This window comes from Excalfactoria chinensis, chromosome 4, assembly GCF_039878825.1.
Source record: "Excalfactoria chinensis isolate bCotChi1 chromosome 4, bCotChi1.hap2, whole genome shotgun sequence".
Lineage (NCBI taxonomy): Eukaryota > Metazoa > Chordata > Aves > Galliformes > Phasianidae > Excalfactoria > Excalfactoria chinensis.
In genome coordinates this window covers 82,049,544-82,278,523 of record NC_092828.1, presented here as the reverse complement: position 1 = coordinate 82,278,523, position 228,980 = coordinate 82,049,544, and the positions used below count along the sequence as shown (strand labels likewise).

Here is a 228,980-nt window from a genome sequence, read left to right as displayed (position 1 = left end):
GAGCCTGCAGCATGAGGGGATCCCAAAGGCCAAAATGCAGAAGGAAGGGATGAAATCAGACTGTGGAGCATCCCTGCAGCATGGGCAGCCCTGGGGGTGGAAGGGCACACGGGAGGGAGATGCTAACGAGCAGTAACCAATTACTGAGATTTTTGAAGGCATTTGGTGCATAAATCGCAGCCCCGCTTCGTTGCTCACATTATCCCGGATGGCATAAAGCTGATGCTTCCCCCCGGGGTGTTGAAATAAAATGCAAGATCTTGAATTTCTGCAGAAAGAGAAAGAAGGGCTCATCATTTTTTTCCCCTAACATCATTTTTCCCTATGGAGCCTGGCTCCATCCAGGCAATGCAGTCCCTTATCAGTGAGCATCAGCAGCCCCGCAGATGTGGTTTCTGCAGAGCACTGGGGGCACTGTGTTGTGCCCTGGGGACCCCCAGCCCAGCAGTGTTCCCAGCCCTGGGGACAGCCAGGCCCTGCCACAGCACAGCCTGGCACAAAGCAGGGCATTGAGGGACACAGCGGGGCTTTGTCTGCCTGCTGAGAAGGGCCCTGTTGCCCTCTGCAGGCGTCCCCAGCCCCGTGCTGATCTCCCATGGGGGGCACCCATGGGAGATGGGCACCCCAAGGAGCTGACCTCCTCTGCTTCCCCATCCCTGGATGTGTAGCCATCCCTTGAGGACCCCATGGAGGACTCCCCCTGGGGACTGTGCCCATTGGAGCTCTGTCTCTTGTCCCATGTAGAGCCCAAAAGGATGGGGACAGTGAGAGAAGAACTGCCGTGAAAGCAGGGAGAGCAGAATCCCCATCAGAACAGCTACTCTGGAGCACTGAATGCAGGTGTCTGACACTTAGGGGACAAGGAGGCAACAGAGGGGCATCACTATGTCCCATCGATCCCACATTGCTACAACACACACCCACAGGCATTCACACCCCAGCCAGGCCTGGGGGTCCCCATCCCACTGCAGAGTGGGTGCCCTGTGACCCCTCAGCCTCTTTATTCCTTTTAGAAAAGCTTTCCCCCCCCCTCCCCACCCCAAGCCCTGAAGTTCTCTGCTTTGCCCACACGCAGAGCGGCTGGCAGCCAAGGGGTGCAGCTGGGGGGGGCTGGGGCGGGGAGGGACGGGGGCTTGTCCCTTTAAGGGGGGTGGCTGTCACTCAGAGAGCCCTTTTCTTTGCTGGCGAGTGGGACAGGCACCCAGAGGGGACAATACAGGGCGAGGGACTGCCAGGGAAGGCGAGGGCTGCAGACAGAGCCGAGCGCACGGGGAGCTGAGCGAGTCGGGTGCCATGGGTGAGTATGGGGACTTGGGACAGCTGTCACAGCTGTGGGGACCTGGAGCAGAGATCCCGAGCATTTCCCCTGGTGCTGGCGGGCTATGCAGGTGAAGTTCCCATGGGTGGCAGGGGAGGAAGCAGGGATGGCGTTTTCCTTTCCCATGTGGCTTTCTGTCCCCTCCTGGGACAGACCCCATCCCTCCGGAAGGGTAGAGGGGCATGAGCTCAACCCAGGGCTGCAGGGAGAGTGGGGTGCTGAGACCCATCACAGCTTGTGCCACTTGTGTGCCTGCAGTTCCGTGCCTCAGTTTCCCCATTGATACAATGACAGCATCCTGCTGGGTGCTCTGCTGGGGGTCTCACGGCTGCCACCCTCCTCCTGCCCGCAGCTCTTTGTGCAACAAGGCCCAGGATGGTGCTGCACAAGGGCTCTTTTTTCTCTCCCCCCTTCTCCTCTTGCACTTTTCCATCTCTTTCCCAAAGCTGGAGGGCACACCAGGCCCTGCTGCATCCGGTTCCCCCCCCTGCCATCTGCCACCAACTGCCCCCATGTTCCCAGCTGGGAGAGAAGAAATACTAAAAGCCTCAAGTCTGCTTGTTGCCATCATCGTGCTGCAACATGCACAGCCATCCATCCCTGTAGGACCTGCAGGGATCAGGGTGCACTGCTGGGAGGGGGAGGCATAGGGACCCCTCCCCGGCCCCGTTGTGTCCAAGGCAAACAGGCGGGGGGGTCCCTGTGCTCCCCACAGCGCTGCCTTTGTTCCCTGTTTGCTCTTTGGACAATCCCCCATTGTCCTCGGTGCCACCACGCGCCCTTGCTCTGTGCGGGGAGGGGGGGACGTTGCTGGCCAGGACCCCAAGGCTGCCTTGTCCTTGCAAGGAGGAGATGATAGGCTCTGTGGGGTCTGTGGGGGGTGCGTGGGTTTGGGACTGCTTCCAGCAATCTGAGCGCTTTAGGAACTCAGTGCACACCCGCTGGGGAGGGGGCGGAGCTGCCCCCAAGCTGTGCTCACTCTCTGCACCCCAACCCCAGCTCAGGCTCCGTAAGCACGGCACTATGGCAGCCCAAATAGAAAACCCCAGCACTGCGGCAGCGGGGAGCCCATTAGCAGCTTGTTGGTTTGCTCCCACTGGCATCACGCTGCATCGCCCTGCATCTTCATCTCACTCGGCTGCCAGCTCCCCACCACCCCACACTGCTGCTCTTTCAGCACCACGACAAACAGATTCAGCATTTTTCCTTTTATCTCCCTAAAATCCCCCCTTTCCGCCCGCAGGTCTGTTGGAGTGCTGTGCGCGCTGCCTCATCGGGGCACCCTTCGCCTCGCTGGTCGCCACCGGGCTCTGCTTCTTTGGGGTGGCACTGTTCTGTGGCTGTGGGCACGAAGCCCTCACCGGCACCGAGCAGCTCATTGAGACCTACTTCTCCAAAAACTACCAGGACTACGAGTATCTCATCGATGTGTAAGTAACAGCGCGGGGCTCCTCACGTCTCCGTTGCGCATGATGCGCCGCTGTCACCCGGCTCTGCTGCCACCCACTGGGGCCGACACCACGCAGGCTGCGCTCAGCCCTGGGCAGCCTCACACCGGCTCCGTGGCCCCGTTGCAGCTGCTCCTTTGCTTTTCACCCTGTTCTTATTTGACCCACATCAGGTGCCGTGGGGTGCACAGGACAGCTGCACCGGGTAGGTATGGGGGCAGCGAGATGTCCTGCTTAGCAAGGTGCTGCTCCCCCTCATCAGCTCCACCTGGGGGCAGCAGCTTTGTCCCCGCAGGAGGTGACTCCCCCCTCCAGCTCCCCCAGGGCTGTGTTGGGCTTTGGGAGGGTAAGTGGATCTGCACACGGGGCTGTGTGCCGCATCACTGCCTGAGCATCCCCATCGCTCATCTCCCCGTAGCATCCACGCTTTTCAGTACGTCATCTATGGCACAGCCTCCTTCTTCTTCCTCTATGGAGCCCTGCTGCTGGCCGAAGGCTTCTACACCACCGGCGCCGTCCGGCAAATCTTCGGGGACTACCGGACCACCATCTGCGGCAAGGGCCTCAGCGCAACGGTAACTGGGGGCCCGAAAGGGAGGGGAGCGCGAGGCCCCCAGCGAGCTCACTCTTTGCAGCGGGTGTGTCAGTGTTTGGGAAAGTGGCTAGGACATCCTGACAAGGTGATCTTAACCGGGGTTTGGCACCCCATCGCGCGCCTGCAGTGGGTTTGGCATTGGCTGAAGGGCAGGAGATGGCGACCGCCTGGGGGTCGGGGCGTACCAAGGGGAAGCGCAGCCTGACAGCCCTCCCCAAGGCCAACCGTGTGCCCAAAGCAACCAATTTGGCCATGGCATTTGCCCCCAAACAAATTGCTCTGTGCTTAGGGTTAGCCTGGCAGAGCCACAAGCACCCCTGCAAGGGCAGTGCATGCTGCCCCTATGGCTGTCCTGTGTGGTGCCCAAGTGCTGGGAATGGCCTCAGGGAGCAGAAGGGAACGGCTGCGGTTCCCTTTGGGTTCGGTTGGGGTGGCACCATGGAGGGAGGGCAGCAGAGCGGCGTTGCTCAGCTCAGGGGTTTTGCAGCTGCTCTCCCGCAGAAGTCAAACCCCGCTGGCCGCAGAAATCCCCCTGGATGGGAAGGGGCACCATTGTGCCACAGCTGGTCAGTCCCACATGTGTGTGGTCGGCCCCAGTGCCACCCAGCTCGGGCTGGTGGTCCGTTGGGTGTGTGGGGCTGTGTTGGGCACAGCGGGTGGTGCATCCCGGCCCTTCACCTGCCCCGTGCCCCGCCCGCCTGGGGACCCTCGCGCTCCCCTGTCCCCATTCCCAGCCACGCTGTAACCCCCTCCGTGCCCTCGGCTTGTGCTGCCCCTTGCAGTTTGTGGGCATTACGTACGTCCTGACCATCGTCTGGCTCCTGGTCTTCGCCTGCTCCGCCGTGCCTGTCTACATCTACTTTAACACTTGGACCACCTGCCAGTCCATCGCCAACCCCACCAAGACCACTGCCAGCATCGGCACGCTGTGCGCGGATGCCAGGATGTACGGTGAGCACTGCATTTCCATGCGGGGTTACAGCTGCTGAGAGGGGTCCGGACTGAAGAGGGGATGAAGAGGGTCTTGTGGGGGACATGGCTGGGCCAGGAGGGTCCTCCCTGTCACCTCTCTGTCCTCCCTCTTTGCCTTCCTCCTGGTGGGGGTCCCCAGCCAAGCACACAAAGCACATCCCACAAGCCAGCATTGCAGTGGGGCTGAACGATGGGACCAGTGGCCATGCCCCAGCTCACCCTGATCTGTGTCCCCAGGTGTCCTGCCCTGGAACGCATTTCCTGGGAAGGTGTGTGGCTCTAACCTGCTCTCCATCTGCAAGACCAGCGAGGTGAGCCCCTTCCAGTGCTCTCTGCAGCCCCGATGGGACTGAGCAGAGACCTTTGGGAGCTCAACCCCCCTCTTCCCTTGCAGTTCCAAATGACTTTCCACCTCTTCATCGCGGCCTTTGTGGGGGCTGCCGCCACGCTGGTCTCACTGGTGAGTCGCTGCACCCGCTGCCCAGCCATCCTCCTCCACCTGGCAAGGAGATGGGGGCAGAGGACAATGGAGGTGGTGGGCACAGAAGTGGCAGAGCCCGAGCTTGTCTCATTTTCTGACAATAAGGAGGTGGTGGGGGAGGCGGCCACTGGAGGGGATTTGGAGGGGCTTTAGTTGACCACCGGGGACCAAACCCACATTGGCACTGCGGTGTCCTACCTTGGCCGTGGGGCTTTCCTCTGGCCAGGTTCTGGGATGAAGGGTGCTGGAGCACCGTCATCCTCCTCCTCCTCCCCTGGCTCATTCTCTTCCTGCCCGCAGCTCACCTTCATGATCGCCGCCACTTACAACTTCGCCGTCCTCAAGCTGATGGGCCGGGGCACCAAGTTCTAGCCGGCGAGGTGGAGCCCAGCCAGACACGCACCCTCCTTTCCTCTAACCCCGAGGCTTTAACACTGCAGCCACCCGACACCAGGTCTCCTGCCTTAACGCTGCCTTCGCCGCTGACTCCCCTCCTCTTCCTCCCTCGTATCCATCGTGCTGAGCGTGGCCAGGAAGAGCTTCCCACCAATGGACGCCTCTTCATGCACTTTTCTCTCTGTGCTCACCCATAACCGGTTCGCTCTAGGGCCAAAACCAGCAAAGGAAGAGGAGGGACTCACTCCGGTGTCCCAACGTTGCCTATAGGGATGAGCAAAAGCCTTCATGCTCCTGGGAGGCAGAAATCCATGCGTAGGTTGCTCCAGGAGTAGCGTGAAGGAGGCTCCCTAGAGAGAAAAGGAAGTTGGCTGGGTCTGTTGGAGCTGGAGCCTCTCCTGGCACTGACTGCCGGCACCTCTCCTGGATGGAGGATGAGATGGATTTTTTTTCCCCTAGTAAAGAAAGATGAATTTACCCCAAAGTGCCTGCTGCAGCCAAGGCAAAGGGAGTTTAGGGCAAGGATCTTCCCGTTGCGGAGAAGAGAGCGCTGACCCCGATGCTGATAAAGCCCATGTCCCTAACCCAGCTGCCCCTATAAAAGCCTGGAGGAGTTTGGTGTCTGTGCGCAAAGGGCACCCTCGGCTTTAGGCTCCAGCACCGCAGTGCCGGCTGAGGGGACCGCCTGCGCTGTGCTGCAGAGCAGAGCTGGAGCAGCCCCTTTGTAGCGCAGGATAACCCACGGACGGCCCATCTGCTCCAAACTCAGCCATTCCTTCACAATGGTGCTCTTCTCTCGGGGTGACATTTGCTTCTGTAACGTTTGCTGCGCCCGCGGTCTCCGTTTTCGTTCCACATTCGCCCTCCCCACCAACGGGTGCCCCGCTCTGCTCTTCCTTCCCCCCCCCCCCCCCCCCCCACCTCGTGCTAACGCTTTGTGTTTATTTATTGGAGAAACTACTCTTACTGGCAGACCATCGCTCCATCCTGCATGGATATTTTATTTTATTATTGTTTTCTTTTTTTTAATGTCTGCATTAAGATGATTCTTTCGGCTGGGGGGGGCAGGGATAACGGGTCGGTCTGCTGAGCAGAGCGCACCGAGGATCCTTGCTGCCCAGCACTGAGCTCGGCCATGCTACCAACGCACACGGGCTGGGGAGGGGGAGATGGGGGGAAACCAAGCAAGATCTGGGGGATCCATTCACATCGCCACCACCGCTCTTGGGAGGGTTTGCTGGTGGGTTTTTGGTATCCATTTAACAACAAATAACTGGGTCCTCCTTCCCACCCTTGTCCCCAGACCCCCAAGCACACACACACACACACACACACACACACACGCACACAGAGAGTTAATCGACTGAAAGCGTTTTCTTCACCTCTGATCTAGAAGTTCAACTCGTTAACAAGCAATAAAAAGGAGCAGGTTTTTAGAGACTTATCTTACAAGATGTATTTTATAAAGATTAAAGGAAATAAATTAAAATTAAGAACATTCCGAATGAGATCTTTGTCTGGCTGTTGGTTTGTTGTGCTGCTCTCCCTTTTCCCCTTGTCCCAGCGAGGGAAGGGCAGCACTGCCCACCCCATCAGTCCCCTTTGGGCTCCATCCCTCCTTGTCCCCACCCCAGCAGGGGGGCTCATGGACCCAGCCCTTTGATTGCAGCTGGACAGCCCCAAATGTCCCTGTTTGTCCTTCAGATCCCAGAGTGAAGCAGGATGGTCCCATTTGGGCACACAGGCAGTCATGGCTAGGCCAGAGTCCTACAGCTTTTTTCTCTGTGGGCAGCTGGTGGGCTGCTTGCTAACAACACACGGGTAGATGGCACAGGGCTGGTGGCACAGGGAGGTGATGCTGTGGGATGGGGTCTTTCATTCTCCCCCATTTAAAACCAGCTCAAACCCCCATACTCTCCTCTCCCCCAGTTACTCCAGGCAGCACTGATGCTTCTCCATAACTCAGCTGGGGGTTGCTCAGCTGTTCTCCCAGCTCAGCAGTGGGGCTGTGTTGCATCAATGGGGCCCTTTGTTCCCCACGCTCCCAGATGCCACCACCCTCCTCCCCCCACGCTGAAAGGGCCCCTGTGTGTGGGTGCCATCAGGCAGGAGCGAGATGGGGAACAAAACAGCATCTCTGTCTATTGAAAGAGAGCAGTGCTCCTCCCGGGAGGGGTGAGGGTTGGTGACAGTGAGTGAAAGTGGCCAAGGCATGGATCTGAGGGCTGAAGGGCACGCGTGGCCCCTTCTGTGTGCTGTTGCCCCTATATATGGTGACACGGGACCTGATCTCACTGCCCCTTCCCTGAGCACCCTGATTCCCCCAGGGTGGCTGAGAACAGCCGGAGAACAAACCGTGCCTGGTAGCAAAACTCATTTCTGCAAACAATAGATGGCTACAAACACTTACCCCCCATGCAGCAGTGGCAACAAGGCTGCAGTTTGCTCCCACAAAGGCTGGAGCAAAGCAAGAAGTCCTGGAGCAGATCCCAAGGCTCCTCGCTGCTCACCTCTGCAGGGCTGAGGCCAGTCCCAGCCTTCAGCGTCCTGCACCCACGGAGCACAGAGCCAGCAGCTCCCGGCCGTGAGAGAGCAAAGACGAACCGGGTCCCTCCCCGTGCGAGGACAGGAGAAGGAAGGGGAGCTCCGCACCCAGGAATGCTCGTGTCGGGACGGCCCGGGGGGTTCCCAGCCCCTCACAGGGTCACCTCCGAGGGCAGAGCCACAGCGCCCGGCCCTGAGGATGCCGGCTCCCATCCGCAGCCCTCCGGCTCCTCCTGGCGGCCTCGCACCTCTTCTCGGCTCGAGTGCGATGGGCTGAAACCGTGAGCTGGAGGCGCTGCGGCCCATCTGCCTTCCCTGAAGGTCTCACCCGCAGCCTCTCGGGCACCCACCTGCTCTCAGTCTGGTTTCGCACACAGTTTGGCTCTGCTAGCAAGATATCCGGGACCTAAGAAGCAATAGCACGCGGAAGGGAGTGATAGTAGCACAAGCAGATGCTGCGCTTGGCTGCCAGCAAAGCTGGAGACGTGTGTTAAGTGCGGCCACGTGTCCCCCAGGACCCCCTGAAGCCACTGGGGAAGAGCTGCCCCACCAGCCCTGTGTTTTTAGGCCCTCCCTTTTTACCCATCCTCAGGCACTGGCAGGAATACGCAGCCCCTCAGGAGAGCACGATCCCATCCAGCTCACAGCTGCTCACAAAGAGCCACAGAGCCCTCTGCCGCTGCTCACAGCACTCACATCCTCACGAGGACTTCCAAGGACTTGAAAACCCATCACTGACTGATAAGCAAGAAGACATCACAGGAGAAAAAAAAAGAACAACAAAAATCCATTAAGTGAAAGGCTCTGCCAACAGCAACAGTAGGCAAAGGCTCTGCAAACACAAGGAAAGCATCACAGAACGAGTGCCCACCCGGCAGGGCAGCAGGAGGAACAGCCCCATATGCCCACTTGTTTCAGCCTCGCATGGCATTCGGGCCTGGTTGCAGCCCCCTGCAGCCTGAGGGGCTGCGTCCAAGAGCACGGGAAGGAGGGGAAGGAAAGCACGGCTTGCTGCTGAGAGCCCAGGCTGACAATTAAAGCGTAGTGACAGGAGGAAGCGGGGCGAAACGTTCCCATTCCAGAAGTGTTTTCTGCTGTACTCTTGGAAAAGACAAAACTGCTCAGTGGGAGCAGCTTGTAAATAAGTTACACTCAAGCAAATCTCTAGATGGAGGCACTCAGGAACAGCCTTAGTCTAAATAAAACGATGCCACCCCTCGCTGACTGTCCCTCTGCCAGAACTGGCCCCTCAGAACTGACCCCCCAAGAACGCAGCACTTCCCAAACCTCGAACACATCCATACTTTATTTGCTTAAAGAAAGGTAGAATCTCAGTGTTACAATTCCAGTTCTGTAGCAATAGCGACAACTGCAGCAGCATGAGTGGATGCAGGGAAAGGAGGGCGGTCGGTGCCCAGCTTTGCAGTAGAGAGCTCGAGATCCGGGCTCCTTCAGGAACTGTGCGTACCTCTCAGAATAAATTAAACAGCTTCAATAGATAATGCTACGCCTCTGAATGGAGCTGTAAAAACACATAAGCCTGATGCTTACGTTCAGCTGAGTTGAGCTGAAGGAAAACCTAGACAGAGGCCTACGGAGGTCAGATACTGTTAAATCAATAGTACTAACTCCTAAATGTACATCACAGCCATGGAGGCAGAGCAAGGGGCCTGATTTTCTAGGAGCTGCAAGCATTTCCTACCTGTTTGTGTGAATGTGAGTATTCAGCCCTGTTTCTAAATCAGATCCATCCCCCCCACTCCCCCCACAGGGCTCTGTATTAAAGCCTCAGCCCTTCCCACGTGTGGCTGCCCCACAGAGAAGAGCAGGGTCACCCTGAGCTCCCAGAGGAGACATCCTGCAAGCTCACAGACTGCCATGGGATGGGGTTTAGCTGCCACCAGCCAGTGTGAGAGCAGAGACTGCCCTGCTCTAAAGCACTGAGTACACGAGGCTGCTCTATTTGAGCTACACGATCAGCTATCCAGTAGCTCATCACAGTGGGTGCTGCACTCGGCAGCCAGCAGTGCACAGGAAGCTCTCCCTGTGCCAGGCTCCTACGTGCAAAGTCATCACATTGGACAAACACTTGCACAGGAAGTCTCAGAACATGAGGTTACAACGGCAAGCCAGCAAGCACTGACCTCTTTGCTACACACAAATAGCTCAGGACTAACACCTAGCAGGGAGCAGGAGCTGGGAACAGCAAAGCTTGGCATCCTTTCCTTGAGGGCTCCCTGCCCTCTCAGCACCATTCTTCAGCCCCTTGAGTAATCAGTCCAAGCCTCTCCCCAGTGCAATGAGCACAGCTGCTCGCTGACAGGGCTCAGTTAACTGGGTGGACATTCTCTAGTAGTAGTATGCCAGCTGAGTGACAGATAAATCATACTGGATTCCCTGTTAGGGAATAAGGGTCAGGGCAATGGTGGGAGTAAACCGTGCAGAGCAGCACAGGCCCTGACACAACAGGTGAGTGGTTTTATGTTGCAGCATTCATAGAATCAGGGACACACAGAATCACTCGGACACAGAGATCACTTCTGACAGGGACCAGCCGAAGGTTCACGCTTCAGATCTCCTGAACTCCCAACTAACTCAAACCCTTCGCCATGACCTGCTGAGTGGCCACGCTGGAACCTTCCATCCAGGTCCACTCAAGGTGTGGGAAGCAAGATCTGGTGTTGAGCCTCCAGAAGGGGTGAGGAAACAAGCAGCAGCTGGTCTCTCCTTTAAACAACACCCAAAAAAGGCAAAGTTAGAAGGCGGGGAAAAACAGACCAGAAACAGACTGCTAGGAAGAAACCATGCTGCAGCATTCAGTTTCTTCTCTCCTTCATCATGTTGCTTTGTATCAGAGTTCTAGCATTACTCAGCACAGAACGCATGGATCCCAAGCAGCAGATACACACATCCCAGCCACTCCAGGATCTGGCACTCCCACAGTGGCGTGGGCTACAGCCTTCCCAACAGGTTTCGCTCGCAGTGCTGAGCAGCCTTTGCTTTGGCAGTAAGGCCATGAGTTTAGTGGGTCTAGCAGTTTTTGAACTCAGAACTAAAATGCTTCAGAGCATCCGGAGTGCCCCCAGCTCTGTTCTGCACGCAGTTCCTGCTACAGATCCAAATTCACTCTCTTTAGTTCAAGCCAGACCTTTAAACCTGCTGTAACAGGCATGGAGAGGAGCAGGCCTGCATTCACGTGCTCTTCGACAGCGCTCTCCCGTAGATTCATCTTCCACATCTGAAACCTACAGTCAGAATTCAGACGGTAAAGCTGCAAACCCCCCAGTGAACAAAGCACCCACTGTCCTTGTGGCCACCCTCCTCAGAGCGCTCCCCTCGCAATCCAACCATCGGTTCCAGCAACGTTCCCAAAGCAGCAGCCGCCTTTAACAACAGGAGGACCCTGACTTGGAGCTGGAGTGCAGGTCGATGGTGTGGCCAAGCATGCAGTGCTCCAACTGCTCCTCCACAGCCAGCACCTGTCGCACAGCTTCCTCAAAGGCCACGGCCACGTTGGTGTCATCCTTGGCGCTGGTCTCCAGGTAAGGATAGTTGCCGTTTTCCATGCACCAAGCCTGGGCTTCCTCTGTGCTCACCTGCCTTTCCAGTTTGTCAATCTTGTTGCCCAGAACTACGAAGGGGAAGCGCTCGGGGTCCTTCACATCAGCGTAATAGACAAACTCCTTCTGCCAGTTGCTGAGGTTCTCAAAGCTTTGCCGGTCATCCACGCTGAAGGTCAGCAGGCAGCAGTCGGCTCCCCTGTAAAAGGGGGTCCGCAGGCTCTTGAATCTCTCCTGTCCCGCAGTGTCCCAGATCTGGAGGGTCACAAAACGTCCATCTACCTCCAGGTCCCGGTTTAAGAACTCCACACCAATTGTGTGGAAAGCCTGCGAGTCAAACTTGTTGGTGACGTACCGGTTCATGAGGGAACTCTTCCCAACTCCACCATCTCCGAGCAGGATGACCTTTAAGAGCAAGGATTTCCCACTCATTGCAGCGGGACGGACGGCCACAGGACCAAGGCGACCTATAGAGATTGGAAACAGTGCAAAAGAGCTCTTTGAATTATGAATTCTGCAGCAAGTCACACAGTTGATGACCCAAAACTCCTGGCTCTTGCGCTGAGAAACTGGCTTTGTCTCCACACGTATTTAGTGAGACTGAAGGAAGCAAACCCACAGCCCTGGAATCTGCCCCAAGATGCCTTCCCACCCCCCCTTCAGAAACTGAGCAGCACAGTGCTACGATGATGGAGCACAGTGGAATAAAGAACACAATTCTTGTGGCCCTCGTATGCGGCCCTCTGGTGTTTCCAAGATGAAAGAATTGGAAGTCCACTTCAGATTTCAAGCAGAGCACATGTAATAACATTCTCTGATTTCAGGGGAAGAACAGAGCAAAACTCCTGGATTCTGATGAGGGTGCACAGCAATAAATAGGACACAGAACTGCTATCTTTGTTTCTGAACGAGCTCGTGAAAGAAAAGGTGATCTCTCTTGTTAGAGCACCTGGCAGAGCTGGCAGTTAGGCAAGCTGTCTGGCACACAACTCCTCCATCAGGTCTGAAACGGAAGCAGCAGCTTCCTGCATGAAGCACGAGGTGACAGCAGCTATTGTGATAGTTAAGTACCGATTACATCACCTCTGTCAAACACTTGGTGTACCTGGAAGCTTATCTCGTTCTGTCAAACATGCCAATGTCAGGTAAACACCTCCCACTGCCCGTGTCCTCAGCCTGGCACAGCAACAGCTAACCGGCAACAGGAATCACCACTGCCAGGCCTTCCTTCTCACTGTGCAATCGCTGCCTAACTCATTCCTCCCGTTTGACTGGGGGGATGTAAGAAGCGTGCAGGCCTAACATCAATATAAGTCACCCAGCAAACCCGTCCTTAATCACCCCAAGCACGCTGACTCACCTCACACGTAAAGCTGTGCTTGTTTTCTGGGCACGAACCCTACAGCTCGGAAGGAGTTTTCCATATGCAGAGACCTGGCTCCTCTGCTGCTCTTTTTTGGCTCTGCTTTTTGCAAGGCACAGGTGCAAGTTCACATTGCAACAACCCCAATATCACCTGTGCCTTAGTCAGCAGGCACAAGAGAAAAGACCAAACGTCAACCAACCCTCCCACGGCCAGGGACTGAAGGTAGAGCCCTGACAAGGAACAAGAGATTCGTTTTGCTGCTGTCTGTACTATACCTGCTCTAGAAATACAGCACTTCTGTCTCCAGGACAGGCCAGGGAACGCCTTCCTCCAGCATGACAGTCACTACAAAACAAACAGCAGTCAGTGAGGATGCTGCAGATGGACTCAGTGCGCTGCCTTTGAAGCTGTAACATTGAGCCAGGCTGGACAAACAACAGATGAGTTCTGGGGTGCCAAAAGGACAGCACTGGTAACCAAAGCAGCCAGGAACAAGGTGTGAGGGCACAGTTTCCTTTGCCTTAGGTGTAACAGAACACAGACCATTTCTGACCAGGGCAAAGATGTTAAACCCCAAGTAAGAGAAGAAGGAAAGGAAGGAACGCTGGCACGAGCGCACAGCCTGTGCAACCCATGCCTTACCTTAATCCAGGAAACAGCTTTGATCTGCCTGGCCTGCCTGCCCTCACACTGGCATCTGACCTGAGGATGGAACACGTACCTGGATCCTCTGCCCCTCAGCGTGAGCCAGCTGGCAGCAGCCTGCGATGGAAGGAAGCACAATCTGCTCCCTTACACCACAGCCCACATTCCTGGGCAGGGTGAGGAGATGCGGTGCTGCTGAGTGATGCCACCAGCTGGTACAGGGCTGCTATGGGGGGTCTGACGTTGCTCACAGCAGCACTTCTATTCCTTCCAAGCCCCAAAGCTCTCCCCACCAACCACAGAAGGCCCTGCTCAACTTTATTTCCTCTCTTTTCGCAGCTCTTTCAACCGACGCCTGCCACAAAATCAGAAACTTCTGCTTTTGCTTTGCAGAGATGCAAAGGCTCCCGATTTCACTTCCCCCTGCACAGAAATACCCCCAGCCACACACAGCCGAACAGACCGAGGACACCTGAGCGGCATCCGTGCAACACAGCGGGACCAAAGCAAAGCGTCAGCATCCCGAGAGCAGAACAGGAACCGCAGCACAGCTCCTCCCGGCCTGAGGCTTTAAGGAACACGCCGTGCCACGGCTCCAGCACAGCCCACGTCCTTCCCCAGACCCCTGCTGGGGGACGGGACGGCTCACTCACAGCCCCCCTGGGACCCGGCGCTGGGGGACGCGGTCTGAGGGAGAAGGGCGGGGGATGCGCGGGGACAGAGAGGGATGCTCGGGGCTGAGGAGGGATGCGTGAGGCCAGGGAGGGATGCTCGGGGTACCACCGCCCACCGCCCGCCCTTACCGCCCTCCAGCCGCCGCCGCCCACCGACCCGACCCACCGGGGGCAGATGCCGGCCCGTCCCGCGCATGCGCGGTGCATGCGCACCTCCGTCGAGCCGCAAATGGGGCGTGGTCATTTATAGCCACGCCCACTGGCACGAGGAGGCCACGCCCAGTCTGTGCCGGCCGTGCTGAGCATCCCCTGCTGTCCCGAGCATCCCCTGCTGTCCCGAGCATCCCCTGTTGTGCTGAGCATCCCCTGCTGTCCCCAGCTTGTGGCACCGTGCCTCAGTTTCCCCACTCTGAGGGGTCCCCACTCCTGCCCTCCGCTGGGCTCGGAGCGTGGGGTCTGTGTGAGGAGCTGGAGCCCTTTTCCTTTAGAGCTGGGGTTGTTTAGCATCACCTGCTGCCAAACGTGCACCCAAGAGTGCGTTTTGCACGGAAAGGATCAGATTTGGGGTGTGGGCAATAGGGTGTGGTACCGCAGGGAGCTCCTGCGGTGGCTGCTTGAGCCCCGAGGAACTCATTGCATGCCCCGCACTGCAGCTGGACCTCCAGCCTCCTCCTGCTTTTTCTGGACCCAGCAACCAGCTCTGCAGCTGCTCCCCCAATGCCCGGCAGCTCCCAGGCACAACAACTGCTCCGGACATCCCGGTAACACGAGGAGCTACAGGAGTTGGTGGGGAGGGGGCTGGGAGGGGGTTTGCCTGCTGGGAGCAGCTGACTGCGCTCTGGCAGCTGAGCATTGCCCGGCTCATTGCAGCACATCCTCCCACTGCCCGTGCTGGGATGCTGGAGGTGCATTTGGGAGCAGCAAGAAGAAACATGCCTGGGTGGCTGAGCTGCCTCTCTGAGACACAGCACTGCAAGAGTGAGCTCGTCCCTGCACCGCTCAGGCCCTGGGGTGTGGGAGCACGTGCTGCCTGCAAGCTGGGTGCTGGGGATGCGCCCTTGGGGTGCTGGGTGCTGCAATGGGAGGGCAGGCAAAGCCAGAGGTGAGGGGCTTGTGCCTCACTTCCCAACCACAGCTCACCCCGGGAGTCCCTCAGGTGGTTCTGGGGGATGGGAAGGCAGAGGTGAGGTTCTTACAGAGCCCACCATTCCAACCCGGGGATAGCAGTGCTGCTGCAGCCTTTGTGCTCACCTGATGGCTTTTCCTAGAGCTGTGTTGATTCGGCCCAGTGCTGCCCTGCTCACCCTGCGTGTGTCCATTCCATCACCCCTGAGCAATTCCTCCTGCAATGCCCCATGCTCTGGGCTCACTGCCAGCCAGCCTGCGGGCACCGCCAACACCCGGCTGCTTCCCTCCTGCCTCTGAGCCCTCTGCCAGCCCCTCATGCTCTACTGCTTGCACCAAATCTCCCCTTCTCTCTGCACCACTCACATACCAGCTCCCTGCACCGTGCGTGGCATCCAGCCATGCCTTTCCATGCAGCGCAGCAGCGATACAGGGAACAAAGCCATGGATAGCATCGAGCAGAGCAGTTGGAAATGCAGAGGGCAGCACAGCAGCACTATGGGAGGAGGCAGCAGCCTGAGCTGTACCTGGAGGTAGGTGCATAAGCACGGCTGTTGTTTGGAAGATGCAGCACAGGGGAAGCTGTTGCTGCACGTTTATCTGCTGCCCGTCAGTCCTGTGCTGGTTCCTGGAAAGCTGTGGGGGTGGCTGGCATGCATCAGATCACTGCTTCACACTGGGACATGGCCCTGCACTGGAGATAGGTGGAGTCACCACAATGTGGGCATGGGATGGTGATGGAGGTGGCTGCAGCGTCCTGGCAGTGGGAAGGAAGTGCCCTGGAGCAATGCTGGAGGGGAGCTTTGGGGGCATGTCCACCCTGCCCTCATTCCTTGTTCTTTTCCCACCTCAAAGCCCACTGCTGCTGCACGGCTCTGTGTCTGGCTACCACCTGTCCCTTTGCCTGGTGATAGAGGTAACTTCAGGTGATCAGCTGCAATCCCTGCCCGGCCCTACACCTTCCTGCTGGGCATTGCTCTGTGCAGGTCAGAACCTCCACCTCACTCTCACATCCTCAGGGTGCTGCAGCTGCTGCCCAAAATGGGGATAAATCACAGAGAGGGGCCGGGCAGGGGGAGCACAGGAACAAAACCACTTTTCACGCCATAATCCTTTGTAATAAAGCACTGAGGAAAGGGGAGAAAGACCATAAACAATGTCTCCTGTGTGAGGCAGCTGCTTCCCTAAATACAGCACAGCTCCTCACCGTCAGCTGCCCCTACCCAGCCACAACTGCCACGTGACACCAGAGCTGCCTTCCCCATCACAGCACTCCCCTCTGCTCATGGCACGCTGTGGGAATGCCTGCAATGTGGTGAGGGGCCCCGAGGAGCAATTCTGGCCACTCTCTGGAGCTGGCTGTTGGTCACTGCTGCATGTGTGGACGCAGCAGAGCAGCTTCCTCATGCTCAGAGCAATGTGAGGTGCAGCACAAAGCTCCCCACGCTGAATGTGCGCCTCCAGAGCCTCTGAAGGGCTCTGCTGCCAGGGCTGTGGCCAAGAGGGCAGGGAGCTGGGAGTGCACCAGCTTCATATTATTATGGGCTAAGCCTTACTCAGTGGGGATGAGCAAGCTGCTGCTCATAAAGCTGACCTCCCGGGCATTATTTTGAGAGCAGTAATAACTTCTCGGCTTCTTGGGGAGGTGTTGGTGCATGCTGAGCACTGCGCTCAGTGCTGCTGGCAGCTGCTGGCTTGCTCATTGCTTTCACCTACTGCTGCATCCCCTCTGCTTTCCCTTCCTACCGAGCTCACACCTGCACTGTGCACACACCGTGCGTGCATGCATGGCTGCTTCCAAACACCTCCTGTGCACGCCGGTTTTCCCTTGCAGCTCATGTTTGCTCGCTCTCCCCTCTCTGCAGCTGTGCTTGCACAGCAAGGGGAAGCGGCCCCACGCCACCCTGCTGGGTGACAGCTCTGCCCTGCACATGGAGGAGCTGCAGATTTGCATGGCTGTGAAGCCCAGAGCACGGCTTCGCCTTATCGCAACGCCTGGAGATTATCTCCTTGCAAACCCATGGGGCCAAATCCCCTCCCGGCTGAGTCAGTCCCAGGGGAGGGAGGGCAGGCACCCATCCCAGCCACGAGCCCTGAGCCGAATCGGCCCCGTGCTGCTGCTCACCAGGTATTTGTCCCGCAGAGCCCAAATTCCTCCCGCCGGTGACTCAGCCGCCTCCTCCCTCCTTCACAGCCGATAAAGCCATGGGAGGAAACCGCCCCAGAGCAGCCGGACGGGGCCCCAGTGGGGAGGCAGGGATACTCCCAGGACACGAGGGACTGTGGCACTCAGCCCCTCGGGGATGGTGACCACACGGCACGGCAACGCCTGCACCCACGCTGCCAAAGCCATCATAGTTTGGGGCCACCAGCCTGGCAGGCACCGCAGCTGCCCACACAGCCAGCTGGTGCTGGGGTGAAAAAGAGAAGGTCCAGGATAGGGAACGGGGGCAGTGTTGGTGGAAAGAGCTTTTCTGTAATGGACTTCCCATTACCGGCCAGCCCTCCTCCAGCAATGGGGACATCTGGGGTTCTTTGCCCTCAGAGCTGATGATAACAGGGTTTGGGTGAGGCAGCTGCTACCTCCCTCCCACCACTCTGGTGGGGACAGCCCCTGTTGGTCGGTCTGCTCCCGTCTCTGCAGGTGACCCTGGAGAAGGTGAAGAAATGTTGGGAAACCACAGCAAAGCCCTGGGAATGCCCACAGAACCTCACTGCGCCGGGCTAGGAACAGCTGAGAGGGCACCAAACCCAGCCCTGGGGCTGCTAAAAGCTCCTTCTGCCAAGGGCAAGGGCTGAAGCAGGTGAGGAAAGGGCTGCACCAGGCAGCAAGGGGATGGACCCAGCGCCAGTGGGACCTGGGCCAGCACAGGAACTTCCAGCCCAGCCCCGCAGCAATGCTTGGGGCAGAGGACACCAACTGCTCAGAGCAGGAGGTTCAGTCCCCACCCTGAGCTGGGTTGCTGCTGTAAGGATCCCTCTGAGCAATGCCAACCCTCCAACCCTGCCCTTCCCACACCCAGGGCTACACCTGAATAATCCCCAGGGAAGAAGCCACAAAGCAGAAGAAGGTCGTTATACTTTTGTTTTTATTTTATAATAAACTTCTCATTTTTTTTTCCCCCAAGGAAGACAAATTGTGAGTGAGGCTACAGAACACCATCAGTGAAAAGGATGCGAGACACACCGAGGCCACGGGCTGGCCAGAAAGGATCCTGCTTCCCCCCAGTGCAGAGCTCTGTCCCCACGAGCCTCCGCAGCCCCCGCTCACCTCCCCATGCACCAGAGCAAGGTCAGCACGGTCAGCTGGGCAGCACCCACAGGGTTGGGTTGGGCTGATGGACTGGGGCTGGGGGGAGGCACGTTTTGTGTCCCCCATTCACCAAAGCTGCCAGCGAGGTGGGGCAGTGGGTTAGGAGATACGGCTGGTCTTTAGACGTGCACATGATGGAAGTGAAAGCAATAAAAACCCAACAAAAAAACCCGGATGATTTAATTCATAGAAAAGGAAAACAACCTAACAAAAAGCAATCAATCAAGTGGTGGCTCTTCCTGCCAGACCATCGCCCTAGGAAGACTTCACACATTCCTTCTCCTGCTCGATGGCTGGAAGAGAAGAGACGGGTCCATTAATCCCCACTGCTGCTCCGTAGGAGCTCCCATTGGAGACGGCTGCAGAGCAGAGCCCGGCGATGGGGTTTATTGTCTGAAGCCAAGAGCAGCAGGCAGAGGGCACCGAGCATCTCCTGCAGCTTCACACCGGGATACCCCAACCCAGGGCGGGGCTGCGACCCACGGCAGCGCTTTGTCCCAATGGCGGTACGGCACAGGGAGCGCCCCGACCCCCCCCCCCATCCCCCCCTTCCGCCCTCGGGTGCGTTTTTCTCAGCTGCCCCGTCCGCCTCTCCCCACGGATTCCTCAGCAGTGAGATCAGCGCTCGGGATACCCGCTCCTGGGATACCCGCTCCTGGGATACCCGCTCCTGGGACACCCGCTCCTCCGGCCGTGTCCGCGGCCGGTCGGCCCCCCAAGCCCCGGCTCCTTCCCCTCCGCACTCACTCTCCTTGGAGGGCAGCGTGTTCTTCTCCTCCGTGTTGGTCTTTTTCAGCTTCTTCTTATCGAATTTCTCCACCTCCGACAGGTCCGGTTTGTCGCACATTTTGCCTGCGGGAACCCCCCGGCTGCTATCAGAGGGGCACCGTGCTGGATGGGGGGGGGGTACGGTAGCACCAGGCAAACAAAGGCCGCCCGCCGGTACCCGGGGCGCCGCCCCACCGCCCGCTTCACCGCGGACAATAGCGCAGGGCGGGGCCCTCCGCCTCCCCGCACCCACCGGGGGGACCCCCGCGTGACGGCCCCGAAGGGAACGTGGGGCAGCCGCTGAGCTCCAAGGCTGAGCGCAGACAGAGCCGCCCGCCCGCCCGCACAGCGCCCCGCTCCACACCGCTCCGCACCGCTCTCGGCCGTTCTCCGCTCCCGCCGCTGCTCCGCTCCGCGCTCCCCAGGTGAGGCTGAAGCGCGCCGCGTGGGGCGGCGCTTTATATACCCCGGCCGCCGCCCATCCCGCTCTCCCATTGGCTGCTCTGCCGCCCGCGGTGCACGCTGGGAAATGCAGTCCGCGTTCTGCTTGCCGCCGCCGCCGCTTGGAGCGCTCTGGAACTACAACTCCCGTGATGCCCCGCGGCGCCGAAGGAGGGTGCGGCTGTGTGCGCCGAGCGCCGTGGGAAGGACGGACCCCCGGGGGCTGCGATGCGGCAGCGGCCCCGCAGCAGGGCTGGGCGGGGGGCGGGCACGGAGAAGCCCCCTCCGCTCGCAGCGCCCGCGGCCACCAGCACAAGGCCGGGCCGGGAGCGGCGCTCGGCCCCTTGCGGCTCTTTGTCTGGGCACAAAGCGGGGACACGCCGCCCCCCCAGCACACTGCGTTACACCGGGACACGGCCCGCTCCTCACAGCCATTGCGCTTCGCCTTGCTCCGAGCACAGGCGGCTTTGTTCAGCTTCCTGCTTCCCCCATTACAGCAAGGCGGGCTGCTCGCCCTCCATGCTGCTGCAGCACCCCATCTAACAGATACGGTTCTCGCACAAGGAGATGCTGGTGAGAACTATTTGGGACGTGCCTTGTCTTGCTTTGCAGCAGTCCTGCTGCCTGCAAGGTGCACACGGCCAGCCCGGCCCTTTGGTCATCCCCAGCCGGAGCATTAACTGCAGAGCTGAGCTGACACGGTTATGATTGATACATTCCTTCGTGCTGCTGCTGCCCACTTTGAATCCACAATTCAGGTATTCACTGATCAGCCCTGAGATCTTTTACAGAGGAATCCTAGCGATGGTCTTCAGCAAAGTCCACTCGAGGCCACAGCCTCACGATGGTCCAGTTCGGGGCACAAAGACCACTCTGAAGTCAAAGACCTTTCCCTAGAGCTGCCATCTCATCCCTTCCATTTCACTTACACTTTCTGGGCCTACAATGTGCATTAAGAGAAACAAGACTGTCGTTTAGGTGAACAGGTGCTTCTCAGAACAATCCTGCTGTCTCAGATCATTAGCTTGATGCACAATTCTTCGCTCATGCTCGCTCAACGATTCAGGTTTTACCGCAGCTGAACACTGATGCGAACAGATCTGCTCAGATATGTGACCAAATAGAACAAGAGAAACTGCACAGCCACAGCCTAAGTCCACAACATGAGACACAGACAAAAGCCACCACTCCCAGCAGCTCGGGCCTAAGCGTGCTCTCCTGTGCAGTGTGGGCACAGCAAACAGAACCTTGCAGTCAGCCCTGCTGCTAAGCCAGGCGACCCACCAAGGTCCCTTCCAAACCACGTCCCTACATCACAAGTGACCTAACTTGGAGGATGCACACCATTTCTGCAGGGGTTTTAAAGGCACTTACAGGCAGAGGCCACGTGTTGTTGGGTTGGTTGGTTGTTTTTTAAATAAAAGTTTAATTCCTTCATCAGGTCACATATTTAAACACAAATGCTGCTGAAAATCCTCACGCTGCTGCTCTGACGTCCTGGCTCTCAGCTCTCGAGGCGTTGGCAGTGCAGCAGCAGGGCTCCAAAGCAGGAGGCAGGAATTGGGCTCTCGGCACAGCTCAGTGCAGGATGCAAAGCAAAGCAAAGGACACACTTTCCAGACAAACATCAATTGTTATACAAAAGAAGAGAAACCACAAGAACAACAACCCTACGCTGTAATAGAAGTGTTAACATTGCCACAGGACAGGGATTCCAGGAAGGGAGAGGGGAGAAGTTTTCATTAAAAGGCACAGCTGAAGTAGTTACTTCCCCAGATCTCAACCCACCTTCTTCTCAGTCGGTTCCACTTACGCCCTTCCCAATGCTGGTTACCCCAGCAAGTCATCTCGAGTTCCTTCTTTTCCCTTTTCCCTTCCCCATCTCACAAACAAATCAAGGAGGAGTGCTTATAAAAAAAACAGAGCATAAAACAGCTTGGCCTGTAACACCGTAAGTCCAGGAGAGACTTATATATAAGATTGTCTGGTACAGCTACTATGTGTTCAAGTTTTGGATGATACTTATTTTTACACCCCAGAGCCTCAGCCTACTCTAGTTTTGGTATTTTCCTTTCGGGCATTGCCCAGCAGATTGGTTTTGGATCTGCAGTTTTCCCAGTGCTGTGTAACAAGAGTCCCTTCAACCCATTGCCAGAAGCCAAGCTTTTGTGGGGTGGAGAGGCTTAGTGACCAGAGTACTGGTGCAAACAGACCAAGGTACACGTGCACAGCATGTCCGGGTGCAGCTACAGTACATGACAGCAGTCCTCCAGTCAGCAGCAAAGCTAATGGGAGCTTGTGAAAGGAGGAACTGGTTTTAACCTATCCTAAAACCTACAGCCCACAACCAGGTGTCCTCTGCATAAGAGGGAGTAGAATACGTGCCCAGGGAACACCTTCAACACTCAGTTAACACAACAGCAAGGCAGTACTGCAGACCATGCTCTCAGCATTCTGTTGTACGGCACATTAAAGGACATTACTTCAGAAATTAAGGGGAATTTAAGTCTCCAAACTACACCAACCTCCCTTCATAGGAGGAAGGTGTAGCTGAACCACCCCCAGGTGTGAAACATTCCTAGGCGTCCCCAGAGCTTCAGCTATGGTCACAGCTTGGCCAAGACACAGCCTTCCTCATCCCTCTTCAAGAGCTGGCACGTGTAGAGTAATAGGACAACAGTCTCTTGGGCTCTTGTTGTACATGTGGACCCACATGTCCTAGGGCGATCTACTTCCCAAACAATTCAGGGTGTGCACACCAGGTCACCTAACCCTGCCCACAGACAAACCCTCTCCTCACCCCCCCCTCCCTCCCTCCAAAGCCAATTGTGGCAATGTGCCGTGTGTCAGTCCTGCTCTCCACAGATCTGCAGTATTGAGCCAATCCTACTGATGAGCCCCCACATACTGGGCTGCTGGCAGAACTGGAGCGTTACAGAGATGAGCTTTACGGCCCAGCCTCCCAGTGCTGGGGTCAGAGGCAGTAAGCCTGGCTTAAAGCAGGAGGAGCTGTGGAGAACTGCACTGGAACAAGCAGAGTCTTCTACTGGACTTTAACAACAAGCTGAACAAGTTTTGGTTTTTTAAAAATAAAATAAAAAAAAAAAAAGCCATACAAGCAGAAGCTGGCATCGGTTGTTATAAAGGGACATGGCTGAATAGGTAGGAGACTGATTCCCCATTATGAGTCCTCCTGATGGCTTCCGCAAGGATCATTGAGATGTCGATCACCTGGAGGGGAAAGAGACATCAAACCTGTGAGAACGGTTGATAAGTCAAGAAAAAAAAACCTCAAGAGCAAACTCACTGCCCCAAACTTGTCATGGATCAGATGGAGACAAACTACAGCTCCACACGACGTAGGGATTTACTTCTCTGTCCCTCTGAAGATCCTGTACATACAGCACTACAAGAAATATTTCAGTGTTGACCTTCCCCAGGATGACAGTCTGTTGCCTTCCTCTGCTGAGAGACTCCTTAGACTTTTACCCTATTCCACGTAGCCTGGGACTATCTTATTTGGTCTGTAGGTTGCAGAGAAGTTCAGGGAGTTTACAGCAAGTCCAAGACTACTTCCCTTGAGTCACGAGGCTTCATCATTGCCACTACGAGGTATTATCACAGATGAAGCTACAATGCTTCAGTTCAGTGCCAAGTCACTGTGCTGGCTCCACCTGGTGGGGTAAACCAGTTAACAGCAGAGAAGAAAAATCAAGTCTCGCACTCCAGCTCTGAACCCCAGCATCAAACACTTCAGTACACTGCAGTCTCTAAGCAGCACTACTGATGTGGTGCATGAATTAAGTGAAATTTATATCTAGCATCCTTTCTTCTGGATAATTTGCCTGGGAAGGAAGGAGGGAAAAAAAACCCTTAAGAGCTGCAGCAGCAGGCACAACATGGGACTTACAACTGCTACAGTTCCTTATGTCCAAACACTGAACAGCAGAGTTTACTGTAAAAGAGTGACATGTGACAGCCTGTAGAACTACTCCACTAATCTCACATGCCTTCATCCTATAGATCTGTGCTGGGACTCAGTGTTGAGGACATCTTTGATTGTGAGCACTACAGCAGTATCTTCACAGCTGCCTATTTTCATGTGGACAGCAAAGTGGTTTCCTTTTATCTTTTCTAAGTACCTGAGCACTGTGTTGTGGAGCTGCTACCTGCCCTCAGCCTAACCAGCACAGCATGGAATGAGGCTGAGCTCCCTTCTTAGGTCACTTTTAGCTGTTCCACTCATACATACGGTTTCCCCATACCTTTCCCCCCTTCACAACACCTTCTCAAAAAAGAGCCATCTGGATAAAGAAATCCACATAAAGGGTTGGTTGTAGGCCTAGAAGTACAAGGCAGTGTTTGAAGTAGACACAGCCTTTTGAATCATGCTTCCCCCCCCCACACACACACACTTGTTGTTATGAACTCAGTAGCTTCTCTGATCTCCCAAGGGCATCAGGAGAGGCAGCAAGAGCAAAGCTTTTCCCACAGAGACCAGAAATCCTTCCAGACAGCTTCTTCTGTCCTTTCTTTTGTGGGAAAACAAGGCTTGTACCTTCCCCTACTGTGGTGAGGTTATCATCATTAGCAACTGGAGAACTTCCTACCTCCTGCTTTCTGCTTGAGTACATGCCCTTTGCATGCAGTACCCACCCTCTGCAGGAGTGACAACTGCTTGCATACACTGTGCCCCCCATGTGATCAGTGTGATCTGCTCTAGGTAAGGCAAGAGCTGAAATAATGACTTAAAAGTAGAAGTCTAAGTGGATAAGCAGGTGTCTTTCATCGGTGTAACAGGTCTGCTAACCCTCAGCAATTAGAAAGCAACACTGGTCAGTGCTGGGAAGCTACAGTCTGGTGATACTGCAGTAAATATTACACAGTATTGGTGTATACACACACTATTGGTGTACACAGACATTCCCAAGAAGAAACAGGAGGAGATGCTCACCTGGATTTTAGGGCACTGCTTCATCTTGTCCTCCTGGGGTATCGTGTTTGTGACCACCACTGCCTCAAAACAGGCGTTGTTGATCCGAGAAATCGCCGGCCCAGAAAAGATCCCATGAGTTAAGATGGCATAAACTTTGGTGGCTCCAGCTGACACGAGCCTATGAGCAGGGGAAGGGGAAGAGAGGGATGAGGAACTACTAACCAGCATTAAAATGACATGGGTACAGGGCAAGGGGTAAGCAAGGCCATGTGGGGAAGCAAACAGTCAAACAAGTACCAGAGAATCCACCAGAAACAAGTTACACATTGCAACAACAATCATCAGCCCTGGGATATCTGGGTTGTAACACACAGATCCACCTTCTGTGGCTTCTGTCAACACAAGGGGCAAGTGTTTTACCAAGTGCTGGCTCTCCTAGCATAGACAGCTGATAAAGCCTGGAAAACTTACTGCTAATACAGATGTGTGATATTAAGGTGATGGTTGAGACAGCATTTAATTATATCAGAATCAATGATGGCAACCTACCTACATTAAACTCAAGTGCAAGAAATCAAACATCACTACACTCACCATCAAGAGAAATACCCACCAGCCATACTGTGATACAAACTGCTTTCAAATAAGAGAGAACACCCAGCTACTCATACAGCTAGAAGTTCAGCTACACTTTCCATTATTTTCTTATGAGGGCTGGAGCAGCTCTCCTATGGAGAAAGGCTGAGGGAACTGGGCTTGTTTAGCCTGGAGAAGGCTCCAGGGAGACCTCACTGTGGCCTTCCAGTACTTGAAGGGAGTGTATAAACAGGAGGGGGAATGGCTGTTTGAGAGGGTGGGCAGTGATAGAACAAGGGGGAATGGTTTTAAACTGAGACAGGGGAGGTTTAGGTTGGATCTTAGGAGGAAGTTTTTCCCCCAGAGGGTGGTGACGCACTGGAACAGGTTGCCCAAGGAGGCTGTGGATGCCCCATCCCTGCAGGCATTCAAGGCCAGGCTGGATGTGGCTCTGGGCAGCCTGGGCTGGTGGCTGGCAACCCTGCACACAGCAGGGGGTTGGAACTGGATGAGCACTGTGGTCCTTTTGAACCCAGGCCATTCTATGATTCCATGATCCTACCTTGTGAAATGTCACATGCAAATCAGTGAATTCATTAGCCATCCCTAACAGCAGTTGTTTCTTTCAACTGAGAAAAGCATCAGGCAGCCCTACTCACTTGTCTGCAGCATGACAGATGGTGCCACACGTGTCTGCCATATCGTCCACCAGAATGGCCACCCTGTCCTTCACATCACCCACCAGCACCATACGATCCACCTCGTTGGCTTTCTTGCGCTCCTTGTGAATGAGGGCAAAGTCTACATTCAACCGATCTGCAATGGAGGTCACTCTGAAGAGAGAACAGTTTCCAAACCACACTTAACTCCACAGTAGCTTCAGTCAGATCTTTTCTAGAACTGAAAAAGATGCTAAGACTGCAGTAAAAGAAGCTGTCACTGCATCTGCTCACTGCTCCCCATTGCTAAAAGTGACCACAGAAAATCTTTCCTGGAGGGACTCAGACTTTATGTACTGCTACTGACAAACAGTGATGTAAGAGCATTGCTGGTCAGAAGTCAGGTGATGCCAGCTGACTTGGCACTTCGTGGCCTGCATTACGCAACAAGGAGCTGAACACACAGAAGGCCCTGACCAGCCCACCTGGACCACAACACTGCTGCAGGAAGGCACCAGGTTTGGCTCTTTGTAGCAGATGGTTGCAGTCATTCCATAGCGTGTGGCTCAGGTCAGCACACATCAACATTTTAGACTACGAGTCTCCTGGATTCAAGAATACACCTGCTCTACTTTGCTGTTCACATGTAACCGCTACATAGAAGCATCCTAATCTGACACCATTCCAAACTGCCCACAAACTGCTGTTCATCTGCAGAAAGATGGGAGACTGGCAGACTATCTAAGCACAAATGTGCTGCGACATATGCTGCTGCTCTTAAGAAAGGAACAGTCTATCATCTTTGCTCTCAGAGAAGAGGACGAACAGCAGCAGGCTGAAATCATAGCAAGCAATTAAAATTAAGAGCAATAAAGCAAGAAAATGCCTCAGTAGACTAAATACCATAGAGAGAACAGCCTAGATGGAAATGCAATATTCACCAGCAGGAGTTACCCTGTCTTGGCATAGGAACATGAGCTACATGCTCCTCTCCTTCAGCATGCATAATTCCCTTCCTAGAAGGATCAGTTTTAGTCCACAGGATGTAGTAATTGGCTGACTCCTACCTATGCAGCTGTGATTCTAGAATCTATTTCATTCTCCATGTAGCTCAAGAAACCTTCTAAGCATTCCCTAGGAAGAGTAATGGACTGCTCTTCCCAAGCTGTAGCAAGCTGGCAGATGGGGAATGTCTTCAGAGCAGGGTCACAGCCGGCTACAAGCATGCTCAGGAGTTCAGGTAGATGAAGCGGCATCTCTCCTTGCTCTGACAGCTTACCTCTTGGCTCCACCAGCGTCTGGTGAAACAATGGTGCAGTTCTTCCACTCAGGAATATTCTCTTTGATCCATTTCAGCACAGCAGGTTCAGCATACAAGTTATCAACAGGGATGTCAAAAAAACCCTGCAAGAAAGATGACAGGAACAGATGCAGCTGAAGGTCACATACCAAGACCAGAGATTGGAAGAAGACTGCTATGTTATCAGGCACACAGCCACGGCATTTTCTGCCTCCCTTTCTACTTCTCTCAACAGAATGGCAGTGGCCTTCGGGATATACAGAACAGTGGTAAGACTGGAACCAGTTTAGCAGTGTAAGTAACACTTAACAGCTAACACTTTTACAACATGGAATTAGTTCTGTCTCAAGTGGTATAGAAAACTAACATCAAAACAGCAATGCACCTGGTTGCACAACTGTGCGCCGATCCAGCAGACTGCTCCAGGTAAACCTCAAAGGTCACTAAAAGCTGCAGGTTAATGCCGGACAGGGAGCAATGGATAGGAGTGAGGAGGAGTACCCAGCACAACAGGCCTTACATTCAAGGTACAGGGAAACAGATCCTTCCTATCATCATTTCTGGGCACAGCAACCCCATACATCCTTTCCTGGTAACGAAGAACCAGGCTGAAACCAGACATGCTGGACAATGATCTTCACAAAACCAATTATTCAGCTCAATCTTATCAGTGTTGCTGCTGAAAGGTGATCACCACAGCAGGCATTGCTGCTCCAAGATGCCCACTGCTGGGCTCTGGGATCTTGTGAAAGTCTCAGCTGCACTCTCACATATTTTCTATCTGAAATGAAGCATTTCTTGGCAGCCACCACCAGAATTTACACTGACATACGAGTGGCTGCATTTTCAATGATTAAAATGACAGCAAGGCCCACCTACTTCACCAGGAAGCACAGAGCCCACCTCTCAGGATTCAAAACGCTTACATCAGATGTGCTACAAGCGTCCAGGTGTAAACTGTTTTCTTGGCCTCACAGCTTGTTCAAGGTGGAAAGAGGCCAGACTAACACCACCTCGCTGTCCCTCCTCTCCCTGCTAAACAGCTCCTGCTGTTTCAAAGCAAGCCCTGGTCAAAATTCCAAATGTTCTGTTGAGATGGCTCATTTCCAGCAAACCCATTGTTTTCTGTTCACCAGCAGCTTGGGAAGGGATCAAAGCCAGCCGCAGAGGAAGGGTGGAATGAACACAAGCAGAGTTGCCCATCTCGTCAGCAGCACGCTTTCATATAACTGTCCTGGTCAAATGAATGCTCATAAGCAGCTGTGCCAGCAACACCTGGAGGGTGTGCTAACCTCAGGGCAGCAGCACTGTTACCCACACTGTGACAGCGCTGCTCGCTCCTCCCTGACTTCCCTGCGTCAGGAAACTCTGCTCAATATTTAAGAGCACTAAATAAAACCATCCTCCCTCTGAAACTCCTCACAGGACCAATTAAGAACACAGAGTGCCCCCATAAGGTGACCAAGTTGCACGGATCATTTACTAAGCCAACATTCATTTATACATGGCTTGTTACGCTCGGTCTAATCGAGAGCAGCTACGATCTTATTTACAGAGGAACCTACTGCCCACCTCCCCACCCCCTTCCAACTGACCCTACAACTCCCTTCCAGCCCTGTGCTCTTAACTGCTGACTGCTGCTGTAGCTAAAAAAAGCAGATGACAGGAAAGCCTGCAAGGCAGTAAACAGGCTGAGATGGGAGCAGCTAAGTGCTTCCTGATTTCAGTTCCTACCTGAATCTGAGATGCATGCAGGTCCATTGTGATGATGTGATCTGCTCCTGCCACAGACAGCATGTTTGCAACCAGCTTGGCAGAGATCGGGGCTCGGCTCTGGGACGGGAAAACAGAAAACAACACTATTTAAGACAAGTTTAACTCCTTCATCAAGATGTGCGCCCTCCACCTCTAGGCAATGATTCACAAGCAGCTACTAAAAGAAGTACTCATTAACAACCGCATCTTTTCATCAGCTGCTGATTACAGGTTGGTGTATTTCCAAGCAGAGCTACAGCTTTGTGGAGATGAATCTGCAGCTCGATGCCCTCGGGTTTAAGTTAAATTAAGTTTTTATCTCTTCCTCCACATATCCAATTTCAGCTGAACCCTGGCAGGCAGGCCTGCCGGCCTCTCCAAGCGTGCACACATCTTCCCCCAGCAGAACCCCTTCCTGAATCCCTTACCTTGTCCTTTTTGTCCTGCCGAGCGTAAGGGAAGCAAGGGATGACAGCTGTGACTCTGCTGGCTGAGGCAATCTTGCACGCATTTATCATGATAAGGAGCTCCATCAGATTGTCATTGATTTCCCCACAGCCACTCTGCACAATGTAGACGTCCTCCCCACGTACGCTCTCGCCTATTTCCACACTGGGAACAGATGGGGAAAGAAGAGTTGGATCCAAACAGAAATTAAAGCTGCAGTTGTTACATATGCCTGCAGAGAGACCAAGGGGCTGCAATCCTGAGGGTCTGTGGGTGACAGCACCGTGTAATCACGGGTGTTTGGCACCAACACTGTTGCTTGTTTGCTCAGTAGCTATTTCATAGTGCTCACTGCTCACATTTAATGGTTCAATAAGGCTGAAAGCGCTCAGCCTCTGCTTTTAATCTCAATGCAAGCTAAGCATGTAAACCACCCCCCCCCCTTAAACAGTTCCTGTGCCCCTACAAAGCAGCCGTGTATAAGAGAAGCAGGGATGATGGCCAGTCAGCAGGGAAAGCCAAGCCAAGCTTCCAACAGAAGCCATGCTGCAGCAGATTATTCTATTAGAGCCCTAACAGCTTTTCACTGCCTTCAACAGAGAAGCCCTCCAGCTTTTCACTCTGGAAAGGCTTTTGGGGTTAATTTCCTCCTAGATGTAATGCACGCTAATCCCTGCTGATGAAGGCACTGAACACAAGCCAAAGGTCCTGTTTGCCAGCAGCACGCCGCCAGCTCCAACGTGTGTTGGGACACCTACACCCAAAGCAGGGCTGGAAGGCATGCAGCCACCTCAGGTTTTCTCAGCTTTGAGGTTCTTGTAGAAATGCTGTACAAGCTGAAGCCCTGAGCGCTGCAACAGTGAAGTTTAGACAAGCTTGTCACAGATGTGGAAGGAACCCAGAGTCACTCGAGGGAGGACAAATCCTCCCCCAGCTTCTTCCAGTGCTGGGGATGCCTGCAGGAAGGTGATTACGACCCCCACCAGCTTTGTGCTCAGAGTACCTGGAGACAGACCTTTAATGTTACTCATTGACCACCTCATCTTCCCCCTTCAGCTTGTTTTTGCTGAACACCTGGCCTTGCTGCTCCACCTCCACCAGCAAACTGCTAACTTGAGACATCTTGCCGTGCTTATTGCTCAAAGCCTTCCCAGCGGGCTAAACTGGGCTAAACTAACAGCACACGGTGCTATCTCCCACTGTACTTTAATACCAGAGCTTAACATTAGAGCTCATTCAAGAGTGTAAGAACACAACTGAACCGCTCTGCTCTTGTTTTTCAGCATGGGCCTTGAGCTGATGGAGGTAAATAAGATCTGGAGGTAAATAAGATCTGCTGGACATTCAGAACCCACATCGGTGCTCACACAGGGACCTGCTGGGAGGGACATGGACACAAGGACACCAACATCCACCACACAGAGCCTTATCACACCTATGTGCACAGCGTCATGGCAGCAGTTACAGCACCACGTAATGGAAACAACTCGTGTCTCAGACTGTTCTGGGCAATCACTCCGGATTCCTCCCATCACCCCGGATACGGCACACGGCTGTTTTCCTCGAGATATTTCCTATCTTGGCACGCATCTTACCCTCTCCTTTCTCCTTAACTCCACAGACACAGCGAGGCCGCCGCTTCCAGGGCCCGTGGGGAGGCCCGGAGCCGTGTGTGTGTGTGTGTGTGTGTGAGTGTCACTCCCCGCACACCTGCACCGCACCTCCAGCCCCGCCCCGGCCCCCATAATGTCAGTCCCGCTCTGAGCCGCCAGAGGGCGGGCAGGGGGCGCCCCCAGCCCCGGGCCCACCGCCTCAGTGCGCCTATGGCAGCCCCGCGCCGGTCCCGGCCCGTATCCCTCAGCCGCCGGCCCGTCAGAGAGGCCCGCGAGGCGCGGCCGCCCCCCGCCCCGCCGTGGCAGGCCGCCACCCGCCGCGCACTACAATTCCCAGCAGCCCCCGCGCGGTGGGCTCCGCGGAACCCTGTCGGTGGCCGCCGCGCTGCCCGCCGGGAGCTGTAGTGCGGCCCCGCCTCACCATGTCTCCTGGTTGCTGAACTTCTTGGTCACCACCTTGCCCAGCTCCAGGCCCAGGCGGTCGGCGATCTTCTGCGACAGGTCCTGGTGGGAGCTCCCGCTGAAGATCTTGATGTTGGGCATGGCGGCGGCTGCGGCGGCGGGAGCGCTGCCCTCCTCCTTCCCCTCCTCCTCCTCCTGCCGCTCCCCGCTCCGCCTCGCACCGCGGCCCGCAGCGGCGCTGGGATCCACCCGCCTCCTGCCCGGGGACGCGGCAAGGAGAGCGCAAGCCACGCCGGCCCGCGGCTACTCCGCCATCTTACCCCTTCCCGCCAGCCGCGCGGGCCCTTTATAGACTCCTCGCGCCCCAACGGACACGCCTTGGCGCTCTCTCATTGGCTACGCTGCCGTCGGGGGCGGGTCCTACCCCGACGCTCCAATGGCGTGAAGGGCGCGGTGGGCGGGGCTTGGCCCGCTCTGCCGAACGCCCAAACAACGGCGCTCGCTGGGGAGCGGCGAGGTGTGCGCGCGTGCTCCCCGGGTGGGCGGGGCGGAGGGCAGGAGGAGGCGTGTGATTGGTCGCTTCCTGCCCGCCTGCCCGGCGATTGGCCAGAGGGGCCGCGGGGATGTGAGGGGGGGTTGGGGGGGTAGAGTTGGCCACGCGCTTGGCGCCCCCCCACCCCCCTCCGGCCGCCATGATGGATCCCCCGCCTCAGGGTTGGGAAGCGGCCGTGAAGGAGAACGGGAAGGGCGGGCCGTGGGCCTTTGCCTCCAGTTTGTTGCTAAAAACGCCTCATTTCGTTAATAAAGTCAGAAAACATCAGTCAGATGCTGCCCGGCCGCTCACATGAGGTGGGTGGGCGTTGCTGACAGCCCTGCTCCAAAAGCACATGGCTGCCATTACCCGTATTAACAACTCCTGCACTTCAGCCCTTCTGCTTTCTTACCATATGGGTGCTTTGCATTACACAGCAACTGGGGTTAATGGCCGGAGGAGCCCCCTTGGCTGTGTGGAACTGGTTCAGGTTTCTCGCTACAACCTCTGGTTATCCTGTGGGATAATAATGGATTTCCGCCCCTATATTTCAGTGATAAAGCTCTATATTGCAACAACAGCCTGGAGGCCTCTCCTCCTTACACACAGCCTGCAGAGGGTTTGCTGCCTCTTGGAGGATCTGGGGATGGATAACTTCCAGGCCTGGACATATTTGATTCCGAGCCGTTTCCTTCAGCCTTGGCTCAGACGGAGGGTTGGACAGCAAGGTGGTTACCAGGACAAAAGTCCATCCATCTTAACCATTTATTGCTCTCAGAACAGGATAACGAGGGGGTTTTCTTTATGGAGGAGAAGCTTTTAAGCAGCCTGCAGCTAAGGCCAAGTTAAACAAAGCCAAGGAGCTCGCTCGGGAGGTTCCCCTACTTCAGCTTTGAAGAGGGGTTTGCCTGGATCTGCCTTCGGCTGGATGCAGGCAGGGGTTGGGTGGCTGAAATCCATTGGCTCCAGTTTGGCTGTCAAAGGGGCACTCTGGAAAAGGACTGGATGTGAAGGTGGATGGGAGTGTTTTTAAAGTGCCCGATCCAACATGGCTTGCTTCGGTTCGAAAGGCAAATGTAATCAATCAATTGAATTACCCACTTACAGCCTAAGGAACTGTATTTAATTGCCATTTGCTTTACCTTACAGAGTGGTACTGGTTGGCTTTGGTGTTGGGAGGAACCATCCGGGAGCCTGAGCTGCTGTGTTCCCCTTTGGAAATGCATTGGTGTTCAGCTGCAGAGATGCTGAAAGCACAGGAATGGCACTGCTCCCCTTTTATTTACCCGACAGCCTGGAGGTTCACTGAATCAGAAATGGTGTTGTGTTCCATGGCTTAGGAATATATGTTCCAGGAAGCTTTAAGCAGCTCATTCACACCATGGGATTTCATGGCCTTGCCAATCAAGACAAGCCATCCCTTTTCCCTCTCTTGGCACATTCCTGCATACAATTGCTGCTCAATCACCACCAGTTCCCCCAGGACCCATTTCCATGCTCAAAGCCTTTGGCTGAGAGTTTTGTTTTCCTTCTGTCTGCCTTGCGGGCTATCCAGTTAATGAATGACACTGGGTAGGAGCAGCACAAGTCTGCCCTTTGGTGCTGGAATTCACCACGTCCAACGCATTCACTGCTATGAGCTATGGCCCACCTCCACTCTTAGGGCATTCAGATGTCAGTCTGCTTTCCAGTGCTCTCACTTAACAACTCAGAAATCTTCTGCTGCTTCTCTGCCTCTGTCGTCTTTCTTTTCCACAGGGATTATTTTCACATAAATCCCCTTTCTGCTACTATCAAACCCTATAGGATCAAATGAGAACTGTCTTGTTTCCAGATCCTTACTGACTCTATTAGAACACTCTATTCTTTCCTTTGAAGGGGGTAAATCGCTTAATCTTAGGTATCCCATTGGTTCCAGATGGGTTGTGTTTAGGATTGGAGGTCACCCATACCACACAGCTACACACAGCATCACCGAACCCATGTTCTGTTGTCAGGAAAAGGACTATACCATAGGAAGCAGTGTTTCAGGCTGAATGTGGCTCTGGGCAGCCTGGGCTGCTGGTTGGTGACCCCGCATATAGCAGGGGGTTGGAACTGGGTGAGCATTGTGGGCCTTTTCAACCCAGGCTATTCTGTGATAAGAAGCAGTGCAGACTTGGAATTAGAAGCTCATGGAAAGTGGTCACAGAACACAGCAGCATGTAAGCAACCATTGCTTTCCATTGCCATGCTGATTGCCCACTAGATGGTACTGAGAGCTCAGCACCGGCTCCAGAGCTGCTGGTAGAAGTGCCTGCTGTCAGTGACGTTCTGGGGCTCTCTGTGGTGTTAAAAAACCTCTTGGCTTTCCCAAGGTTTCGATCCATCCCCAGCTTTATAAATAGCTGTCCCAGTCAGTGTCAAGCACCATTTGTTATGTCAGCATGGGGAATGGTGTGATGTGTATTAAAATAACCAGCCCCGGGGGAATGGAGAAGTGTGTGTGCACCAAGGCTGCTGCTGTCTACACTTTAGACAACACATTCAGCCCCCGTACAGAAAGCGGCCCAGTTCCTGAGCCTGTGTGTGCCCGATCCACATCAGACCTGTATGGTCCCTGCAGGCTGTAGGGTTTGCAGGGGGCACCATCAGCACCTTCCTGCTGCTGTCATGCCAGGCAAACCACGTCCCCACTGCAACCTCACCTGTAGCTAGGAGACTGTTTGCACTGCTTTGGCATCAAACCTGCTGCTCTGTGCCCTCCTTTCCTAGCCCAGCACCGTCCATACGTGCATTTCTATAGCAACAAAAGGACGTGTGTTTGCTTGTGAACAGTGCTTTGCACAGAACAGCCCTACTTCAAAAACACAAAGCAAAGACCCCACGTGCTCGTTTGGATATTAAGATGAATATATTTAATCTTTCTTGTTTGTAAAACAAGACATAAATTTGTGTATATATATATATATATATAATTTGTATATATATATATTTAATATATATATACTATATACAGACCATAAAAAAACTTTTTTTTTTTCCCCTCTGTATGAGACTATTGGAGGAGGAATGGAGTCGGCGTCACGGGGAGCTCGAGGAAACGTGGAGCTTTGTAATAGATAATTCAGGGGGAAAAGAAAACCACAGCTCCCTGTCAGCCTTCAGCATCACTACAGGCTCTGCCCAACGTGGACTGCAATCTGAATCGGCTCTTCCACTCTTTGTTTGCTACATGGTTCTGGAAAGCAGGAGGCAGGAGGATCCCCTCTGCCTCGCTGATAGCAATGGCCGAAGCCCGGCACAGCTGCGGGCTGGGGGATGTTATTGCACTCAGTAGAGGATGCGCACGTTAAAAAGCACACTGTGCACTTCCATAAGTCTTATGGAAGAACGAGAGATCTCAAATGTGCATATTTATTAAAAAATAATCATAATAAACAGGGATGGGAAATGATAGATTCTATGGAGATCCCTGACCATGTGCTCAGCCAGCTGTGGGGCAAGCTTGTGGGCTTTGGCAGCCCTTTCCCCTCCTGCTGTGATCTCCCTTTCAGTCTGAGATGGGTGCAGGGGGCACAGGGAGCCCCGACCCCCCTGTGCATGAGGTGTGTTGGGTGCACGGTGAGGTCCATGCGATGCTTAACCTTGCATTTACTCCTCCTGGCTGCTGTGTTTTGGAGGGTGGGTGAGTGCACTGGAGCACCAGTTAAGGCGGACTGATTGATCAGGTCTAGAAGCTAGACTGGGAGGAAGAGGGCAGCCACCGGGGTGTGAAGGAAAGCAATTAGGAACCATTTTTACTACTCATCCAGAAGTAAAAAATAAAGAAAAATCAAACAAACCAGCAAAAAAACAAAAACAAAAACAACCCAACTCTGAATAAATAACCATTATGTGGTACTAAGTAACGCTCCTCATGGCAGTCAGTCCAGTGAAGACAGAAGAAGGCTCCCAGCCCGTGGCGAGGAGGGCAGGAGCAGCACTGCCTGGCTCAGGAGGAAGCCATGCCTCAGACCAACCCGACCTGGGCTCCTCTCCCATGGGCAATGTGAAAGGAAGCGGCAGGAGAGGGGATGGGCTGAGCCTTCAAGGCACAGACCTGCTCTGGACAATAGCATGGAAGAGGTCTCCTCTCAGCTGCTAGCCCAGCTGCTGGCTTGCACTGGTCATGGAGCTATTTGGGTCTCTGCAGGCTTTCTAGCATGAACACGGCCATCCAGCAGAGGATGGAGAACAACTCCCTGCTCACACAGCATTGAGCTGCTGCCTTACTCAGGCAGTGCTTGTGTGCAGGACTGGGACATCAGTGCCTAAGCTGTGGGAGTAGAGCCTGCAGGGGGAACCTAACCCTGTCCTAAGAACGTGGCATCCTCCCCATGCTAACATTTCCCAAGCCCTAGCACAGCAGCGGGGAGCTGCATCTCAGCGATGCCTTCTGCTGCTAATTACATTGCATCTGTGGGCCAGGAAGACCCCGGAGGCAGAAGAGCTGCTTACGTGGCAAGACACTGGTCTGGCTCCAACCGGACCACTGCCCAGGTGAAGCCGAGCGGCATCAGCTCAGTCCCTGCTCACTGCTGGTCACCATGCACAGTGACAGAGGGGGATGGTGCCAGCTCTTGGTGTGAGGGAGGCCCAGAACCACTCAAAACCCAACGAGCGTGGCAGTGGGATGACTGTGCCTCCCGAGTGCCGGACAACAAGCCGTGCAGCTGCTTGAGACCCCTGACAAGCCGTCTGCACGGCCTGCAACAAGGCATGGATTTCCCCTTCTAAACACCTCCAACGTTACCATCCCTTCTGTCAAGAATCAACGTCTTTTTTGCTGCGGACCTCAGCAGGTGTGGCTTTCCCTGCGGACAGACAGACAGACATCCTCACCAGACCTAGGCGATACGAGAACCACTGACACACAGCCCGGCACACGCTGGCCTGTTGGCTTTAGCAGCTGGTTTACTTATTGATCAGTGTCTTTAGGGAGCGCGTGAGCGTGCTCATCACGGTGGCTACCGTGGCGGACTGGCGGGCGAGCTGCTCCACCGTCTGCTGGTGGCTCAGTGTTCTGGCCGTGGACTCCTCCGCCGCCCGCAGGAGGAAGGTGTAATTTCTCACCACTTCCTCCACCTTTGTCAGCAGCTCTTGGCGCTGGGACTCCGAGCGCACGATGTACACCAACCTCACGAACGTCTCGATGAGGCTGCTTAGCACCTGGAAGCTGCTCGTGATGGCGGACAACATGTGGGTAGGGCTTTTGTCAACGGCTGCCACGCGGCGGCAGGACGCCCGGAACTCCTTGAACTTGAGGGCCAGCTCTTGCTTGTACTCAGCCAGTTGGGAGATGTAGAGCTTGCAGTCCCGGACGTCGGGGCTCGCCACGCACTGCCGCAGGATGGTCAGGAGCTCGTTGGTGTCCAGCTGCACTTGCAGAAACCCATTGGGCAGGCTGTAGGTGTGGCCTCGAAGGATGTTGATCTTTGCCAAGCTTCCCTCAAAAGTGGAGGTCCTTAAATCTATTTCCTGGGTTTGACTGTCGTTGGGACTGCTGCAGGCTGTTGCGTCCAGGACCTGAAGCGTCCTGCTCATCACTGGGACCATCTGGTTGTCCAGTTTCATTCCCGGCAGTATCTGCATGGGGATGGAATAGGACAGCTCATCCTTCTCACTCCCATCATCAGCAACATCGCATTTCCTGTAGTAGAAGCAGTACCGGATGGAGCAGCACTTCTCATCCTCCATGTCTTCATCCCGCAGCTCCGCAGGACTTGGATACAGCTCCTCCTGGACAGAGAACACCGCCGAACCTTTCTGGTTCTTTTTCTCCTGTGCTATTTGGACATAGGATGGATCAGCCGCCCCAGCGGCTTCCTGGATTTTGCTCTTCAGAACAGGACAAAGGATGCTGGGCTCACACTCCTTCTGAGGGCCCTTCTGCCTGGCCGGGTAGATGTTCTGGTAGATGTCAGAGGACAGTGATGTCCTGTCAGCCTTATCTAACTCACTGACGCTGTAACGACGCAAGAGCTTCTTGTACTGTGGAGCACCAATGCATTCCCCTCGGGAAGCACACGTTGTCAAACACGACACATCGTTTTCTGGATCTGACCGGTAGTCCCTGGACTCTAAGCTCGTCGATCGTATCCTCTTGCCTTTGGAAGGGCTGCTCATGCCTGTCAACCTAATCGCTTCTGTCTGCTGCTGGTCCTCGGTGACCTTATCCCTGCCGTGCCTCTCCAGTTCTGGCATCACCAGCTGGCTGGGGGGTGGTCTCACCCCCCTGCAGATCCGCTTGCAGTCACAGCTGCGCCTTTGCTCCCTGGACATCCCTGGGACCTTTTGCACAGGGCTGCTCCTTAGCTGGCAGCTGCAGCGCCCCGGTGCAGGAGGGTGCAGGTACTCCTGTGGCGGGAGGTCACCTTTGCTCTTTGGCTTGAGCAGCTCTTCCAGGAACTCCAGTTCATACTGTTTCACTTTCTGCAGCTGGGCCTGCCGCTCATCCGTCTCCTTCTTCAGCCGGGTAGGAAACGTAGCAGAAAACAGGTTCCTCAACCTGAAGGGAGCTTTTGGAGCTTTGGGTTTAGCTGGGACATCAGCATCCACCTGGGTGGCCTCCAGGATCTTGTCTACTTTTTTAGAAGGCACGGTGCTGATCTGCAGGCTCTCAGACCTGGGCACCAGCTGGATGGGACCCTTGGAATCCTCACTGGTGCTCCTGAAAATGCCAGCAGGTGATGCAGAGTGCAGATTGCTGCTCTCAGCTTTTAAGCTTTTGGCCGAACTTTCCTGTTGTGTTTTGTCTCCTTGGTTTGAAGGAGCCACGTGTTTTTGGAAGATGAGATTCACGGCTTCCCCCCCTGCCTTCTGGCTGGGCTCTCCGCTCACTGCTTTTCCCGGGGCATCTCTACTCACCTTTTGCTGGAAGCTTTTAGAGGCAAAAGTCTTACCAGGCATCATTTCTTCACCTCCTGAGGTGGGATGCAAAGCTTCAGCCTTACTGCTATGAGCTTCTACAGGACTCGGAGAAGCTTCACTATACTGCTGCTGAGGGAGTTGCTGTTGCTGCTGACAGTGGCACAATGGCTCTGTAGTTAGCTGACCTCCTTTGAGTTTCAAAGGCTTGTTGCTGGCTGATACACAGCCACCGGTCCCATTCATGGTCTTCTCTTCTTTGGATGCTGCTCCCACTTGAGGGGCTGAGCCTTTTGCATTTGCCACCTGCTGCAGAGCAGCCGAAATGATGGCTGGAGTTACAACACTTTTCTGATCCAGGAGGAGTTTGGGGCTCGGCAGAACCTCTTTGGGCATCTTCTCTTGTAGATCCTGTGACTGCTCTCTGTTCGGTGCAGCTGTGGTATGCAGAGGTCCCTCAAAGGCAGCTTTTGTGTGGCCTGCACCTTTACATTCAGAGCCTGGCACTGCAGCCCCTCTGTTCTGCTCGCTATGCTGGGAGGTGAGCACTGGCTGGGCAGCCACGGTGTAACTCTGCCCAACATTCTGCTGCTCCTGTTTGCTCTTGCAGTTGGTAAGGCTGGGGGTTGGGTGAGAGAAAGCTGGCTTCACTGAGGGGCTCGTCTCCTGGCGGGTGAGGGTGTATGGAGAGGTGAGGACAGCCTGGGCAGCACAGCTCTGGATTCGGAAAGGCAAGTCCTTTCTGGCCAGGAGGTTCTCTTTGTTGATGTGTTGAGCGAGGAAGTAGGCTGCGTTCTGGTGCTGCTTCATAGCAGAGACCATCTCTGAGACATCGGTGAGCTCTGAGGAGTTGGTCTCATGGCCAGAATCCAAGGATGACTCAGGTGTGATGGCGGCCAGAACGATGAGACCTGGGGAGGGACACAAAGAAAGTCCCACAACAGTGCCTGTGCCACACCACTGTGGGGAGGAGAGAGGAACCCATTGCAGCAGGAAGGCCCCGGTGCGGCAAGAAGCAGGATCCCATTGGAGACCATTTAGTCACTTCCCCCAAGTAAGAGTTAATTCATTTAAGAGATCACTTGTCAGCACGGAGCTGGCTTGCTAGCTCCATTCAGCTTCTGGCCCAGGAAGAGGCCTTGGGAAGGGTTCCAGTGTGAGTGAGAGCAGGGCTGGGCTGCAGGGAGGTCTGTGGAGCAGGAAGGGAAACTCAGCAGCAGCTGCTGAGCCACAGTGAGCGGGCAGCAGAGGGAGGGGAGAGCTGTGCTGCGGTGCTGCAGGGCTGCCCGGCCCCAGAGACTGCAGCATGCCCTGGGAGGGCTCACCCTGCAGGAGCTGGGTGCCAGCTGGCAAAGGCTGAGGGATGAATGGGAGAAGAACAAAGGGAAGGATGGAAGGAAGGACGTGCTGTAGGAAAGAAAGGTTAAAAGGGAAAAAGAAAGACACGGCCGCTCCGCTACCTGCTGTCTGCTGCGGCGGGGGATGCGGGCAATCCTCAGAAGCGGCCAGGGCTTCCAGCGCCTGCAGGGTGGACACCAGGGCATCGTCCAGCTCCTGGGCATGGTCCCGCACCGTCCGCGTCTGCACGCTGTCTATCAGCGTGACGGGGATCTCATCGTACAGGATGCTGCAGAGGTGTCGGCCCTGCTCCTGGCCCTGTGCGGCCGCCCGGCGTTTGGGGTCGTCCTCATCCGAGCTGTTGTCTCGGAAGCCGGGCGGCGGGGCGGCGATGGCGGGGAGCAGAGCCGTCGCCTCGTCCTCTTCCTCATCACTGCCAGGAGGGGGGAGCGACATCAGGTCCACCATGTTGTCGCGGGTGCCGCCAGCTTTGCGTGAGGCCAGCCGGCTCCGGAGCTTGGCCTTGCAGGACTCGCAGTAGAAGTGGGCAGCATCGCTCCGTGGGTGCGTGTCGATGGTATGTGCCCGGGCACGGCTGGCGTGCCGCTCACGCTGCAGGCCGTCGGGGTCACGCTCGTTGGCCGCCCCGTCGTAGCCTTGGCCAGAGCTCTTGGATGTGGGGTCAGATTTGGTCCTGGGACGTGTTTCCTCGAAGAAGATCAGGTTTTCGTTGATATCCGTCCTGCTCTCTCTCTCCTTCCTCTGCTCTCGCATGTGCAGGTAGCAAAAGCTGACGAGCTCCGGGTCCGAGGCGCGGGCTGCCCGAGGCCTGCCAGGGGGGGGGCTGCCGGTATGGCCCCCCATGAACCCACCCTCCTTCTTTCCAGCGTGCCCCGCCGCCGTGGGCCGGGGGAGGTGGTGTGCGTCCATGTAATCTAAAGCCAAACCACAGCAGAGCGTCAGGAGCGGCAGCGGGCGGAGGGGAGATGAGGACGGGAGAGCTGCTGCCTGCCCGGTGGGTTCTGCCTGCTCTCTGCCCTCTGTCCTCCATAAACATGGTGGTGATGGAGGCATTGGCCTCCCCACCGAGTGTGGGTTATGAACGCGGAGCTGTTGGGTGTGTTTTAGAATGGCTTTTACACGAGTCTGGCCAAGGCTGGTGCAGCTTGATGGATGCAGGAGCAGCTGAGCCTCAGCCAGCAAAAGCCCAGGGCACGCCGACAGAATGTGCTGCTTCCCGGGGCTCTGCAGCAACCACACTGCTAAATCACAGCCATTTCATGGAGTTACATATGATGGCGTTTCAGATGGGAAAGTCTCAAACCCTAAAGCTGCTTTTTCCTGTTTTCTTTCCGCTGGGAATCGATCGGTGACATCACAGACCTGCAGCACAGCCCATCGCTGCCCTTTTTGGAACCTCCTTCAGACGCTGCAAGATCTCCGTGTTCCTCCCTCCCCACCTCCCCACACGGCTCTGCCTTAGACAAGCCACAGTGAATTCCTTTAACCTTCCCTGACAGATCTGTTCCCTAAGTGCATCAGCCTGCTCTCAGCTCACAGCTGGGCTCAGTCCAGGCTGGCCAGCTGAGCAAACAGCTTCTTTCTGTGCAGTACCAAAGCAAGAGAGAGCAAGCTCCTTCGCAGGGAGGCAGGAGCGGAGCTGCCCAGCACAGCCAGCACCCCAACCTGGAGCTGCTTCTCCCAGCCACCACTGGGACTCAGAGGGCAATGGGAACAGTGTGTCTGCATGTGTGAATGAGGACCTTCGGCCTCACCCTGATGCTTCAGGAGTGAGATGGCAACAAGGAATTACCCTCCCTATTTCTGCGTCACATTGGCCTCGCCGAGCTCTCACACTCAGCCACTTCTGCAGTGAGCCCAGCAGCAAGCTGCTAAATGTGATGTGGTATTGCTCTGCTCCCTACTGAGCGTTTGGCTGTGATGGGCTCCTATCACTCCTCTCTATGCAGCTGAAACACCGCCCCAGCTGGCCAGTGGTCCAACCCCCCGGAGGGGCATCTGTGTGCAGGGCTGAATTGTGCAGCTGTGCTGAGAGAGGCTGCCAAGGGGGAGCAGGCTCCGTCTTAGCAAGTGTGAATTAAATCAAATAAATCCTAATTAAATTCATTAGCTCAACAAATTGGACCATTTGTCTCCCCAAACACACGTTTGTATTACACTGTTCATCACCTGCAACGCTAGAATTTGAATCAAAACAATCTCACACTCGTTTACGGCCGTGCTGGTGCTCAAGGAAAGCAGTTGGATGATAGAATGCAATGCTGCTGCTGGTGGGCACTGTTAGCAGCGGGTGATGTGGATCAAGGCAGAGAAGAAAGGAGCACCCGTGCAGACCTGCAGTGCGCCAGAGCTCACCAACACCAGCCTCACCCTGCTGAATGGGGCTTTTGCTGGCTGCCCACCCCCGAGCAAAGCCAGAACGTGTAAAATCTGTAATCCAGCTGCTTTCTATGGGATAGAGAGTCCTGGTAAAGAGCTGGGATAGCAGCCGGCTGCTGCTCTCATGATGTGTGCTGGGGGACTGCGGGGGGAGGAAGGGGCAGGAGGGTGAATTGCCACAGTGGGGGGGGGCAGGGGTCTGCGTGGCTCTGCAGGGAAATGCTGAGAGTGGGATTTAAGTAACAGCATCCAGAGCCAGCACGCATTTCTAAGCAGGACTGCAGTTCAGCAGGAGGGTTTAATGTTCCTCTGGGAAGATGGATGTACTCTGCTCCAAGGCAAGAGCACAGAGCAGGGCTTTATGTGGAGCTTCAGATTCTGGCAAAGCCTGCCTGCAGCCTGGGAAGTCAAAGCCTGGGCAAACTTGATTTATCCCAGTGGGGCTTTCTTACCATTCCTGCAGAGACGTGCTAATGACCAGCAGTCCATGCTCCTAGGAGCTCAGTCTGCAGCCAGACCAGGACCAGGACTGCCAGCAGACTTTATTTTCTCAGTGCTAACTAATTCACCTCTCCAAAATGATGCCTGAGTGCCTGGCCTGAGTGTACTGGGCGTACAGGGAGAGGGGGCCAGAACAAAGAGCAGGGACCCCTTGGCTCCATCCCTGCCCTGCCATGCTGTCACTCCCTTTCACGCTCCTCCAGCCCCCACACAGTGCCACACTGCTTTCAAGAAAAGGGCAGGACCTGCTGCATCTCCTGGCTCGGGTTGTGCTCTGTATCACCAGGCAAAATCTCACTGAGGGCAGACACTGGCTGTTATCACCGTCACTGGAAAGTGGAAAAGCACCTCCTGGATGTTCTGAGACATCCCCCAGGCAAGCTGTGACTGCGGCAGCCTTTGGGCTTCTGCGATGCTCTCCACTTCCCACTGTGTTCCCCGAGCCCCACAGCCTGCTGAGGACCACCCCCAGCTGACATAACCCAGGGAGGGAGCGCTCTGATGGCAGCACGTTCATTTGGAAGCACCCTTCACTCCTACCGAAGAGGCCTGGGTTTATGTAGGTTTATGTAGGACACAGAGCAGAGAGCACAGTGGCAGCTGTTAACAAGAGGTGCAGGTTGAAGGCAAGAAAGGAAGACATGCTCACATACTCACACCGACATCAGCGCCAGGTCTGTCCCTGGATGTGCTGGGGTTGCTGGAGGTGCCTTTCTGGTTCCTCCTGGTGTGTCCTCCTCTGGTGCCCACTCTGCATCCAGGTGCCCTCCTCACACCTCAGGGCACTGGCTCCGTTCCCCAGGGACCCTGCTAGTTCTCAGCACCTCCCTTGGCTATATCCACCTCCAGGAAACACCCCGGCCAGACTGCAGCTCTTGGCATTCACAGAGGGAGGGCACCTCCTGTCTCCCCACAGATGGCAGTGGGGAGCATTTCCAGCCACCGAGGCCATCTTTTATGTTTCCTTACACCCAATGGAGTAACAGCATGTAACTCCTGGCTGCCTCCCATTTCAAATCCTTCTTGACAATAACTGCGGGTGGTTGACAGCTGAGATCTGTCCTCAAGGAACAGAGCATCAGTGCCTGGTGGGACACACAACCTGTGTCCCTGCAGCAGGCTGGGACCACCAAATTCCCTTCCTGCTGTATGAATTCAGCAGCACAACTGGGTCACCTGGGTGTGCTCTAGGAGCCACCAGAGTGACACTCACAGGAGCAGCGATGCTGGAGGAGCCCATCTCCTCCCTGCCCAGAGGGAGGGGTGGAGGAGGTGGCAGGGAAGGGGCTCGCACGGAAAGCAGAGGCTGAACCGTACCTGCCTTGATAATCTGAGGTGGTGGGGGCTGGCTGGGCGGCCTGGAGAATATCATCTTCTTGGAGTCCACCAGGAGCCGGCAGTAACCTGCGATCAGGCAGGCGAAGTTGGTGGCTTCGGGCCACTCCATCAGCAGCACCAGCGGCTGGAAGGCAAGAGAGGCAGGGAGTGAGGCTGGAGGGCTGTCACTGGTGTCACGGGGAGCTGGGGGGGGGGGACAGCAAAGTGCACACCTGTGCTCTGATCACAGAACCACAGAATGGCCCGGGTTGGAAGGGACCTCAAGGATCATGAATCTCCAACCCCCACCATGAATCTCCAGCACCTCCCCACAGTGCTGTGCTGCAGATTAAAGAGGTGACAGCTGCTGTGTGCTCCCTGTGGGGTCCGTGGCAGGACCCTGATATGCTGTGTGCCAATGCTCTGAGCCCACCCGCAAGCACCAGCATTAACCCCCCAGGCCCTGGGGGTTCTGTGCAGTCTCCAGGTGCCAGAACCCCAGGTTCGCTGCAGGCACCACACTGCTCTCCCATACACCAACACATCTGCATCCACTGAGCTGCAGAAGGGGCAAAACTCCACTTCAGGCCCCCCCCAGCCTCTGCTTTGAGCCTGTGGATCTTTACTTAAACGTAACCCTTCAGAAAATTCAATTTGTGCCTAGGAGCAGATGGTGTCTGTTTGAGGAGAGCACTGATTTGCACGCCAAAAAAAGGTCTTTGCTTTCGAGAGAGTAAAAAACCAAAACAGATGCAATGCCACAATGCTGTGCAGCCGGGCACGAGGCTGCCAGCCCCACACCACATCCCCATGGGGCAGGAGGAAAGGAGTCCCTGCCCAGCTGCTGTGTGAAGTGAGGATGAGAAACAAAACGAGTGGCACTGAGCTGTGCCATCACAGAGAGCAAACCTGGGGTGACACGGGTCAGAGGGAGGGGACTGAGGCAGAAGGGAGGAATGGGGAGGCAGCATCCAGTGGTGGGGAGGGGGATGCCAGCTCTGAGCCCAGCTTTGGGCTTGACATAAGTGATGAAAGGTAACCATGTGTTCCAGTTCCGCCATATGAAACCTTCCTTAAAACAAGCGCTTCCTACCCAGGGCTAAGCCTCCTCAGTTGTTTTCAAGCCATCTGTTGAATGAGGAGACATTTGCACATTTTTCCCCCTCTGTTATGCAGCAGTGCGAGAAATGAGATTGAAGCGAACAGAGCTGAGAGCAGCAGAGGCTGACATCCTGCACCTGGGGCTTTGCTGGGGCTCCTGTGACACCCCTTGGGATGGTCCCGCAGGGCAGGCTGGGTGCTGGGACCCTGCCCCATCCTACTGAGCCCTTGGGATGAAGATGGGTCCACAATCCTGAGCATCCACGATTCAGAACACCAAGGAGCAGATCCACAGTGGGACACACAAGGAATGGCTCACCCCAGTCCAATAACAGGCCACGAAAAGGAATGTGATTTAGAAAGAAAGCTCCTTCTACCTCTCCATCCGTAACGGCAGCCTGCAGTTATTCACGTTTTGATCTTTCACTCACCCTCACATTCTGGATTATCCAGTCTTAATGAGCAAAGGGTGTTTTTTGCGCTGAGTTTCCTGCTTGGCAACCAATCTCTCCACAAAGTAAAACCAAACAAATTTATCCTGGATAGCAGGGACAAGTTCTACATTAGCTTGTTAAGGATATGGCATTTCTCCTATTACACACTGCCTTTAAATCAGCATGCAGTGTCCTAAAGGGTACCCTCTCGTTCAGACAAAGGTGAAGGTTTTGTAGAAGAATGCTCACATGGAATTTTATGGCCAGGTTTGTGCTGGAGGACCATCACAGCCCTGACATTCCAATTAATTTACGAGCCGATCTCCACATCCTATAATAACCCTTAAGCTGATGTATGTTTCCTGCTCATCTCCCCCTTTTATCCACACACTGGGTCTTACGCTACTTCCCCCCGTGTGGCACAGGAGAAAGTTGGGATGTGAATGTATATAATTGATGTTCCCTGCTCACCCTCGGTGTTCTGCCAGCTTTGTGTTTAATAACACAGCACTGGGGCCTAACGAGACAGCAGTCAATTTCTCACTTGCACACGACCTTCCCTCCCCTCTCCCCTTACACGTTATTAACTCAGCTCTATCGATACGGGGCTTGCTGTGATTAGCACCATTATTTCTCATTTGCTGATCAATACAGCTGCACGTGCATCACACGAGTTGCTCAGTGCTGCCCTGAGCACTTCTGCATTGCCCTTTTGTAATTGCTTCCCCCAGTGCCTGAGGTCGGTCTGTCTGCTCTTCTTTATTTTACCAAACAACTCAAGTTTGGCTTTGCAGCCCCTGTGCAGCCATCCCCTGCCTGTAGCTCCCAGCCCCCCCAACCCAGGCTGATGCTGCAGGCTGCTGCAGGTTGCTGAGTGCTCACCATTCAGTGGTGCCCAAAGGGCTCTGCGTGCAAAAAGCTTCGCGTTCACAGCTCCCCACCCCAGCACTGAGACAAAGGAGATCTCAGCCTTGCGGCTTTCCAGAATGCTTTAACAAATGAGAACTAATCAGATTAATTTAGCTTTGGGAAGCAGAGCCTTTAGGTCTGGCATCACTCTAAAGCTTCGCTCTTTGCATGGATGAAATCTGATGGCTCCGCTCGCTGTTTGCAGAGAGCAATGGGGTTCTCCTTGGATTTCACACCAGCAAATGCCCAGCCACCCCCACCAGCCCCAGCACTCCCCTTTATTGGAGGGCAGAGCGGGGCCGTGCAGGAGGGCAGGAGCTGCCCTGCTGTGTGGGAAGCCAGGCAGGCTGCAGCTGGACATGCGCGGTGATCTTTTGTCTCTATCACAGCCTGGAAGCATGCCTGGTGCCCCTGGGATGCTGAAATCAATAGCCAGATTCCAGGCACGGCAGCAGCTGGGGGACACTTCTGAATTAATTTTTCCTTTGTTTTCCTCTGCCGAGCCTTGATCCTGGCTAAACTGGTGGTTGGTCCTGCTGGGAGATGTGAAGCCAATTACCCAACGTGCCCATAATTAAACGGCGTGGGCCAGCAGCCAGACACCACGCAGCTCCAGCTCTGTTCTTGAGGGGTTTGTCCTCATCAGTATCAATCCTGCAATGGCTGGAGCTGTGTGGGCAGGGCTGGATGTGGGGAGATGGCTCTGATGCCCCCAGCTGTCCCTGTGCCCCATCACAGAAGGGCTGGGAGATGCGTGGGGAACCCCATGTCCCTGCCTTTCCCAGGGAGAGGACTTGGCCATCCCAAGAAATGCAGTGCCCAGCCCACCAAGCCAAGCATTAAATGCACAGAGATCACAGGAGGCCCCCAGTGCCACCACCCTGTCCCCAGCAAATCTACAAGTGTCGGAACCAAGGCTCAAACCCAGCAAGTCTGCACAAAAACCCTTCCCGGGCCCTGCAGCACAGACCCTGGGGCTTTCCACCTGCACCTCTGCTCCTGCCAGCATCCGGTTCCCCTTTGCCACTCCTTTGCCACCGCTGCAGGTGCGAGCAGTGAAAGAGAGCAGAGCAGAAACACTGTTGGGCTTTGCGTCCATAACAGACTGTCTGAAGCACCGACTGAAGCCCAGGATGGAAAAGCTCCAAAGCAAAGCTATTACTACCCAGTGCATTATTTATAAGACAAACACATTTCCTCCTGAAGTAAACACAAATGGTTTGTGATCTCGAGCTCACTTGTTGCCTGGAAATCTTCCCCAGCTCATTCCTGGCCAGTGGTTCTGGGCTGGGGATGTGGATGAGGGCATTTGGCTGGCAGTGGCTGCGGGCTGCTCCTTGTCCGGGCCTCTTTTTTAACCCATTGGATCAGCAGCACAATACCAAAACCCAGCAAGAAGCTGCGGTGGATGCAGTACAGACCCAGGCTGCCCTTATCCTGCCTATGGGGTGTCCCTCTGTGATACACAGAGCTCCCACACCTCAGGGACGTGGGGCAGATTCCACTGCGGGTCCCCAGAGGAGTGGGGCCCTGACTCACAGCACAGCCCTCTGACAGCCTGTGGATGGTGGAGGAAACAGATTTATTTGCAGCCCCATGTTTTAGCCAGTGACACGTTCTGTACAATAGAGTAATTGCAGTAAGCACATTAGTGCTTCAAGGTAATGATCTTTTTGCCAACTTTTCTTAGCCCGCCTCATCCATCTCTGTCCCCAGTAGGATTAGCATATGCCTCATTTCGGAGCAGACATTCTGGCTTTAAAACCCAGCCCTTTGCATAGTGCTGAAATGAAGACAGATAGCAGCAGACCGTGCCCTGTTGGGTGCTGCGAGCCTCACCCACAGCATGCTCTGCCCTGCAGACACAGGCGGGGGGGGTTGGAGGCTGTGGGCAGTCGGCTGTGCTTTCTCAGGGAGATAAAGCATCGTGTGTACGTGCCCATGGGAAGGTGCATGGGAGAGCTGCCATCTCCCAAGTGGAGAGGGGACATGGAGAAAGGCTGCTCCTCCAGCAGGCACAGACCCATATCTCCTCAGTTCTTGCCCCTGTGGCACAGGCAGGGCCAGGAACCCTTTTTATCTCTGCAATAGGAAAGGGCTCTTTGAGACCCCAGAAATCCCCAAGCAGCTGCTGCAGCAACCAACCCTCACTGATGTTCCCGGCCCTTATCTCTCACTGCTGGTCCCCATGATGCCCCATCGCCCACCTTGGCATCCAGGATGCTGGTCTCCACCCGGGCCACCCCCTGGTTCTCCCGGAACAGCTGGATCTTGCTGACCTTGCTGAACTCTGACAGCACAGTGGTGAGGTTGGTCTTCAGGTCGATGACGTGGCTGATGCCGTGCCGGGGGCCCACCAGCAGCGTGGTGGCTGGCTGCTTCTCGTCCTGGGTGCATGGAAAGTGAGACAGACAGACAGACAGATGTGAATAAATGCATCTCTGGGCCAGGGCTCGGGGCAGAGCTGGCCCTGAGGGAGCAGCAGCACCAGGACCCCTCCCTGAGCCTCTCTGCAGGGCTGGCAGCAGCACACATGGTGCCAGGGCCATTTCAGACTCAAGCACTGCACCGACTGTCCGCATGAAATATTCAGGACTGCTGGTGTCACTACAGCAAAGTGAAGAGCATGTTACAAATCTGCCTGATCTGACACCGCCACCGAGGGAGGGGAGCAGAGGAGGGAGTGAGGGACTGAATGCATTTAGAGGAGAAGAAAGACTGAAGGCTTGGTCGGAAATAGAGATCTTTCTTGTTCTGCTCTTCTCAGCAAAGATGCTCTATGGGGACCTGGAGGTGAGGAGAAGCTGGGCAGGCTGGTGCAGAAGAGAATAAGGGAATATATTTTTTACTGCTCAGGTTGCAGTTCATGTGGTTGAATACATGGTTCAGCTCCCAGCCTGGTTCGCTCAACAGGCTCAGAGGTACAGCTTTGGTGTCAGAGAGGAAAGAAAAACCTAGGCACTTCCACCAGGGGCAGTTTTTCCAATGCTCTGCCCTCAGGCAGGGTTGGAATTATGGCTCCAGCCACACAACGAGATACAGTGTGGTTGTTAACCAACACAATATGGTGTGTCCTTATTTCTTAGGAGCTCTGAGGCATGGTGGAATAAACATCCATCAAAGGCTGCAAGAAATCAAAGCTGGGGGAGCAAAGCCAGGGAAACCAGGGAGCAGCTGAGCCTTTGGGTGGGGGTGGGAGGGGAGGATGGCAGAGATGGCACTTACATGGAGTCCCCTGGATGGGAGGTGGAGCGAGAGATGGAGATGGAGAGGTGAGGCAGGCAGCGAGGAGCCTATGCAGGTCCTCTGTTCTCCTGTTTGGCTTGGTGTCTTTCCTCCTGCCATGGAGAAAGTGAGGTGGCTTGGGTGAGGGGTGGGGATGCCTCTGATGGAGATGAAGGAGGAGTGAGGTGACAGTCTGAAGAGCCACCAGGCAACAGTGGGGCTGGGCTCAAGGGGGTGGTGAGGCTGGATGAGATATTTCCTGCTTGGACAAGCAAGGGATGGGTGGCCTTTGCCAAGGGTCACTCTTATCCCAGTGAGAAACCAGCCAGACCAGTGCCAGAGTGCTGCGAAGAGCGTCCCAGCCAGATGGTGTGGATGGGGAACTGGAGGGATGTGAGTATGGCACTACTGCAGCTGCACTGAGTGCCAGCACCTCCCAGCCCAAGCTACCGTACCAGTCCCACGGTGCTGAAGAGGACCCCGGCGAAGGTGGGCAGCTCGTTCAGGATCCTCAGGTACTGCAGCTTTGCCTGGGCAGTGGAGACCTGGCCAAACACATCACACCAGCCATCACCACCAGTTCCATGGCCACCTCATCCCCCCACCAGCAACAAGGGCTCACCTTGGTGCCACCAGGCTGGTTCTGGTGGGCTTTGAGCTGCTGGGAGAGCGATTTGCGGAGACTCTTTTCCTTGACAAGCTGCAGCAGGGAGGGAGGCAGGAAGGGCTCCAGACCCCACTCCTTCCTGTGGGAAGATGCGGGGATGGAGACTCAGGGCTGCTCAAATGGGGCACCCCCATGCACTGAGGGGACAAGGATGGGGTCCCCCCACATGCAATCTCCCTCCATTTGCACCCAAGGTGCTCTGTGTGGACTAAAGGCCACTGGGCAGTTGTGGCAGGACTGAGCCACGGCTGCAAGGCTGGGGCTGCGCAGCCACAGTGGTTTCTCCTTGCAGCTGATGCCAACTGGGAAATCAGCCCAGGTTCCCATGGAGATGCTCCTGGCACGCATCTCCCCCAGCCCTGGCAAGGCAGAGTGTGTGGGCCCTGCGTGCTGCGGAGAGTGGGACTCACTCCACGTTCTTGAGGGAGACCTTCTGGCTGGGCCGCGTGGCCGCCACGGTGATGTAGATGTGGAGGGCAGCCAGCCCCAGCAGCATCTCCGGCTTGGGGTCCATGCCAAAGCGCTCTCTGATCACATCGTTGCGGCTCTGTGGTGAGGAGAAGCGTCCTCAGAGACCCATGGGGATGGGGCACCTGCCACCCTCCGCTCATGGGGAAGGAGCATGTTGAGTGCGTTGAGGGGAAGCACCGTGAGGGCATCCCTGTCCCTACCTGGATGTAAAGGTACTCGAAGGCTGCCGGATCTCTGCGCAGCAGTTCCACCGGGTCTTTGGGGAAGAAGCTGACACGGAAGAGGCACCTCATGCCGTGGTAGTGCGTCCTCTGCACAACCTGGAGCAGATTGGGCAGTGAGCCCACAGCGCAAACCCTGAGCTCCATCCTTTGGGAGAGGAGCAACACCGTGGGCTGAACCACCCTGACACCCTCCAGCCCCCAGGGACTTACATGGGCCAGAGGCTGCTTGTCCTGGAGCAACAGGAAGCGGTGGCTTTGCTCTGGGCTCGAGTACTCCAGGACCAGGGCAAAGTGCTCGATGTGCCTCAGGGACAGGCGGTCCTGCAACGTCACCATCACATCCTGCAAATGCCACAGACAGGCTTGGGTGAGAGGCTGCAGCTCCCTCCTTGCAGGGGGCTGCAGTATGCATTGCCCCAGGATGGCTGCTGCATGGTGGCAGCCTGCAGGCAGCTGAGTGCTACCACCATGCTTGTGCAAGGAAGCAAAAGGCTGAGAAAAATGGAGAAAAATGGAGAAAAATGGAGAAAAATGGAGAAGGGAGGCAGTGATGTGGTGCTGGGGGAAGGCAAGGGGGACCCACCTTCACGGTGGTTCGGCCATCGAACGTGAAGGACTTGATCTGCCCGTTCTCCAGGAAAACCTTCAGCACATTGGGAATGAGGAGGAGAGCTTCCTTCTTCAGCATGTCCTGGAGGCAGGGGAGCGGGAGGAGGCAGAGGGAACGACTGTCAGTGATGAAGCAGTGACGCCATTCTCTGCTTCCCTGAGTTTCTATGCTCAGAGGCACATTTCCCTTGAAAACCCATTGTCTCTGCGGAGTGTTTAGCAGCACAGAGCTCGAGTGATTCAGCACTGCCTGATGGAGTCACCTGCCTGCTGCCAGCAGCAGCGGGTACCCAGCAGTATGTTGGCCAGGCACGTCCCAGCAGATGCCAGAGCTGCCCGGCAGGAGGGAGTGCTGGGGGAGCTCAGGGCCAACCCCCCTTCCCCACCCATTTTCCCAGCCCTCACCCCTGCACAAGCACAGGCAGAAATGCTCTGGCCAGCTCACCCCTCAAGGAAGCTCCTTCAAAGCCTTTCACCTTAGGCTTGGAGCCACAACCCTTCCTTGGGTAGGTGCTGGCACTGCCCAGTGCCACTGATGGGTGCCCAGGGGACCTCAAATGGGAGCAGCTTTCTGGGGCTGCCTCTGGGGCTTCATCACAGAGGAGGTGGAGAACAGCAGGCAGCACTTACTGGGTCTGTCTCGCCGACCGTCACCTGCTCTGAAAAGCGGACCTTTGCTGGGTTGGACCTCAGCTTTGCTTTCTTGGCTGCGCTGATGAAAGCAGATTTGGGGGACTGGAAAGAGAGTGACATGGTAAACGGGTGTAAATGGTCCCTGCTCCCCTGATGGGCTCGTGGGGCTCCCGCTGCCCATTCTCACCTGGTGGGTGTGCAGGACCGTGAGGATGATGTAGTCTTTGGCCTTCCTGTGACAGAAAGGAGAAGTGAAGGAGGACGGCTTTGCTCAACATTCGGCCATGGCGAGCGCTCAGCCCTCCCGGGGAGGACGATGGACAAGGTGCTGCCCTCACCTGACGAGCTCGATGAACCTCTCTCTGGGGGCTTCGCTCACGTCCTCATTGTTGATGGCCAAAATCTGGTCTCCTGGCAGCAGTTTGTCCTCAGAGGGGCCGCCTGCCGGGAGAGAGGGTCAGCACTGGTCTGGCCAGGGGTGGGCTATTGCCAGCCAGAATGGCGGAGGTCCCAACCACCTGCAGAGTGTTCGCCCCCATACATGGCAATGGAGAGACTCTACGGACCCACAAGAGGGGGCAGGAGCATGTGAAGGGGGCACTCCCCACACACCCTACCTGCTGCCACCGAGCGCACCACCACGGGCCTTTCACTGCCAGCCACGAAGCCGAATCCGTAGCGGGGATGGCGCTGGACCGTCACCTGTCGGAGCGTGTCTGAAGGCAGCTGCCCACATTCCATATCATCGCCGCACTCCTCCGGCATCACATGGCTGCAGAGCACAGGGCAGAGGGTAGGATGTAACACACACCTGCTGTCCCTCCTCGCCCCGAGCCCCTCACCACCCAGAGGATCCTGCCAATGGCAGCCCGGTGGGTGGCACCCTGAAGGTTGATTACATCAACCTGCCCCATCCCAGCATCTCATCCCAGCAACTCTTTCTGTCCCTAATCTCAGATGCCCTCATACAGACCCTTGCAACCATTTGTCCAGGTGGAATCTAATCCTAAAACATCAGGATTAGGGCAGGTTCAGCCCTGGCTTCTCACAGAGCCAGGTCTCCATCACCAACCCTCATCCAGCAGCAAGCAGGGAGCAGAGCTGGCACGGGGCAGAAAACCAAAGAGATAAGCATGCTGCCGCATCTGTGCTGCTCGCTGCTCGCTCCTGTCCAGACTATTTAGCCTGCTTAAAAAAAGATCCTTCCCAGTCCTTTTTGGCAACACGTCAATTGTTCCATCTCTTATCAGTTTAGGGTTTGACGCATCACCCGTCTAATCCAATCTGTCTGCGTTTCTGACAGCCCCCTCCTGCCGCCAGTGATGAGCGTGGGACCAGGGGGCACAGAGCAGCACCAGGGCACACGCGGGTGGCCGAGCACCCCGAGAGGCTCTGAGGGAGCAGCCAAGGCTCCATCCCGGGGTAGGAACCGCAGAGAGGACACGGTGCTCCTGCGGGAGGTCCCAATGGGATGCAGCATCCCAGCTCCCCCGCTGCGGGCTCTGCGCTGCCTCGTTAACTGCTCTGCTGTTCCCCGTGAGCATTTCAAAAGAGGGGGAAAAAAAACCACAACCAAACAACAACCAATAATTGCGTGAATCGAACAATTCCGCCAATTTTCTTAAATGGACGTTATCCAAAGCCATTGTCTGCTGCTGAAAAGGCGGCTGAACGTAACGCCGCAGCTCCGGCACGCCTGGCAGAACCAGGGAGGGCGCCTGCTGTTTGCAGGGAGGGAGCAGGCTGCAGGAGACAGCAGAGCCGCTGAGCTGCTGGGCTGAGCAAAGCCGTCCCTGTGCTGCCATAAACCTCCCCCAGCAGCACCCAGCCTCACCCTAAGGACTCCCAGCAGCACGAGGGCCTGAGGATGATGACACAGCAGCGGGCTGGAAACACTGGGATGCTCAGCACAACTGGAAACTGAGGCAGGGGTGTGCAAAGCCATAGGCAGGTCCTGCAGCCACAGCTGTGCTGCTAAAGCTGCTGGGTCCCCAGATCCATCGCTGTCTGGCTTCAAAGTGGGCACTCTGCATCACCTCGTGTGTGCAGTGCCCACATCAGCCCCACAGAGCCTGCAGCTCCCAGAGGAACAGCCACCGAATTACCATCAGAAAAAGGTGAGCAGGGAAATCTCTGCAGCTTAAAAGGACAAAAAGAGAAAAGCGCGCCTCATTCCAGCCATAACCGGGTCTGCCATCCGGTGCTCGAGGACAGAGGAGAATAAAGCTCTGATACTGACAATAAAACTCCTTTCCCAAGCTCTTAAGCTGCTCCTCTTCTGATAAGACTTTGATGCCGCAGAAGCATTACCAGGAAATTAAATAAAAGAGAACCGGTGCCCTCGTGAGCACGACTTACCCACCCAGGCAGAGCAGTAGGCACAACATGCCAGTCCAGGACCCCAGCACTAAGCCCCCTTCCCATGCTGGGCTGAGGGCACAGCACTTGCTTGCCCTACACCACAGTGGTTGCACATCACCATGGGACCTGCCTTTGGCTGCCAACACACCCGCCAGCACCGCTTATTTCCCCCACAGACACAGACAGAGGTGATGTGTGCATTTCTCATTTACTACTACAATAAATCTCAGCTCCCTTCAAGGACTTTCTGCCTCTGTTTTTAGTGCTGACCAGCAGGACAAGGCACCAGAACAAAGCAGTGCCTGGTTTGAAGCAGGAGCAATGCTCTGCATCTGCACTCACACCGCATGCCCACAGGATGAAAACTGCATGCCCACGGGATGGAAACTGCATGCCATGTGGGAAACACAGCCTGCAGCTCAAGGAACAGTTCCTACTCACCGCTACTGAGGAAAAAGAAAAACAACCAACAAAGCTCTTAAAACAGGCTGGGAGCACTCAGATAGTTGTTCACACCAATTTGGTTCAAGTATTCTTGTGGAAGGTTAAATTAAACAAATGCTGAAGTGTTTGGCTGGCTCCAGCCCAGTGCGCAGAGCAGGGGAGCAATTCCCCCTCCCATGCCCGACTGTGCTCTGCTGGCAGATCCCTCTTGTCCCAGCTGGAGGGGACGGAAGCATCACAGCACACAGCAGGGTGAGCAGGCACAGCTGCTCTGGGTAGGGCAGCAAGAAAAAGGTGGGAGGGAGAGGTTCCAAGCCCCTCACTAGTGGCTGGGTGGGTGCACGCTGCACAGACGGAGCTCCAGGCCTGGATGCCAGCTCTCCTCCCCCTTCCTGTGCTGCCACAAACACCCGAGAACAAACAGAGCCTTTGGATTCCCGTCCCTCCTGCTGCAGAGCTCTGCCCGGCTCCTCCATCTGCTGGGCTGCAGTTGGTGAACGGCTTGCGAGGCATGTGGGATTCTGAGCGTGTGTGGAAGAGGCAGGAAATGCCATGGAATGGGCCAAGAGCTGTTTTACGGGGAGCATATGGCAGCTCCAGCCCTGGTCACCAACCCAGGGGGAGCCCACAGAACTCCTGCAGCCGGGGACCAGCAGTGGGACAGGCAGGGCTGGATGGGGACAGCTCAAGAAGGCAGCAAACCCAGGCTTCACATCTGAGTCGTACAAGGACCCTGCATGTGGCCTTGCCAAACGTGGCTGTAAGTAAGGAAGCAGCAGACGTAACTCTCTGCTGCTCAGCCTGCAGCTTTATAAATGATACTGGCATCTGGGCAAGAGGCAGAGGGCAGGAGGGAGCTCTGCCAGGTAGGAACTGCAGGAGTTGTGAAAGCATTGAAGGTGGCAGAGGGGGAAAGGAGATGGGTTCAGACACCCCCCCGAGAACGGAGGTTTTGCCTGCAGCTGCCTGGGTGCAGAAGGGAAGGGGGAGAGGAGCCATTCCCAGAGAAACAGTGGGAATTAGCACAAAATACAGCCAACAGAGATGGCTGCACCCAACCTCCGGAGAGGCACAGGTCAATAGAAAAAACAGCTTCTGCACAGGGAGAGGCTGCACCAACACATGCCCTGTGAAGTCCTTTGAAATTATACAGAAGCGTTACTGACAATGAGGAGAGCAGCCCCCATGGCACCTTGCAAAGGCAGATGCCCACAGACAGCATTTTCCTCCTCTAAGTGAAAGGCTAGGAGAGGAGATGCAGGAGAGGGAAAAGAAAGGAGGCTGTAAAGCCAGCCTGAGCCCAGGCAGGGAGCCAGCACTGCTCAGGGATGAGAGGGCATCAGCACAATAAGGTTTAAAACATGCAAAAGGAAGGGCTTTGCCACCCAGCCTGGAACTCACAGCCGTGAGATGCTGGGGGGAGGAGGGAGGGGGGGCTGTCATTTCAAGTGGGTGTGAAAAGCAATTTCCAGCAACTAAAGCCCTGAGGTTCAACATCTGCTTCTGGAGCTGCAGCGCTTACTGCGTGCCAAAACCTGGGGGGATTTTCCAGCAGGATGAGCCAGCAGGGATGACCCCCTCCCCATGCCTGCACACCAGGCCTGCACTCACCTGCGCGTGTCTGGCCGCTGCCGTGGTGTCCCCGAGGCGCATGTGAGCGTGGCAGGGATGTGACCCCACGTGCACCAGTCCCAGAGCCTTCACCAGGCAGCTGTGCCCCAAGGGCAGGTGCTGGCTGGTGGCACCGCGGGGCAGATGGACCCTGCAAGGGCAAAGAACATGTGTGTGAGATGGAGATGCGTGGGGACAAGCCGGCATCCTGTGCCACCTGCCTGAGTGCCTCCCATAGGCATCAAAGTGCCTCATCACTGTGTGGGTTTCCACACTGAAGCAGACCTTGTTTTCCTATATACTCAAATTGCTTTTATCTGGGGGCTCCCAACGTTTTCTCCTCCCATTCTCCTTACGATTTTTGGCTATTTAAGAGATTTTGTTCTCCTCAGCCTCAGAAGTACAGAAACACCTTGCCGAGAAGAGGATCAAAGCAAAATCTTTCTGAAACACTATCGGGAGGGAGCTGCTACCACCAGGCTGCCAGCAAAACCCTGCCAGTATTTAAAAAGAGATTATGAACAGGAGGGGGATAAACTTTTCACAAGGGTAGATGGTGATGGGACAAGGGGGGATGGTTTTAAGCTGAAGGAGAGAAGGTTCAGATTGAATGTCAGGGGGGAAATTCTTCACAGAGAGAGTAGTGAGGTGCTGGAACAGCTGCCCAGAGAGGCTGTGGATGCCCCATCCCTGGAGGTGTTCAAGACCAGGATGGATGGGATCCTTGGCAGCCTGGTCTGGTATTAAATGGGGAGGTTGGTGGCCCTGCCTGTGGCAGGAGGGTTGGAACTTGATCCTTGAGGTCCCTTCCAACCTAAGCCATTCTATGATTCAGTGAAAACCCACTGAACAGATCCCAGCTGTCTGTGTGGGGCCGGCCTGTCCTGACTGGGGCTGAGATGCTACGTTGGCCCCAGGGATGAAGGCAGCACTCCTCCCTGCCAGGCAAAGGCATCGCCCTCGCCAACCCCACTGATACCCCAATTTCCAGGTTCCCACCTGCAGACTGGTTGCCCAAAGGGTACCCCACACATCCCCTTGTTGTGGCATTGGTTTTCCTTCTCCCTTTTCACCCGGGTCTCACCCACTCACAAGTTGGTGTGGATGAGCGGCGCTTGGTGCTCCAGGGGCTGCAGCGGTCAGCGGGAGGCTCAGACGTGGCACCTCTCTTGGTGGCTCAGGCAGCAGCGTCTACAAAGAGGGGAGATGGCCCTGTGTCACCAGCAGTGCTGCTGGCAGCCAGCTCCAAGCAGTGGCGACCAGACCTGCCAGCTGCCAGCCATGTGCAGGTGCCTGAGACAATCAAAGGGACAACCTGGAACAAACTTTTAAAAGTAGGTTTTGTTCCCTTCTAAAGACAGAAGGGAGAAGTTGGTTTCCAGCCCTGCCACTGTGACTCTGAGCACAGCATTTTCTCCTCCCCTCTGTGATCCTCCACTGGTGGCAGTGCAGGAGCACCCCGGGGTGCTAAAGGCTCAGAGGCATTTTTCTCTCTGCGATGACTGTGGGAACACAGCAAACAGGAAACACCGGGCTAAAAACCAACACAAGGGGATTAATCAGAGATAAGAAGCAATGAAATAGAATTTGCATTGCTTTTCTCCTTCACTCCCTCAGCTGGGTAACGTGTGCTTTGGGTGAGACACAGAGCTGTGCAGTTAATGCCAATTTCAACCTCGTCGACCTTCATGTTGTACAGAGTTGGCTTTCTGGAGTGGCTGCAAACAAACAGCAAGGCAGCCTGCCCCACACAGGGCACCATCAGGGTACGTCAGCACCCTTTTCCCTCTCTTCTCATTTTCCTCCCCCACACGTGCCTGGATGTGAGGCAAACAACCCACAGAGGAGCTGGCCTGGAGAAGGATTTGCAGGAGGAGCAATTTATGACTGCGTATGAAGTCCAGGGGGGAGTTAAATAAAGGACGGAGAGTTATGGATCGCTTCTATCCCATTATCGAGAGGGCACAATCTGTCTGACCGGGAAGATTCAGGAGGCTGTCAGCCCGTCTCTCCTGGCGTGGCAGAAAGCAGCTTGAAAATCCAATCACCCACTTTCCTTCAGGCCTTCCCGAATCCCAGGACTTTCACTCGGGATTTACAGAGAGCAATTTGCTCAGCTGACAGCTTGCCAGGGCTTTGGAGGACCGTTGTTTCCCTCTGGCATGGTGCAGCACAGAGAGGGGAGGGCTGCAGGATGAGCACTGTTCCCATCCCCATGTCAGTGTGGGGCTGAATGCAGAAGCCCCTGGGATGGGATCCACCTCTTTGCCTCTGCCAACACCGTCCCTTGAAAGGAGAATCTGCTCCTTGCAGAGCCAGCCTTGCCCTGTGCAGGGATGAACAGCAGCCATTGCTGAGCGTCCCATCCCAGAGTAGGGCTGAGGCGACACCACCACGAGCAATGCCAAGCTGATGGGTGGCTGTCATCAGCCCCAGCCAGCACTACAGTGACAATCACAGCACACGAGCTCCCTGCCCGTCCTTGCTGGGAGACCTTCTGATGCTCCAAGCCTCGGTAAAACCCTTGAGCTGATAGGAGATAAAGGCAACATCACCAAAAAGCGCTAAAAGAGGGAAGGGGCTGGGGGAGCTTTGAGCACGACGCTTTCTGCCTGGGGCTGCCGGCGTTCCTAGCAGAAAGGCTTACCATAGACTTGCTTATAATCTCTTTACAACCTACAATGAAGCCGTCCCTGGAGCAAGCTCACTAACACGGCGTATGTCCCAGGTAGCCAGCTCTATATTTAGAGGCACGGTCACCCACGCACACTGTGTTCCACACGTGGTGTGTACAAACGTTGCACCGAAATGCAGCCTCGGGAGACGGCGTCTCTCTGTTTGTCAACAGGAGGCACTCACAGCTCACCGGCAGCACGGCTCCTCACCCACCTGTCACCTGAAGGTGGGAACAACACGGGCACACGGAGCTGCTCCTGCAGTGGCATGTATGCCCACGGTCCCCAAGGGATGAAGGAAGACGTGGTCCCCCAGGGGGATGCAGGCATCCAGGGGGACGCAGGGGCATGTGGTCCCCCAATGGGATACAAGGCTCCATGGGATGCAGGCACACCCAGTCTGTGTGTGGGACACGTGCCTGTGGTGCCCATGAGATGCAGGCACAGTCCCCTGTGGGACATACACGGTCCTTTCCCAGCAGAGCTGCTCCCTGTCACACACCACATCCAATCCAACTCCAGGCAGGGGGACCCAAGACAAGTGCAGGAGTGGGAAATGCAACCTTGCTTCCAAACCCACAGCAACCCCCAGAAGCCTCCAGGCACCCAGAGGCCATCACCAGCCTGCAGCACACATCCCTGACCCAGCAACCAGAAAGAGCCACGACTTATAGCAGGGCTGTGCTGCCCTGCTGGCCACCATACAGCACCATCCCCACCCACAGCTCCTAATGGAGATGGCAGCGTGGCTTCTGCAATGCTTGCAGCTCCGTTGTGGCGGATCGCAGCCTTCCTGCTGCACGGGGATCTGGTGACGCTCTGCGTTCCTGCAGACGCTGTAGCAATTAGCTTGATCAGCCCATGCAAATCAGTTGCTATTTGAAACCAGCCGTATTTAACCTGACACGCACGGGATCTGCCTCGCCAAGTTTTCACACAGATCAATCTCTGTGGTTTCAGGTGTGAGAGGCGATGGGGAGCGGGTCCCCCCCCCATGCACGCTCCTTGGCTGTGCCAGGGGACAGCGGCTGCTGCAGGCGGTGACAGTTCCTCAACGTCGCAGCTCCTGAGCGAGGTGACGTACATTCCAGAAACAAAGGGGCTCGGGCTCTGAAAAACCATCTCCTGTGGCAATGGATTATGTAATTAGATCATTCCAGTCATTTAGACGAGTGTTTGGAGAGCTGAATTTACACGATTTAGCCTCCGGTATCACCCAGTTCAGAAGGAGAGCCCCTCCGAGGCAGCCTGGTTTGAATATGCAAATCCACCATGCACAAGAACATTCATTTTTGTAAAATGCGAGCCCTAAAAGCAATGCCAGCTTTCATCCATTTCTGGCTGACGTTTCGTTTAATAGGCAATTAATTTGCCCCAGCATCCCCAGCAGTGTTAACAACTGCCTCTTCGACCTCCCGTAATGCAGCGCCAACACCTTCCCCCCATGGGACCGAACCCACGTCCTCATTATCCATCCTGTAGCTAACAAGCTCCATGGGGCAGGGACTGTCCCAATGGCTGTGCCCTGGAGCAGCCTGCTGGCCCTACCAGCAGTGACCACGCTGCTTCAGCTGTGTCCCCAGTACTGACACCAGCAACAGTTGCCTATGGCGTGTGAGGGAGAGCCAGGTCTTCCAGCACACACCAATAGCCCCAAACGGATGGATGACCCCCACACTTCAACCCTTGGGCCCGATCCTTCCAAGGAACAGCATCAGGAACGCCTGAATGCTCCTCAAAGAGAACAGGAGCACCTGAGCACCCAGGAGAGCCTGGCTGAAGGGAGAGGGTGCCCCAGGGGAGCCCAGTCCGTGCCGCTCTCCCCTCCAACCACTCCTCTCGCCTCGGTTTTTTTCCCCTCTTCTCTCCAATTCATCTTTTTGACATGTTCAATGATGCTCCCGCAGACTGCAAACAATAGAGACAGAGTTTCAGCCAAGGCAATTTCGGAGCTGATTCAAAGCTCAAATCACCTAGGCATGGAGCAGCCAAGGGCAGACAGCTCAGTGAGGGGGGGGGGGGGGGGCACTGAGATGCCCCATTCCCCCTGCACAGAGAGGAGATCAGAGCCTCCAGCCCTCCCCTGCTTGCCACATGATGTTCCCCAGACCTTGCTGGCACCGTTTCCCCCCTGTGCAGCCCCCTGTCCCGCTGGGTGCTGCGGTGCAGCGGTCTCTCACATCTGCAGCTCTAAGTCACTGCCCGCCAGCTCTGTGCTCTGCATACCAAGCACTTGCTTTTGCTTCCCAGACCTTCCAGCCCTGAAAAGCAACCCGAGCCTTCCAGGCAAAGATTTTCATTTTTTCCCCCACAGACACTACGTGAAAGAGCCAGGACGGATGGGCAGACAGGTGGGGAGAGGCGGGTGATGAACGGATTTCTGCTGAGCGAATATATCATATCCGAAACTCCTAACAACAGGCACAATCCTCAGCATGACTCAGCCCGGGCACACGTGCTGCTTCCCCTCCCCACATCCTCAAGGCTCAGCCACCATCCCAGGAGGAGCAGACAATGGCTGCTACCTTGCTGCCCACCCAGTGGGCAGGTAGAGCCGAGGTGCTGAGTGCCAACGCACAGTGCACATGGAGCAGGGCTTGGAGCTGTGCAGGAGAAGCAGCGCATGCTGACACCTTGCTTGCCTCGTGGAAGCAGCTGTCAGAGCCCATCTCGTTCCAGCTCCCTGCCCCGGTAATGTTGCTTACCGTTTGCAGGGCTGCTTTGTGTCTATTTGGAGCTGATGGGGTTTGAGCAGTGGGAGCTTGATGCCAGAGGAAAGCAGAGCCCAGCTGGGCAGAGCAGAGGGAAGCGTGGCACCAGTGACCCCTCACGTGCCCACCTCCTCGTGGGGGCTCTGCTCACATGGCCATCTTGTCCCCCAGCCAGCTGATCTCTCTCAACAATACAGACACAGGGCTGAGCATCACCATGAGAGAACGCCCTCAAACCCACAGCCCTTCCTGCTCCTGGGAATGAGGTACCCACGCTGCCTGTTTACAATACACACTGTGGTGCGGGCGCCAGTGACTGACAGCTCTGATGATGGCTCGTCAGCTCTGGCTGTCCCAGGAGGACCCATCAGGCTGTCACACAGCATTAGCTGCAACACGGCCCCGTACGAAGCGCTGCAATCTGTACCACAGAGCCGCCCCGTGCCCTGGGATGTCCCCATTCCCATCACGACGTCTGCTGCCACTTATGCCCCCAAGCCCTGCAGCATGAAGTACATGGATCTGCTTGCAGCACCACTAATGCAATTTCACCGAGGGCGATTGAAGCAAACCCATTTTGCTGCACACCGCTGGAGGCTGCAGTGGCAGCACCTCGGAGGGGGGGTGGTGAGGCACAGCACAGCATGGCAGCTCCCCGGAGCGTGGTGCCCATCTGCAGCACCCATGTAAGCACTGGGGAACATCGCAGAGCTGTGCCTCGCTCCTCATCTGCAAGCAAAAGCGCTGCTGGGGTGACACAGCTGTCACCTCGGTGCTTTTGGTGAATGACAATTCACGCCTGCTCACAGAAACATATCAGATGTCTCTGTATGTCCTGAGCTGTACGCAGGAGGAAAGCATGAAGTGTGGCCTCGGGAGCTCACCGCCCCTCTGCCTGCCTGCTCACATCAGTGAGGTTAAACACTGCTGGCTGTGTGGGCACCTGCTGGGCCAGGGCCAGCAAAGGGACAGCTACAGCCCTGTGAGGCCATGCACAGCTCTGCCTGATGCTCCCAGTTTGACCGAGAGCACCAAAATCACCCTCAGAGACTCAGACCCATGGAGGTGCCGGTACACAAGAGCAGCCGTGGGCACAGCAAAATATGTGCAAAGCCCCTCCTGCTTCTCACCTCACTGCCCAGATCAAAATCCTTCTGCTAGCCTGCAAAAACAAAACAAAACAAAAAGAAGGAATCAAAACAAGAAGAAAAATGGAGCGTTCTCTGCAGATGAGCCAGTTGGTCCTTAATGTATCCTGGCTGTCAGCAGAGTGTTGTCACAGGGAGATGGGAGCTGTGAATCACAGCACAGCGTGAGGACTGGGACTGGATGTGTCTTGGGGGGCTGAGGGGCTCTCGATCTGGTTGCCAAGGTGGGGAAGGGTAGGAAGGGAGGTGGCACCCCTCTGCTGCAGTCAGAGCATCCTCCACCATGCAACACAGGGACAGGAGCCTTGGGTCACAGCTGACTGCAGGGGGAACAGACTGGTGCCTGGGAGGACAGACAGCTCATCTGAGTCACGTGCTATCGTTCTTCCACTTGCCACAAAACCAATTATCCTCTTTGCAATTAATAAGGAGGAGAGACAGAACTCTCCAACTTGGAGCATCTGCAAATCCTAGTCCTGCTGGTTCCACTGCCTGGCCACCCACAGCGTGTTTGGCCGCTGTGAGAGGGTTTGGCTTTGCACAGCACGATGTTGGGTCAGGGGGTACCTGAGGCTATGGGCAGTGTGAGAGGTTGAGGTCTGGGGGCAGAGAACACAACAGGAGGCAGAGAGGACACAACGTTACTGACAGAGATGCTCCCACATCTCCTCAGAGCTGTGCCTGGGGCCACCTTTTCCTCCCTGTACTGGACTGGGAGATGGGTCAGAACCCTCACAGTCATGAGCAGGGCTGTGCAACCAAACTGTGCATGGATAGCAAGACACCAAGCCCATGGTGTTACTCAGTGCCTCCTTGGGAAGCAGCTTATGCTGGAGCTTAAGTAGCAAACCACATTTTCCTTAACAGCAGGGCCAGCAGAGGCACCTGAGCCACAAAAGGCATTTCCACCAGCATCCCCTGTAAACAAACGTCAGGTGAAGGAGCGAGTAATGAAGTGCTGCCATCCCAAACGGATCGCTGAGACAGACTGGATGCCAGCACAACACCTCCTAGCCACGCGTCCTAACATTGCTTTATTGGTTTTGTAAAACCCACACACAGTGCGTCGCATTCGCCAGCATCCCTGCTGACACCTCATTTGCAAGAATATTGCTGGGGGCAGGTAAAAATAGCCAAGTTATTAGTGTCAGCATTATCTGAGACAGTCTAGCTGGGACCTCATCCTGTGTGAGCAGGTAGTAAGAGAAGGCATTGCCACAGAGATAGCATCCCCTAAAGGGCTGAGAGGAGGCGAACACCAGCATCCTCCTCTGACAACAGCACGGCACTGGAGCTGGCACCAAAGCATGCAGCTCCTGCCCCTGCATTGACAGGTCTTCTCCTCCCAGCCCACACAGACCACAGGCTGAAGGAGCAAACAGACCGAGCACCAAGCCACTTATCTTCAAAGTGCCCAAGTAGCCAGAGCCTGAGAGCCAGAGCATTCTGCGGGGAGAAGCAGCAAAGCAGCAAGAAGGGAACCACTGGGTCATTAGAAGTGCATCCTGCTAGTGGGAAAGGGAATTGAGTGTTTCCCAGGGTGCTTGGTGCTGGGATCTGGACTTAGCAGCGTATTATCCCTGGGGATTGCAAAGACAATGTGAACTCCAGAAGGATTAAATCGAAAGAGAATACTGGGGAGCGAGGAGAAGCCAGCACCATAGCAGGAACTGCTCACAGAACTACCTGCCAGGGTTTAGGAAGATAAATGATTGAGATTTCACAGAGACAAAGCAAGACTTAAGGCATCCAGGGAGATAGTGTAGAGACTGGCAGCCTCTGCTCCCTGCGGGTGGTTGTGCAGGAGCAAGGCTGGAGGTTGGAACAGGTTAACAAATGGGTGCTGAGCTGCACAGCAAAGGTACTGTGCGAGCAATGCCAGAGCAGGACAGTGGGACAAACTGCTCCTGCTGGCAAGAGGACAGGGAAACAGCACAGCTCTGGAGCCCTCAGTCCCTGCTTAGCAGTTAGGTCAGCCAGCGCCAGCCTGCTGCCTGCACGAGGACACAATGTTTTTCTCTTGCAGTCACAAAGCACAGTGGCTTTGCTGCCTGTCCCCTGCCCACAGGGATCCCAGGACCGGCTAGAAGCATGTGTGGGCTTCCTGGGAACAAGCAGCAGAAATAACTCAGGGCCAGAACAAGCTGCAAGTCCCTACACTTAATGGGCAGAAACAGCTTGTGAGCCTGCAGAGAGTTAGCTGCCCATCAGCCCTATGCCCATAGTCTGGATACCGCCAGGTACTGCCAGGACCCACACTTGCTGCTGTTCTCCTGGAAACATGGCTGTGTGAAAGCTGCCTCTGGGATGAGTCATGCTGCAGGTGGCAGGCAGGCACACAGAGTGGCCGTCACCCTGACACCAACCCCAGGTGCCAGGAAGTCCCTCACAGAGTGGAAAGAGAGGCATGGGTGAAGAAAGGCCGTGGTGCATAAGCCAGGTCTGCTCATTCAGGATGAACATGCTGTGCAGAAGCAGAGTGCTAAGGCTGCCTTGTGCCCCCTTACCTCAGGGTTGGCATTCCCCGAGGCAGCAGGCAGCCACCCCTCAGGGACTACCTACTAACCTGGTGTTAAAGACAGAATAAGCCACAGTGATGGGATGATAAGCGCCTCTTCAGAAGGGGAGCAATTACAACACAACTCAGCTTATGCAAATACCTTGGTTACTAAACAGTGCTCCCTGAATACTGAGTAGGAAAGGAAAGAGCCACAGTGAAGGCAAATTTGTTTAGCCATGAAATGCATGACATGCCTTCAAAGCACTGGGATGGGATACAGGCCCTCCTTGGGCAGCAGGGCTCTAAGAGGACATCCCAACACACCTGATGTGACAACAGGGAGAAGACAGTGCTTGGCATTTCGTTTTCCTCCCAGAGTCTTTCAGAGAAGTAAGCATTGCTCCTGTATGAAAACTGGGGAAACAGAAGCACAGCAGGACAGATGTTTGTCCAGGAGACCCAGTGGCACAGAGATGGAGAAATGCTGCTTCCTGGATGGCCAGACTGCAGCTCAAACACCTGCACCACACTGCTTCCTACCTGCACAAACCACTCCTGAACCGGTGAATGCTGATGACCCAACTTGAGAGGATAGAGTTGCTGGGGCCAACTGTGTTTGCAGAGGAGGTTCCAAGAGAAGCAAGATCAAGGAGCTGGGCAAAACTTCACGGTCTTCTGCAGATCAGTGGGGACAGTGGAAGCCAGTGGAGGCCAGTTAGTGCTGGGGTTTCTTCCAAGAAACCCACCACGCAATGCCTCAGCTTCTCACTGCCTGCCTGGATCCGTCAGACCCCATCAGCCTGTGCTGCCAGCACGCCGGTCCTCATCCTGCCTGCAGGGAGTCACTCACCAAGTCCCACTGACGTTGCATGGGGAGAAAGGCAATGCAAGGCTTGCCAGCAGAGCCAGCTGCTCACTACTCTTTCCTACCCCCATCAAGCAGAGAAGCCGTAAGTCAGCAGGAATGCTCTTCACATCATCCCCGTGCTGCTGTTGTACGCTCTGACGCCAGGCAGATTTATGGGCACTGCTGAGCCAGACCGGCAGCCCGGCGTCACGTCCTGCAGCACACGGCGGATGGCAGGCAGCAGCAATTTCCACCAGCAAATGCCTCTGAGCGCAGTGCTGGCAGCCCCTTCCCATCAGAAGCACAGCCCCTTTGCAAGCACTGCAACCATCCCATCTGTGGCCCAGTCCCACCCATGAGGCCTGCTCCCAACTGGGGCCTAGTCTCAGGTGTGAGGCCTGGTCCTACATGTGAGGCCTGGTCCCAGCTGAGGCCTAGTCCCACCCACAAGGCCTGCTCCACCATATGGCCAGCTCTTCCTCACGCCCTGCCCTGTCCTGAGCTCACACTAACTCAGGAGGGACAGAGAGATAAATTTGCAGACAAGGTGAAAAAAGCGAGATGTTTCCTGCTAGGCATAAACAAAGAGCGCAAGCACTTACAGGTCTCCCGTGGCACCAGCAATCCCATCTGTTACTGATACAACTCCTGTTCCCTCTAACTGCCACGGAGGACTTCTCTCAATTACCTCTAACTCTCTTATCTCCGTCATTCCAAAATCAAGCACGCTCTGCAGCTGCAGCAATCCCGTCCCAGCCGCCAGCTTCCAGACACCGTGGGGGGATTTGGGGATTTTTTTCCTGCCAGCCCACTTAGAGCCATCCGTCACTGATGCAACAAGGAGCTGCTAGACACTGCACAGCCCCTGGCTGCAGCACGCTGCTGGGACCTCTGTTTGCCCCTAGGACAAACCCGAGGCTGGAGAACTGCATTCACAGCACAAGCGATGGACAGCAGGGGGGTATCAGCTCCACCACACCAGCTGCCCTTCCTGCCTCTTTTTTAGCGCAGTTCCTTTTAATAACTCCACTTAATATTAACGTGCCGTTACCCGGAGTCCTTTTAGACCAGCAGCCTTGGAGTTGCTTGGAAACTGCTCGCTGCAATGTCTGCAAGGCTCTGCCGAGAGGGCTCGCAGCCAGCCCGCGTCCCGGGAACCTGGCGGAACAACGCTTGTACTCTGCTGACAGCACTTAAGAACAGGGGCAGTGAGGGGGGAGCAGCTGCAGGATGGCCCCATCGCACCCCGATGCTGCAGCCGTCCCAGCGAGCACAGAAGAGCTGCACACAGGGACGTAGAGACCCAAGGTCTCAAGGCTGCATTTGAAAGCACACCCAGAGACAGGGGAAGGGTGAGGTGCTGGAGTAGGACACAAGCAAAACCTGCTTGGCCACGTCAGATTGGTTTGACCAAATCTGGAAACTGAATTCAGTCACAAGGAGAGAGGGCTTTGCTGTACATGCAAGTCTCAGTGTGGCCTTAATGGAGAAGTCACTTACTGACACCTCCGTAATACCCTATGAATAATCAGGTATCTCATCCAATTTATAGCTTACCATAAAACGCTGCCACGTTTTGGGAGGCAGTACTTTTGTGATACTGTAGCAATGACAAAGAGCATATTTTATTGCAAGAATGGCAGCATATTTATCTGTTGGCTAAGATTCTTCGGTGTACTTCCCTCTCTAATAGTTGTACAAACATATATACATCCCTGATTTATTCCGTAGGATTTTCTATGCTTTGCTTTTTAATTTACATAATATGTGAAATTTTCTGTATAAAATGGAGAAAGCAATGAGCCACCAACACACCCGCACGCATCGACAGCTCCCCCGTCTCGCACTGCTCCCATTTCCCAGTGGTGCCAGCACTCTGGGGCTCCTACAGCCACGCATGGTACCTGGGCTTGGAGCTCTGCAACACACCAGCGTGGCTGAAGAGAGAAAGACAGCAAGAAGGAACAGCTCTTCATCCAGCCCTCTGCATCCTCCGTGCGGGTGGAGGTCTGCCCACAGCCTGACAGCCTAGTGCTGCTGCACCTCGCCCTTGTACACAGATGGAGAGCTGGGCTCATCTCGGCTGCCTCTGACAAAGCAGAGCAAAGAAAACGCTGCCCAGGTGTTGGGATGCAAGAGGTGTCAGGGCAACAAACAGCTCAGGGCAGGGATCCCAAGGGGCAGAAATGTGAGCAGAGCGCTGTCAGCGCTGGTGAAATGAGCCTCAAACGCCATCCTGCCTGGCACCGTCCTCCATCGCCCTCTGAAACGCTGCCTTCTTCTTTATGGTGGTTGTGGGTTTTATTTTTTGTATTGTGGAATTAGAAGTCTGATTGATATGAATATGTAACAACACGGCTTTATTAATAGCAGCTGCATTATCAGTTAGCTCCCTGCTATTGGCAGGAGATCTGGGACAATCTGTGGTCTGAAAACTAAAGAGAAATGCAACCCGCAAAGGCAGCAGCAGCGAGATAATTTCATTCCTTTTCACGGTGAGCTGGCCAGGACATCACAAGCACGACGCTCACCAACACACTGCAATAGCTCTCCCTGCCCAGCTGCAGGAACGGGCATTGGAGCTGCTCCACATGGTGGGGTTGGCAGCCCCTGTGCAGGCAGGAGATACCCCTTCGTGCCAGGGAGCCCCACAGCCAGCTGCAACCTTTGCAAATTGAGGTCACTCAGTGCGGAGCACCGCACAAATCTCACTGACACGGGTAATAAACTCCCTTCGCAGTTTGCTTTCCTTACTACCCCCTCCACCAGCCTGCAGGCTTAAATGAAAACAAGATTACAAAGGAGATTGGATTGGACATATTTCTGGTGTGCTATTTTAGCTGTAAATTATGCCAGCTTCATAAAACCCCAACTGTTCTTTCCCAAGATCCCCACGTAGATTGGCTTGCTGCTATCAGGCGGACCGGGCGCTCGCTGCGGGCAGACGTTGTCTGGAAAACTGCTGAAGGGGTCTAAGCGTTATCAAGATGCCGTAGCACTGCACATCCATATGCATCTACACACACACACACAGGCACAGCAGCACCCGAGAACTTGTCACGGATGCTGATGGCACACACATACAGGTTTTGCTATACCCGAGCCGACTCTACAGACCTCCTGTGACATCTCCACTAACACTCAGCCCAGTGTCTGCTCCCAGGAGAGCACAGTATAGGGCAGCACTGTGCTCTGTCTGGATGTGAGGTATGAGGCGAGGGGCCCTGAATACATAGTGGGGTGAGCCTGGCTTGCTGTGGGCAGCCCCAGGCATGGCTCAGGAGCAGGCACTGCAGCACCAAAGGCAAAAACAGCCACACCACGAAGTTTGCTACAGCAAAACTGGCAAGAGCTTTTGCAATTCCTTTCACGAGCAGCACTGCACCTTGGCTGCGCTCCATGACACTGGAGGACAGCAGTGCTGCCCAAGCACATGGTGCTGCTTTGGGGTAAACCAAGCAGCAGTGCCCAGAGCTAAAAGGAGAGCAGCCCACCCCACCCCACGGCTCCAGCCCCTGGACCTGATCCTACCAGAACCAGCCTCCCCGAGGGTGCTGCAGCCACCAGGATGAGTTCCCAAGCCTTTGTGCAGCTGCTGGGCCACTGTGAAGCAGGGCTCTCTAGTGAGGCTGTAGGGATTTACACAAGGCCAGGAGCACAACGAACACCCCCTATTTCCTGCTCCCTCCCAACCCCAAGATTGTCTGCTGGCAACCCAGCTCCATGCCTTTTGCTCCTTCCCCTCTGTAGCACGGCCAGGGCTTCCCCTCTGCGGTCACAACCCTGTGCTGGTAGCGAAGCAACAGTGACCTGGAGCTGAGTACCACCACTCTGCAGCTGTGAGCATTCTGCCTCCTTCCAGCGACAACAGCCACAGTGGGGATGCTGCCAGCAAAGCCCATGCAGCCCAGAGGAGCCCTCTTCACCCAGTTCCCATTACCTGGAGGAAGGAGCACCAGCAGGCTGTGCCTTTCCCAGCAACACGTCTGTAACCCTTCAGTGGCTCCACCAGCTCAGAGCCCAGCCAGGTCCCACCGTGCTTTCCGCACGCGGCAGCTTGCAGCCTCACCGCCAGCACAATAGGAGCAGCACAAACCAAAACCCTCTCTGGAACATCAAGCGCACCCTGTCTCAGCCGTCCTCCTCTCACCAGCCCTTCCACGTGTTGCTACAGCCTCAGCCTTGCACATCTACAGCGGCTTCCTCACCTGAAGAACCCCTCCCTGCAGAGTCAGCAACCACGTGGGAGACCACACGATTCCTTGCAAGGCCCCCACACACCTTTTGCTAAGGAAGGACACAGCACCCTACCCAGGCACTGCACGCTGGCAGCATCATTAGCTCTGCAACAGCACACTGCAGAAAAATGAACAGGGTGGAAGCCTCAGATTGGGTAAGATGGTGGATGGATATAAAGGAGTTTGTGCCCAAAGACCCCCGGGTGCCTCACTGTGCTCTCCAGCAGGGATCTGCATCCCCATCACGCGGGCACACACGCGACCCAGCCCATGATGAGCAGTCTCTGCACGGTACACTCCGTACCGCTCACCGCCGGGACTTGGCAGAGGGCTTGTCTGCACGTGTACATATCTATCAATACAAAAGCAGGCTTCCCGGGCAATCAATAATGCTATTTAAGAGATAAATCTCAGTATCGACTGACTGCTGAGGCCAGCTCCTGATTAATTTAAAAGAGAGGCAAGGCAGGGAGAACGATGAGGAGCTCAGAAGTGTTCCCAGCCTCACTGAGCAACCATCCTGCGTGCTGAGGCTGTGCTGGGCTGACACCTTGGAGCTGGGGCTGTGCAAGATGTGGGGCTGCCCCTTGTTACCACTAACAGAGCTGTCAGGGTGCTGCTGGCTGCCCAGCCCTAGAGCTGTACCATATGGGGATGGACAGGGCTGCATCCTGGTGCACCCGTACCTCTGTCCCTTAGTTTTGAAGCTGGAAGAACCCAGTGGCACAGACACTATGGATGGGTGATGTCTCTGCTCCCACAGGCAGGGTGCTGGAAGCGTGCAGCACAGCTTCAGCCATTTCAGGGAGAGAGAGGGACCATTACTGCAGCTCAGCTGCCCTTCTCTTACTGCAAGCTCTGAGACATCACCAGCACGAGGGTCCTCTTTGGTGCCAGCTCTCCCCATGCCATTGCTGGTGGCCGCACCCCAGCAGTGCTCTGCCCCTATGGGATCCATGCCCTGCTCTGAGCAGCCTTGGGGGCTCTGCAAGGCAGCTGCCTTCCTTGTCCTTACATAAATGCTTTCTCATTTCTGGCATGTGGTGTCTGTGTGTTGGTGCTGCCCTGCTGGATGGCACTCAGCTCACAGCGGTGAACTGAGAGTTTTGAAAGGGAAATCAGTGGAAGGACCACCACTGGTGGGCTCTACAAGCGTGGGGCTGAGCTGAGGGGCAGCAGCTTTGTCCTTCAGTGCCAGGGAACAGCTGCTGAGAAGGTGGTGGAAGCATCCTCCAAGTGGCACGGGGCTGTGATTTGAGTCAAGATCTGATCTCTGCAGAGCCATGAACAAGTCCCAGAGCCCAGCTCACTGCTCCCCAGCACACGGGTTGGTCAGTATGGTCACAGGGGACAAAGCAACACGCTGAAATGCATGTGCAAACAGTGCCTTATCACCAGCTTGCTTTCTGCTCTGGGAGTCCCATGCTAGACAGGACCTGATGCTAGGAGCTGATGTTCAAAGCAAGGTCTGGCTTATCTCAGCTTACAGAGGTGAGCTCCAGCACTCACTGAGAGCATCGTGCCTCTCTCCTGCCTTGGAAACCTTGAGGCCAGTGGGCCCCTGCCCGGGCAACCTCCCACTGTGAGCTTTATTGCTAGCTAATAGAGACAGTCTGAGCCTGATCCGCACCCCAGGAGGTCCTCCCACAGCCACCAGCACACAAAACAGCTGTGGCTTTGCACCTGTTCCATAGGCTTTTCCTTCTCAAATGGTCCCAGTCCCCCTCGCAGGCAGCAAGCTGCTTGCTCAGCTCAGAGTTGCAGCTGCAGGCAGAGCTCCAGCAGGGCAGAGGCAGCTGATGGCAGCCAGCAGCACCTGCCCACGACACTGGGCAGCTCAGCCCTTCCTGATACCCTGGGACAGTCCAGGACCCACAGTCAGCTCTGTGCCCTTATAATGGAGCTCTGCAGCCAGCAGCATCCCACACAAGTAAGCTTTGCAGTGGCTGCACTCCAGGCTGCTGCTGTGCTAACCAAGCGTGCATCCAATGCATTTCCCTGCCAGCCACTCAAACAGCCCAGCTACCTGAGATAGATTTATGCTAGGGCACCCCAGGTGGTGGCAAACACACCAACCTCGGTGCTGGGGTAGTGGGACTTGCTTCCTCCCTGGGCTTCTCAACCAAGGAGCCCCACTGCCTGCCAAGTGCTGCTCCATGCCCCGACTCCATGCACACCACTAAAACCACCCCAAACTCTTTGACCAGGGAGCTGAGCCCCAGCGAGCAGTGAGTGCACGAGGCAGCAGCTCAGCTACACGCCGATGCTCAGAGGGCAGGAGATGGCCCAAAGCACAGCAGGGCTCTCTGACCCGGATGGGGGTTATTCCTGCTTTCCTCATCAAATAAATAAATAAAGAAATCACGTTTCCTTTCATTTCTTAACACAATTTTTGTGTTGCTGCTCAGGCGCAGTGTGGAACTCCTTGCCGCAGGATGGCAGCTCAGCATCCCTTGGGCCTGATCCAGAGCTGTTCTTGGCCCCTGGGGCAGCCTTGTGCCCAGTGAGGCTCTGACACACAACAAACTGCATCTGAGCCCTTGCTGGTGAGAGCCAGTTTGTCTCCCCTCTTCCCTTGCAGAGATGGGGAAACTGAGGCATGGGTAGGTGAAAGGTGGCACAGAGCTGTCTGGTTGTTGTATGAAAGGAGAAAGCTGCAAATGTTTTCACATTGCTCCCACTCTGCAGATCCCTTAAGGAGGGAACCACATCTCTCCACCAGTCCCACTGCCAGCAAGGAAGAAAACTCACCCCATCCCAATTGTCCTACAGCAGGGAAAAAGGGAAAGAACACCAACAAGCTCAAGCCAGAAGCCAAGAGCCTTCCTCACTGTTCTTTCAGCTCAGCTGGGTGCAATCCACATCAATAAACACCACAACACTGAGAGAACACGGAGGGCATCACTGCCTGGGAGTGTGCCAAGGTGACCCAGCAGCAACGGCACAGCTCCCGGCTGGGGAAAGTGGGGCTGGGGGGAGCAGCACGGATCCCATTCAGCCCCTCCGGAGCCCTAAGAGCAGATTCCTCCTTCTGTGCCTCTGGGCTGGGCGGGTACCACCTGCAGATGCACCATCCATGAGCTACGACCGCAGCAGGATGGATGGAAAGGATGCACCCTAGGCTGCAATCTCCTGTGCCCGCACAACATCACGTCTACCGCCGCCCCACGGTGCGTAGCAGGGTCTTGCTTCAGAACCCTCGGAGCACCGAAACCTGGGGGGAGCACGGGAACCCCGCAGCAAGGCAGGAGGAGGCAAACCTCCCGCATAACCTTGGCGCGGGCAGCAAGCAGCGCACCGCTCGGGGAGCGGAACGAACTCCTGCAAACTGCTTGAGACGGCAGCGGGCAGCGCGCATCTCCAACCTCGGCCCCCCCCTCCGGGCGCACAGCGCTCACCTCGGCTCCGGCTCCGCTCCCTCCGTCGCTGCCGGTGGCTCAGGCGGGCGGCGCGGCGGGCGGGCACGGCCGGGCCCCTCCGGGCCGCCGCCCCCATGGCTCTGCCGCCGCCGCAGCGCCCGCACCGCGCACCGCGCCCCGCTCAGCGCGCAGCCGGCGCCCGCCGCCCCCGCCCCGCCATGCCGCCGGGCTGCCCGCTCCCTCCGGCCGGCGGCGGCGGGCGGCTGCGGCACCGGGCGCTGTGCGCGGCTCTGCGGGGCTGCGAGCGGCTGTGGATACGCGGGGCGGGGCCCGGGGAGAAAGGGGGGAGGGGGCGGGGGGCGGCGGGAGGACCCCGCGCTGCCCCGTCGGGACGAGGGCGCAATCGGCTGCGGTGTGCGCGGTGCGCATCCCCGGGCCCCCATCCCGTCGGAGGTTCCACGCCCGGTGCTCTGTCATCAGAGGAATGCCCCTCTCCGCCGCCCTTTCCGAGCTGGAGCATCTCCCCGCTGCCCACCCGCCCCCCGAGCCCCCATCCCGGGCTCTGACCACGATCCCGCATCAAGGCCACCTCGGTGCCCCCTCGCAGCTCTGGCGCTGCCTCGCCAGCACCCAGCCCCGCTTGCCATCCCTGCCATCCTCTCGCTCGACACCACGGGATCCTTCTGCTGTTCCCCGTCACCTTCATTTTGAGCACCTTCAGAACTTCTGTGCGACGTGCCAGGTTTGCACCTCTCACTCTTCACCCTCCTCCCCGAGCACAAATGCGCTTCCTGCGCTCCCATCCATAGGTAACTCCATGGTAACCTCCTCCATTAAAACAAAAAACCACAACAAAAAAACCAACAAAAGCTCTTAAAGAAACCCTTATCTCGGCACAGGAGGCGGCTGGTGCGTGTTTCTCATTAAATGACGGGGAAATGAGGGCTGGGGGGGTGGGAAGTTACCATGGATCAGTGGAATTCAGGTGCACAATTAGCTGGACAGCACCCACAGGAAAGAATGCCTCCCATGCCACCGTTTCTCCTCGTCTTGGCCAGGGCTCCAACAACACCCAGAAGTCAGACCTGCCTGCAGCTTCCCCGGCTCTGAGCTCCTACCACGAGCGCTTCTGCTGCCTTCCTTGCATTCCCCGTCCCGCTCTGTGCCCTGAGCCGCTGCAGAAATCCCACCCAAACCCTCGGCCACCCCGTGCTCCCCATTTCAGCAGCACTCCCCCAGGCCTCCCCACAGCCACAGCGTCGCCAGCAGAGCAGCACCCAGAGCACATCATTCCTCTCTCTCCATCTCCCACCTGACAACAAACCCACGCCGGGGGGTCCGTGTGCCCCTTCCTCCTTCTGCCCCCCCCCCCCCCCCCCGTCCAGCACAGCACACCCCAGGAAGCTCCCTGCTCCCATCTCAGCATCTCCTGCACTATTTTTAAACAGGTGGCAGTTTTGGTCTCTTTACAGATCCAACCGTGTGAAAATAACTGGGAGAAAACAAATATCTTTTCAGGATGGAGATTAAAAGGAAGATCCAACGAAGCTGGTCGGCTTGCCTAGCTTTTAATATCAAAGTTTGCTCCATAAATACACGTTCATCCCTCTGCCTCGCCTGTGTGCACAGACAGCCCTCCCATTGCAGAGCATCAGGCCGTGCTCACACGCACCTTTTGGCTGCTGCTGTAAAGCTGTTAGAAGCACGAGCTCAGAGAGGGGGAAACGTCCCCTGCTGTATGGGATCGCTGCTCCAGCAGCACGCGTGGCGGATGGGATGAGGATGGGAGGTGCACACCTGGGCTTCCTCCCTCCTACAAGAGGAGCAAAGCGGCCCCCTCCTACTCCATCTCTCCAGATGGCTCCGAGCCAAAGCGAGTAGGAGAAATCACGACTACCCGATGGCTGCTTGGCAGTTGTCATGAAACAACCCAGCAGTTGTCAAGCCGGATCGCTGTCACCTGCTGGGAGCTGCTCTGCCACGGCGTGGCAGGACTCAGGACTGTCCCATCCCCGGCTGCTCCATACAGAGCCCTGAGACCTCAGCTGGGCTGACCGAGACCACCGGGCTGGGTTTGAGGAGCAGAGCTGAACCTCCAGCACTGGGAGCGCTCGGTTGAAGCGGTGCTGGGCTGAGGGCACAGCATCCCTCCTGCCGGGCGCCGTGGGAAGGCTGTTGTGGAATAAACATCCCATTAAGCCCAGGAAAAATAAAATTAGCTCGCCGAGCCCAGTGGGATGGGAAGCAAACAGCTCCATCGGCACTCGAGAGCAAGCGGTTTATGTAAGCAACAGGCTCAGCAGCTGGGGGAGCAGCAGCGTGAGGGAGTGGGGCTGGGAGCGGGCGGACACCGGCACCTTTCCCAGGCGGTTGTCACCTGCGGGGCACAGCGGTGCCCTCGGGTATCGCAGGGGGCCTTTGGTGATGCTCCTCCTCGCGGAGCAGCGAGCCCAGGGGGCACAGTGCAAGGCAAGGAGGCTTCTCCCTGTGCCAGGGGTGCCCAGGTGCAGTGAAGGTGAGAGGGTGTTGGGGTTCTGGGGGCCTGAGTTGGACCGCAGGGACTCGTGAGGGCAGCACTGTGAGCATGGGGTGCCTGGAGGCGGCTTGTACCCTGCAGTGGTGGGGTCTGGGGTGGGGAGTGGAATAGCTGCTGGGCTCCATTCTGCTGCCTCTCCCCTACTGCCCTCTGTGTGCCTAAAGCCCATCTTCCACGGCACCTGCTTCAGCCTCCTCAGTCCCCAAAGGCCTCAATTAAACATGCAATTAGGAACGTGTTGCAGTAACAACAAAACAAGCCTTCAAACTGGAAAAAGAGCATTCTTCACACAGCAAGATTCACATGAGCCCGACAGAGTGCACTGGAGGCAGAGCACCACGTTTCTGGTGCAGACAGACTGGGGCAGCTCCGGGTTCACACCACACATGGGGATGCTCTGTACTGGGAATAGTGGGGTTCAGTGGGGAGCAGAATGCCAGCAGCTTGCAGGTTCCAAGGAAACCCATTCATTCTGTTATGGATCTGCCTCTCAGCCCTGAGAGGTGCCATCCTCCAGTGGAGCTTATCCAGGAGGAAGCACTCAAGATCTCTCACCCTGTGCCATTAAGGAGTCATTAAACTCACCCAGAAGATCTTCCCATTGCGGAGTGCAGGAAGAGAGCTTTTTCCCTTGTGCCCAGTTGTTAGCTAACAAGGAACCTGATTCCACCCCTAGGGGATCTTCAGGTCCATCCTGGGCTCCAGTTTCACCCCACAGCTGGGAGGACAAGCAGGCACCAGGAGCACAGCCCTGCGGGTTTGCAGCACCCAGGGACCACAGTGCCCTGTGGATGCCATCCCAGCAGCAGAGCCAGCGGGGTGATGGATGGCAGTTGTCTGTATGGCTGCAGCACAATTACAGAGCGGAGCAGTGCCGGAGCCGGTCGGGGAGATGGCAGCACTCCAGCTCTGCGGCTCCTTCCTTACCTGGCTAAATTGGTCCATCTGCACAGAGCAGCCTGGCTGCCAGACAGCTCAGCCCCCTCCGAAAGCCGGAGGCATCAATGCCTCTGCTAATTAGACCTGTTGCCGTGGCTGTTTTTCGCTTTGTTTTCCTCTCAGGCAGCGGTCGGGACGTGCTGAGGGTATCACTGCCCCTCCAGGCGCTCCCACCTGTGCCAGGAGGGCAGGACCTGAAACCAGCTGGAGGAGGCGAATCCCTCAGCCCATCCCTTCCCCGTGTGTAGCTGTGGGAGTTGAGCAGGGACGCATCCCTCGGCACAGAGGTAGGCAGCACCCGTCCCCTCCATGCCAAGCGCGGGGCCGTCACCGCAGACGGACTGCGGCCATTCAAGGAGGGCTTGAAGCGGCTGTGGCCACCTCATTGCATCCGTATCAACGCGAGCTCCCCCAGCACACACCTCCCCACGGAGCAGCGCCCACGCATCCTCACCCCTCCTTCCTCCCCTGCCCCTCTCCCCAGCTGACAGCCGAGCGCCGGGTCCGAAGGAGAGAATAAACAGAGATTTGGCTACGATAAGGAGATGGAGGCATCCACGGGAGAGCATCTGACAGCTTGGAGCGAGCGGAGAGCTGGCTGTGGAGGGGCGATGGTAATTACAGCCTGTTTGCACTCACTCCCTCATTTAGCAGCACAGCTCTCCATCCTCGCACGCAGCCCGGATCCCACTACTCGCAGCACACAGCTCTCCCCCCGCCCCGCTTCCACCTTCCCAGCTCTGCCCCATCACCCCCCGGCTCTGCCCCCTGCACCCGTGGGGCCGCACAGCGTTTACCTCGGCGATGGCTGCCTCGGTTCATCCCCTTCTCCCTCGCCCTGTTGCTGAAGGAGCAGCAGTGAAATTACACCTCCTGCTCCACACCCCCGCGTTCCCGTACTGTCTCCTGGCCAAACCCCGTTCGTTGCCTGCTGTTATTTTTAGCTTCTGGGAGCACTGATCTTTTTTTCTTAATGGCACACGTGTGCTATGAGAGGAGCACAGACAGAGCTGCTGGTCCCAGCACGGCGAGCACCCCGTGGGTACTCTTTGCTTCTCCCCCCTCTTTGCAGCACAGCCTGCAGACCCTCATAGGCTGCCATCCCCTCTGCAGGTGGGGAACGACCACGATTCCTCCGTGGTGGGGATAAATCAGGAGTGCAGCAGAGATAGGGCAGCACGTGGGCTCCTTGCACCTGGTGCTGCCTCCACGCACCTGAGCACAGAGCAGCTCCCCACCGAAGGGGTGTGTGTGTGGGGTACATGGAAGAGGATAAACAGCCTTTTTCTCTACACACCTCTATTAGGAGGTGGGGGTCTGATTTGAGTCACTTGGTGATGCCCCTCACAGGGATGAATTAAAGACTGTAAGAGTATGATGCTTCTCCTCAATGCCACACAAATGAGAGGACTTATATCTGGGACCATCTCCGGCACCCCCTGCTCCAGGATGTGCGCCCATCACACCAGCCCTTATTGCCAGCCAGGACCCCAGTGTTACCTGCAGCTCCCCCCGGGCAGCACAAGGAGCTCAAAGCCATCCTGCAGCTCAGCAGGAGGATAAATCAGGAGCAAAGCACAGGGCTGGCAGCTTGCTGCTGGGCGATGGCCCCTTTGAGGGCACCTCTGCTGCTCTCCATTAGGATTTTCCAGTCGTCGTAATAAAGTGAAAGCTGATTTAATGCCCTCGCCCTGCAGTTCTGGGCACACTGAGGATCTCACCTTCAGTGCTAACAAGAGTGTCTAAAAGGGCTTTTTAGCCACAGCACCAATCAACCCCAAAAAACAGCAGGAGCTGGGGAAGGCTGGGAGAATGCTTAGGATACAGAGGATGATCCCAGACTGTACTGGAAATGCTTGCACGATAGTTGGAGATTCAATGCAAACAGTGCCCTGAAGGCCAAGGGCTTTTGTAGCACAGAGGAGAGCTTTTTGGAAAGCAGGAGATGATTCATAGCAGCAGAGATGGCCGATTGCTGAGGGAAGCCTCAAACCTCAGCGACTTCCAACTCCTGTTGCATCTAATGAGGCCGCAAGCTGTCCTTCCCTCAGCAATAACCTCTTGGTGACCGTTCTCTTCTGTACTGCTGTCCGAACAGCCGCAGATCCACGGCTGGAGGAAGCAGGGTGGTTACATGGAATAGGATACAGGCACATCCTGAGCTCGGGTGGGCTCTGAGGAGAGGACAAGCAGTCCTGCTGCAAGGCAGGCAGCGCAGCAACCAAACTCCCAAACACTCCCGGCGTCCATCCATGGCCTCCCATATTTTAATCTACATTGCGATGAATTCAGCATGCTTTAATATCAAAGATGGAAGATCAAGGGCCCATCAGTCATAAATCCTTCTGCGCTCGTTTTCCCGTATGAAGCCTGTGTGTATGCAGGGCAAGCACGGTAATTAGAGTCCCGCAGTGAATTATTTGGAGGAAGGACCTGAAGGCATTCAGACATCGAATTCTCATTCTCAGCATGTTCCTGCCTGGCGGGGATGCTGGAGGGGTGGAAGGGCTGCATGGCACACAGTTGGGGTTCCACATCCAGTGCTGGGGACAGCAGCACCCAGGAAGGCTCCTTCACTGCAGATGGGGATGCTGGGGCTGAAGTTGGGGATCACTCGTGGCCATCGCAGCCCAAACTGAGCTCTGCTCCAACCCCTGAGCACCACCCCCAGCCTGGGGCCCCATCGCATTCCTGCTCCCTTTTTGCAGCTGCCAGCTTCGGCCCAGCAGAGCCAGTAGCAGACATCTGCATTTCAGGCACGCAGCACAGAGCTGAAGCCATGGTTACACACCTCTTTCTATTCTAAGCAGCCGCTTCCTCGAGTTGTTTCTAGCTGTCCTCTGCCTTTCCACCTTTGTGCCTGGGAGCTGGCAGGTGTTACCCCGGCACGAGCGCAGCTCTGTGGGCAGCCACAGCTGACATACAGGCTGGAGGTGGACGCTCCAGCTGGGGCAGTGCGAAGGCTGTGTGTCCTAAAGCAGTCCGGCCCAGCAGCAATGTCTCTGTGGGACAGCAGATCCTTTGGGGTAGGTGCTGGAAACCAGCACGGTGGGGACATGGAGGGAGAAGGGACCTCTGGCTGTGCCTCCAGAGCCGCAGTTTGGTGCTGGTTGTACTGAGCTCAGGGCTGCCCCATTCCTTGGCAGCCACAGCAGCACACCAGGGGCTTGTGGATGTCTTTGAACATTCCCCAGGAGGCACAAATCCCTCCAGAAATGCACCCCACGCACGTACAGGCTTTCAACTCGATCTCTGGTTCCTTCCCCCAAGCGGGAATCCCTGGGCGCACAGAGCGCTTTGCCCCGAAGGAAACAGAGGGTTTTGCCTTTGCTTAATAGTGATAAAAAGGAGGAAAACAAGCAGCAGATCCCCAGCTTTGTGAGCACCGGGTGGTCCCTTTCCCAGCTGGGTGACCCCACCTGCATGCCATGCCATGCCGTGCCATGCCATGCCATGCTGTGCCACACCGTGCCATGCTGTGCCACCACATGCTCCCCATGTTTGCTTTTTCCTCCAAACCTCAGCCTCCAAAATCACAGAGCTACACACAAAGGGCTGAATTTTGAACGTGTTCTTTAAGGATTAAATTTCAAGGCCTCACAAATACCCGGAGAGGCTTGGGGATGCACGCCTAGCAGCAGAGGATAAGCATCTAAGAACTGCTATTTAAAAAGGAATGAGTCGCGGTGTTCAGATCAATCCTGTGATATTTAGAAGCCCAATTCCTGAAGTCTCAGCCTTGGAGAGGGACTTGGATGAAGCTGGGTGAGACCTCCTGGGTTTGTCCAAGGCAAAAGCCAGGCTTTCATAGAGTCACAGAAGCATTAAGGTGCTACAGTCCAACCACAGTCCCATTGTGTCCACTGACCACATGGAGCAAACCACGTCAGCCACCATCAGCAGGGCCAGAGCGCTGCTGGAGCCCCAAACACCACCTGCAGCAGCACAGGGAAAGCAGAGGAAGGCATTTATTTTTAGATGCAAAGCATTTGTGTTTCCCTCTTTTATGGAGATGGGCTGAAAGGAGTGAGAACAGACGATGGCATCGAATTCCTGATCCAACACTTCAGCTGTGTGCCATCAAAATAGCATTGCAAACAGACCCTATGGGAACCCACAGCTCCGGGTGCCACTCAAGAAGCCCCCAATGGGAGCTGCTGTGCTGCAGGGCTGGGAGCATCGCCCTGCCTGCATGGCATGCACAGAAGTGCATTTTGATGTTCCCTTTGAATCACTCCTCTCTCCTCCTTCTCATCCCCCTAAGGCGCTCTTAACGAAGCCAGAGGGGGAAAAGCTCTTTGAGTGGATTGTAGATGAGCAGGATCTTATCATCCATCTTGGATTTACTCTGTAATCCTGTTTAGAAGTGGAATCCCAAATGCTAGAGCCATCAGTCTGTGACCCATAGCTGAGAGAGGCCCCTTCTGCTCTGCCACCATCCCTCATCAGCCTGCTCACGTGCTGAAGCCGCCTGTTGGGTGGGAAGGTGCTGTGGTGGAAGCTCAGCCTTGTCCCCTCCATGTGTGTGGGATTGGGACTAAGGATGGGAAGCAGCCCCATGTGTACCCCCCACCTGGTCACCTCCTCTCCTGCTCAGTCCAGTCCAGCTGCGCTCCCCAACCCCATGTGCAGAGCAGGGAGCAAATCCCTGTTCCAGCCAGGCAGTTGCTGATCCCTGCTGTTAATTGGCGTGGCTGCTCCTTCCTGGGACTGCAAGGTTTCCCACTGCCCTTTTGCATTTTGCATTGTCTTCTGTTCAGCTGAGGATGCTGGCAGCCCCTGGGGCACTTTTAATTTAAAAGAAGAAACAAACGTGCAGACCTCTTGCAATTTCCAGCCTGGCACAAAGCTGCCTGCAGCCCGTAGGGTTCCGTGCTGCACTCTGTGCATCCTCGGGTTCCCCAAGCACCGCTCCAGAGCACAGAGCCCAGTGGCACAAAGGGCAGCACAGCCGTCCCCTCTCCCTTCCCCTTACTCAGCAGCATCACACTCCCTCCCCTCCAGCAGCAGCCAGGCATCAGCCCGAACTGCGTGGTGACATGACAGTAAGTGCCCCCACTGTACGGCAGCACAGACCTCCAAACTGCTCACTGAAAGAGCACAACCGGCCCCCAACAGAGCCGGTAATTAAAGGTAACCGCAGCCCTGCATGGTTACGGCTCTAATAAAGTGATGAATGGAGACGACACTCCCCCTGTTGCAGCTGGAGCACCTGGCCGAGCTGCATTCACACTGTAAGCACTAATTGGAGAGGTCAGCTTCTTCCCATCATCGCTGTGCGGATGCTGAAGGCACAAGGGGAGAAGCATGCGGGTGGGAGCAGGAGCTTTGGCACTGAGAGCAGCCCCGGTGCCTCCCCAGGAGCTGGAGCCCTCCTTGAGGACATCTCCAACCCATTCAGCCTCACCAGGCCTGCAGTGCTTCAGTGGAAAGTGGAAAGATTTAAGAGGCAGCGGGAGGATTCTCTCATTGACAATGAAAGGAATCCCCCGCAGCGACAAAGAAAAGAGCCGGTGCTGGGAGCACAGCAGGGAGGAGAGGTGTGAGGAGGAGGAGATCTGGGGAGGAAGAAGCATGGCAATGCCTGAGCGCACGCACACGGGGCACACGCTGGGGTTGTGCTGGCAGTGTCAGGGCTGCTACGAAGGTAACGTGCTCAGTGCAGTGTCAGCACCCTCCAGAGGGGATCCCCCAGCACAGCCGTGAGCTGCGCAGCTCAGGGAGCAGAGCAGAGGCACGTGTGTCACCTCAGCCCCTCTGAGCCCAGTGCACAATGAGGCTGAAGGCAGCAGCACGGACAGCACGCAGGTACCTCCATAGGCAGCTCAGTCCCTTAAAAAACTCACAGCTGGAGCAGGATTCCAACTCTTGAGTGCAGAAGCAGCTTGAACAAGTGGGAAATGAACAACCAGGGTGCAGCCGGAGGTGCTCAGCCCACCCAGGTGCAGGCATAGGCTGGGGAATCCATGCAATGTGCTTCTATTTCCCCCTTCCCCTCCCCTGTGTGCTCTCCCAGCAGCGAGCGCCTGGCCGGGGAAGAGAAGATGGATTTGACTGCAAATGCTGCCAAGTGCAGCGAGTCAATATGCTGGGAAAACTAAGGAGACAATTTGATGCTGCTCCTTTAGTGATGCTGGGTGTGATTTGATAAAAAGGAAGAGTCAGTATTTCCAAGCTGAAAGGCGACTGTTTAAACTGGTGTCTGCAGGGCTCACAGCTTTCTTGATGCTTTCGCCTCAGCCTGGATTTCCACTGACAGAAAACCTTCCTGAAGCAGTGCCGAGATGTGCTGACTGGAGATGAGGTGCTCTGGTGAGGCCGTGTTTCCAGGCAGAGGGAAGGAATGGTCCCATTTCTGAGTGTGAGCTCTGGGTCTGCACCCTAACAGCACAAAAGTCAATAGCAGAGCCCCCAGCTGCCCTCTGTGGGGCTCCTGGCTCAGCAGCACAGCATCAAGATGGTGAGCTATTAAGCATGCAGCTGGAGTCTAAAGATCAAAGTAAAGCACCCCTTTGCCCTTCAGGTTTGGCTCCAAACACCTGTGATGTAAGTGGGGTTGGATTGGTGACAAACCTGCCCCACTGCTGGCACCGGCAGAGGACAGCAGGGGACTCCTTGGTCCCTGTGAGCCCCTGCCTGCTCTATTTTGCCACAGGCACAGCCAACAAACTGCAGCACAGCCCCACAAAGCCCCAGTCAGTGCCTTGTGCACCCACTGGCACTGAAGGGGTTGAGCTCTGAGCTCAGGGGTTGAGCTCAGAGGGTTGAGCTCTGCAGACCTGAACTGCCCAAAATGAAATAAGGAAGCACTGCTAGAATGGAGGAGACATCCTGAAGAGAGCACAGGGAAACGGGGCGGGTGCAGAGGGAGAGATGCTGAGATACTGCAGCCACAGCAATCCAATTCCCTGTTCAATTCAATGCTCCAAAGATCGTGCTGATAGAGGAACATCTTTCAAATGGGGATGAGGCTGCAGGTTGGAAATGCAGAGAGGCACTCGTGTGTGTACACATGGGCGTGGGGGTGGAGATGACTGAGAGAGCCCGTAAGAGCCATGGTGGACGATATGGAAGTGAACACCAAAGTCAGACTGGGAAACTCAAATAACTGCTGCGACGTAATGGGCTGAATGCATGCGAGTGCTCAGCAGCGACACGGGGGAGATGGCAGAGCCCAAGACGTCAGGAGCAGCCATTAGGATGGCTCCGCTTCAGAGGCTTTTAAGGAGCTATTTTTGCCATTCTGCAGTTATTCTGCAGGATACTCAGCCCCCACCATCCTCCAGAGAGCTCATCCTCCTCTCTCAGCGTTCCCCACCACCGGAGGTAGAAGAGGGGCCTGGATCACACAGCCACAGGCAGCACAGAGTTCCTGCTCCAGCACCACCCCGTTGGCCCCATCCCATAATACCACCCCTCTGCCACACTGTCACGATGGGAGCGCAGAGCTGTCACCCATCAGCATCCAACAGAGAGCCATGGTGTGGAATTAGCAGCTGCTCTGGGAGCGCCATGTCCTTTGGTTGGGTGTGGGTGCCCCCGAGTAGTGTGTGAAGGCACAGGGGGTGCCAACAGCCTGCTGGGTGCCACCTTCCAGTTGGAGATGCCATCCCCCGCCTTCCAGCTCTACCAGTTTCCCCCTGATCACCCCCGGGGTCCCAGTGCCAACGCCTCAGTTCTTTTTAATGAGGAGCAGGGCAGGGGAAGATGGTGTTTGCAAAAGACGCGTAAGGTACAGCTTACCAAGGGCAGGAGAGAAACGCAAGGTCACGACAGGAAGAGCCCTTTCTCGTTTGCCCACAGAAGGAAGTTGAGCTGTTGTGATCCTGCTGCCTCCAGAAGTCTGAACGTGGTAACAGGAACAGAAGAGGCTCTGAGGTTGCAGCGGGCAGCTCTCCAGCCATTACTTTTGATGGAGAGCTCCCAGTTGGCACTGCAGCCTGCTCCCATGCACACCACTGACACTCCCCTCCAGGCCTCCCATAGCCAGTTTCAGTGCCTACATCACTGCATGTGGTCCATCCCCAGCCAAGTTCCACCCCCCACAATGAATATCTGCTTCCACAGGACAAAATGTCACAGCAGACCATCAGGGTAGGGCTGTTATTTAACAGATTCAGATGTAAGTGGGGTTTGAGCAGCTCAGCAATGCTTTGAGGGGGAACAGCCCCAGCAGAGAAGCGGAGCTGCGTAAGCACTGCCCAGGGCCATCCTTCTGCTGTACTGCATGGCCCTGTTAGCTCACCCATACACTCCCCTCACAGCTTGTGGGTTATTATTCCCGCCTCCAAGGACATAAACAGTTCCCTTGATTTAAGGAACGAGGCTGAGCACCCGGAGCATTTCTCGCCTTGTCAGAGCCTCCCACGTTCGGTCACCCCGCTACTCCTCCAGCCCCCCAGGCACACTACATACCCTAGCACAAATCACACCTCTCCCAGCCACCTCACCAAGATCATCACCCAGGGCCTGTGACAAACACTGGACAGCAGCTCCTCATGCCTGGGCACACGTGGAGCCCACCCAATGCTCAGAGCACTGCTGACCTCAGCCACGGCCGCCCACATCTGTTAGAGGTCCCAAATATGCAGGAAACATCTGGCTTGCCTACATCATCGCCTTCAAATTTAACAAATTCAGCTCTGTTCATTCCTATCCTTCCTGTTTTATGCAGCTTTCCAAGAGGAAAAGAATGTTCCAGAAGGCATTTCTTTCCCTCCCCCGTTGCAGCTGCAGGAGATAGGTGGCCAAATGCAGCCTGTCTGCCTGGGCAGCCCTTGCTGGGTGCTGGAACCACCGAGTCCAAACGGCATGGATTGGAGTGCTGGTCAGCAGCAGGACAGCAGCTGCTGGAGCTACAATGGAGACCTATGATTAAAGAGAGTTGATCCCCAAGGAGTGTGGGTGGACAGCATCAGCATACCTGCAAACCCCTGAGATCTTCTCTCCACAAATGAGAGCACAAAGAGGTGACTTTGAGCTGAGAAAGGCCAAAGCAGTCCAACACCGCATCAGGCTGAGAGAAAACTTGCAAAGCTAAAGGTGCTCCTGTGCTGTCTGTGCCACTGTTCCAGGGCTGGGATCTCCAAGGTGACCAAGGAGACTATGGGAAGAGAAACACGGAGCAAGCTGGGATGAACACTTCAGTGCAACACAGCGGCACAGGCACAGGAGCAAGTCCCAATGGGAGCAATGGCTCTGCCAGCACCACCGAAAGACATGAGGTGCCCACAAGGCGATGCCACATGTTGCTTATCAGGGTACTTCTATAAACAGCCTCCATCTCACTTCCACAGCTACACTACCCTCTATTAGACTGCAGTACATTTAATCAAGACGTTTCTTAGGGAACCAAATAAAGCTTGATGATGCTTAATGGCTGGGGCTTAATGGCAGGGTTGTTTAACTGGGCTCATAATTTTGATTAATTAAGATGCCTGCAGGTGTTGGAGTGGTACTTAGGCAATAGCTTTGATGTTCAGAGGCAGAGGGGGTTTTTGTATCCCCTTCAAAAGATGTTCTGCCAACGCTGGTTCAGCAAAGCAGAATTGCCTCCAAGCATTTGCAAAACAAGTTAACTGTGTTGTAGCTGGCCCTCAGACCAGCTGCTTCTTGGGACAACCCACAGGAAAACACCACCACAAAAACCCAAAGCAAACAAACCACAGCCGCCAAAGGCCCACCAAAAACCCACCAAAACCAAGGCCTGTTCTAGGGCAGCTCCAGTCTCCTTGAGAGGAGAAAAGTAACACAAGGGGATCTCCAGAGGGTGATGGCAAGAGGCCCGATCAGAACAGCAACGCGCACATCCTGGGACTGATTTGTATTTCTATTTCCTATTCAGCAGCCAACATTGTTACAAAACTTACTTACCTCTGAGATTTTTTGCCTCTTGAATGCAAATGAAATGTACACAGGTTTAAAAATGCATGGGCAGAAAATAGGACATGGATACCAGTGTGGCACACGCTCATTTCCATTTGAAATCCGACTGAAGCACCGGAGAGAAACAAAATGAGCCAAACTCACCTCTGTCGCCAGTATCAAACATTAACGTCACATTAAACAGCTTGATTTAAGGCTAAGGAAATTACTGCAGTCAAATATAAGGGCAATGCTACCTCGTGGACTGAGGTCTGGGACAAGGCTTGGAAGAGCAAAGCTTTGCTCTCTCCTTTGCTGTGGACTTATGGGATGCCCTTGGGTATAACAACAGGGCCAAGCCCCCATTTCTTGTCACTGACATCACAGACAGAAGAGCGCAGCAGCGCATTGCCCATGGACCACAAGGCAAACCTATTCCAAGAACAGCCTCAGTGTCACTTCTTGGCAATCACACGCAGTACTGACTGAGTCAGGAGGAATGAGCTCAGCCTTTCATCCATCTGCATTGCTCCCCTCCCCGTGGCTTTGTGCAGTTGGAATAAGAGACGTTCAAATGCAACGTACAGAAACTTCCAACAACAGATTGGAGTTGCCCCTGACTGTTGTCAGCGTGCCCAATGGCTTAAGATGAGTCATAACTGTTTTCCAGTCCACTAACAACAAAGCAGAGATCAGGCATTATTGCTGTGATCCAAGGAATGGAACCACTTTAAGGTAAGTGGTTGAAGCACACAAACACCATCAGGTTTATCCGAGAGGCACAAGGAAGTATAGCACAAACTAACTCTGAAAACTCCAACTGACAGAGATACATCTGAAAGATCACCACCAATGTCTTCAACCCATCTGAGAGAACCCACCTCGCCTATCCCAAGTTTAGCTGCACGGATACCATCTGCAGCCTAGCTGGCCAAGTTTGTTTTCTTTTTATTGCCAGACAAATGCAGGACTCAAAGCCATTTTATTTCTGCAGCTATTAAAAGATTTGATGAAGACCCATCAAAGTACCAGCCCTGTTTGTCCTCTCCCTCTTTGATTGCTGAGTGGATCTCTTTGCTTCCTGCAGGATTAACAGCACTAAGTGAATGTATTTGCCCAGAAGGTGGTGAGAGAAATCTCTTGGTTACCCATCTCTGTCGCTCCAGATTAGACCTGAAGGCCAAAACAAAAGCTCCTGCTGCACTTCAGCCCTTTAAGAAAATGGCACTTTGTAATGCAAAATTGCTCTCCTTTCACTTTTAGGAAGTCTCTGAGGTATCAGGTGGAGGAGGAAGAGCAAAAAGTAACCGGAATGGTTCATTAGAGCATACTCTTTTATTAATAAAGATCAGAAGAATAGCTGAAGGGACAGCAGGTGAATGGATGACACTGAAATTGTCAAAAACTGTTCAAAAGAGCTGAGCTGTTCAGCAATCCAGCAGTAGCTGCTTGTCTTGTTCTGCCAGGGTAAAGAAACCATCCGTGGCTACGGATCCCCAAAGAGTTTTGGAGCGGGATCTGAAGTGGACTCAGTGCCAGCATTGGAGGCCAAATAAACCTCACCTGCAAGTCTTCCAGCAGTAACCAGGAACCAGAGCTGCTGGTCAGAGCCTCACCGCGCTACTTACAGACACTAACCACAGAAAGACTTTGCGATCTCCTATTTTCCGATTCAGAGCCCATATTGGGCTGAAGGAAGCAGAATGTTAACCAGAGCCAGACAAGGGCCACACAGCCCCAGCTTACAGGATCTGTGGGTGAGATGAACTGACCTCCTTTTGGTCCTGACATACTGAATTTTTTCCATTCTGACCCCCCCCCCCCTCGGATGGATAAAGGGGAACAATCTCACGACCACTCAGATTTTGAAAAGACTTCAGATTTACAGAGATGACTTTCTGTGAAGTTCCTCCATTTCTCCATCAGGCAAAATTGATGAAATCAAACTCCCTTCTCATCCTCAAGGTAACTTCCAAGAGCTCTTCTTCTGAGAGAAAACGAGCTTTCCCCTTCTTGCTGTCCACAGGGCAAGGGAGATGCAGCAGCAGCTTCCTGTCAAGGAGGACACAGTGAGTTCTAATGGCCCAAACCACGTGAGCCATTGAGATAGCACTGAAAGCAACTCTTGTGCTTCAAGAATCAGTATATCAAGGAAAGTCCATCCTGTTTATCCTTCCCATGACTAGTTACACAGTTCTGCAATACCTGGTAACACAACTATTTAGGCCCTGGAGCATTCCCAACATTTCCTTTCTTTTGGCTGTGGCTACAACAGCTTCCAGTGATGGACTGAGAGTTCTCTCCACTGCTTCTACACAATGCAGAGGAAGGAGAAGCTGCACTGATAATGCTTCTCCTAGCAGTAAAAATCTGAAATATGCCTAAAGTGTCTGGGGTAGCTTCTATTCTATAGCAAGAAGAAATAACCAATACAGCTGGATTAGAGATTCTGGACAGTCTGATTTCACAAAAGACCCACCTGCCCTACAAGACAACACAGTAGCGTGGATACAGGGGTTACTCCAAACCAGGGTTCCAGACCTTTTCAACTGTGTTGTAGGAGCCACAGCCAAGGTACAGTCACAACACACTCACACCTCACCTACAGAAGGTAACCAGCTGACAGCGTGTGGAGAAGTCCACAGAATCAGTTGGGCTGAGAGTCAGCCACAGGACTACACAGTGCAAAACAATTCCTCTGAGCCCTCCCATACATCTGTGAGAACACAGTGTTTGTCTGTCCGTAGGACTTGAAATCTTATTTGTTTCTTTCATATGGAGCAGATTTGCACTTACATTTGCAAACCAGCACTGGCTCAGGCTGTACCCAAGCAACCATCAGATTTACAGCAAACTTTTTATTTGCAAGGCTTGTGACTTGAGACAGCTGGATACTAAGATAATGGCAGATCTGAGTCACCAAAAAGACAAAATTGCAGAAGAAAATGGAAGCGGAGGATTTGCTACACCTGCAGCATTGCGTTAAGCTACCTCTTGTTCTAACTTCACATTACACAAGTCATAATCTGGACAGTAACTCTTCTTGGCATTCCTGTTTCACAGCCAGCACTCCCAAACGTTCTGCCAGCACTATTGCATCTTCAGGTTAAATTTGTGCAAGGGGTAACTGGTTCAGACTCTTTTTGTCTGTGAGAAAGGCGACATTTCTGCAGTTAAGCCTCTAGGGAGGGAACTGATTTTGGCTTTCATCCAGCATGCATCTTGAACTGACTGATGCTAGCAGAAGGCTATTCACATGTGAAGTCTTCCCACACCCCACTTGGTGCAAGAAGTCAGTCTGGGGCAGACAGTTAAGCTTTCCTATGGAAGCACTGCACTGTATCACTTACTTTTGGGGAGTTCTGAGGTCAAGAACCTTGTCCTGGATATCCAGTGTGATGTCTGAGAACTTTGTCTCTGGCAGCTTGATTTTAACCTGAAATGGTGGGCAGAGGTAAAGCTGTGATTAGATATGTAGATCTGTAAAAGACAGCTCCAAAGATCACACAGCAATTGTACCAAGAGAGCAGGAATGTCACTGATTGGATCATAACAGGACAGGATGTGTTAGGCTGTCAATACTGTGGCATCCTGCTAACTCACACACTTTATAACAAATGCAGACAGATGAAAATCATCTCCTTCCCAGACCCTCCCCATCCCAAAACTGTGTCCAAGGTGAAACTTTGTTTTAGAGCTACATTCACTTCCCTCTGTGACACACATTGCAGTTTCCCTTCAGTACACAAGATCCTTGAGGAGATGTACACGAGTTCCTCAGGTTAGAAAGAGCAGATGAAGCTACAAACACTTGGCTAACTACACATTAAAATCCCACAGGAGGCTGAAGGCAGCCATGCAGCTTGGTGCTTACGTTCTGTCTCAAGTGTGAGACAAGCATGCAGAAGAAGGGCACAGAGAAGGGATGGGAAACACAGGCTCAGCTTACCACCATATCTTCACAGCAGGCTGTGGAAGGGTCTTTCCTGCTCATCCCAAAGAAGACATCCTCTGTTCCCACGTGCTGCTTGAATAAAATCTCATACCTGGAAAAGGAGAGCAGTTGGCTAATAGCAGAAATAGGCCAGGAGGCTGAAAAAAATTGTATTTCTCAAAGGACCATCAATCTTTGTATGAGTTTTCATGTCCTTATCACATTCTCTCCTATTTCCCAGTTTCCCTTCAAGTCTTCAAGCCAGCTGCACTGGATTTCTGTCCAGAGCTGTGACAGTTTGCTTCAACACGAGCATTCATTCCACCTTCCTAGGTAACTGCTGTGCTGCTTCTACTTCACCAACCAGCATTTGCAGGATTGTTGAGCAAAAGAGGCATCCTGAGTGACCACGAACCTCAGCAAGTAGCAAAGCACAGACTCTTGGGAAAAGGCATGGAAAAGGGTGCTGTCAATTAGGTGTTCTGTCACGCAGCCTATTCTTGCAGCCTAGAAGTGCCTCTGTCACCTTGCCTAATTTTAATTGTTTTGCATTTGGCCAACATTAACTTTATTCCGCTCCAAATCAATTTGTTTAATTTAGAACCCTACGAAATCTAGAATCACACATCCCTTTGCTCTTGATATTTAATGAATGAGGGAATGCAGACTGAAAGATTGCATTTAGAACATATTACTCCTGCTAAATTGAGCAAAATAAATGGAGCCTCTTCTCAAAGCTGTTGGAAAAAAAAAAAAAGTCTATGAAAAGTATTTTTCACATCTCCAGCACTCGTGTGCATATGCAATAATTCCTAAGTCAATGAGAAATCTGTCTAGCAGCTCTGGATGCACCTCTAACCATCTGTTTTCCTTTTGGGCCTTTTCCTACGATTTAATTTGATGAACTATTACAAAGATTTATAATCTTGCCTCATCTGTGCAACACAGGACGTAATTGCTGGAGGCTGGAGAAAGGCTGCATCACACCCAGCAGGGAGGGAAGGGTCAAAAATAGAGAGAAATAAAGCGCCTGTTGTGCCCACAGTGCAAAGGAAGTGCATTCTGTACCTCAGCAGCCATAGTTTCAGGAACAACCACACCACAGTATGGGTGCAGCTTCATGGATTTCGGCCCATCTGTTCCAGCATCCAGTGCTCCAGGGCAGTGCATCAGATCACAATGATGATCAATTCAAAATGCTGCTTTGCAAATTACTCGACCCTGAAGGCTTTCTGACCTCTACAAACTACAACATAACTAACATGCTTGCCTATTTCTAAAACACTGGACTTCTACAAGGAAGGGAAGAGACTGTTTAAGGCTGCCCCCTTTAAGGCTTTCCCATGGGAAGCTATGATTGAATAAAAAGATTTAGAACTGCCAGCATAAAGCCTTCCTTCCTTCCTATGGCAGTAGTTGTCTCTGAAGAGTTTAATTCTTTGAAATAAACATAAGTTTGAGTGCTTTATGAATCTGAGTGTGAAAAGTGAATGCACTTCAGCTGCACCAGGAAGAACCAGGTACCTCCCACCAATGTGGCATGTTTCAGAGACACTACATCATTTTGCTCGTCTGCTTCTCTTCCTCATTTCATACAAGCATGTGACACGGCAAAGAGTCTTGTGACAAGAAAAATCAACTCTACCTTTCTGATATGAGATCAGAAGGTTTCCAAGGGAGAAGTTACAATCCTTCCTGGTTTGTTGCTGTACTTACAACACCACTGTCCTTCCATCAACTTTTCTTGACGTGCTCTTGTGCTGTGTTTTACTCACATGGAAGCTGTGCAACCCACCTTTGCACTATGACCACATCAAACCCAAGCACACCATCTCAGACCACTTACTCTGGCTGCTCTCTAGGATCCCAGGTGTCGTCAAATTCGGATCCTTCTGGCACCTCTTCCGTGCTCCAAATAGATTTGTTGTGTTCATGTTTCAGCTGTAAGGTATCTGTAAGCGATAAGGAAAACCCCTGTTTTTATAGAACGCCTCTTTCTCTTGGCTTGCTGAAAATTTCCAGTTTTCTAGACTTTAGGAAAAAAAAACCCAAACCTTTGTTATCAAAATAAATTGTAGTTAATGATCCCATTCACTTCAATATCATAAGGATCAGAATTTGAAGAGGGAGGACGTTTTCTATTCCTTTCCCTTAAATCTCCAATGTCTATGCCAAGGAAATTGTCCTTTCAGGCATAAAACAACCAGTGCTTCAAAATGATTAAAGTGGAGGACAATGAAATATTAATCCTCCCCCATGTCCCTGACACGAGATTTTAAGTGAGCAGAGTCGCTTACAAAAGCGATCTCTCCCTCCCATATAAAGTCATCAGTGACTGAGCACAGCCCAGATGAGCTACTGACAACTCAGTAAAGTCCATAGCAGAAGAACGTGGGCTGTCCCAAACCTACAGTGAAGACGGTCACTTTGACCAGGGTTTGCAGACAAAGAGCAAGATGTGGTAAGAAGAAAACAGAACAGCCATTCCCAGTCTGCTGAGGGTAGTCCTGAGCTAAGCTCATTTCTCATGCCATGTGCTCTCAACGTTCTGGGGATAACGGCACACACCTGTGCTTCACAGCATACCTCCTAACCCCCGCCTTTCACCCAGACTCAGTTCTGGGCAGCTTACTCCATGAAGAACCCTCCAGATGCCCCATTGGAAGCCCAGCCCTCTTGCTTGCTCTAGGCTGTAACAATCCCCCAAGAGTATCTCTATTTGCTGCCGGCTTATGACTCCAGCCAGCCCACGTTCTGTGCTCTGTTTATCATCACCACTTGAAGTGCTGCCCTCCACAGTTACCATTTCTGCTCCTCTTTCTATATTCTGCAGTTAAGTTTCCAGAACAGAAGGATTTTAGTGTAACTGTAACAATGTAATGCTGCTTCCATCTCAAAGGTCCACTCACTTATTGAAGTAAACCACCTGTGATAACTTGGAACAGCTGTTGCAGTCTGTTAACACACAACTGAATGCTAAGATATGCAAACCCTCCTTACCTGCGGTCTCTTTCTTTACCGGTCCAATGCTACCAGGAGTCATGGCACTGACAGAACAGCACGGCTGCAAAAACCCAAATGGGACTCCAATTAATTATCACAGACCACAGCTCAGTAACAATCCCACCAGTAATTACAACCTATTAGCAGAGGTGACTGCTAGAGCCAAAAGTTCCCCCACCATTTCATGACTGAAGCATGGAATCTCTCTCCCTCCCACCAAGCACAGCACCCCAGCGCACTGGGTGCAGGCAGGACTCCCAGAAGCAGTCTATACTACAGCCAGAAGTGCTTCTCAAAGGTTCGTTTCCATGGCATCTTGAGGAAATTGTCGTGCTTTGCCTGCCCTGAAAATATTGCAGGAATCCAAGGGTGCTACGTGCAAATTCCTTTTAACACTAGAGATCATATGAGGCAACAGCGTTTTCCTCTAATCATGAATCAATTTAGTGCTAATAGGCCAATGTGAGGCATTTCTATCTATGTGCGAAGATGCCTCGGTTTGATAGAAGTGCCTCATGTGCAAAGAACATTAAATTAAATCCAAACAAAGATTTCAAATTGCCCAGCTTGACTCAGGCTTAATTGACAGAACTCGCAGCAATTTTCCCTTTTTGCTTCTGAAGTGTCATTCATTTTATTATTAAGATGTAAACAAATTCTTTTGAAAATCGGGATGTTTACTGCAAAGATGTACAGCAGTAACTCCAGCTTCAGAAAGCCAGCACTCAAGAGCTGAGGGGCAGCTGGAGTGTGAAGAAGCACATCTACCAGCTACTGAAAGGCACTTTCAGAAGATATCTCTTCCCCAGATGCCCCCACAGCCACTGCTTGCACTTGCTTTGTTATCTGGGTCATAATGCAACTTGTTTGACGCCCTAAGAGACTTGCCAACGTTCTGAGCAATCTCTCTGGCCTCGTGCATCATGACTGGTAGCACCTGTGGCCCTTCCTGAGCAGAGCACAGCAGGCTGTTTCTCCCTAGCACCCATATGTGCCTACATAACTCTGCAATTCCATGTCACAGGAGCAAGAGAAGTTCTTCTGTGACTTGCCTCAAGTCCCGAGATGAACTGATATCAAAGAACATAGAGCTATTTCTCTCATTAATCCTTCAGATTGTTCATTTTAGAATGATTACTCATCCTTCCCCATTCTACAGTCTCCAATATACCTATTGTACTTCTGTGATCAATTGTGCTTCTTTAATGCCCGGTACAGAATTAACACGTTCCACTGCTGCTGGATGTTTCAGTCCTTACTCAGAAGCTGCATATGTTTGTAATTGCCCCCACCTCTAAAAGACTTCAGGGATAAGCAGGAGGAAATCTAAGCACCCAGGGCTCTCTCAGCCATATACTCTCATTTCCTTTGGGCTAAAAAAATAAGCATCCCTCTCACTCTGTTTATGAAGGTGGGCAGTGATAGGACAAGGGGGAATGGTTTTAAACTGAGACAGGGGAGGTTTAGGTTGGATCTTAGGAGGAAGTTTTTCACCCATGAGGGTGGTGACACACTGGAACAGGTTGCCCAAGGAGGCTGTGGATGCCCCATCCCTGCAGGCATTCAAGGCCAGGCTGGATGTGGCTCTGGGCAGCCTGGGCTGCTGGTTGGTGACCCTGCACGTAGCAGGGGGTTGGAACTGGGTGAGCACTGTGGGCCTTTGCAACCCAGGCCATTCCATGATATGATAAAGCGTATTCCCAGGGCACCCAAAAATATCTCCTAGTTCAGCTAGTCCAAAACCTTCCAAGGTTTGAATCCCTTTATTTGCACTGGGAAAAGTGAGGTTTGTATCCCCTTAGTTAACGAGGACGGGCAGTGATACACTGTGAAGAAGGCACACAAAAGACTCACACCAAAGTCATCGTCGTCCTCTTCCTCGCGTGCATCACTGAGCAGCTTGGCAAGGGACTGCAAAGAGACGACTGAAGACACATCCACATCCATCCTCGCTCCTCACCTACACGGCAAAGCAAGCGCCACATCAGGAACAACAGAGCCTTCCTACCACACTACCCTTCTCCAAGCACCTTGTGCTCCTTAAGCACCGAATCGGATCCAACCCTTATGTACCTTGCCTTTCCCTTGCAGTCTGGGTATCGGAAGACAACACCTCACGTCACACAGAGCAACACGGGGCCGTGAAGGCCCGGCCCGACCCCGCTCGTCTCCCCCTCGGGCCCCAGCACCGCCACGTCCCGCGTCCGCCGTCGCTGAGGTAACGACAGCCCGCTCCTTTTCCCGCCTCCTACAGCCCTCGCAGCCAACGCCGCCGAGCGACGAGTGGCGGGCAGGTGAACCAATCGCTAATGAGGACGGCGAACGCGCGGCCGGCGGTTGGGCAGCCGTGGAGAGCGAGGGCGGGCATAGAGAGCGGCGTTGGGCGCATGCGCCAAGTGCGTTAGCTGCGTACGTCATCTGCGTGCGCGGCTGTTGGCGGCCGCGGGGGGTTCGGAGCGTGGGTCCGCTTGGGGGTTCGCGGCCTGCCGGGCCGCGTGCGCCGTTCCGGGCAGGGCTCGGTTCTCTCGCGCTTCTCCTCTCGCTCGGCTCTGCACCATGAGCCAATTCAACTTCGGTTCGGCCCCGGCGGGAGGCGGCTTCTCCTTCAGCACGCCGAAAACGGCCGCCAGCACCACCGCGGCCACCGGCTTCTCCTTCACGCCCGCTCCCTCCTCGGGGTTCACGTTCGGCAGCTCCACGTCGACGCCCGCCAGCAGCCAGCCCGTCACGCCCTTCTCGTTCAGCACGCCGACCAGCAGCGCCGTGCCCACCGCATTCAGCTTCGGGACGTCCGCGACGGCCTCCACCGCCGCCCCGGCTGCCAGCGTGTTCCCGTTGGGGTGAGGGCCGCGGGGCGGGCGGCTGTGGGGAGCTCGTGGTACCGGTGTTCCGGGATGGGGGTGTGGTTGTGTGCTTTTAACGACGCCTTAGAGTGCGGTTCATCCAATCCTGTGTTCTGAATTGGGAGGGATCTGCAACTCCTGGCTCCACACAGCACCATCCCCAGATCAGACCTTGTGTTTAGCAGGGTTGTCTCAGCACTCATAGAATGGGTTGGAACCCACAAAGATCACAAAGTTGCATCCCCAGGGCTGCCAACCTCCACGCTGAATACCAGCCCAGGCTGCCCAGGGTCCCATCCAACCTGGCCTTGAACACCTCCAGGGATGGATGAGGCACCCACAGCCTGTCTGGGCAGCTGCTCCAGCACCTCACTGCTCTCATAGTGAAGAACTTCCCCCTGACATCCAACCTAAATCTTCCCTTTCTCAACTTTAAACCGTTTCCCCTTGTCCTGCATTATCTACTCCTTGAGGAGCAGTGGCTCAGGGCAATGCCCACAGCCCTCTGGTGAAGACCCTTTTCCTGAGGTCTATAACAACTCATTGCCTAAACGTACAATTCCATGGCACTATCGCAGCGCTTGTTGGCACATCATCATTCTGAATCAGCTTAAACCTGAAACAGGCTCCATACATTAGGGGAAGAGCTGTGTACAAAATCACAGTGCAGCAGCCTCAGTGACATCAGTCTGGTCTGCGTGAGAGCAGCAGGGAGGGAGCTGAAGTTGGTGGTGAGTGGTGAAAGAAACAGAAAGAACAGCCTCAGGTGGAGGAAATGAAAAGGGCACCTTGGGGCTGAGAGAGTCAGTGGCTTCATTGATAGTACTGCAGATGTCTTATAATGCATCCATGTGTGGAAACAATGGAGTGTGAACGGAAGGAGGCAGTTTTACAGGTGGCAGGACTTGTAATGCAGTCTGTCACAACAGGAATGCAATTCTGGCCAAGCCAATCTTTCTGAAAGGTTTTCTGCTGTTCTGTCAGCATGTGGTCAGTAAGAAAGCCATGTCGGTGTTTCTCTGGATGCATGACTTCAATGGGCTGGCTCACTGCTCTTCCTTATTTTTTTTCTCTTTTATAGGGGAAATGCACCAAAACTCAACTTTGGAGGCACTAACACAACTCAAGCTACTGGAATCACAGGAGGTTTTGGGTTTGGTACCTCCGCACCCACCAGCGTGCCCTCAAGTCAAGCAGCAGCCCCTTCTGGCTTCGTGTTTGGAGCTGCTGCCACCACCAGCACCGCCACCACCGCAGCTCAGCCCGGCACAACTGGAGGGTTCACATTTTCCAGTGGCACCACAACTCAGGCAGGAACAACCGGCTTTAACATTGGTGCCACGAGCACTGCAGCCCCACAGGCAGCACCCACGGGATTGACCTTTGGAGCAGCACCAGCTGCTGCCGCCACCACCACCACTGCCAGCTTAGGGAGCACAGCCCAGCCTGCAGCAGCCCCCTTCAGCCTGGGGGGACAGTCCTCTGGTGAGTGCCTGAGCTTGGAGCGGGGGCTGTCACCAGGAGCGCTCCTGAAATCTCCTTCTGCTTGTGTAAAATAAAGCTGTGGCTGTGATGAGTATTTCTTATACACAGAAGGAAGGTCGCTGGCTCGCTGGTCAGGATGATGTTCATCAGTGTTGAATCATTTGTTTAAAGCCTTTTAAGTCCTGAGCTTGTTATCCCTAGATAATGCAGGGCCTTTGTTACATTAAATATTAATGTTTTGCTTATGCTCTTCTACTAACTTTAGATCTCCCTGTAATAAAAGGTTAATCTTTCCTTTTTACTCCTGCTGCTTTTATCTCAGGTCTGAACTTCGGATCGTTGATTTCAACAGCAGCTACTGGTACACCCACAGCAACACTGACTGCGAGCACCAGCCAGGGACCCACTCTGTCCTTTGGAAGCAAACTGGGAGGTAGGGGAAAGAAACAGTAGGGAAATAATTACACACGACTTGGTGAGTCTTTTGTCCTGGCTATAGTTTTTTTAAACCAGAATCTGAAGTGTATGAAAGCCTGGTGGGCTCTGCATGCACGTCATCTAAGCTTCTCTTTGCAGTGACAACCACAGCATCTACAACGACAGCTGCCAGCACAGCTCCCCTTCTTGGTTCCACAGGCCCTGTGCTGTTCGCATCTATAGCGAGTTCTTCAGCACCAGCCTCATCCACCAGCACAGGCCTCTCACGTAAGTCACAGCACACAGATCTTCTGTACAGGAGAGGACAAACAAGCAGCATGATTGATGCTGTCTGTCAGCAGCAGATGCTGTAGTAACAGGGATGATTGGAAGGGCAGCTGCTCTTTTTGTTTGCCAATTTCCTGAAGACTTCTGTAGCTGCTAGAAATTCTGATTTATCAGCAGGGAGCTGTGTTTAATGGCACATACAAACTGCAATGTTGTGTTCTGGTTGCAGTCGGTGCCCCTTCTACTGGGACAACTGGACTTGGAACGTCTGGATTTGGGTTAAAGCCTCCTGGAACAACAGCTGCAGCAACCACCACTGCCACTAGTAAGAACCAGATGCTGATGAAGATAAGGAAGCCTGTCTTCCTTCTAGTGATTGTGCAAAGGGCTACGCTAGTGTAGCAGCACAGCAGTGCTGACGTAACTGAAAATAGCACAGTATTTCTATGTCATTCTCCTTTTCTATCTCCTCACCTTCACAGTTACTTATGGCTTAAGAGTTTGTCCACAGCAAAGAGCCTTTGGGTGAAAGCCTGCAGGGCTTTGAAGTTCTGGCCTGCAGTGAGCAAAGTAAAGAGATGAGCTGCTGTGTCTGTGGCTTGTTTGTGTAGACTCAGGATCCCTGTGAGAGCCTAGGGAGAGACTTATGTGGAGATATGAGGAAAGGGAAAGGCCAGGGATTGCAGGGCTGGTTGGTGAGAGAGAAGTTACTTTTTGATTCTACCCCATGAAGCTGTTTCTTCCATGATGTAAGTTACCAAGTGTTGAGTTTCACAAACCTTTCCCAATCCAGCTACTCAGTGCTGTATTGAAGTGGCAACTCGGGTATGAAAATCTGTGGTAGAATTTGCTGCTGCGGTGTTCACATTCAGGATGGAGCATCCCTTTCTGGATGCAGTGAGCTGTCAGTGTTCAGTGTAACAGCGTGGCTGCTGCTCAGCTCTCGGGGTATTCCTAAAGCTCGTTTCTGAAGGCACTGAAGGGTTTAAATCAGTGATGGAAGTGCTGTATGTCTGAGTGATGGCAGAACCTGATAGGTGCTCCTTTACTTTGTGGGAATGTGGGAGTCTCTTCTATGAAGTACCCTGCTGCAGCAGTGTTGTGGTGCAGCACCTGGATGTGCTGTCAGAAGTGTTAGCTCTGATAGCAAAGCACGAGGAGTTGGAAGGAGGGATATGGGCTGTGTGAAGTGCAGACTGCCAGGTCCTCGTTTTGTTCGAGCTAATAGTCAAGTATTTCCAGTCCACTTCTGTTAGTTGTGCCAAGGAGTGCATCGTGCCCTTCTCAACACACGTGGGATTTTCTCTTTGTTAAGGGGATGTGGTTGAGCTGTATATTGAGCCTGTTCTTGATGTGTTACGCAGCCAATGTCCTCTTCTGTTGTTGGATCTGAATTTCTTCTTTCAGGCACTGCTGCTTCAGGCTTTGCTTTGAACCTTAAGCCATTAACTACCACTGGTACTATCGGAGCTGTGACTTCTACAGCTGCTATAACCACAACAACGACCAGGTGAATGTTCTGTTATAGCTGTCTCCTGACTAGGGCAAGAGGCAGTATTAGTGCTGGTAACTGGTGGAGGGAAGGGGACATGAGGTTGTCAAGGTTACGCTTTGAGTTTTGACCTGGTGTTGTGTACTGTCCCCCGTTTCCTCTCAGTGCACCTCCTGTGATGACATACGCCCAGCTGGAGAGTCTGATAAACAAGTGGAGCCTGGAGCTGGAGGATCAAGAGAAACACTTCCTCCATCAGGCTACACAAGTGAACGCCTGGGATCGGACACTGATAGAGAACGGAGAGAAGGTCAGGTGGCAGCCAGCTTGGTTCTGCTCGCTGAGTTTGTTAGAGATATCAGTTATATCTGGATGATATCTGCATTCTGTTTCTTTTCAATGTTCCTGGTTTGATTGTCTATTTCCAGATTACTTCCCTGCACAGAGAAGTAGAGAAAGTGAAGCTTGATCAGAAGAGGTGAGAAACTATGAACATGAGATGACCTTTTTTTATTGTTTGTTCTTATTCTCCACCATCTTCCACTGTATGGAAATTCTACATCAGCCTGATCGAAATTGTGTGGAGTCATTCACGTTGTCCTTTTCAGACTAGATCAGGAGCTGGACTTCATTTTGTCCCAGCAAAAGGAGCTTGAAGACTTGCTGACCCCTCTGGAGGAGTCTGTGAAGGAGCAGAGTGGGACCATTTACTTGCAGCATGCGGATGAAGAACGAGAGAGGACGTAAGAGAGATCTGTTTTGAACATGTGATAAACAGGCCAATGTGGTGATGGTCAGTCAGGAACGGGGATACAGAGCAATACGTGGCTGTCAGTGACGTATCTTCAAATATGTAATCCTGTTTCATGTCATATTTTATGCATTAGAAATACAGGAATTGCAATTGGAAGCTCTTAAATCAGCTTCGGTCACTTCAGCTGTCTAGGAAGGTGTTGTTATTTAGGCATCATCTCTCAATAAGAAATAATCAGTGGTAGAAGCAACGAGAGCAGGGAATGTATTACATGCAGCTCAAGCATCCTTGCAGATGTTGAATTCTAGTGGGGTAATTAAAGAATAATTAGGTTCAAGAGGTGCAAATCTTGAAGAGTCTGGACCAGCTGGTCACTTCACTTCTGATAAAGCCTTCCAGAAAGACTTCAGCAGCGTTATTTGTCTGTCTCCAAGTATCTGACCGAGTGACTGAGGAGTTGCCTCCTCTGTGCCATTTCAGTGTCTGCCATGCCCTGGTTGAAAGGCATGAACGCTCATTTGGATTGTCTGCAGTTGGTGTGATTGGGAGCAGGTTGTCTCCAGCTTGCTTTGAGTGCTCGGACACGTTTTGTCCCTTGTATTTTGCAGCTACAAGTTGGCTGAGAACATTGATGCTCAGCTGAAGCGAATGGCACAAGATCTCAAGGACATCATTGAGCACCTGAACTCATCGGGACGCCCGGCAGACACCAGCGACCCGGTAAATCCAAACTGATTTTGTGTGTTGTAAAAGAGACCCAGGCTATAAAACAGTGCTGACACTCCATTTGTCTGCCGCTGGGTGCTCTGCTTTTAGTCTCAACCTAGGAAAAGCTTTTTGTTTTCATCGTTCATTGATTCTCTGGTAACCCAATGCAAGCCAACCTGGCCGTGTAGTTACTCTGAGATGAACTCTGCTTCTGGTGTAATTCTTGAGTAGATAACTTGATTCAGAGCTGCTGCTTAACTTTGATCCTGCGTTCTGTTTGGGCATTTAGTGCTGTCAGTACTTTTTCTGTACTACTTTTGTGTCCTTGTGGAAGCAAGATCTAAATTATGAGCTTTTGGATCCGTATTGCATTGATCTCAGTGCTCCTTGTACCTCTTCACTCTTTACTGAGAGGCTTTTTCCAGTCGAAATGGCACTTTGGTGTTTCAGGCTGAGGTTTTTACCTTGTTCCTTTTTCCTTTTCTCACCTCAAGGCTCAGATTCACGTTGTGGTGCATCTTAGGCCCGAGTCTGATTAAAACTGAGCCACGGGCAAACTCTGAATCAATTTCTTTCCTTGATGGCAAAGAGAAGCAAAGCAACGCAGCTGCTTTGCTTCTCTAGAGCTGTACATGTGAGAAGTCTGACTGCTTTGCATTCCAGAGTCCTGCACCGTCCTGTACTGCTGGTGGTTGTAACGTGCTGTTACAGTAACTCACACCCTGTATTTCTGTTCAGCTTCAGCAGATCTGTAAGATTTTGAACGCACACATGGACTCATTGCAATGGATTGACCAGAACTCAGGTGAGAGTCATCCTGCAGCTTTTAGGTTATACAGATATAAAGCGTGTACCTGCTTAGAAACGAGTTCCTCACGGTCACTGAGGGATCTTCTCCTTGGATTTCCCTGATGGTGGTTTTTTGTCTGGCTGAGGTCAGTATTAAATTTGCCTTTTCTCTAGAAGATAAATGCAGACGCCCACGTTCCAGACGTGCCTTCATTGTGAGGCCTGGCATAGCTCCTCTAGAATGCTGACTGTACAGAACCTTAGAGAATATCAAGCAGTTTCTTTCAGTTTCATTTCCATGAGGCGCCCTCAGGGGTGTCCTACAGCAGCGGGTTGATAACGATCTGTTCTAGGAACAGGCAAAGTGGTGCTTAACTTGTCTGACTTGTTCAAGCATTACCTGGAACTGGGGGGACTTCAGTTAAACGAATGCTGCTTGTTCAGCTTTGCTTACACTGACACGAATAGGCTTGCTGAGCACACGCTGCTGATATTCCATCCCCACGGTGGCCTCCCTGGCAGGAGAGCCAGGATAACGCCTTGTTCCCAACGCCTTGTTCCCAGCTGCTTTCTCCTCCTGAGTGAAGCAGGAGTGAGTTTCTTTGTTCCAGCAGAGCTCTGAGTTGAGCTGTGGGAGGCAGCAGAAGCAGGCTGTTGTTTTATGTCACTTCTGCACGGTGGCTCTTTGCAAGCTGACAAACTGAAACGTGCTGCTGAATGTGTTACTGGAAGGTTCTGGGTTTGGCGCGCTTTGCAGGATTGAAACTTCAGCTGGAGTATCTCCAAACCACGGCGTGACATCACGCATCTATCATGTGACTGGGAGTCATCTGTAGCTCCTCCGTCTCGTTGCACTTTTTACTGTACTTGCGGTTAAAAGCTTGTTGTGGCTGTTATCCTGCAGGAAAACACTCCCAACAGATGGGCGAACCTGTAAGCTGCCTAATTCCCAACTGCTGTAGTGCGAGGCGGGCAGGGAAACGCCTCTAGAAGGCGGCTGCTTTCTGTCGGGCTGCAACTCCGGTGCAGGGAGGCTTCGCTCTGCTCTCTGCTGTCGTGCCTGGGAACTGCACTGAGTGCCTGCAGAGCTGCGCTGTGCTGCCTGCCCGTCCCTGGGAGCCACGAGCTGCTGCTGCTATGCACGGTGCCGCCTGTGAGGCCGGCAGGGCTCTCTGCCTTGGATTCTATCTGTGTTGGAACGGGGGAGGTGTTTGCCCGCAGGCTGGGGCTGAGTGTGACCGCTGTTCTCCATCCCTCAGCCTTGCTGCAGAGGAAGGTGGAGGAGGTGACGAAGGTTTGCGAGAGCCGCCGCAAGGAGCAGGAGCGCAGCTTTCGGATCACCTTTGATTGAAGGACTCCGAGTTCACAACGCCCACATCCCCATAGAGGAGAGGTTGGTGGGGACCTGCTCAGCATCTGCCTTGTTTGTGTGTGTCAAGTTCCTTCTTTAATTGCAATAAATGTCTTTTTGTTTTAAGTTCTGAATTACTCTTTGCAGTGGCGGAGGGTCCTCCTGCTGCACACACACAACTGCTGCCTTCACAGCCGGGCCCCCAGGCTCAGCACTTTGATGCAAGCTGGATATTGGCAATCACAGCTCCATGTTAGTTGGGTCCTTACAGAAAAGGGTTGGCAGAGCTGTTGTGAGGAGTCTGATAGCCTGGGCTTCCCACCATGACCACGTGGACTTCAATGAGGGGTTAATGAGGTGTGCCTTTGCTGAATGGGACCTCGTTACCTTTTGGCTTAGACTGCTTTTGTGTTTGTACCTTGGAGTGTTCCCAGAGCACCTGGAGGTGGGATCTGTGTCTGATTAAAAACAGCAGCTGTGTTAGTGAAAAAGGGGGAGGGTCCTTCTGCTGTGATTCTGGGCGTGTTGCGCAGCGAGGGCAGAAGAAAACGTGGAGCAAACGTGCTGCGAAGCGGTGAGACGCGGCGTTGTACTGCTCCAACAACCCGCTATAGCGCCGCCCGAGTACTGCGGCACTTCGTCCTCCCCGCCGCCAGGGGGCGCTCGCTCCGGCCCGCCGCCATTCCCGCGGGTGCTGCTGAGAGTTGGAGTCCCGGGCGGAGGCAGCGGCCATGCGGAGGTGAGCGGGGGGCGGCGGGGGGCTGCGCGGCCGCGTGCTGAGCCGTGTGCTGAGCCGTGCTTTGTCCTGAGCAGGGTGAGCAGCAGCGTGTGCAGCGATGAGGTGCTGCTGGAGGAGCTGGAGACGGAGGGGGAGAGGCAGCTGAAGAGCCTCCTGCAGCAGCAGCTCGACACTTCCGCCTCCATCGAGCGGTGGGTCCCGGCCGGGGGGATGCAGGGGGGGCGGTGACGGTGCGGCTCGTCCCGGCCGGCCCCGCTCAGCTCCCGGCCGTTGTTCCGCTCTCGGTCCCAGGTGTAAGTCGAAGCGGAGGTGCTTCGCTCCGGCGGCGTTCTATAGGCCCTTCGGGGAGGCGGCGGCGGGGGCTCTGAGCCTGTCCCAGTTCCGAGAGCTGCAGGAAAGCGACAAAGAGACCGCAGCGCTGCGGGAGTTGGGGCTGTCGGACCCCGAGATCGAGCTATGGAGGAACCGCGCTGCGGGGAAGGTGAGCCCGCTCCGCTTTGTAACAGCCCTGTGAACACCGGCCGGCTGCAGAGCCGCCTCCTCCCCGCGCCGAACTCCTCCGGCTGCCGGCTGCCCCGCGCGGCGGTGCTCCAGGCTGAGCGCGGTGCTGCCCGTGTGACAGCGGCCCCTTTCCTGCAGCACTCCGGGCTGGGAGCGGCCCCCGAAGCCATGCAGGAGCGTCTCAATGCCATCCAGCAGAAGATGGACGAGCGGCAGCGCATCCTGGAGCTGCCCCAGCGGTTTGCGGGCAGCAAGCAGCTGAGCAGGAGGGAGATGGAGATCGAGAACGCTCTCTTCCAGGGGACGGACCGGCACTCCTTCCTGCGGGCGCTGTACCACCAAGGTGCGCCCCCGTCCCTCCCGCCCTCGTGGCCGTTTAGCAGAGCAGAGATGGCCTCACTGGGAATTGCGTGGGATGGAGTTGAGCCCTGAGGTGCAGAGCGGCCCCTCTGCTCCTTACTGCAGGGGTAGGGAGCCCAGGTGAGGCTGGATCTGCTCGCGGCCCCAGGCTCCGTCAGTGGTTTATGCCCAAGAAGAAATGAAGGGATGAAGTGCTGGTGGGGGAGAAGTGCACCCACACACCGTGTTTCTCCGTTGTGGATTAGGTGACGCTCCGAGGATAACAGACGAGAAGGACCCCATGGGTCACCTGGAGAGCGTTTACCAAGAGGTGCTGGGCAAGCAGCCGCCTGGAGGGGACCGACCAACCACGAGTGCTGCGTGCTCCCTGCCTGCCACAACCCTGCAGGGCTCCGACACTGAGGAGTCATCACCTCCTGACCAGGCAGGAAGCCCCAGCCCTCCTCCAGCAAAGCCCCAGCAGTCCCCTCCAGGGCCTGTGACTATAAAGGAGCCTGTAGAGTTCATCCCAGAGGAGGAGATCTGCAAGAACCGGCTCTCTGAGGAGGAACTCCGCAATATACCTCGGTTTTCTTCCTACCATCCTGGGGAGCCCAACAAGGTACGTGGAAATGAACCACGCTTTATCCATCTTCCTAGCCAGGAAAGGCTCTTTGCTCCTGCCTGGCTGCTGCTTGGAGGTGCCAATTCCTGCACGCGTGGGGGCCTCTGTGCTGGCAGCAGAGCTGAACTGGCTCCTATCTGCGAGGTGTAAGGGCTGGCAGTGGGTTTAATTACGCCCTTTAGCACAGCATGGGCCAGCTGACCCCACTACTTCCACAACAGGTGCTGTATGTGAAGAACTTGGGCCCTCGTGTGACCATGAAGGACCTGGTGTCGCTGTTTGCCCGCTTCCAGCAGGACAGCACGCCCATCCAGTTCCGCCTGCTGAGCGGCCGCATGCAGGGTCAGGCCTTCATCACCTTCCCTGGTGAGCTCAGCCTCCTGCCTGTCCCTTCCTCCTGTCTCCCCCAGGGTGCTGCTGAGCCCCCTCCATGCTGCAGGAGCCCATTTTGCTCCCTCTCCCCTTCATCTCCAGTCACGTTCTTTTCGTTGTGCTGGGAGAGGACTCATCCAAATGGGCTGCTGGGGCTGCTGCATGCTGGGTTTCTTGGGCTGGGGACTGCAGCGCTGCGCTGGGTCATGGTGTGGGTTGAGAACCGTTCTGCTCTCTCCTTGCAGACGTTCAGTCGGCCCAGGATGCGATGCTGTTGGTGAATGGGTACAAACTGCAGGGAAAGCCAATGGTGATTGAATTTGGGAAAAGCAAGGCGCCGTCAACAGAGGCTGAGGCTGCTGCTCCCTCCTGCTCTGCTGCAGCACTGCCCGCTGCCACATAAGGGCTGGAGGACCTCGTGGACTTGAACAGGCCCTGAGCTGGCCTTGCTCAGGACTGGTGGGAGCTGAGTGCAGCTCTGTGCACCTGCAGGGGCAGGGTGAGGGCTGACTTCAAGGCTGGTGCTGAGGAAGCACGGCTCTCCTCTGCCCTGCTGGCACACGTGGGTCTTCAGGGGGGCTGGTGGTGCTGTGTGCTCCTCCTGCACTGTTCTGACACTGCTGTTGGGGTGGCTCCACCTGTCTGTGTTCTCAGCCCTTTGTGGTGAGGAAGAGGAGGGGAAGGTGTGTAAACAGACGTGTTGATATTGTGTATTTCTGGATCTTTATTTGCACGTCAGCGTGCTCCTTGGAGAGAAAAGGGACTCGTGTGCAAGAGGGCACCATTTTTCACACTTGATGTTTGATAGGAACAGCACTGTGTGCCTGAAGGTGGTGCTTTGGGTGCAGAAGTTACTGAGGTTGTCAGCTCTCACTGGCTGACACTGTTCAGCACAGGAGCTCCGTGTCCAGCCAAAATAACCCAAGATTCTATTGATGTATAAGATTCTATTTATGTATATCATCAGTTATTTCTTGCATGCTTCCTTCCCTCCCATTTTACGTTTTCCCCCAGAACAACTTGCAGGACTAAAATCCCTTCCCCCTGCCCCAACCCACTGCAGAGATGCAGATAAAGCAGAGAAGAGACGGGGGGGGAGGAGAAGGGGTTAGAGAGGTCAAGCAGAAACCTCTCCCCTTTACCCAGTCCCACCTTGTCCAGCAGTGCTGAGGCTTGGAAAGAGCTTATAATGTTCTGCAATAAGCAGCCCAGCCAGGGTCTGCGTGGATGTGAGAGCCCTGAGGTGTCACAGTGGGGTGCAGGTTCTCCTGGTCCCCCAGCTCCCCAGCACTGCCACCCCCATCCTGGCAGTGTGCTCTGCCCCCATACCTTGTGTCTGGACCACACTGTGAGCCACTAATTTGGTAATAAAATTTAATTGGACATACTTTCAGGACCACAGCTGGCCCAAGCTGCAGTTTACCCGCTGCTCTGTTTAGCTGCCAGTCTCTTATCTCTCTCTTCAGCAATGGTCAGGCGGATGCCCTTTCCACGGGGCAGGGAGATCCATGGCTTGTTGCCCTGAAGTGAGGAAGGAGAAACCAAGTCACACCGAGGAACTCAGAGGGAAATAAAGTCCTTCCTTTCAGTAAGGAAAAGCAGCAAGGCCAGCCCTTGCCTAAGCAGGGCAACAAGCAGTTTGGTGTCCTTCACTCAGCAGCAGGCCCTGAGGAAGCTGTGGTACATAGGCCTCCTATTGGCCTTTGTTCATGTCCTTGGGGAAGGCATTCAGCCAAAGCCATCAGGTCCTTTTCCAACCTGGACTAAAGAATCCAGAGATGGCAATACTTGAGGCTTCTGGGAGAGGACACTCCTATGGAGCACCTGCACAGATCATTTTGTGACCTCAACTGCTCAGCTCCAAACTGCCCAAGGAGGCTGTGGATGCCCCATCCCTGCAGGCATTCAAGGCCAGGCTGGATGTGGCTCTGAACAGCCTGGTCTGCTGGTTGGTGACCCTGCACATAGCAGGGGGTTGGAACTGGATGAGCATTGTGGGCCTTTTCTACCCAGGCCATTCTACAATTTGATTTAAGAAAAAAAACAAACATCATGGGGTTTTCTCTTCTAAACATCCCATCTTTCTGGGAAGGTGGCTATGAATTCAGGGCAGTCAGCTTCACTCAGTGGGCATACAGGGGAGCAGAAGCTGCTCACAGAAGACACCCATAACTCCTGGCTTCAACAGGAGGGGACACGCTCTCCTTCACTTACACCAGCTTACCTTGCCAATAACGAAGATGTTGGAGAGCCTGGTGGCAAAGCTGTTGCCATTTGCATCCTTCACATGAACCACGTCAAAGGAGCCAGGGTGTCTCTCCCGGTTGGTGATCACCCCAATCCGGCCCAAGTTGGCACCACCAGTCACCATGCACAGGTTCCCTAAGGCAAAGGAGAGAGGGCTGTAACAAGAGCTTGCGGTGCTCCTCAAAGAGCCTGGCAGAAGGGCAGGGAGAGGCAAAGCAGTGGAGCATCCAGACACGTGAAGAACACCAAAATCCCACAGGAACCATGCGACACAGCTCTCTGGTCCCAACATCCACACAATGCGTTCCCCATCACCTTCTTGCTATACCGCTCAGTGGCAGCTGAAAGCTTCTTCCACAGTTTGCCCCTAAAGCAAAGAGCAGGGAATCTTCCTCCTGCTGCCCAGACACAGGAGGAATCTGTGCTCCACATGCACCAGGGAAATGCCACTCCCTGCACGAGGGTGCTGCTTCTCTATTTACATCAGTGGTGCATGGTAGTTGTTCTCAGCTTCTGCACTGCTCACCAGTCTCCCAAGAGAGCAGCACGCTGCAGGGGATGCTTGACCTACCTGTGTCAAACTTGATGAAGTCTGTGATCTTGCCGGTCTCCAGGTCAATCTGGATCGTATCGTTCACCTTGATGAGGGGATCCGGATAGCGGATGGTGCGAGCATCGTGGGTGACCAGGTGAGGGATTCCTTTGGTGGCCACGAAGATCTTCCTCACCTTGCACAGCTTGTACTGCAAGCAAAGCACAGCCCTGCTCAAACAAGGCTCCCCAGCCTCTGCACAACCACCCCCTACATCCTCCTACTGAAGCACCCACACCACACTGTTTCTCTCACTCTGCCCTGAAGCCTGTGGCCATGCAGTAGAGGCTGCCATCCTCCAGGCACACCACAGCCCTGCAGCCCTCCCCAGTGCACTCCAACTTCCAGCTAGCTTGGGACTCACAGCTCAACACAAAGCAGCAGCAAGAAACGAGAGCACTGCTGGGGATGGAAAGGCCCTGAATGCACAGCAGCTCTCCCCTCAGCATCACCACACAGCAGAGGTGCCAAGGTGCCTGGCTTAAGGCAGGGTGCACAGGAGCCCTTCCTTGACATTCCATTTGGTGAGCAACTCTCTTCTGGGAAGGGCCCAAAAGTGCTGCACACTGCAGCTCTGGCTGGGACCTGCACAGCAGCCTTGCTTGTGGTGGCTCAGAGTCTGCAACATTCTGACCATTCAACCACCACAAGCAAAGCTCCACGTAAAGGCAACCCAGCCACACCAAGAACAAAGGCCACACACCTGTAGGTACATCTGGGAGCTGCCCTCACATCATCAACACGTTTTCCTCCACAAAAGGCTCCATGCCCCAACCCAGAAGGCCCCAGACCAGTCCTCTCAAGGGTGGCATGGTCTCTGCATTCAGAGCCACCAGTTCAGGATATGTCAAGGGGCAAACGCTGCCCTAGGAACACCTGCCATCTGGCAACAAGCTGCAGCTCCTCACCTTGGCTTCTTCACCTGTGATGCGGTGAACAGCAAACCGGCCCTTGGTGTCGTACACCAAGCGGAAATGCTCGCCTGTCTTCTCGATGCTGATGACATCTGAATTCAGAGAGAAATAAAACAGCAGCAGTTAATGACTACGCTACCCAATGCTAACTCAGCGCAGAGCTCATCTTTAAATGGGACACAAAGGCTGCTGAATGATGCTTTCACCCTCATCATCACTAAAGCAACATCCCCCCCACAGCCTCACAACGCTACCCCCCCAGCAGCACGACATACCCTTCCTCACTCCCCCCGGCCCTCACCCATGAAGCCCGCAGGGTAGGTGATGTCGGTGCGAACTTTGCCGTCGATCTTGATGAATCTCTGCATACAAATCTTCTTCACCTCATCTCCGGTCAGGGCGTACTTCAGCCTGTTCCGCAGGAAGATGATCAGCGGGAGGCATTCCCTCAGCTTGTGAGGGCCTGTGGAGGGACGGGGCGCCTGCGGGAGGACAGAAGCCTTCGGATGGGCGCACAAAGCAACGCGGGGCCCGCAGCAGCGCCCGGGGATGGCTGCGTGGAGCCCGAGCGCCCAGCTGGCACTTCTATGCTGTGGAAGGCACTGCTCCGCCCGCAAAACAGCAATTCCGCCTTAAGAAGCATTGGGAGTTTACAAACCCACCCCCGAAGAGCGCAGCTGAGCTCCCAGCCCCACACGGCCCCGACCGCCCCCGGCCCGCACTCACGAAGACGCCCGTCAGCTTGTCCAGCATCCAGTGCTTCGGCGCCGCCACGCGCTTCAGGTGCTTCTTCGGGCCGCGGGCCTGCGAGGACGGGACGCGTTAGGGTGCGGGGCCGCCGCTAGGCCCGCCGCCCCCATCGCCGGTTCCCCGGCCACCCCCGGGCTCCCGCCCCTCCCACAGCCTCTCGGTGGGTTCCCTCGTGCCCGGCGCCGCGGCGGAGGCGGCGTCGGCCCACAGGGGGCGGCGGATGGCGGTGGATGGCGGAGGGGAGCGGCGGCGCCGCGCACTCACCATGGCTGCGCTCCTGCGGGAAAGGGAGGCCGCTTCCGGTACGAGGCTGATATGGGCGGGATAGGCCGCGGCGGCACCACCTCCCTGCAGCGCGCCCCCTGGCGGCCGGAGGTCCTGAGAGCGCTGCGAGCGGCGCCCCCTCCCACACCACACCTCCCACACGGGCCGCGTTCAGTGCTGCCTACGGGGGATCCCGGGCAGCCTCGGGCACTCCTTTCCCTTGTCCTCCACGTGCCTCCCAACCAGGCTAGGGCCACCCCAAGTCACCCTCTATCCAGGCTGGGACCCCTCCGTGACCCCTCCATCCAGACTGGGACCCTTCCACTGTTCCCTCCTCCACCCCCAATGGTTCCTCATCCAAGTTGGGGTCCCTTCATCAAAGCCGGGACATCCCCATCTCCCCGCTATGCCCCAAGCTGGGATCTCTCCACATGCACCCCTACCCAAAATGGGGCCAGCCCACATTCCCCCCACTAACCATATCGGGTACACCTCCCATCTCCTCCCTGCACAGGGCAGGGGGCAAGAAGGGGTCAGCTGCAGTGGGTGACATTGCTAAGGTGGGCTGGAGGGAGAACGCATGTATGGGGACACCTTGGGAAGGACAACCCAGCTGCTCCTGACCTAAACCCCACTGAGCCCCAGGGGCTCTTCCCCTGAAGGGATGGTTACCAACACAGCTGAGTGCAGGCAAGGCAGGGCAGATGCAGGGTGAAAGAAAAAGGGCTGGAGTATTTCAAATAGTTTATGTGTGTGGGGGGGGGGGGGTGAAAAAAAACCACCCATCAGTTTAAAACACAGCGTGCAGCCTCTCTCTTCAAAACCATTTAAAACCAGTGGTGAGAATAAACTTTAACCATGTTAAAAAAGTGAAACGAACAAGAGAGGCTCTGCTGGCACAGGAAAGCTGTGGCTGGAGGGCTCACTCTCCCACCCATGGAGCTCCGTGGCACACAGCAGGCTTTGCTTTTTTAAAGAGAAACAGATTCACCAACGAACCAACAGTAACCTCTTCATATTCCTCCTGCAGCCACAAATGTCATCAGCTGCTCTGGAAACGTCTCTCCAACAGGGAAACGCTGTTGCAGGAACCTGAGCCTTCCCTTCTCCACTAAACCACGTGCTTCAGATTGCCTGTAATAGAAGAGGAAAAAGAGTTGAGCCCAACCTCAGCCCCATGCCACAGCCCAGCCTAGGACATCCCAGAGCACTCAGAGCTGTTTAGCAGACTCCTCCTCTGCCCAGCAGGAGGAAAGGCAACAGCACCCTTTGCTAACAGAGACCACAGCTCTGAACTAAACGTGCTCCTGACACTGAGAATCCCAAGAGAAGAGAGAAATGTGTAAGATGAGCAAACAAAGAAATGGGGTTCATCTTTCCAGCTAGCAAGGAAGACTCCAGTGAGCCAGAAGTCCTCCCTCAAAAGGCCAAAATAAGGCCAAAGCAGGAGTGCCAGCTCGACCTGACTGCTCACCTTTGATCAAGTTGAGAATTTCTTGAATCCTCTGTGGCTCATTGCGGTCTGGTCTGCAGCTGGGTGTGATCTCCAGCACGTAGTCAGGACCATACTCTGTGAAGAACTACATGGAGGGGAGAGGAGTAAGCGACACAACAAGGCCAACGAGACTCCACAATCCCTCTATGGTCTCATCCAGCATCCCCACCAAGATGGAGCATGGCCATACACAAACACCACAGATATGCTCCACCTAACTCAGCAGATTTTCAGACTCCTTCTCCCTGGCACATCCCAAGGAGCAATCTGAGCAAGCAGGTGACTCCATCTCCTCATCCTCTGTAATGAATTACCTGAGGCTGGAGCTTACTGGTTTCTTAGAACCTTTCAAAAAAGGATGAGGACAGCCTCAGTTACTGGGAACAAGCACCCACTATCCTGCTAGGGAAGCGCATTATTGCTATAGGAGAGTCTCAACAAAACAGCTCTGAGCTGAGGGTGCCTCCTGGATTAGGTGGGACGACTGTTCTTGCACAAGAAGGGAGGGCATGGAAAACTTTACCTCGTGATCAGGGATCTCAGAGGACAGCGTTCTGCCAAGGATGACCCCAGTCAAGTACGTCCAGCAGCGGGCTGTGTTGGCAAGGTTGTAGCCTCCTGTCTCCAGCAAGAATTGTGATTTTGGATGGGAAAAGATTGGGGAAAAGGGAAGAGAGAGATTTTACTGAAGGGAACAAGCTGCAGAAGCTCCTGCAGACACCTCTGTAGACCCAGAATGATCTCTCTTGTCAACAAGGACATGCTGTCATCAGTAATAGGGATAGAAGTGCAAGGGTAGCAGTGGAGACAAAGAATTGCTGCTTTTTAATGCTAGCCTTGGTTCCATAAAGTAAGATGCACATGTCCAGCCATTTGTTAGTGAGCACTGTCATGTCTGAGAGGTACTCATCAGCTTCAGATCTGACACCTGGTGACCACTTCACAAGTACAGGAGGTCTCATGGGCAGCATGGCAGTGGTCATGTCCATTGTGGTTGCACATGACCTCACAGAGGGAGACCCTGGCTGAAAGAAACCCTATGACAGACTTGGAAAGTGTTTTTCTCCAATAGACTAAAATAATGAGGAAATAAACACTTGGAAAAGAGAGAGAGATCATACATTCCGTTGTTCACTCTACCCCCTCCCAGATTTCCACTCCAAACACCTCTCCAAGCTGCAATGGTGGGACATTCCTTTAGTATTTTCACCATCATGATAGTTTACCCTCTTTTCATGAGGTAAGTTCTGGGGCTCTTCTTGCCTTCTCCAGCCTACCCAGAGACATGGCCTCTGCTGGAACCCACACGAGACCACTCACTGCCAGATGTCTGAGGCAGGATTGCAACACAGATTGAGCCTGACATCTGCTGGTACCACATATCGACTGCCTGAGGCCATCCAGTTGCTGAGGCTAAAGACTTGCTCTCCAGGAGGACAAAGCTGCTTCCTTGTGACCATCAGAATGTGCACACACTCACCTCCTCCCAGGATGAGAGTTGCCAGCTGCCACTGCAGGACGTACTTCAGGCACTTGCCCACTCCCTCGGGTGTCATGTTGAAGGAGCACATGGGATCTCCAGCAATGGTGTCAGCCCCCAGCTGTAGCACCACTGCCTCAGGGTTGAAGGCAGCATACACCTCCTTCAGCACGCTGCAAAGAGAAGCAGTGGGTTATTACAAGCTTAGCTCAGCAGGAGCATCAAACTACATGTGGCTGCCCTGAGAAGCCAAGCCCAGGGGTACTTCTTTCCTGTGACAGCCACAGAGAAGAGCAGGGTCTGCTCCTGCTGCCTCTCACAAACACAGGGCAGGAGGAACAGAGGTGGCTCCACATTATCACTCTGCCCTCTCCCATCATCCTGGGGCAAAAACACATCTCCCCTGGCTCTAACACACAGTGTACACAGGGGGTCAGTGTCCTTTTCATTCTTTATTACAAGTATTCCCTTGCAGAAGGCAACTGGGACTTTACTCAAGGAGACTCTTGGCCACAAAGGGAACAATTCCATTCCCAGCACTGCACTCTAAAGCCCAAAACATAAGGCTGATCATGAAGATAAATATGTTTCCTTCACAACAGTGTCTTCATTTCTCTAAAGGAAGAAACAGATGTGGTTCCTGGAATAAATGCTTCTGCCTTGGTTGAGAACCTAAGCAACTCCAGTACTTATTTGACATGCAATTATAAACCACTGTAGCATCAAGCCAAAGAGCTTGCACTAGCCAGATCTCACCCCAGGACCTTCATCAGCCCCTTGCCCCACCTCAAGAGGGATTAAAAACAAGTAAAATCCATGTAGTCTCTAAAACTCCATCCAAGTAAACCGTATCAAAGCTAGAGGACTTACGTTTCACAGATCTGGTAATATTTCTCATCTTGAATGCCATCTTGAATGGGCACGTTCACACTGTAATAGCGACCTTTCCCCAGGCCAACATCCGTCACATCCCCTGTGCCTGGAAAATGAAAACAGAGAGCGATCAGTGAAGAGGAAAACAGGCTCAGCACTAATCTCAGGCAAGAGCAGAGTGCCAGTGCCTGGTATGTCTACAGGGAAGCCCACTTAACACTACCACTGGAAGGTTTTAATGGACCTGGTTCTAGCCCTCTGTCCCATCTTGTAATTAGGCTTCCAAGGGCAGCCAGCAGTGCCTCTGCCCAGAACTGAGCCACAAGAAGAAAGGAGGAGATATAACAGATAAACAGTTTCCCCCTTTTTCTTTCTTCTGGGTCAAAAGAGAGGGAATATTTAGACACAGAGGCAGCAGGACAACTATGCTGATGAGGATGAGATGTGCCTGTGCTGAGACCTCACCACTGATGTGTGAATCAGATTAGCACAAACCTTGCAAGTTCAACTTGCCTGGGAAAAATCCTGGTGAAAACTTGTGCAGAGAAACAGTCATGACCTTGGAGGTGAAGCTAAAGGCATCTTCAACACCTATCAGAAGATGGGAAAGAAAAAAGCTTCCATGCATCACTCATGTAAAGGACAGAATCTAAAAAGATGACCAATAAACACTGTGAGCAAAGCAGGAATGTAATGAATGAAACAGGAAAACAAAAGTGGCTCAACTAAAGCCATCTTCTATCAACGGAGATCCGAATTCAAAGGCAGCAGTGGTCACAACTGAAATGAATCTGACAGGTCTCGTGCTAATCAGAACTGAAGGGGTCTCAATACCTCAAGTCAGTGCTCGTCCACAAGGCTGGAGAGGGAGCTGAGCACGGATGCTCTGCTCAGAGCATCAGAGCTACTGGGCTCTCTTGCTTTTCCCAGTGCTGCTGCAATTCCACACACCTCTTCTTTTTCCTTAAAGATGTATTAAAATAGCGAGGGTGGGAAAAGAGAAGTAATGGGGAACTCAACAGAAACCAAACGTAGGAAGAAAATGGAGCAAAATGAAACACACCATAAAAGTTAGGAGAGCAGAAACATTAAGTGGTGTTGAAATAATGTCCCTGAAGCAAAGACTGCTCCCAGCAAGGCCCTCTCTGCTTTCAGTTTCATAGCCTCGTGCCTTCTTTTAAAAGCAACATTTGTTACAGACTGCTTCCCCCTTGCAACGGTGACATGAAAGAATTAAATGCTGTCACCCAGGATAGGGACAAGGACCTAAGGAAGTTCTCAGAATGTACCATCATTCTTAGAACGGCCTGGGTTGCAAAGGGCCACAACATCTGGTTTCAACCCCCCGCTATGTGCAGGGTTGCCAGCCACCAGACCAGGCTGACCAGAGCCATATCCAGCCTGGCCCTGAATGCCTGCAGGGATGGGGCATCCACAGCCTCCTTGGGCAACCTGTCCCAATGCTCTCACCAGAGAAGCTAACTGCAACAGGATCAGCACTGTGTTGCTTTAGGTATGAGACTGCTGCCCACAACCTCCTGAGAGGGCAGAGTAACAGCCACAAAGCAGGACATGGCACAACCAGATTGAGGGAATTTGCACTGAAAAGGGACAAAGGCACTGCTGCTGCATCAGGTGAAGCCTCACTTGAGTCTATGCAGCTTGCAGCCTGTGCCAGGCCTTACCATCCCCGTGATGCAAATCCAAATCAATATAAAGGATGCGGTCAAATTTCTGGCGCAGTCGCAGGATCCCCAGGACAGCATCATTCAGGTAGCAAAAGCCAGAAGCTTCATCTCTGTGAGAAAAACAGCCACGAGGTTGAACGCCATCAGTGCAACCACCACTGCTCTCAGCTTTGCCACCTGTACATGCAAGCCTTCATCTTGCAGCAGTGGAGAAGAAAAAGAGGTGGGTTAGGAGTAGTTCCAGATCACTGAGAACACGACTGCTTACTTCTCCACCCTGTGCTTGCCAGCAGCAGCCCCAGCTGAAGCAAGGCAGGAGCTCTGCCCATTTCACCGCTGCGCAAATGAGGTACGTGCATGGAAACAGCTGCCCCTTCTGCACAGCGCAGGAAGCTTCCTATTGCTGGCACCAAAGGAGCAATGCTTTTTTAGTTAGGGTTAGAGATGTGACTTCAGCAAAATTCAAGGGAGCCCCTTGTCTGCAGGCTGGTGTGATGTTTTGGAAGATGGTGGACCTAAGTTAACAAAACATAGACCTCCATGGGAAACGGGGAAGCCACAGGAATTATTTTAGTGCTCCATAATCACAGAACCATCGAATGGCCTGGGTTGAAAAGGCCCACAGTGCTCATCCAGTTCCAAACCCCTGCTGTGTGCAAGGTCTCCAGCCACATGACCAGGCTGCCCAGAGCCACATCCAGCCTGGCCTTGAACGCCTGCAGGGAAGAATCACAGGATCCAGGGACAATGCTGATATTTCCTCTCCTGACAGAGGTGAGTTATTGACACCGCATCTCAGAGCACCAACAAAATCAGAGGTCAGCCCTGTGCGACTTCACTCCTCTAACCAACAAACCAAGAAAGGCACACAGAATAATCTGGGCAATGTTTTGCTGCACTCACCTGGGTTTGAAAGGACACTGATCCTTTGCGATTCTCTATGGGCCATAACATGCTTGGTAAAAATCTCTTCTCAATTGACTCCCCAGGGATAAGAAGCTGTCTCTGGATGTGGAGACACACCCCAGAGCCATATTGCAGCACCTGCTCTATGCCCTTCGTCCTTCCCTCACCCCTCTTGCACCGCACTACTGATTCTCCTCCCCCTGAGGGAAGTTGGGTCAGACACCAGGTGAGAAAACACAAGGGAAGAGACTGTTTCCTTACTTCTTTGCGTGATGCCACCCTCCAGGCCAGTTAATTGCTACCTTGCACTTGCCATCCAGCAGGCACTGGGCTGCGGTGATGGTGGCTCCCCCCACAGCTGCTGCGTAGTCAAAGATCCCTTCTGTAGCTGGACAGTCATAACCTGTGGGTGACAGCCAGCATCAGGCATTGCTGCAAGGAAAAGCACACTTTGGGCTACTGCTCCTTAAGCACTGCTCTGGCTTTTCATTTTGAGTGTGCTGAAATTACAAACAAACCACTGCGCAAAACCCTCGTGACAAGTATCGTACCTGGACTTGTGTGGCAAATACTGAAGGTGGTAAATGTGGAGGTGAAAAAAATAAGTCTTCTTGTATTCAGATCATTCAGATTCACAGAAGGAGTTTTGAGCTGATTTCTGATCTCTGTGCTTAACCCACTACCCCATAGCAAGCTTGCAAAATACACTCTCAGCTCTTTGGTGTTCCACCAGGAAAGCCCTGATGCAGCAGCAGATGTGTTTTCTCTCTAAAAACTGGGATATCCACACAGCAGACAGGTCCTGGCATCTCACGGGTCCATGCCTAGGACCTGATCTCCTCCACTTCCTATAGCAGCCTCCCTAGAGCTGATCCCCAGTGTAGCACAAGCCCAGGGCTGCCCCTCCAAGTCCAGACAGAGCAGCTTCAGAGATGGAAATAGCTACTGCATCATTCAAGCTTTTTTTAATCCAACAGGCAGAAGCCTGCTGCTCAAGATAGTAAGCAAAACCGTTGTGCAAATGGTGCAGGTCTGGCTCTTGGTGGCAGTTTCAGGCTGTCATTCCCATGACAGGCAGAACAACAGCATGGGGCTGACAGTACCCTCTGCCGGCAACACAGAAAGCATCAACCTGACTGGTAACTGCTGGCTGAAGGGGTTTGGCAGCAGCTCAGAGCTACACCAAGGCATCTGTGCAGCCCACTAGCAAACAGCACCCTGCACTGAATGGTTACCCTACTGCAAAAGGTTTGTGTCCTTACCCAGTCCATACTCCACAGACTCTGGGTGGTCATCGTCCCCCTCCTCGCTGACCTTCTGCAGGTGCTGCAGGTAAGCGTCTGTGTGGAAGCTTGCCATCTCCTCCATGGAAGCCACTTTGGGCTTGATTATCCTAGCAGAGAGGAGAGGGATCAGGTCAGGACACCATTGCAAAGCGCGGCTTTAACCTCCTTAGATAGTCTGGCAACTGCTGCTAGAAAATAACAAAATTATCCACCTCTCATACCCAACTGCCATTTTGAGTTAAAGATGGAACAGGCCGTCTCACAAGCTTAGCACTGCCTACTGGGCCCACTCCAACAGGGAGCAGTTACAGGTGCTGCCTGCAATTAACCTTTCATCCTCGCTTTGAGGGTTTTTTCCCCTTTCCTGTTTGCTGTCCCAGTCAGACTCCTGGCAGGCACAATGTTTCAGGACACTATTCTTCCAGAGCAGGAGCTGAGCATTTACACCTATGTGTTCTTAACTCCGCTGTGTTCAGAGACCATTTTTGTCCTCAGCAACTTTCTCACCTCTTCTTTGGGTTCGGGCACTTTGACACCTGCCCAATTCAAACCTGTGGCACATTAGAATACTCTGTATACAGCAATGTGGTACAAGTCAGGGCTACTGCAAGAATGCTCCAGGCTTGCCTGTAGGCTGACCGTTTCTCTCCCCAAGCACTTTCAGTTTGTGTCCATAACAGCTTGTGCAAACACTTTACCTAAACAACAACAACTAAACAAAATTCTTAGTACAAATAATAAAGAAAAACTCCTGCAGAGATTTCCTAGCCTTGCCAAACAGAAACGTGGGATTTCTCAAGGTGTTTTGAGACGCTGTGAAATAGAAGTCATAGAGCCATAGGATGGCCTGGGTTGAAAAGGATCACAATGGCCACCTGGTTCCAACCCCCTGCTATGTGCAGGGTCACCAACCAGCAGCCCAGGCTGCCCAGAGCCACATCCAGCCTGGCCTTGAATGCCTGCAGGGATGGGGCATCCACAGCCTCTTTGGGCAACCTATTCCAGTGCGTCACCACCATCTGGGTGAAAAACTTCTAAGTCTTTCCTTCCCCTTCATATCCAGAATCTGAAGAGCCAAAAGATGGGTTCTAACCCTTCTGCTCCAGACGTCAGTCTGTCTCCTCTCCTGAACAGCACCTACACTTCCCAGGAAGGCTCCCAAGCAGCAGCACAACAGCACAATCTCCCTGAGCCTCAATGCTGCCCATGGGCTCAAGCAGCACCAGTACAGCTTGAAGCTGAGAGAGGACCTCTATGGAGGCAGCATGAGGCGATGCACATGTTGTGTCAGGCCAGGAAGGGTAGCCACAGATTAAACCTGCCATAGTTACCATCCAGTCCACTTGACAAGGAGACTGTCATTAGCTCCTAGATATCTGCCAGGTGCCCTACAGCCATGCCGCGAGTGAGGGCAGCAAGAGGACAGAGCTCAGCATCACCGAACCTCAGCAGTGGAAAAGGCTTTCCTGGCAGCAAACGGAGTCACTTACATCATGTGGTCGAGCAAGGAATACGCCTCGATCAACGAGTGCACCATGCTGGCCTGAGGAGAAATAAAAGGAAGACAACCGTCAGCGTGAGGGCGGCCCGTGACGGCAGGAAGGAGCCCTTCACACCGCTGCCCCCCCAGCTCTCACTGAGCCGCCTGCTCCTCCCGCCGGGGCTCCCCTCACACAGCGGGACCCTCCTCACACAGAGCGCCCCCCAAAGCGGGGCCCTCACACAGAGTGCCTTCGCACCGCCCCCATCTGGAGAATCCCTCCTCCGTCTCTCCCGTCCCGCTCCCCCGGCAGCCCACCCGTTTGGGGACTTTGCAGAGGGAGTCGCAGAGGGCCGCGTACTCCGGGCTGTACACGTAGACCACGGGCGGCCCCGCCGCCATCAGGGCCGCCACACCGGGCCGGGCCGCCCGGCCTCACCGCCGCGAGGCACGCCGGGAGCTGTAGTCCGCGCGCGGGGCACGCTGGGGAATGTAGTGCTCCGTCTCTTCGCGTTAACATGGCGCCCCCCGGCCCCGAGGTCTCCCAATGAGCAACGCACCGCGCACACGAGTGCTGGAGACGTTTTATTGCGGGTTCCCACACAGCACGAATGGGCTATTCTCGTTCGTTTGTTTGTTTGTTTGTAGAATGTGACTTTTGTTACAAAAGGCCCGAGGCCTGCAGGCTGCCCCGAACCAGCTCACAGCAAAGGGGGCCAAAACAGGCCCAAGAGCAGCATTAAGGCAACACGGACACAGAGGTCAGAAAACACACGTGAAACCGCCTCCCCCGTCAACATGGGGGCTAAAAGGCGTGGGGGTGGCACGGCGTGCTCCCCTCAGTCCAGCAGCACTACCCCTAGCAGAGCTCTAGCTCACGCTAGCCTAAACCCTGCACGTTTGGAGGGAAAAGCAGCACAGAACAGGTTAAAACCCTCCAAATCCATAAGGAGAACAGCATCGGGGGTCCCTCCTGACCCCCATCCCTAAGGCGAGCTTGGAGCAGGAGGCAGAGCTGTGAGCTCAGCCCTTGCCTGACAGTTCTCAGCGCAAGGCCAGGCGACCACGCCATCAAACACAGCCTGAAGGCCTTGGGGCTGAAAGCAGTGTGCAATAATGCCTCTGGAGGAGTCCACAGCGTGGGGACAAGAGCAGCAAGATCTACTGCATGGCACAGCCATCTCCGGGCAGGAGGTCGTACAGGTGCAGGGCCACTGACTTGGACAGGTAGGTCATGGTGCCGAAGCGGCCGCTCGGTGCGCTGTCGTACAGCAGGTCACAAATGCCCGTGGAGGGATCCTTCTCCAGCATCTGGTCATCAGCACCCAGGGCTTTCTGCATTTTGGATGGGGAAGGAGAACGGAAGCATTAGGAATAAGTGTGATGCGGGGGGAGGAAGATGCTGCATTGTTGCTGTGCCCTGTGAGGACAACAGGCAGCTCCTCAGCGTGGCTGATTGGCCCCTAGGTAGTCTGGGCACAGCCCGCAGCCCCTACCTGCTCCTCATAGAAGAGGTCATTGGCTGCGTGCAGGATCTTTTCCACAGGTATGATGCCACCCATGGTGTGCACATCCACATCCACCAGCATGGTCAGCACCAAGATTGTCTCTACCAGCAGCTGCCGGTACTCCGGCTGGGGCACGCGGTTGAGGACCGACTCCACGTGCACAGCAAACTTCATTTCCCCTGGGGTCATCTGTATGGAGGCAGGAAGAAATGCACATAGAGCGCTGCTATCACCAGCACAGATCCTGGGCCGGGCATTCACCCAGAGTGGCCTCGCACCCATCCTGTTCCCCACCGGGTAAACCTACCTCTCTGGTTGTTGAAGAAGGGAGAACAAAGCCCTCCACAGAAAGACCATGGCACTGCAGAGCAAGAAGCAGAGACCAGAGTTACAGCCTGGAGCAGCACTGTGCCCTCGTTCCCAGCTGAACATCACTGCATGCAGCCCACACACCCCAGCTCCACCTCCTGCCTCCAATCTATCACTCCTTAAACACCGGTTTGGCATCACCCGGAGCACTCCCACACACAGCACAAGGCTCTGCTGCCTGGCTTACTAAGCCAAGGATGAGCAGTGCCCAGGGCTGCCTCAAATGTGACCCCAACAACAGGTTCCTAGAGCTCACAGCTCTGCCCAACACATAAGGCTCCTCAGCAGACCAAGCCCCTTTCTGTAAGGGTAAGCACTGAGTAAAATAGGTGCTGCATGCCTACAAGGCAGCTCCAGCTCTTCCCCAGCTTTCCAGGGCCAGCTGAAAGCCTTGTTCATAATGCATGTACCAACACAGCCTCAAGGATGAGCAATTGGTGCCTGGTTCCCCCTAGGAAGGCAAGTGTCTGGGGACCACAGGCTCATGTGTGTGGACATGCTGCTCACCTTCTGCAGGACCTTCCAGACCTTCTGGTAGAATCCTAAGGGGACACGGTTGAGGGCCCCATCCAGCCTCCGTCTCCGCTTCCACTGGCCCTGGCGGCTGTCCTTACTGCCCTGGTCTCTCAGTAAGCTTGAAAAGGAGCCTTTGTCCAGCAGCACCGATTGTCCAGCAGTCTGGACAGACAAACAAGGAGAAAAGAAGCTGCTGCAGGGTTAAATCCCCAACGAGGGCGCAGTACATTGCTGCCTGAGGGCTTGTGACCACCCAGCCTGGTTCCCAGGGCAGAGCTGCCACCAACAGAGCTGTCCCCAACAGTCCCCTCCCTGCAGCCCCAGCTCCCCACAGCCTGGAGGGCAGCACCCCTGGCTGGAGCTCCTTTCTGCAGCCACAAAACATGACAAACCCCACGCACAAGGCCAACAAACGCAGGTTACCAGAGAGGCCAGCAGGTCACCGTCCCCAGGCTGCAAGAGAAAGGGAGAGACATAAATCAAACAGTGCTGGCACAAGGCAGCAATCACAACGAGCAGAGCAGCAGCAGCACGGACCAAGCTCAGGTCACAGAGCAGTTACCCCAGGGGCTGTGGTTAGCTGGACATTGAAAAGTTTTCAGAGGCAAAAAGGCAGAAAGTCTCATGTTAGCATCAGGGGAAGGACTGCACTGGAGGAGAAGCAGGGCTGCGATTGCTCTGCTGGCATGGGCATGAATTTAGTCTCAGGAAGGCCAGCAGCAGGTGGGAGACTGTCCTTGCCATGAGTGTGGTCCCTCTGTGACACCAGGCCTCACATTGCAGCTGCTGCATCAACCTGGTCCCCACAGGCCAGGCCAGGACCAGAGCTAAACACAAGCCAAGCCCCAGAGGAGGCACTTCTATGGTGTGAGATTGAGAGGAAGCAGCAGAAGAGTACAGGTGGGATCCAGTATCACGAGTCAATGTCCTGGCATGGCCATCACTGGGTAGTGGCAGTAGAGACACAGTGCTACCCTGTTCAGCATTTTTTGTCAGTACCATAGGATCTATTTGACTGTGGCAGCTATGCAGCACAGCTCCCAGCTGGCTGCAATGCCAGGGCACCCATGGTTTTGAGAAACCTTTCTCTTCCATGGTCACAACATAGCAGATCCCACTTTAAGTGAAGCTCTCTGAATGCCAAGGAGCCACATTTAGCCTTGCTGACCTCTCCCCAGGCCCAATGCCTCCCCAGTGTCCTAAACAGAGCAACCCTAAGCCTGACAAGAAGGGAAGCCAGCTCGTTGCTGCAGCAGTTCACTCGGTGGGTTCATTTAGGAAAGCTCATTAACTCATGCACGCTCAGAAGCTGCCCTGGTACGCAGCATGACAGATAAAAGCTGAGGCTGTAGGAGGACCAAGGTGGCTTCACCTTACTCCCGGGCAGAGACTGCCTACGTTTATCCAGTTGCTGCAAGAGAAGAAGGTAATGAAGTTTCTGTTGCTGGATGAGGCCCACCAGGACACCATCCCCACCAGGGATGCTGCATGGCTCACCCCTCCCCTTCCCTGCATCTTCTCAAGCATACCTGTACTTCCCCTGGTACTGCACTGCTAGAGCAACTCCTGCACTAAAGGATTTACCCTTTCCCCTTCCTCCCCCCCCTCAAAGACAGGAGTGAGCCAAAAGGGGATTCTGGAGGTAGCTGTTGGCTTTCTATAGTCTAGGAGCAAACTCTTTTCTGCTCTCCCATCAACTTTGCTTGTTCTATATTTGTTTGCCCCTACAAACCTTTGGGGAAGCAGTCTGCACTGCCTGTCCTCACCTGTTTGAGCTCACTTTTCAGCTTGACGATGCCAGTGCGCTCAGTCTTGGTGGCTCCAGAAGCCTCCACATCGTAGATGGAGATAGCAGGGGTGACCAACGAGTCCACCGAACGCACTGGAGGAGAGGAGGGAGGTCTGGAGTGGGTACTAATCCTCAGGACACAGATGTCCCTCATCGCTGCACGGCACTGGCACTTATGCACAGCCTTGCCTCGTATCCCAAGCTAGCTCTAAAGCACAGAGCTGCTTCAATTCAGGCTGGATCATACCAAAAGCTGAGCTAAGGAAAGCCCCAATCGCCAGAGGACCCAAGTTCAACCCCCAGTGACCACCTTGCTGAAGATTACAGATAATGGCAGTGCAGAAGCTATGCTGTTAAGGCAGGAGAAGGGGGACGTTCAGCACAGCAGGGGATACCCAGAACTGGCCACACTCTGCACTGGGACCCAGCTCTGCCCAGAAATGCTCTCAGCCCCACTAAGAGACTCACTCACCACTCTTCTCCACTCCAAATTCCTTGCCGGAGAGGATGTGGTAGAGGAGGTTCTTCACGTTATATGGGCTGAGATTCATCAGGTTCTCAGTGGCTTCTCCAGCTAGAGAGAAGAGTTGGAATGCTGTTCACCCTTCACTCTCCCAGCCCATATCCCAGTCTGTTAGCAGGGAGTACCCAAGAGCAGTCCCAATCACATACCCTGCCACTTCCACGCAGTCTCATCCTGGCACTGAGAGCTGCCCATTTTTAATGGCATTTCTCCTTCCTGGCTGACAGGACCCCATAGCCCTCATCCCACCAAGCTCACTGCACATACCTGAGCAGCGCAGGGAGTGTGCCAGCTCTGTTGCCATCACCTGGATGATGAGCCCAATGCGGATTCGAAACATATCGGTGAAGAGCGCTGGCTGGGTGCGGATGTACATGGCCAAGTACACCATGATCTCCTGGAGAGACAAAGAGCAGGTCATCCCACTGCTTCTTGCCAGAGCTCATACCCAGCTGTGGTGTACCCTCTCACCTGGGTAAGGATGGACACGCTTAGGTTCTTCTCACTGGCTTCATCAATGAGATGAACGAGCTCCTCATAGGGGATTGGGCTGAGAAGGGAATGGTGGAATAGCTAAGAGACAGCCCTGTGTCCCTCCTAGTCCAGGGAGGAGATACAGACTCTCTCGCATCCAGCCCCAGCCCCGAATGCATGGGAAGAAAGAGGTACACACTCACGCTGAGATGGTCTTCTCACGTGGCTCTGGGGGCAGCCCCACTGTCAAGTGCTTCTGGTGAGACAAGAGGGCTGTGCAGGCCTGTGGACAGAAAAGATCAGGCTGGGCATCACCATCAGCTTTGGCTTTGGGACTTCAGCACAAGGAAGAGGGAGATGGAGCCAACAATGCCCTCAGCCCACCAGGGCTTAGCAGCACGGCTCTTACCTCATCCAAAGCTTCCACCTTTTTCTTGAGGATGCCAGAGATGTAGCGGATCAGAGCCCACTGGCGTGTTGCCCCCACCCGCACGTACAGCTCAGTGAGGAGCTCCTTGACAGTGGGGCCAGGCTCACTCTCAAGCCCCGTGTGCCAATCAGGCCCCCTGCAGTGAAGGAGATGCCAGGTTACTGCCATCAAATCGTTCCACAGCAGCGCTCAGGCTCAGCAGGTTGAGACACATGCGTAGCCATGCCAGCCCTCTCCACCCAGTGAGCAGGCAGGTCTCAGAGCTTGCCATACTTGAGGATGTGGAGCATGTAGAGGATGTCTGCTTGCTCCTGCAGCGTGGGGCACATGCGCAGCTGGTCCACCAGTGCCTTGCAGTCCACATTGCCAGCCTCATCGTGGGGCAGGTTCATCTCTGCATAGAGTGAAGGGCTCTGGGGGAAGAGAAAGCCACGCTCCCCGTCAGCACTGCAGCACCCTGCTCTGAGGGCAGGGAGGCATGGAGCTAAAGCTGCTCACCCATGGGCACCCCCCACCACAAAGGACCAAGCATGCAGCCCCATAAAGATCCTCTGGCTCCAGATGAGAAGCCAGCAGTGTTCAACCAGCCCAGCGAAGGAGGAAAAGGGCTCACCTTGACTTCCTGGTCTTGTTGTTGGGGTGAGCTCAACAACTTTACTGACTGCTGGGATGCCTGGAAGATCTTGCTGGGGATGTACATCCCAACATCTGAAAGACAGATGGGGTCAGTTTGTGCAGGTATTTCTCAGCCACCATCACTCCGCTCAAACCAGCTCATGAACCACCCTCTGCTCCCCCAAGGAGCAACCGCAGAGGAGCTGACTGTCAGGAGAAACCCATGTGTTTGAGAGTTTACAAGTGGGACCAGCTCTACTATACTCCATAGCCAAGACTAACACAATGAACTGCAGATGTAGATGCCTGGGCAAAGGCTAGGTTATCCTGCAGGTTGCCCTGGGTCACACTGTATCCCACATGAACAGGAAAGGCACTTCAGCCTCATCATGAAGAGAAGCTGTGAAGGGTGCTAGAGTTACTCACTCTGGACCTGAAGGTCCTTGGCCTTGGATGCCAGGGACATGAGGTCACGGGTGGTGTGGACGGCAGCACGGAAGCGCTTCAGCCCTCCTTGCTGGGCAGTGGGAGGGAGGATCGAATGGGGAACCGTGCGCTGCAGCAGGTGGTCCAGGTACTGCGCAACCTCATCGTATGTGTCTGCTGGAACAGGAAGAAAAAGGAAGGGCCTCAGCCACTGAGCACCGTGCCACTCCGAGGCAGAAGTGCCCAGCTGAGTCCCCATAGGGACAAAGCTTTGCTGGCTGCAAAGAGCAACAGTGTGGGGCTAGCACCAGCAGTCAACCAACCAGAGGCAGCAGCAGCAGTGCTGTCTGTCCAAGCAGAGACCACTTGGATTGCTCCAGCACAGCAAAAGCCTCACCCCAACAAGGTTCCAGCATGGGAGCAAGACACAGGAGGTTTTGCGATAGTTATTTCTGATTAGTAATGGAGTTATTTCTAATTAGGAGTTAAAAGAAGGCAGTATGCTGTCCTTTACAAACCACCAGCTCCTGTCTGGCTCTTTGCCCAGCCTCCAGCTCCATGCTTGGAGCGCCAGGGCCACAACTCACTATCTACAGCACAGAGAGGGGACTCAGAGACCACGTCTCTGCTCGGCCAAGACATAACAGCAATGTCCAGCAGCGAGAGCGATGCCCTACATGAGGTGATGCTATGCCACAGAGAGCTGTTACTGTATTTCCAGCCAGTGGGCCAGCAGCATTTCTGCTCCAGAAGGAGAACTACAGACAGCATCCAAGGCTGACAGCACAGCATCTCCTTCCTAAATCCTGGTAGGGATGCCCAGCACTCACTGCAAGGGGGTTAAGCTGGACAAATACCTCAGGATACACACTGGGCTTGAGAACATCATCCTGTCTACCTGCAGCATCTGACCACAGAAAAACTTAAAAGTGAGCATCTTTAAGAGAGGCCAAAGTAGACACGGTGACCAGGCAGACCCCACCTCCTGCTGGGGCTAGGGGGAAGGAGACACTTTGGAGGAGCTTGGCTGCAGCCTGCGAAGCTGCAATATGAGGCAGTGCAACTGCAGAGGGCGAATGAGGCAGCCATGCAAGAGAAATAAACACTCAGAGCTGCAGCAGTGGAGATGCTGGCTCCAGGAGCAGCAGAGGCAGAGCAGATCGATGGGAAGGCTGGGAAGACAACCACCACTGGGTCTCACAGGAGGAGAACATGTCCAGGGCTGCTTGCAAGGGGAGCAGCAAAACCTGCAACCCTCCGTGGTCTCAGAGCAGGGGGGTACATCATGTTGTGATGAACCACAGCCCCCATGGGCACCTGGCCCACAGCAGCAAGGCCTCAATTTGGCAAGCACTGGAGCTGCCCTGTCTAGGGAGGCCCACAGATTTTGTGAAAATACCACCCAGAAACTGCCTGGGGACCCAGAGGCATCTGGGGCACCATACAATCACCTTCTGCACCATCACATGAGCTGACCACACCAAACATCTTCAGCCAAATCTCCAGGGCAGAGGCAGGTTGCCGAGCCTTCGTCTCTTCCCCACGCAACAGCCTATGGAGGTTGGGGTGGCTTGTTCAGGAACATCCTCTGTGCTTGCCACAGCCACATCCCCCAACCTCAGCCCCATATGGCTGGGAAACCCCTCAGCTGAGGGGCTGTGACAGCCACCTCTGCTCACCCAGCCCTGCCACCCCACGAGCATCACCAGGAACATCACTCAGATGGGGTTAATTGGCAGAGGGTCAGATGGGTGCAGAAATGTGGTGGAAACCCAAGTGGATAAGGAACAGGGTGGCAGCTGCCCACAGGGAGGTGGGACACTAATGGTTTATGGGAGAGTTCAGTGTTTTCCACACCACAGTAGAGACTGGCCTGTTCCCCCTTACCATCCTCTGCAAACTGCAAGCCATGCAGCCACTCCTCAGGGTCTAGCTCCTCAAAGCTGTCAAGGCCGAGCTTGTAACTGTTGGCAAAGACCTTACCCTCCGGCCCAGAGTCCATGAAGCTGAGATGTGTTCGGCATGACGTTGTCAGGAACTCCGACAACTTACCCGTCTGGATCCTGGGCAAAAGGAGGGGAGGTCACACAGAGAGAAAGGGGGAGGCAGTGCCCTTGGCTCTCCTCCTGGATGCAGGGCAGCCCCTCAGCAGGGATAGAAAGGCTTGTCTGGGAGCACGCACATCTCTCAAAGCCTGCTTTAGCTGTTTGCAGTTCCTCCAGTCACATGGATACAGAAAGGCTGCCCAAAAGCTATCAGGGGGGTCCTACAGCCACAGATTCAATGGCACAAGGAGATATGTCCTCTCTTGTACCTCCTCAGTCAGGACTGTAGCCCCAGGGTGCACTCACAGCCCAGCACATCCCAACATATCCTCCACAGCTTATTCCCTAACAGCCAGTGCTCAGGCAGAGCTTGTTCCCATACAGCCACGCTCGGGTAGGACACCAGTCCTGTTCCCTTCTGCACCCCAAGAAGATTCACTCACCTTGCACCACCGAAATACCCGTCCTGCAGCTTCCGTAGTGTTGCCAGCACCGTGGGGTGTAGGCTGCTGCCTGTATCATCTGTCGGGGACACAGACACAGGCAGTCAGGCTCTCCTACACAAACAGGCTTCCAGTAACACAGGACCAGGTGGGCATTCAGACATGCAAAGCACCACGACAGCAGCCAGACCTTTGCTCTGGGGTGCGCAGCCAGGCAGTGGCACCAACAGCACCACCCAAAAAGGGAAATTCATGACTGCCTAGGCTGGATAACCGGCAATGTCAGGCTGGGATGCACTGCAGGCCCCTGGGGTTTCACCCTGAAGCTGGTTGCACCAGACAGCAGCAATCCAAACAGCCCCCTTCTCCCTCCCTGGCTTTCAGGGAGCTGTTGAAGTGTCGGAGTGCTGCTGTCAGGGCAGAAAACACCACAGCAAACACAATCAACACCCAAGGCTTCAAGTACACGAGGAAAATCAGAAAGGCCTGAAGGCTGCATGGATTCTCTTCCCTGTGCTGGCTCACAGGGAAGAGAAGGCTGCTCCTGAGAAGCCAGTTTTTCTATGAGCCAATGCGCAGCTTTCTGCTCCTTTTGGCTTTCCATTTTCCACTCCTTGAGATTTAAGAAAGCCTTTGAGGAGTGGTTAGCCTTGGTGAAGAGTCACGATGCAGGAAGAGCCCCAAGAACATTTTTACACGGGAATTATTTCTTGTCTTGCTCCCAGAAGGCTTCTCAAACAGGCCTAGCTGCCTGGAGACGACATACTTCCATGCCAACAAGCCTGCCTTGAGCTTCAGGCAATGGTGCTTGGCAGGTAGCCCTGCTGGCTACCGGATGGCTGCCAACTCAATGTGACTCCTTTGAGCAGCAAGCTCTTTGCGGGATGCTGTTGGCTGATCCAGTCCCGTTGTGTCCCCATTACCCGGGCTGCCCCCATCCACCCACCAACAGAGGAGGTCAGAGGATCTGTACCGAGCATGGTCTGAGAGACGGGGAAGGTGATGGTGGGCCGCCCAGTCATCCTCCAACGGCTGCAGAGGTATGAGAGGTCTGTCCTCAGCATCTCCACAATCATCTTGTTATCATGTGCCAGGTAGAACTGCTGCTGGTCTACGAACTGCAGGGAGAGCAGGAGACATGAACGCCCTCCCTACGGCCACCAGATTGCTCTGGAGCCACTCACGTCTTCCCATCAGCCACCCCTGAGACCAACTTGAGTGCTCAGCTCAGACAGTGGACAAACTTTCCATCCATTTACACAGTGTGGCAGCTGCTAAGAAGGACATACAATGTCACTCACCTGTGGGGTGAAAACAAAGATGTTCTTCCTAATGTTGTAGAGCTTGGAGGTCCCAATCACTCCCATGTGCCGGTAGGGCCGTCCTGTCAAGCTCATTTGCTTGTTGCGACCTGGGGGAGGTGAGGTCTTATAACATTTTCCCCACATCCTCTCAAAAAAGGGAAAGTGGTAGCAAAATGCAGAAGGCTTCTGTGCTACCAGCCAGGAGGAAAAGGGTTGCTTGTATTGAGCACCCCACAGCTTTGCATCCAGCTGGCACAGCCCAAAGCAACAGCAATATTCTGGCCCATGGCCCTGCCCAGGAACTCTTGTTGGAACCAGAGCCACACAAACAACCCTGACCTCAGCAACTTGCTGTACCTCCAGGTCTTTGAGAATGTCAGAAGCTGGTGCAGGGACACCCCCACTGCACAGGGCTAGACCCCAAAGGTGACAGCTCTTTCAGTGTCCCCGTTGCTCCTAGATGACTTCCAGAGAAGATGTATCACCACTCAGGAGAAGTCCCAGCAGTTGCTAGGTGGCTCCCTGCCTCTTTTGCCCATGTCATACTTGGCCTTTAGGTGGCTTAAATTAGCCAACACCCACAGCTTGGAGCAGGTCAGGTTTCTCCCTTGGTCAAGGCTGGGTCTCCAGCCCCTGCACAACACACCCCATGCCTGAGGGTATGCAGTATCAGGGAATGAGCATACTGATTTCAACACACTCTCCCTTCACAGCCTGTCTTCCCTCCAGCAAGAGCCACCCCTTCTGGCCTAAAGACTCAGACAGGAGACCCTTCCCTGGGATCTAGCTGGCCTCCCTCACTGAGATTTGGGTGATCTTGCTCATACCACATCCACTCCACATAGCACCGCTCAGAGTGAGCCGTCTGTGAAACTGTAATGTCAAAGCCTCCCCTGCTCCCCTTGTACAGAAGCAGCACTGGAGGCCCAGGAACAGAAAAGCCCTAAAGAACCAGGCAGAAAGGAGCAGGGCAGGACATCAGCATCTACACACAAGATGGGACAGCAACTTCTGCACCCTTTTTTTCTACAGGAACTTTCAGCTCACCCAGGCGAGCGTAGATGTGGCTGAGGATGCGAGCAGGCTGCACTCGGATGGGGTAAACATCGGCCACAGTCTCCACATGGATGCCCTCCTTCCTCAGAACAGCCTTGATCCCCTCTGACTCCGCTAGGATGCACACTGAGAAGAGAAGACAGCAGGCTCAGAGCTCACTTTCAGAGGCAGATGGGTGAGACACCACTGGCCTTCCTGGACACAAGCAAGGTGCAAGTTCATGCAGAGGCAGCTGTCTGAGGTCCCTCTGGGGACCAGAGCTCTGCCTTGCTCCCATAACATTCTTCACAACCAAATGAGCAGTGGGAGGATGTACCCAGTTTTCACCTTCTGCAATGGAGACCATAGCAGGTGACATTTCTCTGGGGCAATGCCAGGTCCAGCAGAAAGACCAGCAGTGCATCTTAAATCCTGCTGCCAGGGCTGGTGTGTGGCTGTGCCAGCGAGCAGAAACACCCCACAGCCAAACACTGAGCAGGCACTGTCCCATGGAAAAAATGGCAACTGGTCCCTTTCCCTCACCTTGCACCACCACGTCAGGCTTGGGGACAGTTGCAAAGCGGCGGTTGAGGGGATCAATTTCACCAGGAGCTAGAAATCCCTGAGGGAAAAAGAAAAGGCATGAGGAGATAAACATCTCATGGGCTGGGCAGAGTGGATAAAGCTCACCAGCAACCTATCTTTAAGGGGTCTTGGGGGATGGAGGTGACAGATTCCCTGTGGCAGGTGGCACAGAGTGGCAGCATTTGTCCTTTGAGCTCAAAGTCCAGCCCACCCAGCCCTCCCTAGCACCACGAGTGACCGTACCTCAGCCATCAGGCAGCCCAGGATGTAGAGGGACTGGCCCCACATGAGTGGCAGCTTGCCCATGGGTATCCTGTCCACAGTGTGGGGGTTGTTGTATTCCTCATCCACCTGGAAGAGAAACCAGGTCAGCAAAGGACGTACAGACATGGGATGCTGAAGAAAGTATCACTGCTGCACTTAAAAATCTGCCATTGCACAAGCAGACTGTCGGCACAGCACCCTTATGTATAGGGGCAAGATAAACTCTGAGGAAAATAAGCAGTTTGTTTATCCAATATGTTGGGTGTTTTGGTTGTGTTTTGTTTGTTTTTTAACAGCTCCAAGTCATACCTTTTCTAAGTAAGTTTCCATGCAGAAACTATTTGATTTTGGATAATAGTGGTTAAAACCAAATCCCATAGCATTCTCTGCTCACTAACCCTGTTAGAGCAGATCCCCACCACAGCTCAGGTAGCTCACCTTGTCTGGCGGTACACTGTACAGCTCTGGCACCAGACGCACCCCGTTCTTCCCCTTGATGAGAATCCCCTCAAGGGCCTCCCGATACTCTTGCACCTGGGGAGGGAGCAGAGAATATCAGGGCAGGGCTCCCTCTGCCCTTCTCCACACGCCCCCCATTGCCCAAGCTTCATTTCCCCTGGCCTGCTGGGTCCTGCCTTCCTTACCTGCTCCATGTTTCCACTGAAAATCCCATCAATGATCAGGTATGTCCAGAACAAAGGCCACTCACACTCGATGTTCTCAAAGAGCTTCAGCTCTGCAGGTTCATAGTAGGAGCGGTTGGGATCCTGCAGAAAGGCCACATCAGCAAGGAGGGTGGTTGCAGGGTTCCCTCAGAATCAAGAGGTTCTTGCTTCCCACCCCCAAGACCCCCACCTCAAATGCCTGTGGATGCAGGTTAACCAAACAGTGGCAAAGCTCATGAGCACTGGGGAAGGGTGGACTAGAGAGCCACAGCCACACCTGCTGCCAGTGATGCTCAGAGTTGGAGAGTCACAGCTAAGGAATATCAAAGCACATACAGGAATATTCAAGCCGATGCAACAGCCAAAGGAGCTCACCAGGTTATGGGCTGGATAATATCCAGCTGGATATTTAACATTCCAAGTGCCATTTCCTGGTTTTGTGGTTATCAAATGCCTGTCACTTATATCACTGTCCTTGTTTTCCCTCCTCAAGCTTACAGTCAAGCATAGCAGTACGCGAGCTGTTTGCTGGCCCACGAGAAACACAGCTCTGTGTTCCCACAGGGCTTTTTGAGACCCACAGGTTGACTTCTGCAGGACTCCCACATTGGGTGGCAGTCCCATTTTCCCCACCCTGAGAGATATGCCAGACTACTTATCTGCTGCGGGCATAGGTGGGACGTGCCACACCTCTGCAATGAGTTGTGGCATCTTGGGCAGCCCTGATCAGATCCATGATATTGCCTGGAGCTAAGAGCTCTCGTCATTGCAGTGCTCCCCAGAACAGCCTTTACACTGCACCCTGGGTGATAAAAATGCAACCCAGGACAGTCTCTCCTCAGCAACACAGTCATGGCAGGTGGCAGACTGGGAACACTCACCTCTCTGGGGGTCCTGTATCCGTCACGGAGGAAGCGACAGCAGCCGTAGCGCCCCTAGGAGGAAAGGAATAAGGAGCTGAGCAGGAGAAACAGTGTCAGGTACCTTCTACCTTCACTGTAGAAGCAAGGGGGAATCCTCTGCTCAAGAACCCCCTTCACACAGTCACACAGTACTCAGGCACCACAATCACAGCCCAGGATGACAGCACGCAGCACTGCTTCTTTGCACACCTCCAACACAGGTTATAGAGACTGGGAGAGAACAGGTCCCAGCACCCCTTCCCCAAGCACATTCTGAAGGAGAAAAGGATTGCAGGCTTTGAACTGTCTCCCAGGAAGGGTGAAGAGGGCAGAGCTGCTCACCTGCAGCTTTGTGATGATCTCTTGCTTGGTAATTTCCACCAGCTCGCTGTCTTCCACAGCAAAGGCTGGGTAGGAGATGACAGAGAGCACACTGGCATCCACCTCCTTGGATGAGGAGGCCCTTGGCAGCATCGAGTGCAGGATGGACTGAGGAAAGGGAAGGAAAGAGGTTTGGTTGCTACTGTTTACACTGCAACCCCATCAGATTGCACACACAGCCCTCACCTGGCAGTGCTGCACCTCATCTGACAGCACTCGAATCACAGACTGTGGGCCTCCCTTTGCTCCAAAGAGATCCAGCTCATCTAAGGCCTCCAGGGCAGCCTGCAAGCAGGGCGAGGCTCAGAGCAGTGTGTCCTCTACTGTAATGCCAGTCTGTAAGAGCTCTTGCCCCACAGACCAGTTTTAAACAAGGAAGAGATGCAAGCACACCCCTGCATCCTGCAAAGGCTGCAGAGCACCCATAGCCAAAGAGTGACCACATCTCATCTCTACAGCTCACCTTAGCCATGCCGACAGAGCTGGCATTCAACTCAGTGATCCCCTGGTTCGTCTTGTCCCCACGTTCCCATATCCCAAAGTCCTGCAAGGAGGCAGCAGTTTGTGTCATGCCCAAAAGCTCTTAAATCTCACCCTTAGGCAGTGCTCCTAGTAAGCTTCTGAGGGGCTCTGCCCACCACCTCCACCCTCTGGGCATGATTCCCTTCCCTGGTAATGGCCTCCAGCTACCCACCGCTGTCTTATAGGCTGCTTCGATATAGAAGACAAGGTTCTGGATGAAGTTGACCTCATCTAGGCTGTGAATTATGTGGAGGCCTGAAGCAGCAGAGGAGAATTCATGTTAGTCCTCAGGCATTCCTAGGAAGGGGCTGTAGAAAGCAGCCCCCCTCCTCCTCACCCACCCTGTGGTGGACACATCCTCACTCCCATCCCACCTAGCAGGTTGCGTCCTTGCAACAGAGGATACCCAGGAGCACAGCCACCGATCTGCACAGAGAGCCTCAAAACATCTCAACCTCCCCCATGTCACACGTCTCATTTCCTCAAGATAAGGGTTTCCAAATGGCATCCCACCTGAGGCAGTCATCTGAGCCAGCATCAGCAGGTAGAGGGAGGTGGCATCCAACTGCAGGTGCCCCCACTCGTTGTCTCCCACCACAGTGGCACAGGTGTGGGTGTTGTACTTGGCATGCAGGCAATCCCGGGTGCTCTGGCTGTACTTGAAGGCCTCCACCTTGTCTACCTGAAGAAGCGGAAAGGGATGCAGGGTCTTGACAAACCCCAAACCCAGGCAAGTTCCATGCCACCAGTCCAGCATGCAGAGACGCAGCTGGGAGCAGGACACATCTCACAGTCTCTGCATGCACTGAGGCCACAGGCCCAGGCTCTTGTGTCTCCATAGTGAATGGTTGGGAGGCACACAGCCATGTTTGCACCACAGGGAGAGAAAAGGGTCACCCCAAATGCACTCAAGGAGAATAGCCACCCGGCCAGCCAGGCCAGAGGACAGGGAGCAATTGGCACAAGACTTCACTGGCCTCCAGCCCATAGCACTCGAACACTCTCTGGAGGACTGACATCCAGTCAGGGCTTATTTTAAGTCTTTCTGAAAGGAGATCACCCCCCTCGTTGAGGAAAGCCAGGGCTGACGGTCTTAGTGGGCTCTGAGGTGACCACTCAGCTCTCCCCTGGCTCCTACCTGTCTCATCATGCACTGGAGCAGCCCCCTCATCAGCTTCACCACGCTCTGCAAGGAAAGGAAAGCAGCCTCGTTAATCTCTGGATAGCAAAGAGAAACCCTGACTCAGGACCAGCTGGCCGCTGACCTTTGCAGAACACCGGTGCCTGTAACCAGAGCCTCTGCTAACGTTTCCACGGTCCTTGCTATCTAGGCAAGCAATGGAGGAAAGAAAGCACTTATGGCCATCAACAGAGTCAAGCTGCTGTGCTGGGAGAGGAAGGAGAAGGAGCTCCCAGCCTGGGTGTGAGGCTGCATCCCCAAATCACCCCAGGAACAGCAAGAGAAGCGGACACCCCTCACCGCCCCTCATCCCCACAGCAGCCCCGTCCTCACCGCAAACCCCGCCGCGTTTGTCACCCCCAAAGGCCTGCTCGGCACCCCGCCCCACCTGCTCCAGCTCGTAGGCCTTCGCCTTGTCCTCGTCGCGGTCGGCGTTCTTGCGGTAGGCCAGGCCCAGGCCCCAGACGGCCAGGATGCTGTAGACGTTATCCCGGACCCAGGCATCGCGGTGGTCGGCGCTGGCGGGCAGCAGCCCGGTCACGGCGTCCTGAGGAGGGCGAGAAGCGGGGGTAGGGACGGCGGGAGCGTCAGGAGACGGCCCAGGGCCCGACCCCGGCGTAGCGCCCAGGCCTCAGGCCCGCCTCTCTCACCTGGTGCCGGAGGATGGTCTGCTGCACCAGCCGGCCGTAGCCGTCCAGCCGCACGCCCGAGTTGCTGCGGCCGCGCATGGTGACGGCGGCGGCGACAACAGCGCAGCGCGGGGCGGGCGGCCCGGCTCGATGAGGGCGGAGGAGCGGCTGACTGAGCCGCCCAGCCCCGGTCCTGGCAGATAGGCCGCCGCTTCAAAAGGCTCCGAGCTGCCTCAAAGCTCAACCTCCTCTAGGATCCGATGCTTGGGGGATATTTCGAGTAGCTTATTTACTCGCTCTGCTCCGCTGCTTTCGGGAGGCGGTGGTAGCGGAGCGCCGCGCCACGCTCACTACACAGCGGTCAGGACCTGTCACATCCACGGCGGGTGGGATGGGGTGGCGGGCAGCGCCCCCTGGCGGGCGGAGGCCGCGAAGGGCGGGCGGGGACAGGGGCCACATGGGGACAGCGAGGTGCGGAGGAAGGCAGCTCCGCATGCGGACAGCGGGGGACGCTGAGCGTGCAGGAGCACGGTGCCGTCCTTCGGGCTGCCCATGCGACGGGGGAGCACATCTCCATAACCCTCATTGAAGGAGCACTGCAGCCCCCAGGGGACCCACCCAGCTCCACCACCTGGAACTGAACTGGAGACTCCCTCCTCCTCCACGCCACCACCTGAACTGCAGCGCCCAGGGCATGGGGACGGGAGGGGAACCCAGGGCTCCTTAAGGCACAGCAGAAGGAGAAGGGCGAGGGACACAAAAGGAGGTGGTCGGGCCTTGGTGTGCACCCACAGAGCAGCAATGGAACAAAGGAGCCACCGAGGTGGACTTTAGCAAAATTCAGTAGTTTATTTATTAACACAGTCAGCAATAAATAGAGGAAAGCCAGGCTGTGAGCCTGGGGGACACCTCTGGGAACAAGGACAGGTTCAGAGCAGAGCCCAGCCCACAAGGGACAGCAGAGGGAGAGGCAATGGGGTAACACTGCCATCCCCACGTCCCACCAGTTTCCATAGCCATCCCAAGGAAAAAAACAAGAGGAGTGGGGGGGGGGGGGGAGGGCTGCAACAGGGGAAGCCCCCAAAATACCTAGGGACAAGATGGCTTGGGGTGCATGGGACTGAGTCCTATGGGTGCAGGTGACAGCATGGAGACACGCTCTCCACCAGTTTCGTGCTCCAGCCCCCCACAACAGCCAGCAGTGCAGGACAGAGGGATGCTAAGGGCGGGCTCCCACCTTTAAAATCCTACATACATCTTATTTTTTAATAAGCTTTCCATAAAACTGTAAAACTTTCCCTCAGAGCATCGCACCGCAGTGGAGACAAACCCCTCTCTATCAAAAACCAAAACAACCCCACCCACCAAGCATCAAAATACAGCCAAAAAGGAAAATCCAGCTCCAGGCACAGGTTGTTACCGGCAGGTGCAGGACTCTGCAATCATGTTCTCATACTCCTTGTAGAGGATGCTGCCATCATGCTGGATCATCAGCACGCTGATGGGGCTGTAGCGATAAGGGACGCAGGAGGGCCGGGGGATGCTGGCATCTACCAGCTGGTGGACCAAGTTCTGCACCACGGCGTGGTTGGGTGCGTGGTAGCCATCACGGAGGAGCCGTGGGCACACTCCCTTACAATAGCGTGGGTTGTAGCGATGGGGAGCGATGATCCAATGGTCCCAACCCAACTGGGCAAAGCTGACGGGGAAGGAGCGCAGGGAACAGTCACTTTTGTCCCCTCCAGCATCCCGCAGGTAAGTGGGCAGGTCGTGGAGAAGTGTCCCTGCCTCACGCCGGCTGCGCCGAGGCTCTGGTAGCATCCCGCTGCGGGTGTCATTGAGGAAGAGGAGGAGGAAGGGGTCCGCAGGGGACGGCGTGGTGGCCGCAGCAGCTCGGCCAGCTCGCACGCAAATGTGCCGCAGGGTCAGCGTCCCTCCTGAGCTGCTGTTTGCTGGGGATAAATAGGGGGTGATGTCTGCTTCGGTCCAGCCGTGGCGGGATGGGGCGGTGGGGCTGAGCAGGACCGCCGGGGCTTTGGCAGCAGGCAGCAGCTCCACGGCACACAGGAGGCGGCCACGGGGCAGTGGCAGGCTCTGAGGGTAGGCCACGGTGACACGGAAAAGGTGCTCAGCTTCAGGCTGGGTGCCCAGGCGGTAGGTGAGGGGCTGCACGTACCAGCGACCTGAAGGAGGAAAGCAGCTGTCAGCTCCTGCCTGGAGCATCACCTCATCCCACCCCACCGTGCCCAGCATGCGTGCTGGAGCCCTTGGCAAACAGCTCCTAGGAGGGGTTCTACTTCCTGTGCCAGGACTGCAATGGGAGCAGAGAGCCAGCAGTGCTTGCAGCTTGAGCACCAAGTGATGCCCTTGTCCTTGCTGTCCCCGAGCCAGTGTCTCCGATTAAGGAGATATCCCATGTCCAGAAGCTCCAACAGGCATGAGGAGGACCTGAGCAGAAACAGCATCCCCAAAACAAGGTGGGGGGGTGGGCCTCATTGCCAAGTGCTCCACAGAGCACAGGGAGAACCACACTAAACATCTCCAAAACAAAGTGGGGACCTGCTTCACAAGGGCAGAGTGAGGACATGAGCAGAGACAGCAACACTAGGCCAAGGGGAAACTATTTACAGGGCACCAGGAGGACCCAATGAATGACTGACCAATGGCCCCAAGCCAAGGGGGAACCTCACAACCAAGTGCTGCTCCACCAGGGCACAGCATGGATCCAAGCAGCGACTCCAGGACTCACAACAACCCCACGCACCACATCACCCATTGCCACCACCTTACCTGCCCAGGGCTGTCCCCCATGGGAAGCTGCCTGCACCAGGCGCACGGTATTGGTGCTCAGACTTCGGCCGCGCCGGGGCCGCCCCTCGTGATCAGCAGCACGCCGGTACAGCTCCAGCATGTAGCGCAGGGGCTGCCCACTGGCCGCCCCTCCCCTCCAGCCTTGGCTACCCGGCGCTTGTGCCTGCAGCGCTTGCAAGAGGGGCAGCGGGGGGGTCTGGCTTGCAACCCAGGAGGGCAGCACGGTGAGGAGGAGGAGGGCGGTGAAGGGCCGGAGCAAAGCCATGGTGGGTGACAAGGGGTGAGGTGACAGCAGGATTAGGGGAGCGCTGCGATCATGCTTCATGTGTTCCCCCCAAAGAGGTAAAGCAGAAAGAGGTCTCAGGGTGCTGTCACGCTACAGCACCCATGCCAAAGGATTCAGCTCAGCACAAAGAGAAAAGGGGTGAAGGGGGGGCTCTGCAAAAGGAGTGCAAGATCAGGGCTAAAACCCAAATCCCCCAAAGCAGGGGGCAAAGCCAGCTGGACAAAAGCCTGGCAATGGGAGGGGGGCTAAAAAGTGCCGGGGTAGGGAAGGGGTGCAGTGGGGTGGTGGGGGGACCAGCTTGCTCAGCCCACCTGCTCCTCACCGGCTTGGTCCAGCAGGGTGAGAGGGCTGGGGCCCATGGGATTTTTTAAAGGCATGTTCCTAATTAGGGCTTAAAGGGGCAGGAGCCCCTGAGACCCACATCTAAGTTCTCCCTTCTCAGTGCCAGCTCTCTGCAGCCCACTGAAGGGTCAGGATGGAGGAGAGCATTGAGGTGGGCTCACCACAGTTGTGCTCAGCCTGGAGGGCTCATTGGGGCCAGGTGCCTCAGTTTCCCTTGCGGGGAGGTGGGGTGGTGTCCCTGAACCCGGGGCTGGTGGCACATGGATATAGGGACCCAGAAACCAGTGGCACAGAGCACAGCCAGGTGGTATCTGAGCTGTCACCAGGCTCAGCCGTGTCACCTGCGTGGTCACCTGAAGCACAGCCTTATGGGGGACAGCGTCCCCAAGCCCAGTGACACTCATGTCATCCCGGCAGGACATCTTGCCCAAAGTGGACTCCAAGGGCTGGGACGGAGAGGGCAAGGAGGGATACAGGACAGGGACCGTCAGCAGGGGCACAGGGACGGCGGGGACACCTGGGAGGGTGGGGTGTCCCCAATCCCAATGGCGTAGGGACAGCGTGGGGCTGCCGGCGCAGCCGTTTTGGCAAAGAGGCAATGAGTCAGAGCTGCCGGGGGGACGTGGGGTGACGTCCCGGGGGACAGGGCGGGGGCCAGACGGCGTTGAGTCACCCGTCCCCTCCCAGGCGCGGTAACGGGTGACACTGGGTGGGACGCGGCGGGGTGCGCCCCTCCATGTCCAGCACAGGCTGCGAGCTGAGCCGTGCCGAGCCAAACTGTGCTGAGCTGTGCCAAGTCCCAGCGCGCCAAGTTTGCTTGTGTGCTGTGCCAAACTGTGCCACACGGGGCTGAACCGTGCCACGAAGGGCTAAACTGTGCCACGCTGTGCCAAATCGAACTGTGCCAAGCGCTATGTCCCATGTGTGTATCTGAGCCGTGCGGTGCCGTGCCAGCCCTCCTTGTTCTACCGGGACGCTCCGAGCCGCACCGCTCCTACCCCAGCGCAGCCGACGGCTTCGAGCCGTGCCGAGCCGTGCCGGGCGGGGCTGGCTGCGCTCCGCCCCAGCCAGGCGGGCGGGGGGGGGGTGTCATTTCCTCCGCCGTGCCGAGCCGTGCCGAGCCGTGCCGGGATGGGGCGGTAGCGGCCATGGAGCGGGCCGAGGGCCGGCCCGGGGCCGTGCAGTTGGTGCATGTGCAGCTTCAGGGCGGCGCGCCCTGGGGCTTCACGCTGCGGGGGGGGCTGGAGCACGGCGAGCCCCTCATCGTCTCCAAGGTAAGATCGGGGGTCCCGTGCCCCCTCCCCCCCCCAACGACTCCCTTTCCCCGCTTCCCAGGACTCCCCCCCGGGGGCAGGGAGGGCGGAGCGCAGGGAGCGGGAGGAAATTCCTCCGGCACATCCGTTGGGCTAGCGGGGGGGCGGCCGCCCCCGCGCCCCTCCACCCCAGAGGAAGGCGATGCCGGGACGGGGGGGTACCCGTGTCTCCGTTATGCTGCCTCCATATCCTCGAGATGGGACTTCGGGGGAAGTTGGGGTCCTTCCGACCCCGCTCTTGGCCCATCCGAAGGGTCCGTGCTGGGGGACTGGGTTTGTCGCGGGGGCGGTGGCAGCTGCGCTCCCCTTCCTCTGACCCCCCCCTCCCTGCGGGTGTCCCCCACCCCACAGTTGTCCCTCACTCTGTTACTGTCCATTCCTTTTTGGGATCGGGGGGCATTACCCCAGCGGGACTTGTGCAGAACCCATGGGACACCCCAAATGCATGGCAGGGGGTCAGCCCCGTCCCCTTCGCTCGTGCCCCCCCAGTTTGTCCGTCCTAGTATACCCAGGGCCATCCCACCCCGCTGCAGCGTGGTCTGGCCGGGGGAGCTGGAAAAGTGGCTGCTGTCCCTGCCCTGTGCCCCAGGGGTGTCACCGCGGGGCTGGGAGCCACTGTGCGCCGAGCCTGGGATGGGGACCCCGGGGACGGGTCCTGCCGCTGCGGGAATCGAGAGGGGGGGGTCCTCGCCGTGCCGGCCCCCGCCACCGCCGCGTGTGCAGTGCAGACAAAGGGGGCTTGTTCCAGCGCTCTGTGCATTCAGCGAGGGTCCCCCGGGGCGCCCGCAGCCGGCCGAGGGGCGTGCGTGCCGGCGGAATGGGGGGCCCCCATGCTGGAGGAAGGATGGAGGGGGTCCCGCTGTGTGGGTCCTGCCCTGCGGTGGGCTCGGCGTGGGTTCCAGCAGGTATTCCTACCAGCCGACTTGGTGCCACCATTAGGGACCGGGGTGAACGCTGCGGTTCGGCTGCCCAGCTCGGCGAGCGCTGCTCTGCCTGTTGGTCCCCAGCTCTGCCCCTGGGGGTGCTGGGGAGCGGCGGGGGGCCCCGGGCAGTGGGGCTGGCAGCCACCCAGGCGGGTGCTGAGGGCGCTGTGCGCAGAGCCCGTTCCTCTGCCGGGCAGGGTGGGGAGCCCGCGGGCAGGGTGGGCTCCTGATGGTGGCGTGTCACCCCATAGGTGGCTTTGGGGTTCCCGTGGAGCCCGCCGGGAATGGGTGCAGAGCCCTTTGCTGGCTGTTTTCCCCTTAAACCTGCGGGCGGGCAGCAGAGCAGCATCCTTACGGGGCTGAGAATGAAGCCCCTATGGGTGATGGGCACAAAGAGCCCTTGTGCTGCCCGCGCCCGCAGGGGAATCTGCTGGGACGGGACATTTTTCTTCCCCCTCCTCCTTTCCCTATGCCCTTTCTTAGCTCAGAATTTCATGTGACTGGGGCGGACACCACAGATCCCTTGCATTCACAGCGGGGTGCTCAGGCTGAAGGCACCGTGGGGCTGTGTGGGGCAGCTTTTGGGTTGGTGCTGCCCTGCTGCCTGTCTCTCACCCAGGTGGAGGACGGGGGAAAGGCAGCACTGTCCCGGAGGCTGCAGCCCGGCGATGAGCTGGTGAACATCAGCGGGACCCCCCTGTACGGCTCCCGCCAGGAAGCCCTCATCCTCATCAAGGGCTCCTACCGCACCCTCAAGATGATCGTCCGCAGGTTGGCACGGGGATGGGGAGGGGGTCTGGGTGTGGGGTCACCCCTAGCATCACTTCTGGTCCCTGAAGTGGGGTGGGCAGGTCCCAGCCTGGTGCCCTCTGCTCACCGCCCCCTTTCTGGGAGGTATCTCCAAGCTCTCCCTTCCTGCTTGCCTGGGGAAGGAAGGAGAGGCAGTGCCGGTCCCCCCCAGAAGCCCCCCCCACCCTGCAGCCACTCTGCCGGCTGCTCCCAGCCAGGCTACAGCACTGGGGGGCACAGAGGGTCGTGGGTCGTGCCGCCGCTGGGGTGCAGCCTCATCCATGGTGAGTCTGAGGGTGCCAGGGGGTGGGGTAAGGGACCCCCGTGCCCTCCCCTCATACCCCATTCCCTTCATGCCAAGCCCCAGGGAGTGGGGCAGCCCCATGAATGCTGTAGCTGACGGATGGCATTTGTGGGGTGCAGGGGTTGGCATCATCCCTTCTATCCATATGGAAACACTTAGGAGGGGCTGGGATGGGGGGGCACAGGGTTGTCCCCATTGTCCCTTCACCAGAGTCCAGCAGCTGAAGCCAGGAGGGTTGAGCTTGTGCTGGACTTGGGAGGAGAATGCTCAGCTGTGCCCTGTGCCAGGACCCTGTGCACCATACCTGGGACCCTGCGGTCCCCCCCCCTCACTGCTGCCCCCCTTAGATGGGCTCTGGCCTGGGGGTGGGGGGGGTGGGCAGGAAACCCCATAGGAAGTGACTTCAGCCCCGGTTCCTCGGCCCGGCTTCCTCCCCATTCTTGTCCTCTCCCGCTGTTGCTCTTGGCAAGGAGGAGCGTGCCCGTCCTCCGGCCCCATTCCTGGCACATGGCCAAGCTTGCCGAAATCCGCCCCGACGCCCCGGCCATGCACTGCCCCCCCGACGCCTTCAGCCTCTCCTGGCCCTCGGGTTGTGATGTCAGGTAAGAAAACATGGAGGGGTCCCGGCTAGGGGGAGAACGGGGGGGGGGTCCCCAGGCTGCCCCACACCGCGGGTTCGCCACTGCCCTGTTTACTGCTGGCAGGAAGGGGTGGTGGCTGTGCCGGAGGCAGCCAGGAGGTGACGAGTCCCGGTGCCACGCATTCCCCATGTCCCCTGGGCAGCCGTTGTGCTGACCTGAACCTGGGGGTTGTATGCTCCCCTTCGGGGACACTGACGGCACCGTGACGCTGCTGGCAGCGAGCTGTCCCTGCAGTGGAACCCGCTGTCCCGGCACTGCAGCACGGACCGGAGCAGCTCCATTGGGAGCATGGAGAGCCTGGATCAGCCTGGCCACGCTTACTACGAGGGCACCCCGTCACCTGTTGAGCACCACAGCAAGCGGGACTCGGCCTACAGCTCCTTCTCAGCCAGCTCCAACACCTCAGACTGCGCCTTATCCCTGCGCCCTGAGGACACCGCCGGCCCTGAAGGACCCTGCAAGCCCCCAGACCCCCGCTACCTGCAGACAGGTGCTGAAGGACCAGAAGCACGGCACACCACCCGGCACCCCGTGCCCCCGCAGCCCCCAGTGCGCAGAGACAGCCTGCGAGCATCCCCAGCCGGCGGCACGGACCGCCGCCGTGTGTCAGTGCCAGCCACCCCGCTGCACGCCCAGGGGAGGTGGATCTCCGACACCTTCCTGTGTCAGCGGGACAAGGACGGCGAGGGGAGCAGCGGGAGGATGCCAGCAGCGTGTCCCCCCAAGGAGCACCTCTCTGCCGATCAGTACTACATGCTGAGCTCCCACCCTGACCGCTGTGCTGGGGACAGCGGAGACCGGTCCTACCCGGAGAGCAGCGTTCACCGTGCGCCGGATGCAGGGATGGAGACAGCGGGGGACACCGTGCTGCTGTCCCCTCTGCAAGGCCATCGTCACAGCGCACCCGAGCAGCTGCTGGCCTCCCAACTCCGCGCCCTCCACGTGAGCACCGGCAGCGGGCGCGCATCCCCTGCATCCCCAGCGCCTGATAACCACCGCTGGACCACGTCCCCGCTGCACGCCGAGCCCCGCGGGACAGGCGGGCTCAGCCCTGCACCCAGCACCGAGGGCCTGGCAGAGGAGCACCGGGCAGGGGGTCGGCGTGGTGGAGGCCCCCCGAACCGCTCAGCTCACTTTCGACGCCGCAGCGAGCGCTTCGCCACCAACCTGCGCAATGAGATCCAGTGGCGCAAAGCACAGCTGCAAAAGAGCCGGGGACCTGGAGCGCAACCCCGGGGCGAGGAGCCGGTGGAGGAGGCGGAGGAACCCACGGAGGGCTCACCCAGCCCTGCACCCAGTGAGGACGGCAGGAGCTGCGTGGGGGACACACTGCCAGGCCCTGAAGTTGAACGGGCAGCACCCAGCCGGGGCCGCTGGCGTTGGTCACCGGAGCGCAAGCTGCAGCCGCAGCGTTCTCCCAGCCCCCGTGAGCACAAGGGTGCCGAGGAAGCCGTCCTCCTGCCCTTTGCTGACCGACGCAGATTCTTTGAGGAGAGCAGCCGCCCCGTGCCCGCCTGGCATGGAAAACCCCAAAAAGCGGCTGAGCCTGACCCTTTCCCATCAGCTGAGCACCGCGATGCTCGCCGCGTATCTGGACCCTACAGCGAGTGCTGCCGGGAGCAGCCGCCCTACTACAAGGTGCTGCCGAGGCACGGCGAGCTGGAGTATCTGCGGGGCTGCCCCTATCCCTATGGGGCTCCCCCTGGGATGCACGAACCTTGCCGCTACTGCACTGGGGAGATGTGCCCGGCGCTGCTGCCCCGCGGACATGCCTACCGCTGCCACCCCTGGGCACGCTGCCCTGACTGCTGCTGCATGCCACGGGATGAGAGCAGCGCCTGGGCACCCCGAAAGGCCTTTATGCCGGTGAGTGAGCCGTGCTGTGGGGATTTGGGGTTGAGCGTGGGTTCCTGGCTTGTTGGATCCTACTTGATTCCTGCCGTCTCTCCATCCCCATGCAGGAATTTCCCCTGGAGGAGTGGGAGCCACCAGCGATAAGCAGGAAAACCAGCCAGTCCATTGGGTGAGGTGTGGGGTTTGGGGCCTGCATGCACCATCGTGCATGCAATGGGGTGGGCACGATCAAGGGGTGACTTCTTGGTGCTTTTCTCCCCAGTGAGCTCACCCACTACAAACCGGGCTTCCAGCGGCTCGGACCCTTCCGTCCCTGCTTTGAGAGCTCTGAGCCTGAGTGGCCACCTTGCTACCGCACCACATCCACACACGACCTGTCCTGGGATGGCGAGCGGCCGCCCCGCTCCCCCGAGCCTCCCCCAGAGCCTCTGCATCGCCCGCTGCGTAGCCGAGCCTTCTCTGAGAGCCACCTCAACCTGGAGCCCTCTAGCCCCCGTGCCCGCAGGGACTTCCTCCGGGTGCAGTCAGAGGCTCCGGGTTTACCCAAAAAAAAGGGTCCCCCCCCTCCCCGCCCTCCTCCACCCAACTGGGAGCAGTACAGGTTGCGCCGAGCATCGCAGCATCCCAAAGATGGCTCTGGATCCGGCACGGCCCCGCCACCATCCCGTAGCATTGCTGAAGCCGTGCGGCAGCGAACGCGCAGCCTCGCTGCTGAGACCCCCCCTGGCCACCCCCGTGGGACGCCGGAACCTGAAGCTGAGCTCTGCAGGTGGGTGCAGTGGGGCCACCTCCTCACTTTAGGGTATTGGGGACCACACTGTCCTTCGGAGGATGGTGTCGGCATCTCTGTCACTTGGCCTGGGTGGGACGCACGGGGACCCCTTCTCGGTGGAGTTTGCAGATGGGGAGGGGGGTAGTCCCTGAGCTTTCCATCCCCTCCCTGCATGTTCCCAAGCGGTGATGTTCCCATCACTGTGTCCACAGGGTCAAGGAGGAGTGCTCAATGTCAAAGGACCCCTGGGAGCAGGAGGGTCCCCCCCAAAGGCTCAGCCGGGGCCGGGAGCGGGGCTGGTCCAGCGAGTGTCCCCTGCCTGCCCCCAGCCCCATGGGCACCCCAGGGGGACCCCATTCCCGCAGCCCTGAGGAGCCCAACACCCGGGGGGGACGGCCCCAACCCCGACGCATGAATTCAGAGGAGCTGCTGTGGGATGTGGCGGGCCGGGACCGCTCCTTGGCCAGCATCTTGGTGTCCCCTCCGGTCACCACCACCACTGTTATGGGTGAGCTGCTGGCAGCAGGGGACCGCCAGGCATGGAGGGAACGGATCCAGCAGGATTGGCACCAGGAGCCACAGGACAGGTAGGGATGGCACCCTGCATCTCTGGGTGCAGGGAGATGGTGGTGTCCTTGTCACTGAGTCCCTGTGCCCGCAGGCAGGGCTTCGAGCCCATCTCGCCTCCACCCGGGGCCACCGGCAGCCCCCCCTCCTACGCAGCATATTATGGCAAACCTGAGCTGCTGGGCAAGGTGAAGGAGCTGCCGGAGGTGGCGGAGGGGAGCTCAGAGGAGGAGGAGGAGTTGGAGCGGGAGCTGGTGGAGAAAAAGGTAACAGGGGCTGGGGTTTCTGGGTGGAGGATGCTGGCTGCACCGCTCCATCTGTGCAGGAGTGCTGGCTTCAGGGTGCAAAGATCTGTGCAAGGATGCTCCATCCACGCAAGGCTGCTTGCTGCATTGCCCTGCCGGCATCCCTACTCCCCAACTTTGGTCCCCAACCCCTTCTGTCCCCGTCCCCCTGACAGCTGCAGCTGGTGGAGAGCCTGAGCCGCAAGCTGGCGGTGCTGCGGGAGGCGCAGCGGGGACTGCAGGAGGACATCAGCGCCAACGGGGTGCTGGGTGAGGAGGTGGCAGCCCGCCTGCAGGCACTCTGCACGCCCGGCGAGTTCGACAAGTACCGCCTCTTCGTGGGGGACCTGGACAAGGTGGTCAACCTGCTGCTGTCCCTGTCGGGCCGCCTGGCACGGGTGGAGAATGCGCTGAACGCTCTGGGGCCGCACGCTGCCTCCGAGGATAAGGTGTGCAGTGGGAATGGAGGTGGTGAATGTGGTCGGGCTGCAGCGGGGCCTTGGGACCCACGTCCTGGGTGTCATCCATAGGTGGCCCTGAGGGAGAAGCAGCGGCTGCTGGCGGCGCAGCTGGAGGATGCCAAGGAGCTGCGGGAGCACGTGGGGCGGCGGGAGGAGGCGGTGGGTGCCATGGTGGCCCGCTATCTGCCCCCCGAGCAGCTGCAAGACTACCGGCACTTCATCAAGATGAAGTCGGCGCTGACGGCCGAGCAGCGTGAGCTGGATGAGAAGATCAAGCTGGGGCAGGAGCAGCTGCGCTGCCTGCGGGAGAGCCTCGGCCAAGCGCCCACCAGCTGCTAGTCCTGCCCATCCATCCGTCCATCCATCCATCCACCCACCCATCCATCCATCTCGTTTACTTTTTCACATATTTATTCTCCAGGCTGACCATTTGACCCATGGGATGGGCATCACTGTGTCCCCCATCCCTCCACGTGCCTTCAACCCCGTGCCTCAAAGGGTTAAGCCCTCTTGTCCCCCCGTCCATCCGTTCTGTCCGGTTCTGTGTGTCCATCTGGTCTGTCCGGAGGCAGAGGAATGCGGCCTCCTCTTCCTCCCCATTGTGTTGGGAACAATGGCCTGCTCCCTCAGTTCTGTGTCCCCATTGCCTTTGGGGATACTGAGCGGCGGTGTCACCCGCACCGGAAGGGAAGAACATGGGGGCAAAATCCCCCCAAGGACAAAACGGGGCTCCCGTCCCCAAATCTGCCCGTGCCGCGGTGTCCCCAAACAGCACTTAGTCCCTCAGCCACCATCTGTCCCTACTGTACATCTGTCCGCTCCATGCTCGTTTTGCACAGGGTTTCCGCAGGAGGGGGGACATGGGGACATTGTGGGGAGCCGTGTGTGGGGTCACTGCTAGGACCAAAGAGTGCTGTCCTCCTGGGGAGGGGACACGGCACCCTGGTGCCGTCACACACTAAAGGAGCAGCAGCTGCTGCACAACTGTCCCACCGTGTCCTGCGTGCTTTGTTACCGCGTCCCCAGATGTCCCCAGTGCCGCCGGGCTGAGCTGGGGACAGCGGACCCGAGGGGGTCGGGGTTGGCAAGTGGGGTCGCGGTGTCCCCACGCTGCGAGGGCAGCGCCGGCCGCTGGGTGGCACCCGCGGGGAGATGTCACGCGTGGGGCGGTGCGTGGGGCGGAAACACGGAGCAGGGGACGGCTGTGCAAGTGTGGGCACGCGTGGGTGAGCGCAGGTGAACCGGGGCTCAGAGCGCACGCGTGTGAGCACACACATACACAGTGCACACCCATACGTGTGAGTGAACACACACGGGTGGGTTCGTGGACACGCGTGTGAACATCCGCATGGACGTACAGCTGATCGCGTGCACGCACGTGGGAGCGCACACGCGGGGGGAAAGGTGAACGCGTGCACACGCGTGCGCACACGCGCAGGTGAACGGATGCACATATGTGTGCGTGCTCACACACGAATGGTGCACGCGCACACACGCAGGTGAATGGATGCACACGCATGTGCCCCGCACCTTTCGTGCTCCCCACGCCCGAGCACGCGTGGGTGGATGCAGACACCCTCGCGGCGCGGTGCACGCTCTCACCTGCTCCCCTGGCGCACGCGTGGGCTGGGTTCCCACGCGCGTCCCCCTCCGCCTCCCCACTCCACGCGCACCGCTCCACGTGGGCGGTGCACACGCATGTGCGCGGCGCTGCGTGTGCGCGCGTGCTCGGGGCCGCGCGTGGGCCGCCCGCGCGCGGCGCAGCGCAGCGCAGCAGAGCAGCAGAGCGGCAGAGCGGCAGCCGGTGCAGGCTGAGGCTTGCAGCGCAGGGGCAGGGCCGGGGCTGCCGTGCAGAGGCGTCGTGCTGGGGGGGGCCGGGGGGTGCACCGCGTCCTTGCACCGGCATCGGCATCGGCGGCGGCTCCGGGCTGCAAAGGTGCGTGCCGTGGGTTTTTAAATGGGGGGGGAAGGTGGGTGGGGGGAGTCGGGTGCGCGGATCTGCGGTTGGATTTAGAGGGGAGAGAGCGGTGGGGGGGCTGCACTGCGGTGCTGCTGCTTTGCTCCCCCCTCCCCCTCCCCATCCCATCATAAATCGGCAGCCCACGCTTGGTGCTTGAGAGGGGAGGAGGCAGAGCATGTAGGGGAGGTGGGGGGGCTGCAGTGGGTGCCCTGCCGTGCAGCCAGGTGGGTGCCCCCCGCTTCCCCCCCCCACTCCATTTAGGGAGCCCCCATCCCATCTTGGAAGCCCCTCATCCCTTCCTGAGGTGGGAGAGCCCCCCCTTCCCTGCAGCACACCCCAGGGACAGGCACCCACAGGTGGGGGCTGCGGGGTGGGGGGTAGCACCCCAACGGCACCGGGTGGCAGCAGGAGGACCAAGCGATGGGGCACCTAAACAAGGAGAAACGTTACAGGGAACGGGATAAGTAGTGCACCCCAATGGCTCCGACCCCATGGATTCCCACCTCGCGGGGGCTCTGTGCCCCACCTCAGGGCCCCATCTCCCCACCTCAGGGCCGTCCCCCCCCCCGAAGATGGCCGAGAAGCTGGTGGCCGGCGACCTGTTCCTGCGGCAGGCACGGGAATCCGTGTCATCCCTGGACTCGGACAAGCTGTCCCCTGTGTCCCCCGAGGCGGGCGGTGAGGAGTCGTCAGACAGCGAAGGAGAGCAGGAGGGCAGCACCCACAAACTCATCCGGAAGGTGTCCACCTCAGGGCAGATGCGGAGCAAGGTGAGGGGACCCCCACCTCCTGTCAGCCCCAACCCCAAATCTGCCTTTTATTTCCTCCCAGCCGTGGTTACGGGTTGGCAGCTTGTATGTGGCGTGATGTTTTGGTAGGTCCTATAAAAATATGGGGTGCTGCTATGGATACAGGAGGCCGATGTGGGTCTGGGGGTGGCAGAGCCCCTGGTGCTGCTTGGTTTTGCCAGCTCTGTGCTGTGCTATGCATGGTGGTGTCGCGGGGTCCTTCTGTCTCCCAGGCCGGGTGGCAGCTTCCAGCACTTCACCATGCAGGAGGCAGTGCTGGAAAGAGAGCATGTATGGCATCCAACGTGACCCCTGTGCAGCCATATGGGGGGGCAGCACCCCACAGCCCTAATTAGCACAGTTAATGAGGGAGAGCCCACTGTTTCCCGAGAGATGCCTGGCTTAGCAGCGAGGAGGGGAGACCTATTTTTGGGTGTCCCCAGCCATCCCTGCTGCTGATAACAGGGGTTATCAGGTTTTGGGGTCCCCACCTCTTGGAGTTCAGCATGCCCCCACGTGGCAGTGGTATCTCCCCTGGGGACAGGACAGGGCAGACATCCCATCCCCATCCATGCTGCATTCATCCCCATCAGCGCGTACCCCAAATACCAGCCCCATCCCCACCCCCGTCCATGCCAGCCCCCCGTCCCCCACACCCCAACTCGTGGGCTGTAATTGCGGGGCACCCCGTGGGGCGCTTTGTGCCGGCCCTGGCGCGGAGGCGTTGAGGCCATTGTGCTCTGTGACAACGACAGCTGCCAGGCGCAGGTGCCCCTGCAGGGCTAAATGGCCCCGGTGCAGGAGGGGGGTTGCTGCCACCCCCTCCTCCTCCTCCTCACTGTGGCTGAGGGCTGCCGGTTCCCTGGAGGGATGTGGGCATCAATGGGGAACTGGGGATGGGAACGTCCCCCACCACTGGCAGAGCAGTCCTGGGGTGTCACCCTGGGGTGTCACCTGCTGGAGTAACCCAGGGGACAACGCTGGTGGTGCTGCGCTGAGAAGTGTCACCGCAGAGATGCTGGGCTACAATTCATCTCTGGGAGCTGATGGCAGCTGCCTGTGTGCTTTGGGGTCCCCCCCGTGCTTGAGGTGTTTCCATGTGCTTCTACTCAATTTGGGGGTCCCTCTTTGTACTTTAAGGTCCCCTGTGTTCTTTAGGGGATCCCTTGCAGGCTCTTAGGTCCCCTGTGCACTTGGGGGTCCTCTGCTTGTTCTTAAATCACCTGCATGCTTTGGGGACCCTCTATATGATTTTCAGTCCCTCTCATGCCTTGGGGTCTTCTGCATGCTTTGGAGTCTCCCTGCATGCTCCAAGGTCAACCAGATACTTTGGGGTCCCCTTGTGAGCTTCGGGATCCCCCTATATGCTTTGGGGTGCCCCAATGTGCTTTGGGGTCCTCCTGCATGCCATGAGGTCCCCTGTGATCTTTGGGGCTCTCCTACATGCTTTGGGGTTACCTGTGACCTTTGGGATGATGACAACCCCCGTATGCTTTGCAGTCCCCTTGTATACTTTGGGGTCCCTTGCGTGCTGTGAGTTCCCCGTTTGGAGACATCCTGATCCCATTGGCCTCCACTTGGGACCCCATTGGTCAGCCAACAGCGATACCACCAGCACCAGAGCCTGTCTTTGCCCCAGTGCCCCACATTGCTCTCAGCCAGCAGGGATGTGGCAGGGGACGGGGTGGCAGTGCCTGGGCCACTGAGATAGCCATGGTGCCAGCAGCCGGATGTCTGTGTGTGCCTCACCCCAACACATGTTCCGTTCTGCACACACCGCATCGCCATCCCCCATTAATTCTGCAGCCCCTTTTCAGGCATCAGCACTGAAACCTTGCAGGGGTCCCCACAGCACCAAGGTTTGGGGGCTGCAGTGCTGCAGGGCATATCCTCGGGGTGCACGGTTGGGGCCGAGCCCGGAAGGGCCCCTTGTGTTGCACAGCTGATAAGGTTTGCAGCCACCCACAGCCTGTTGCGTGTGCCCCAACCCTGCTGGCATTCTGGGGGTGCGGGGTCGGACCCGCCGGATCCCTCTGCGTGCTCATGGGGTGATGCTGGTGAGATGCAGGTTGGTGCGGTGATGCGTGCTGAGCCGCCTCTCCTCCTCTTTCTTTTGGGGATTTTTGCTCCGATTTGGGCTGTTTTGATGTGGAGTGGGGGTGGAGAGGGATCTGCTTTTTGGGTTGAGCAGCCAGGTCACATCCTACCCAAGCCCTGCATTGCCCGGAGCTGCTCCCGCTGCGGTGCTGGCACCCGCCCTGCAGGATCGTGCTGCCCGCCTGGCCCCCGGCCACGCAGAGCTGGGCTGCAGTGCTGGCTCTGACCCTGCTATGCCTGCACCGTGCTGCAACCCCTGCTTCCGGGCATCAGGATCCCCCCCTTGCCCCCCCTGCTTCTTCCCACCTGCAGCCCCCTGCCGCCCCCTGCGCATCACCACCAGCAGGTCCCCGTGTGCCGTACTCCTCACTGTTAGGAGCTCACTGTGTTCCCTCACTTCTCCCCCCCACCAGGAGCTCCCCACCATCTCCCTGCATCCCCCATTCCTCACCATTACAACTTCCCACACCCCCACGTTCCTTCCTATCATAAAGCCACCCGTGTCTCCCTGCTCCTCCCCCTGTGCCCCTCTCCTCACATCACTGTGACCCCTCATCTCCCTCTGTCACCACTCCAAGCCCCCTGCACCCCCATACCCGTCACCTTCAGGGTTCCTCAATGTTCCCTCATCATCACCGTGCATCCCCCTGTCCCTATGATCATTATTGCCATCCTCTATCGCTGGGTGGGGGCTCCTGGGAGCTGATGTCCCAACGTCCCTGCAGAAGAGTGTGAAGGAGGGGCTGCTGCTGAAACAGACGAGCTCCTTCCAGAGGTGGAAGCGGAGATACTTCAAACTGCGGGGCCGGACTCTCTATTATGCCAAAGATGCTAAGGTGGGTCGGGGGGATTCTGAGCCCCTGCTGAGCTGGGTTTGGGCTTGTGGCACTATTGAGCCCTGCTTTGTTCCCACAGTCCCTGATCTTTGACGAGGTGGATCTGTCTGATGCCAGCGTGGCTGAGACCAGCACCAAGAACATTAACAACAGCTTCACAGTGAGGCGGAGACTTTCTGTGGGGTTTGGGTGGGCTGCCGTGGGGTTTGAGTGGGCTGCTGTGGGGTTTGGCTCTCCGTGGGGTGGCCTTGCAATGGGCTGTGGCACTGCGACTCTTTGCAGGTGATCACACCATTCCGCAAGCTCATCCTGTGTGCTGAGAACCGCAAGGAGATGGAGGACTGGATCGGGGCCCTGAAGTCAGTGCAGAAGTGGGAGATCCACGAGGTGTGACAGCTGTGGGGTCAGGGTGTGGGTCCCCAGGGCTGGCAGTGCCGGGATGATGGGATACTGGGACTGTTGGGATATCGGGATGCTGGGATGGACCAAAGGGACTGTGAGATGCTGGGATGCTGGAAGGGACCTCTGGGATGCCAGGATAGCAGGATACTGGGAAGGACTGCAGGGATGTTGTATTGTTGGGAAGGACCGCTGGGATAGCAGGATGCTGGGAAGGGCCACTGGGATGAGTGGGGGCCCCGTGGGGTCACAGGGCTGTGGCTGCAGCCGGGCTGTGCCCCGCAGGCCACGCAGTTCAACATGGAACACTTCTCGGGCATGCACAACTGGTACGCCTGCTCCCACGCCAGACCCACCTTCTGCAACGTGTGCCGTGAGGCGCTCTCGGGGGTCACCTCTCACGGCCTCTCCTGTGAAGGTGAGCACCCAGGGGTCCCCTGGGTCACGGGGGTGGGGGGAGGGTGGTATCAGGGGCCGTCCTCACCCCTCACCTGCTCTTCCAAACCCCACAAGTGTGCAAGTTCAAAGCTCACAAGCGCTGCGCCGTCAGAGCTACCAACAACTGCAAGTGGACCACGCTGGCATCCATCGGCAGCGACATCATTGAGGATGAGGATGGGGTGAGCAACCCCACTGCGGGGCCACCATCAGCGGGAGGGCGTGGGTGTGAGGTGACCCCGAGTGGGACATCCCCTGTCCTCACCCGTGGCTCCTGGGTGCACAGAGTGGTGGCCGAGGGGTGACAGCTGTCCCTGCCTGCAGGTGGCCATGCCCCACCAGTGGCTGGAGGGGAACCTTCCTGTGAGCGCACGCTGTGCCGTCTGCGACCGGACCTGCGGCAGCGTGCGGAGGCTGCAGGACTGGCGGTGCCTCTGGTGCAAAGCCATCGTAAGGACGTGTCCCCCCACGTGTCCCCTGGGGACAGTGAGGCTGCGGCATGTCCCACAGCTCACACAAATGCCCCCAGGTACACAGTGCCTGCAAGGAGCAGTTCGGCAAGAGGTGCCCCCTGGGGCAGTACAAAGTGTCCATCATCCCACCCACCGCCCTGAACAGCATCGACTCGGATGGTGAGTCGGGAGGGGACGCGCCGTGGCTGTGGCATCATTAGGTTTCAGAGTGAACGCCACCCAGGGATGTTCCCACACCGCTTCCCTTTCCCTATCTGCTTCCCTTATCCGGAGGGGTCCAGCTGGCCTCCGCCAAGCAAAATCTGTTCCTCTCCTCCGGATATTTCTTCTGGTGTTCTTTAATGATTTCCACCGCTCCGCTCAGCCGGTGGCTCATCTGCTGCTCGTTACTCATCGGGATGCTGTCAGGGCAACCATCACGCGGTTCTCCTCCCTCCTCAGAGCCGTGTCTGCTCCATCCAACCCAGGGACTGGGAATGAGGCGGCAGAGGTGTCCCTGAGCCGGCTGTGGGTCAGCCCCATCCATCCTCTGCTGTGGGCACGTCGCATTCCACATCTCATTTCTTTAAAAGCGTGCTGCTGGCTGCCAACCTCCCTGAGTCATCTGCAGAGCTGGGGGGGCATGGCAGCCTCTGGTAGTGGCTGTTCCACAGGAGCCACCAAATGCCACTAAATTCGGGTGGGGATTCCCACCTGGTTCTGCTAGGCCAGTCCCTGCAGTGAGAGACAGACCCCTCTGTGCCCGTTGCTGTGGTTGCAGCTTGGGGACAGGAGCCAGCCCGCTGACTCACTGAGCCTGCAGGAGCAGTGCTGGAGGAACCAAACTTGGCCTGTGTGCTGCCCTGGCACAGCTTTGCCTGTCCCTGGCCCCATTCCCATTCCCATCCCATCCCATCTCATCTCCTTCCCCATCTCCATTTCATCCTCATTCCCATCTTCCTCCCATCTCCACTCCCATCCTCATTCCTATCCCTGTCTCTATCCCATACCATCTCCATTCCATCCCCAACCCCATCTCCATGTCCATGCTGTTCCCCATCCCCATCAGATCCCATCCCATCTGTATGTCTTCTCCTATCCTTCTCCTATCCTCTTCTCCTATCTCCTTCTCCATTCCCATTCCCATCCCCTTCCCATCTCATTCCCTGTCTCCATCCCATCCCACCTTCATTCCATCTCCAACCCCATTTCTGCCTTTCCCCGTTCCATCCCATCTACCCCTATCCCATCCTATCAACATCCCATCCCCTTCTCCTTCCCCATTCCTGTCACCATATCCTTCCTTACCAATGTCCCATCCCCATCTCCATCCCATCTCTCCTCCTCTTCCAACCCCTCTCCATTCCTGCAGCCCCCTGCTTACTCTCCCTCCTGCCTATAGGGCTGGATGCAGTCAGGGCATCTTTTGATCTCCGGAGGTGCCTCCTTCGATGCCTTCAGGGCTGGGGACAGTGCTCATGTCCATGTGTCCCCACAGGGTTCTGGAAGGCCACCTGTCCCTCCTCTTGCTCCAGCCCCCTGCTGGCCTTCGTCAACTCCAAGAGTGGGGACAACCAGGGCGTCAAGTTCCTGCGCAAGTTCAAGCAGTTCCTCAACCCGGCCCAGGTCTTCGACCTCATGAATGGAGGCCCACACCTGGGGTGAGTGCTGACACGGGGGTGTCACTTGCAGGAGCCCAATGGGACCCCATAGCCCCCTCTGCCCCCTTTTCCAGGTTACGCCTCTTCCAGAAGTTCTCCACTTTCCGCATCCTGGTGTGCGGTGGCGATGGCAGCGTGGGGTGGGTGCTGTCTGAGATCGATGCACTGGGGCTGCACAAGCAAGTGAGTGAAGCCAGGGGACAAGGGGGACAATGGGAATGATGGGGACAACGGGCTACTACCTTCCATCTCCATCCCATGGGGGCAACTGGGCTGCGTGACTTCCACCTCCCCATCCTCACCCCACGGGGACAACGGGGCTGTGCCCACAATGATGTCTCCTGCAGCACTGAGGTGTGGGGTACCCGCAGGGTGGGTGCAGGGCTGAACCCCATCCCTGTCCTGCAGTGCCAGCTGGGTGTCCTGCCCCTGGGCACCGGTAACGACCTGGCACGAGTGCTGGGCTGGGGCAGCCTCTGTGATGATGACACGCAGCTGCTGCAGATCCTGGAGAAGCTGGAGAGGGCCACCACCAAGATGCTGGACCGGTGAGCTCTGGGGGGACCCAGACACCCCTGTGTGATGGATGGGGTCAGGGCACTGTGGCATCCCTTCTCTCTGCTTGGCAGGTGGAGCGTGCTGACCTACGAAGCCCCCAAGCAGTCTCCACCGGCCCTGAAGGAGGAGGAGGATGGAGACTCCAACATCCAGGTGGGAACTTCTGGGGATGAGTTCCTGCCACCCTGAAACCGATATTGGATGGGGGATGTTATGGGGAGGGAGCAACATGGCATGGGATGGGCATGGTGAGGCTCAGACTGGCCTGTGTCCCTGTGCTGAGGGGATGGATGCGGTGCCTTGTCCCCATCCTGATTTGTGACACCCATCCAGCTGTCTTCTCCCCAGGCCCACATCTCCCACTACGCCGACTCCGTTGCCTTCCACCTGGCCAAGATCCTGGAGTCAGATAAGCACTCGGTGGTGATTTCATCTGCCAAGTACGGGGGTGTTGGGAATGGTCTGCTGGGGACAGGTCCCCCCAGGACACCACTGGTCCCATCACTCCCTGCTGCTTCCCTTGTCAGGTTCCTCTGCGGCACCGTCAATGACTTTGTGGCTGAAGTTGGCCGTGCCTACAAGAGGGCGACTGAGAACAAGCAGGAGGCAGAGCTGATGGCCAGAAAGGTGGGCCTGCGGAGGCTGAAGCAGGGGCCTGGGGGTGGTGGAGGGCTGCTGGGGGTGAGCGTGCCAGTGCCCAGTTCTTGGGGTGCCTAGGAAGGTATGGAATGCTGAGGCACCTGGGGAACCCAGAGTACCCAGGAAGCTGGGTGCTCAAGCTCTTGGGGTCCCAGGCACTTGGAGTGCCTTGGCAAACCCAAATACACAGGATTTACAGTTAAGCATATGGTGCCCAGAGTGTTCAAGGCTGTCCAAGTGCTTGGGGTACCCAGGGAAACACGGGATGCACAAATATTCAGGATTTCCTGGCACTGGGTTGCACAGGTAGCCATGAGATGCCCAGGCACTTGGGATACCTGAGTAAGCGTGTGGCATCCAGGCATTTGGGGTACTCAGGCAAGCATGAGATGCTCAAACAGTTGGGTACCCAAGCAAACATAGGGTATCCAGAACAGCATGGGATGCACAGGCATTTGGGGTGCCATGCCTTGGGGTGCCAGGCACTGAGCTGAGCACGTGGCCACCCCACAGTGTGCCATGCTGAATGAGAAGCTGGACTCGCTGGTGAGGGAGCTGACAGAGGAGGCTCAGGCCATCGTGGTCCCCGAGGGGACCCCACAGGGCACCCCGACCGATGCCAAGGAGCTGGAGAAAGGCGGCTTCGCCCCCAGCCCTGTGCCCCGCATCTTCAAATCCAAGGAGCAGCTGATGCTGAGGGCCAACAGCCTGAAGAAAGCCCTGCGGCAGATCATCGAGCAGGCTGAGAGAGGTGAGCAGGTGGCACAGGGAGGGGCCGTGCCTCAGTTTCCCCTCTGAATGCTCATCACTGTGCAATCCCAAAGAAGCATCACCACATCTTCTGGGTGATTCAAAGGCTGGGGTGGGGCTGGTGCAATGCTCTGGGGCTGGGGGCATCTGTTGGGGTGCGGGGGTCGGGTGCTCTGGCCCCACTGCTATCCTGTGTTTGCCCCCAGCTGTGGATGAGCAGAACAAGCAGACCCAAGCATATCAGGCCACCACAGTCCCCAGCAAGAAGGACAGCTCGGAGGAACTCAACAAGGAGGAGGAGCGGCTCTGTAAGGCACTCATGTGGCACACAGCATCTTTTAGGGTGGGCTTCGAGGGGAGCAATGGAGTGGGCTCACTCAGCAGCCGCCTCCAACCCACCCCGCAGGCTCTCGGCGGGAGACAGTGACCTCGGCCACCTCCTCCATCCTCCTGGAGCGGCCAGACACCTTTGGCAGCTTGCAGTTCCCCGAGGACCCCGGTGTGCTGTGAGTTTGGGGTCACCCCAAGGCTCTGTTGGGTTTTTGCTTCGTATCCTGGTGCCAATCCTGCTGCTTTCAGGCACTTCTCAGAGAAATGCGTCATGAACAACTACTTTGGCATTGGCCTGGATGCCAAGATCTCGTTGGAGTTCAACAACAAGCGGGACGAGCACCCCAAGAAGTGCAGGTTAGCTGAGACCTCCCTGGGAAAAATATGGGATGCCCCTGTCTGGGTATCCCCCTCCCCAGTTCCATGGTGCTCATGCTGGGAGGGATTGCTGGGATGGATCACTGGGATGCTGGAAGGGACTACTGGGTCTCCAGGATACTGGGAGAGACTGCTGGGATGCTGGAAGGGACTACTGGGATGCTGGGAAGGAATATGGGGATGTCAGGGAAGACCACTGGGATGTCAGGATGGATCAAAGGGTTGCTGAAAGGGATCATTAGGATGCCAGGAGGGGCCACTGGTTTGCTGGAAGAGACTATTGGGATGCCAGGATAGTGGGATGATGGGAAGGACCACTGGGATACTGAGACAGACTGCTGGCATGTTGGGTGGGATCACTGGGATACTGTGTGGCCGGTGGCCATTCAGCTCCCCCACTGCACCCCGTAGCAGCCGCACCAAGAACATGATGTGGTATGGGGTGCTGGGCACCAAGGAGCTGCTGCAGCGCACCTACAAGAACCTGGAACAGCGGGTGCAGCTGGAGGTACGGGGCCAGGGCTGGGAGCAGGTTTGGGGTGGGGGGCAATGGGGTGGCCCCCGGGCTCAGCCCTCTCTTGCAGTGCGACGGGGTACCCATCTCGCTGCCCAGCCTACAGGGCATCGCCGTGCTCAACATCCCCAGTTATGCAGGGGGCATCAACTTTTGGGGTGGCACCAAGGAGGACAACGTGAGTGCGAGCTTGGGGTGGGGGCAGAACCCCTCTCTGTCACTGGGGAGGGGGCACTGAGCCCAACGTGGTGGGGCCACTCTCGTGCAGAACTTCGGCGCGCCGTCCTTCGATGACAAGAAGCTGGAGGTGGTGGCTGTGTTTGGCAGCATCCAGATGGCCGTGTCACGGGTCATCAACCTGCAGCACCACCGCATCGCCCAGGTAGGGCCAGGGGGAGCCCCGCAGGGTGCCACCCTCTGCCAGCCATGGTGCCAGCCCTGCCTGCCCCGCAGTGCCGTGTAGTGAAGATCACCATCCGTGGGGATGAGGGCGTCCCGGTGCAGGTGGATGGGGAAGCGTGGATCCAACCGCCCGGCGTCATCCGGATCCAGCACAAGAACCGGGCGCAGATGCTGACCAGGGACCGGGTGAGCCCTGCAGGATGGGCTGTGGGGCTATGGGGTGAGCAGGGTGGGACCTCTGTGCCCCCGCAGGCGTTTGAAAGCACCCTGAAGTCATGGGAGGACAAGCAGAAGGGGGAGAGCTACCGGACAGCCACACGGCCACGGCTCAGCTCGCAGCAGTCCATGGAGTACCTGACCGAGGAGGAAAGCAGCCTGCTGCAGCAGCTATCACGTGTGGCTGAGACCCTCATTGCCAGGTCAGGATGGGGGCAAGGGGCTGCAGGGGGCATGGGACACACTGGCTCCATCCCATCCCATCCCATCTGCAGGATCCGCGAGGCAGCCAAGGCGCACAAAGGTGTGGAGCAGGAGCTGGCACACGCCGTCAATACCAGCACCTCGGCATTGAGCGATGCGCTCTGCAACAAAGCTGCTGGCACCTCCGAGGTGAGCACAGTTTGGGGGCCAAACCCCCACCCTTGCAGACAGCTGGCTTTATGCTCACCCCCTGTGCCCCCACAGTTTCTCAGCAGGAACGCAGCCGTGGAGGTGGTGCTGAGCATCAAAGCTCTCTATACTGAAACCAGAGCGTTCCTGGAGGGGAAGGCGGTGAGTGTGGGGCTGGGGACCCCCCCGAGCCCTCCAGCCCAGCTGTCCCCCCCGCCAGCAGGTGGCAGTGGGGCTGGGGACGGTCCCTGTCCCCCGCAGCTGGACTCACCCCAGGAGGAGGAAGCGCTGCAGGGTCCCCTGAGTGCACTGGGCCAGGAGCTGCAGCGGCTGCTGGACATCCACTGGCTGGGACCCATCGCCCACCCCAGCGAGGAGGTGGGTGCAGAAGGATGTTGGGGGGCAGGCTGTGGGGCTGTAGGGGTAGGCTCAGCCCTGTTTCTTGCAGGAGAGCGCCAGCAGTGCCAATAAGGGCAGCTTCAAGCTTCGCCTCAACATCCCCAAGCCCAGGAAGGACAAGGCACAGAAGCAAAAGAGCAACAGTTCACTCCCAGGTAAAGGAGCTGCTCATACAATGGGCTGAGGGATGTACGATGCAATGAGATGAGAAGGGGCCGCAGTAGAGCTCAGCCCTATGGGAAGCTGATTGGGCAAAGGGAGATGGTTGGATATTCCATACAGAAGTGAAGGAGCCCCATAAAGAGGTGGGGGGAAAGAAGGGGCAGCATCTGCCACACTTGTGTGCTGGTGCCCTGCTCCACTTCTGGGCTTTTTCTCTCTTCTAGCGGACAAGTGGGGTGCTGAGGAGGTGGCTGCCTGGCTGGAAACACTTGGGTTAGGGGAGTACAGAGAGATTTTTGTCCGGCACGACATCCAGGGCTCAGAGCTGATCCTGCTGGAGAGGAGAGACCTGAAGGTACCGCAGCCCTTGTTTCCACCTCCTAGACCTCCAAACAAGAGAGCATTGTGCCCCCCTCCCTCCTTCAGCCTCATTGTTTCTTATCAGTGGGGACACGGTGAGGAGGGAGCTGGCTCCAGCCCCTGGTTCACCAGTATCATGCCTGTGCTCCTCCCATGGGAGCAAGGCTATGCAGCTCCTCCTCTCTCCCCATCACAGGATCTGGGCATCACCAAAGTTGGCCACATGAAGAGAATCCTGCAAGCCATTAAGGAGCTCAGCAACCCACCCTAGGCTGCCAGGAGCTGGGGGGCCTGGGTCCTTGCTGCCCCCTATGTGTGTGTGGAGCCCTCCTTCCCTCCCCCGCACCCTCCCCTCGCTTGCCTTGCTTTGTCTGTTTGTCCCCCAGCATCCCCGGAGCTGCTGCTTCTCCCTGAGCCTCGGGGGCTGGAGGCACCAATGGTGCAGGGTCACTACAGGAGCCAGGGAGCTGGGCTGCAGTATGGAGCCAAAGCAAAAAGATCTCCCCCTTTCCCTACGTCGGTATTTAAGCTGTGTAAATATTTGGAGAAAAGATATTTATTGCTGCTGCTGGTATCAAGTCACTGCCTGGGGACAGAAAGGGGATGGGACCCGGACCCTTCTAGTCCCTCCTTCATCCCTGCATCCCCTCCATGAACAGCCCCCACCACAACCACGTTAAGATATACACAATATTTTATTGACAGCTCAACATCACTTTTTTTTTCCTCCCCTCATATTCAGTAAAAACAATGTTCTGGTTTGTTTTTTTCCCCCCCCTTTTATGTACACAGTGCCCCCACCCCGCTATTTACAGGCTATGTACAGAGGCAGGGCTAGCTTTTCAACTTCTCCTCCAGCTTCATCATGTCCATGGGGGTTGTTTTGGCGACCTCAAAGAAGACCCTGCAAGGAGGTGTGTGTGGGGTTATAGAGCTCAGCAGCAGCCCCGGCACCCCCACAAGAGCCTTCCCCAAGGGCTGTTGGGACACTCACCTGTGTGAATACTTGGTACGCACAGCCTTCAGCTTGTCACAAGGCTGATAGGTGAGCAGAAAGTTCAGCCTTTTCACCAAGGGGTGCAGGTCCTGAGCGCAGTACCCGCTGTAATACTCCAGCGTGGGGGTCTGCAAAGCGACCAGGTGGGAGCCACGGTCATCCCTGCAATGTCACATCATCCCTCCATCCCTCCCCACGTCCCCATGCTCACCCAGCCACCCAGGTTCTTCATGGTGAGCGCCAACAGCAAGCTGCTGGCAGCCAGCTTGGAGGGACGCTCCCGTGCGTAGTCGTACTCCTGCAGGGTCATCTCGCAGAGGAAACGGGCCAGAGTCAGCGTCTCCATGGAGGCACGGGCACACTGCGGGCAGAAGGCTCAGGTTTAAGCAGCACCACACCTGCATCCTTCTTTCTGGGGCCTCGGGGTCACCACCATCCCCACTCTAACCCTCCCCTCCCTCGCTTTGTGTCGGCCCATGGGAGGTGGTAAAGCCCCCACACCTTGGCAAAGCGCCGCAGGAAGCGGTAGGGGATGGGGATGTTGATGTCGAAGTTGAGGGTGCGGAGGATGCTCGTCTCCATGGCAATGAGCTCTTCCCGCTTGTAGGCATCGTCACAGATGTACAGAAAGTCATCCACGCACGGAGGGCAGCGCTCCTGTGGGGAGGAACTGCTCAGCACTCATCCTGGCAACATTTGTGGGGAGACCATGCAATTCTCAGGCCCTTTAAGAGTACATCTCCTGCCAGGAGCATCATATTGTGACACCCTGGTATCCTGGCAGTCCCCAAACAGCAGAGAGGAGCAGGATAGGTAGGCAGGATTCAGCCCGCAGCATAGAAAGGGGCAGCACAAGGATGGGAGTCCCAGCATTCTCCAAAACCCACACCAAGAATCACCTCGAATTTGGAGGCGATGAGGACAGCAGTGGAGCCGATGAGCTGCAGCTTGTCCCTCATGCTCACCACCTCCACCAGGTAGTGGTCCACCAGCTTCACTGCCAGGTACAGCGTCTCGTGGTTCAGCTCAAAGTTTTCCTGCAGGGATATGAGGTGTCAGGTAAAAGCCTGAATTCCTGGGGCATTCATATCAGCATGGGGAGGGGGATGAGGAGGAGCTCTGATGAACTGGGGGCGTTCATAGGTCCAGAGTGACTCCCACCCTATATAAAGCATGGGACAAGTCCAAGCTCCCTCGCCATGCCTGCCTACCTGCACCTCCACCATCCAATCCACCAGGATGGCACGCATGTCCCTGCTGATGTCCGGCTGCTTCTCCATGTAATCAGGGAGCAGGAACTTCTCCTGTCGAGGCAGCAGAAGTCAGGGACTCCCCTCCCAAACTGGGCCCCTCCCAACCCACAGAGGACTCCCCAGGCAGACATCATTCATCACCCACCTCCCTCTCCCGCATGTATTCGAAGATCTCCTTGGCGTACTCAGCATTGGCATAGGGGTCTCCCAGCTGCTCCTTGTCTATGTCCTCCACCACCGGGACCTGCTGTGTGGAGAAGGCAGCAGTGAGGACAGGTGTGGGAAAGCTTGCAGAGCTCTATGGGGTAGCACACCCTCTCTCCAAGCTGACCCGCAGCCCTCACTCCACTCTTTCCCCATTGGAGACGCTCAGAGGAACAGGTTTAACCTCCAGCTCCCATCCCACCACACTGAGCAGCTTCCAGAGATGCCCCAGTACCCCTAGAACAGGGCTGGGGGCCAGGCTGCGCCCTTGGCTCCATCACCTGGGTCAGCTTCATACCTGCACAAGCTCCTCAGACACAGAACCTTTCTCAGGCTCCACGGGAACATCTGTTGGGGGGGTTTTCCTCAATGACCTAGATAGGACAAGAACATCAGAATGGAGACTTCTCCTGGGCTTCCAAAAAGCCGCATCTATCTCCTGCCCGTCCCCATCCTACTCCTGCACTCCAGCACCCCAGAGAAGCCCCAACACCACAGGGATGGCTGTGAGCGGGTGCTGACCCCCAGCACCCTGTGCCCATCTCACCTGAGTACTCACTTTTTCAGGTTGATCTCATTGTTCTTGGCCACTGTCGGGGCTGGGGGGGCCCTCGTTGCTTTGTGGGTGGGAGCTTTCACCCCTTCCTTCTTCCCTGTCACCGTCTGGTTCTTGTGAGCCTGGAGTTTTTTTTTGGGGGGGGGGGGGGGGGGGAAGCAAAGAGGTAAGTGAGGCTCATTGGTGCCCCTGTGGGAGGGGGGAGCTGGGAGCACAGCCATGCACTCACATTGGTGATGTCCCCAAACGCTGATCTCTTTTTGGGCCCTCCCTGGGGTGAGGATGGGGAACGTTTGGCCTGGCAGCCCTCCTCCTGCAACAGAGCCGGTGAGGTGGGGCTGGGGGCACCCCATAGGGAGCTCCCCCCACCCCATAGCCTACAGCCATACCTTCTCAGGGGGGACATTCTCGGTCACAGAGGGCGCCTTGCTGGCTCGGGGCTGCTTGCTGCTCTGTGCTTTGCTGCTGCGTGCCACCGGCATCCTCCTCCTCTGCGAGCAAAGAGGGGGGTGAGCACAGATATGGGGGAGGGGGTCCAAAACTCACCTCACACCTGCAGAAAAGGGGTGCGGAGCCCAACGCAACCAACAGCACCGCTCAGAGGCTCGGAAGTGCCCACCCAGCCCCAAACATAGCCACGGAGATAGGGGAGCACGGCGGAGGGGGGGGGGAAAAGCAAAGGGATACGGGGAGAGGGGGTGCAGTGGGACCTCCCCATCCCTCCATCAGCCCTCGGGGCCTATAGGGTAGGGGCCCGCTCGGCACCCAGTGACACAGGACGGAGCCCCACACGTAGGTAGGAATAAAAGCAGGGGGCTACAAACGGGAACTGCAGGCCAAGGAAGCCCACCGCCGCTCACCTGCACGCAGCCGCCGCCGGCCCCGGCTCTTTTGAAAGTAGCAGCGCGGCGACGGCTGCCGGCACTGGTCGAGCCGCGTGGCCAATCAGCGAGCGGGCCGCGCAGCACGAGAGCCAATGGGAGAGCCGGGACGGATGCGGTTGCTAAGGGGAGGGGAGAAGAGTTTAAAATTCGGCACCTCCGGCCAATGAGGAGCGGCGGATGGGAGGGGGGCGGGGTCATGTCGGTTGGGGGCGGGGCCGGGGCTGTTGGGGGCGGTGTCATGGCGGTGTCATGGCGGCCCGGAGGTGTCATGGCGGCGGCGTGGTTTGTTGCTCGCAGCGTGAGGGGGAACGTAGCGATCTGCGTGACCTCCGCGGCCTCCACGGATCTCTTCTGACGTGCAGCCCGAGGTCCTTCGAGCTCTGGGGGTCGTGTGCCCATCGGGGGGCTGCAGGGCTGTGTTTGGGCCTAGCGAGGCCTAGCGAGGCCCTGAGTCTGTGGTGAACACCAGCCTGAGACTGCAGCTTCCCTACCACTGAAACCCGAGTACAAACCTCCCCCTTGTCCTATCACTCTTATGGCTATGTGAAAAGTCACTCTCTATCTTGTTCACAAGGTTCCTTTATTGACCAAGCAGCTTTCCCCACCATCATTACCTCTGGCCCTGAGGCTCTGAGGCCTGAGCGAAGGTGAGCTCAGCTCTGCTCTGTGGAGAACCCCCCTGAGGGCTGCGTTCCCCCCACAGAAAGCCTCTGGGCCACCCCACACCCACACCTGGGAAAGGGGTGCAGCCGCCTGCGGGGTGCCATTCCCAGCCAACAACCTGTGGCTGTGCAGCAGTGAGCTGCCCGGGCCGGGTCGGTGTCTGCCCGGCTCAATGGGGGGAAGCAGGAATTTCTAGTCCCTGCAGCACCGCCCTCGGGAGGCTCTGGGGTGCTCTGGAGGTGATGGGGGGATGAGAAGCATCTGCTGGTGTGGTGTTTGCTTTGGAATGGCTGCCCGGGCGCAGCCTCAGGGTTGAGAGGAGGAGCGAGAAGTACGTCTGTGGGATGGCCATGGATGGGTTTTCCTTCCTTTCCCAAGCTAAATCCTTTCTCTTTCCCAGGCTCAAACAGGCCTGACTTGTTGTTCCCTGTGGCCCAATGCCAGCAGCAGGGAGCTGTGCAGCACGAGCAGGACTGGAGCTCAACATTTTGTTCCTCCTCCCCTTTCCACTGCTAATGGCAGAGGGGAGACTGAAGGGAAATAAGAGCTGATGGTGAACAGTGTGGGTTGCTGCAGGCCATGTGTCCCCCACTATCCTTTCAGGGTCATGGGAACCCCCCCGGGACCTGGAGCCTGTTGGGGATGGGGTGGCTGGAGCTTGGGTGTGACAGCTTCATTTCCTGAACTCTGAGCTTCTGCTTTTATTTGCTAAAAAAAAAACAAACAAACCCATTCTCCAGAAAGCAGGGCTCACCATCCAGCATGCCAAGCACAGAGGGAGGTGCAGAGCCAACACTGCCCGGCACAGCACCTCGTCCTTCACCTCCTCACTTGGTGGCCGATTTGATCTTCTGGATGGTGTAGGGACTGGATTCCTTGGGCATCCAGATCTCCTCCCCACCACGGCCCTGCTGCTCGGCCGCTCCCTCCATGGCCGCTGTCAGCTCCGGGCCGAAGATGCTCTCAGTGGCACGGTAGGCACGGGTGAGGCGGCGGAAGGAGGAGTCGGAGGAGCTGTCATCAGGCAGATCTTCATCCTGCTCATCCCTCAGTTTGGTCCTGCTTGCCTCTGAGCGGCCACCTGGGCCCAGCAGAGCCTCCCTGACCTCTTTCAGAAAGGCAGCCTTGGGGCTGATGATGCACAGCAGCAGAACGAGGCCTGCCGACACCCCGCAGAGAAAGTAGAGGGCGACTTTTTCAGGGACATCTGGTGGGGAAGAAGAGCAAAGAGAGGCATCGGGGTGCACACCCCGCTGCAACACACAGGGTGCCTGGGCCTGGAGACTCCCCACCAACCCAGCACTTTGGGGCCACGTACCCCAGAGGTGGGCAAAAGCTGCCAGGGAGCTAGTAAAAATCATCCGGTCTTCCCGGAGCCTGGAGAACCTGGGCCCTTTGTACCAGCCACCTGCAGTGAACAAGGGGACGTGAAGGGCCGCCTCCCCTTGGGGTGTCCCTCTGCCAGACCCCCTCTTTTCTCCAGCAGAAAACACCTCCCTAACCCTCGTTTGCTCAGAGGTAGATTGCTATGGGGTTCTTCATCACTATGGGGCACGAGATGGTGTCTGCCCTGCTCCCCAAATTACCATGCATGTAGTTTGAGAGCAGGAAGGGGTCCGAGGTGTCTGGGCCCACCTCCTCCAGCAGCTGCTTGGGCACTGCAATGAGATACGCCGTCCCGAGTGTCACCACCCCAGCTGTCCCCAGGGGTGGGGGACATGCAGCCTCCCCAGCCCTGCAGTCCCACTCTCACCACAGGTGTAGGACACCCGCAGCTGCTTCCTCGTGCCAGGCAGGCACGGGTCCCCAAAGGTGGCCAGGTCGGCGGTCACTGTGCAGTTCCCTTTGCGGTGGCACTTCTTGGAGACCCTCCGCAGTGCATCCGGAGCCAGGCACTCTGCAGGGACACGAGACCTCTGACCATCAGCATGGTGCTAAGCACAGCTCCCAGCCACAATCCAAGCTGCAACCCTGTCCTCATACCAATATGGGGTCCCTCGGCGTTGGGGGCATCGCACTCAGGTTTGCCCCGCAGGAATCGTCCATAGTGTGCAGAGTAAATGGCCAGGACGGATTTGGGCCGGCAGTGCAGCCTCAGCTCATTGTTCTCACACACTGTCTTCACCCGATGGTTATCTGGGGTGGGGATGGGGTGGGAAGAGGGTGACACCGCAGGGTGACCCAGTGTGACACTCCAAGCCCCCAAACCCTCTCCTCTCCCTCAGCCCTGGGTTCCCATGGGTGCTGCCCACCTGGCCGGCACTTGTAGGACGCGATGAGGTACTTGTGTGTGCCGGGGCACGGGTCCGGCCCGAACACTTGGCTGTGCACTGAGAACTGGCACCACTGCTGGTCCTGACACTCAGCCAGAAGCTTCTGCAGGGCAGAGCGGGGTGTACGTGAGGCTGCTGGAAGGACCCCGGGCTGTGGTCACTTCTATGCTGTCACCACTGTCCAGTGGCTGCTGTCATCCCCATGGTGGCCATATGGTCTTGTGGGCAACTTTGCTAGCCAAATCCCATACCAAGTGCTGCCCTGTGCCCATGCAGGCTGTGCATGGTACCTGGGCAGGTGTGCACGCCTGCACTGCAGCACAGAATGTGTGCACAGACACCGCTCCGTGCAGTGTGTATGCTGCAAGCATGCAGGCATGCACACTCAGCTTCCTGCAAGATCCATGCATGCAGGCACACTCACGCAGCTCCAAGCAGCACCCACAGAAGCATGCACAAAGATCCATGCAATGCCTGTGTAGGCATGCACGTTCACATGGCTTCATGTAATACTCATGCATGCGTGCACACTGACATAGCTCCATGCAACACCTTTGCAGGTAGCCGTGCGCATTTGCACAGCCCTTCTGCAAGTGGAGACATGCTCACAGGGCTCTGTACAAACACCCCTGCAAGCATGCGCAGTCGTGCAGCTCCGTGCAACGCCCTTGCAGCCCCAGTCTCCCTCTAGGACGGCCCCGTGTAATGCACGCTCACGGCCACAAGATGGGGACGAGGCTTCACGCCACACCTTGCTCTGGTACCGTCCCCGTTGAGGGGACACGGAGGGGACACCGGCTTTTGGTGGTGGCTGGGCTGCAGCAGTGCCACCCCCCAGGCTGCTCTTGCTCAAGCACGACTTGTGACCCCAAACGTGCCGGGACGCTGCTCTTACCAGGTGGGCTGTGGGTGACATGCACTCGGTGCTCTCCTGCGACACGTTGCCAGGGCTGGGACACAGGTTGGGGCTGGGCACACGGCGCCCATAGAAGGCACCCAGGATGCTGATGGTGGTCTTGCGAGGGCACAGGATGAGGAGCTGCTCCCCATCACACGTGTGCACCGTGTGGTTCCGCAGCACCTTGCGCAGGTACCCTGCAGGGGGACACAGCGATGAGCTGGAGGGGACCAGAGATGATGGCCAGAGATGGTCACCAAGTGATGGTCGGTCACTAAGAACCCAATGGATGAGCTATTCCCAGTCCACATCCTTTTGGGTGGGCAGAGGTCCTGGTTCTCATCCTGAATTCCCACCATGGGGTTTTTCTATTTCTCTCCTTTAATCCTGCATAGTTTGTGTCCCAAAGCACAATCTTAGTGCTTTCCCTCTGTTGTATGGAAGCTTGGGGGTGAGGAGAGGGCAATGAGCCTTCCCTGCCAGGCAGGATTCAGGGCACTGGGGGATGCAGGGTACTGGATGTAGGATGCTGAGGGATGAAGGACAGTGAAGGAAGTAGGATGCTGAGGGATGCAGGATGTAGGGTGCTGGGAAGGCAGGGGACAGCCAGCAGCCCTCTAGCCCCCAAATGAACACAAGCAGGTGGGAGGGCTGGCTCCCAGCCCCACACTTGTCCCTCTGTCCATCCATCCACAAACCAGTGCCAGGCTTGAATGCACAAAGAGCCCCTTTCAATTCCCCTATGGCCACCAACCCCTCGTCAGCCACAGCCAGCACCGCTCCCAGGGACCAGCAGCATGCAAGGGGACCGCAGAGATGTGGACGGGGTTTGTGCTTTAGAGCTGAGGTTCCTCCAAGTGACAGAGGCATCACAGTGCCTCCACCCAGCACTGACACACTCTTGCTCAGATGCTGCTTTCGTGGGGTGAAGCACCAGCAGGGAGGCTGGGCTGCCGTCAGACTGCAAGCGGTTCTCCTCGTGGTGTGGCTGACTCAGACCCAGAGCTGTGCCGTCAGATCTGCCCGGATGAAATCACATCCTCCCCACCTGCCTTAGAACAGCTCTTTGGGTGCTGGGGCAGAGCCAGCACATCTCCTATGGGATCCCCCAAACTCCACAAACCACCCAGCCAAGCCTGGCTTACAACCCCATCCCTCATGGTCCCCAAATCCCCCGTGCCCCACTCACCGCTGAGCTCCGGGCTGGCCTCTGTCCCTGCAGCCAAGCAGAGGAGCAGCAGGGCCACCACCAGTGTGGCCACCATGGTGCCACCACCGCTCTCTGCCACCACCCGCTCCCCGCAGCAGCTGGCGCCAGGGCGGGGGCTGGCACAGCAGTGACAATGAGTCCTTCTGTGCCCTGCAGAGCAACTGGGGCTGCTTTGGACAGCTGGGACAGCACGGGGGCAAGTGACACTGGGAGCAGAAGATGTGTTTTTGAGGGCTGTGCAGCAGATGGAGGAGGGCAGTGGGGTCCCCGGCCTTGCACCCCGCTTTCTGCTTATGGCTGGGCGGATACACGCGTGCTGCAGTCTGTGTCCCAGCACATGTCCGGTCATTGAGTGCCGGGGAGGAAGGGAAGGGCTGCCTTGTGCTTAGCAGCAGCAGGAAGCTCTTTTCATTCACAGATTGTTTGCAAGACCTTGTGAGCTTATCCAAGCTGGAGCTGGGGTGAATGGGGCAAACGGGGTGTAATAAAAACCCCGTTTTGTGCAAAGCTGGAGCAGACTGCACAGCACCATGGCACGTGGCTGGGCTCACCCCAGCAGCCAGCTCCACCCAAAGGCACACTGGGGAGGAAAGCAGGGGGGCATCTTTCCCATGAAACAGCCCAAATTCCGGGAACAGGGCTGTGGAATGGGTGTTTTGCAATGCCTTCCTGTGTAAGGCTCTCTGAGAGGAGGTGGTGGCAAGAGGCCAGGCTTGCCCTCCATGCTTCCCCAAATCCTCAGCCCCACGTCCCCATTCTGCAGGGTGGGCATCGTGGCATCGTGCTCATGTCCTGTATCTGTGGGATCCAGCAGGATGGCAGCAAGAAACTCAGGGAGAGGGAAAGAAGAGGGCTGGAGGCTGGTGAAGACGCTTCCTGTAACAACAAAATAACCCTATTCCCATTGGAGAGGTGATTGAGACGCCTGGGAGGGTGCGATAGCCTGGCCGGGGACCCGTCAGTGCCTCCCTGATAGATGCGTGCTGAGTCACAGCTGGGAGGCCCCGCAGCTTCCCCCTCCTTGCACCCCATCGCTCCTCCCTGCCTCGCACGGGAAGGAAAGGGCGAGCCCCAGTCCCAGCCCACCCCGAGGTGCAGCAGCCGCGCGCCGCAGAGCACGGGCGAAACTCAGCGCAGCAGTGAAGCAGCTCCCCCCACTGCAATCCCTGCGATGGAGAGCCGGCCGGTGAAGGAGCCTGAGATTGAGCTCTTTGTCAAGGTGGGCTTGGCCAGGTCTGCTGGCTTGTGTTTTGTGTGGGTGGTGGTGGTGGGGATTCGGGGTGTCTCTGAGGTTTGGCAGCCAGCTCGGTGCTGTGGGGAGCCCCAGAGGATGCTCTGCTCCAGAGGTGGTTGTGTGCCCCTTGGAAACTGCAATTGCAGCGAAGCAGAAGGGTGAGCAGCTCCAGCAGCACAACAACCAACCCAGCTGGGAAAGCAACAGGGGGGTGGAAGCGTAAGGCAGCGGGGCTGGGAAATGGAGCGAGTGCCGCTGTGTGTGCAGTATGGGGCAGCTCCTTCGGTCAGCACTGAGGATTATTCACTAGAAAATGGGCTGATTTTTTTTTCCCCTCTCATTGCTTTTCTTTCTTTTCCTTCCTTCTGTTGAGCAATTTTTCAAGTGTTTCCCCGGGAACATTCCAGCACTCTCGCTCCAAACAAACATCTGCAGCTGCACGCGCCCTGTCTCCGCTCCCCTCTTTGGATATCAGCACTGGGAAGTTGTTAAGCCCTGTTACCGTGGGCTTCACCCCATCCCCTCTCCCCAAAGCAATGCTCCCCAGGCACCCAGCCCGGGCTGAGCCCTGAGCATTGCGTCTGCTTGGGGATAAGGATCTCACATTCCCTCTTCTACACTTCTTTTTGCCCCAGAATGGCTTTGGGAAGAGGAAGATGTGTGCACGGCTGCAGTGATGGCAGCAGCACATTGAAGGGGGTTTTGAAGGGAAGGGAAACAGAAAACAAAGCGGTGGCTCAGGACTTCCCCTAAATCTTAATTTAGCACCAAAAACCCCCCTCTTGCTCATCCGTTAGCAAACTGATGTGCACATCACCCTCCTCGTGCTCTGCCCACGGCGTCACTGCGCAGCCCACCCTGAGGTGCCCACCAGCTCTTTTAGGGACGTATTTCGGGTGGGTCTGGGGGCCGTTGGGGTGATGCAGCTCACAGAGTTCTCCCTCCTCCTTGTGCTGCTTCGCTCTGCGTTAAACCACCGGAACTTGTGAGCAACTTTGGGGTTTTGATGCCTTGTGCAGGCGTGGGGCCTCGCCTGGGGGCCGAAAGCCTGCACCTCCCAGGCTGCCTTTGTCCATTGGCCAGGGGGCTTTTCCATCATCTACAGGGTTTCTCCAGCATCTGGAAGGGTTCTTTATCACCAGGAAGGGTTTTCCATCATCTGGAGGGTTTCTCCATCATCTGGAAGGGTTCTCTATCATCTGCAGGGGTTCTTCCATCATTGAGAAGAATTATTCCATCATCTGGAGGGTTTTCTTCATCATCTGGGTGGATTTCTTTATAAACTCAAGGGTTTCTTCCATCGTCTGGATGGCTTTCTCTACTACCCGGAAGGGTTTCTCCACCATCTGGATGGCTTCTGTCATCATCTGAAGGGGTTTTTGCATCATCTGAAGGGGAAAACAGTGGGCACAGTCACTGGGGAGCTGCACAAGCTCCTGCTGAGCAGAGGAAGAGGCTCTTGCTGGAGGGGGAAGCAAAGAGTGATGACTTCCCCTCCCTGCTGCTTGGTGCCACGAGTGCTAGTAGAGCTTCCTCCTGATAACATTTGGCTCCGAGCATCCTCAGATGGGCCTGGCTAAGGTTTATTTTCTGCTTCCTGCAGAGGCCATCCTGATTTTCCTTTCAGGACAGCCTCACTGAGCTGCCAGTGCTGGAGGTGCTCCAAGGGATGATATTGGTGTTGGATTGCTAGGGATTGTGAAGAGGGGAAAGGAAGCAGAGATGCTTGATGGCATAAGAGTGGGGTAGATTTGAAGCTTTCAATCTGCCAACCCTTCTCAGGACACCTGAAACCCAATGTTATCTCAAACACTCCTCCAGGTGGTGGTGGTGGCTGTGCTCCCCAACCCCTTCTCTTCCCTGGGGCCGGCTGATTCCCACTCCTCTTGCTTGGCTGCTTTGAGGCTGCACAGGGCAACAGACAAAAACAAGCTGTGCTTTTCCTGGCAAACATGAGCACATTTCCCCTCTGAGCCTGGCGTCCCAGCCAAGCTGACCCTCCCTTCCTCTCCCATGCGCTGTCCATCCTCCTCCACCTCCTCCTCCTCTCCTCCTGGCTTCATCTTGGAGCAGCCTTTGACCTCTCTGCTCTCCCTGCAGGCTGGGCTGGATGGAGAGAACATTGGGAACTGCCCCTTCTGCCAGCGCCTCTTCATGGTGCTGTGGCTCAAAGGGGTGAAGTTCAACGTCACCACAGTGGACATGACCAGGTGAGGTGCCAACACCGTGCTGGGGTCAGTCCCTGTCCTCCAGCCATATGCATCACTTACACGTGGGTTTGAGACACCAGAAAGTTGAGGGGCATCTCTCAGAGCCCAAACCCAGCCCAGCACGCAAGCAGGGCACTCCAGCGTACTCACCCCCAGCTTTTCCCCCTTCCTTTCTCTGCTCCAGGAAACCCGAAGAGCTGAAAGATTTAGCACCAGGCACCAACCCGCCCTTCCTGCTGTTCAACCGGGAGCTGAAAACTGACTTCATCAAGATCGAGGAGTTCCTGGAGCAGACCCTGTGCCCACCCACGTAATTGCAATCCCACGTTGCGCAGGGCTGGCTGGATGGGGAAACTGAGGCAGGAGAGCATCCGGGGTGGGGGACAGCATGGGACAGGGAACAACAGGAGGAAGAGCAGCAGAGGTGGGGTGAGGTTTCCCTGGGAGATGGTGGTTTTGCAGCTGGCGATAGCAGCTGCTGTTCCGGGAGGGGGGGAAGGACAGGAGGTGCCCCCACCTCTGCCTGCTCGTTGCCAAAGCAAACGCCCTACACAAAAGAGGAAGCGCTGAGTGCGCTCATCCTCATCCTCCTCGCACGTGTCAGCCTTATGCAGCACCCTGGGACGGCATCTCCCAGCCCCACAGTTTCTGCCCTATGGCTCACAGCCATGCTAATGAAGCAGCTGCAGTTACTTAAGGCGAAGCAGCTGCTCAGCCCCCTCCTGTGCCACGCGTGGGTACCACGAGCCATGAGATGTCCCCAGATATCCCCAGCTGACCCCGGCACCTCCTTCCAGGTACCCGCATCTGAGCCCCAAATATAAGGAGTCTTTCGACGTGGGCAGTGACATCTTTGCCAAGTTCTCGGCATACATCAAGAACTCACGCAAGGAAGCAAATAGCAGTAAGGAACAGGGGCTGGGGACACAGCTAGGGCTTCGCTCCCTTAGGCACAGCCCATGGGGGTGATGGGGACTGGGACCCTGCATGACGCCACGCTTTTCCCTGCCCACCCAGACCTGGAGAAGGCTCTGCTGAGGGAATTTCAGCGGCTGGATCAGTACCTCACCACCCCACTGCCTGAGGAGATCGATCAGGACAGCGTGGAGGACATCACCATCTCCAAGAGGAAATTCCTGGATGGGGACCACCTGACGCTGGCTGACTGCAACCTGCTGCCCAAGCTGCACATCATCAAGGTAAAGGCTCCCAGAGCCAAGCCTGGTGTCCGCTCTGCACCGGGTGGTGCTGGTGAGGCCTCAGCTTCATTCTTCCCTCCAGATTGCAGCCAAAAAGTACCGCGACTTCGAGATCCCAGCCGACATGACGGGTGTCTGGCGCTACCTCAACAACGCCTACGCCTGTGATGAGTTCAGCCACACGTGTCCTGCAGACGAGGAGATCGTGCACACCTATGCCAGCGTGGCCAGGAAGATGACCTAGCCCCCTGCAGGACATTGGTCCCTCACCTCCCACCAAACCCTGGCCAACAGAGGGGCTGGAGGGAGGGTGGTTATGGCATCCCTACACCCCAGTTATTGGAAAGAGCGCCTTGCTTTTCAGCCCCCACGTGCCACCAGCGTGGACCTTACCTATGGACTGGTCACCGTGTGGCTGTGGGGGCGACCATGTCCCCACCCCTACAATTCATCACACGGCACATGATGGGAAAAGCCAAGCACCAGCCTATTGTGGAAGAGCTGAGACCTCCCAGCGTGTCCCACCACTGCTGGAAGAGATGGCACTACAAGGTGCCACCACCACCTGTGCTTGGGCTGTCTCTTCCCTGCGGCATCCAGGCTCCAACAAGCTCTTCCCCTACAGTTTATCTGTGGCGATGATTGACATCGTGCATCCATCTCCTCACTTGAACATCAAGGCAGGGAGATGCTGGGGACAGCACCAGGGATCTTCTGGTGGCTGGGAAGAAGGGCTCTCCTAAGAGACCTGCAGCTCCAGGGTATAGGGATCTTGCATAGGCTCTGGCACCTGACGTGTGGGGCTGGCTTTGAGGTCCCACCTGAGTCTGAGACCTTGGTGGGCCCCATGGGAGATGCAGCCTCAAGGCCACCACCACCTTTCTGCTCCTCATCAGCCCCTCCCCACCTGACCTGGAGAGAGGCACAGGGCAGAGCATCCTCCTGCTTTCTGCAATGCAGCCTCAGGCAGAAGCTGCCTTGTTCACAGAACAGCTTTAGTCCTACCTACACTCCCTAGTTAGCATTGTCCCTCCCATTCCAGTGCCAGAGAAGTCAAACCCCCAACCTCCCATCCTCCTTCCCCATGCCTCCAGCTCCTCCCAGGGCTCCTACCAACACAGTCAGCCCCCTCCAGCCCTCATGGCCAGCAACAAATACTGTACAGTGAGCATGAGGGTACCATGCGGACCCCCGCTGGCAGAGCCACCCGCCAGCTCTCACTGCCACCTCCCTCTTTGCACTAAAAGTTGTGTCCTTGCAAGCCTGCTTCTGACAGCACCGGGTTTGGGGACTGTTGTTTTTTTATTGATGAGTTTGGGGTAATTTGGTATTGTTTGGTTTTTTTCTTTTTTGTTTATTTTTCTTCTCTTTTTGTAACTAAGGACAGCAATAAACTTTATTTTAATACGCCTTGCTTGTGAACTGGCAGCACACGGCATCTGGGCCCAGCTGGGCAGGGGGAAGGCCAACCCTGATTTCTGTGGCCCCTCAGCAGGTCATTGGTGTGTCCCAGAGCCCACTGGGACATAAACACACACTCCTTGTGTTGTGTTGCTGAGGGTCCTGCTTTTTCTCTCCTGCTCTCAAGAGCATCCTCAGCACTTCTCTGCCTTCATGACTGGCTCTACACCAGCCCCACCCTCGTGCCCAGCTGCCCCCAAGCCCTAGCACCCCTCATTGCCATGAGCTTGTTGCTCCTGGCTCTCTCCATTCGGCTCAGTCAGAGCCTGTTCCAAGTACTGTCAAGCATGAGAATGGCTGCCCCACCAGCTGGGTCACCTGTTGGCATGGGGTCTGGGTCCAGTGCTGCACAAAGGGGAGAGGAACCCTCCTGGGGTGCCCCAAGTGTGTCCAGCTGGGGGCTGTTCATCCACAGGGGCAGCATATTGCATTTCTCATTGATGAACCCCACAAAGTTCTTCAGACCCCACCTCCAGCCAACCCAGGTCCAGCATCACCCTGTGAGGCCACTCATCCCAGCTTGTTGCCACCTGCAAGCTGCCTGAGGACACGCTCTGTCCCACCATCTGGGTCACCAGCGGAGCTGCTGGACAACATTGATCCCCATGTGAGATGTGCATCCACAGCAGCTGGTCTCTGTCATCATTGCCCTCCGGATCCAACTCACCCACTGCTCACTAATTGACCTTAATGGGGAGAGTTCCCATTGGCCACCAAGCTTCTCTCTACCATAAAAGTCAGCTCTGTGTCCTGCCTGGCCGTGCTGGGACAGCTGCAAAGGGTTAAGTGCCGGCTGAGGCATCCAGTTGCTCCTGCCTCGGAATCCAGCTGGCTGTGGTGCTTTCCAGATCTCTTTCACCCATTGCTCCTCCAGTGCCTGTCTGTGAACTGCCCCAGCAAGCTCCCACCACGCTCTGCAGGCTCCAAAGACATTTCCAAGCACTCAGCTCGGGTATTTTCCCTGTGCTGGACATTTGATGGAGTTGCTAAAGCTCTGGAAGTCCCCATGAGTCAGCCAGGCAGCAAGAGGAGACGGGAGGCCGCTTGTTTCCCAGAAACAACAGCAGTGTGCTGTGATAGGGCTGCATGCTGCATGGGCAGAGCTTTCCCCATTGCTTTTGGGGTAGGTGGGAGCAGTGCTGCTGCTGCAGACTGTCAGCATCACAACCACAGCGACCACTGTCCTCAGGGGAAGCACTGTGTCACCCTCCCTAAACCAGGATCCTGCAAAGGGATGCATTCTCTTTTATGGCCTCCCCACTACCAGCAGGCTTGCATGGAGCTGGCCGTCCTTTCTCCATCCAGGAGATGGTTGTCACAGCTCTGTCCTCAGCACTGGATGAGGACACTTGAGAAATGCATGCCTGGATTTCCAGGAGCCCTTCTGTGTCCCAGGATGTGCTGTTCTTTGGGGGGTGTGAAAGCAGTAGGGGAGGCTGCAAAGGTGACCCCCACTTCTGATGGGGCTGGGACCAACGTTTGGACAGAGCTCATGAATCCACACATCCAGGCCTGTAAGTGATGCAAACGGAGCAACCTGAAGGTGCCTTGAGACATCGACACCGCTGTCTGCAGCAGGATGTGGACGGGATGGGGTGGCTGCCCATCCGGGCCGAGCACCGTCCTGCTGCCGGACCCACCCCGGCCCCGTTTCCACCCATCAGATGCCGGGTGCGGATCCCAAAGGCACGCTCACCCTTTCAGCTACCACATCCCCACTGCCGGCACTTGCCACGCGTCCCCAGAGGAGGGCACTGCCAGCTCAGCGCGTGTGATGGGGAACGCTCTGCCCTCCACTTCGGGGCCGCCTCCCAGCCGAAGACAGCGGGTCCTCCCCGCAGCACCCTCCCCCTCTCCGCTGTCTGGACGGTCAGGCAGCTCAGCTCTCCGAGAGCGAGCAATACGAGCACTCCCTCGCTATCCCCCGCCGGGCTGTTTCTCACACAGAGCCGTTGCCAGCTGCATTCTCCTCGTTGCTTTGAAGCGGCACCGTCAGAAGATCAAACCACCATCACCGCCACCCGAACACCGCCGCGCTCCGCGATGCCTCACACCTCCCGGCCGATGCAAAACCAAAACCTCGCAGAGCCGGGCTGCCAAAATGTCACAGCGCTTCGCCTTTTTCCACTCTCACCTTCTCTGTTTCGCACTCTTCTGCTGCTTCAACCCCCACCCCCCACCCCGGGGTGAGCGGGCACAGCGGGGCCACACAAAGCACCAGGCACCGACCCGGAGAACCGACTCGTTGCAGCAGGGCAGAGCTCGCCCTGTGGCACAGAGGCTCCAGGCACAGCAAAGAGCTTCCAGCAATAAATTAGTGTTATTGAAAAAGTCATAATGACTGCGCAGTCCTGACAAGTGAAAAAGGAGAAATCTCTAACAAAGAGACGCCTGTGTGTGCATATGTACAGATTTACATCAGCCCGTGCTCTATTCACACACCTATATACAGCCACAGGGGCATAAATAAAGATGTGGGGGGTTGGGTGGTGGCACTTACTCCTTGCTCTCTGCTTCAGGAGCACCCAGCACGGCAAAGAGATGCTCCCGGGGTGCTGCTGCCTCCTGCTCGTGGTTTGTGCCCATGTGCCAGATAGGCAGCGTGCAGGGACAGCCCCGCTGCTGGGTGCTGCTGTCATCCACCCCCAGCTCCATCCCTGGTAACCTCACAGAGCTGAGCGGTACCCAGGACCCAGCTGTGCCCTCCTGCAGCTCACCAGGGCTGAAGCTGACGGTGTGCAGGGCAGGAGGAAGGCTGCCGCCCACACCCAGAGCTGTGGAATAAAGCTGGAGGTGTGGGGAGAGACACGTCTCTGATGTCCCATAGTCCCCATCCGTCACACTACTGGCTGGAGACACCGCTGCAGCATCCCCATCGCTTTCATCCTCCTCATCCTCCTCCAGAGCTGGCACCCAGGAGCTTGGCTGGGAGCTGGGTGCAGCCCTGCCCTCGTGCCACTCCGTCCCAAACCCATTGGGGCAGTAACTGCTCCTCTCCTGCAAACACCACTCCTCCAGCAGCAGTGGGGTTGTGGGTGCTGGGTGCTCACTGGAGGCTGGCAGCAGCGGGGCTGGTGCATCCTCGTGCAGCTCCAGGGTGGGCACCACAGTGCTGCTGGGTAGCAGAGCCTGGAGGGAAGTGGACAGCAAAGCAATCAGTGCCAGCATGCTACAGTCACGGTGCTGCTGGGTGCTGGTGCTGGGTAACCCCTTGCACACACAGTGCAATTGCATGCACAAGCAAACCCAGTACAGAAGCCAACCCCTGGCACTGATATGAACAGGGTGGGCTGACCAGCTGGATACCTCCCCACGTGGCGCATGGAGAACTGCTTATCCTGGCAGGTCACCCTCAACACTGGGATATGGGGATGCAGGGGGCAGGGGGACATGGGGAACTGGGCTGCCCCTGCTGAGTGCCATAGGGGAACAGGAATGCACAGCTGAGAACACTTCAGGTCAGCTTTGCCCTGGTGCTGCTCCAAATGTAAAGCTCACATTCCCTGCTCCAGCACAACCCTGATGTGGCTGCACTCCTTGCAGTAAAGCTGGAGGCAGCAGGGCGTGTGGAGGGATGCAGACCCCAAAAGCCCTGCATGCACGGTGGTCACTTACCAGCATTTTGGGGAGGTGCATTTCTGAGGGCTTCGGGAAGGTGTACAAACAGGTCAGGCAGACAGCAGGCATGCTCAGCAGCAGGAGGGCAGCAACCAGGGTAGTCAGGAGCACCCAAGGGAATCCTGCAGGGACAGTCCCCATCAGCCCCTATAATGGCATCCCACTAGCTGGGTCCAGCCCCAACCAGAGGGGTCCACGTGGGCTGTACGACCCACATCCTGCCACGTGTCCTCAATGGCACTGAACTTTCACCTTCAGGACCTGCCGGTGTCAACAGGCACTGCTCAGCCTCCAGGCTCTGCTGTTGGGCTATGCCCACTGCCACCGTGCTGATGCAGTACTGTGTGCTGGGCATCAGGAACCTGAAGGTACATGATGCTCTCCTGGTGGTCCATCTGCAGGGCACCTGCAAGCAGAGGGCCAAGGCCCCAGTGCCTGTTACACTATGACAAAGGGATGCTTTCATCCCATAACCATTCATTTTTTATGACACACACTATCTGGAAGAAGGAAGGGGTCCCCAAACTACAAGGCCCATCTTTGGGATGCAAACAACCCCCATCTCCTACCTGCTTGTCCACATGTGGTACAACTTTATGGGCACCACCAATTTCAAGCCCTCATGCCTGGAATGGGATATGGGCTCCAGAGCCCCCTGGGCCCCCACCTGCCCCACCACACACCTCCTGCTGGAGCACATTCCCATGGTACAGGCGCAGGTGGTATCGCAGCTTTCGCAGCACTCTGCTGAGCGGTTTATAGGATCCATGCCTGCTCCGGTATGGGGTGAGCGGTGCACTGAGGTTGATGCTGAGGTTATGGCCTTGGAGCTGCCAGGACAAGGTAGGGGGGCCCACAATTGCTGTAAGGAGAGGGGAAAAATAAAGAGGAGGAAGTGCTAAGCCCTTCAAAGTGCCAGGTGGGTCTTATTTCTCCAGGAGCGGTCATTCTCTGGGAATGATGCTTTTCCCACCTCTTGTAGGATCACCCCAAGAGCAGCAGGAATGTGGATGAAAGCTCCTTACTGTCTCTATATGGCAGCAGCTCGCTGGAACTGACCCATGGGGACAGCTTGCCATCCTGCACTGCTCTCACCCTTGCCCAGTAGATACCATGGATGTCGTTGCAATGCAGCTCACACACCCAGGACGAGCCGGTGCTGTTGTTCCCACAGGTGTCTGCCCTGGTCCAGTGAGAGGTTCTGCCCATGGAAGCAATGACAGGAGAGGAAAATCCATCACCCATCTGCCGTGCCTGGTCAGGTGGGGTTGGGAAGCAAGGTGTGGGGCTGGGTGGCACCAAGCATGTCTTGCACAGCAGCAGTGGTTTATAGTGGTTTATAGAGTGCTGGAGAGCCCAGAGAAGGTGAAGAATGAGGAGAGCTTCTGATAGTTGGGGCATCTATGGGATGGGGCTGAGGGCTGGGAAGGCTCAGCTCCAAAAGGAGGCGTCTTGGAGCAGGGGAAGCCAATCCATCATGGAGAGGAGCAATGACCTCCTTGGCAGTGTGCAGTGAAAGAGCAGCAGGCACGATGTGAAATGAACCCCGGAGGAGGACAGAACGCAGGAGGACACCTCCTGAGCCGACCCCGCCACTGCATTATTATGCGAAGTTTGCTGCAGGGAAGCAATCCTTGGGCTCCACCTACCGCTTCCTCCACTCCACCTGGTACGCGGTCCCGTTCGGTGCGCGCGGGTCGGGCTCCCACCGCAGCTGCACGTGGAAGTTCTGAGCCCAAAGCCGCACCCCCCGGGGGGGCAGCGGTGTGCCTGGACGGAGCAGAGGGATGTGAGCACCCCATCAGCAGCGCGCCCCTTTCCTCCTTGGCCACATTGTGCCCATCTCAAGGCTTTACCCAACCACACGCCCTTACAGCACACGTTCTGGGGCTCACCCCACAGCAGGGCGCAGCTGGCCAGGGACAGCAGCAGGTGCAGCGCAGTGCTCATCCCGTCCCCATTTGCTCTACATGGTCACGCTGGGTCCCGCGGCGTGCCCGAGCGCCTGGGCCGCCCGCGGCCACCATTGGCAGCCAAAACCTGGGAGCAGGAAATAAAACCCAACGGCGTTATTTGTCCCCAGAGCTGCAGCGCTGTGCCTTCCCCACGGAGGCTGCACTGCAAGGAAGTGGGGGCAAATCCCCACGGGGCTGCTGTGACAAAGGGACACGCGGCCGCTCGGTCGTGCCCTCCGGTGCTCGGTGCCGCTGAGCAGGGCCACCCGGTGCGGGTGCGTCTCAGGAAGCGGCGGCACCGCGCTTCAGTGCCGCCCTGCTGTGACCGGACACCTGGGGACGAGCGTCCCGTCGGTGAAACGAGGTGTCCCAACCACCACCCCAAAGCCCCGCACCCCATCGAGCCCCGCAGCACCTGAACCCGACGGGATGGCTTCTCCCTAAAACCGCACTCTTACCCACCGCATACAACGGCAGCTCCGTTTCCCCCTTGTCCTCCAACCCCCTTTGCCACCCCATGCCGCCGCTTCACCCTACCCACAACCACTCGTATCCCCCCCCATACACACACACACACAACCGTGTGGGTCGAGCCGCAGCCCCTCCAGCCCTTCCAGCCCCACCGCCCCGCGCAGCCATTCCCCCACCTGCCGTGCCGGCCGCCCGCCGGTGGGACAGCCCACCGCCACCAGTGCGCTCCGTGCCCGCCTCAGCTGCGCCCGGATGCGTGATGTGACGGTGCTGAAGTGTTGTGCTTTTTTTTTTCCTCTCTCTCTCTCGTTTTTTTTTTCCCCCTCAATTAATTCCTCCCCCCGCCCTGGTCAGATTTCTTCTCTTCTCCTTCCTCATTGCCCGTCTCACCTCTCTACCAGCTCAGCAGTGCCCTCTGCTCCCCACACATCGCCTCTGAGCACCGCTGGGCGCACAGCTCTCCCTGCTGCCAGGGTGAGAGCAGCACCGGGGCTGATGCTCTCCCAGACCCCCCTGCAAGGGGGTCAAAAGTAAGGTAAGCAGCCCCGGGTGGGCTCCTTGGGGACAGCGCTGTCACGAAGACACACAGCCACTGGACGGACGGATTTTAATGGCATCCTCATTGAGAACATCTCACGTTTATTGCCACCCTGACCCCAGACATGGCCACCAGCCCAAATGGCCACGTGTGTCACTCATGGGGGAGGATGACAGTGAGGCAGGGGGTACCCAGGACACTGATCGGACCCGGTGACCCCACAGGGATGGGGCAGGGGATGCTTCAGCCATCCCAGCACGTGGAAAAGAGCATTCCAAGGGCTCTTCAGTGCTGTCAAAGGCTCACGGGAGCAAACGCTCATCCCTTCTGCACGTTGCCACTTCCGACCTCACCTCCAGCACCCCCTGCTTTGCTTGCAAGGCTGGGAACACCCGTGCGTGGATCTGGGCACCGCTGGGGCACCCAAACCAAAGGCAGGGAGAGACAAGAGAAGCTGGAGACACCCATCTCTGTAGAAGCCACGGTGCCGTCCAGCCTCCTCCTCCCCCTCATGTCTTCAAAGCAGCAGGAATCACAGAGCTGGGCACTTCCTTGGCTGTCGGGATGGATGTGGGCAGGACGCAGCATGACGATGCTACAGGACGTCAGCACCTGCCCTCGCCTTTCGCAACGCGGCCACCTCCGTCCCCGCCTCCCGGAGGCTGTGCTAAGCTTTGCCGGGCGGTACCCATCCTCCAAACGCCTCCTCCAGGTAGCGGGCCACGGCCAGAGTCAGGCGGTCGTTGTAGGAGGCTGCCACCAGCTGGATGCCCAGCGGCAAGCCCTCACTGCTCAGCCCCAGTGGGCACTGAGTGACAGGCAGCCCCAGGACGTTGAAGATGGCTGGAAGAAAGGAGATGGCATCAGAGATCCCCTCCGGAGCTGTGCTGCTGGCTTCCAAGCTTGGGTTGGAAGCTTGGAAGGGAGTTTTAAAGCCCAGGCAGCAGCTCAGGCTCCACCCCAGCTGGCACTGAGCACCTCCATGGATGGGGAAACCCAACTGTAGGAGCCATCCCCACATCGCCCCAAAGTCAGAGAGCATTATAGCACACAGTGCTGATAGGGAGGAGCTCCAGATGCAGCAGAAACAAACACGGAGCTCTGAACTTGCACCCCAAGGCATGGAGCAGCTGCCAGAGCACACTGCATCCCTCTAGATAAAGGCTGCACAGAAATAACTGCCCACCTCCACATGCTTTTATCAGAGGACCCCTCCACTAAGCCTGTCAGTAGGGGCAGAGACCCCCATGCAGAGCTGCTTACCTGTGTAGGCAAAGTTGAAGGGCATGAAGATGGGATAATTGTGCCGAGGGGCCACAGTGGGGTGGGGTGGGTAGAGCAGCACACCATCTGGCCCCAGCAACGTCTCCATCTCGGCCTGCAGGCTCTTCCCCATGCTCACCAGCTTGGCGTTGGCACTAGGGCTGAGTTTCATCACCTTCTCCGTCAGCCCCAGGGCTGCAGGGTGAGGGCAGAACAGGGCTGTGGGTTACACCAGGTGCAAGGCATGCAGCACAGTGCCCCACACCATTTATATGGGCTCTCAGCCCACCCACGGCTTGATGGATGGAGCAGAGCACTCTCAGCACTCATTAACCAGCAGCACAGCACTGCTAATGAGAGCTCCCCATTAATTGCAGGGCTCCCCATGCTTACCAATGGCTGGCAGCGTGTGCGAGGACATCCCCACCAGCCACTTCAGCAGCTCCCACAGTGGCCACACCGGCTTCCCGTGGTCCCCCAGCAGCTCCGTGAAGCACTGTGCCTCCTGCAACCACACGCACACCTCCTGCAGCAGCAGCCCTTTGCAGGCACTGCAACTTCTTCCAGCTGCAAAGCAGCAGGTGATGCTCGGGGAGGTGATGCAATGCTGCTAACCCAGCCGTGCTGGAATGCTATTGCACACAGATCCAACTTTGCAGCATGCTCAGGGATGCACAGCAGGGAGTTGACACCCATGTGGCTTTGCAAGGAAGTAAAACACTGCAATGTCCCCCTGTGCCCCCACGTGTCACCCACCGTCCCGTCACTGTCCTGCGAGGACATCATGGCTGACCAGATCTGGAAGGAGTACTTCATCTTGTGGATGGATACCCGCTGCACCTCCACTCCCAGATCCCTCTCGAGGTGCTCCACCACCTGGTGGGGACAGAGGGAGGGGTGTGCATCTATCAGGACACAACACACAGCTGAAAACCATGTGGACTGAGGGGGAAAAGGGGGTGTCAAAGTGCCAGAAAGCACCCTGCAGCTCCTCTCTGTTGCAACAGAAATTGCACCAATGCTTTGGACACAGTTACAAGTGCTGCTTGCAAGGGTGCTGTGCTCCTGCTGCAATGCAGAAAGTTATCCTTGCACATTTTCCTTCCTACCTTCTTTTGGGCTTGCAGGATCTCTTTTTCCACGGGGTACACAAACATGGAGCCGCCATCGTGGTCCATGCAGAAGAACTTGATTTTCTTCAGTGACACATCTTCATCCAACTTCAGCCTGCAAAGGGAAATGGGGCATGCTGCAACTCTATGCTCTGGAGCTGCTCACAGGCATGGAAAATGCCCTGTGGACACTGTGGTGCTGCCCATTCCCCATCCACCCGCTCACCCCACTGCTCCCACCATGGCTCTGCAAATGCAGCCTTGCTGCAATGCCTCATCCTTTGCAATGCACCCTGCAGGGATGCCATGTCTAAGGATAGCACTGCAGCTCTGTATTGCAAAGGGAGAAACGAAACACTGAGGCAGCAGTGCTGCAGCAAGCAGCAGGACCTGCCCTGCCCGCACTTTGCTGGTGCATGCATGCACACCAAGCATTGCTCAGCTGCATGGTGACCAAACGGACGTCGGAATGGAAAAACATTATGCAACAACAGGAAAAAAAACAAGCACAAAACAAAAGGACGGCCAGCTCCAAACGGGAAGTGCAGCTGGAAGCACTGCCAGCAACCTACTTGTGCACCTCAGGGCCAGCCATGACCCGCAGCATCGGCTCCAGGTCCTCAGCGTAGCGGCACATGGGCCCTGTGCACAGGAAGCTTCTCCGCACCCCCTGCGCCATGGGGAACTGCCCATCATTGGGGACCACTCCTGCAGGCAGTGGGAGAGGGGTCAGTCACTGTACGCCACGTCCCAGTGCTACAACTGCAAGATGAGGTGAGCAGTGCAGAACTGTGGTCTCTGCTGCCCTGCTGCAGCTCAGGGGTTGCAAGCAATAGGACTAAAGAGCTGCCCCGGGGTCTTGTAAAGGTGCTCTAGGGTTTGCAATGCTGCTCCAATTGTTTGTGGGGATGTCCCAGGGATTGCAATGCCACTTTAGGGATTTACAACAGTGCCCCAGGGTTTGCAACGGCACTGCAAGTGTTTGCAGTGGTGCTTCCCAGGGTGTTTGCAACGCTCCTCCAGCCTTTTGCAATGATGTTGCAGTGTTTTTTAATGGTGCCCTCAGGACAACAACGGTACCCTGGGTTTTGTAGTGCCACTCCAACTGCCTGCAGCGCTGCTCCCCAGGGTGTTTGCAACCCACGCCAACATGCACAAGGAGGGCAAGCAGCTGGCTGGCAGAGCCGAGCACCCCTAACCCCAGCTGAATGTGCATTGCATCCCTGCTGCCAGGAACAGCCCTGCCGTGGGAACACATCCCACGCTGCGGCACCTCCCACCTCCCCTGCATTTGAAGCTCTGCCATCAAGTGGTTTCCCATTATTGTGCTCACGCAGCAAGTCTGCCCTGTGCAAGAAGCTGCTTGTTCTCTCCCAGCTCTCCTCCTCCATGTGTCACCTGTGGTAGGTTTGTGGCCAAAGACACCATTGAAGAACGCCGGCATCCGGATGCTGCCGCCGATATCGGAGCCCACTCCTATCACAGAGCAGGCAGCTGCAAGAACGCTGCCCTCCCCACCTGTAGGGCAGAAAACAAGAGCAGTGACAGTGGCTTACAGTGCACAGCACCCCACAGCAGCCATTCCCTTTGCACCCAGATGTCTGTGGCAGCTGAGAAACAGAGCAAAGGGATTTTGTTTGCACCTGAGCTGCCTCCCGCGATGTGCTGCAGGTTGTAGGGGTTGCTGGTGCGCCCGTACACCCTGTTGCTGGATTCAAACCACATGCACAGCTCGCTGCAGTTGGTCACCCCCAGAGGGATGGCGCCCGCCTGCTTCATCCGCCCCACCACAATGGCATCCGTGGTAGAGATGACACAGCAGCGTTTCACCAGCCCAGATGTGTTGGGCATCCCTGTAAAGGGGATGGGGTCACCGCTCTGCCAGGCGCCTCACAACAGCCACAAGCTTGTTGCAAAAGGAGCAGCAGCAAACCCACCGTGCAAGGAAAAGGCCTCCTTAACGGTGAAGGGAACCCCCAGGAACGGGTACTTCTCCAGGCTGTCATCAGCGCGGCCCTCTGCCAGCAGCTGGTCCACCTGGCGTGCTTCCTGCAGGGCCTCCTCAAACCTGCGGGGAACCAGCGAGAGCTGCACAGGGAGAGGCTTCCCCACGAGTTCCCGGGGCTGTTTGCACGCCCGCTTGCACGCACAGCCCGGCACGGCGCGCGCAGAGCCCTCCCCACCCTACCTGTCCTTGACGACGGCATTGATCAGCGGATTCACCTCCCTGATCCTCTCGATGTACGCCTCCACCACCTCGATGCACTTCACCTGCGAGCAACCACGGGGTTCCAGGAGGTCAGCAGGGGGAAAAGGGGGGGGGATGTGAAGGGCTCGGACCACCGGCGTGACCCCAACGCTACGCATAACCCCACACAGACACACACTCACCTGCCGGAGCCTCAGGCGACGCGCCAGTTCCCGCGCGGGCAGCAGGAGCAGCTCGCTGCGCGGTGGCGGGACGGCGCGCGCTGTCGCGGGGCTGGCGGCACGCGGCGGCGCGGGCGCGGGTAGCAGCCCCAGCACGGCCAGGCAGGCGCGCGACAGGAGGCGCAGCAGCAGCACCACGCCGCGCTCCAGCACCGACAGCGCCATCGCCACAGACACTACACCACGGCGAGGGGCGGAGCTGGAATGCCGGCGGAAACGACGTCAGAGCGTCGGCACCATGTTGGGGGGGGTCGTTGCCGTGGTAACAGGTGGCGGTGTTAACATGGCGGCAGCGTGGTGTAGTCGGAGGGTGTGAATGAGTTGTGCGCCCTGTTGCAGCTCCTTCCCTCCCCGCCTTGGAGGAGAATCTTTTATGGCCGTGAAGTCGGCGTGTCAGCACTTACCGCATCGACCCGCGGCACGCGCTCCCCGTTGGGGATGTTGGGTGACCTCTGTCCCATCAGAGCCCGAGCTGATAATGAGCCATAGTGATAACACAGGGATATTTTTAGACCAGCTGTTATCGAAGAGTTTGATTTCCTGCTTTTTGCAGCAAAGGAGCCCCTCCCATAGCAGCGCCATACCCGTCCCTTGCTGATTTCATTAAGCCACTCTCTCTTTTTGCCCTTTCCCTCCCCCCTTTCCCAGCACTGGGTGATTGCTGTGGCTGGGATGGCTGTGTAGGTGTCTTATCTCAGTCCTCAGGTGGCCTTTGCACTTTCCCCTGCAGTATCGAAGCGCCCACACACCCTCAGATTACAACAGGGCAAGGTTAGAAAGGTGTTCTGCCTGCCTGCATCACGTGCAGCACCAGAGTTACCTGCTCAGAAGAAACAGTGAGACAGGGCGTGTTAAAACTTGGGCCGTGCAACGTCCTGGCAGCCTTGGTGTTGCCACAGCAGGAGCTAGCAGTGGGGAGAGCTCCCCAGAGCTGGGTAAGGCAGCAGCCCCAAGGCTTCTGTCTGAGCCAGAGCAGTGAGGTCTGTCCCCTGGAAGGAGACACAGAGGCCGTTTGTACTGTGGCTTTGCCCTTGTTTCCCCCTCCAGTCCTGCCCTGGTGGTGTGAGCAAGCTCACTTCTGCTTGAGGTCTCTGCTCCCTTTGCCACTACAGCAGAGACCTTCCCCAGGCAGCATCCTTTGCTACAGAACGTGTCTCCATCTCTGCCTTCATCAGGAGCAGCTGTGCAATGCACACCGGTGCACTCGGTGGCAGCTCGAGCTGCTTCTGAACTGTCTGGGAGCAAAGTCAAAAGAGCAGCTGACCATAATTCATGGCATTCCAGAGGAGCTCCATTTCCCTGAGAAAATGGGGATGAGACGGAAGGTGCTCTAGAAATAACGTACCCGGAGGTCTCACATCAAAATGAAGACTGTATTTCAATGACTAAAATCAACCCAACGGGCAAGCGATGCCCCACACACACAACGAGAAGCTGCTTAATTGCAATCTGCTTAAATATCAAGCAGCAAAGAGCAGGGAGCTTGGAAACACAGAGCGGAGCTCAGATAGCTCTATGTGTTGCCCAGCGAGGTGGAAGAAAAACATGAATCAGGTTCTCAGTTCCCTGGTACGTCTCCCTGGCATTATCCCCAGACGTTTTTGTTATTAGCAACGGCTTAAATCAACACGAGAGATTAGCAGGAATGTGTGGAAAGGTGGAGTGGTTCTGCCCGTTGTGTGCACGGTGTGGTAACACCGATTGGCCAAGGAGCTTTGGGGGCGGATGGTGGGAAGCAAGGAGGTGTGTGCTGCTGGATGGCACCGCGCTCTGTTTGCCAGCTGTGCTGCTCTGTTCCCCTTAATATTCGTCCGTAAAATGGGGAGAAGCGCTTGATATAGAGCGATGCAGGGGTGGGGGACGAGAGAAGGGTCTGAAACGCAGCGCCTGGGACGCTTTGTTTCCCATTAGGATAAATACAAACCCGGAAAGTTTGCCGGTCCCTCCGTGCTGTTAGCCTTACCGCCGCTGAGCGATGCTGTGCCCCGCGTTTCTGCCGTGCTGTGCTCTGCGCCTGTTGAATAACTGCGGTGCAGCACATCGAGCGCGGGGAGGAATCCCCTGGAACTGCCCCGGATCCTCGCAACTGAGCTGAGCGGGCACCCAGAGCTGCAGAGAGGAACTTTTACCCCCGAATGCCCCATCTGAGGGAGGGTGGATTCAGCCCATCGCCCCAAGGAGGGGCTGCGTTCGCTGAAAAGCGGCGTTCTTGGAAATCAGATTTGCAGCAAAGCCACAAGTGATGGAAAGCGAGATTTGCTTTATGTGCTTTATGTCCTTGGCTCAACCTCTGCTAGCAGTTCTCAGACAGAGCATCCCGACGTGCATCCCCAAATCGTGCTGAGCTGTCAGATGGGTGCAGGGTTGGGATGCTTTGGGCTGTCCCATGGTTCGGGGTGCCCGCTGACTGTGCTGTTGCCATACGAGGTCGCTCTGCCACCGCGCCTCGACATCCCTGCGCCGGCCCCGCAGGGCCACAGCTGTTCCCACTGCACGGAGCCAGAGTACACTGTGTTCGCCCAGAGTCCTTTATTAAGCAAAATGTTTATGCATGCCTCTGCTCCGATGAACATCTTGGCCGGCTCACGCAAAGCCTGCTCTGAACTGCGCCTCCAGCTGCTGGAGGGCCTGGGGGAGGATTAGGGGGACCCTAAACTTAGGATCTTTCTGCTGGATGCGTCCCCATGGTGGGCAGCCCCTAACTTGGTCTCTATGCCCTCAGCCCTGCTGCAATCCCTTGTTGCCCCGGGGTTGCTGTTGGCCCCTCTGTGTGGCTATGGGGGGCTACCTTTTGGCACCCGCCCCACAAACCTGCCAGCCCACTCCAGCAGGGCTTTAGGATGCAGCTGTGGGTTCCAAAAACAGCTGGTACCTGGGCCTCAGCACGTCTCTGGCAGCGCAGAACAGCATTACTGGCATTGTTCCTCCTCAGCAGCCTCCTGGCACATCAGCCCAATGTGCTGCCATCATGTCCATGCTCCTGCTGAGGCCCCCAGCCCTTCCAAGGGGTTTTCCCACTGAAAAGGGAGCTGCACGCCTTGAGCAAAGGGCACCAGCACTCTGAGGTCTTATGTAGCACTGCGGATGGATCCAGAGCCGTGGAAAGGTGTTGGGAGGCTGGTGGGAACCTGAGGACACCAATGTGGGATGAGGATAGGTCTCAGATGGGCTCATCTGTGGGCACATGAGCTGGGATCTGTGCTGTGGATCCCACAGTTGAACAGTGCCTCAAGGGATGGCTCTATCTCATGTTTTGGAGGGTCACATGAGATGGAGCATCCCAATAGCACAGTGAGGCTGGAACAAACCAGTGGGACCAGTGATGAACCAGTGTTCTTTCGGGTGGTGCAATGGGTGCCTTGTAAGAGAGACCAGCCCAACGTGTTTGCTAGGGAGAAGAAGGGATCTGCAGCAAACCTCAGGGCTCACTACCTTGACTCTGGGATGCCAAAAAACTGGTGGCCACCATGTGCCAGTGGCCATCGTGTTGGTGACATCGTGCCATTGGACACACAGGTGTGCCAGGCCGCCTGCACGGGCTGGGGTTCTTTCCCAAGAGTGCTGACTTTTGGCAGAGCTGTTTGCCCAAGCAGCCCCATGCCCCTGCCAGGCTGCGTGCCACGGCCCTTGCGCAATGGTGTTGATAAACACTGTGGGGCATGCCAAGTCCTGTGGGACGCAGCTGTGTGCTGGGGCTGCAGGGAGTGCCCAGCGAGGCAACAGGAATTTTCCACTCTCAGCAGAGTACGTCTTGCCCGGCTGGGTATTGACCCAGTGAGGTGAAGACTTGTCTACTGGTGTCCCAGCTGCCTCTGTCTGACCCTATCAGCCCTGCTGTGCAACCTTGTCCTGGGCACTAGTCAAGGCAGGGGGTGGCACAGCAATAAGGCTGGAATGGGCTGACACTAAGCCCAAGGCAATCTAACCATCCCCATGGAGATGTTGTGTCCTTAGCTTCCCTTTGTAACTGCTTTCCAAGAATAAGGACCTTGCCCTGAGGGTGTAGTCCATGTCCACAGGACTTGCTTCGCCCTTGGGAAGGAGATCTCTTTATGTTTCTCTTTGCATTTACCCCGCATGGTGCTGTGGTGGTCCCTTCTGAGAGCCTTCCTCCTCAGGGCTGCATGGGGAAAGCCACCGGCATGGGGATGCACATGGAGGTGCTGCCCTGTGCTCCCAGACCTTGGAGTAGCACGGGGCCCCCCAGTTTGGGACATTGCTGCTTGGTTTAAAGGGGCCTGAGGTGCAGAGATCCCAACCATTCTTTTGGGGAATCCTTTCAGACTCTGATTTCCATATCTCAGGTTTGCTGAGGGACTCCATCGGCATTTGGTTTGTTGCAGAAATTGGGCAGGGAGTTAAAGAAACTGATCCCCTTCCCTTCCCTTCCCTTCCCTTCCCTTCCCTTCCCTTCCCTTCCCTTCCCTTCCCTTCCCTTCCCTTCCCTTCCCTTCCCTTCCCTTCCCTTCCCTTCCCTTCCCTTCCCTTCCCTTCCCTTCCCTTCCCTTCCCTTCCCTTCCCTTCCCTTCCCTTCCCTTCCCTTCCCTTCCCTTCCCACTTTCCCTCTTGCTTTCACACTCTCCATCTCTTTCAGTTATTCTTTCTGTTTCTCTTTCTCTTCTCCACCTGTTTCTCTCTCTCTTACCTCCCTTCCTTCCTCCCTTCCACTTCTTCCTGGCCTTGCCCCTTCCTTGCAGAGAAGACTTTGCCACCCTGCAGTCCCTCTGCCCATTCCCTGTCAATCTCCCAAAGCCAAATCATCAATTCCTGACGCACAGGTTTCCCCCAGGGCTCCAGCACAGGTGACAGTACAGTGACACTCGATGACGCCAGGCTGGTCACTGGCACAAGGCAGGCTGCTGGGGAGAAGCAGAGCTTGGGCAAAAGGCAGAGGAAGAGACAGCAGGCGTGCTCGGGACGGGGTGTTCTCACCACACGGTGATAAGGACAGTCAATAATAAAAACAGGCAGCCGGGACGCAAGCCCAGCCTTGAGCCAGCGACCTTCAGGAGCTGGGTTACTGGAGCAAGCACAGGCTCTTGGCAGCAGGGATGGCGAGCGTGCAGCCCTTCACACCCTGAGCAGAGGCTGTGAATCCTCAAGCTCATTCAAGTGCACCTTGAGAGATGGGAGCTGATGCTGTCTGGATGCACACGGCGCTCATATTGCAGATGGCAATGCACATGCGTGCCGCCCAGGCAAGCCCCTGGAGCAACCCCGTGCTCTTACATAAGGAATTGCATTTACAAACCGCTGTGCAAACATGACCCACTCACTGAGAACACCGCCTATCTCAGCAAGATCCTGATAGAGCAAAGAAAAAAAAAAAAAAGAGGAAAAAACAGCTTCCAGTCGGGGCTGTTTGTGTCTCGTGACCCTGGAGGGGGAAAGGTTGGTGCTTGTGCAAGCCAAGTCCTTGCAGAGCTGTGGGACAAGGCTCGGCGTGACAGTCTGGAAGCTTCGAACTGGCTGAGGTCCCGCTGGGCGTCCGTCCTGCAGCAGCTTCTGGATCTTTCAGAGCTTTGGGATCTGCACAGAGGGGCGCATCCCAGGGCTCTATGCATCTCTGCAGAGCAGAGCATGGACATTTTTAGGGCTGCAACACCCCAGTCTCAGGGCATTCCTTTCCCCTGCAGAGCACTTCCCCATGGCAAGGGGTGCAGGATGTGCTGTCACACCGTGTGTGGGATCTCGTGTTGCCCACATGCTCAGGGTGGTGTGGGAATGCAGCTGATGCTGTAGGGCACGTGCCTCTCTCTGTTTGCTTTGGGGAGCCTTCCCAGCACCTCTTGTCCTATGCAGCCCTCTTCTCCCCTTAGCCACAAGCGCTGCATCCCTTTGAGCCATGGGGGAAAGGCCCCGTACAGCCTCAGAACAACAGGGATGAAAAACTGATAGGCTTGGCAAACAGCAAAACCGAGAGAGGAACTGGGAGTTAAAAATAACATTGCTCACAAAGAGCCATCCCTCCGTTCCCAGCCGCCTGCTCAGAGTGGGCCTGTGAGAACTGCAGTCCCGCGGGGTACCCGAGCCCTCCGTCCTGCAGTGCGGGAGGTGTCTGGGAGCAGCACATCCATGCAGCCTCTCCTGTGCCTGACCTTAAATGCACCCGCAGGCCTGGAGCAGAGGACAGGGCTTGCAGTGTGCCCTGCTGCAGCACCCTGCCTTATCTCGCCCTGCATGCTACTGCCTCGCTCCTCCCTGTGAGCACAGCCGTGCATGGCAGTGAATCAGCGCCCTGGGCTGTGCTCCTTATTCCTGTGCAAGGACAGCCATGTCCTTGCGGCACCACAGCTGGGAGCCAAAGGGCACTTGAGGCTGGGAAACCTTTCTAAAGACACCTCCCTGCTTTGAAATCCTATGGGCTGTTTGTTTGGGTGTTGTTTTTTTTTTTCCTCCAGTTCCTCTGTTCTCCCTGCACAGGCATCCCAAGGCGCTGCTGTTAGCAGCTGGAGCAGAAGGGATGGAGGGCACTGCTGGGTGGAAAGATGCACGAGTAGAGCTGGAGCCTGAGCATGCCCTCCTACCAGGCAGAGTGAAAGCACAGAGCATGCAGCTTTCCTCCTGCCTCTGCCTCCTGCAGCTCCCAGGACGCACTGTGATGGGTAACAGCGAACTCCTGCCCTTCATCTCCCAGCATCCCCCCTGCAAACATGGCCCACCATGGGGTTATTCCATCCCTGGTCAGATCTCATCCTCGGGGAGAGGGGTCCCAGCATCCTGTTCCTGCATCCTGCTGATCCTACAGGATCCCTCACCAGCGGGACCCCTTTGGGTAGGGAGCAGTGTGGGGCACGGGCCGTGCACTGGCTCACACCACGGGGCCGTGGTTGCAGCATCGCGGCGCTCAGGCGTTGTGGTTTGCAGGCAGCGGCGCGCACAAACCAGAAAGAACAAACTGTTCAGCCGCCAGCCCTTCCAGCTTCTGCTTTCGAAGTTATCTAACAGCACAAACAAAACCAGAAGGCTCTGGCTGGGCTGCAGCTGGCCTGCAGCGAGGGAGAGGCACAACCCATCCCATCTCTGTCCCCATCCCCGTTCCCTGCTCCCATTCTTGTTCCTACAGCCAAGCGTGCCATGTGGGATCGCTGTGCTCTGCTGGACCCCCAGCACATGAGCTGGGGTTGCCAAGGGAGAATGGAAGGAATGGGGTGGAAACGGGGACCAATCCTGGGTGTTTCAATGGCACTGGGATGTGGCCTTTGCTTTTTCCTCCTTGTGGGATGCGCAGCGTGTGGCTGAGCAGGGCATGGGGATGGGATGCTCCTCTGTACCCCTAAATAAGCCAAGCACTCAGAAGGCACCATGTCTGCCTGTGGCCCTCTGCAAAAAGGCGCAGCATGGGGACATCCTGGACATCTCGCAGTTGTCCCTTACAGGAAAGGAGAAACCAGTCCCTGAAACCCCCGGCTGTGCAGCAGCGTCACAAGGGCTGAATTCACACGCAGGGGCGCAGGTGGGAGGGGGAAGTGGGGAAGGGGTGGGGAGCAGGGTTACGTGGCCCCGCCGTCTTCCTTCCTGCTCCAGCGCACTGGGTATATAAACAGCTGAGCTATAATTATCAGATGGGAGCCGGCCGGAGCTCCTGGGCACAACAGTGCTGCAGCTGCAGCATTGGGGCCATGGGGAGCCCAGCAGGGTCATGAGGAGGTGAGGGATGTGCAGAGATCTTCACCCCAATGCTCCTCCTGCACAAGATGCCGGTTGTGCCTATCCCAGCTCCTGCAAGACTTTCTTGTAGGATAGGAGATCCGTGTAGGATAGAATCATTAAGGTTGGAAGAGACCTCTAAGGTCATCTAGTCTGACTGTCAACCCACGGATCCATAAGGATGCATGAAGGAAGGGGGTCCATGAAGGACAGGGGATTCATGCAGAATTGGGATCTGTGTAGGATGGAGATGTGTGAAGGGTGATCCATGTAGATCCATGTAGAATGGGGCATCCATGCAGGATGGGGTATCTGTGCGGGGTAGGGATAAGGATCCACGTAGGACAGGGGATCCTGGATGCTGGGTGTTTCATTGAGCACTTGTGCTGGGTCAGGCTGAGGTAACCATAGTTTGGGTTGGGATTTCTGCAGCTAATTAAAAAAAACAGTGAGCTGGGAAGGGAAAGCTAAGAGGTGGCACGCAGACGCCCAGTTGTTGCAAAAGGCTCGGCCAAGGGCTGGCGGTGGGACATGGCATGTGCTCGGGGTCAGCTGCGTTCCCAGCTCCTCCAGCCCCATCCAATAACAGCGTTTGCTTTCACTTCCCTGCTGGGCTTCCAGGACAGGCAAGTGCTGGGAATTTTCCACAAGAAGAGAAACAAAAGCAGAAGACACGCAAAGAAAACAACGTTCAAACTCGGAACTAAGGAAGGGATCCAATATTTCCTACCCAAAACCATCTGCACTTAGGCAAGGGAGGGGGACAGGGAGTGGAAACAGCCACCTGAGTGAGCTGAATGGGTCACAGAATGGTCCTGACTGGGGTGGGAGGTTGGTCCAGTCATTTTGGCCATGGGGATGTCAGCTGGCTCAGGCATGGGTGCACCAAAGGTGGGACATGAGGTTTTGTGCCATACCCTGAGCTGTTTGTGCACCCCAGAGTTGGATTTTCTGCCCTGTGCTGCAGTTTCTTGGGCTTTGAAGATGGTTTTGTACCTGGTGGAGGTGTCAGCACCCTGAGCCCCATCTCACCTGCCCTGCTTCTCCTCCGCTGCCGGGCAGGGCAAACCCGGATTAGCTGTTCCCCAACACATCCCAGGTATTTGCTCCATAGGACTCCCCCCCCCCCCCTCCCTGTAGGGCTGCTGATGAAAGACCGAGTGCAAGTTGCCAGCAGAGCAAATTGCATCAGACTTTCCCCATGAGAGAGGCACAGCCCGCACTGCAAAGCCCCAGTCCCGGGTGCTCTTGTCCCAAAGAGCAGGGAGCTGCAGGGCAGTGCTAACCAAGGATTCTCTTCCATAGGAATGAGCAGATGGCCCAGATCTCCCACTGCAGTGTCCATTCTGTCCTCTTCATCCCTGGTCAAACCCCACAGCCTCAGCCCTCCTGGTGTGAGCCCCATCTCTGTGTTCTTCTTGCACACAAGGGTTATTTTCTCCCAACACGGAGGTATCCGGGTTGCCTCGTGGGCTCTGTTTTCTTCTATGTGCCAACCAAGCAAAGATTCTTCCTTAACCCCCCCTTGCTAATTGTTTCCGTATGGCTGTAATTTTACCATGTCCCGGAGCAGGGCTGGGTTCCCTCCTCACACAAGATTGAAAACAAGAGGTTTCCAACACCAACGCTGGCTGCTGGCCGGCAAGCACAGCTTGTACACTGTGCCCAGGAGCAAGCCGTGCAGTGCCAACGATGCTCTGCTGCCTCTGGATGCAGCCAGTGCAATTTTGGGGACCTGGCAGCCCCATCCCTCCATGCACTTTTCCCTTGGGTAGCAGCAAGTCGTGCACCAGGCTTTGCACATCAGCCTGCCCAGAGGGACGGGGCCATGCAGGGCACACAGACAGCTAAGTATAGCTGTGCTGTCGTGCACAGCCCTGGGCGCACGCTGTGCTGTTTGCAAACAGCAGCCTTGCTGACATGTTGCTTCCTCCTGCTGTACCCGGTTGGGAAAGAGCAGGGCAGCAACTGTGTGCTGGTGACTCATTGGGAATGGGACTGAGTGTCCACCAGCTCTGGTGTGGGGCTGGAGGTGCCTTGCACACCAACCTCCACCAGCTCCTTGCCTTGGTCCATGGGCTGTGAGTTTGGTCTCAGGGGAGAGCTGCCCCCCACCGTGCGGCTGCATGGGGCTGATGTTGGGTTCAGAGATCCCATAGGAGTGCCTCACTAATGCAGGCCTAGCAGCTGCCGATGCCGCTTTCAGTCTTCTGCAGGGGAGGTCCCATGTTGGTGATGGATCTGCTTGCTGATGGGACGATGGCAAAGGGCACAGCAATGACATCTGCTGGGTGGCACCTCCCCAGCCCCAGGGCTACATACAGCACTGGGATCTGCGCAAAAACCTGAGCTGGAGGGTTGGGGTGCTGTGCCCACAACTGGGATGTGGTGATGCTGCTCGACAGTGGCTGCTTCACAAAGACCCTTCTGTTCTGGGGGCGCACATGTCCTGCTTGTCACTTTTAGCACCAGAGAATAAACACTGCTGTCCTCATCCAGTGATGGGGCCGTGGTGCTCAGGGGCACATCCTGCTGCAGCAGGGATGCTCTGGGAGCGAGGGGATAGACACCATTCCCACGGGATGCTGACTGAGGTTGCTCCCACCCCACTGCAACATCCTCAAAGGGCTGCATCCTCCTGCAGCTTTATGGCACACAGGACCACTCCTCCACCCCCAGCACCCATCCCTTCCACCCCTGCAGGTTGCACCCTTATTTATCCAGCCCATCACCGGGAGGCAGCCCTGCTCCCTCTCTGCATCCCAGCTGTTCTTCCTCTTGTTTTCCGCCAGCTGCTCGCCCACAACTAAAAATAACCAGGAATTTACAGCCCTCGACCTTGAGCTCAGCCCAGCCCCATTCTATGCTGTGCCAGCAGCACCATGGCTCGCCCAGTTTCTCCTTGGGATGATGGGGCCGGGACGTGCCGTGAGGGCACCACGCACGGTCCCCAGAGTGCAACCCTATAGGTCACCATGGGATTTTGCTTTTGGTTCATTGCAGCCAAGTGTTTTCCAGTGACGTTTCCTTTGCGGATGCTCTGAGCTTATATTTAGAAAAGTTTCCAAGTTTCCCCCCCTGCCTCCCACCCCCGGTTTGGGAATGCAGGAAATCACAGTTTCTGTGTTGTCTCTAAAAGGAAAACTGAGATTGCTGAGTAGTCACCGCGCAGCTGAAGCCTTCAAGGAATACCTGAGCCCTGTGCTGGGGGGGACCAAGAGCTGCAACCATGGAGCTGTGACCCTGTAGCCCTCCCTGCCAGAAGGGCAGTGAGGGGCACCACAGTGTCACTGAGGGAGCATCCCCGACCTCACCGTGGTCATTTTCTCCTTATATTTAACCTAAATCTGCCCTCTGCCCATCCCTCAGCCTCATGGCGTCCTCTGGCTTTGTTAGCACCATCCTTTGTTCCTGCAAAGCTGCCCTACATGTCACCTCGTTGGGTTGCTCAAGGGATGTTGTTTTTTAGCACCTTCTCGGGGCAGGGAGAGCTCAGCTCCAAGGCAGAGGAGCAGGAATGATTCAGTGCCGTGTTAAGCAGATTTACGAGGTTATTTCCCAAACAAAGGCTGTGCTGCCAAACCTCAGCCCTTCCACCAAAACAGCCCCAGTGGGGACCAACACATCCACACCAACCCCTAACCCTGACCCTGACCCTACACTTCTCCCCCTTGTTTCAGTGCTTTGGTGGGAGATGGGGTCTCCTCTGGCCCCATAGCTGTGAGATGAGCTCCTCCTTGGGCTCAGAAAAAAAAAGGGTCCTGGGGTTTTGCTGCTGCTGCTCGTTTTCAGACAAACCAATGGAGCTGCAGCCTTCCAAGAAATGCGTCCCTGGGATCCTGCCCAGTGGGCAAAAAGACAGCTCCGGATCATCACAGCGCGGAGGAGAGGTTGAAAACAAGTGAGGAACGGGGGGGAAATAAAAAGGCTCTAAGTACATAAATACGGCGGGCAGACGAGCCAGCACTTTGTGCTCCGCTCTTGATTTGTTGTTGTTGTTTTTAATCTGAGATTTGGGAACTGGCCGCTATTTATAGCCCTCCCCTCATCCACGGCGCTGATCCCTTCCAGATGCTGCAGGCTGGGGGACAGAGCAGGGCTGTGGGGCTGCCCCATAGAGGCAATGAGGGGAGCACAGAATGGCTCCTTCCCCCTAGAAAGGGAGGGCTGGTGTTGGTGGGCTCAGTATTGGGACTGGGGAGGCTGAGACGTCGCCATCTCCCCCATCCCGAAAAGAGCCACTAGTTGTGGGGTGCCCATGGCAGAGCTGACAGCGGGTTTCCTGCCTGTGGGGAGGATGCGTGGTGACTCAGTGGCTGGTAGCCGGGCAGCGGGCAGCAAACAGCCCCAAACATTGTGGGTAGGCTGTGTGGGGCTGTGTGTCAGCAGGAGGAGGCTGCCCTGCTCTGACTGCACCCACAAGCAATGGATTTGAGGGATGTGTGGTGGGGACAGTCCTTCCCTGTGCTTACGCGCCCTCCTCCGCTTTCCCCAGGGCAGGGAATGGGTTATTTTGGGCCTTTTCTAGTTATTTTGGGCAGCGGCTATGAGGCATATGGGTGTGGGATGGGGAACACCGGGTGTGGGCAGGATGGAGGGTGAGTTGCTTCCCATTGCTCGGGTGGGAGTGACGAGGAGGAGCTGCCCACTTTGGGGGTCTTCTCACCCAACACAAGCCATGCGCAGGGCCCCAGATGGGTCCCACTGCCCTGGTCTCCCTGCAGGTTTGGGATGCTTTTCCTGCTGACTGTGCTTGTTGAGAAGTTTTCAAGAAGCCCCGATGGCACGAGCTTGTGCAGGCACATGGGATGCCTGCGGCGTGACGGGAATATGGCCACAGGCACGGGGACTGCGTGCCATTGGGACTGGGTATGGGAAAAATAGGTTGCCGGGCAGATCCTGCCCACAGGCAGCTCCTGGATGACCCACTTTGGAGCCGCACACAGCCGTCCCTCAATGTCATCGGCACGAGCCCTGCAGCCAGGATGGGCACAGCCACGGCACTGCCTCCGTCACAGCCGTGTAAACACCGCCCGCGAACGGCTCTGAGTCAGCAGCTGGCCACAAAAACACCCAAACATGGTAGCGGGGCAAGCAGCACGGCCTGGAGCATCCGCAGCCCTTCCTGGCAGGGCATGGAAAGCTGCAGACTCCGACATTTCCCCTACAGGACTCAGCGCATTGCATGTGGCAAACGTCATCTCCACAGCAAACACCTGGAGAGGCACAGAGCGGTGTTAGGGGAACAAACAACAGTTCTTCTGCTTTGATGGCAGGGCTTATTCTGAGCTTGCTGGGGGCTATGGGGCATCCTGAGCTGGAGGAGCAGGGTTTGGGTTTGTCAGGTCATTGGCTTCGGTTAAAAATCAGCAGCAGCAAGGAAATAATAAGTGCAAATGGGAAGAAAGGAAGCGTTCCGGTTTTGGAGAGCCCTTGGGAGTGGGTTGGGGTGGGAAGCTGCCATGCAGGGTGGTGACACAGCATGCAGGGGGTGCTGGGGAGGTGCTGGGGGCTGGGGGCAGCTCCTGGAGGACAGCACCCACCTGGAGGGACACTGAGTGTCACTGCGCTGCTGGATGCCAGCCCAGATGCGTTTCCAACAAGCAGTAGCTGTTGTTGTTATGGTAACAACTGTGATTGTCGTCACAACAATCACAATAATTATCCCATCTTCCCAAGCTGATGGCTTCATGTTTTGTCACTCTTTGTGCATCCTAGCTTCTGTCCCGTGGTAATCAGCATAGGGGCAACTGTCAGAGTAGGGACTTCCCCAAAGCTCTGCCTGCTCTGCTCCCCACACTGGCCCTCAGCATCTCTGACTCTTTGGCACAGGGATGCTGAGCTGGAGCTCGCTGGTTCTCAGTGCATGGGGAGCTCAGAGCACCATCCCATCAGCAGACTTCTGTGCTCTGCATCCATGATGCTTCATGCACCAGAGTGCAGACCCCACATCCCTCGTGTCCCCACATCATGCCACGCTCTGTCACCTGCCCACGCCACATGGCTAACCCACAGCAGGGACACTCAGAGCAAGAGGATGCTGAGCCCTCTCCCTGCAGGTCTGCCAGCCAAATCCCTGCTGCTGGCTGGGGTAGCTGAGCCGGGAGGGCTTTGATGTGCCACTCCACCGGCTGCCACAGCTGCTGGGCACAGCAGGACGGCACCGGGCGGCTGCTTCACAGGCACAGCACGGCTCTGCCTTGTTCTCATCCCTGTGTTACACAACACAGGTGGATGGGAGGGCAGGGAGAGCCAGGCGGTGGCGGCTGCAGAGCTGCTGCATGGCTGGAGCCCTGCGAGATTAATTGGGTTAATTGGGAGGAAGCCGGCAGCCGGCGCGCTGATGGGTTTTGTGTGCTGGTGTGGGGTCAGCATGGGGATGGAGGTGCTGTGAGGGCATTCCTAGATGCTCTGTGGATGCTCACGAGGAGCACTCCGAAGTGGTACCTGTGCTGCTGGGAAGATGTTAGGAACTCCTAACGATGGCACTTTCCCAGGATGGCACCCCCTGCTTGCACCCCACCAATGTACTGCTGCAGAACAAGCAGTACTGGAGGGCAGGATGCCAGCCCTGGTTCTCTGCACACTTTGTGTGGTCCAAAGGTCTCCTCCTGGAGAATGAGTAACCCAGCCCAGCAGTGTGCATGGCGCTGCAGTGGGGTCTGGGGGACGGGTGCCTTTTGGGGCAGCTCTGGCTTGAGCGTGGCAAAGGAGAGGAGCTGCATCCTGCACTCCTGCACACCTCAGCCAAGTCCTCCCAGGCGCCTGCCTTTCCCACACTGATTTTCCCAGGGATTAACGCTGCTTCTAATGATCAATTAAACTAAATTGGCCGGGTCCCACAGGCCCCTAAATCCGGGCTAATCCCTGGCACTTGCATCCCTCATTCATTACGCCACGGTCCCCGGGGGGGAAGCGTCTGCACAGAGCCCACACCGGAGCCCTGTGTGTCCCCTGGGGCACCCATTGGGCCCTCAGGTCCCTGTTTGTCATCGAGCAATTTGCTCCGTGCTATTTGCCTCTCTGTGCATCTCCCTTTCTACTCAGGAATGAGGAAGTCGGCTTTCCTGGGCAGGTTTACAGCTCACAGCTCCTTATCTCCCCAAATAGAGCCCATTAACTCAGGCAGCGTTTGGACAATCACGTCTCCCTTCACTTTTCTCCTCCTTCTGCTGTAAGCTGTGCCCTTGCTCAGCATCCTTCCCTACTTGTCTGTAATCTCCCTCCCTTTGAGCCTGTTGGTTGAAACCAGGGAAGAGGATTTTGCATGGAGCAGCCATTCAGGTGGCTTGTAGCCCCCCAGAAGTCCCTGGGGCCGCCTCAGAGGCTCACTGTGAGCACTTGGGACTTGCACCAGTCTCTGCTTTGGCTGTGGGTGGGTTCCGGCTTGTAGAGCCCTTTTTCTCCATCAGGGACCCCACGTTGGGTCAGGCTCCTGGCACTGATAGGGCAGGGTGGGAGGAGAGGGACCCTTCCCTGTTGCCAGCCCCATCCTCATCTTCATTCCTATCCTATCCCCATTCATCCTATTCTGGCCCCAATCCCATCTCTGCTGCTTCCCATCCCATCCCAACACCATCCCTCCTCTATCCCATCCTCATCCCCATTTCATCCCCATCTCTATCCCCATTCTAGCCCATCCCCTCTTCATCTGATTCCCATCACTATCCTGTCCCACCCCAACCTGTCCCATCCCATCCCCTTTCCCATCCCTGTTGCATCCCATCTGCCACACCCACCATCCCCATCTCCATCCCATCCCCAGCCATACCCCTTATTCATCACCTTCCCCATCCTCATCCCACCCAATTCCATTCCATCTCCATCCCACCACCTTCTCCATCCCCATCCCTCATCCCAATCCCCATCCACACCCCCTCCCTGTCCTCATTCCCTCCCCAACCCCTTCCATCCCATCCCATCCCATCCCATCCCATCCCATCCCATCCCATCCCCTTCCCCACCCCACACCCCAGAAGTGGGGCAGCCTGCGCCATGCTTTGTGGTTGGGGCACAGTTTGCCACGGGCTGTGCCAGCGTCCCCCCATGCTGGGAAAGCCCCACTCAGCCCAGCCAGCAGCCACTTCTCTTATTTTTACATCTTCAACAAATCACCCGTTTCTCAGACACTGCCTGACGCAACACCTTAACCCTTCCCTGCCCAGGCTGCAGCGATCCCATAGATCCCCACCATAGGGAGGGGGGTGACATGAGTGACTACCCATAGGAAGGGAGAGTCCCTTGTCACACCCCACACTTCAAGGCGAGGGGACATCAGTCTTGGAGCAGCAGGCGGCTCGGTGGGGGGACCCTGCCAGCCACAGGGAGGGGTTTGTGGTTGCTCTGCCCGTGCCATTGGCTGTCCCCGTGTCACACCACGCTGCCAGTGCTCTGCCCATGGCGGGGTGGGGGGGAGGGAGGCGTAACTGGAAAAGTGGTTTTGGGGTGCGTGGGATGAGCGGGATGGGGGGGGGGGGGGGGATCAGCCACTGCCCACAGACCCCCCCACCCCCTGCAGAAGGGTGGTGCACAGAGGGTGGGCTGTGGTGACACCGAGCACCGTGCCCTATCCCTGCGTCCCATCCACACATCCCAAACTCACTTCTGTATACAGGGACTGCCCTGCCTAGATACGCACACAACAGGGGGAAAGCTTGCACACGCGTGTGCACCTGCAGGGCTGCGGCACCGCCCGCAGTGGGGTCCCAGCCCTGGGATGGGGTGGGGAGCAGGGAGAGGACGGCCACCTCATCAGTGTTCCGTGCACCGCGGGTCTGTTTTGGTGTTTACCAGCGTTTCCTTGGCACCAACCGTCCCCGGCCCTGCTGTGACTCATGTCGGATCGGCTTTGCACCGCCCTCACCGCAGTGAGGCCTGAAGCCACGGTGAGAGGCAGCAGGATGTGGTCAGCACGGCACAAACCCCACGGTACGTCCCCGGAGGAGGGTGCAGCACCCATCCCACCGTGCTCCATACACCCCAGTCCCCATCCCTGCCAGCCGCAGGGCATCCGCAGCCCCGGGGATGTTCACATCCATCACAGCTCTACCTCTCACATGTTGTATTTCAGGATGGTCCAATCCTGCCCTCAGGGCTGGAAGATGCCAGGGCATTGACAGTGGAGGAAGAGCACAGCCCCCTGCGTGACCCCCAGCACATCCCTGCACACATGGGGGCACTGAGACCTGCAGGATCCACTCACCTCCCCCCCTCCCTGTAGGATGCTGCTCTCATCTCCAAAATGCCACATGAGCCCATCCAGGGGTCTGACCCAAACTCAAGGAGTGGGGCTCAGTAAGGAGCAGCATCGTGAAACCCAAAGGCTTGGCAGCACCTGGGGAACAGCAGCCCCATCCCACTTCCAATCTCAACCCATCTCATCCCATCCCCTCAACAGCCCCCTCCCCATCCCTGGACACACAGCACGGGGGCAGCTGCTTCTATAAAAAAGTAGACTTTATTGCCATTTCTACCTAAAAATGTACACAACCACATCACTGCTCCAACCGTCCGACGTCTGCAGGGACGTCCCGTCGCTTGGGGGGGGGTGGAGGGGGGTTCATCCCCCATTTCAGGGCTGTTTTGGGCCCTCTGGCCACCCGGTTCCCCCAGTTCCACCCCGGTGCCATTCCAGTCTCCTCTCCAATCCTGCCCAGAAGGGCACAGCCGGCCTGCAGCATCCCAGGCACCGCATAGACACAGCTACAGAAACACCTCAGCTACAGTCAAACAAAGTTTGGTTGGTTGTTTTTTGGTTGTTCTCTTCTTTCCTTGTAATCCCCACGCCGACGTGCGTGCAACCACGACAGCTGCTCAAGTCCAGGTTCGGGTTGCCCCCCCCCACCCCAAAACGCTGGAGCTCGGTGCTCTCCTTCCAGCCGCATCCCCATGGACAGAGCTGTGGGGTCTCGGCGAGCCCTGCCCCACACAATGCAGGGAGGGCAGACGGGTGGGGGTCAGCCGCCGGCATCTCCCGGAGGGACGAGCATCCCAGCACCGGGCTCCGGCAGTCCTCTGAGCCAAGGCAGGAAAACTTGGCTTATTTTGGTATCGTTGCAGGAGATGAAGTAGAAAGAGTTCCGTGGCTCTGCCCACCCCAAGGACAGAGCCACTTTACACCGCAGAGCCCCCCGAGTGCTGGGCTTGGGGAGCTGCCCCTGGGCTCTGCTCCTGGGGGTGCAGCACCTCGGATGGGAGCCGTGACTGGAACTTCTCCAGCTGCTCGGGGCTGGCCAGGGTCTTCAGGAGGCTGTTCTCACGTTCCAGCTGCGAGTTCTTCTCCAGCAGTTCCTTAATCTGCTCCTTCAGCACCTCCACTTCCTCCCGCACCGCGTACATCAGGTGGTTCTTCACCAGGTCCTACAGGCGGGGGAAGGACGGGGGACCGTTGGTGGGATGCTCAGGGGAGCTGCCCTATCCGTCCCTGCACCCTGCTGCCCTCCACCCCCAAGGCACCCTCCATCCATCACCCCTACTGATCCATCACCTCCCTCCTCGGGGTGCAGAGGCAGCCTGCAATTCCCTATCATCCACAGGGCCCCATTCAATGCCCAAGACCTCTGAAGGGTCCTCTCCCACCCCCCTCACCCCCTTCCCCCTTCATCCCCCCCTGTTTCTCTGCGCACTGCGGCGCAGACGGAGCCAATGAGCACTGCCAGCTGCAGGCAGACAAAGGAGCCGCTCTGCCCGGCAACAGGCTGGGGAGCAGGGGGACCCCTATGCTGGGCAGGCACCTCCTGTCTGCAGGGACCCCACACACACACACCCCTAAAGATGACAGAAGGCTGCAGCTCACCATTGCCTGCTCGATCTTGTTGTCAATGGCCACCACGCTGGCTCCGGAGGCACTGGAATAAAGCAGAGAAGGTGCACGTTAGCAGCAAGCCCCTGAGATCTGTGCAGTGGGGCGTGTCCCCCGTCCCCCCCTTCAATGCGGCAGCAAGCAGATAGCCCCCCATGCAGGGAGCTCATCTCCTAATGGGATGGAACACAGAAAGTGCCATTCCCACAGGGGCCAATGCACTGCGCTCCCCAATTCACGGGGTCAGTGCTCCATGCTGCCCCATTTCAGACGTGCAATGAAGACCGAGAGGGGGGCCCAGGGGCTGCCCCTACCTGTTGTCCAGCTTCACGGAGACCACGTCCCCCCCGAGCAAGGAGGAGAAGAAGGAGATGGAGAAGTTGTGCAGCTGATAGACAGCCACCTCCATGGGGGAGTGGTACACGCCGGTGCTCATGGCTGCGTGGGTTCAGACAGATTGCTGCTGGTCCGGAGCGCACTGCGGGGCCCGGCTCACCGCCCCGGCTTATATGGGCGGCGGGCGGGGACACGGGGGGGCCGCCCCCAGCGCCGCAGCGCCGCTCTCGGTAATGCTGAGCGCTGCCCGCTAATTGCCCGCTAATTGCACGGGGTCCTCCGTGCGCCCAGCGCTCCTCCCTTGCTCCGTGCTGCGCCCCGAACGTGGGGTACCGTGGGGGTTAGGGTGGGAAGACGGGGTTGGGCCCCGAGTTTGGGGTGGCTGTGGGGTGTGGGCTCAGTGTGGGGCAGGGAGAAGGGGCGTGCGAACAGTGGGGGGTGTGGGAAGCGTGTAAGGAGAGAAAGGGACGTGCAAACCCAAGGGGAGTGCGGACAGAAAGGGCCACCGATTGGAAAAGAGCGTGCAAAAAGAGATGTAGAAAATAAGGTGGGGTGTGCAAAGGGCGCACGAAACGAAAGAAACAAAAGGTGCGCAAAGTGAAAAGCGGGGAGCAAAACGAAACGGAGAGCGAAACGAAACCCGGGGCGCAAAACAACGCGTCCTCGGGCGGCGAACCGAGATCAGCTCGGAACAAAACAACGAGAGGGGAAAAAAAAACAACACAACAGAAACGGGAGCGAACAACAACCCCGAGAGCAAAACAACCCCGAGAGCAAAACAACCCCCGGGCGCAAAACAACCACCGTCCGCCCCGCCTCCTCCCTCCCCCTCCGCCCTTGCGTAACCCCGCGCTGCTGCTGGGGGTTGGGGGGGGTGGAAGCGCGGCCCCCTCCCGAGGCCGGGGTCGGGGCTGCAGAGCTGCGGGACGCCCCTCCGGCTCTGCATGGGGTCCCGTGGGGAAGGAGAGTGCAAGCGTTGAGCAGCAACGTGTGCGTGCTGCATGTAGGGCACCCTAAAGCCGGGGGGTTGGGGGTTGGGGAGGGAATGTTGCCACCCTAAAGCTGTGGGGTGGCAATGATCCCCCCTTGCCCACCCCAGGCTGTGCTGGTGTTGCCCCCTTGCCTTGCTCCCTATCCCCACCTGGAGCTTATTGCTGCCCTCTGGACCCAGTGGGACTTTGCCCCGTTGCTGGGTGTTCTGTGGAATACCCCTCCAAAAAAAATCCCACTGATATTTGGGGTTGGTGCCATGTCCGTGCCCCCTGAGCGGGGCCTGAACTCCTCCTGGATCTTTTGGGGGTGGGATGGGTGAGCAGACTGCCCACCCACCCATGGAGGGGCACACATGGGGATCCCTTTGTCCCCGTGGAGAGGTGGCATGTTGCAATGTGCCAGCACCATCCTGACCCCCGCAGAGCCCCTGGCCCCCCCAGAGCCCCACTCACCAGTCCCTTCTCCTGAAGAGGCTCGGAGAGTACGGTGGGGGCGCGGCCATGCCCCTCTGTGTCCCCTCTGCACCCCGCAGCTCTCCAAGGGCACAGCCAGGGCACTGGCCGCATCCCGGGGCCGCAGGGAGGGGATATGGGCACGGGGTAGGGACACCGGGGGGTGACCTCAGCCACGCTCAATTGTCCCTTTCAGAGCCTGGAGTGTCACCCGGGGCAGCGGGAGGGTGAAAGGCGCTCTGTGTGTGCAGGGTGACAGCCCCGGGATGCCACCAGGCGGGCAGGACGCGCTCAGAGGCACTATGCTGGGGTCCCCATGCAGCAGGAGCCCATCCAGCCCAGTGAACCTGTGGCACCCGGTGCTAGTGCACCAAGGGATGTGTGCACACAGCTTTGTGCCTGCCAAGCTGCAGCATATGGGGAATCTCAGGGCAGCTCCACGCAAAGCCCTGCACCCGCTCATGGTGTTGCGGGGTGCACACACACACACACTGGGGTGCAGCTTGCAACCCATGCACACCCCGCACACACCCCCGTGGCATGCACACGTGTGCATTCCCACGCACCTTGGCACTTTGCATGCACACACCTGCACGCACACGCTTGTGTGTGCACGCCCTGCAAGCACACGTGTGCCCACAGATGCATCTTGCAAACATGGTACACGGTGAGCTCCACTTGCAGAAGGCCAGGAGCCCCTCGACTGCTCCGTGCCCCCTCTGGCCCTTCTGCTCTCTCCCAAGGCCTCGGCTCAATGGGAGGAAGGCCCTGCAGAGGGTCGGAGCCGTGGGAAATGCTCGCTGCCGGCCTTGGGGAGGCTGCTGAGTGCTGCAGGAGCTGTGCCAAGCAGACCTCCGGCTTCAGGCGCACAGCAAAGCTTGCACGCGCACAGAGAGAAACCCCCAGCCCTGAGCACCCAGCCCTACACTATATCTCCGTCCCCAGGAATGGGGGGCTCACGCACCCCTCTGCCATCACGTGGCACACAGCACAACCCTCATGGGCGTGCACGCTCTGCTGGCAGCCCCACAAACCCCAAACGCGGGCACCCCACAGCAATGGGGCCTCACTGTGCACAAGGGGGAACCCCAACACCCCGGTGCCACACCCAGGGGTAACCCCCCCACCCTGGGGAGGCCGTGCTGGGTGCAGGGGGGGCTGGCAGGCTCCCCGCTCCAGCTGTAGGGCGGCCTGCTTCCTCTGATAAAGGGACTTGGCCGTACTCCCAGTTCCCTGCTTGCTGGCGTGTGAGCGCACAGCCCCGCTGAGAGCCGCGATTTGCCTTTTTCTCTCCAACTTTGTCACCGGGACCCCATCCCACACCCCGCCCCATTGCGCCCTGCTAGCATCCCTTTGTGTTTGGGGATGCAGGGATGTAGAACACGTGGATGGGAGGCGTGCGGGAGTGGCCGGCTCGCTAATTGGAGAGCAGCTCATTAGGATAAGGAGAGGCTATGGGCTGGGAAGCAGCGCATGGGCACCCTATGCAACAACACCCCACAACCCAGGAAACACAGCATCCTTCCCAATCTGGGCTTGGCATCCCCAACAGGACCCAAAAGCAGGCTGGAAGCAAATGGAAGAAGCACGGACAGCACAGCCCTGAGGTCAGGGGCTGAGCCCTGGGGTCAGGCAGGGACGGGTGCTTTGGGACTGGTTATTAATACCCTGCCTGGCCTTTGGGAAGCATGCTGGGCACTTGGAATGGGACGCAGCACTGCAGCCCCCCCCCCCCCCCCCTCCCCCTGCTGACATTTCAGAACAATAACAATGCTGAGGGCACGGGGCCGTGAGGGGCGTGCAGCTGTCACCCTGCTGCTGTACCCCATGGGTCTGGGCACTGCTGTGCCACCGCCTGGGGACAGCCTCACAGTATGCCTGAAAGCCCGTGCTACATCTCCATCTGAGTCCTAATCCTCAACCCAATCCCAACCCTAAAGCCAACCCCAAAACTAACCCCAACCCTAATGCCAAATCCTAGCCTTAGCCCTAAACCAGCTCTAACTCCATCACTAAGACCAATCCCCAAACTAACCCTAGGCCCAGCCCTAGACCTAACCTTAAGCCCAGCCCTCATCCTAACCCCAGCCCTAACCTCAGCCAACCCTCATCCCGATCTCAACCATAACTGTAAACCTAACTTCAACCCTCGCCACAAACCTAACCTTAATCCCAACCCCAACCTGAACCCTACACCCATTCCTAACCCAAAACTCAACACCACTCCTGGCCCTCTCCTTTTCCCTCACCCTACCCCCTGCCCTGGACCACATTGCTGCTGCCCCACAGGACAGGTTGGGCTGCCAGCCCCACAGGAGCTGTCTGGTTGATACTGAGAGTTGATGACCTCTGGGATCTCCTTCACCCCAAATGCCTCCATGATTCCATGGGACCTCTTTCAGGATTCTGCATCACACCCCAAACTCGGTGCTGGGGGGCCCCTGGCTCCCCCCACACAGGTCTAAATACAACCCCAGACGGAGGGTGACAAACTCCTGTCCCCATGCCAACAACACAGATAAATATAGCTTGCTGCTCATCGGCGGGGCATGGCCATGGGGCAAGCACAGACCTCCTGCCCCCCTGCCCCACAACCAGTGGGGCTGTGACATTTAGAGCCTGTTGACCCCTTTTCTGGGGGGCTCCCACGCAGCTCAGCCCTGGCTCTCAGCCTCACGCCCACCTGCTGTCCCCTGCTCAAAGCCCTCTTGTCACTGCAGCCCACGCACTGCAGGAACGAGTTCTGCAGGGCCACCCCTTGGGGTTCTGCATGGAAGGGACCGGGATGAGCGGTGCTGTGCCATAGATGCCACCCCAGGGCCTTCTGTCTCCTGTGTAGGGCTGGGATTAGCATTGGGTTCAAGGTTAGGGTTAGGGGGGAAGGTTAAGGTTAGTTTGGGGATTGGTCTTAGGGTTGGGGTTAGGGCTGGAGTTGGTCTCAGGGTGGGGTTTAGTGCTAAGGCGAGGGGTTAGCATTGTAGGGGTCAATTTGAAGATAGGTTTAGGGGTAGGAGTTGGGATTGGGATTGGTTTTAGCCTTAGGAGTTCCTATGGGCAAGAGCACGGAGCATCCCTCCTGTATCCCTGCAGAGAGCACACAGCCAGGGGAAACCCCCCAAACCAGGCTGGGGGTGCTGAGGGTGGACTTTGTGAGTCCCCCAACATGGGCCTGCCCCCACTGCACATTGACCCACCATCCACAGTGCCTCCTCCTGCAGGTGTCCATGGGCCACCGTGACCGCCAAAGGCAGTGCCAGCAGTGCCATACCCCCATGGGCTGCGTTATCGGGGTGTTCCCCAGCACCACAGCCCTCACCCCATCCACTATCGCCTCCCGCCTCACCTGGCGCCTTCCCCAGGAGGAGAAAGTTCAGGTTGGAGCAAAACAACAGCGGGTGCAGGTGTGGGCATTGTGGGGAGGGACACAGGGGAGTGGGGGGAGCAGGCTGCAGCATTGTGGGCACCGACCCCAAAGTGGACACACCATAAGCACAGGCACCGCTTCCACGGGTGCACAGCTCCGGTCTCCAGCACGAACGGGGGGGGACACTGTCACCTCCCTCCTCCGTGTCCCCTCCCTCCCTCCCTGCCCACATCACACCACGCACGCGGGGAACTCTCGGCGTCTCTCCCCCATTTCCCCCCACGGGGCGTGCAGAGGGTGCTCTGGCGGGCAGCCCGGCTCCTCCTCTCCCACCTGAGCGTCGGCCCCGCGTTATGCAAGGGCTGCGGGAGCCGTGGGGAGAGGTCACGCAGGTGCCACGTGCGGAGCCATGTGCCCCCACGCAGCGCTATTTTGGAGATACCGGCGGGATCGCCCGATGGGGGCTGTGCGGGGGATGGGGAACGGCTCCAGGGAGGGGCTCCCCCGCGTCCCACCGACCCGTAGCGGGCCGCAGGTGGCACCGCCCCAAGTGACAGCTGTCTGCGTCCCCATCCCTCCGGGCACGGCGGGGATGAGCCCGGGATCCGGGGAGCGCGGCACGCAGCCGGCAGCGGAGCGCGGCCCCACAGCGACGGGCACCCACCTGTGGAAGAGCAGCAGGATGGAGAGCAGCGTCTGGTCGATGTTCCTGTTGCAGATGCCCTGGTTGAGGAGGTAGCAGGGGTCCCGCACGACGGGCTCCAGCGAGTCCTGGCGCATGATGGAGCTCAGCTTGGCGGCGTTCAGGTTCTCGCCCTCCAGCTGCTCCCGCAGCTGCCGGAAGCCGCTGGCGGTGGGGCTGCCCGGGTTGTTGTTCTCTCCCCCGCCGGCCCCCACCAGGTCCAGGCAGCAGCTGCAGCAATCCAGCCCCACGGGCGAGCGGCACTGCTCGCCGGGCGACGAGGACATCCCGGGGCCGAGCGCCGCGCGCAGCCGCCCGGCCCCCCGCTCCTCCCGGCTCCCGCTCCGGTTCCGCTCCCGCTCCGGCGAACGGCGGCCCCGAGCGCCCGGCCCCGCTCCCCGCCCCGCACCGCCGCCCCACCCCGGGGAGCCCGCCCCGCCGGCACCCGCTGCGGGCAGCCCGGCACCGCCCCATGGCAGCGCCCGGAGCGGCGGAGCTCCCTCCGAGGAGACCGCTGGCACCCCGCCCGCCGTCCCGATGGCTCCCGCCGCTGGGTCGGCCCCGGGGGTATCGGCACCCCCACCCCCCCCTCCCACGCTGGCCGCCCACCGCCCCGTGCGGCACACACTGCCCTGCTGCACCCACTGCGCTCGTTGGCACCCGATAGCACCCACTGCCCCGCTGGCACTCACTGCCCCACGGGCGCCCAATGCTCCGTTGGCAGCCAGTGCCCCACTGAGCGCCTACTGCCCTACTGGCACCCCCTGCCCCATAGGTACTTACTGCTCTATTGGAACCCAATGCCCCATGGGCACCCGCTGCCCCATCGGCACCAAGGTCCCACTCTGTGTCTCCTGGGATGGCCGTGACATCAACCCTGCTGGGTGTCCCCTTGGTGCCCCACTGAACACCTGTTACCCCATAGGAACCCAAGGCTGGGACCTAAAATCACACACTCCCAAAGGGTGGCCATGACATCGACCCTCTGAAGCTCAGGGCAAAGCCTCAATGGGGTTTGGGAAAGAGGAGCCCCCAGGAGGGCAGAGCATCCTCAGTATGTGGGGCTGAGGGAGTGGGCAAGGGGATACAGACATCTAGGTAGGAAAGGTGATTTTGGAGCAAGGTGGGAGCATCTTCCAGGGCAGCGAGTTGAGAGGTGCAAGGAACCACTGGGAAATGGGACAAGGTTAGTGTGGGATGGGATGCTCAATGCTGGGAGAGGAAAAGGGGAGTGGGCAAGAGGGGGAAGCAGTGAGAGGCAGCCCTGCATTCAGGGGGCAGTGGGCAGAGATAAGGGCAGATAACGTAGGTCAAAACCCAGCTGGCACCCAGCACCCAGCAGCTGGCACCCAGAGCAGGGTGGTACAGAATGGGTGCTGCTGGGAGAAGGCAGAAGCACTTCATCAGCTCTCCTGGTTCCCTTTTTGGAGAGGAGGAAGAGGTTTCACGTGAGGATGAAGCACTGTCCACCCCACAAGGACCTGTGGCACCAGGCTGCCGTGGGCACCCGTCACACAGCTCCGCTCTGGGGCCTCGTGCTGCCCCACGCGTGGCTGTGGGTGCCCAGGGGGTGAGTTGGGGAGGGGGCAAGGGAGGCTGCTGCCATCCCGTGGGCACAGCGGGGTAGGGCACAGCACTGGCACTCGCCAGGCACCATGTGCCACCTGTCCCCAAGGGTGCCAGCTGCTGTCCCCGTGTCGGGGCTGGAGGTGTGGGGCTAAGAATACCCGGTGCTGTCACAGCTGTGACATTTCCCTGTGCCACCCCCTCACCAGCCCTCTGGGCATGGTACATCTGCTGCCCGATGTCACTGCAGGGACAGGGGACAGTGGGCTGTGAGGACGTGTGTGGCACAGTGGGACGCAGGGGTGGCCGTTCCCGTCACCGTGTCCTCCGTGTGATCGGTGTGCCCCATGCTTGTGGCTCCTGCAGGACATCAGTGCAGGTAGCACAGCTCTGACTCCAGTGTCCCCAAGAGCTGGAGCCACAGGCCAAGGGACACGGGCTGTACATGGGGATGGGGCTTCCCAGAGCCACTCAGTGTGGGGCAGCATGTGGGGCAGCGACGCCGGTGCTCAGCCTTTTGCACGGGTCCCCAGCTCCCCTCTTTGCTCCCCCCATTGCAGAGCACTGGCCCCCAAGCTGTGTTTCCCCCATGGCTGCCCCACAGCGGGTGGCTCTGAGGACGGCCGCTCACTGCCAGCCCCACAGCTGCCACTTGCATAACGGTGAGTCACACCGCATGCTGAGCGTGCCTTCCACGCTGTGCAACGCTGCAGCAAACAAATCCCTCTGAGTGCCCGGGAGGGCCCTGGTGCAGGACAGGGGATGGACTCCTTTGGGGTGTACCATGGGCTGCTCATTAAGTCTGTGGTTGCAATTAGACTCATTGTGCTGTCGTGCTAATTGCTTCCCTCTGAGATGGAGTGGAGGTGGCGAATTGCCCTGCAGGGGTTGCTCCTCTTCCCGTGCTCAAAATGATTCAAAATGATCTGCCTTCTGGTTTTCCATTCTGGCCTTCGTTCCCAGCCTGTGTTGTGTCCCCGTGCACAACGCCGCCCTCCTGCCTGCTCTAGAAATGTCACCACATCCTCCCCCTTGGGTTGCAGGAACCCAACAGGGTGTGTGGCATGTGCTGGAGGAGGGATGGTGTGGGGCATCAGTGGGGCAGGCCGTGGGGCATGGCGTGGTACACTGGGGATGTGGGGAGGACGTGGGGGTGGGGGTGATGGAGGGGCATGGTGGGGATGCAGGATGGGACACGGTGTAGACATGATGTAGGTGGGGTGATGGAGAGGAGGGAGGTGATGGGGGTGCAGGAGAGGACACGGTGGAGGCAGTGGGGATGGAGAAGGTGGAGGCAATGTATTGGGAATGGGGATGATGGAAGAGACACAGAGGGCATGGTGCAGGAGACATGATGGGGACGTGGTGGTTGGTGGAGGTTGATGGCTCTGTCTGTGGCATGGGCGGTTGGAACTTGATAATCCTTAGGGTCCCTTTGAGCCCAAGCCATTCTATGATTTTATGATTCTATGGTGGGGATGGGATGATGGAGAGGATGTGGTGGAGACAGCAGGGATGGAGTGATGCAGGGGATGTGATGGGGATGCAGATGCGGTGGGCATGGTGCAGGGGACACAGTGGGGACACGGTGGGGACACAGTGGGGCTGCACCTCCCACACCCCCAGCACAGCACAGCACAGCACAGCACAGCACGGCACAGCACGGCACAGCAGGCGGTGGGGACACATGGTGGCTCTTCCCGTCCCCATCTTCTCCGCTCCGTGGGGCTCCTCCGTGCCGCACACAGCTCTGGTACCCGGAGCATCACTGTGGTGGCATTTGGGAGAACACCCACACAGCCAGCAGGAGATGCGTGCGCCCCCCCCCCCCCCCCCGGGATCTGCCGGCTGCGGCTCCATCCCCACAAAGCCCCTGTGGTGGGGGTGGCTCCTTCCCCGTCCTCGCTAACCTATAGGAAGTTGGATATATCGAAAAGGCACCGCCGTGCTGATGGCTCCTAATTCCGTCTCTGATCAGCACCGGCGCTGTGCTGCCCGGCTGCGTGCTGCTCTCACCGCCCCCCCGATGCAATGACCGCAGAGATTAGGGCTTTATTAAGACGTATGAAGTCTCATTACGCTCAATTGAGTGCGGAAACTCGTTTAATGGGGCTGAACGCTCGCCCGGTCGGTGCCAAAACCAGCGGGCAGAGCGTCGGTCTTGCTGAGATTTGCTACGGCCGTTGTGGGCGGCACCGGAGCGGCCGGGACAGCCCTGAGCACGTGCACCCTGCACGGCACTGCCACGTGCACGCGTGCACAGCCATGTGCACCACTTGCACACCCACCCGCAGCAACCGCGCCTGTGCTCCCGTGCACGTTCCAATGCACGCCCAGTGCGTGTGCGCGCACACGCGGATACGGACCCACGCACGCTCACAGCCCCCCAGCTGCATGCGCGTGTGCGCGCTCACACCTACGCGCACGCATTCCCACACCTGTGCCTGCAGCAGCCGCTGGGTGGCAGCAAGGCCCCGGCGCTGGCACCGCTGGCACTTCGCTACGAGAGAAGGGTTGGTGCGCGCAGGGTTCGTGCACGGCCCCAAAACGCCCCCGAGGAACGCAGGGAGCGGGCAGGGAGCAACGGGGCACGCAGAGCTGCTCGGCACGACGCTGGGATGGGGTGGGAGAAGGAAAGGCGTCACAAGTGGTTTACGGATGAGACAGAAGTCGGGGTTGGTTGTAGGTCTGATGCAATGACGATGAGCTTGATGCTGTGTCGTGCAGATGTAATGATGCCCTTTGGGTCTCGGTGCCCGGCTGCAGAGCTGGTGCCACACGGGGACGCGGGGACAGTGCAGAGCCGGGGACGCTGTGACGGCTCCCTGCTTCCCAAGCCCTCCAGCTTGGTTCCAGCACAGCTTTTAATTAAATCTCCATGAAACACCCATTTGAGATGCTTAATTTCAAGTGAGAGCTAATTAATTTTATGGGCCTTGGCCGCGTCTGCCTTATTTCTGAACTGGTGCCCGGGATGGGGCGGTCAGAGTACGGTGCTGACACTCAGGAGCTGCTGGATGCCTGTGTCTGGGGATGCTGTAGGTCAGTGTGTGGGACTCCCCTGGGCCCCCCCAGCATCGCTCCCCACTTTGTGATGCTCAATTTGGGGTCAGGCAGTGGCAGTGTAAGGCTGGGATCCCACACCGGTTGCACCCATGCAGAAGCACTGGGTCCATTCCACACTCATGTCCCTGCTCCTCAGGTGTTTGCCCCCACACAGACCTTGTTAACTCATTCTGAAGCAGAATGGTGGCCAAATTTTTGCCTTTCAGTCATAGCATTTGGAGCTGGGGCAGCTCGGCTGTTTCTTTGGAACCCTGCTGGTGTTGCTCATGCATCACCAGTGTCCACCACCTGAAGGGACGCAGACATGCACAGGGATGGAGCCACCCCATGGCTGCTTCAGGTGGGATAGGACCCCAATGGGGGGCACTGCTTTGGTTGGAGCAGCCCCAGGTTCCCTCCCCAGAGCCCAGCAGACCTACAGGCTCCTGCTGCACTGCTGCCCGTAAATGGCTCAGTATTAAACCCTGACTGAAAACATGAATTACCCCTCTAATTAAACAGAGCTGCTCTGTGCCAGGAAATCTCTCCCTGTCAGGATATTTGTTTTCAAAGGGGAATAAATCTCGGGCAGAGCTAAAGATCGGCTCCCAGACCCTTTATCGTGGAGCGGTGGTGATTAATCCTGCGCACCCTGGCACCAGGGATGGAATAAAATTAAGAATAAATATGTATTTATAAGCTGCAGCAAGGCTGGAAGTGCCCAGACGCCCCCAAGAGCAGCGTTATCGTGCTGTAACCCAGCTCGCTTTGGCTTGCACCCCACAGCTGTTATAGGATCAGCCCTCCCTGGGTGCGCAGTACCCACAGGGGCACCCACACCCTCTGCATCCCACAGCAAGCTCTGATGGCTTTGCTAGAAGGAGGGGGAATGTGAGGAATACTGCAACGTTCCGATTAATTGCAAGCGCGAGGGCTGCGTGCATGAATCTTTAATTAGTCACGTCCCTCATGAATATGCACGATATGCAAATGAAAGAGGGAAGGAGCCGGGAGTGGAGCGGGGGTGTGAAGGCAAAGCCGGAGCCGACAGCTCTTGTATGGGGGACCTGTGGGAGCAAAGCTGAAGGAGCCAATGAACCTCAGCTCGTCCCACCGATCCCAGCACTGCTCAGGTTGGATGGCCTCGCTCCCTGGGATGCCACTCCTCTCATTATTTCTGACAGCCCATCTCATTTGTACGCAGTTTCCCAGCGCCGAGTGTCTGCACACCGGGTTCCTTTGCTTTGCGCTCCGCTGTGCAAACAGTAATTGCGCTGCAGCCCCTACTGAAGGACCTCCAAACAAGCCCAGAGCGACAGCTTTCCCTGGGGGTTTTGGACAAGTTTCTCCAGGCATCATCATTTGTGTCTGAGGATGTTATCTCTGCATCTCCCTCCACCTGTCGGCGCTGACAGGGCACCCTCAGATCCGGGTGCGGGAGCTGAAGCCTGCTGCTGTCATTCCCCTCCTGTCATTTGCTGCTCCTCTCATCCCAGCTAACTGCTCCCCACCATCACCGTGGCTGGGGGCCTTCCCCTGCAGGCAGGCAACCTGCCTTGCTTTGCCCTGCTTATGTGTTCTATGGACAGAAGGAGCTATTTGGTGTCTTAGTGCACAACGCAGCTCCATATCCCATTGCAGCTTGAAGCAGAGAGGAGCTGTGAAATGCTGTTCTTACTCCAGCACTTCCTGGAGCACAGGCCTCCTGCAAGACCAGAGCGAGCAGGGCTTGCTGGCACATGGGTTCCATCCTGGAACCATGTGTGGGGCATGAGGACAGCCCAATCACCAAGGCAAAGCACACCTGGAGCCCCTGTGTTCCCAGTTAGATGCTACAGCTGAGGTCTGAGAGATGACTGTCTGCATGATCAGCAACACCTACCCAGTGGTAACCAGGATAGCCCAATACAGAGCACAAGTGAGCAGTGTGAGATGGGAGTTACTGCTGCCCACCCCTGGGAGAGGATACTTCGGTTCTGAGGCCACAGCTCAGCAGGTGAGATGGCACTTGGGGAGGTCACCTTGTCCCCAGCAGTGGTGGGGTCACCTGGAGGTGTTCAGAACCGTAAGGATGTGGCATTGAGGGATGTGGTGATGGGCATGGTGTGCTGTGCTGGGCTGGGGACCTTAGAGGGCTTTTCCAGCTGGAGTGATTATATGGCTGATGGAACTTGTCCAAGAGCTGGAAAGCTGTGTGCTGTGGGGCACAGCACGGTGAAGTTGCAGGTCTCCCTCCTCCACCCAGCACCACACAAACACACTGTCTGCAGCCCCAGAACGTCTGCAGTATGGATGGGAACTGAAAAGGGCACCCCTGGCCCCCAGCAGCACCGTGCCAACCTGCAAAGATCTTCCAGACCTTTTGTTTGGAGCAGAGTTGAGTGCTGCAGCGGGGCAAGGTGGGCAGTGTGCAGACAGATGGCAAATGCTGCACTGTTTGCTGAGCAGCAGGGGGTGGAAGCGTCCCAGGAACAGATTTCAGCAGACACACCCTGCAGCACCTCCTCTGCTTCCTTATAGTGGGTCTCGACAGCTGGGATTGCCATGGCATTGTAATGGGATGGTCATCTTTTCATGCAGAGGAGAGGGGATGGCACCTGAAATGCTCATAGCCATCACATGCTGTGCACAGCTGTGGGTTCGTAGGAGCTGTGAGCCAGCTGGGTGCTTCCCATTGCAAACTGGGCCAAAAGAGTCCCCCACCCCATCCCTGTGCTCCTTTTGCCCATGGGGTTTTGCAAAGCTAAGCAAGGGCAGGTAGCCAGGCTCTCCCATGGGTGCTGATGTGCCACGTGTATACATGGTGATGGGAGCTTTCTGGGCACGCATGGCTGAGGTTGGCACTACTTTCCCCTCCTGCTCCTTGCAGGCACAACTTGCTGAGCTCTCAGGAGGGCTCAACACATTTCCAACCTGCTAACGAGAACTTTTTCCCCTGCTGCAATTAAAAACCCCATCCTTTTGCAAGCAGCAGCAGAGAGGCATCACAGCCGTGGGCAGCCTGAGGTGTTCCCTGAGCGCAGACCTCACTCTGCACCCCATGAAAGCAGTGCAGTGCAGAGCCTTTATCCCAGAGCACCGTGGGGATTCATTGCAGGGACTGACACAGTGTGACACAGAGCAACCCTTCCCTTCATGCTTCATTTTGCAGAGCAATACACACTGGCAGTGCCAGGAAGGTGTTTCATTGCACCCTGTGACTGCAAGTTTTAGAGCCCCAAATCGGGGCATAACGTGTTTAATTCAATGAGGTGCTATAAACCTCCCGTTATCCCCATCAGATGTTAACAGACCCCGGGATGTACAGCCTGCTTGAATTGCAGCTCCTGCAGCACCGAGCTGCTGTCATTTATGCGTTTCTCAGCTGTTTCCAAACAGAGCAGATTCTTATTACCTTTTGGCCACCTGCCCAGAACTGGTTACAATTTGGAGAGGGGGTGTGGATGAAAAGACAGAAATTCCTCTTTCTGTTATTTTCCCCTTTGCCACAAAGGGACGGTGTGGAAAATGAATGAAGTGCCGCCAGCAAACCAAACGGGGGTGAGCTGCTGGAGAGGCCCTATGAAACAGCACCAGCGGTCCCCCCCGAAGGCGGCGGTGCTGCGTCCAAAGGCGCCGGGAGCCGCGTGTCCCACTTGCTAGTTAGCAGCCCTTCCATGGGGCTGGAGGAGGGCAGAGAGCTGCAGGAATATGGCAGGGGACGCGGAGAAGGACAAACCCTACAGGAGGCCGAGAGGTGTGCAGGACCTTGGAGAAGTCTCGCAGTCCTCTGCGCGGAGGAACGCGGCTCCGGGTGCGCGGAGCGGCTGCGCGCAGTGCGGGAAGAGCCGGCTGCGCTTCAGGGTCGTGCTGCTCCTCCAAAGCGCAACGCTTTGCTCGCACCGCCTGAAGACACCGGCGTCCTCATCGTCTAACATCGTCATTTCAGGCTTTTCCCTCTTTTTTTTGCCTTTTTTTTTTGTTTGTTTCTGGGTGATGCTTTTGAGTCCAGCCTGCTCCATCTCCAGGCCGAGCGATGTCACGCAACGCGTTCACAGAGCAGAGCTGCCGGGGGAGGATCGGGGCTGGAGGGAGAAGATGCAAAAGTTGAAGGATGATTTCCTATGCGAGCTCTTGGCTTTCTTTTTATTTTTTGTTTTCAGCCTCCCCGAGGCTTCTCAGCTCACAAATCTGTGTGCTCTGCTGGCAGCCGTGCTGACCGGCGCTGTCACATCGATGCTGCACATCGCAACGCGGTCTGCTGACAGCAGCTGTCCCGTTCCAGCCTACTTTGGGGACATCTCCTGCATAGCAGCTGAGTGTGCCGGATGGGAACGTCGAGGACTGCTGGGAGCAGACGGGGTTTGTCCTCAGGTCTGGGCTAGGCATAGTGCTGTGGAGTGAAATGCTTTGACAGAGCTCAGTGAGGAGCACGGGATGTGTTAAGCAGAAGGAACAGCAGGGAGCACAGCTCTGCTGACACTCTGCCTTTCTTCCCACCTGGAGCTCCCAGGTCTCCCCACACTGATACTGTGCAGCTTTCCAGCCCCTGTGCCCCACTGTGCCACTATGTGGGGCCGTTCCTGTATGCCCCAGCAGCACCGTGCCTTGAGCAGAGCCTTTCTGTGGGCACCCTTCATCAAACAGAAGAGGTTTCAAAGCGCTTCTCCTCTGTCCAAGGATGAAAGAGCCTCACTGCCTGCGCTCTCCCCAGCAATTAACTGCCGATCCCACTCATGCTTTAGTGAGTTCTCCTCATTAAAGAGCACAGGGTTCAGTGCTGGGGGCTGGCTAGCAATGAGAGCAACCTAATGCCATCCACACTCACTGAAGACTCTTGAAAGGGACTTGTTGCCATTTATCCTGCCCATTGCTCCCCTTGGAGACAGAGCATGAAGCCATGCCTAAGAAGGTACTGTAAGAAATTGGCCTATGGAGCAGGAAGCAGCCATGGCACCGTCACATTCATTTGTGGAAGGAGAAAGGACTGATCAGCAGCATATCCTGCTGGCTGCAGAGCTTCCCATCAGGGTTTGCTCGAAGTTGCCGAACGCATGAAGGTGTCACCAAGTGGGCAATGCGTGTGGCAGATGGTGAGAGCCCCGGGTCACAAGCTGTCGTGGCTTCCTGAAGTGGGAAAACAAATGCTTTTGCTTTTGCAAGTAGTTTCACACCTCGTGAAGGAAACCAGCGGGTGGGATGGGAGAGCAGGGCACGTCCACCCGGGAGCTGTTGGTTGTAAGCCCAGCTCCACCGATCAGCCCCAGAAATCTGTTAGCTTTAGAGGTAGCACTGAAAAGAAAATAGAAAGAAACGTGCAACGTGCACACCCATTCCCAAAGCCACGTTGGTAGCACGGCTTCTGTTTGTATGAAGAACCTTTGCATCCCTCCATTCAGGGATGCTCAGTGGCAGCGTGTGAGCTCCAACCATCTTTTCCCTTTTTGTTCTGCAGAGATCTCAGCCCCAGGATGCTGCAGCCAAAGGGCATCAGCAGCATTCCCAACAGCAGCTGCAGCTCATGGGCATTTATTGCCACGTGGACAACACGAGCCACCCGCACCACCTGCCCCATACATCTCCCCATGGTCCCTTCTGGAGGCCGACTGCTATTTATGGCTTTATCACAGACATGAGAACATTTGGGCTCGCTCCTCCATGCAAGCAAAACCCAAAGTTTTCTTCTAATCTCTGTGCAGAACGAATGCTGGCTCACTGCTCTATTTTTAGCCTCCCTGTAACGAGCGGCGAGAGGAGCAGCATGTTGATGAAGAGGGTTATTGCATGGAACTTCCCAGCATCTCTGTGCTTGGGGGGCTACAGCTGCGGGGCTGAGAGCTGCTGTTCTCCATCTCAGCACCACCCTGCCAGCTCAGGGCTGCCAAAGGGGCTGGAGAGGCACTGAGATCTGTTGGTTCCCAGCAGCAGGCTCTCTCTGCCCCAAAAGACCCCACCATGGTGGGATGTTGGTGGGTACATTTGGTTTCTCTTTGGCTTTAGAATCATAGAGTTTTTAAGGTTGGAGAAGACCTCTCAGATCACCACGTCCAATCCCAACCCATCCCCATGGTTCCCACTGACCAAGTCCTTCAGTGCCATGATGTGCTGCTGCTTTGACTTAGAGGGTTGAGCCCACGTATGAAATTCCTAATAGGAGAATGAAGAGGAGCCTTGGGCTGGGAAGGAAGAGATCCATGCCATAGTGCTGGCAATTGTTCTGGAGGGGGATGATGAGGCCTGGACACAAGGGAAGGGCAGAGTTCTTTGTGATGTGCTACAAGAGGAGGAATGAGACTGACCCAGATACATGAAATAACACTGTCCTTGGCAAAGCAACGCAGCAGGGGGGGGTTTGCATTCATCAGAAACCCAAGTCACAAACAGATGCACAAGGACACAACAGCTTCAACGCAACCAAATCCAAGTTCTGAAACCACCGAAGCCACCTTCCCTGTTCCACCAGCAGCCACCTCCATCCAAGTCTTGATGCAACGGGTCCCAGTTGGATGCCTCTTCTCCCCACAGCCATGGGCTTGTGCCACATCACGCCGCCAAGGTTGTGCTGTGTCTCACTGCCACCGGGAATGATGGCACCGTGGCACATTGTGGGTTTCTCCTCCAGTGCTCTGCATTAGCTGAAGCCTAGACAAGTCTGCTGGGTGCTTTCCCTGTGCCCCAGGGCTGCCAGCATGGCCCTGGCAGCAGGGAGGTCTCTGATCCCCATGCCATGTGTAGGACATGCTGGGACAGAGCCTGTCTGGCAGCTCCAGGTTCCTGGGCACAGCCTCATGTCCCCACCCTACAGTGGGAAACGTGGGCAGCCAGCAGTGAGCGCACAGGGGGTGAAACACGAGCCAGGGAATATCAAGGAAGCCAGGCCAAAAGCAGTGTGGGGTGTGAGAGGAATTTGTGTTCCCACCCACAGCCCACAGCCTGCTGCAGCAGGGATGTCCTGGGTTTCTTTCCACGGCTGATCCCAGGGCAGTGGGGCTTCAGGGATCTCTGTGGCCTATCCAGGAGGCAGAGGTCTGCCTGGTGTCCTCCTGGAAGGCCATCACAAGGAGGTGACAGCACCTTGCCTGGGGACAGGGGCATGCAGAGGGAATGCTCCTATAGATTCATAAAATCACAGAATCATTAAGGTTGGAAAGAGCATGAAGTTCATCTAGTCCAACCACCAACCCGCCCCACCATGCCCATGGTCACCAGCATCTCCAGCAGCAAACTGGGTGGCCACCAGTCCAACGGGGACCTATTTGAGAGGTGGGGCACACAGTGGGAAGGGTGCATGCAACCAGGGCAGGGCAGGACATGGAGGAAACGAGCAGCCTCAAAGCTTGTGTGCCCTAGGGATCATCACCCAGCTGTCCCCAAGGTGTTACTCAACTCAGCATGAAGATGCGGGGCTATCCTTGATCCTACTCAGAATCAGGGCTCAGGAAGGAGCCTCCTGTGGGGGTCCTGCATCCCTCAGAGCTGTGACAGCTGGAAACTGTTGGGATGGTTAACATGGGGACTTCTAGGGGGGCACTGCTTTGGCAAAGCCATGCAGAAGTGCAGCTGAGGGCTTGCTGAGTGCACAGCTGCCCACGCAGGGCTGAGTGGGGCTGAGCTCCCCGAGGGCGATGCTGCCTTAATCTGGAGTGAAAAGGTCGAGGTTTGCTGGGTTCCATTTTTCACCCTGTCCTCTCTCAACCCACAACAGTGCTCTGCGGGGCTCCAGCCCTGCTCTGGGAGAGGAAAACCTTTTGCAGAGCAAGAAGCCCCAGGAGCTTCCCATCCCCAATTGCCCCATAGAGCTCAGCCTGAGCCACCCACGTCTGCCTGTCCAAATAATTCCACTTTGCCCTTTAAAACTTTTCATCATTTTTCCCCTCCTCAATGAGTTGATGTCAACCTTTCCCTGCAGGCAGGTTTGGACTTTTCATAGGACCATAGAAAACAGCTGTAGAATCCTTATTAGAGTTGGGAAGGATCTTCTCTTTCTAACCTGCAGTTTGCCAGGTGAATCAATTAGCGCTCACAGGCAGTCACTAATAACCAGCACACACGTTGCCCTCTGGCTGACCAGCTTGAGGTTGATGCTGGGCACTGGGCAGCATGTTTGAGAGCTGCAAGTATGAAGCACAACCATGTGGTTGCTAACTGGGGGCAGTGCCAAGCAGGTGCTGGCAACTACAGGCACACCGTGTGCGCATCCATAGTGCACGGGGTGCGATGCGTTTGAATGCAGCCATGTGGATGCAAAGCAGAAAGCAAGATGCTCCAGCACTGCAAAGCGTGAGCAGAAGAGCACTTCCCTTCTCCAACATGGCACCCTTTGGAAATGGAGTTTGCAGAGAGTGCTCCAGCAGGCGTCGGCGTGCTGGGTGCCAGCCCTGCCGCAGCACCCACAGGCTGCACTAATTGGCATGGAAAGTGCTGCTGATTGCGAATGGCTCCAGCTCAGATTTCACCCTCGAGGAGCCTAAAGACTTTTCTGGGTGGGGTGTTGGAGTGCTGTTGGTGTTGGCCTCGTTTGGCTCTCTTTTAGGTTGGGAATGAAGTTCCCACAGATGGCGTCTGGATGGAGCTGGGCGGCTGAGCTGCTCTGGGTGCACAGAGGTGTTTGGGACTCAGGTTCCTTTTGGGATGCAGGAGGATCTGGCCTTGCTGCCAGCATCCTTGTGTCTACCAGCAGCATACAGCCAGAAGCAGCACTGTAAGGAAGGACGCCCCAACTCCAGATATTGCTATGCAAAGGGAATTACAACAAGCTCCTAGCATTGCTTCTTCCTCATTGTATTTCCCATAAAGGGAGGATCCTTCCTCCTGCAGCTGCTCCTGCAGCAGTGATCTGTGTTCCTGCAGGCATTGGGCTCCTCAGGGCTCTCTGGGATGCTGAGGATTTTGGTGCCTCAGGATGTTAAAGCTCTTTGTTGGGCACTGATGGCAGCCAGAAGAAGCAGACTGATGTGGTCCCACAGACAGTTTCCAGGCAGTGAAACTCCCGTGGGCTGTGGGGTGAGGTTGGTTTCTGGGCTTGGGAATGGGTTGGAGCAGCACAAAGCTCACCCCACACCGCACTGTCCAGCCCCATTGCAGCTCCTCCAAAGCACTTTGGTTGGGGTTCATGGGATGCCTGCCTCGCCCACAGGGTGCAGGGAAAGAAGATAAGGCTTCAAACCAGCTTTGATGCTGCAGATTGAGGGTGTGAGAAAGTCCTGCAAGCACACTGCCATGCTGATGGGTGACCATGAAGGCAGCATTGTCCACCCCGACATGAGGGGGGGCCCAAAATTCCCCTGTATGCATCATCTCATGCATGCTGGGCTCTGTCTCCACCAGTGCCAGCAGCAATGCCACCAGTGGGTGGCTGTATGGGGACACAAATGCCACCAGGCTCCTGGGTAGGGAGTGGGGAGCACTTCAGCACCCCATTAGGACTCAGTTTCTCCATGTTTGCTGGAGAGCTGCAGCTCTGCTATGCAGTCGGTGGCACTCGGGCATCCTGGGGTCACAGTGGAGCTGCAGAGAGGGCTGCTCCTTTTGCTGTCAGCATCCCTGCACCGCACTGTGCTCCTGCAGAACACGGAGCAAACCCTTGTGTTGGGTTCAGGGCAGCCCTGGAAAACATGCTTTAAAATCCTAATTGTGATCTTGGTATCCCTGTGCTCCTCTGACCCACTCAGCACCACATGATCCATGCTGTAAATCACCTGCATCACAGATAATTACAGCCCGGCTCTAATAAGCAAGCAAGAAGCCCATAATTATCCACAGAAGTTATTTGATGATTATTATTTTATTTTAATTAAGAAAAAGGAAGAAAGAAAGAAAGAAAGAAAGAGACACCCCAAACCCACAGGACCTCCATGGGTCTCATTGCTGTGACTCAGTGGGAGGGATGGGGCCGGACCCCAGCAGTGGGGCAGGGCTGCAGTGGGGCAGGGCTGCAGCACAGCCTGTAGTGTGGGGAATGTGGGGCTGTTTCTTCCCAGCAGTTCAGAGCAACTCAGATGCCCACTGCAGCCCTTCCACTGCCCTCTGCCCAGCACTGAGATGCTGAAGGATGCCGGTGTGGAGACCCACAGCATCCCTTGGATGGAGAGTTAATTACCCTTGTAATGAGCAGCACATGCTCTGTGTTAGGAAGGGATGAAGGAAGGAAGAGAGGAGGGCAGGGAAGGAAAGAAGGGTTTAAGTGTTTTGAGGTCTGTAGGTGATGGGAGAAAAGTGCAGGTCTTCAGCACTCTGGGAGTGATGTTACTGATTTCATTCTAAGTCAGACTCAGGTCTTACTGAATACATGTGTGATTTGTTCCATTATTAACAGCTGGGTGTGCTTTACCTGCTGGTACCTGAGGTTGAAACCAGTGGGAGATGTGAGTAAATGCAAAAGGGTTGTTCTGAGTGAGCTGGGAAGGGTGGGAATGTTTCTGTAAGGTCAGGGTAGGTCTTGTGGGGCTGTTGTGGCTGCTGCAAGCCAGTTTCTCTTTTGCAAGGCACAGAGATTGCCCTGTAGCATCCTGCAGGAGCACAGGGCTGGGGAGCGTGGGTGCACTGGGAAGGGTCTTGAGGGCATTACA

At 56.6% G+C, this 228,980-nt stretch overlaps 20 protein-coding genes across 46 annotated transcripts; 6 read left to right on the top strand and 14 right to left on the bottom strand.

Moving 5' to 3' along the window:
• The first annotated feature begins 1,172 nt into the window (after positions 1-1,172).
• Positions 1,173-6,718, top strand: PLP1 (proteolipid protein 1). 2 transcript variants are annotated; one of them, XM_072334075.1, is made up of 7 exons: positions 1,173-1,297; positions 2,562-2,748; positions 3,185-3,341; positions 4,144-4,312; positions 4,571-4,644; positions 4,728-4,793; positions 5,115-6,718. In XM_072334075.1, exons 1-7 carry the CDS (start codon positions 1,294-1,296, stop codon positions 5,184-5,186), a joined length of 729 nt encoding a protein of 242 aa, XP_072190176.1. In that variant the 5' UTR covers positions 1,173-1,293; the 3' UTR covers positions 5,187-6,718. The 2 variants fall into 2 exon arrangements, with proteins under 2 accessions (XP_072190176.1, XP_072190175.1); XM_072334074.1 differs by having other exon boundaries at positions 3,185-3,446.
• A 2,324-nt stretch (positions 6,719-9,042) lies between these two features.
• RAB9B (RAB9B, member RAS oncogene family) lies at positions 9,043-14,217 on the bottom strand. 4 transcript variants are annotated; one of them, XM_072336293.1, is made up of 3 exons: positions 14,166-14,217; positions 12,956-13,025; positions 9,043-11,781 (listed from the first exon to the last, which is right to left on the bottom strand). In XM_072336293.1, exon 3 carries the CDS (start codon positions 11,744-11,746, stop codon positions 11,141-11,143), a length of 606 nt encoding a protein of 201 aa, XP_072192394.1. In that variant the 5' UTR covers positions 11,747-11,781; positions 12,956-13,025; positions 14,166-14,217; the 3' UTR covers positions 9,043-11,140. The 4 variants fall into 4 exon arrangements, with proteins under 4 accessions (XP_072192394.1, XP_072192393.1, XP_072192395.1 ...); XM_072336292.1 differs by having other exon boundaries at positions 14,129-14,210; XM_072336294.1 differs by lacking the exon at positions 14,166-14,217 and adding an exon at positions 13,323-14,061.
• A 3,978-nt stretch (positions 14,218-18,195) lies between these two features.
• Positions 18,196-19,692, bottom strand: LOC140251599 (thymosin beta-15A homolog). Its single transcript, XM_072335568.1, has 3 exons — positions 19,580-19,692; positions 19,185-19,289; positions 18,196-18,730 (listed from the first exon to the last, which is right to left on the bottom strand). The coding sequence occupies exons 2-3, from the start codon at positions 19,282-19,284 to the stop codon at positions 18,693-18,695; spliced, it is 138 nt and encodes a 45-aa protein (XP_072191669.1). The 5' UTR covers positions 19,285-19,289; positions 19,580-19,692; the 3' UTR covers positions 18,196-18,692.
• Positions 19,693-21,034: 1,342 nt separating this feature from the next.
• Positions 21,035-31,607, bottom strand: PRPS1 (phosphoribosyl pyrophosphate synthetase 1). Its single transcript, XM_072335423.1, has 7 exons — positions 31,354-31,607; positions 29,301-29,484; positions 28,852-28,950; positions 27,097-27,221; positions 25,818-25,991; positions 24,601-24,760; positions 21,035-22,877 (listed from the first exon to the last, which is right to left on the bottom strand). The coding sequence occupies exons 1-7, from the start codon at positions 31,473-31,475 to the stop codon at positions 22,785-22,787; spliced, it is 957 nt and encodes a 318-aa protein (XP_072191524.1). The 5' UTR covers positions 31,476-31,607; the 3' UTR covers positions 21,035-22,784.
• A 3,160-nt stretch (positions 31,608-34,767) lies between these two features.
• Positions 34,768-78,840, bottom strand: FRMPD3 (FERM and PDZ domain containing 3). 6 transcript variants are annotated; one of them, XM_072334514.1, is made up of 17 exons: positions 78,750-78,840; positions 58,092-58,190; positions 57,000-57,150; positions 53,201-53,355; positions 52,922-53,024; positions 52,771-52,816; positions 52,581-52,685; positions 51,925-52,032; positions 51,552-51,683; positions 51,318-51,437; positions 51,057-51,193; positions 50,602-50,725; positions 50,435-50,524; positions 48,962-49,141; positions 44,311-44,455; positions 40,215-41,027; positions 34,768-39,665 (listed from the first exon to the last, which is right to left on the bottom strand). In XM_072334514.1, the coding sequence occupies exons 4-17, from the start codon at positions 53,346-53,348 to the stop codon at positions 36,802-36,804; spliced, it is 5,115 nt and encodes a 1,704-aa protein (XP_072190615.1). In that variant the 5' UTR covers positions 53,349-53,355; positions 57,000-57,150; positions 58,092-58,190; positions 78,750-78,840; the 3' UTR covers positions 34,768-36,801. The 6 variants fall into 6 exon arrangements, with proteins under 6 accessions (XP_072190615.1, XP_072190616.1, XP_072190613.1 ...); XM_072334515.1 differs by lacking the exon at positions 78,750-78,840 and adding an exon at positions 75,193-75,309; XM_072334512.1 differs by lacking the exon at positions 78,750-78,840 and adding an exon at positions 74,517-74,630.
• An 8,924-nt stretch (positions 78,841-87,764) lies between these two features.
• On the bottom strand, positions 87,765-97,024 carry DNAAF6 (dynein axonemal assembly factor 6). The gene is made up of 7 exons (XM_072336624.1): positions 96,827-97,024; positions 96,608-96,713; positions 94,751-94,814; positions 93,597-93,702; positions 91,766-91,862; positions 91,167-91,252; positions 87,765-89,868 (listed from the first exon to the last, which is right to left on the bottom strand). The coding sequence occupies exons 2-7, from the start codon at positions 96,698-96,700 to the stop codon at positions 89,739-89,741; spliced, it is 576 nt and encodes a 191-aa protein (XP_072192725.1). The 5' UTR covers positions 96,701-96,713; positions 96,827-97,024; the 3' UTR covers positions 87,765-89,738.
• Positions 97,025-97,168: 144 nt separating this feature from the next.
• On the top strand, positions 97,169-105,002 carry LOC140252230 (uncharacterized). Its single transcript, XM_072336620.1, has 12 exons — positions 97,169-97,593; positions 98,678-99,081; positions 99,404-99,514; positions 99,658-99,786; positions 100,016-100,111; positions 101,194-101,296; positions 101,444-101,588; positions 101,707-101,756; positions 101,887-102,021; positions 102,641-102,752; positions 103,479-103,545; positions 104,789-105,002. Exons 1-12 carry the CDS (start codon positions 97,310-97,312, stop codon positions 104,878-104,880), a joined length of 1,728 nt encoding a protein of 575 aa, XP_072192721.1. The 5' UTR covers positions 97,169-97,309; the 3' UTR covers positions 104,881-105,002.
• A 479-nt stretch (positions 105,003-105,481) lies between these two features.
• RBM41 (RNA binding motif protein 41) lies at positions 105,482-108,675 on the top strand. Its single transcript, XM_072336621.1, has 7 exons — positions 105,482-105,619; positions 105,694-105,810; positions 105,911-106,100; positions 106,259-106,463; positions 106,726-107,081; positions 107,306-107,450; positions 107,702-108,675. Exons 1-7 carry the CDS (start codon positions 105,612-105,614, stop codon positions 107,857-107,859), a joined length of 1,179 nt encoding a protein of 392 aa, XP_072192722.1. The 5' UTR covers positions 105,482-105,611; the 3' UTR covers positions 107,860-108,675.
• Positions 108,676-108,816: 141 nt separating this feature from the next.
• RPS4X (ribosomal protein S4 X-linked) lies at positions 108,817-112,355 on the bottom strand. The gene is made up of 7 exons (XM_072336623.1): positions 112,224-112,355; positions 111,936-112,013; positions 111,511-111,691; positions 111,204-111,301; positions 110,275-110,446; positions 109,681-109,838; positions 108,817-108,977 (listed from the first exon to the last, which is right to left on the bottom strand). Exons 1-7 carry the CDS (start codon positions 112,224-112,226, stop codon positions 108,876-108,878), a joined length of 792 nt encoding a protein of 263 aa, XP_072192724.1. The 5' UTR covers positions 112,227-112,355; the 3' UTR covers positions 108,817-108,875.
• A 597-nt stretch (positions 112,356-112,952) lies between these two features.
• On the bottom strand, positions 112,953-121,893 carry HDAC8 (histone deacetylase 8). The gene is made up of 11 exons (XM_072336622.1): positions 121,750-121,893; positions 121,442-121,494; positions 119,928-120,058; positions 118,927-119,068; positions 117,757-117,869; positions 116,585-116,662; positions 116,069-116,177; positions 115,199-115,371; positions 114,242-114,336; positions 113,698-113,803; positions 112,953-113,357 (listed from the first exon to the last, which is right to left on the bottom strand). Exons 1-11 carry the CDS (start codon positions 121,831-121,833, stop codon positions 113,335-113,337), a joined length of 1,107 nt encoding a protein of 368 aa, XP_072192723.1. The 5' UTR covers positions 121,834-121,893; the 3' UTR covers positions 112,953-113,334.
• Positions 121,894-121,999: 106 nt separating this feature from the next.
• Positions 122,000-138,216, bottom strand: PHKA1 (phosphorylase kinase regulatory subunit alpha 1). 8 transcript variants are annotated; one of them, XM_072335617.1, is made up of 34 exons: positions 138,058-138,197; positions 137,796-137,954; positions 137,493-137,550; positions 137,366-137,413; positions 136,741-136,909; positions 136,400-136,482; positions 136,169-136,249; positions 135,892-135,990; positions 135,667-135,813; positions 135,304-135,357; positions 134,402-134,524; positions 134,196-134,291; positions 133,737-133,844; positions 133,452-133,530; positions 132,921-133,055; positions 131,871-131,980; positions 131,543-131,687; positions 130,570-130,648; positions 129,969-130,144; positions 128,082-128,258; positions 127,654-127,748; positions 127,314-127,453; positions 127,020-127,176; positions 126,814-126,893; positions 126,608-126,686; positions 126,404-126,533; positions 126,086-126,187; positions 125,591-125,706; positions 125,197-125,235; positions 124,248-124,277; positions 123,816-123,986; positions 123,247-123,300; positions 122,928-123,128; positions 122,005-122,766 (listed from the first exon to the last, which is right to left on the bottom strand). In XM_072335617.1, exons 2-34 carry the CDS (start codon positions 137,909-137,911, stop codon positions 122,593-122,595), a joined length of 3,651 nt encoding a protein of 1,216 aa, XP_072191718.1. In that variant the 5' UTR covers positions 137,912-137,954; positions 138,058-138,197; the 3' UTR covers positions 122,005-122,592. The 8 variants fall into 8 exon arrangements, with proteins under 8 accessions (XP_072191717.1, XP_072191718.1, XP_072191714.1 ...); XM_072335613.1 differs by lacking the exon at positions 137,493-137,550 and having other exon boundaries at positions 138,058-138,216; XM_072335614.1 differs by lacking the exon at positions 137,493-137,550 and having other exon boundaries at positions 128,082-128,255; positions 138,058-138,216.
• Positions 138,217-138,793: 577 nt separating this feature from the next.
• Positions 138,794-141,452, bottom strand: BMP15 (bone morphogenetic protein 15). Its single transcript, XM_072335853.1, has 2 exons — positions 140,827-141,452; positions 138,794-140,219 (listed from the first exon to the last, which is right to left on the bottom strand). Exons 1-2 carry the CDS (start codon positions 141,170-141,172, stop codon positions 139,453-139,455), a joined length of 1,113 nt encoding a protein of 370 aa, XP_072191954.1. The 5' UTR covers positions 141,173-141,452; the 3' UTR covers positions 138,794-139,452.
• Positions 141,453-142,591: 1,139 nt separating this feature from the next.
• SHROOM4 (shroom family member 4) lies at positions 142,592-150,372 on the top strand. 3 transcript variants are annotated; one of them, XM_072336515.1, is made up of 10 exons: positions 142,592-142,749; positions 144,331-144,482; positions 145,275-145,406; positions 145,706-147,311; positions 147,407-147,468; positions 147,562-148,068; positions 148,284-148,658; positions 148,733-148,904; positions 149,099-149,371; positions 149,453-150,372. In XM_072336515.1, the coding sequence occupies exons 1-10, from the start codon at positions 142,624-142,626 to the stop codon at positions 149,720-149,722; spliced, it is 3,675 nt and encodes a 1,224-aa protein (XP_072192616.1). In that variant the 5' UTR covers positions 142,592-142,623; the 3' UTR covers positions 149,723-150,372. The 3 variants fall into 3 exon arrangements, with proteins under 3 accessions (XP_072192616.1, XP_072192615.1, XP_072192617.1); XM_072336514.1 differs by having other exon boundaries at positions 145,664-147,311; XM_072336516.1 differs by lacking the exons at positions 142,592-142,749; positions 144,331-144,482 and adding an exon at positions 144,524-144,784 and having other exon boundaries at positions 145,664-147,311.
• An 807-nt stretch (positions 150,373-151,179) lies between these two features.
• Positions 151,180-163,876, top strand: DGKK (diacylglycerol kinase kappa). 4 transcript variants are annotated; one of them, XM_072334442.1, is made up of 30 exons: positions 151,180-151,319; positions 151,896-152,113; positions 154,954-155,064; positions 155,144-155,224; positions 155,347-155,451; positions 155,749-155,881; positions 155,977-156,083; positions 156,226-156,351; positions 156,431-156,533; positions 157,852-158,014; positions 158,089-158,197; positions 158,423-158,562; positions 158,644-158,725; positions 158,921-159,012; positions 159,100-159,199; positions 159,725-159,962; positions 160,168-160,269; positions 160,368-160,467; positions 160,541-160,648; positions 161,081-161,177; positions 161,254-161,361; positions 161,452-161,565; positions 161,637-161,771; positions 161,838-162,004; positions 162,077-162,194; positions 162,270-162,356; positions 162,456-162,572; positions 162,643-162,748; positions 162,980-163,110; positions 163,312-163,876. In XM_072334442.1, exons 2-30 carry the CDS (start codon positions 151,916-151,918, stop codon positions 163,384-163,386), a joined length of 3,453 nt encoding a protein of 1,150 aa, XP_072190543.1. In that variant the 5' UTR covers positions 151,180-151,319; positions 151,896-151,915; the 3' UTR covers positions 163,387-163,876. The 4 variants fall into 4 exon arrangements, with proteins under 4 accessions (XP_072190543.1, XP_072190540.1, XP_072190544.1 ...); XM_072334443.1 differs by lacking the exon at positions 151,180-151,319 and adding an exon at positions 151,483-151,567; XM_072334439.1 differs by having other exon boundaries at positions 162,270-162,572.
• CCNB3 (cyclin B3) lies at positions 163,794-167,028 on the bottom strand. Of its 3 annotated transcripts, none has more exons than XM_072334445.1 (12): positions 166,986-167,028; positions 166,515-166,616; positions 166,355-166,438; positions 166,129-166,247; positions 165,868-165,943; positions 165,511-165,612; positions 165,324-165,416; positions 165,012-165,149; positions 164,614-164,769; positions 164,324-164,473; positions 164,110-164,240; positions 163,794-164,019 (listed from the first exon to the last, which is right to left on the bottom strand). In XM_072334445.1, exons 2-12 carry the CDS (start codon positions 166,605-166,607, stop codon positions 163,950-163,952), a joined length of 1,212 nt encoding a protein of 403 aa, XP_072190546.1. In that variant the 5' UTR covers positions 166,608-166,616; positions 166,986-167,028; the 3' UTR covers positions 163,794-163,949. The 3 variants fall into 3 exon arrangements, with proteins under 3 accessions (XP_072190546.1, XP_072190545.1, XP_072190547.1); XM_072334444.1 differs by lacking the exon at positions 166,986-167,028 and adding an exon at positions 166,950-166,975; XM_072334446.1 differs by lacking the exon at positions 166,986-167,028 and adding an exon at positions 166,950-166,975 and having other exon boundaries at positions 165,511-165,609.
• Positions 167,029-168,358: 1,330 nt separating this feature from the next.
• LOC140251518 (protein eva-1 homolog C-like) lies at positions 168,359-172,346 on the bottom strand. 2 transcript variants are annotated; one of them, XM_072335401.1, is made up of 8 exons: positions 172,033-172,317; positions 170,841-171,040; positions 169,925-170,048; positions 169,656-169,808; positions 169,426-169,569; positions 169,259-169,330; positions 168,991-169,080; positions 168,359-168,879 (listed from the first exon to the last, which is right to left on the bottom strand). In XM_072335401.1, the coding sequence occupies exons 1-8, from the start codon at positions 172,106-172,108 to the stop codon at positions 168,500-168,502; spliced, it is 1,239 nt and encodes a 412-aa protein (XP_072191502.1). In that variant the 5' UTR covers positions 172,109-172,317; the 3' UTR covers positions 168,359-168,499. The 2 variants fall into 2 exon arrangements, with proteins under 2 accessions (XP_072191502.1, XP_072191501.1); XM_072335400.1 differs by lacking the exon at positions 168,991-169,080 and having other exon boundaries at positions 172,033-172,346.
• A 647-nt stretch (positions 172,347-172,993) lies between these two features.
• Positions 172,994-177,323, top strand: LOC140251350 (chloride intracellular channel protein 2-like). The gene is made up of 6 exons (XM_072334982.1): positions 172,994-173,272; positions 175,388-175,497; positions 175,682-175,807; positions 176,295-176,401; positions 176,515-176,696; positions 176,779-177,323. Exons 1-6 carry the CDS (start codon positions 173,030-173,032, stop codon positions 176,938-176,940), a joined length of 930 nt encoding a protein of 309 aa, XP_072191083.1. The 5' UTR covers positions 172,994-173,029; the 3' UTR covers positions 176,941-177,323.
• Positions 177,324-180,653: 3,330 nt separating this feature from the next.
• LOC140251764 (uncharacterized) lies at positions 180,654-183,725 on the bottom strand. Its single transcript, XM_072335834.1, has 7 exons — positions 183,671-183,725; positions 183,425-183,545; positions 182,801-182,976; positions 182,459-182,637; positions 182,028-182,181; positions 181,773-181,897; positions 180,654-181,286 (listed from the first exon to the last, which is right to left on the bottom strand). Exons 1-7 carry the CDS (start codon positions 183,723-183,725, stop codon positions 180,654-180,656), a joined length of 1,443 nt encoding a protein of 480 aa, XP_072191935.1.
• Positions 183,726-184,791: 1,066 nt separating this feature from the next.
• Positions 184,792-189,752, bottom strand: FAAH2 (fatty acid amide hydrolase 2). Its single transcript, XM_072334926.1, has 11 exons — positions 189,506-189,752; positions 189,303-189,385; positions 189,052-189,182; positions 188,758-188,967; positions 188,513-188,632; positions 187,687-187,822; positions 187,112-187,229; positions 186,759-186,878; positions 186,396-186,507; positions 186,003-186,197; positions 184,792-185,582 (listed from the first exon to the last, which is right to left on the bottom strand). The coding sequence occupies exons 1-11, from the start codon at positions 189,707-189,709 to the stop codon at positions 185,407-185,409; spliced, it is 1,605 nt and encodes a 534-aa protein (XP_072191027.1). The 5' UTR covers positions 189,710-189,752; the 3' UTR covers positions 184,792-185,406.
• A 16,880-nt stretch (positions 189,753-206,632) lies between these two features.
• TSC22D3 (TSC22 domain family member 3) lies at positions 206,633-214,217 on the bottom strand. Of its 3 annotated transcripts, none has more exons than XM_072336216.1 (3): positions 213,805-214,217; positions 207,990-208,041; positions 206,633-207,553 (listed from the first exon to the last, which is right to left on the bottom strand). In XM_072336216.1, exons 1-3 carry the CDS (start codon positions 214,107-214,109, stop codon positions 207,308-207,310), a joined length of 603 nt encoding a protein of 200 aa, XP_072192317.1. In that variant the 5' UTR covers positions 214,110-214,217; the 3' UTR covers positions 206,633-207,307. The 3 variants fall into 3 exon arrangements, with proteins under 3 accessions (XP_072192317.1, XP_072192319.1, XP_072192318.1); XM_072336218.1 differs by lacking the exon at positions 213,805-214,217 and adding an exon at positions 209,777-209,982; XM_072336217.1 differs by lacking the exon at positions 213,805-214,217 and adding an exon at positions 208,310-208,504.
• Between the last annotated feature and the right edge of the window lie 14,763 nt (positions 214,218-228,980).

Bases quoted from the DNA above. Each gene is read 5' to 3' on its own strand.
- RBM41 (XM_072336621.1), top strand. The intron at 106,101-106,258 runs GTGAGCCCGCTC...CCTTTCCTGCAG, and splicing joins GGAACCGCGCTGCGGGGAAG to CACTCCGGGCTGGGAGCGGC. The intron at 106,464-106,725 runs GTGCGCCCCCGT...GTTGTGGATTAG, and splicing joins GCGGGCGCTGTACCACCAAG to GTGACGCTCCGAGGATAACA.
- TSC22D3 (XM_072336216.1), bottom strand. From the start codon at position 214,109: ATGTCCTCGTCGCCCGGCGAGCAGTGCCGCTCGCCCGTGGGGCTGGAT. The intron at 208,042-213,804 runs GTGGGTGCCCGT...GCTTTATTCCAG, and splicing joins ATCCTGCTGCTCTTCCACAG to TGCCTCCGGAGCCAGCGTGG. The intron at 207,554-207,989 runs GTGAGCTGCAGC...CCCCGCCTGTAG, and splicing joins ACAAGATCGAGCAGGCAATG to GACCTGGTGAAGAACCACCT.
- RAB9B (XM_072336293.1), bottom strand. From the start codon at position 11,746: ATGAGTGGGAAATCCTTGCTCTTAAAGGTCATCCTGCTCGGAGATGGT.
- DNAAF6 (XM_072336624.1), bottom strand. From the start codon at position 96,700: ATGGATGTGGATGTGTCTTCAGTCGTCTCTTTGCAGTCCCTTGCCAAG. The intron at 91,253-91,765 runs GTAAGCTGAGCC...CCACCATTTCAG, and splicing joins CCTGCTGTGAAGATATGGTG to GTTAAAATCAAGCTGCCAGA. The intron at 89,869-91,166 runs GTAAGTGATACA...CCTCCTTGACAG, and splicing joins GACCTCAGAACTCCCCAAAA to GAAGCTGCTGCTGCATCTCC.
- PRPS1 (XM_072335423.1), bottom strand. From the start codon at position 31,475: ATGCCCAACATCAAGATCTTCAGCGGGAGCTCCCACCAGGACCTGTCG. The intron at 28,951-29,300 runs GTAAGGGATTCA...TTCCCGTCCCAG, and splicing joins GGCAGGACAAAAAGGACAAG to AGCCGAGCCCCGATCTCTGC. The intron at 22,878-24,600 runs GTGAGCATCTCC...TTTCCCCTCCAG, and splicing joins AGCAGTGCCCTAAAATCCAG to GTGATCGACATCTCAATGAT.
- LOC140252230 (XM_072336620.1), top strand. From the start codon at position 97,310: ATGAGCCAATTCAACTTCGGTTCGGCCCCGGCGGGAGGCGGCTTCTCC. The intron at 97,594-98,677 runs GTGAGGGCCGCG...TCTCTTTTATAG, and splicing joins GCCAGCGTGTTCCCGTTGGG to GGGAAATGCACCAAAACTCA. The intron at 102,753-103,478 runs GTAAATCCAAAC...ATTTCTGTTCAG, and splicing joins CGGCAGACACCAGCGACCCG to CTTCAGCAGATCTGTAAGAT.
- HDAC8 (XM_072336622.1), bottom strand. From the start codon at position 121,833: ATGGCGGCGGGGCCGCCCGTGGTCTACGTGTACAGCCCGGAGTACGCG. The intron at 120,059-121,441 runs GTAAGTGACTCC...CCTCTCTGCTAG, and splicing joins TCCTTGCTCGACCACATGAT to GATAATCAAGCCCAAAGTGG. The intron at 116,178-116,584 runs GCAAGTTGAACT...TTCATTTTCCAG, and splicing joins TTCACCAGGATTTTTCCCAG to GCACAGGGGATGTGACGGAT.
- CCNB3 (XM_072334445.1), bottom strand. From the start codon at position 166,607: ATGCCGGTGGCACGCAGCAGCAAAGCACAGAGCAGCAAGCAGCCCCGA. The intron at 165,417-165,510 runs GTGGGTGATGAA...CTGCCTCGACAG, and splicing joins AATACATGCGGGAGAGGGAG to GAGAAGTTCCTGCTCCCTGA. The intron at 164,770-165,011 runs GTGATTCTTGGT...TCCTCCCCACAG, and splicing joins TCATCGCCTCCAAATTCGAG to GAGCGCTGCCCTCCGTGCGT.
- LOC140251350 (XM_072334982.1), top strand. From the start codon at position 173,030: ATGCGTGCTGAGTCACAGCTGGGAGGCCCCGCAGCTTCCCCCTCCTTG. The intron at 176,402-176,514 runs GTAAGGAACAGG...CTGCCCACCCAG, and splicing joins ACGCAAGGAAGCAAATAGCA to ACCTGGAGAAGGCTCTGCTG. The intron at 176,697-176,778 runs GTAAAGGCTCCC...TCTTCCCTCCAG, and splicing joins CCAAGCTGCACATCATCAAG to ATTGCAGCCAAAAAGTACCG.
- FAAH2 (XM_072334926.1), bottom strand. From the start codon at position 189,709: ATGGCGCTGTCGGTGCTGGAGCGCGGCGTGGTGCTGCTGCTGCGCCTC. The intron at 188,968-189,051 runs GTGGGTTTGCTG...TCCCCTTTACAG, and splicing joins GGAGGCCTTTTCCTTGCACG to GGATGCCCAACACATCTGGG. The intron at 186,198-186,395 runs GTAAGCATGGGG...CTCACCCTGCAG, and splicing joins GCACACGCTGCCAGCCATTG to CCCTGGGGCTGACGGAGAAG.
- DGKK (XM_072334439.1), top strand. From the start codon at position 151,916: ATGGCCGAGAAGCTGGTGGCCGGCGACCTGTTCCTGCGGCAGGCACGG. The intron at 155,065-155,143 runs GTGGGTCGGGGG...TTGTTCCCACAG, and splicing joins ATTATGCCAAAGATGCTAAG to TCCCTGATCTTTGACGAGGT. The intron at 163,111-163,311 runs GTACCGCAGCCC...TCCCCATCACAG, and splicing joins TGGAGAGGAGAGACCTGAAG to GATCTGGGCATCACCAAAGT.
- LOC140251764 (XM_072335834.1), bottom strand. From the start codon at position 183,725: ATGAGCACTGCGCTGCACCTGCTGCTGTCCCTGGCCAGCTGCGCCCTG. The intron at 182,977-183,424 runs GTAGGTGGAGCC...TTCCATGGGCAG, and splicing joins CAGGTGGAGTGGAGGAAGCG to AACCTCTCACTGGACCAGGG. The intron at 182,182-182,458 runs GTGTGTGGTGGG...CTCTGCTTGCAG, and splicing joins GGAATGTGCTCCAGCAGGAG to GTGCCCTGCAGATGGACCAC.
- SHROOM4 (XM_072336514.1), top strand. From the start codon at position 142,624: ATGGAGCGGGCCGAGGGCCGGCCCGGGGCCGTGCAGTTGGTGCATGTG. The intron at 142,750-144,330 runs GTAAGATCGGGG...TCTCTCACCCAG, and splicing joins AGCCCCTCATCGTCTCCAAG to GTGGAGGACGGGGGAAAGGC. The intron at 149,372-149,452 runs GTGTGCAGTGGG...TGTCATCCATAG, and splicing joins ACGCTGCCTCCGAGGATAAG to GTGGCCCTGAGGGAGAAGCA.
- RPS4X (XM_072336623.1), bottom strand. The intron at 110,447-111,203 runs GTGAGGAGCTGC...CTTTGCTTGCAG, and splicing joins TCACAGGTGAAGAAGCCAAG to TACAAGCTGTGCAAGGTGAG. The intron at 108,978-109,680 runs GTAAGCTGGTGT...TCCTCACTTCAG, and splicing joins ACATCTTCGTTATTGGCAAG to GGCAACAAGCCATGGATCTC.
- LOC140251599 (XM_072335568.1), bottom strand. From the start codon at position 19,284: ATGTGCGACAAACCGGACCTGTCGGAGGTGGAGAAATTCGATAAGAAG. The intron at 18,731-19,184 runs GTGAGTGCGGAG...CTTCTCTTCCAG, and splicing joins CACGCTGCCCTCCAAGGAGA to CCATCGAGCAGGAGAAGGAA.
- PHKA1 (XM_072335613.1), bottom strand. From the start codon at position 138,135: ATGCGCGGCCGCAGCAACTCGGGCGTGCGGCTGGACGGCTACGGCCGG. The intron at 136,250-136,399 runs GTGGGTAGCTGG...GCCTCCTTGCAG, and splicing joins AAGCAGCCTATAAGACAGCG to GACTTTGGGATATGGGAACG. The intron at 130,649-131,542 runs GTACAGATCCTC...TGTCCCCGACAG, and splicing joins CGTCTCTCAGACCATGCTCG to ATGATACAGGCAGCAGCCTA.
- FRMPD3 (XM_072334514.1), bottom strand. From the start codon at position 53,348: ATGCCGGAGGAGTGCGGCGATGATATGGAATGTGGGCAGCTGCCTTCA. The intron at 41,028-44,310 runs GTACGGTTCAGC...GTTTGGCTTTAG, and splicing joins ACCTCAGATTATCAAGGCAG to ATTACATGGACGCACACCAC. The intron at 39,666-40,214 runs GTAGCGGAGCGG...GTCCCTCCCCAG, and splicing joins CCCGCCGCAGCAGACAGCAG to GTCTCATCGTTCTGGCCGCC.
- PLP1 (XM_072334074.1), top strand. The intron at 4,313-4,570 runs GTGAGCACTGCA...CTGTGTCCCCAG, and splicing joins CGCGGATGCCAGGATGTACG to GTGTCCTGCCCTGGAACGCA. The intron at 4,794-5,114 runs GTGAGTCGCTGC...TCCTGCCCGCAG, and splicing joins CCGCCACGCTGGTCTCACTG to CTCACCTTCATGATCGCCGC.
- BMP15 (XM_072335853.1), bottom strand. From the start codon at position 141,172: ATGAAGCATGATCGCAGCGCTCCCCTAATCCTGCTGTCACCTCACCCC. The intron at 140,220-140,826 runs GTAAGGTGGTGG...TTCCTCCTTCAG, and splicing joins TGGGGGACAGCCCTGGGCAG to GTCGCTGGTACGTGCAGCCC.
- LOC140251518 (XM_072335401.1), bottom strand. From the start codon at position 172,108: ATGGTGGCCACACTGGTGGTGGCCCTGCTGCTCCTCTGCTTGGCTGCA. The intron at 169,809-169,924 runs GTGGGCAGCACC...TCCCCACCCCAG, and splicing joins GTCCTACAAGTGCCGGCCAG to ATAACCATCGGGTGAAGACA. The intron at 169,081-169,258 runs GTAATTTGGGGA...TGTTCACTGCAG, and splicing joins GCTCTCAAACTACATGCATG to GTGGCTGGTACAAAGGGCCC.